This window comes from Silurus meridionalis, chromosome 1, assembly GCF_014805685.1.
Source record: "Silurus meridionalis isolate SWU-2019-XX chromosome 1, ASM1480568v1, whole genome shotgun sequence".
Classification (NCBI taxonomy): Eukaryota; Metazoa; Chordata; class Actinopteri; order Siluriformes; family Siluridae; genus Silurus; species Silurus meridionalis.
In genome coordinates this window covers 12,770,239-13,000,019 of record NC_060884.1, presented here as the reverse complement: position 1 = coordinate 13,000,019, position 229,781 = coordinate 12,770,239, and the positions used below count along the sequence as shown (strand labels likewise).

The 229,781-nt window shown below is 38.0% G+C and overlaps 10 protein-coding genes and 1 long non-coding RNA gene across 23 annotated transcripts; 7 read left to right on the top strand and 4 right to left on the bottom strand.

Annotated features, from left to right (window-relative positions):
- The first annotated feature begins 1,324 nt into the window (after nt 1-1,324).
- Nucleotides 1,325-32,932, top strand: anks1ab (ankyrin repeat and sterile alpha motif domain containing 1Ab). 6 transcript variants are annotated; one of them, XM_046849218.1, is made up of 15 exons: nt 1,325-1,772; nt 7,147-7,210; nt 13,239-13,357; nt 13,567-13,665; nt 13,743-13,889; nt 14,117-14,224; nt 17,109-17,279; nt 23,353-23,478; nt 23,804-23,875; nt 24,021-24,104; nt 24,195-24,332; nt 24,527-24,703; nt 26,447-26,545; nt 29,519-29,613; nt 31,625-32,932. In XM_046849218.1, the coding sequence occupies exons 1-15, from the start codon at nt 1,497-1,499 to the stop codon at nt 31,626-31,628; spliced, it is 1,779 nt and encodes a 592-aa protein (XP_046705174.1). In that variant the 5' UTR covers nt 1,325-1,496; the 3' UTR covers nt 31,629-32,932. The 6 variants fall into 6 exon arrangements, with proteins under 6 accessions (XP_046705174.1, XP_046705183.1, XP_046705165.1 ...); XM_046849227.1 differs by lacking the exon at nt 29,519-29,613; XM_046849209.1 differs by lacking the exon at nt 31,625-32,932 and having other exon boundaries at nt 13,242-13,357; nt 29,519-30,815.
- Nucleotides 32,891-37,534, bottom strand: snrpc (small nuclear ribonucleoprotein polypeptide C). The gene is made up of 6 exons (XM_046849258.1): nt 37,411-37,534; nt 36,964-37,006; nt 36,211-36,319; nt 35,931-36,020; nt 33,371-33,475; nt 32,891-33,222 (listed from the first exon to the last, which is right to left on the bottom strand). Exons 1-6 carry the CDS (start codon nt 37,416-37,418, stop codon nt 33,098-33,100), a joined length of 480 nt encoding a protein of 159 aa, XP_046705214.1. The 5' UTR covers nt 37,419-37,534; the 3' UTR covers nt 32,891-33,097.
- A 2,798-nt stretch (nt 37,535-40,332) lies between these two features.
- On the bottom strand, nt 40,333-44,697 carry sys1 (SYS1 golgi trafficking protein). 2 transcript variants are annotated; one of them, XM_046860450.1, is made up of 4 exons: nt 44,562-44,697; nt 41,338-41,585; nt 41,151-41,218; nt 40,333-41,002 (listed from the first exon to the last, which is right to left on the bottom strand). In XM_046860450.1, exons 2-4 carry the CDS (start codon nt 41,497-41,499, stop codon nt 40,762-40,764), a joined length of 471 nt encoding a protein of 156 aa, XP_046716406.1. In that variant the 5' UTR covers nt 41,500-41,585; nt 44,562-44,697; the 3' UTR covers nt 40,333-40,761. The 2 variants fall into 2 exon arrangements, with proteins under 2 accessions (XP_046716406.1, XP_046716401.1); XM_046860445.1 differs by lacking the exon at nt 44,562-44,697 and adding an exon at nt 43,264-43,476.
- Nucleotides 44,698-44,894: 197 nt separating this feature from the next.
- Nucleotides 44,895-47,869, top strand: LOC124393114. The gene is made up of 7 exons (XR_006927286.1): nt 44,895-45,281; nt 46,024-46,147; nt 46,432-46,634; nt 46,728-46,799; nt 46,968-47,202; nt 47,304-47,389; nt 47,590-47,869. It is a non-coding gene; the product is annotated as an uncharacterized LOC124393114 (long non-coding RNA).
- A 793-nt stretch (nt 47,870-48,662) lies between these two features.
- LOC124393091 lies at nt 48,663-54,668 on the top strand. The gene is made up of 9 exons (XM_046860432.1): nt 48,663-49,169; nt 49,269-49,373; nt 49,469-49,588; nt 49,670-49,735; nt 52,970-53,058; nt 53,166-53,271; nt 53,417-53,522; nt 54,384-54,439; nt 54,551-54,668. Exons 2-9 carry the CDS (start codon nt 49,296-49,298, stop codon nt 54,641-54,643), a joined length of 714 nt encoding a protein of 237 aa, XP_046716388.1. The 5' UTR covers nt 48,663-49,169; nt 49,269-49,295; the 3' UTR covers nt 54,644-54,668.
- Nucleotides 54,669-56,971: 2,303 nt separating this feature from the next.
- Nucleotides 56,972-64,407, bottom strand: ttc8 (tetratricopeptide repeat domain 8). Of its 2 annotated transcripts, XM_046855793.1 has the most exons (15): nt 64,177-64,407; nt 63,524-63,550; nt 63,061-63,181; nt 62,878-62,941; nt 62,257-62,416; nt 62,039-62,128; nt 61,886-61,930; nt 60,990-61,075; nt 60,764-60,851; nt 60,562-60,672; nt 60,288-60,427; nt 59,539-59,713; nt 59,281-59,403; nt 57,511-57,594; nt 56,972-57,367 (listed from the first exon to the last, which is right to left on the bottom strand). In XM_046855793.1, the coding sequence occupies exons 1-15, from the start codon at nt 64,294-64,296 to the stop codon at nt 57,251-57,253; spliced, it is 1,551 nt and encodes a 516-aa protein (XP_046711749.1). In that variant the 5' UTR covers nt 64,297-64,407; the 3' UTR covers nt 56,972-57,250. The 2 variants fall into 2 exon arrangements, with proteins under 2 accessions (XP_046711749.1, XP_046711829.1); XM_046855873.1 differs by lacking the exon at nt 63,524-63,550.
- A 2,233-nt stretch (nt 64,408-66,640) lies between these two features.
- Nucleotides 66,641-75,250, top strand: rbm5 (RNA binding motif protein 5). 3 transcript variants are annotated; one of them, XM_046850753.1, is made up of 25 exons: nt 66,641-66,749; nt 68,292-68,331; nt 68,433-68,622; nt 68,790-68,945; nt 69,040-69,109; nt 69,712-69,785; nt 70,507-70,590; nt 70,693-70,753; nt 71,001-71,066; nt 71,168-71,328; nt 71,470-71,567; nt 71,655-71,742; nt 71,839-71,907; nt 72,022-72,091; nt 72,359-72,459; nt 72,561-72,690; nt 72,773-72,864; nt 72,962-73,111; nt 73,229-73,369; nt 73,463-73,531; nt 73,620-73,793; nt 73,892-73,966; nt 74,442-74,545; nt 74,653-74,782; nt 74,912-75,250. In XM_046850753.1, exons 1-25 carry the CDS (start codon nt 66,716-66,718, stop codon nt 75,035-75,037), a joined length of 2,553 nt encoding a protein of 850 aa, XP_046706709.1. In that variant the 5' UTR covers nt 66,641-66,715; the 3' UTR covers nt 75,038-75,250. The 3 variants fall into 3 exon arrangements, with proteins under 3 accessions (XP_046706709.1, XP_046706701.1, XP_046706719.1); XM_046850745.1 differs by having other exon boundaries at nt 73,460-73,531; XM_046850763.1 differs by having other exon boundaries at nt 66,715-66,830; nt 73,460-73,531.
- Nucleotides 75,251-87,042: 11,792 nt separating this feature from the next.
- LOC124385815 (sodium-coupled neutral amino acid transporter 3-like) lies at nt 87,043-116,629 on the top strand. Of its 2 annotated transcripts, XM_046849179.1 has the most exons (17): nt 87,043-87,275; nt 96,263-96,424; nt 97,636-97,653; nt 97,811-97,892; nt 98,410-98,525; nt 101,604-101,677; nt 101,770-101,862; nt 103,053-103,134; nt 106,443-106,525; nt 108,162-108,220; nt 108,579-108,740; nt 108,860-108,939; nt 109,022-109,122; nt 110,825-110,949; nt 111,094-111,238; nt 112,778-112,881; nt 113,452-116,629. In XM_046849179.1, the coding sequence occupies exons 2-17, from the start codon at nt 96,321-96,323 to the stop codon at nt 113,554-113,556; spliced, it is 1,533 nt and encodes a 510-aa protein (XP_046705135.1). In that variant the 5' UTR covers nt 87,043-87,275; nt 96,263-96,320; the 3' UTR covers nt 113,557-116,629. The 2 variants fall into 2 exon arrangements, with proteins under 2 accessions (XP_046705135.1, XP_046705142.1); XM_046849186.1 differs by lacking the exon at nt 97,636-97,653.
- Nucleotides 116,630-123,047: 6,418 nt separating this feature from the next.
- gnai2b (guanine nucleotide binding protein (G protein), alpha inhibiting activity polypeptide 2b) lies at nt 123,048-168,171 on the top strand. Of its 2 annotated transcripts, none has more exons than XM_046845339.1 (9): nt 123,048-123,901; nt 155,396-155,438; nt 160,312-160,453; nt 160,914-161,074; nt 163,293-163,421; nt 164,720-164,849; nt 165,770-165,923; nt 166,616-166,831; nt 167,137-168,171. In XM_046845339.1, exons 1-8 carry the CDS (start codon nt 123,784-123,786, stop codon nt 166,804-166,806), a joined length of 1,068 nt encoding a protein of 355 aa, XP_046701295.1. In that variant the 5' UTR covers nt 123,048-123,783; the 3' UTR covers nt 166,807-166,831; nt 167,137-168,171. The 2 variants fall into 2 exon arrangements, with proteins under 2 accessions (XP_046701295.1, XP_046701286.1); XM_046845330.1 differs by having other exon boundaries at nt 123,049-123,901; nt 167,155-168,171.
- A 4,098-nt stretch (nt 168,172-172,269) lies between these two features.
- inka1b (inka box actin regulator 1b) lies at nt 172,270-174,999 on the top strand. The gene is made up of 3 exons (XM_046852479.1): nt 172,270-172,395; nt 172,496-172,553; nt 174,002-174,999. Exons 2-3 carry the CDS (start codon nt 172,551-172,553, stop codon nt 174,887-174,889), a joined length of 891 nt encoding a protein of 296 aa, XP_046708435.1. The 5' UTR covers nt 172,270-172,395; nt 172,496-172,550; the 3' UTR covers nt 174,890-174,999.
- Nucleotides 175,000-183,187: 8,188 nt separating this feature from the next.
- uba7 (ubiquitin-like modifier activating enzyme 7) lies at nt 183,188-225,704 on the bottom strand. Of its 2 annotated transcripts, none has more exons than XM_046856142.1 (24): nt 225,513-225,704; nt 225,069-225,237; nt 224,753-224,887; nt 224,138-224,244; nt 223,910-224,000; nt 220,329-220,458; nt 220,114-220,211; nt 219,099-219,257; nt 217,753-217,917; nt 217,502-217,615; nt 217,004-217,084; nt 213,983-214,138; nt 213,588-213,753; nt 212,713-212,909; nt 211,729-211,793; nt 210,314-210,506; nt 207,286-207,360; nt 206,358-206,556; nt 206,070-206,161; nt 204,367-204,459; nt 203,803-203,994; nt 185,353-185,454; nt 184,997-185,079; nt 183,188-183,878 (listed from the first exon to the last, which is right to left on the bottom strand). In XM_046856142.1, the coding sequence occupies exons 1-24, from the start codon at nt 225,557-225,559 to the stop codon at nt 183,746-183,748; spliced, it is 3,042 nt and encodes a 1,013-aa protein (XP_046712098.1). In that variant the 5' UTR covers nt 225,560-225,704; the 3' UTR covers nt 183,188-183,745. The 2 variants fall into 2 exon arrangements, with proteins under 2 accessions (XP_046712098.1, XP_046712089.1); XM_046856133.1 differs by having other exon boundaries at nt 220,114-220,214; nt 225,513-225,703.
- Nucleotides 225,705-229,781: the final 4,077 nt, after the last annotated feature.

Below are 229,781 nucleotides of genomic sequence, written 5' to 3'. Positions count from 1 at the left end.
ACTAATTGTATGGGGTGGACAGGTGTCTTTATGCAGCTAACGACCTCAAACAGGTGCATCTAATTTAGGATAATAAATGCAGTGGAGGTGGACATTTTAAAGGCAGACTAACAGGTCTTTGAGGGTCAGAATTCTAGCTGATAGACAGGTGTTCAAATACTTATTTGCAGCTGTATCATACAAATAAATAGTTTAAAAATCATATATTGTGATTTCTGGATTTTTTTTTAGATTATGTCTCTCACAGTGGACATGCACCTACGATGACAATTTCAAACCCCTCCATGATTTCTAAGTGGGAGAACTTGCAAAATAGCAGGGTGTTCAAATACTTATTTTCCTCACTGTATATAGCTCTTAGAAATGCATAGAAATAAATATTTTTATTGTAATATTAAATACTGAGATTGTAAGTTATTTTTCTTCCACAGCTGTACACAGTAATGCTAAATCTCACATATAGCATGTACGTAGGAGCTAACTATAAATTCATATTTGTTATCTATTTACTTCTGTAAAGCTCTTCTGTGACAATGTCCATTATTAAACACTTTATAACACTTATTAAACATGTTGACTCAATATATAGCCATTATTGTCTACATAGCTGTGAGTGCACCCTAAGTAAAAATGTTAAAACGGTGTCCAAAGTGTCAATATTTTGTGTGAGCACCATTGTTATCTAGCACTGTCTTAATCCACCTGGGTATGGGATTCACCAGAGCTGCACAGGTTGTTGCTGGAATCCTCTTCCACTCCTTCATAATGACATCACGGAGCTGCTGGATGTTAGACACATGGCGCTTCTCCACCTTCCACTTGAGGATGCGCCACATGTGCTCAATAGGTTTCAGGTCTGCACATTGACCACTCTAAAATATATATCCAAGTTTAATGTCTTTAGTACAATATTTGTCCCTTAAGAAGATATACTAAAATAGTTGCTGAAATGGGTGTGCTCACTTTTGTGAGATACAGTATATAAATATCTATACATATATGAAGTAGAAACTCTGCACATATATACTATCTTTTAAAAAAATGGTTGAAGACACATAACAATAATTAACAATGTTTTGGCTTTAATAGGATTTCTTACAAATGTCATGTTTCAGACTGCAAAATTTGTTTGAATGGTTAAATATAAGTTTGATTTTGTGAGGTTAAGGAGACCATACTCAGTTAAAAAAGTAGATGTGGGCATAGAAATTGCTAAAAGTCATAATGGGAAAGGCAGGAAATAGCTGTTTACAAATGTTTTGTAACGTCTCACTATGGGGAGGGCAAAAGCACAGAATCTGTGGGTGGACCGTGAGAACAGAGGCAGACAAAGGCAACCTCATGTTCATCTTTTCCAAAACATTCCTACAACTATGCAACTTGCAAGAATACAACAATAGGAAAGGAAGGCTCAACACTCTCTCGGATTTGTCAGCTAATACTGGTTCCATTTGTCTAGTTAAACCTTAAAGCAAGGACCAAATCTCTTTCCAGCGATGTCCACCCTACTTCTGGACACCAATATTAGAGTCACCGCTGAGGGGCAGACTAAAGATGGATCTATTCACTCACCTGAGTCTTCAATGCAGGCCAGGAGGCAGCCATGTGGGCATGCAAAGCTTTCTCGCAGCCTTTCCAAGTCAGATTCAGACTTATTGGTTCCTTTTGTTCAGCATATGGCTCTGGGTGAAAGGACAAAATTGTTGGCAAAGGGCAGGATGAAGAGGACACAAATGGATCGGCCATCCACACGCACTGCTGACAGGGAAGAGGTGAGCATGTTCAGTTCGGGGAATAATAAAACAAAGGGTTAACATATGAGACAGGGAGAAGTAGGTGTGAAAAGAGGATGACAGAAGAATGGAAGTCTGGAAGACGTATGGAAAGCAAAGCAGTGCAAGTGCCAGGCTGAGTCCATTGTTCCTTCATGATTCTCCACACAGGCTGTGGTGAACCAGGCTAATTGGATCTAAGCTGTCATTCCACATTTTCTCAGGCATCTTCCAAAGGGTCAACCCACGCTTAGTGCATTTACTTTCCCTTTCCTCCTCTCCATTTTCCTTGCTTCCCTGATGGGTTTGAGTCGGTGCTTCAGTGTGCTTCCTCATTCCCATCTCTGTGAATGAAAATAAAATGTGAACCTGTTGATAAATATGTATGAGAGTCTAATATGATTTAGATAATACTTTTATAAAAAATTTTGTAAAATTTTATGTAAATTCAATATAATTCTATGCCTTCAGGCATTACTACCAATCAAATTCGTAGCATGCATAAGAGGAGTATCATGTAAAAATAATTCTCATATTCAGCGTATTAAAGGGGGCTCTGTGAACACCTTTACACACAACTGAAACTAAGGTATGACCAAAGCAACAAAACATTGCTCTTTGAAAGCTTTGTTTTGTTCGGCTGGACAGGGGTGGAGTGTCCGGTTCTCAATGACATCCTGTTTTTACAATAGACCCTTAGTGCCATTTCCCATGCAGGTTTAAATGCACATTTGCCTGGGAGGGAGATAGAGGTAGGACAATAAAATGAATATGGTTATTCAAATTTTGATGCTATAGGCTGCTAGGACACCAACAGATTTAACTTATTTAGCATTAACTCTAGCTTCATGTTCAATGTTGATGCAGTGATTTGCAAGACCTGCACAAGTTTAAGCACAAATTACCACATAAGTGATGTGTGAATTTGACTATATATAAACTGTATATATATATCTTTTTTGTTTTTGCCCCCATTTTCCACAAGCTGAACTCAAAGATCTAAGGCTTTTTCTATGTACACAAAAGGCATATTTCTCTCGATTATTGTTCACAAATCAGTCTAAATCTGTGTTAGTGAGCACTTCTCCTTTGCCGAGATAATCCATCCACCTCACAGGTGTGGCATATCAAGATGCTGATTAGACACTATGATTATTGCACAGGTATGCCGTAGGCTGGCCACAATAAAAGGCCACTCTTAAATGTGTAGTTTTATCACAGCACTAGTTTTGAGGGGGCATACAAGCAGGAATGTCCACCAGAGCTGTTGCCCATGAATTTAATGTTCATTTCTCTACCATAAGCCGTCTCCACAGGTGTTTCAGAGAACTTGGCAGTACATCCAACTGGCCTCACAACCGCAGACCACATGTAACCACACCAGCCCAGGACCTCCACATTCAGCAACTTCACCTCCAAGATTGTCTGAGACCAGCCACCCAGACAGCTGCTGCAACAATCGGTTTACATAACCAAATAATTTCTGCTCAAACTGTCAGAAACCGTCTCAGGGAAGCTCATCTGCATGCTCGTCGTCCTAATCGGGGTCTCGACCTGACTGCAGTTCGTTGTCGTTACCGACCTGAGTGGGCAAATACTAATTCGATGGTGTCTGGCACTTTGGAGATGTGTTCTCTTCACAGATGAATCCCGGGTTTTCACTGTACAGGGCAAAACGCATGAGACAAAATGTTGGCTACACCAGATACTGACTGGTTTTCGGACCCCCAATACACTGCACATTTAAGAGTGGCCTTTTATTGTGGCCAGCCTAAGGCACACCTGTGCACTAATCATGCTGTCTAATCAGCATCTTGATATGCCACACCTGTGAGGTGGAAGGATTATCTCGGCAAAGAAGAAGTGCTCACTAACACAGATTTAGACAGATTTGTGAACAATATTTGAGAAAAATACGCCTTTTGTGTACATAGAAAAAGTCTTAGATCTTGAAAAATGGGGGCAAAAACAAAAGTGTTGCATTTATAATTTTGTTCAGTATAGATCTATGTCGATACCAGAAAACTGTTATAATGAGTTAAACATAACAAAAACCCTCTCTTTAATCATCTTTATTTATCTTATTTATCATCTTTATTTTATTCCACAAAGACTACAGCATAGTCTTCAGTTGGGCTGTAAATACATTCAGCTTTGACAGTGCTTTAGTAAGACGATTCTATGACATCAATCCATTACTTGAGACTGCGGTTAGTCTTCGGACCCATAATCTTGTTACCTTTCTGGCACATAAGCCAGTCCAACATTAAATCTTTATTACCCCTCCTCGTTACATTTTTTTTTACTGCTGGCTCTCACATCTTCTCTCATTAGCATGGACCTTGTGAGATGCTCCTTATTGCTGGCTCTGCAGAAACAATTTCTTTTTTTTTTAAAGCCTGGGAACTTTAAGGTTTAGGTCTACAACTAATGTTTTACTGCTTTTTCTTAATACACATTCTTTATTACTATTCTTTTGCCTTGTCCTGGTTCAAGATAACAATAATATATATAAAAATATATATATATTTCTAAACAATTTTTTCTGTAAAAGAGTAATATTTGACTTTAATGGTTGTATTATTTCAGAATAATTATTTATGCGTATACCATATACAGTGCATAATATATAATGTCTGTATATGTATAATATTTTGTACAGTTAAAAAGTAATCTCTTGTTATTCAATCTTGATTTGGTAATAATATCATAAAAATGACAAAATATAATGAAAATATTAGATGGTGTATTCAAATAGGCTAATAGGAGAGAAATACTCCAGCGTTTAATATAATAAAGCACAGTGTTGTGATTCGAGGGTTTAATGTTTGTACATGCATGCAGTAAATAGTACATGCACGTTCCTTATCGCAAGCAAAACTATCATCATCATTATACTGTGTAACAGGATAAAATTCACCAGGGCATGAATATGAATACTACAAAATGCTGCATCCATTGCACAGAAATGTTGCACCATGTGAAAATAATTGGATATCTCAGTTGCTGCAATACTGAAGAGTTACACAATTGTTTTGCAAAATTCCATGCCACCTCATCTGACAGGTGATTGATAAGGTTGAGTTTCATGTTCCTGGAATCTTTTGGTGAAACTACAAGTCTTGTAAAAAAAAAAAAAAAAACAGTTTCAGATACTCTAATATTTTCCCTTATTATTTATCTTTATTGGGTCACTGGCCTACACAGTTCACACTAAACACGTCTGCTCTTTAGGCTCAAATTCTGGTTCTTACCTCCGCATTATTGAAAATAGACTTACTTTTTTTTATGTTGTTCTGCCCACACAAGATGGGATGCCTTCTTCTGTACTTACACTGGCACTCAGTATGGTTTTGCCTGTTGTAGTCTGTTAAAATAAAGTTCAGCAAATGGCTGTACACCAGCGCTGCATTTTGACGCCATTTGCCTATGACTTGTCGCCTAGCATTTGCCTGGACAATTGTGGCCACCTCTATGATCCAAGCTGTTCGCCAGATAAATTTTATTTTTTGTAGCAGTTTCTGCTTCTCACACAAGTCTGGGCAAACATTTGTGCATGAAAATGTAGAATGAAAGATGTTTGGGAGAAGGTGAGTCATTCTGCCTATCTAGGTGCTCTAACAAAAGCTGTGCTGGTCTGAATCAATAGTTGGTTTCTGGAAAAGTTCAGGAAGTAATGTTAGTTGTTGAAATGTAAAGTTTTTATGATGCATAACACTTTGTTAATAGATTCATTCTATACTTAAATCTTTCCCTTCAAGTTACAAATCTTGCTGGAAATTCAGTTTGGAAATAAAATATTGGATTATATATAATCAATTTCAATAGGAGGCACCTGTATAGTACCTTCTGAAAGTATTGAGCCAGCAAGGCTTTTTTCTCTGATAGAGCTATAAACTAAAATACATTTGGATTTTTGCAAGCAAAAGATAAAATGTCAGATTTTCACTATTCATTTTCTATTTTATGAACAACTTAGAACATGGCACCTTTTAAATTAAAGCACAATTTGTTCAAACAACATGAGACTGACATGTTTTCGGTTGGCCAGCTATACATTGTTGGATTAAAAGCTGCAATTTCTACTCTTTGTTAATTTGCTGGGTTTGCCTATGCTGGATTTTGCTGAAAAAAAAAAAACACATGAAGACCATAGTGATGTCTATGGAAGAATGTCATTGCCATCTCGGGGAGTTTATCCTCGCCACAGTTGCCACCGGCTTGCTCATCAGGGACAAACTTACACTTATAAAGAACTTCTTATTCATTATTATCACCACATTATATGTGTAAAGCTGCTTTGAGACAGTGTTCATTCTTAAAAGCGCTATACAAATAAAAATTCATTGAATTAAATTGTGAAGCTGAGAACAGAAGGAAAATTGATAAAAACCAATGCACAACCATTGGGCCTAGCCAACACGACAATGCAAAAATGTCCTTAGCCTTGCTGTTCCAATACTTTTGGAGGATACTGAATAGAGTAAAAGCATATCATCTTTTAAATCATGCAGATTTTATGAAGTGAACAGGTGCCTAGTCACTTCCTTAAAGCAGATATAGACCTGTCCCTTTAATATTGTTTTATTTAATATGTTAATTACCTAATGTGTATTCTGTTCTGTCTCAAACCATATGATCACTAAATTAAATCATTTGTTCATTTATTTGGCTAGGTAAAAATGCTAATCTTATTTAAAATGTACAAAACAACTCTGCACAAAGAAAGGGTTATCTAACTTTCGCATTTGCAGTAGGAGCTGCCCTGATTTTTTCATCTATATAAACTGTGATGATATATGGCCATGGGGTGGGTGATCCAATATGGAATGCAAGTAGATTAATTTGGAGTGGAAAATGTGAAGAGTTGTTAAAGATTCTGGGCATCTTCCATTTTAGCCTTGGTGTCACAATGTGAATGCTAAATGAATCCAGGACCTTTTTGATGCCACTAGCAAAGAGCAGAGTTTTGGGACCTCTAATATCACTTCTGGAACATTTACATATTTTATTTCTCTAGTTAAATGTTGCCTATTAAAAGCAAGTGTTTTTTTTTTTTTACTAAGGAAACATTTTCTAAAATGCTTTTTTATTTGATCTTTAGCCATTCGTGAATTTATTAAGTAAAAAATTAGACCACTTACATTTAATGTTTCTCTAATGGTTGGTGTAAAAGAATATCCCAATTCAAATCCATTGATTGTAATGAGCTTGGATGGGGGAAACCTGTACTTCTCTTAAGTTAATATGTTTTGCAATCTGTCAAAGATACATATATATATATATATATATATATATATATATATATATATATATATATATATATATATATATATATAAAACTGACTATGTCCCTGTCATTATACTCCACCAGATTGAGAAGATCATGACATTAATTGACCGTGGCATCAAACTCTCCAAAGAGTACCAGCTAGCAGGTAATATTACACCACAGAGAGACAAGGACAAAGCATCTGTCTCCTCCTCAAACAAAACTCAGATTAAAGAAGCTGTAGACTTCTGTAGACTGTATAGTTTCATATCATTGCATTTGCTCAGATTGTTCAAAATAAAGCAAATTGTTTAGACAGAAATACACGTTGATATTTCAGTTACTTACAGATCAAAATAATCAATATTTGCACGTTATTTAACACATTTCTATATACATTGTACAACTTTTGCATGGCTGTCATTTATCCATATCCTGTTCAACTCACTTTGTGTGTCCAGCATTTTTTATACCGATAGTCACCATGTGATATAAAATTAATGGCTTGACCTGGTTTAATATGAAGTGGCCTAATTATACAGCAGTACTCATCATGCCTGTGGCCCAGGGTAATTAGGCCTCAAGCTTCCTGTACTCATGCTATGTCCCAAAGTTATACCTATAAATGGGTGAATTTGAAATGCTTTTTTTTCTGGAGTGATGCTGCTACAGTTGTACAGATATGGCTAGGGCAATGCAGGAATAAATGTGATTATTGTTTATTAAACACATTATTAAATCTATTTTGTGGGATTTGAGGAATTCTTAATGCTCCATTATTACTAGCATATTACTATCATATCTGTCACTGTAGGAATGTCTCCGTAATTGTTGTTTCTCGGAAGTTCGCAATTTAGGCATAATTGAATAAATAAATAAAATTTTCATTTAGTCTACATTAACGCTATGCTTTTATTGTTAAAGTGTCATGTATACTTTCAAGTCACAGCATTGTTATTTTATAGAGAGCATAGGAAGTAAGTAGGTAATTAAGTATGTGTTAGTAAATTATTATTGATAACTGTTTACTCATATATGAATCCAAAAATGTGCTCAGGTGTTTGTATTAAACGGGGCACCTGAATTAGAATAATATGAAAAAACGAGTGTTGTACTGATCGTATTTTGAGATAATATTCACGCTTATGAAGTTGTGAGCACTGTTCAGACAGACTGAAAGCACACATGATTACCCTCCTTTTGGCTGATTATCTCTACTTTCATGCATATTCGTGTTTAACACAGGGATTAGAATATTTCACCATCTCTTCCGTGTTGTCTACAGAATGCTGCAAACATCAGCACTGCTTAAGAAACATATTATAAGGCTTCCTTTGGTTTTTAAGGCTTTAATGTTAGTTTTTTGGGGGAAATGGTATGGTTGCACAGCCATCTAATTGTGTGTGTGTGTGTGTGTGTGTGTGTGTGTGTGTGTGTGTGTGTGTGTGTGTGTGTGTGTATGCATGTGTGAACAGAGACACAGATGAAGAATTAACAAATCCGTAAAACAGGCAATGTTTTGAGTTATTCTATGTGTACTGTCCCTGCCCCCCTCTTTAACAGGCCGCTCCCAAAGCTGAGATGTCTGTTCACCAAGGCTAGTCTAGATGTTCATTATGAAAGTTTCTGATCAATCTGGAAGCCAGAATATCCTCTGCTGGGATCCAGGACCAAAAGAATCATCTGGACCATATGCCATCCAGTTCATTATATACCCCAGGGCATGGAATTGTGCAGGCTGCAAATGATGTATGCTGGTCTGCCCTAAAGGTGTCTGCCACTGTTTTTAGGAGATTGAGCAGTATAATATGTTGTACCTAGATTTTTCAGTGGAAGTCTGACTTCAAGGTATATAAAGTCCCATCTTACCCAGTCTCCCCATCTGCCCTGGTCAACTGTGGGTGTTATCTATGTGGCTCTTCAGCATTGAACTTTGCTCTTCAAATAGTCCCATAGGACTATTCATCTCTCAGGGCTGTTCATGCTGTGGGACTGTAAAACTGTGAGCTTTTCTGAAGGTTTTCCAGACCACAGAAAAAGTGGCAGATCATACAATAATGAAATAGGTGTAAGTCCCATGAGTGGTGGGGGTGTGGGGGGTGGCGCTGGGTCCTGAATGGGGAATATGCTTAGACATAGGAAAGTCACTATTCAATATTCAAGTAAAAGCCACTGGAATTTAATTTTGTAAGTTAAATTTCTAAGTTAATCCTTTCCTTACTACCATGATGATCATAATTAATTAAATTGCCATTCATACAAATAATTAAATCCAGGAGTATTAGAGGAGTATGGATTCTTCTTGTTAATTAATGTTGTTAATGATCTCTTTTTTGATAAGTGTTATGTTACAAGCTAAATTCATTATTATCTGTAAAACCTAAGATTCAAGATTTCCATCATGGGTTTGTAACAGTACATCAGCTTTAATGTTTTAGATTCTGGTGAGCATGAATCCTAATCTGAATAACAGGACCCATTTGGCAAGCATTGAGTTGACTGTCAGATCCTAAAAGCCAATACAATTCCTTCATGGTTTGTGGCTGATATAGGTTGATAGACATCAAATAAAGATTCACAAACAGGCTGTTCTCTTTGGTGTTTTCCAAGTCAAGTACCTTGTTTACAAAGAACAGAAAGACAGACATGCTATAGCTAAACTTGTGCACTATTGCTAGGTATTCATAGTTTTCAAATGTGGTACAAAAGTGTGTATCAGTACGTTGACAAGAGACTTTGACAAGTTTTGTCAGTAGCAATGATTAACCCTAATTCTGTAAATGAGTGTGCAGGTGTTGTCAGAAAAAATTATAATAGAAAAGCCACAGGCTTTGTATTTGGATCTAAAGCAGGACTCTGGACACCCCTGGGTTATGGGAATTTTATAAACATTAGGTCTCTTTGAAAATTTTTTTAGTATGTGAGGGAAAAGTAATACAATATTCTGTGTTTTAGGGACTTAAAAAATCCATGACTTTTGGTATTTTCATTTGGTCAAAATTTGCTAGAAAAAACAGATTATGAGGAAACTTGTTATCATAAACATGGCCATGATGTGGTTCCTGTACTACCTAATAGACCTTCAAATCTATATAGGGTTTGTATCATTACAGAACACTATAATTGGACAAGAGAAATAAATAAAACAATGGAAGATCTCTGTCAAGAAAATTGCACTGCCGTGGTAACTCAACTCAATTTCTTCACTATAGACTAAAAATGTGTGAATTGTTTAGCATGAGCTCCCGGGTACCTGAATCCAACCAGCACTGGATCCATAGCCAAAGTCTTTTTTACAAGTAGAAACTTTAAATTGTAAGATTTGTATGAAGAGGTTTTAATATCCAATAAACAGTGTTATTAAATAGGCAATGTTTTTTTTTATACCTCTAACATTCACAGACCTAAAGTCAAATACAAACAAGCAAAGTTAAAATGATTAGTCAAGGGTCACATAATACAAGCAGCACAATGTAAATGGTTCAGAAAGTTCAGAAAGTGACCTGGAAGTGAGCATGGTCAGTAGAGGTTATGCTTGAAGTGTGGAGGGGGTGACCCAGCCTACCCCTACAGGGTTTCAGCTTGGTGATATTCTTACTGGCCTGACCTAGTGAACTATCATGATATTATCTTTGATAAAAAAAAAAAAAAAAAATACAAAGCACTTATTTAAGCCATTTTACAAAAGGGTATTTGCTAATTGCTGTAAATATAAATGCAAATGTGCATGACCTCTGCTGGCATGATGTGGAAATGTCATAATTCCTTTTCAAAGTGCGTGTGTGTGTGTGTGTGTGTGTGTGTGTGTGTGTGTGTGTGTGTGTGTGTGTGTGGTGTTACAGGTTTTAATTAGCTGCATTAGAACCTATGTCAAAGGAAGCTCCTCAAAGGACTGGATAGTAAGAGAAATGTGTGTGTGTGTGTGTGTGTGTGTGTGTGTGTGTGTGTGTGTGTGTGTTTGTGCCTGTGTGTGTGTGTGTGTGTGTGTGTGTGTGTGTGTGTTTGTGCGTGTGCTTGTGCGTGTGCGTGTGTGTGTGTGTGTGTGTGTGTGTGTGTGTGTGTGTGTGTGTGTGTGTGTGTGTGTGTGTGTGGTGTTACAGTTAGGGTTAAGCAAAGGTATTGGCATAGCTTTAATTAGCTGCATTAGAACCTATGTCAAAGGACTGGATAGAAAGACAAATGTGTGTGTGTGTGTGTGTGTGTGTGTGTGTGTGTGTGTGTGTGTGTGCTTGTCCATTTTGCTGACTTTAAGATTTAACATACAGCCTCAGCACTCAGAGGCACAGTGTAATGTTCATAGATGTAATTCCCCTTAGTACTGTACCATGGTGTATGCCTTGGTGGTGGTTTAATTTTTCATAGGGACAGTGCACAAACCCTAGAAGCACTTAAGTGTGCATTGGGGCAGAAACAAATAACCTCAACATTACTCCCCTTGTTTTTTCTCTATTCTCCGGCTGATCCTGGCATGCTCGTTTGTGATTTGGGTTTTGTCTATCTTTTGCTTCTGCCTCTGATGATGTCCTTTCTGCACCAGCAAGATCAGAGTGCCTGCGTGCAATTTTAATCAGCATGGTGAGTGGAAAGAGAGAGAGGGGGGCACTGAGAGAGAAGGAGAGAGGGGTTGGGGATTGATTGTGGAAAAGAGAGAAAAAGACTGTGAGAGGGAGCGTGTGTGAGAAACAGAGAGACAGTAAAGGAAAGGGAGGGGGGGGATAGAACGTGTATATGCTGTGCAGCGGCACACAGCATCACCAGCATATGGCAGCCCTGCAGTGCTTGCAGACAAGTCAGTGTCAATGAGAGAGAGCGCAAGGAAGAGAGACAAGAAGGAACGCTCACAAAAGAAGCAAGAGAAGGAACAAGGGAAACACAATTGCAAAAACAGGATTAGGATGAGGGCACTTCCACAGCAAGGGATTGTTTACTGCAGCCAAGGAAGGACAGAGCTGCTGGGGGGTTTCGGGAGGAGGAGTGTATCATCTGGATGTTTTGCTTTGTGAGTGGTGATTGCAGCTGCCATTGGGACTGTGCGCCACCTGAATTGGGGATGCAGCTAAGCCTGGTCCCAAGAGCAGCACCTTTAGGAACGACAGGCAAGGACAGAGCTCAGGGGAAGAGAAGAAACCACCTGCAAGGTTTTCTAATGGGGCTATCTGTCTATCATTCAAGCTCACCTGCATTCTGCTGGATCATGGTTTGCCTCTGCCTGCTTTGATGATGTGCTCTGCTCTGGCATGCTAGACCACCGGAGTGCATATAAGCCAAGAAGGACCAGTAGCATTTGGATTGCAGTGAAGAGAAAGCAGTCGTCATCGGGAGCTGGCTAATTTGGCATTGCCTATATATGCAACACTGAAAGGTTTCTAATTGATTAAGGAATTATGAATCGATGGGAAATGTGACATGGATTTCATCTTCAAGATGAGCAGACATAATGCAAATAGTATCATGTCTCTAGGCATTTGGCAATGTAGCTCAATTACATCATTACCCAGTGATTTTTAGAGCATTCTGTCTGATAATAGACAGATAATAGTATGTAGGAAAATGCATTAATAAAATTTTTTTTTGGATAACGCAAAGTCCTCTGTCACAGAAAAAGACATTTTTTTCATTGTTTAACAGACCACCAGATAGGTTTGCTTGAGACTTGCAATCTAGAAGGTTGTTGCTTCTAAGAAAAGAACATATGCATATCAAGGAGTTTGCTGCCTCTTTGTAGCTCACTGTGGGTGTGATGATCTTGCTGCAGCGCAAGGTTCCCTGAGCACATTCTGATCTTCCATTCACAACACTAACCCTCTCCCCTTTAAGACCAAATAGTTAGAATCAAGTAAAAAGGAGTGAACTATGTATGCATTGCCCCTCTATATTTCTTCGCTTTAGATGGACAATGCCAAATTATCTTTCGAGACTGGACTTGCTTCCTTGAAGCCACTCTTCAAAAAGGACTACCTACAGATCTCTACCTCCTTTGCCCTCCATCCAACAACAAGGGCTCCTTTTCATCTCTATTTTTGCGGGCCCCTGCTTTTGGTGGCCCCTCAACCAAGCCTGGATCGTGCCGTGCTGCTGCTGTTGTCCGTGGCTCTGCTGGCCGAAGATGATGTGGCAGTGCCATGTCTCGGCCTCTGAGTGCCGCTGCTACCGGCTGAATGGCTTCTCATTGCTCAAACGCCTCCCTCTCTCAGCAGATGCTGCAGGAAGCCGTGTGCTCGAGCAATCAGTGGGGGAGTGGTTGGAACACGTGGGCTTTCCTCAGTATGAGAGTAAGCTGCTTCTAAATGGATTTGATGACCTGCGCTTCATGGTGAGTCTCTAATGTCCATCTGACTAGTTCCACGAATGAACATAAATACCATTGATGTAGGTGACTGTTTGGCAAACAACAAATCATCACTATTACTCTATAATTAAATTAGTTTAATAACAGAAATAAATTAATCGTCTTTGAAATAACTGGTTAAGTTACACAGATGTAATTTAGTTTAACAAATTGGATTTTATAAAAATGTGCAGGGCAGTAATGTAATGGAAGATGAAGACCTTAGAGAAATTGGCATCACTGACCCCGGTCACAGGAAGAAAATTCTTCATGCAGCAAAGAGTCTACCAAAGGTACCATTTATAATTTTATATAAAGTTGGAATGTTTGCTAATTATTCAACTTTATTCGTAAATATTTTAATCTTTAGGTGAAAGCTCTGGGTTGTGATGGCAGTACCTCGCTGGCCTCCTGGCTGGACAATCTAGGTCTCGGGGAGTATCTCCACAACTTTTTATCCAGTGGCTATCGCACACTTGAGTGTGTGAAGAATCTGTGGGAGTTGGAGATTGTCAATGTAACAGTGGTTTACATTTCCCTCTAACTTAGTTGTAGCTTACACATTATTTTTTGGATGCTGATTTTAAAAATAACATTATAAAGATACATTTTCTACTGATATCTGACCGTCTATAATTATTTTGGTCAATAATGGTTTGTGAACTTGTTGTGAAATTTTTACATTGGTCTAGATTTGACTGAGTAATACTAGGCCTGATGTAATTTGTGTCCTGTGTTTTCTAGGTGTTAAAAATTGGCCTACTTGGCCACAGGAAGAGAATAATTGCTTCCATCGCAGAGCGGCCCTATGAGGAAGCACCTTCAAAGTCCAACAGCTTCTCCCAGTTTAAAGTAATTGCCATGTTTTAGATTTTAGTCAGTGCAAACAACATTCCACGACTCGGAAACCCTTGTTGACCCAACACAATACTCTTAGCATGAAATCCTGAGAAATGCTTATGTAAATGTTACAGTATTGCTTTTCTTCTGGCTGCTCCCATTGGGGGTCGCCACAGTGTGGCATATCTATCTCCATACTACCCTGTCCTTTAAATCTGCCTCTTTCAAACCAACTACCTGCACGTCTTCCCTCACCACCCCCATAAATCTCCTCCTAGGCCTTTCCATCCTCAGACTTCTCCTACCAATATATCCCATGTCCAAACCATCTCAATCTAAGCTCTCTCACCTTGTCTCCAAAATGTCCTACATGTGTGGTTCCTCTTATAAACTCATTTCTAATCCTGTCTATTCTCATCACTCCCAATGAAAATCTCAGCATCTTCAACTCTGCTACCTCCAGCTCAGCTCAGAGCCGATCCTTGATGCAATCCCACCTTCACCTTGAACCAGTCTGTTGTTCCTACTGCACACTTCACTGCTGTCACACTGTCCTCATACATGTCCCTCACATACTTCTCTGCCGCACCTGACTTGCTCATACAATACTACAACTTCTCTCTCAGCACCCTGTAGTATGCTTTCTCTAAATACACAAACACACAATGCAACTCCTTCTGACCTTCTTTATACTTCTCCATCAACATTCTTAATGCAAATAAGGCATCTGTGGTGCTCTTCCTCAGCATAAAACCATACTGTTGCTCACAGATTGTCACCTCTTCTCTCAAAATCCTGTTAAACAATCTTGGTAAAAACTCCACTGCCATCTCTCCTAAACATCTCCATGCTTCTACTGGTATGACATCTGGTCCTTTTCACTCTTCATCCTCTTAATCGCTGCTCTCACTTCCTCATTTCTCTGCTGATCCCAATTCTGTTTCGCTAACCTCTTTCTCCTTATGCTTTCCTGCCCTTTCTCATTCCAACACCAACTCTCTTTGTCTTCGTTTCTATTTCTAGATGTCACACCAAGTATCTTTCTATCTGTCTCCCTTATCACATCTTCAGTAGTTGCCCAATTGTCCAGCACCTCTTCACCACCACCGACCCCCTGTCTGATGTCTTCCCTGAACCTTACACTAAAGTCTTCCTCCTTCAGTTTCCACCATCTTATTCTTCTTTCAGGCCTTACTCTCCTCCTCCTCTTCTTCACTTCCAAAACCATCCTACAGACCACCATCCAATGCTGTCTAGCTACACTGTCCCCTGCCAACACCTTGCAGTCTCCAATCTCCTTCTATCTCCTACATAGAACATAGTCCACCTGTGTGCACCTTCCTCTACTCTTATACGTCACCCTATGCTCCTTGTTCTTCTTAAAATAAGTATTTACCACTGCCAATTCCATTCTTTTTTTTAATCACAATCTACAACCATCTGCCTTTGCACATTCCTCTCCTTAAGGCCATACCTACCCATCACCTCCTTATCACCTCTGTTCCCTTCACCAACATGCCCATTGAAATCTGCTCAAATTACCAATATTTCTTTCCTAGGTACACCTTCTACCACTTCATCTAACTCACTCCAAAATTTTTCTCTTTCCTCCATTTCACAACCCACTTGTGGAGCATAAGCACCGATGACATTTATCATTAATTCTTCAACTTCCAGCTTCATGTTCATCAGAAACATCAAAAACTCTCTAGAAGAGTTTAAACCCACCTCTGGGTTTGTGCAACCCTAATGGCTGGGTTTACAGTAATGCTATTACTACATAAAATTAATTAATACCAAACATATACCTGCATGCACTTGTCCAATTTATCAGGTACAGCTGCTATAAATCGCGGATATAAAAAGTCTACCCACCTAAAATTCCAGGCTTAAGTGATTGAAAAACCAGGAAACTAGAATTAACCATAGCAGACTTTGTTCCACCTTAAATGGCAATTAACAAACTTCACAATAATTAGCAAACAACTAAATTCACAGTAATGATGCAAGGCACACTTTCGAGTCAGCAAGGAATGGTTTCAGAAGTTGATTATTAATGGTTTGGACTAAGAGTCAAAATAACTTGTGAAATAACACAAGGTACAGGGGATCCCCCTTGCACTTGAAAGGTCTGAAGCATATAATAATAGGAATAATGGAATAACATTACCAAATCAAAATGTGCTAGGTTGGCTGATTTCCCCCCAGAAAATGGGTAATGCTGTATTTTTAGCATAAAGGTGCTTTCAAAGAGTAATAAACAAATTAGTCAAAGGGTGTGCACACTTATGTAACCAGCTTATTACTTTTTAATCTTTTTTTTTCTTCTAAAATATGTTTATATTACATTTACATGAATGGCATTTGACAGTTTAGTTATTAGTTGTCCAGCGCGACTAACAATTGCACTTAAAAGTTTGAAGCTTTAGGACCTTGCTTTAATGGGCCAAGCAGTGGCAGCTTGGTTTGGTGGTGCTGGGATTTCACAACCTCACAACCTTCTGGTTCAAAGTCCAATGCCTTAACCAGTGAGCGAATCCCTTCCCCCTTTGACTCTGGTGTTGTTGCTTGTTTGTATTTGGTAGTGTCTTTTATTCTCTGCTACTTCACTCTATCAAGTGGTTAATCATGAGTAGTTTCAGTCTCCCTTAGGTGTGTGAATTATAGGCAGAGTTTTCTAAAATGTATGATATATACAGATGACACTAACAGGTCAGGTTTTTTTTACACATCAGTAGAAGTGCTAAATTGAGAATTGTTTACTTATACAGTATTGTATAGTGATTAATAAAAAAATTGATGCAGTGTAGAAACTGCACCAAGGTTGGTGTACCTAATAATGTGTTGTTTACCTAATATTTGGTGTGTATTTATCTGTGTAATTATCTGTGTGTAGATTCAAGACCTCTTATCTCAGAACACAGCACCTCTTGGTTACATGGACCAGTATACGAGTCGCTCCATGGACACGCTACTGCCACTGGGGGATTTTGGAAGAAGAGGCAGAGGGCAGGATCAGGAGTGCAGTGTCTCCCTCCGCTCCTACAGTGAGAGGCCACGCTCACATGTGAGTATGTTTAATGGTGGTACAGGATTGTGCAAACAATCTTTACTTTTTTTCCCAGTGTAGATGTGATGTACTTATTAAGGTAATAAGTTCCTTTTCTCTAGCATTAATGACAATTTGCTCTGAATTTCTCTCTTTTCATTAATGTTCCAACTTGACTCGGTTCTGCTTAAAGTAGACAACAGTAGGATTATTTTTAGAATAATACAGTATTTGTTGTTCTGGGTATCATGGTGGTGCAGGAGCTAGCACTGCCACATCACACCTGCAGGAGTCCCATTCTATCCTGAGTTTCCTGTGGAGCTAAAGGTGTAACGCAGCGCCAATTTTTTTGAATTATCTGTTTAGTGGTCCAAATATTTGGAGCTCTGTCATTATTTGGATATGAACCAGAAGTATGTGTGTTCTAGAACATTTTTAATAAGATTTTTTTTATTACAACAAATAAGAAGAAATAGAACTTATACAGTTTCTCAGCGTGAACTAATTCTCTCGAGTATATAATAAGTCTCAGATAGAGAGTATGGCTGAGAAAGATGGGGAGGTGATTATTTCAAAACAAAGGGTTCCTTTACCTAATCAGGGAATCGACTATTATAGTTATAACAAGAGTAATGAGTAAAACATCAGATATAATGCCATGTGATAATATTTGTGTTGATCATATTTGACTGGTTTTAATTATTTGGGATTGTTACTTTTCAGAAAGATCATGCACATGATTGTAGAATGTTTATTTAAAGAGTAACAAAAATGTATATCATTAATGTATAGGTAAATATATTTCTGAATAAATGAAATGTTGTTTTCGAAAAATGCAGATACATGCTGCCTTCTGGACTGTATTTAGTCTGTGTGGGCTATATGGATCTGTGGACCATTACATAAAGTACACTTTTGGGCCAGTTTTTAAAGAATGCAGTTCCTATTCCTGTTATGTTGATGAAGTTGGCTCATGCCTGCATCACATGAAAGTAAAAACATCCCACTCACATGCAAACCTTCTAAAAAAAAAATCAGTGGGATTATTTAGGACACATTATGTATTTCATCTGAATTTATTCATATTTGTTTACATATCTAAGAATCTAAAAGTAGCTTTGCCAGCATGGTGTATTTGTAGATCGTTTAATAACAGATCTAAGTGAGATTAATGCATGTTTTTTTACCTTTCAGTGATATTTTAAAGGAAAAAGTTTCCAAATTTCCAAAATATAAACATATACATTCAAAGTTCTTGCCCAGGCAGTTAGTAAGGATATACCAAAATTTAATTTGTGGTCCTACAAATTGATGCCACAGAAAAGTATAAAAAAAAAACCAACCTCTTGCTTACTCAGATCTAGTCTCAGATTGATGCTCTTTCTTGCAATTTTTCCTTTTGATATATTTGTACTTGGTTACATCGCTGGTGTGGTGTTTACATGTTTTATCTGTGCCTGCATGGGTTCCTCCTGGGTTCACCAGTTTTCTCCCACTTAACAAGAAACAGTATTTAGATTGCCAGTATGGAGATTACCCCTGATGGTCAATAAAGGATTGTGAATGTGTGTGCATGGTGCTCTGAAGTGAAATGTATTTCCATCCTCGGTGCATTCCTGCCTTATTCCTAGTGTTGCCAGGATCCACACTGACCCTAATCAGAAGAAAGATGAATTTCTTCAGTTCTTATCAGGTCTAATAGGCCTTTTATCCAAGATGCCTTCAGGTCTGCTAATTATCTTCTTAACATTTTTTTTTTTTTTTTTGCAAAAGCCATTGGATGAAAAAGGGCTGAGGAATACCTTCAAATCAGTGGATGGTATGCCTGTGTCCTTTTTATTTATTTATTTATTTATTTATTTATTTATTTATTTATTTATTTAACCAACCCCATCCATTAGGGTTGCACAAGCCAGTGCACTTTTAGTGCCGGTCCCAAGCCCGGATAAATGGGGAGGGTTGCGTTAGAAAGGGCATCCAGCGTAAAAACGTGCCATATCGAACATGCGGATCACGAATACGGATGATCCGCTGTGGCGACCCCTAATGGGAGAAGACAAAAGAAAGTTTATTTATTTATTTGTTTGTTGTTGAGTAGAAATAGCAGAAACAGAGAAAAGAATAATCCATAACATGAAAGCTCAATTTTTGTTTATTTGTTTGTTTGTTTGTTTATGCATTTATTATTTTGTTGTTTTTGCATTTAACAATTTTTGATTTTGGTGTTGAACCACATACAGGCTGATGTAAGTGCAGGATTGAGGACAGTGCTAAGGTCATAGCGAACAAGCCAGGAAAAGGTAATAGGTCACATCAACAACAGGCATAGACAGATAATATACAACAAAAAACCCAAACATTGATATCAAACTGAAAGAAAATGTACAGCAAACTAAGTAAAAAATCATCGCATACCTAGAAGTAGTAGGTAATGTACCTTTTGTTATTCCACTGCTTTGCTTCACAAAAACCCTACCATGTTTCCCCAAAAATAAGACCCCTGAAAATAAGCTTGAGCATGATTTTGCAAGGTGCGCATAATATAAGCCCTACCCGAAAATAAGCCCTAGTTAAGATCGTTAGCCGGCATTTATGGTAGAACCGTAGGTCTGTTGCAACAGACAATGAATTGAGTTATTATATAATAATATTGATTATATTATATGTAATATATAATAATATTGAATTATAAAATATTAATATATAATAATGATAATTATTATAGTAATAATTATAATATTGATATAATACTGGTAATATAAATTATAATTACTGTAAGTATATGTATATACCCAACCTGGTGGTTGAAGTGGATAATATATAGATTTTTGTACCATACATAATTAAATGTACCGGTAGATTGTTGTACATGAAAATATAAGACAAGACAAAAATTTATATAAGACCCGGTCATATTTTCGGGGAAACACGGTAGTCCTTGCTCACAAAATTCATCAATCCATCATTTAACACTATGTGTGCCATGCATTCATTCAAATATCCATGAAATGCTTTTTCTACTTTTTTCCACTTACTGTATTTTAAAATCTGTCCCAAATCACCCAAACATATATGTTAATTTGAATCGATTTAAAAAATGATTCAACGATAGAATCTGATCATCTTTTAAATTTATAGGGAAAAAAACATCTAGATTTTTTGGTCCTGTTTAAGGCTGACTAGACCTCCTTATGTAATGTTACATGAATTGCCATATTAAGTATTAATTAGTGTACATCTATTTGCTTTGATATTCATTTATCCATAATAATCAAATTATGTTAAGTTGAATTGTCTCAATGTGAGAGTTGACTGGCTTGGCAAAAAAAAAAAATATTTTAAATAGTTTACACCTTCATGAAGACGTTCTGGTCAACAGTTTAAGTATTCTGTACTGATACAGTAGTAGTAGTCATCAGCAATGTGTAGAAATGTGGCCAATTACTGGAATCTTAAACTATGAAATGTACATCCTTCTTTGGTCTGCGGCTGGTGTTGCAAATGGTATGTAAATGGTGTGTAACTGGTGTGTAAATCTTTAGCAAGTAGGCCACCCATGTGTTAAACCCAAAATGGTGATGTGTAACAATATTATGGATTTACAACTTACAGGGTGAAACAATGAATGCTGGTCTAATAGGCAAAGAGTCTGAGTAGGTGTTTTAGGTTGAAATTGAATAGATTTCTTTTCTTTACATCCGCATAAGGTTTCCAGGATCAAACTTTATCAGCAATGTGATTTATTCGTATTCTAGATTTCTCACAGTAGATAGGCTTCAGGCAGTGGATACCAATTGAGGGTTCAAATCTCAGGAAGTAAAACTCTCAGCGTAGTGTGTAAAAATATTAAATAGCAGTGTCTCTTTGGGGCAATATGGGTGGGATTGGAAAGTTACCAAAAGCAGTGGTACAATTTCTATACCATTTTGTGGAAATATAACCTAGCATAAGCAGTGGTACAGTTTCTATACCAGTCTGTGGTGTGGATGTAGAAGCAGGTTTCTGTTTACTGGTCACTAACCATTCCTATCATCATCATCATGTTAATAGTATGTGGATAGTGACCAAAAGAATAGGGTCAATTGTAGAAGCCTACCAAATGATTAGCCAATTTGATTAATTAGTCTGATATCAAGCATTTTAAGATAATCATCATGTAAGCCTGGCCAATTAAAAAAAAGTGCTTGAGCCCACACATTTATTCACTGCTGCTAGTGCATACTGCCTTCAAGCACAATGACATGCCTCAGAGAAAGCACCAGCATTGGGGTTCCCAGAGAAATAAGCATGTATTAGCTCTTAGCACTTAAATAGTTAATTAACTTCACTTAATTGATTGCATTAATGTTACTGCACTCAATTGTATTAACCACGATTTATAGAAGACAATCGGTGTTTACTCTAGCCTCTGTATAATTTGTTTGATTTCTATTGTTTAGTGAGTAAACACTCTGTAGTGCATACCACACACAATAAGACAGTCAAGGAAAGTACTTTCCAATTTAACAATTGTCAGTCTGAAAATGTTTTAGACAAGATGAAACAATGCTGCAGTCAACCACACAAGATTATTTTGGGAAAAGATTTTTTTTTACCTTTTTTTGCTTTAATGGATTGTGCCAGTGTGCAAATGCAACACAGGCTTCTATTCAGCTGGTTTTGGTAGATCAGAGGCAAATGACGGCTTGTTTTTAGGTGCTACTGAGGCAGAAGATGAGAATAACAAAACATCCAAGGCATTGCTGTAGACACTGCACCCTATATTGATCATTAAGCTAGAACGTTTTCATTATTAAGCTATAAGAAGTTTTCCATACTAGGCTGCGCTCTCACTTGATCAGTGGGTTTAGTTGTGCCGCCAGCTTCTGCACATAAGCGCGTTAAAATGACTACATTTTTGATTTACTGGTCCAATAGTAAAAAAATGGTATGCATGCAACCCCTACCACATACAAAATATTGCAGATCAGCATAGGGCTGAGCAATACAGGCTGCTATGTCGATAAGAACATGTATTTTTCAGATTTTTTTTCTGTGTTATTAGAGACAATTATCTAGACAAATTTCCAATTTTGGAAATCAAACTTGAAGAGATTAGCTCAAGTATAAAGTAAATCTAAATTACCATTTATAGGAATGCAGTCAAATTTAACGAGCATATCGTTAATGGTTTGCTCACTTTGCATGCATGGAATTATATTGTTCTGTGGTACAGTGTAGCCGAAGGGTTGTTGAAACCTGATCATCGCACCCAAATGTGCTTTTTAAACACTAATTCCAAATTATTCAGCCACAAAAGCATCAGTGTAGAAAAGGCACTGATGTAGCGTAATGAGGCCTGGCACACGTTTGCTGTTCATCCCGAGGTTGTTCAGGGGGTTAGCGAAATATGTCTTCCTGGACCTCACTTTGTGCTCCTTGGCGTTTGTCTACAAAAGTTTGTGGACACCTGACCATCACATCTGTATTTGAGCCTTCCAGAAACTGTATGCTTTCAAATTTCTGACAACACTTTAGGGAAGATGTACAGGCCAGACATACAAATGTGATTGTCAGGTGTCTACAAACCTTTGGCTATACGGTGTTGCTGCCAGTCATCATTAGCGTCAGCCACTGAAAAACCCATATTGGCCATTAATTATGAGTACAGCTCCAGAGTGGCACAACAAAAGATGCCACAGCCAACCTGGAAGCCAAGAGAGTAAAACTGGGCATGCTTTGTTGGCAGGAGGAATTGATACTCTTTCCACTGAAACTAGTGCAAACTAACCAATCATGAATCCATAATGCATACAATTCATAGAAGTCTATATGCAGCCTCAGAGAGAAGAGAAGTCAGGTGGTTTGGGCACCATTTGAGACTGATGTCTGGTAGGATGCTGCTAAAGCTGTATATAGCCACAATGCTTTACTTAATTGTAAACATTGTTTCATCAGTATTTGTAAAATTGTAAGTTCAAAGGTGTGCATTGGCTAGATAGGTACACCAAGTTAACATAGTTAGTAAAATAATTGAGGAATACCCAAAAGGTTATTTATTAAGGTTATCGATTTTGTGTTGTTTTTACCATTTATTGGTATGTTTATAAAGGACCGGCATGCAGATCGAAACAAAGAATCCCGACGGAACCCAAGCCAGCCCACATACACCACTGTCTCCACCTGGCACCACCATCCTGACAAGCTCATCACAGAGGCTTGTTGCTATGAAGCTAGTGTAAGTCATTCTTTTAGAAGCGTATGCATATGTATGCATAAAAAAAATGTTTACGAGATATTTAATAAACCAAAGACCACCAAAAACTCCACAGAGTAATGTGATTAAAGATTAAACTCTAAATCTTGTTTTATGTGCAAATAAAATATTATACTTAATTTGCATATATGCTTTATGAATACTGTAATAAATGCATGTACTAATTAATTTTTACTGTGAAGTCCGTCTTTTGAAATGTGGGTTGTCTATATTTGGACTGACAGGCAAAGCAAAGACTTTATACTTAAATGACACTGAAAATATTTCTGTATTTTTGTCTTTATAGTATCTTGGGTCTGTGATCATCAGAGACCTCCGAGGTATTGAATCAACACAGGAAGCCTGTGCAAGAATAAGGGTATACATTTATAATTTTCTGAATGCAGCATTACAGTCAAAGTCAGTGGACTAATACAGAACGGCAGCATAAATACCTCAAACTAACCAGCTCAGATTCAGAACACTTATAAACTTACGCTGCCTCTTTCCATCTTGTTTATCAGAAATCAAAGGATCACCGGAAAGGCCCTGTCATAATCCTCTCAATCACCTATAAAGGAGTCAAGTTCATTGATGCAGCCTCTAAGGTAGGATGAAGTGTAAGTTAGTTCTTTGGAATGAAAATGTTTTAGTTTGTAAAAAAATGCCCTCATGTTTGAATATTGTGGCCCCTGTAGGCTATTGTGGCGGAGCATGAGATCCAGAACATCTCCTGTGCAGCTCAGGATCCCGATGAACTTCGCACTTTTGCATACATTACAAAAGACCTGAAGTCGGGGCACCACTTCTGCCATGTTTTCACTACAGTCGAAGTGGTAGGTCTCTCATTAGGTACGATTATATATCGGAATGAAACCTCTTTTTTTTAATACTGAAATAGTAACACTCCTCGTGAACAAATGGTTTTAAAATAATCATTAACAAGACTTTCTCTGTGTCAGGTGTGTCTTTAACATAACTTTGCATTTCCTCTATTAATTATAGTCACCTCTGTCTTTTACAACTACAGACAAAAACCTATGAGATCATCTTGACTCTGGGACAGGCATTTGAAGTAGCCTATCATATGGCACTTCAGGCACAGAAAACTCGACGTCACAGTTCCTACAGTGGGGCAAACTTGGAAATCATGGAACCCAAAAGCAGCAGGCCGGTGTCATCGCGAAACAGCATGCGCCGCACAGTGGTAAGTTACATATAAAATAACTAGTAAATAACATACTAAACAATTATTAATATTGTAATATAAAAAGCTGAACTGCACTCCCTATAGATTTGTATTAATCATCTGAAATATAGAATACACATTGGAATCAAAGGTATTTTCATTTTCATGCTTTGAAAGAACACTTTTTGAGTGGAAAAAAGATTTTCGGTCAGTCAATTTTAAGAAACAACGCTTGTTGAAATACATGTTGAAATTGACCTTGGGTTAATGTGATTGATCCAAAGCCTATAGATCAGAACTACATATACGTAGCTTGGACCACCAGCAGCATGTAGTACTGCTTGACAATTCAATCATAACAAAGCATCAAAACATCACTCTCATAGCACTTAAAACATTTATACATATATAATCTTGTATTTAACAAAACATTCACATCATACAGGAGCACATTATTTGGGTATCACAGTAAGGTGTGATGGATGGATGGATGTATGGATGGATGTATGTATGGATGGATGGATGGATGGATGGATGGATGGATGGATGGATGGATGGATGGATGGATAGATAGATAGATAGATAGATAGATAGATAGATAGATAGATAGATAGATAGATAGATAGATAGATAGATAGATAGATTCAAAGATTTTCACTTAAAATGTTTCAGAGATGTGTTTGTCTTTGCCTTCCAGTGTTGAAAGTTAAAAACAGCTTAACTAATTTCTTAAGTTCCCCCGAATAAATATAACGTTGTTTTCTCACAGGACCTTTTCGGTCAGCATGTATTACCATGCAAACTGTGTGAAAAATTTGTCAACTAAGTGATTGGGTTTGAAGGGATGCACAGCATGTCAACATTCTCTAGTTTCTAAAATAAACAAACATTAAAGCTTACTGTTTTGATACCCAGCCGGAAAGCAGTGGGACTTGTGAAAATTATAATATTGCTTATTACTTATAATACAGATCAACTTAAGGTTAGCTTACCTCAGTCTCCAAAATTCCAAAATGCAGTTAAAATCTTAAACACAAAAAGATATAATATCCCATGTTATTGCCTGTAACTTACCAATCATCAGGTTTAGCACAGGTTTCAGATATCTTTTATTGCATGTTTTGCCTTCTTCTGCTTTAGATGCTTGAAATAAATACAATTCTTACCATGCATAGATGCATTACTTCCTCATCACCATATTTGTTTATATGTGATAAGTGAGATGTGTTACAACGAGAAGGCAATTCTTCTATATGATATATATATTTCCACAGTTTCAAGTGTACATGCAGGACACTGTAAATAAATTAAATCATGTACATTGTGAGATTGTTTTCCTAGCACATATTACACAATATTTAAAAGCGGTACCTCAGTGGTTAAGGCTCTGGGTTACTGTTCAGAAGGTCCGGGTTCAAGCCCCAGGAAGCTGCCACTCCTGGGCCCTTGAGCAAGGCCCTTAACCCCAGCTTCCGAACCAGTTGGGATATGCGAAGAAATTTATTTACTGTGTTGTAATGTATATGTGACAATTAAAGGCCTATTTAATAATTTAATGGCACCTGTGATATTGGCTGGCATGGTTATTATGCCCCAAAAATATATTATATTTTATCCACAATGAATTGGTTCCTGTGGTTCTCAGCTAAAACTCAAACCAGGTTCTACTTGATTTTTTTTTTTTACTTGTCCTGTGTTGTTGTATTTGGCCTTTAATGTGTACATTCCTGTCCGTGTGCTCTCATTTCCCCTCCTTCACAGGGTGTTCCTGTGCCCGAATGCCGCTGCTGCTACTGTCACACCTGTTCTTCCCACCGCTCCTCCTACCTCCCGCTGCCCTCTGTCAGCCCTGGAGTTCAGGTTCTACTCTCTATTACTCCTTCTTCCCTTCTTTCCATTTCCCTCTCTCTCAGACCTAGCCTCACACCTTCCCATTCCCTCCTCTGACCATTTCCAGCTTTAACTAATTTCCTTTCACTTGTCATTATTTAACTTTTCTATACTTTTCTGCCTATAGTTATGTTTGTTTGTTTTTTCGGTTCATAAGCCACTGACCTTAAAATACAAAAAATGGGTTACTTACTTTCTCAGGGATGCTTTTTTTTTACAGGACTGTGATCATTTTTCACATTCCTTTGCTTTGCCTAACATTTGTTTTTGTAATTGAAATACCACTATAATTGTGATATTATTAATGTAATGTAAAAACATTTTTCCCATGATGAATAGCCCATATGCAAAAATTCAGAAAGAACGAACCCTTTGGTCCAAAAAAGTGAATTCTGATGTAGAAACACTTTAAAGATTGAAATATAATAGTGTTAGTGTGTATTAAAGAGTTTTAAGGAGAAGATAAAAAAAAAGTAGTATTTATTTTTAAGATTTTGGTGCCTCTTGATTTTTTTTGTGATTTGCTCAGAAGATGATTGCGCTTTTTGAAAACTAAATTTGCATCACCTAGGGTTACACAATATCTTATACCCCAGTGCTGTTGAATTCTTGAATATAACTGGTCAGAAGGTTTAAATGAATTCTCCACAAAGGAGAATCTTTGGGACAGAGGTCTGAGGTTTCTTTGTATTAGGATAAGCTACAATTTAAACCCAAGAGAAAAAAAAAAAGAGAGTCTCACGAGGAAGTGAATGTTTAAAGCTGATATAATAAAATAGTTCAATTTGTCTCAAGTTCAATAGTCTAAAATTGGTTAAAAACATTACAATTAACTGAAAATGGTATAAAAAGAGTAATGTGTCTTTCATAAATAAATGTTAAAATTGTTTTTGTTGGCACATCGCTGCGGTATAAGTAGATGAAAGCACTTCAGGTGATAATGACCCTTTAGTCAGAACTGCATCTCAGCACAGTGTTGATTTTCTTATTTCTTTGCTAATCTCAGATAAGACTAGCATCAATTCCAGCAGCTAATGTAATTGTTGTTGTAGTCAAATTGTAGCTAATGACAAATATTGATTATTTAAAGGATATTTAACTTTTATTTATTTAACTGATTTATTCATCAATTAACTCCATATTGTTACCTATACACATGACAACAACATTAAAACTGAAAGAAGGCATAGTGGACATTTAGAAATAGTCTTTTCGTGTAAAAAGGTAAAAGAAAACTACTTAATTGGACTTTCATTTGAGTATATTTTTAAATGGAGTAAAATCTTTTGTACAATTCTGTTTTGTTCAATGTTGTACAATATCATTTAAATGTCAAATGATGTAAATCTTACAATTTAAACGCCTCTCAATAATTGTATTATTTCTCAAATCGTTCCTAGAGAAAAAATTCACAGTTGGAAATAGAGTATTACCTTTTATATACAATCAAAAACAAATACCTTTAGAAAGACTACAGTGAAATTACAGACCCCAAAGTACAAACTCAATCCAATGAATGCCTGTAATCATTTAAACTAAACTGAGCTACACCTTTGATTTGCTATCAACCCAATTTGCATAAACATGATTATAAAATGGAACAGCTAATTGGCTCTGTTTCTCTGCATCATGCGTCACATAGAATAAAATTACCAGAGGAATTGTGATGCATAAAGCTACTAGTAGAAAACCTACTAAAGATCAGTCAAAACACAGATGCAGAAGTAATCAGCAGATATAGAACACGCTATAATACTACTAACCAGAGCTGCAGTGGTCATCCTGCTAAAATGACACAATGGAAAGTTTTGTAAACGACGCTGAAAACAGATGTAGTCAGAATTGGTACAGGGGTTTTCAACGATTTCTCAGAGAGTAAGAAGATCATTGAATAACATCAGCCTCTATAGACAAAATCCCTTGCTTGCTCTGTGGCAAATAAAGATTATACAAAGAAACCTGATAAATATTGGGAGCACATTATTTTTTTAAATGGAATTAAAATACATTTTGTTTGACTCAGACAGGATCCTGGACTAAAACAGTGAATGCATACTTCAGACAGTGAAGCAGGGTGGGGTGGAAGTGTGGCGGTCTCTGTCTTCATGAGTGCAAAAGATTTTGCTGAGATGACATTTATAGATGACGTCATGAATATAAGCCAAAAAACTGACAAGATGACTCATGCTAAAATCATGCAAGAGTCTGGAGAAGAAAAAAGTAAAAAGTATGACGACTTCAAAAAAAGTTTGAAAAGTATGACCTTACGTACTTCCAAAAAAAAAAAAAAAGACAGTAGCAACAAAACCCCTCAACTAACAAGCAGCTGAAAACATTTTCTCTGCAGAATGGAGAATGAATCACAGTAATAAAATGTGTACTGTCTTTCATTGCATTGAGTTCCATATTTTTGATCTAGTAAACTGTTATAAACTGAAATAGTGCAATCATTTGATATTCAATGATATTGCACAGGGGTGTATGCATAACTGTTGTATACTATATATTTTTTTTTCTCAGAACCAACCCTGTCCCAAGGCCATTAATTCTGACTATTAAAATATTACAGTTGTAAAACTAAAAGAAGGACAAGGTACCTTTCCTTCCTATAAAAAAAAAAATCTTTATATTCACTGTCTTACTCAGAGTTTAAAAGCATCTCTGTAACATAAATCTTCATTTTAAAATGAACACAACTGAGTAATAAGTGCAATTAAGAAAAGCGAATACATTTTCAATAAAAAAAATGACAGAGACATTTCGCAAAAAGGCTATGGAAGGACAGAAGTCGCTCACTGTTTCAGTTCACCAGCATCCAGGAACCATATCCAGGTTGCAAATTGTAAATGTTCACTGTGATTTCTCCTGTGTCATGCCCATTCTCTGGCACATGTGGTGGGTGAGCATTTGCAGTCTTACCCCTCCCTCCCTCCTCCCTGGCAGATGGAGCCCATCGAGCAGGAGACAGATGTGCAGTCCTTGGGCAGCAGCTGGCACTTTGACCCTCGTGACCCTTCCAGGCCGGCCTGCAGTGCCAAGTACGAGACCACCATATTCTGAAGCGCGGACAACAGTCCTAACCAGCTGCCCTGTTAAGCCACTTGCCCCATGAGAGAACTGTAGTGCCCTGTGCCTTCTCACTGTGAATTGTAGCCTCCCTCAGGGCAAGATACGTTCCCTGATCTCTGTCTCTGTCTCTTTCTCTCGCAATCTGTATCTCTCTCTGTCCCTACAACTCACCTGTGTAGTTTTCTTGGAGAGCCATCTGCCATCTTCTCCATTTCGACTTTATGTCTAGATTTCCTGGACACTGCCCTCCAGTGACCCTCCTTGAAATTTCCTGTCTGATAGTCTGTGCAGTCCTGACTTTTCAGACATTTTATTTTGTATCACAATGCTGAATGTTAGCAGACCTCATATCAAAGAAATTTGCCTCTGTGAAATCTCTGAGCACAAGCTGAAGTGTAGCTGTTTCTCAATTTTCATGTAGTTGAGGTAGCTGTACCGTTTAGATATTTCTTTCTTTTTTTTTTTTGGACAAACATAAACCAGGCAACATTAGCGTACAAAATTTCAGTTTGGAACAGCAATTCTGTCAGTGCCGGTGTCAACCATAATTTCAAACATACTGTTCATCCCCTCTGTAGATGCCAACGTGTAACAAATGCCTCATATTCTGCACCCAAGCACTAAATCTGTCTCCACCTCCACTGCTTATTTCTAGCTTGTCCCATATTTCTGTAGCACTTATTTCTACACCAGTGCACAGTTCACTGTTCACAATTCACACCCAGAGCTTCCTTTCACCTCTTTTCCTTTGTCCTACAGGAAAAACATACAAGTGGCTACGCATATGTTGAGTTTTGCATATAAAAAAAAGCTTAGCTTGGGATTTGAAATGCAATAATAAAGATGGAAACAGGTCAGAGGCCTGATAAAGTTCAAATGCACAGCAACAGCACAAACATGAGGCCCGAGCTCCCAGTTATGGTCTTGTTTTTTTTTTGTTTTTTTTTATATACAGTATATAGATAAATCATGATGATTGTTGTTGGTTGCATTATTAATCATTGTTCTTCCTCCTTACTTTAGCATATATGTGGCACTACCAGGGCTATGACTAAGTGTGATATATTGCAGCATGAATCCGAATGACTTACGGTTTGAAACCCAAAGCAGTTTTGTATTTGTATTCGTACATTGTACCTTCATTTAGTAAATACAGCATTTGTGCATATGTGTTCATGCCTACTTTTTAAATCATTGCTTGTTTTGTCAATATGACCTGATCAGCTCGATCCGAGAGGGAAAAAACTGACCGAATAATTCACAATTCGGTGCTTAGGCTTTAATTCAGCGTAATCATGAAGGACATCATCGATTAATCAAAGATACTGGAGCAGTGGAGGGGATGAGTGAAGAGAATAATGTTCCAAACAATGTGGAGTTTTTTTTATTCCCCCCTTCCCTTTTCAGTCTCTAGCAGCGAAGTTGTATAACCCTTAGTAGCCCTTTGGAGATCCTGGTCCCAATGATTCGTTTATAATAGACAATTTTAATTGATGTCGACAGAACATATTTTTACTGGGTTGTATTTTTTTTACAAGACAAAAAAAGTGCATATTTAATAAGTAGAATTTAATGCACAGCAAGTCTATAATTCAGTGTTTCCTGTTACGATTGCTTTGTATGTGTTGGGCTGTTGTTCATGCTCAAGCTTGTCTCTGCTTGTTCCTGAGGTCGATTGTTAAAATTAAGTTTGTTCGTAAAAAATCCTCGAATCCATATTCATTTGCATTCACATGGTTCCCTTCGCCCACCATCAGCATCAGGTTTTTGTCCCATTTGAGTTGCTTCCATTCCCTAATCTGCCTCTCATTGACCTGTTCAACACATTGCATTCTGTCTTATCATTGTCTTCATGTGTATAATATTTTGAATGTATCAGAATTGTACTGTTAAATACACACCAATAATGCTAGACAATTCATTTAGATGCCCACGGTAAAATTCACATTTCTGAAATCAAATATATTTCTTCCTGTGTAGCTGACTCCGCCTTTCAAGTTTCCGGACACCAAGGTGTGAATAGACGTGGAAATCAGGTGAATCATAATGTGTGAGTGAAAGAGAGAGAAAATGATGTGTCGATCGTTCAGAGGCAGAGAATCGCGGCACGAGGAGATTGATCCAGTACTGTGCGATTACTCCTATGATGAGTTTTAGACAAAATGTCACAATGAAGATTTGAGCATTTGCTTGTGAGGTGGGTCTGTGCAAACAGCAGCCACAGCATGCTAGTCTTTTATTTATTTGAATAAACATGTTTACTCGACTATTTAAATAACAGGCATATTGGAAATATGGAGAATCTGGAATAGGATCTTAAGTTTTCAGCTCAGTGTGGTCAATGAGAAGTTACATTCCTTAACATGAGCTTTAGTTGGATATAGAGAACATCCCAAAGCCTGAGTATAGCAAAATATGTTCCTTTTAAACTTTATAATCCACTCACTCTGCAATAAAGGAGTGAGGATTTTGTTCACAAAATGATCGCTTTCAAGAAACGCTTGGATGGATGGAGTTTTATAAAACGTGAGCCAAGAATACTGAAAAAAAAAGCAGGGCTGGAAACGTATCAGAGCTGAAATGCAAGCGTAATTCTTTTCATTCAATTCAGAACGAGCACTGTGCCAACACATCTAGATCATGGCTTTAGCTGGAGGTATTAAACTTCAAATCACACTGTGAAATAAGAGAAAATAAGCATTTACCTTAGTGTTGTTACTCATTATTCATGATGTGACGGGACATTTAACATAAAAAAAAAAAATTTAATAATAAAAAAAAAAAGCATGTCCCTCTCTTCATATCTCACATACATTTTCTGTATTTCGCTTGCACTTTATTTTGTTTGCACTGAGTATTTGGTTATGATGTCAAGATAGAGACTTGCCAAATGCTGTAGCATTTGTATCCATGAAATAAACATCAAAGTCTATTTTGGGGACTAATCTAAAATGTTACATAAAATGTTCACAATTCTTTCCTTTAGTTGTCACGTCAATATAAATGACCTAATAAAATTCAATCACTTTTTATTGTGTCACCTATTAAGCAAATTGTGTTTTCCGTACTTGATTCTGGAGCCTTCGAATTCCTTTAAGGGGAAAGTAAATCATATCTTTCCTTTAAATTTCAATTAGCAGAAGCATAAAAGAAGCATAGTTTAAGTTTATTTTTTATTGTGAAATCTATTCTTAAAAACAAACAAAAAACTAAACTTAAAAAACAACACTAAAACTTAAACCAATCTTAGAGATATATCACATTGTATTTTAATTAACAAATGAGAAATTTTCCTGGGGGGAAAAAGATGGACATCCATGTTAGAAAAGAGTCTGGTTAAATGAAAGTCAATGATTTTCTGTTGCTGAAACCACTGAACTTAATGGCAAAGCTGATGTGTGCATCTGAGTCTTTGTTTCAAAGAAAAGGGCAATCATGGCACAACAGTTCTTTCTATCGATCCGGTCGAGCCATGCCGGGTCTAACAGGTAGCATCATTGGCCGAGCAGGAGGTCGCATCATGTGGGGGCCTGGCATCATTTGCATATGCCCACCCATTGGGGGCCGCATACCTGGACCTGCAGGAGGCAAAAGTAAATTATGGCCAACCTGATCACAATGCAAAATCTCAACTCAACTAATACTTTAGTAGACAAACATTTATACAATATAGAGACCACCACATATAGGGGGGTATACATTGATTCACAGCAACAATCATCATACCTGGACCACCAGGCATCATTCCATGTGGAGGAGGACCCATCATGGGCATCATTGGAGGGCCACCCATTGGAGGAGCTGGTAACATGCCTGGCCTAGGAGGTCCACCTAGAATCCAAACACACCATGTCAGCAAATGAACAGCAAACAAGTTTAAACTTTTTTTATGCAAAAACACAATGTTAGGCACGGTCTGTACTGAAGTAGAAGTGTTCATTAAGGCAATTCCTGTATTTTTTTTTGGTTTAACAATCCAGCGCTGATGCTCCCACAGCACAGACTAATCAACTTTCCGTAATCACAGCGAAGAACCGTTTCAGGACATTCGGGCTATTTTGGGCCATTTTAATCGTGCAGCTAAGAACACGGAAAATTGCACTTCATCAAGAACCCAACACGAGCAAACTGCGCATTTTCAACTTTACTGCTTTCGGGCTACACGGGCAATGATAAAAGGAGGCGCAAAATATTGCTACTGTCTATATTGTTACGCTATTTATGTAGAGATTTTTTAAATGCAGCTCGTGGCAGAGCACTGCGTGGGAGATCCTTTCAGTTTAATGATGGATAGAAAAGGCATCCACTGCAGTGCATATTAATTATATGTTTAATGAAAGCAGTATTCCAAAACAAGTTCAGCTCTGCCTGTTTGGGCTAAAATATTTTGACAGAAAAAAAAACGTTAAAACAGTCTACTTGGCTGGTTTTTATACCACATATTTCTCAGCCATTGAACATTTAAATGCGCTGACATGGAGAAGTTGGTGTTGGATTTATGAGCTCAGATGTTGAGCTATTTTATGAGTTGCTCAGGAGCTCCTGGTTCCACAACTTCAACTGACAGTACAAGACTAGAAAATGTATCGTTTTTATGATTCAGATCATCCAAATGAGGTTGGGTTCTGCTTTCGAGCCTGGTTCCTCTCAAGGTTTCTCTCATACCATCTAAGGGAGTTTTTCCTTACCACAGATGCACCAGACTTGGGGTCAGCACACAATTCACTTATATTTAAAACTTTTGTTTTATAATTTTAAAATTCTGTAAAGCTGCTTCGAGACAATGTCCGTTGTGAAAAGTGCTATGGAAATAAACCAGGCTCGCAGAATAGTCTATACAACTCATTTATGATGTCCTTCATGAAAATGTATATTCTTACATTTTTATGTTTGGGAAATACAACAAAAACCTATAGATCGGAACCAAAGTATCGTCTCAATTACGGGTAATGGAAAATCAGCCTCTTCTACCACTCTTCTAGCAAGTCATTTCAGCAGTGGATTTCAATTCTGACAGACTTACATTAAGAAAACAAACAAGCTTAAACCTTTTAGAGTGCTTTTTTTGCCAGCATCCAAAAGTGAGTTCCACCCAAAAAGGTAAAATCTAAGCTTTATTACTTGATCTACAGCTTTATGGGTTTACAGCTCCCTTTTGTAAACCAACTACCTGGTGAAGAGAACAAAAGCTTACCAAATGAACTAATATTTAGGCTATTTTAATACTGTTACCATTCTACAACACATTTGCTTTCTTTTATTTGGTCTTATTATATGCGTGTCTGTAATAACATAAGGGTATGCTGTACACTTTTAATGATATTAAAGGGCCAGCGATTTGAGCGCCTGCAACAAATCAACTTAACACAGAACAAACTCCTCATTCCTAATGTACATTGAAGCTTAAGAAACATCCAAATTAACCCTTTACACAAATAACTTATGCAGATGTGGCAATAATGAACCAATAGAAGGAAAGAATTCATCCAGCTATCAAGATCTGAGGAGGATCCAAGGGAAATCTTTTTTTACACAAAAAAAAAAAAAAAAAAGAAAGAAAATCTGTCTCTCTTTTTTCTTTAAATGCTCTCAAATGGATTGAAATGAACTGGGAAAAAACTGTGCATGTGTATTACCCCAACCAATCAAAAGCCACACCTGCCACACACCTTTTAAAATGAAAATCCTTAGATTTAAACAGGTCGAATTTGGTGTGGACTTGATTGGTTGGAATGAAAAGCTGCACCCACACTGGCCCCCATTTTTCCCCCCTTATTTAAGATCAACATTATTACATCAGGATAATTTATTCCACGCCCTTGTATGGTGGAATGATGGGTAGTGTCTGTTCAAATACTAAAAGAGTTGGCACTCTATTCATCTGTTAATCTAGCAACACTTGAAAAAGTGCATATCAGATGCATGGCATATAATCATACAAAAGAAAAATCAGCAAACGATCAGATTATAGTCATACAAGAAGATGAAGGACGACAGGATTTTTCAGGAATGCTCTGTGAAACCATCACAAAAGGCTGACCGATATACAAAAAGCCTGCCACCTTTTCCTTCACTGCCATTAACAACCCTCTTCCTCACCATTTGATTGAAGAAATTCTAAGACCACACTGAAATCAAGAAAGCTTAAAAATAGCATTCACACTTGGTCGAATACAGATTTCAGGAAACTAATTGAGGAACCAGTAGAAACCTGAATACGATTAAAATCACAGGTGTTGCCACAATGCTATTATTCATAAGACTTTGCTAAAGCTATGAGACTTACTGATATTAGGATGAGGCAGCAGCGATCCACCCGGAGGAGCAGCACCTGGGAATGGCGTGGGTGGAATTTTCCCCTGCTGGAAAGCAGCAGCTGCGATACACACACGGACAGAGAATTGATCAAATCCACAAAACGAATCTGGAACCACTTTTTTTTTAGTCTTTGTGCACTAGATAAGTCACACTAGATAACATCATCTGCCAAATGGTTTAATGTAAATGAATACATCAAATCTAACATGACTTGACTTACAGGGTCCAAGCACTGAACGCATACTTACTAGTCTTGTCTATCAGGCTCTGCGCTTGCTCCTCCATCCATTTCTGATAGTAGTCTTTTACATTCTCTTTGTGTTTGCGGCCACTACAGTGAGTCTTCCTTACCGATGGCTGAGAAAAACAAAAACCAACACTCGGGTTACTGTACTGCATCATGTACTCCGTGTGTCACCGTGTATTTCTGCTTGACCATTTCTTTAAATAGAAAAAAATAGAGGCAAAATTAAAACATTCAACGCAACACACATTTTTTCCATGATGTCCTGTCTTTACTCAGATATAAAAGAAAATAAACTCAATCAAAAAATTATTTTTAATCACTAAGCATTTGTTTTACCGATGCACCAAGTCTCAAATCAAGCACCAAAATATGCCATTGTGCACACATCCGGCGATTAAAACCATCCGTGTGGAAACACAGCAAATGATCCATTTGGTGTCCTGATAATTAACGGAAATTAAAAACGGCATAATTACTTTAAAACATTAACAAGAATATTTTGTCTTGACTCAATATGTTGAGTTTGGTTTCACTAATAACACATTTGCAAAAGTATTTATTTAAGGTACATTTAGAACAGAAAAAAAAAGGTGCAATTAATTTGCGATTAATCGTGAGTTGACCTACGAAAATCGCGATTAAGTATTTGAATCCATTGACAGCCCAAATATATAAACATTATTACTTTAAACATGACTCTGAACAAAAATCATAACACTAGTAATTTAAGTGAATTAAAAATGCAAAAACCTACCGAGTCGTGCGTTAAGTATGTGTCACAGTAATCACAGTAAAACCTGAAAACAGGAGCAGAGGGTACAGGAATATGAATGACAGACCTGCTAATACCAAGCTAACTGAGTACAAATAACAGCAGGTACACATGCAATACTCTCACTTACTACGGTTTAGTAAAATAGAATGTAAGACAGTTCGAGGAATATATAAACACGTTAATAAAACTACTGGTTGTATACACGCTATACACGTTATTCAGACCAACAATAGATATCAGCTAGCAACACCGTAAGACCTCTAGCTAGCAATGTTAGCTCGTTTACTCAGGAACTGAACCGTCTTTATCACGGAATAAAGTCGTACCGGAAGCGCAGAATATAATGCGATTTAATATTTTGGAAAAAAAGCAAAAATATATATTTTGAATGAATATATAACAATTACCACCATTTATCGAACTTACTTCGGCATCTTCACGACCAAACGAAATGCGGCGCCCTAACCGGATGTGCAATGAGTTTCACTCGCCTGGTAAAAGAAACGCATCAGCGCCACCATTAGGATAGGAGGAGCAACAAATACCGCGCTTAAGATGCGAACGAAAAACCCCGCTGCTTGATTCGTCCAACGAAAACACGTGACCAGCAGGACAAAAACTATGAGGATGGATTTGAGGGATTTAAACTGTAATTAGTATCACTAGTCTTATACAATGGTTTAGGACTGCGATTTTGCATGAACAGTTGTGCATGTAATCGCCTATCACTAAACAGTACACATCAACAATAATAAAACTATAATGAATGGACATTTGGTGTCACCCAAATGAGGATGGGCTCCTTTTTGAGTCTGGCTCCTGTCAAGGTTTCTTCCTTGTAACATCTAAGGGAATTCTTCCTCGCCTCTGTCCCCACTGGCTTGATCATCATCTCCATACTACTCTGTCCTCTACATCTGCCTCTTTCAAACCAACTACCTTCATGTCTCACCACATAAATAAACCTCCTCTTTGGCCTTTCTCTTTTCCTCCTTCCTGGCAGCTCCATCCTCAGCATTCTCCTACCGATATACCCCATGTCCCTCCGCTGCACATGTCCAAACCATCTCAATCTGGCCTCTCTCACTTTGTCCCTAAAGTGTCCTACAAGCGCTAATCTAATCATTCTAATCCTGTCCATCCTCGTCACTCCCCGTGAAAATCTCAGCATCTTCAACTCTGCTACCTCCATCTCCACCTTCTGTCTTTTACTCAAATAAGAAACAAACGTATAGGCACTAAACTTAAATATTTAAACTTTATAAAATCTTGAGCTATATAAAGCTGCTTTAGGACAATGTCCTTTGTTAAAAGTGGTCTACAAATAAAACTGAATTTAAACTGAATCAATACATGACCATGTGACTGCTTTGAGACACCAGATTCAGAAGTGACAAGAGTCATTAAATAGTACTTTAAGTTTATGCTACAACACTTTGAAATTATGAAACTAAAGCAAAGTTAGAATCTGAAGTAAAAAAGGTAATAAATAATAATGATTAAAAAACATTATAAAAAAATCTAGCCCTTTTGTTTATAAGAAATGTGTATTAATAATGTACAGTATAATAGCTCACATTATGTATCATAAAATAAAACCTATACCATAAAAGAAAAAGTTCAATTGTATGTTAATTTTTTTTAGTTATTTAGTTTTAATTTAGTTTTCACAAAGCATTGTGTAATGTCTGCCAGCAGACTTCATAGTGTTGTAATACAGACACAGATTTGACAGCGGGAACCCCAAACCCCACTTCAGGAGCCGCACTTCACTATTTTGACTACATAGATGCAAGTAGCGCACGCTGTGAATTGAGTCTCTATCTTTTGACAAATTCTATAGATACAGAAAGATACATAGATCTTGGCAGTCTTAGCAGGAAATAAAAAAACATTTGTGGATCACATGAATGTGATCGTAATGTTTCTTACCACTGCTATGCTGATGACACTTAACTCATCTTTTCTTTTCCTCCCTCATATACCACAGCTTCCGCTCAGATCTTGGCATTCTTGACGGACATCTCTATCATGGATGAGTGCTCATTAATTAAAATTCAACCCAAACAAAACAGAACTGGTGGTCATCCCAGGTGATTCATCGCCAGGTCAAGATCTCAGAATAACTCTTCATGACTCTTTGCTCTCCCCTTCAGCCACTGCTCACAACCTTGGGGTAACTATGAACATTCAACTGTCCGCCCTACATGTTGCTAATGTGGCTCCTTCTTACTGATTTCTGATCTACAACATCTGAAGGATTCGACCATTTCTGTCCACACAGGTCCCAGGTGCTTGTTCAGTCTCTTGTCATTACGAGACTGGACTCCCTCTATTGGCTTCCAGTAACTGCACGTATTAGATTCAAAACATAGATGCTTGCCCTCAAAGGCCAAAAATGGACCAGCACCATCTTACCTGAGACCTCATCACACCTCGCACTGCACCACGCCGTCTAAGATCTTCCAGCACTGCTCAACTGGCACCACCTTCTCTCAGGGTAAGAGGTAGTAAACTTCAAGGCTCTTCTCTGTTCTGGCACCAAGGTGGAATGAACTTCCCCTAGATAGTTGAAGACTTACCTCTTCCTGAAATACAAACACTTTTCAAGTTTGCGATGTTTTAAAAAGAAGAAAAAACTTAAGAGTTGTAGGCTGATTTATCTTACGTTTGTAATCTAGCGCACCAGTGTAGATTTCTTCATTGCTAGAGACTTGAAGCACTTTTGTACATCACTCTGTTCAAGGGTGTCTGCTAAATGCCACAAATGTGAAATAAGTTGCTCTGGATAAGGGTATCTGCCAAATGTTTGGTTTTGTAGGCAAGCATCAGTATTTTAATCTTGACTTGGAAATGAATCAGCTGGGATGAACTGCATTTCAGAAAAAAAAAAAATTCTAACCTTTGATCCATGATGGGATGTCTGTCAGACATATTGAGATATTCAAGTATTTGCATTGAATTAAGAATATATCAAGAAAAGTGACAAAAAAAACCATTCCTCCTCATTTTTGCTGGTGCGTGCAAAAAACTTCGGACCCACTAATAAAACCCCTCCACATACCGTAAGTGATTATTGGAAAATGGTATAATAAATATTTTACCCTTTTAATTAAATTATGAATGAAAAGGTAACAATATAAATTATGCCAGTCATTATGGCAGTAATTCCATTTTGCCACCATATGTAACAATTCATTACAATAACAGCATGATTTATTTGCACATATACAGGACTCGTATACAAATTAGGTACACCAGTTACCAAAAATATCCCATCGTGGAGTTACGTTACTCAACCGCTAGATGAGTTGTTTTTGGTAAATGATAAAAGTAATTGGTCAGTAGGACAAATACAGAACATTTTATTTTTCATTAAAGACTCAGCTCTGTTCTTCAGTGTCTATTTGCATACAACAAGCACAAACGCTTCAAATAGTCTTTTCAAAAATGGAAAAAAAAAAAAAGTGCCACAAAACAGTTTAGTATTCACTTATGCGTTATTCCAATTCAGGAGCTTCAAGCTTCATTTTCAAAAACATAATACAAAGACTTAGCAAAATACACATTTTTTACACAATTTTGGGAAAAAGTAAAGTGACTAAATTGAGATATTTTAGAGGAAATGTCCAGTTACAGTCAATACTTGGATCGTATTTGCATCCACCTTTACCAGTGGTAGAGAAAGGTAACACTGCAACACAGCTCAACATGCCAAGTGATAAAATCACAGGCCAATGCTGCTCTGAAAGCACTGTCTGTCCATTAGAGAGCTTCTCAGAGGTTGGATTTGGGGCCAGTATTCACGGGAATGGCCCGGAGCTCTGTCCTCATGCACAAGTACTCGCCGATGACTGCCATTAGGGCAATGCAGGCCACGTTAACCAGCCACCATGACAACGCAACCGGCAGGTGGGAGTTATAGATCCAGCAGCCGATCATATGGAAGAAATGCACCGTGATTGTAAAGTCCAAACACTGCTTCCCCCGGCGGATGAATAACCACAAGCCCAGAGCACTGACGAGAAACCCAGAAACATATACATTCAATTCAGTACATGCAGATTATGCTGCAAAATCAAGTTGCCTAAGATTAAAACTTGTTTGTTTTTTTACCTTGAATTAAGCACAATATACATTTTACACTTCAAATAAAAAGCACGTACCATGTGAGAGAGTTCAGAATGAATGCAATCATAGAGAGTCGTCCATGTGTTGTTGAAAAACCGAGGACCTGGATTGAAAATGGCATAACAGTATTCTCAAATGTGAAAAATGTAAAAACTGAAATCACTCTCAGCAAAATTCATTCTGGGCTTTTAATAAAAAAAAATAAAAAAATAAAAAAAGTACCTCGTAACTGAATATCTGATTGAGAGATCTGTTGGTGTGCACGAGACCATCCACGCCGGCCAACCACAGGCCTAGGAAGCTGTAGTAGATGCATTGCATCAGGATGATCTGGGAGATGATGAGCACTGGATCCCAAATATAGCTACGGAACTGACTGGCCATCTTCACCCCAGGGCCTTGAATCAACTCAAGAAAAAAAAGACCATCGGTGGCCCAGATCTTCACTCAGTCACCCCGACCACGTCCTACTACAGACCAGAAAAGAAAGAGAAAATAAATATTCAAAATTCATAGAAGTGTTCAGTATGCAGTCGTGTGAAAAAGAAAGTACACCCCTTTTTGAATTCTATGGCTTCACATATTAGGGCGTAAAAAAATCATCTGGTCCTTTTCAGATCGTAGATTTAGGCAAAAACAACCTTAGATGGACACTACATGACATTACACCGTCAATCAGTCTTTCTTTTTTTTTTTTTCTACAAAAATCAAGCCAGAATGGAGAAACCATTCTTGAAAAACTAAAGTACACTTTATGATTCAATAGCTTGTAGAACCACCGACAATAACGAAGTTATTCGTGTTCTGTATGAATTTATCGATCTCTCATATCACTGTGGGGGGAATTCTGGCTCACACTTTGTTACAGTGTTGCTTTAGTTTGGTCGGGTTTAGGCCTAGAATTTGAATGGGCCACTGCAGCAACTTCGTCCCCTTTTTCAGCCATTTTGTGGTAGATTTGTTGTTGTGCTTGGGATCATGGTCATGTTGCATGACCCAATTTGACCAAGCTTTAGCTGTTTGACAGATGGCACCACATCTTAAGTATAAAAAGGAGTTCATGGCCAGCTTAATGACTAAAGGTTGCCAGGTCATGAGTTTGCAAAACAAGCTCAAATCATCACACCTCCACCATTCTGCTTGACATTTGTTTGTGCTGATCTCACTAATGCTCTTGTGAATGAATGAACACCAATCCCCACAACACCACAACCTCTCCTGTCTCTTTCTACCTGCAACATATAAAGTCTTTTTCTAAACATTCGATTCTTTATTTCTTACTTTCTTTCAAAATGTTTTTTTCAATGGTTTAAATATCATGGAAATACTTTTGTAATATATGGAAACTTGATGTATAACCTTTAATCAATTTTAGTATGGGAAAAGCAGCAGGACATCACTGATCATCTTTTACCAAATTGTACGTGACCTCGATTAGCATCAACTGGCATTCAGGATTCTTTCCTTCAAAATGTCAAACTTTTCTTTCTTTCAAGTTTTTATTTCTTTCAAGTTTTTTTTCTCTCATTTTTTCTTTCTTTCAAAATGTCAAACTCCTTCCTTTTAATTTTTTATTTCTTTCGGAAAGATTTCAAAACTTTTTCTTTCTTTCAAGTTTTCCTTTTTGTACTTCTTTCAGGTTTTTGCTTTCTTTCAAGAAATTTTAATTCTTTTTTTCTTTCCAAGTATTTCTTTCAGAAGTTCAATGCCAACTCGAAACTCTTTCGTAATGAACTTCTTTAAAGTTTATTCTAACATCTGGTAAATACATATGAACAGGACTGAAACCACATAAATTATCAGTATTTATTCTAAATAACTGTGACTGTAAATAGTTTTACTTCTTCGGAAGAACAGACTGCAGTAACAGTCACTGTGAGAGTCGGATCTCTATGGAAGCTGCAGTACTTGTCTGTTTCCTGCTAACATTAAAATTAGCTCGGCTTCCTCTGTCACACTTACAAGAGAAATTAGGATTGTATCCGACGAATTTACGCAGTTTCTATGAGCTAAACCGTGTATATCTATTATAATATTCAAACACTACAGCCCAGAGAGTCTGATGTAATTCTACAGAAACAGCCGTCAGTGGAAAGTGAAGGCTAACACATTAGCTCGCTAGCACAGGAACTAACCAGCTTTGCTTACCTTACATCCGCTGGCATTTCATTTTAAATATCAAGATCTCCAAAACGAAGCAGGGCGAAACTTGCTCTTAAACCTAATAACATCCCCCACTCATATGTCTTAATCAGGCTGATGACATGGAAGAATGAAGAAACCGCTGTGTCAACAAAGCAATGTAAAACCAACACCAGCTCCAGCATGGGTTCCGGTGGAAATACAAATCCCAGAATAAAAGTCTGATCAGGGTTCACACTCATGAGACTAAACAAAAAATGTGATGAGTTGATGGAATTAATTCATGTTAAAATAATGAACAAAGCCAATTCGGTCTCTAATTTTGCTTGCCACATGCATGAATAATATATATTTTGCAGTGTTCACCATTGGGCATCATTTGGCTTGATTGTAGAACTAAACTGACATTAGGAAAGCAAATAAGATCACTTCTTGTCAGGCCTGTAACCAGTTAAAGTCAAAAGTTTGTCAAAAGTTTGAAAACACCTTGTCTTTTTGTTTTGAGACACATTTATATACCTTTTGTTGATATGCAACAAACCAGGTAAAAGGCAAAAATGAGCAAGAATTGGACAGTAAATGACTAGAAGAAAGTTCTTTGGACAGATTAGTTTTAGAACTTATATAAGACACCGAACAGGAGAGTAAATGTTAGCGGACCGCCGCACAGCCACAGGCAAACATGAGGTGGGAGTTTAAGGTTGTAGACTTATTCCGGGTGAAAGGAAAACTGAACTACAATTCCATAATTCTTCACCATGGAACTGGGTCTGGAATTGGCACCAACCTTACCATAAGCATTATTTAAAGAGCAAACAGTCTTCTGGAGGGTTATCTATAGTGGGTGGGCTGGGTGGGCCCTGCCCAGTCATCACACCTAAATCTTATTGACCTGCTCTGGGATGAACTGGATCACAATGCCAGAAAGCAATATTTTACTAGCAAAAGTATTTTAGCTGTATTTTATTTTAAAGAATATAACTGCCTTAATCTGTTATTCATGCTAAGGGAGGATTATACAATAAAACATCTTAACATTTATAGACCACTTTAAAGAAGTCAACAATAAGAAAAGCGTTGCAATGATACTGCGCATGTCTGGTCACAAAGCATTTCCGGTGGCGCCATTTTTAAAGCACGAGGCTGTCAAAAAATAACTAACACCCTTTTTACGTTTCGCTCAAACAGAATAGTTAATATATTTTAAAAGCTAAACAAAATAATTATATCGTAGAATTAGCTTAGCCTTTAAATCAGAATTTTAGGCGACAACTCTTCACTCAAAACATGTAGGACTCGTTTACCTGAAGTACTGCGTGCAGACGGGTATTATCTGGTTGAAACCACGAGAGAAGCAGTAAAGACTAATCGTAGTCTGGATGCCTACAATTACTTCCTTAGCGGAAAAGTGGAGGAAACAGTTGGCCATACAATATGAATGATGTTTATTTTGTGTTTGGTGAAAGGTGGAGCGTCACAAGCAGTTAAAACCGTAACCGTATTCATGGATCGTTGCTATGGTAACCCCTGAAGGTTATTAGTGCACTTGCATGGCCCCGGTCTGAAATCCCCTTCGCGTGCACGCGGACAGTACCGTCGTATTTCCTGTAGATGGCACTAAAAACACGAAAGATTGGGTCAAATGTTATTTTGCGTTAATACATAGACTCGCTAAAATTACTCGGATGCACAAGTAAAAAAAAAAAAATTTAAATAGTTAATTTAATTTTATTAACAAGGACTTTGCTTTTGTGATTCTGTAAAATAAATAATTTTATAAGTATTAATTGAATATTAATGGACAACGTCGAAAGTAAGATATTTTCTAATAGTTTGGAAGGTTTACCAATGCAATACTCAAAAAAAATGATAAAGCTATGCTTTTTTAAAAGTTGTTTCAACATTGCTGTACTTGCTGTACAATTTTAAGCTTCATGTATTATCCAACACCCGATCACGTGAAGGATTGACCAATCAGGACTCTGCCTTGGGTGCATTGGATGCCAAAGAGGAGGCGCAAAACGGTAGGTTTTCCCTGTGTAATTAGTCTTTAATGACAGATATTGGCATTAACACTTTATTTTCAAGATATTAGTGTTTAAAATTATTGATGGTTATTGTGCTTTAATTTGTAAAGGTGTTAAATTAAAAACAACTAGTTTGATATATCTCCTGAGTACTGAGCTCATTTTAAATTTACTGAGGGATTTTTTTTAAGGTTTTTTTTTACTTGAGTAGAATATTTTATTACTCTTTCCACCTTAAAATAAAAGCAAACAACAACACAACAATTATTAGAATCACTTTATGTGTTGTGTATGCTAGAGGGTATTGTGCTCCTAAACAATATTCACATTTTTTTGGATTGTCAGCTATGGTAGATTATCACAGCTTTGCAAATCTTACGTAAAACAGAAGTGATAGTTTTTCAATTAATTACATTATTTAATTATTTAATTAATTTATTTATATTTAAATGTGTCTGGCTATCTTGAATTTAGTTGAATAATGAATAATGAATAAATCACATTAATATGTTGTAACATTTAAAGGTCCTTTCAGTGTTAGTGCACATCAAGAGGGAAAACATTTAATTGTTACACTTTTGTTACCTTTGGATGTAAAAATGTTGAGATGTTACTTTTTTTTTTTACCAGCATACTATCAATTAGTAAATCAATCAAGCAGAAATCTATGCAAAAAAAAAAAAAAAAAAACTGTTGACAGCCAACCCTTACTTATTCATTTGTGCTTTTTGGTCTGTAGATTATGAATCCTACAATGTATAGTGCTATTGTAACCTACAAAACAGGCAGTGGGTATCCTCTGGGATTATCCAAGGACCAGAAGTCAAATTTTCGGAAAAAAACTGCTATTTTTGACATTGAAGGTATTTTGACATAAGACTATGTGATAAATCAATGTTGTTATTTTTAAAAACCCTTTTGCAACATGTAGCTATATATTAGTATATTCCATTAGGATCATTCAATAGAGGCCTGTTATTTTTATAATTTAATGTTATGCTAAGCTTTTTTTTTTTGACACAATTTGTTTTACATTGTTTGACAATGGACCTGAAGTACAGATGTCTAGTTTTCTCTATTTGTACTGTATAATTTTAATTCTTGATGCTTTAATTAATAGGTATTGTATTGTTACTATATCATTCAGATAGTCAGCTGTACTACAGAAGATATAAAGGAACTGCCCGTGAACTGAGATTAAAGGTTGTCTGTGGTGCAGAGGATGCAAATAAATGCTTTAAAGAGTTTCACGCTAGCAGCAATGGTGCACATTGTGGACAAAAAAACCCCAAAGATGCCATATCCAAAAGGTTTTACTGGCCAGGGATGTCCGAGGATCTTGACAAATGGGTAATGACACTGATCAAAGTTAACAAATTGAATAAAATCTTTCTTTTTTTTTTTTTTTTTTTTTATGCTTACTGATAATTTATTTTTAAACAGGTGGCTGAATGTGTGGCATGTCAGGCCACTAAAGCATCAATTAAAGAAGAGGTCAAAATTACACCTATACAGGTAATCTATCTATCTGTCTGTCTATCTATCCATCTATTCATCCATCCATCCATCCCTCCCTGACACCCAGAACACGTTATATTTAATTGCACATGTATGTAATAAAATACTTACATAATTTACTAAATATTTTTATCAATTTGTCATTTTTATCATATTTTTTGCAAGGTCACACAACCCTTCGAACTTTTGGGGATGGATCTGATCGGGAAACTCACTTGCACAGACAGTGGCAATCAATATATATGCGTAATAATTGATTACTTAACCAAATGGCCACAGGCTTATCCACTCAGAAGTAAGTCTGCAGAGGAGGTCACAAACTGTAATTATCAAGTTTTTCAATCAGTTTGAGGCACCAAAACGCATACTCACAGACCAAGGGAGGAAGTTTGTTAATCAGGTAAATCCAAGCTGTAACATACCATACAGTGCTTAAATGTACTTTGAAAAATATTAACCTATATTGACAATAATTAAATAACAATTTTGTTTTATAATCAGATTCTTGGCATCAAAAGGAGTTTGTGCTAACCCTATCATCCCCAGACCAACGGTCTAGTCAAAAGGATGAATGGAACCATACAGAGGTACTAAATTTATACATCAATTTTAACACAAGATCCTTAAATTGCATATTTTTTTTACATCCACCTATATGAAAATGTAATGTGTTTATTTCAGAACTATAATAGCATTTGTAAGGATTGTTAGAAACCAATTAAAGAATACACAGGTATTTATATATATCTTCTGCTAAAACAATTTTAATGTAAATTATTTGTTCAAGGGCTCTCAGCAAATTGGGTGCCAAAAAACCGAAATGTAGATGCTGTTATGTTTGGACTAAGGACCAAAAAACAAATGACAACAAAGTTATCTCCTTTTTATATGATGTTTGGTCGTGAGGCACGATACCCTTCTCAGGTCCCAGAAGATTATCAGGTGGATTGTCTTTTATGTTTTGTTTAATATTTAATTGTATGTATCGCATTAAGTATGAACTTTGACAAGCACAGCACAGAGTCACTTTAAACACTTTAATAGCAGCACATGAACAGTTTAGTAACAATCACACTGGGTCATTTTTATCTGTAATTCTATCAATGTCTGTCTGATAATAATTCCATCCTTTCTGTCTAATTAATGTGTATATATTTTTTCTAGTATATATATATATATATATATATGTGTGTGTATTACATTGTATAGTTATACTTTAATAAACCTCCATACTTTTATACTTTATTTTTGTTTATGTTTTTACTTCTATCATGTTTATATGTTGGACAGTAGTATAAAGGATTTCACTATGTCATATGTGTATGTGGCAAATAAAATTTGAATTTGAACTTGCCTGCATGAATTTGAGATGATCAGGTATTTTTAACTAGAAGCAAATGTTCCTTTTTCAGATCGACAGCTCTGTTGAAGCTGTGGTGGAAATTGAACAAATGACTGAGGATGTTCTAAAACTCAATGAAGTTCTTCGAACTGCACTTACCCACACTGCTCAGGTCCAAAAAAAAAAGGCAAATAAAGAATATAAAGCAAAGAAAGTGAAATTCTCTGTGGGTGACAAGGTGTGGAGATGTAATGTTCGGAGCCAGCAGAGAAAAGGTGGAAAATTAGATCCATTTTTTTTAGGTCCATACACCATTAAAGACATTGAAGGCAAGAATGCTGATCTGATAGATGAGAGAGGGGTTATTTTGCCAAAAATCAATATTGACCACTTAAGATTATATATTAAGGAGATGCCACGCATTCCACACAAGATTGTGTCCAGATTAACAGACGCAAATCCATCACAAAAAACCTGTCCAACTGCTGAATCACCTGCAATCTCAAAAGTGACAGTCATATGTCACCACTGCTGTATCTGTTCCACCATCACCAGCCATCTCCAGAAAAGCTACACACCTGTCTCCCCAAGGGTTTCACCATCACCTGTCATCTATAAAAGACCTGCATCACCAGTCTCCCCAAGGGTTTCACCATCACCTGCCATCTCCAAAAGAGCTGCATCACCTGTCTCCCCAAAGGTTTCACCATCACCTGCCATCTCTAAAAGAGCTGCATCACCTGTCTTCCCAAGGGTTTCACCATCACCTGTCATCTCTAAAAGACCTGCATCACCAGTCTCCCCAAAGGTTTCACCATCACCTGCCATCTCTAAAAGAGCTGCATCACCTGTCTCCCCAAGGGTTTCACCATCACCTGCCATCTCTAAAAGAGCTGCATCACCTGTCTCCCCAAGGGTTTCACCATCACCTGCCATCTCTAAAAGAGCTGCATCACCAGTCTCTGTATCTGTGTCATCATCACCTACCACTGAAGCAAAAGCAGTACAGCACCGCCTCATCAGCAGTAAGTCAGCATCAGAAGAGAGTAAAGCTATAAACTAATGAACGCTAACAGTCATGTTTTCTCATACTTATTATTTTCTTATGACATTTATCAATACAGTTGTTCAAGAGGCATGGGCAGGAAGAAATGCCTATGTGTTGCTCTCCAGAATTATTTTTTGCAGACATTAACAAAACCACTCCAAATAATGAGCTTGAAAGTGAGGTAAGATTGTTTTAGAAGGTTTTGTGGTTGAAACTGTAGATATGAAATGTTAACCTCCACTGCTAACCCCACACTGTTTTGTTTCCTTGTTTAAGGTTATTAATGCATACATATTTCTGCTTTTGAGGCGTTTCAATGCACAACCGAAAGAGCTGGCATTCCAAATTGACTCATTTGAAATGAGGAATTGGAATGGAAAAAAATCTAAATTAAAGGTTGGTTTGCTCGGGTTTATTTATGTACCAATTATGAAACATCAAATTCGAAAATATTTCTGTCCTCTTTTTAAATTTCAGGTTCATCCCACAATGTACAAGTATCTCATTGGCATTGTGAATGACCACCACCACTGGACAGTTGTGGTAAACAAATGAAAATTTTCAGTTTGTATGTTAAGTGTTCTTAGACATTATATTTTAACCTTGGAAATAACTTCCAATATTGTGTTCAGCATACTGTATGCCATTTGTTTAAATGTTAGGTGGTAAAATTTTAAGCTTCTTTTTAGAGGTAGATTTATCAAAATAACATTAACAGTAAATATTAAAAGAAACAACAAAACCCAGCCATTAGGGGGGCACAAGCCAGTGCACTCATAGTGCCGGTCCCAAGCCCGGGTAAATGGGGAGGGTTGCGTTAGGAAGGGCATCCAGCGTAAAACGTGCCAAATCAAATATGCGGATCACAAAGGAGAATTTCATACCGGATCGGTCGAGGCCCGGGTTAACAACGACCGCCACAGGTATCGTTAGCCGACAGGGTACCGGTGAAAATTGGGCTACTGTTGGCCGAAGGAGGAGAAGGAGAGGAGGGAGACGTCTACAGAGACGGCAGGGAAAGGAGCAGTGTAGGAGAGTGGAGGTTCGGGTTGGTACTTTAAATGTTGGTACTATGACGGGTAAAGGGAGAGAGATAGCTGATATGATGGAGAGGAGAAAGGTAGATATGCTGTGTGTTCAGGAGACCAAGTGGAAAGGGAGTAAGGCCAGGAACATTGGAGGTGGATTTAAACTGTTTTATCATGGTGTGGATGGAAAGAGAAATGGTGTAGGGGTGATTCTGAAGGAAGAGTACAGTAAGAGTGTAGTGGAGGTGAAGAGAGTTTCTGATAGGGTGATGATCGTGAAGGTGGAAGTTGAAGGGATGATGATAAATGTCATCAGTGCCTATGCTCCACAAGTTGGCTGTGAGATGGAGGAAAAGGAAAGATTCTGGAGTGAATTAGATGACGTGGTAGATGGTGTACCTAGGAAAGAACGATTGGTGATTGGGGCAGACTTTAATGGGCATGTAGGTGAAGGGAACAGAGGTGATGAGGTGATGGGTAGGTATGGTTTTAAGGAGAGGAATGTGGAAGGGCAGATGGTGGTAGATTTTGCTAAAAGGATGGAAATAGCAGTGGTGAACACGTATTTTAAGAAGAAGGAGGATCATAGGGTGACGTATAGGAGTGGAGGAAGGTGCACACAGGTGGACTATGTGCTATGCAGGAGATGCAACCTGAAGGAGATTGGAGACTGTAAGGTGTTGGCAGGGGACAGTGTAGCTAGACAGCATCGGATGGTGGTCTGTAGGATGGTTTTGGAGGCGAAGAAGAAGAGGAGGAATGTAAGGATTGAAAGAAGAATAAGATGGTGGAAACTGAAGGAGGAAGAGTGTAGTGTGAGGTTCAGGGAAGAGGTCAGACAGGGGCTCGGTGGTGGTGAAGAGGTGCCGGATGATTGGGGAACTACTGCAGGAGTGATGAGGGAGGCAGCTAGAAAAGTACTTGGTGTGACATCTGGAAATAGAAAGCAAGACAAGGAGACGTGGTGGTGGAATGAGGAAGTGCAGGAGAGCATTAGGGGAAAGAGGTTGGCAAAACAGAAGTGGGATCGACAGAGTGATGAGAAAAGTAGGCAGGAGTACAAGGAGATGCGGCAGCAGGTAAAAAGGGATGTGGCGAAAGCCAAGGAAAAGGCATATCAGGAGCTGTATAAGAGGTTGGACACTAAGGAAGGAGAAAAGGATTTGTACCGATTGGCCAGGCAGAGGGACCGAGCTGGGAAGGATGTACTGCAAGTTAGAGCAATAAAGGATGGAGAGGGAAATGTGTTGACTAGTGAGGAGAGTGTGTTGAGAAGGTGGAGGGAGTATTTTGAGCAGCTGATGAATGAGGAAAATCACAGAGAGAGAAGGTTGGAGGATGTGGAGTTGGTGAAGCAGGATGTAGATAGGATTAGTAAGGAGGAAGTGAGAGCAGCGATTAAGAGGATGAAGAATGGAAAGTCGGTTGGACCAGATGACATACCAGTAGAGGCGTGGAGATGTTTAGGAGAGATGGCAGTGGAGTTTTTAACCAGATTGTTTAACAGGATTCTGGAAGGGGAGAGGATGCCTGAGGAATGGAGAAGGAGTGTGCTGGTACCGATCTTTAAGCATAAGGGAGATGTGCAGACCTGCAGTAACTACAGGGGAATTAAGTTGATCAGTCACACCATGAAGTTATGGGAAAGAGTAGTGGAAGCCAGGCTGAGAGAAGAGGTGACCATCTGTGAGCAACAGTATGGTTTCATGCCGAGGAAGAGCACCACAGATGCCTTATTTGCTTTGAGGATGTTGATGGAGAAGTATAGAGAAGGACAGAAGGAATTGCATTGTGTATTTGTGGATTTAGAGAAAGCGTACGACAGAGTGCCAAGAGAGGAGTTGTGGTATTGTATGAGGAAGTTGTAAGTAAGACAGAGTACATGTGTGTGAATGAGAGGGAGGGCAGTGGAGTGATCCGGTTGCAGGGAGAAGAGGTGGAGAAGGTGGAGGAGTTCAGGTACCTGGGGTCAACAGTGCAAAGTAATGGAGAGTGTGTTAGAGAAGTAAAGAAAAGAGTGCAGGCAGGGTGGAGTGGGTGGAGAAGAGTGACAGGAGTGATTTGTGATAGTAGGGTATCTGCAAGAATGAAAGGGAAAGTTTATAGGACTGTGGTGAGACCTGCGATGTTGTATGGATTAGAGACAGTGGCATTGACTAAAAGGCAGGAGGCAGAGCTGGAGGTAGCAGAGCTGAAGATGTTAAGGTTTTCGTTGGGAGTGACGAGGATGGACAAGATAAGACATGAGTTTATTAGAGGGACAGCCCATGTAGGATGTTTTGGTGATAAGGTGAGGGAGGCGAGATTGAGATGGTTTGGACATGTGCAGAGAAGGGACATGAATTATATTGGTAGAAGAATGCTGAAGATGGAGCCACCAGGTAGGAGGAAAAGAGGAAGGCCAAGGAGGAGGTTCATGGATGTGGTGAGGGAAGACATGCAGGTAGTTGGTGTGAAAGAGGCAGATGTAGAGGACAGGGTGGTATGGAGACGGATGATCCGCTGTGGCGACCCCTAATGGGAGCAGCCGAAAGAAGAAGAAGAAGAAGATTAAAAGAAACAACAAATTAGTAAATGGGGCAGATAAGTAAAGGATTATTATTATTATTATTATTATTATTATTATTATGTTTATGAAGCCATTTTACCTACAATAAACTTCATTTAAACATAAATTGTTAATATTAAATGCATGTCAATCTCTTCATTATCTAAAATCTAAATTCATTACTGTTTTAAATCTTAAAAGGTTATGCTGCCATCTCAAAGGAGGGCTTTGTTCTCAGATCCTCTGGGAGAAAGTTCAGCAAAACTGAAACAATGCCAGGATGTAACAAGGTATTTGAAGTTGTTCATCCAAAAAAATGTGCTTCTGTACAAAATTTATCTCTACAGAAAAAATGACTTATTCCAGTATCGCAATCATGATGATTTTATATGTTAAGGGCTTTTATGCGACAAAAGGGATGCAATTTTTCAAGGTGGTCCTGCGATACACTGCCTCACCCAAAACAGCAAGATGGCACATCATGTGGCATCTTGGCTTTGAAAGTAAGTGATTTAAAATAGATAAATTACTTAATTACTCTGAATTTATGATCTTGGAGAAGGACAATTAAGTTGCTTAAGTTGCTTATTATGGTGTTTTATGTTCCTTTATAATGAAATTGCTTCTTTTATTATTTTCCTTTTTTAGTTTGCTGAATTTGTACTTAGAGAGGAGCCAATTGTTTTAATTAACACAAAAGAAGGAGTGGAAGACTTGAGAAAAGAAATAGCTGTCACTCTTCTCCAAAATAGTGGTATGTGTAATCTACAGTATCAGTCGTAACATTACTATTTTAAATATTTTTAAAAGAAGAATCTTATTTTTATTAAGCCTGCATTTATTTGATCAAACATAAAGTGAAATATTAAAAAAATTATATTAATAAGTTTTGTGAGATTCTATACAAATGTAAAATAATGTTTTTTCTATTTTAATATGTTATAAAATATAATTTATTTTTATGATGCAGAGCTGAATTTTCTTCAACTGTTACTGCAGATTGAAGTGTCACACATGCCTTTAGAATTCATTCTAATATTCAGATTTATTATTAATGTTGGAAACAGTTGTGCTGATTATATATGTATTATATATAATTGGGGTTTTTTTTGTTTGTTTTTTAAGAAAAAAGACTACAAGTTTCAGTCAGTGTTGAATTTTTCTTTTTTTGTTTTGAAAATATAGCCTACTTTTTTTCAGCAAGGACGTGTTAAATAAATAAGAAGTGATTGTAAAGGCTTATAATTTCAGAAAAGATTTCCATTTTAGATGAATGCTGTTTTTTTTACATTCTTAAATGAATCCTGAAAAAATCATAGCAGCCTCTAAAAAAAAAGAAGCACAACTGTTCATGATCACCATTCAGCAGTAAGAATGCCTGCCTCTCTACATTTCCTCCCTAGTCATTAACTGCACATCCTTCTTAATCACCACACCTATCTGCCATCATCCTCACCAACTCATTTGACTACCTGCTTGTTTAGCAGAAATGTACCTGTACGTTTGGTTGAAATTGGATATATTTTCTTTTGCAATGTACATTTTGAATGTACATTCACTGACTGTACATTCAATGCAAATCATATAATCTTCTTACTTGAATTGGTTATTTTAGATGACCTGAGCCAGCTGTGCCATGTCTGTGGGGAGAAAAGTGGAAATAATAACTGGGTATTAACTGTTTTCTATGGGCAAGATTATTCACTATCTATCACAATTTAACAATTGGTTACAGTGTCTGTCTAGTGCCTTGAAGAAAATTATGTCTTCTCTACATTTCAGATTGCCTGTGACTGCTGCAATTGGTGGTACCACCAATCATGTATCCAGGCGACATCACAAGTGCACTTTTTGTGTCATGCCTGTCAAAACTAGAATTAAAGGAGTAACACTTTTTATACACCTGTTCTATTAGTGGATTTTTATTTTGTAAAGTTTTGTAATTTTTACATGCATTAACTCTAGATTTTTCGACATTTTGAAAAATAGAGCTGTCTGTATAAATCAAACAAAACTTTGTGCATTCAATATTAATACTTGTGTAGGTGTATAACAGCAAATTTGGTAACTCTGAGTATGAAGGAAAAATAAATAGAGGGGTTGTAGAATTAAGGCAGGTGGTTTACATTTGGTTTGCCTAAATAATACAGCTCTCCATGTTGTTAGATTAAATGTAGTATTTTACACATATATTATTACTGGTGTAGGTGGATTACAACAAGATTGGTAACTCTGAGTATGGAGGAAAAAGAAATGGGGGGTAGAATTAAAATGGCAAATGATTACATTCCTGATTTTATTCTGCCATTTACAGGAAGCTGTATACGTTTTCTTCAAATTAATCTTTTAGCGTTAGGACCAGGAAAACATTTGACCCAATCTTCCGTGTTTTTAGTGCCATCTACAGGAAATACGACGGTACTGTCCGCGTGCACGCGAAGGGTGGTTGATTTCAGACCGGGTGTTCACCGGTTCTAGGCAGTTATATCAAGGTGGGCAATCAGTGGTTTGCCAACACCTAATCCAGTTCTCCCCATAACTAATATTTATGTAAGGATGGTCAGATCCTCTTCATGAGGTCAGACCTCGAGAACTGCCATGCAACAAAACAAACCTTTGAATCTGAGGAGAGAAAACCATTTGTTCAGATGCTCCCTCACCCATCCTTGAGCTCCCTCTTTCCCTCCTGAAAATATGGCTGGGTCATGGAAAGGTGACTTAGAAGTTCCCGGAATTCAAACTTGCATAATGTAATTATTACATTTTAGGGATGTATGAATTTAACCTTTACATTTTTAGTATCATTTTAAAGATCTCAGTGCGATTGGAAATAAGATCCCAGTCCCATATCAGTAGAACAGACCCAAAATAAAGATCTCAGGTTTGGGGAAAGTCTGTCCTACTAGTGTGAGGGTTGTCCCAGTGAAGATCTTTATTAGGTGTTACTCTAGGTGTTTATTGTTATTATTAATTTTATATATCACCTCCTGTCCCAAGAAAGGGTTCATGGATGAAGGGATCATGTTGTTTAACTTTCTGTTTTAGATTTGACATTTGTTTATTGATTACTGTCTAGCAAATAAATGTACAATTCTTTATTAACACATTTTGATTAAATCATTTATATCTAGTTGATTATGTAGCCTGGTGTTACCGCAAATCTATGGATTTTACAGGATTGTACATACAGAAGACTCATGAACGACGGGAGCACAGAGCACAACGTCTGAAGGTCACAATGACCTCCAGATTTCTGACTATCACTGACAGCAAGTTATGACAAAGTCAACTATTCTTTATGCATGAGCAAGCATTGAGCAGCTTACAAGTTTTGCGGTTATATCCTCTGACAAAGATTCAGACTGGCGAGTTTGTGTCTGCATTTGTATCACTGACTTAGCAAGTTTAACAAAGTGGCTAAATAAAGTGTTCTTTATGCATGAGCAAGCATTGAGTGGCCTAAAATCAAACACTTTAGAATCTTGAATTAACCATGACTATCAGTGTCTATGGCTGAATTAAATAAAACTGTCAGTGACAGCGAATACATCATCAAAAATGAAAATCTGACTTAAACACTTTCATTGCTTAATTCGCTCTCTCTTTAATTCAGTTATTTAAATGCATTGAATCATGATGCAAAGATTGGATGTTATATATATTTTGTTCCAAAATACAAAATGTCAAGTTAAGTTTATTTCTTTAGCGCTTTTCACAACAGACATGGTCTCAAAGCAGCTTTACAGAATTTAACAGTTAAGGTGAATGGTGTGTGTTTATCCCTGAGTAGCCATGGCGACTGGCGACTGTGGCAAGGAAAAACTCCCTTAGATGTTATGAGGAAGAAACCTTGAGAGGAACCAGACTCAAAAAGGGAACCTATCCTCATTTGGGTAACATCAAGACTGTGATTATATTCTTAACAATGCAGAACACTGTAAAATGCTGCTAAGTAGTAAGATAGCAAGCTGACTTTGTGCAAACTGTGAATCAAATTGGAAATAGAAGTTATTACAGTTATAAGGCATGCTGCTATTTATTATTAAGTATTCGCTGTATGAATGTGGTGGAAAAATCCAAAAGAATTGTGCCCGAAACATGTGAACATTTTCTTTGAAATAAATAAATAAATCATTGTCTCACCTATTTTGCTTATTTTTTCAGGTTCGGGAAATTGATATTAAAATAATTGAAACATCACGGTTTTATTTAATACTGCATTTTTAATGCTAAATAAACAAGATCACATTTCATATAACATTTTTAAAAGAATAATAAGGTCCACCTAAACTGCAGATATGCACTGTGGTTTATTATATCTATCGAAATATTATCTGAGATCATTTATTTTATCTATAAAAACATTTAAAAAATGTAGACAACTTCATCTCTGTAGGCATTTCTAGAATAATCTCTTGCAATGGTTAATAGCCTGCTTAACTGTGGCGAATTACATAATTTGAAAAAAATGAGATGAAAATTTCAGAGCACAGCAAAGTGTTGTCTGAGGGTCTTCAGCATCTTTTGAGTGTCCACATGCTCAGGAAAAGCATCCTCTGATTTCTGGGCTGCCACGTAGCTACTCTGAAGATCACCAACCTGTCAAACAAAATACAGATAACCACAGGAGAAACTAGCGAGTTCTGTCCTTACATATGTATATACATTTAAAAATTAAAATAGGTAAAAAGAATAATCAACAAATATGGGTCTAAAGCTGTTTGAAATTTAATAGTGCTCACCTTATCTGACAGGACAGAGAAGTTAAAATGTGGCTCATACATATGGGGGGAGAGTGAAGCGGCTGTTTGCAGAAAGGCTTTTGCCTGCAAAAGAAAGCCACATTGCTGTTATACACTGTTACAAGAAAATTTCATTTTAAGGAAGAGGATTAGTTGTACGCAAGCAAAGCACCCACACTAAATCTGTTCCAAAACAAAACCGTCATTACAGAGAAAAACTCAATACTCTTTCACATGTACATTCCTTCATAAAGGGATTATAAGATTGTCTGGTGTAAACTGTGAAGAACAGTGTAATCAATTTGCCACTGAACTCAAGGACTGAACTCACATCTATTATGTTGCACGCCAGCTCCAATAATAAAACCATGTGAGCACATAAACACACTGTCACAAACAGTGTTTACAACAAATAATATCTGATACTGGTCAGGTAGGGAATTAAACTAAACAGGATGTGCTGTTAGGTGGTTATTGTGAACCTAAGAATGTTTATTTGTTGTAGACTTATATACTTGATGTAATATTATGCCTGTTTTTTAATTTAGTTTATGTAGCAAGTAAACCATAGTAGTATGTGTATGTTGGAACTACAGAATATCTTTCGGCTGCTTCCATTAGGGGTCGCCACAGTGGATCATTCGTCTTCATCCCCCCTGTCCTCTACATCTGCCTCTTTCAACCCAACTACCTGCATGTCTTCCCTCACCACATCCATAAACCTCCTCCTTGGCCTTCATCTTTTCCTCCTTGCTAGCAGCTCCATCCTCAGCATTCTCCTACCGATATACCCCATGTCCCTCCTCTGCACATGTCCAAACCATCTCATCTACTTCACCTTGTCTCCAAAATGTCCTACATGCGCGGTCCCTCTAACTCGTTTCCAATCCTGTCCATTCTTGTCACTCCCAACGAAAACCTCAACATCTTCAGCTTTGCTACCTCCAGCTCCACCTTCTGTCTTTTACTCAATGCCACTGTCTCCAAACCATACAACATCACAGGTCTCACCACAGTCCTATAAACTTTCCCTTTCACTTTTGCAGATACCCTTCTATCACAAATCACTCCTGACACTCTTCTTCACCCACTCCAGCCTGTCTGCACTCTTTTCTTTACTTCTCTAACACACTCTCCATTACTTTGCACTGTTGATGCCAGGTACCTGAACTCCTTCACCTTCTCCACCTCTTCTCCTTGCAACCCACCACTTCACTGCCCTCCCTCTCATTCACACACACATACTCTGTCTTACCCCTACTGACTTTCATTCCCCTTCTCTCCAGCGTGTACCACCACCTCTCCAAGCTCTTTTCAACCTGCTTCCTACTCTCACTACAAATCACAATATCATCCATAAACATTATAGTCCACGGAGACACCTGTCTGACCTCGTCCGTCAACCAGTCCATCACCACTGCAAACAGGAAAGGGCTTAGAGCCGATTCTTGATGCAATCAAACCTCCAACTTGAACCAGTTTGTCGTTCAGAATATATTAATACATATTTGACTAATGATGTAAGAATGAAACAATTCTATTGAATAATGTTTTAACATTTTTTGTTAATTTATGTTATTTATATAAAATCTATAAAATGAATAATCAGCTAAATACTAAATTCACAACACCTATATATTTTTTTTCCAAATCTCAACTATTCACTAGTTTGATCTTCTATGTTAACGCCATCTGGTGTTTCTATAGCTATTAATTATTGGTTAAGAAAATAAAATCATGAGATTAAAGGTGCTGATAAGTGTGCCATACCTGCTCAATGCGTCCTTTGCGTAGCTCCAGCACTGCCAAGTTGTTGTAGGCTTCGGCATTGTCATTGTTAAATGCTAATGCTAGTTTAAAGCACTGATAAGCAAGAGTCAAGTCACCGATACCCTAAGGAAAAGAAACACAATGGAACAGAGAGTTGATTTTAAAGATTTCACGGGTTACCACTGGATTACCCAATAACTTCATATGAGGTCCATGAGAGTTTTAATCTGAACGTGGCTATGCTGGTGTCAAACTCACCACTGCAACATGTCCGATATTATACCAGATGTCAGCCTGTTCATCATCACTGGAAACCAGGGCTAATGCCCTCTCGAATGAGGATAGAGTCATGTCATACTGCTGAGCATAAAAGCAGCATAGGCCCAGATTATTATAGAGCTGGCAGTTATATACACCCATCTGCAGCAACCGTCTGAAACAAAAAGAGGAAAAAATGTATTAAAGTAACAGTAACATTACATATTAATATATTAACAGTGGTGTGTTTAACAAAAAGTGTTTGCCCCTTCCTGATTTTTTGGGGGGGTTTTTTGTCACACTTTTATGTTTCAGATCATCAAACTAATTTAAATATTAAATAGGCATGATGTCTAGCTTTTGAGGATCTTTTGGTCTACTTCACTTTGTCAGGCAGGTCCTATTTAAGAGATTTCTTGGTTGTGAAAAGGTGTTGCAGTAATCAGGCCTGGGTGTGGCTAGAGAAATGGAACGCAGGTGTGACAAACCACAGTTTTAACAGGGGGCAAACACTTTTTCACACAGGGCCATGTAGTTTTAAATTTTGTTTTCCCTCAATAATAAAAACCAACATTTAAAAACTGCATGTTGTATTCAGTTGTGTTATCTTTTACTAATATTTAAATTAGTTTGATGATCTTAAACATTATAATGTGACAAACATGCAAAAAAATAAGAACTCAGGAAAACACTTTTTCACACCACTGTAAGCTCTTGTATACTTCTACATGAAGAAGGGAGTTGAAGACCTGTAGAAACGCAAGGCGATCTCTGGCTGGTCTGTATAGAAATGATTGCTTCCTATGCAGGCAATGGCCTCCACATTTGTGTTGTCCTGCTTTAAGACATCTTTGTAATACTCTGTAGCTGAAGTGATGTTATTCATCTCCTAATGCAGTCAAAGATATAAATTACTACACTTGGCAAACGAAAGTTTCATTTCAATACACAAGCTACAAAAACATGTAGCTCAAAATAACCTCTGCATATTTATCCCTCCGAATCTAGCAGTAAAACACGGACCTCATGAATGCGAGCAATCCCCGTCAGCAAAGTTACTTCTCCTGGGAAGTGGTCCAGTCCTTGTTTGAAGAGGTTCAAGGCAGTTATGGGTTGATCTAATCGCTGATAAACCTGTGCACCAGGAAAAAGAGAACGAGCACTGAATTACTGTTGTACATTTCCATTATTTATAAGCAAAGTATAAACAAAGAAAACGTTGTACCTTCGCAAGGTAAAGGTAAGTATCTACAAACTCTTGATGGCTGAGAGCTGATCTGAATTGTTTCTCAGCTTCACGGTACAAACCAAGCCTGCAAATACAAACTTCAATCATCCAACCGGTCGATGCGTCACATATAAATATCAGATAGATTCTCAGTTATCCTCTCAATGCAGTTAAATAAACATGTCACCTCTAGCAATACTTTGTTATAATAGTGTTTTGTCACCTGTAATAACATTTCCCAAGTTGGACTTTCCACCACCAGTCCTTGAACTGTGCATGCTCCGTAGCAAGTGCAGCTAGGTCCAAAGCCTGAAATGTTCCAAAGTTGTGAAGTTAACACATGTACTGCAAATCAAATCTATGATTGTTTTGCTTATTTTTATTCAATTCTTTTCATTGCCAATTTCCACTTAATAAATGGGTCTCATTTATAATAAGTCAAGTCAAGTTTATTTGTATAGCGCTTTTCACAACAGACATTGTCTCAAAGCAGCTTTACAGAAATCAACAGTCAAGGTGAATTGTGCATTTATCCCTGATGAGCAAGCCTGTGGCAAGGAAAAACTCCCTTAGATGTTATGAGGAAGAAACCTTGAGAGGAACCAGACTCAAAAGGGGAACCTATCCTCATTTGGGTGTCATCAAGAGTTTGATCCTAATACCAGTATTACCTAGAATTTGAGCGAATAAAAGCTACTTTCACTGACCAGGCACAACTTTATGGCCATCGATCAGACCACCTGCCCAATATTGTGTTGTTCCCTCTTTTGCTTCCAAAACAGTCCTGATCTGTTGGGCATTAACTTCTATAGCAATTTGAGCTACAGGAGCTCGTCTGTTGGATCGGACCACATGGGCCAGCCTTGCTCCACTCATGCATTAATGACCCTTGCCTACGCATGCCCATTTTTACTGCTAACACGTCAACATTAAGAACAAAATGTTCATTTGCTGCCTAATCTATCCCACCCACTAACAGGTGACATTCACTTCACCAATCATAATGTTATAATGACATAATGTGATGCCTAATCAGTGTATTTACTTCATAAAGCCAAATATTCTATTATCTATTTCTATTATCATTTGCTTATCGAGTATTAAAGGTGGACTACTCACATTTTTTACATCATTCTCATGGTGAAAGATGTATTCAAATAAGGCCTGGTATAGGAGTAAAAGAGAGAAAATAAATTCCAATCACAACATTTGAGACAGGAATTAATAATCCTTTAACTGCTAAATTCATTACCAACTTGTGATTTGCGGTACCTTGGATAAATTTGGTTTCTGTGCATACTTTGCCAAATTTAACCTGGACATGTTAATAAACGGCCCATCTTGATGTGTTAGCATCGAAGCCTGAAAGATAGATATCAATTTGAAACAATGTACACGAAGAATTACTGGTATTTTTTAAAGTAGAATACAAATGTAAAAAACTGATCACAAGTTGTTTTTTTTTTAATATTACACTGTGTGTAGCCTACCGTGCCCAATCGGACAAATCTCCCAGAAGCACTGGTGACAGGGCGAGCAGTGTTTGCAGTTCGAGGTGTCCTGATGGCTTGCTCCATAGTCCCTGGTCTACCAGATTGAGTGCTGGGCCTTACAAATCCTGTAATGGGGCGTCCCGACTGGGTCACTGGTCTAGGGTTAAAAAAAACATCAGAGACAAGTCACAATAAATATGCAATAAAGTGTATTACTTCTAGTGCATCTGATTCAGTTTTCCGTTTTTAAACTGTGGGTCTCAAAATTATAAAAAATAATTTATATATTAATTCATAACTTTTTTTTTATAATCTTGGCTATCACAACGCACCATTATCAAATTTGTTCCTTTTTCTATCAATTATTAACAGTCTCACATTTCTTATTTAGTTCTTATATTCATAAGCTGGTTTGCATGGTTGAATAGGTTTAATACATATCTCAGTAACAGTGGGGGTTTTGGGATTAATGGGATCTATAGTTGCAAGAAGTTTGTCACCCATTGTATTAACCTTCATATATTCTTCTACACCTTTATTAAAAATCAATGTTTAATTATGGATGTTTACAACCTACAACTACAATGAACTGGAATGACTACATTAGTATTTATTAACCTGATAGCTGGAGTAGGTCCTCCACCTTGACTTGTTCCAGGGAGCCTCAGTGATGTTCCAGGTCCTGCCAGAAAATAGTTTGGTTAGTTGTGAAACTAAAAAGTGTCTTAAAAAAAGAGGTTATAATGAAGGTTGTTTTTTTAATATATATAAATAAGGTGACAGCTTTATGGGAGTACACACGTGCCACTTGTGCAATAGCACTTTCATCCAACATTATTTCTGCAATTCCCTCCTGGTCAACTTCCACTTCATCAATGTACACCATCTCAGTCAGGGCCCTTGTCTTCAGGCTCCATGCAGCCTTCAGGAAAGCAGAAGAACTACTTTAAACAAACTAAAGCAAAAAGTCTTTCAATGTAATCGTTATTTTGGTTCTGTAGAAGTTCTTCCATTAAAGCCTTTGGCTCTGTGAGTGTTAGACACTGGTATTGATGGCTGTAGGTTACAAAAAGGCACAAATGTTCACAAATATCCTAGTTGAAACACACCGTGGTAAATTGGTAGATCAGTGAAGGGAATATTTATTAATTAACACTGGGATTAGATTAAAACAAAGGGTGAATTGGGTGTGACTGGGGTTCTACCTAGGAGCCTGTTTCTACTATACTTCACTAAAAGAAACATCCAGGGTTTAAGCTGTTACCTCAGAAATATGTGGTGTATGAGGTTCCTTGGCAAAAAGGTGAGGCAGAGAAGAGTGATCAAAATCAAAGGTTTAATTTGAAAGCGCATACCCGAAATGTGTTTTCACTAAACAAAAATAATTGTTAAAACTAATTAGTATGCAAAAATATGTCCCTACATATCTGTCCTTCTGAAAAAATCTAATACACGCTGACCTTCCAAGTTGTTTTAAATGGTCAAGCTGGCAAAGTGCAGTTAGAAATGAAGGTTTTACTACACTGTAGGATTTATAAGAAATGAACACAAGACTAAGACAATTGGATATTGTCAAATATTTATTTATCAGTGTTGTGATTCGTGGTCTAATAGATTGAACATCCCTACACTTGCTTTGGTTGCTGCTAGATGATCAGTCCAAGCTGGATGTTCAGAAGCGTGGTGTCCACTGTCCTGACTAGATGATTAATATTAACGCATATTTTTATGTAATATTAACTTGGGTATTTATCTAAGAAGTTGCTGGAACAGAAAAGACACACAGCAAGAAAATAAGACCACTAATGTTTTTGCGTTTTATTTACGATCTAAACATTTTAATGGGATTAATAGTAGTCTAGCTGGCTAAAATCCACAGCCCTGCTGGCTCTATTAGATCCATATCAACACACTCACCTGGTCGAACGGATTGTCCTCCAACACCTTTGTGCAAAGATCGGAGCATTTCTGGAACTTCCGTCTCCTGAAATAACTCCATGCTAGAAAAAGAGGATCCATAGATAATGTCACTTCCATTATTTTATCCTGAAAAAAAGCCGTGTTGGTCGAATGTGTGTTTCTGTTTCCGGGCACAGATTAGCTGAGTGAGCTACAGCCTCTGTAGCTAAACCTCGAGCGTCCCGTTACTCCCAGCAACGCGTTACTGTCACGTTCTGCGCATGCGCGTGTCTGCTATAGGTATTCAAATACATTTCTTTGTATATTTTTCCGCCCTGTTTTTTTTTTGTTTTGTTTTTTTTTTTACATCATTTTGACCTTCCGTAATCTTCTGCCGAGGATTGGTCTTTTTTATTTACTTTGAGTTTAGACATTAAACTTGAATAGAAAGGGGAACAGCAAACAAACAGCAAATATACATACTAACTTCACTGACATTAAAATCTGATCTACTATGTCCAAGTAGAAATAAGTTAAAAAATGCTAATTAAATAAATAAAAGCCTATAAACTGCTTTTCTAATAATACTGTTTAACTGTGGGAAAAATTACAAGTATCATCTTCTTCTTTCGGCTGCTCCCATTAGGGGTCGTCACAGCGGATTATTCGTCTCCATACCCCCCTGTCCTCTACATCTGCCTTTTTTCACCCAACTACCTGCATGTCTTCCCTCATCACATCCATCAACCTCCTTCTTGGCCTTCCTCTTTTCCTCCTGCCTGGTGGCTCCATCCTCAGCATTCTCCTACGGATATACCCCATGTCCCTCCTTTGCACATGTCCAAACCATCTCAATCTTGCCTCCCTCACCTTGTCTCCAAACTGTCTTTTACTCAATGCCAATGTCTCTAAACCATACAACATTGCAGGTCTCACTACAGTCCTATAAACTTTCCCTTTCACTCTTGCAGGTACCCTTCTATCACAAATCACTCCTGTCACTCTTCTCCACCCACTCCACCCTGTCTGCACTCTTTTATTCACTTCTCTAACACACTCTCCATTACTTTGCACTGTTGACCCCAGGTACCTAGACTCCTCCACCTTCACCACCTCTTCTCCCTGCAACCGCACCCCTCCACTGCCCTCCCTCTCATTCACACACATGTACTCTGTCTTACTACTACTGACTTTCATTCCCCTTCTCTCCAGCGTGTACCTCCACCTCTCCAGGCTTTTTTTAACCTGCTCCTTACTCTCACCACAAATAACAATATCATCCGCAGAGACATGCAGTCAGAAGAGGAATGTGATGCAGTGATGTAGCAGTGATGAGGCTGTGCCTCACCTGTTATATTACTTTTTTTCAATTTAATTAAATGTGAATTTATATTTTATTAAAACGTAGCGTTTTCACTCAGATCTGCATAATAAATGCTAATTCTTTGTCAATCAACTGAATTTATCACAGGGGGGCCCCAGTCAAGTTGTAGAAACATCTCAAGGATGATCAGTGGAAACAGGACGCATTTTTTTTATATACATTTGCAAAAAGATTTTAAGCAAACTTCTTTCACATTGTCATTATGGGGTGTTGTTTGTAGACTTTTGAGGAAAATAATGAATTAAATCAATTTTGCAATAATTTTGTAACAACATGTGGGGGAAAAAATGATGTGCTGTGAATACTTTCCATATTCACTGTTTTAAAAAAAGACCATTTCTTGCTTTGCCAATCTCTTGCAATTTTTTCGTCGCAGTTTTTTCTATTTTTCGATAAATAAAGCTCTCACTAATTCTGCCTTATGGTAAGATACATTATCATTATGTGTAATTGAATTAATAATTAAATCATATATCACATCTACCTCATGTGTATTGCAACTTAACTTTGCTATGTCTAATGTTTACTCTTGATGTTTAAAGTCTATGCACCTTAGTCAGTTAGTAACAACATTTCATTCTTTTGTATAGTGTGTATGTAAAAGAGCTTGAGTTTGATTAATAGTTATACTGCTTGAAAGTCACACACATATCTATGGAAATTATTTGTAGATTTGTTGCTCTTGATAAAACTGCAATTAACAGTAGCATGAGAGGCAGCGATTCCCACATCCTAAGGACGAAGGTGTGTGAGGGCCCAAGTACTGATTATATGACACCCAAATAACATTGCCTAATCAAACTATGAATTTAAGAAGAAAAAAAAGAAAAAAAAAGAAGAATACAAACAAAATAAATAAATAATCAAAAACTTTTAAAATTAAAATTGACATTAAAAATAATTATAATAAATTTAAATTGTATATATATATATATATATATATATATATATATATAGTATATTATTTTTAAATATATTATTTTAAATAATAATAATAATAATAATTATATATTTATATATATATATATATATATATATATATATACCAAACAGGATTTACGCAAACACGTCAACTTCCGGATTCCACTCCCCGTACATATAATGCTCGCGCAGACTTCCGTTCTCAAAGCATTGTGGGAAAGAGAAGGCTGCAGTAGACCATTTTAGGTGTTGATGCAGTCGTCAGTAGGAGGACGCGCGCTTTCAGGTTGGCACGAAGACACATTTCACCTGTCGGCCGCAAGTTTTTTGGGGGTTAAACTTATCGTTTAAATTACGTTTTTAGTTGGTAAGTTCATGTAGTGCAACATATGGGCCTTTTGGAGTTTTTCGAAGGCTCGCTTACGTTATTTTGCATCTCCAAGCAACAGACTTCGTCGTGAGGCTCCATTTTGGTGACCTGTTAAATGTCGGAGCCGCCATGCTAGCTGCATAGCCAGCGCCTTTAGCGCTAACATATCAACATTTACACTGCTCTGGAAATAGCACAAATAGGTTTATGTGGTGTATTATTATTATTTATAATATAAGAAAAGAGAGTGCGGGTGTGTTGGTGCTATGTGTTAGAACTGCTAGCCACCGAGCTGTACGCGTTGTATCGATCTACTCGGTTGATGTGAGACGGGGGATTAATAAAACTTTGTATCCTCAGCAATTATTATTGAAATATGCTTAGAAGACAAAGCTGACATTAATTTCCAAAATTATCAATTGCATGAGCCCATAAACAATTGTGCATTTTTTTTTTTCCTTCTGTGACGTCGTTAATGCGCCTTTAAGATGAACTCACACTTTCAGTGTTTAACTTTGCGTTCCTTCACAGCCAAAATGTTGAATATGAATGTAAAGCTTATATATTACTAGTATAATCTGTTATAGCTGTAGTGGGACGTCAAAGCGTTGGGCTTCTGTTTAGAAAATAATGATCGCTGTCAACTTTGATTGGTTTCCCAAGTAATGTTCAAGTCTAAGACTGACTGAATTTTTTTTGGAAAACTTTGTTCATGTTTAAGCAATTAATACTTCAGCTTCTGAGCATGCGCAGTGGCAAGCCTTTGTGTGTATGTGTATAATTTATATATGCATTTGATATAAAATGAAGCTACATCGAAGTGTAATAATTAGGGAAAGTGAAGTTTTGGAGTTCCAGTAGGTGAACAGTGTTCCCTACAACATCCTGTAGATCAGAGATGCTCAGACTAGGGCCAATGTTGCAAATCTTGACCCATGGTGACCTTTTGACTTGTTCTATCATGACACACGAGACTAGGAAAAATGGGGACAAATGCTACTGACACAGATTTCTAATGTAGCATGACTGAATGAATGAATTTTTAATAATCATGAAATCATAAATATGGGGAACCAAGGCAAATTTAATATAATACAGTTTGCTACTGTGTGCCTAAGGCATTAGACTTTGGATCGGAAATGTCATTAGTTTAAATCTTAACAACCAGCTCGGCGTGTTTTTTTTGCAGAATATGAAGTCCCGTTACAGTTACATCAGCTGACACAACAGCGAATGCTTAGATCTCTGATATAGGAATCATGTTGCATGTGCAGCCAACAAATGAGACATTTACCAAAACATAGGCTTAATGATGTGCAATTAAATTGCAGCAAATTGTATAAAGGTCTTTAGGATGTGTAAAAGGTGTAAAGTTTTCATATTTGGCATTAAGAGGAGAGCAGTTTGTGATATGCATTGCTCAAAGATGATTGATTATTTATTTTTTGCCATTCGCAGTTCTCTCATTAGGTGACGCAGAGATGGGTGCAGATAAGCGGTGAGTGTCGGCTCATTTCTGTTGCCATGAACTATCTGTATAGCACATAGTTTAACATTTGTAATATTTGTTGGTACTGATGCAACTTGGTGGTTGGTTAGGGTTAGCCGCACAGAGCGCAGTGGCAGGTACGGTTCCGAGCAGTCTCGTGATGACGACAGACGAGACCGGCGAGATCGTGACGATCGAGGATATGACTCCCACCGCTGGAGCGACGATCGGCGCAGTGACCGCTACGATGGAGACAGAGGGGATCGTAGTGATCGGTACTGGAGCAGAGACAGTCCTGAGGTTTGTGCAAGGTTCTGATTGTTTTTTTTTTTTGTTTGTTTGTTTTTTTGTGAGAGAGGTTTTATTACCACTAAGCATAAATATATTTTTAATGCGTTTTTTTGAAAGTGAGCTACAGTTCTAATATATAGCATGATTGTTTCTCTTGCACGTATCCATAATTGCAGCGGGGTAGGAAGCGGCGTAGCAGTGACTGTTCTGATGACGGTCACCATTCTGATGGTGATTACTCTGAGCATGACTACAGGGGAGACCCAGCTGATGAAAAGGAGAGTAAGACCATCATGCTTCGTGGTCTGCCTGTCAATATCACAGAGGCAGACGTAAGTACCAAAATGTCAAAAGATAAGTTTTATAATGGGTCCTAAATGGTTTGGGTTAACCATTTATTTATTTATTTTTATTTAACTTCCTCAGATTCGAGCAGCCATCGACCAGTTAGAAGGACCGCAGCCAATGGATGTGCGGTTGATGAAAAAGAGAACAGGTGAGACTGGTGTACCGTGGATCTTTCCTCTGCCAAACCTATGACCACTGGGCCAACCTGCTTCTGCTCAAATGCCTTTTGCCATAGCAATAGTATTATCTGAACATTCGTAAAGCTGTTTTACACCAAATTAAATGCTTCAGGTATAATTTTAACCCAGTATGAATAAAAAGGTAAAGTTGAAGGTAAGTTGAAATTGTGTTTGCTATTCCCTTGAAGTTGAATTATAGTTTAGACAAATGAAGTTGGATATCATGTCTGAGCTGATTTCATCTGATTACCAGGTGAACTTTCTCTTTGGAATAAAGCTACAGAGCAATATTTTTAGGTTGTGTGCTTAGAATTAAGTTAATGGAACTGTTTTCTAGTGTTCAGTTGTACACATTTGTAGTCAATTCTAGAGTGTAACTAGTCTACTGCAATGTGATTTTTAAGATTTATCTTGCTATGGCAAAATATTTTGTTTCTGGCACACTCCCAACCATTTGACCTCTCTGGGTCTCTGGGGGTCATGAAGCAGTTTGTGACAGAGTGTGAATGTTATACGACTGAACCTTAAAGACTAACACGCCTCCCGTCTGTATATCTGAATGCCTCTCTAGGTATAAGCCGAGGTTTCGCCTTCGTGGAGTTTTATCACTTGCAAGATGCTACCCGATGGATGGAGACCAATCAGGTTGCTTCCTAATCACCAAGTCTAGCTTTTACCCTGGGGAATGATGCAATTTGAACAAAAAAAAGTGCTACCCCAGAAAAGAAATTGGACTTTAGACTATTCCCCTCTTTTTTTTCGAAGGCATGGTGTGATTTACACAGGGGCATTTTATGGACTTTTTTTTAAGCGAGGTGACAAATAGGGTTAATGGCTTTGATATGTGTATAGCCATGCAATGATATAAAAACTGAACATTTAAGATAATTAAGATATGTTAAAATGTAAGTGCATTCACTGATGTGTATATGTATATATCTCTACACACATACTTGGAACATTGGTTAATCTCAGAGACTAAAAGCTTAGATACATTTTTTTTTTTTGACCATACTCTGACTAAAGGCTATTCATTTTACCGACTTGTGTTTTGAAGGAAATGTCTTATCACATGACTAGTGATTGAGGAGAAAGTCTAAGTTTCCTTATGATGAAAGACTTGTTGTGCGGAGTCTGTACGTCATCCCACGTTTTTCTCTACCTTTTACACTCTGCTCCGGCCCCATCCGGACACTCGGGTCCCAAACAGCATGAACACAAGCACCCACTGTTACACTCATACACTGAGTCTTCCTGGGCGAGCCTCCCTTAAACCCTTGTGGCTGCTTTAGTGCTTGTTCATGGGCTGAGATCAGAAACGTTCTGAAGACGGTGTACTAACTCCTGTTTTGTATTCCTTTTGCAGAAGCTGCTAAACATACAGGGCAAGACGGTTGCCATGCACTACAGTAACACTCGACACAAGTTTGAAGACTGGCTTTGCAATTCGGTAAGCTTTTAAATGTGTTTCAGAAAACCCCTAGAGTGTACTTAGCACCACCTGCACTATTGCAGTGGTTCGGAATTAAAAGACTTGACCGGTTGCTTGCAGTGTGGCCTGTACAATTTCCGGAGGAGGCTCAAGTGTTTCAGGTGTGGTGCCGCTAAATCGGGTAAGTAGGAAGCCGTGGCCTGCATCTCTTGGATCCGGGGTTTAACTGGTTCAGGGACAAAAGATCAGATAGCTAGATATCTCGATAAAGTTCAGCAATAATTATACTTTATTAGAATATGTTGGCTTATTAGGCTATGATTAATAATAAGTTGTACAGTCAATGAACCAGTAACCTTTTTTTGTGTGTATAAGAGCGTTCCCTTGTTAGAAAGCTGATAAGATATCCTCTTGTGTTTTCTCCACAGATTCCGAAAGCAGTGTAACTGCTGGAAACACAGAAACCCAGTCCAGCGGTGATTACTATGGAGACAGTACGGATTCTTATTTTATAATGGATGAATCATTGCTTATTATTAGTACTGTATGTAATTGCATAAAAGGATGCAAGTCATCAGTCAGCAAATTGTTACAGCAATCATCTTGAGGAACATCGCTCCACTTTCTACTGTTGAGGGCATTATGGCAGCCCTGGCACCATATGCTAATTTGTCCCCCAGCAACATTCGCCTTATCAAAGACAAGCAGACCGGACAGAATAGAGGATTTGCTTTTGTCCAGCTGTCCTCTCCTTTGGTATGTGGTCATTTGAATCACCATTAAAATACAGACAGAAAGGGACTTTTCTGGGGGATTTTTTCTGGGGGATTATAGTCACATTACTATCGAAGATTTGCACTGATGTCCACACGTTTACATCTGCTGCTGCTTTTGTAGGAGGCATCGCAGCTCCTCACCATCCTGCAGGGTCTGCAGCCCCCACTCAAACTGGACGGGAAGACCATTGGGGTCGACTATGCCAAGAGTGCTCGGAAGTATGTGCCACAAACAGCCGTTGTTTGTTGTAGTTTGGAAGATTGCTAAGGTTTCTGATTTGAGAACCGATTTCATGCTTTCTATAGGGACTTGCTGTTGCCAGATGGGAACCGCATCAGTGCTTTCTCTGTAGCTAGCACAGCAATTGCTGCTGCTCAGTGGTCCTCTAGCCAGGTTAATACAACTTATAACCTTATTTCAGTGGTAACATGGTGTCTTCCATCTGCTGCTTTTCACATTAACATGTTATGCCCCTTTTCATTCCACCAGCCACAGCAAAGTGTGGAACCAGCATCGGAGTACAGCTTTCTGCAGGAAGGATATGTGCCTTATTCACAGGTTAGCAGCATACAGCTTGGTTTATTATTATCATAACATTTCTTTCTAGAGCATTAGACATGGCCTCTCTTTTTTTTTTTTTTTTTTTTTTTTTTTTTTTTTTTTTTTTTTTAGGAATATCAAGCCCAGTTTCAACAGCAGGGGGGAGCATCAGACCCATCTCAGGCTAATGGCATACTCGGAGGTATGACATTTTGTATTTTATACTGGCCTGGAAACAGTAACTATTGGGGCAAACTGATTTTCATGGTAGAGTTTCCAGGTAGATTTAAGAATGTCTGTCTAGTTTGATATGAAATATGAAAACCAGTCATAGAATTAGGTCAGGGAATCTAGAAGCGAGTACTGACAATTCAAACGGCTACCGTAATATAACAATTTTGAACTAACCACTTATGCGTTTTGTAGAGCTATACCAACATTAAATCTGATACCGTTTGTCTGTGTGTAGCGGCTCCTGGAATAAAGGTTCTCCCTGCAGCTGGAGCAGTGGTCATCTCTCAGGGTGCCCATGTTTATCAATCCCATATCATTAGCCAGCCAGCCACACAGGTAAGACTGACCCATTATTATTTTTATTTATTTTTTTTTTGCTTTTCCTTCCATGAGTTGAATCCTAGATTTCAACAGTGTCCTTGTACATGACTTTGCAGACAGTGCAGCCTGCAACCATCACAGCTGCTGCCACCATCTCGGCTCCTGCAGCTTCTGCAGTATCTGTATCTGCCACAGCTTCAGTATCTCCCGCAGCTACTTCAACTTCCACTTCAGATGTTAAACCATGTAAGGCTATCTACAAACTGAAGCTAGCACATGAGTCCAGATCATTTTGTTGATCTGCATTTACTTATTGGACTCTTTCCAGGTGCCCCTGATACTTCCACCTACCAGTTTGATGAATCATCTGGCTACTACTATGACCCTCAGACGGGACTATATTATGACCCCAACACACATGTAAGTGGCCTTGAAAAGCATTTTTATTTGAATCGCCTTTGCAATAGAGATCGGATCATTTACAGTGGAATCATCAATGAAAACTTTTGTTTTGCAGTATTACTATAACTCGTACACACAGCAGTACCTGTATTGGGACAGCGAGAAGCAAGCATATGTTCCTGCAGTGGATTGCAACACTGCTTCAACTCCTTTTAAAGAGAGCAAGGAGAAGAAGGAAAAGCCCAAAAGCAAAACTGCTCAACAGGTAGCTTTTTTATTTTTATTTCCTTTAATGCCAATTGAAAGGATTTTCAGTTGCGCAAGATGCTACGTGGTGTTTGCACACAGCTAAGTTTGCAGTGTTGCTCTTTTGTATATTTAGATTGCAAAGGATATGGAGCGTTGGGCTAAAAGTTTAAACAAGCAGAAGGAGAACTTCAGGAGCAGTTTCCAGCCTATCAGTCAGGAAGAGAGGAGAGAAGCGGCGGCAGCAGATGCTGGATTCACGCTGTTTGAGAAAAAAGTAATCTTAATCCAAAATCATCTGCAGATTTTCAGTTTGTAGGTTTGTTTATGTATAAACAATAAATGCATTTTATTTTTTTGTTTATAGCAGACTGGTGGTTTGGAGAGGCTTGTTTCAGAGGCAGTGAAGACTACAGAAGAGGAAAGTTCATCCTCAAAGGTTAGGCTTCTGGCATCTGCATACACACACACACACACACAAACGTTCCGTTCTTCAGTTTTGTAACCTGATCAAGCTCCTTTTGCAGGTAGGACTTGTGGCTGCCTACAGTGGAGACAGTGAGCCCGAGGAGGCTCCAGAAGGCGACGACAAGGAGGACAAATTGACGGACTGGAAAAAAATGGCCTGCCTCCTGTGCAGGAGACAGTTCCCCAGTAAGGAAGCACTAATTCGCCATCAACAGCTCTCAGACCTGCACAAGGTACTTGAACCTGCTTTGGTTTTGCGATTAGAGCGGTAAAGCAAAAGATTTTAATCTTCTTGTGTGGCAACTTTTTTTTTTTTTTTTCTTCATTTTAGCAAAACTTGGAGGTTCACAGAAGATCCAAGTTGACTGAAGCAGAGTTGGAGGAGTTGGAAAGAAAAGAGACTGAGGTTTTTAAACTTCACTCTCTCTGAGAATAAAATAAGTTGAATTATGTTGTGTATTTTATTTATATTTCCTTTTTAAGGAAAGTGCAAAAATGAGTGCACCCAAATTTTGGTAGCATAAATTAGATCTTGGAATTATTTTTTTTAAATGAATGTATGACTGCTCATTAAAATATTGCGTTGTCAGGATAGTTATTTGGTTATTTGAGCTTTATGATTATTATTGGAATTCCTGACATTTAATAGAATTATTTGCTTCACATTTCATTGTATTCTCTGCCAAGCATCTCATTCCTAAACTAATATCAACATCCCAGTCTTTTCTCCGAAAGGGCCAAAGTGTGTTTTGGCGGTCCGCTCATTCATATATATATAATTACACAGATACACCTTTATTCCTGCTTTTTAGGAGTGGAACAGTTTCTTTAATAAACACAATAGCCTTAATTGAAAGCAGCCTACTGCTTTTTGCATGCAGATGAAGTACAGAGACAGGGCAGCTGAGAGGAGAGAGAAGTATGGCATTCCTGAGCCTCCAGCACCAAAGAAGAGGAAGTTCACCCAGCCAGCCCCAGTAGTAGTGTAAGCTAACAGCCCTGGGAGAGTTCACTGACTTGTACCCTGATGGATTCCATTTTCCATGTAAAAGCATAGTTTTGTGAATAAATTCTCTCTCTCTCGCTCGACAGGAATTATGAACAGCCCACGAAGGATGGGCTGAACAGTGACAACATTGGCAATAAGATGTTGCAGGCTATGGGCTGGAAGGAGGGAAAAGGTCTTGGCCGAAATCAGCAAGGCATCACAGCACCTATTGAGGTTGACTTCTGTTTTTCAATTATTTTGTTTTTCATTTTCATACCTGCAGATATTTTACATTTTCTTTCAAGCTGGAAAGAAAGCCTTGTTGAGCAAATTCACACGAATATCTTTTTCTTTAACCTACAGGCCCAGATGAGAACGAAGGGAGCCGGGTTGGGTACCAAAGGCAGTAATTACACCCTGTCTGCATCAGATACATACAAGGATGCTGTGAGGAAAGCCATGTTTGCACGCTTCACTGAAATAGAATGAGGGTGTAAAGTCCTTTCATTGCGTGCTATAAGATGGTCTTCGCGTCCATGAGAAGCTGTATATACGTATGGTGAACTGGTGATGACCGGTGTGTGTGTATAGTGTCTTGAGAAATTTTTTGGTTTTTTTTGTTTGAGAGGGACATTTTTGAACAAATAAACTCAACTGTAAAGTTTGTACATAAAGAGAATAAAATAAGTTGAATTATGTTAATTGTTTATTTTGTGTATTTTATTAATATTCCCTTTTTAAGGAAAGTGCCAAAATGAGTGCACCCAAATTTTGGTAGCATAAATAATTCCAAGTTTTGGGATTTTTTTTTTTTTTTTTTTTTTTTTTTTTTAATGAATGTATGACCGCTCATTAAAATATTGTGTTGTCAGGATAGTTATTTGGTTATTTGAGTTTTAGATGATTATATTTATTGGAATTCCTGACATTTAATAGAATTATTTGCTGCACATTTTCATTGTATTCTCTGCCAAACAGCTCATTCCTAAACTGAAATCAACATCCCAGTCTTTTCTCCGAAAGGGCCAAAGTGTGTTCTGGTGGTCCGCTCTGGACAGTGTCCACGTACAAGTAATATGATTGGTTCAAGATAATATCACTATGATACAAATCTCAATTAACTGTATATTGATACCATGTCCATGAAAATTGCAAGTATTATTATTAGTTGTAAAGGATGTTAATTGGATTTTTATTTATTTTAGTTTGTACGTGTAAAAACACAAAAATGAAACAAGCGATTGTGATTACTTAGCTTATGTCTTACACCACCAGGGGGCAGCAGCATTTTGAAACGATGCAAAAGATTTCATCAGCGCATTGGTATCACTCATTTTTGTTCAGCAATTTGCAGTTGTGTGTAGTGGCATCTAGGAATTTATTTTAGTTCTCAGCATAGCAGTTTTTACAGCTCAGACTGCTTTACAAATTAATCTTTATATTAAAACCATGTAGATATGCCTATGTTTAGAACCTTTCCCATGTCCTCTAGCATCTTTATAGCAAAAAAAGTTGGAAGTCAGGTTTTATAACCTGCTGAGTGAACAAGGCCATCATGGCAATGATCCATGCAAAACCACCTCATGCTGTCTCATTTGCTGGCACTATCAGAGAAATTTCGTTTGATATCTGCAGGAAGCTTGACCTCGAAGTTGTGCAAAATAGCATTCAGTGCGCCGTTAATGACCATCACTCGGTCACAAGTGCACTCTGTCCATATACGTTGCTGTTGGTTTTGGTATGATGTCCCCTTGACTAATTTACGCTGGCCTCTGGATGATTTATTATAGCTGATTTTCCTTTCCCTACGAAACTGCATAAAAGGCAAAACTCAAGGAGCTGAAATGACATGAGCCACATCTATAACCATAAAATTAAATGACAGCATTGTTTAAACAGCACTTAAAATGCTAAAGTCTGTAGCTAATTGCTCAGAAAGGTGAATTACATGGCAAATGTATATGGAATGACACAATACATAGATAAGGTAAAAGAAGTGTAGTCTCATGTGGCCTAGTTTCTCTTGAGTTGAGGACAGATCTATATTTTTGCACCTTCCATCTGGCCATGCTATGGCTTGTCCTGTTCCTGTTCTCTCATTTTCACACGTTTGTCTCTGTTGGCATTGAATGGGACTGATAAAATCAGGCCATGCTTTCATATTCCTACCAGAGTACTGCATGCCAAGATTACATGGTAGTTTCAGAGATGGCTAATGGTTTGTATTGACAAATGTTTATTACAAATGTTCTGGGTACTTAAACAAATCATATTACCATCAAGTTGTTAAATCATGTACTAACATTTTAAACAGTCTTAACAAATCACAACAAAATATTCCTATGCCTCTGTTTTGTATTGATTCACATACTTTTCATTTAAACACCAATCCCAATGCATTTCACATTTATTTCCATAGTTTGTTATATTTTCTTCTTGAAATGAACGAGCCTGCAACAGTTGAAGTAGGCCCTATTATGCCTTTTAATGAGAAATTGTATTTGTCTGATTGCTGCACTAATTGTTGTCCTTTGACAATCTTCACAGAAGATCTCATTTATAGTGGCCATTGGGTTCTTGGTTAACTGTCAGACCAAGGACCCCACATCCCTGATTACTCAGTTTATCTGGGCGGTCCGCTCCAGGGAGACTGTTAGTGGTTTTAAACTTCTAAAACTTGTGTGCTTTTCCTAATAATGTCCAATCAATTTAATTAGGCACATTTCAACTCCTCTGAAGTAGAAGAAACATTTCAAAAACCAACAAAGGTATAAGATGCTCCAGAACACAATTGCAAATGTCATTAAAATGTATCTGAATACTTATGTACAGTAAATAAGATATTTAATATTTTATTTGACTATTTAAATATTTTTCAAGGATTTATACTGAACAATAATTTATATAATGCCTCTCTACTATGCCTATCCAGTGGGATTTCCATCCCACTGGATATTTTATGGAAGATTTCAGGTGTCAATAAACTAAAGTGTCACCACACATGACGTGTTTTGAGTCATGTTACTCGCCAATTTGTTTTCATGTGTGTACTTTTAAAGGTAAAAAAAAAAAAAAAAAAAAACATTGCTTCTGGGGCCCCTCGGGTCAAGGTCTATGTGTTGTGCCTTCTACAGAGGGAGTTTATCGTGGATCATACCATCCTCCTTGCTAGACTAGAGAATGCTGTTGGAATGAAGAGAACAGCTTAAGTCTTATCTGACTGATCGCTATCAGTTTGTTGATGTAACTTTTGAGTTCTCCACACTCTCTAAGGTAAAGTTTGGTGTTCTGCAAGGATCTGTCTTAGGCCCACTGCTTTTCTCTTTATATATGCTGCCTCTGAGTGAAATTATACATAAACATGGTATTCGCTTTCATATGCTGATGATACACAGGTGTATATTTCAGCAAAGCCAGATGAGAGAGATCAGCTTTAAAATGTTAAGGAGTGTGTAGTTTAAGGACATTCAGATTCCGCAGTATCTGAGAGAACTTCTGTACGATTATGATCCTCCACGCCAACTTAGATCAAAAGGTGCAGGCTATTTGTTGGTACATCAAGCAGGAGGGCAGATCTTTCTCTTATAAAGAGAAACAGCCTTCCAATTAGTGTTTGTGACTCAGACACAGTCTCAGTGTTCAAGTCGAGGCTGAAAACATATTTATTTAGTCAAGTCTTTTATTGGTAGTTTTTTCTTAAAGGAGCAGATCTGTAGGGGTTCATAGATATAGAGTGTTTGGTGAACAATATACTTTGTACTATCAAACTTCAGCTTAAAGGACTTTGTGCCTAGCAGTCTCTCAATTAGCATCTAATTTTAGGCTTTAAGAGGGAACAATTGTTTAAAGCTTTTGACAGAGACAGCAAACCCTAAATTATAAATTCAATAGTATATTGAAGTTTGCTGTTGTAAAAAAAAGGAATAAAACATCTGTGCTGTCATCGCATGTATGAGTGGAAATAATCCACACTGCGCCTGATCACACCACCCTTTTGTGGCTTATTTTCCAATAACTTTATTAAAGTTAAAGTTATTAAGTAAACTTTTACTTTGCTCAATTTTAACAGTGTACCATTTCTTTGCCAATAAAGTTGTTTGCTTGAAAATTGCCAGTGAACTCCTTTCAAAGTCCACACCTACAGTCGTCATGCTTCATTCAGTAAATGAGCTGCTGTTTTGTAATAGCAAGAGAAATCTGACCTTAAACATGAAAATGACAGAAAATGACAGAAAACCAGATTGAAAAAAAAGAAATCAGATATCCTTAAGTTTAGAATGTTCAAATAGGGCTACAAAGAAATCACATTCAATTGTAATGAAATAAAAGGACACTGGATATGAGATTAAATCTGCTAATTTGCCATTTCCGTTTTTTATGTTCGCGCTGAGGAACATCACAAGGGGTGATGCGTTCTTGATGCAATACAGAGAATTTAGTTACACTGCCACAACAGCATTCATGTGATTCTGTATTTGTCTCACCCACAATTCTAAAACGTTGCAAAAGAATGTTATTAGAGGGCCTCAATTTCTTCTATAGTGTAACATTACTAGTCTTGCTGTTACCCACAGCCACAATTAATTACTGAGTAAAAAGTGATAATGAAGAAAAAAAATTACATCATGGTTTTATTGAATAACTTCAATGTGTTACCTTGGAGTCATGAGTTATGGTCTAATAATAATCATCTGATCTCTAGCTGGTGGGAATAAATCATTTGGCCAGATAGTTGTGTATTGAATTGTTGTATAAGGGTTGCATGGACTATGAGGTTTTGGAAGGACTGGATACTGTTAGAACTTGAACTTCTGTGTCATTCCAGTATCACTGAGCTCCTGTAATGATATGTCAGGCACCTCAGTGTTTTAGGATTTAAAGGTATTACAGACTATTTGTAAAGTTAGCCTTAAAACTGTTGTTCACAAAAAGAAAAAAAAGAAGATATAATTTTTAACACAATATCAGCTCAAACGCTTTTATAATTAATAATAAAGTGGTAGTTGTGGGTATAGGTTTAATTGGTTAAAAAATTCCTACAGTTCTAATCATGCAGTTTGGTTAGATACAATGCATTGCTCTTGAATGTGATATGTACTGTATATTATTTTGATACATGTTGTATATATTGTGTATCTTTATACTGACCACAGCTTGCCAAATAACAGCGACAGTTTACTGCCAGCTGTTTGTACAGTTAAATGTAAAAGTGTAATTCTTCATTTACAAACTCTAACTGCATCTTTTTCCGAAAAAAGAAGAGTGAAAAGTCATTAAGTATAAACCACATTTTTCACAGACATAAATGGGTATGTTAAAGTGATCCAAATGCCATAGAGATGGTAAAAAGTATATAATATTCAACACCTTCATCAGACTCTTTTTGGACCTGGTATTTTAGAGATGCTCTGACAAAATTGGCATGTCAAATCAATACATTTTTGTAGAAACTTTCATTAAAGACAAATTACCCAAAAAAGTTATTGTGGAGGAATAAAAAATAAAAAGAAGAGTGACTAAAAACAGACCTACTTGTGAGATGGAAATAGGCAAATAACACAAAATGTTTGATAATTCAGCGGAAGCAGTAAGCAAAGATTGACTCATTGAAGCTAAACTGTATAAAATTATTTAGTCAGACATTACCAAGAGCGCAGCTTGGGATAGGTTGGCTGGCATTCAAAATTCACTACACTTCATTTACCTTTATACACACCAAAACAATTGCTGATGATATTTCTTGTGTCCATTTTTCCTCTACGTCTAAACCACAAATCATTCTTTGAGAAAAATTCCCTTTGACAGTCACGCGATCGGAAACATTTACTGATAGGATTATTTTGGGTAGATTTATTCATCTCTAGCTTTTAATGATCTAACATGCCCTTTTGCTTCTACTAACAGTACAATAGAAGTAATAGGAAAACGAATGAGGCACCACTGCATTTTGCAATCAAGGTGGGCAGGAGGGTTGGTGCTATCAGCTTTGCACTATGCCTTGTGCAATGTGTAAATGAACAGAGGAGAGAACATCAAACTCATGATAATGTTGCATTGAATTGATGAATCAGGAGGACAAGGCGATTTCTTTAAAGTTTGTTTGCATTGGTATTTTCATTAAGAAAGTTGCAGGAGCATTTAAACAAAAAAATATGAATCCAAAGTCCTTTGCAATCAAACTGTTAAAAAAACCTAAAGTGTTAGGTTTGTTAAATTGTCAATAAAATCAAATTAATTAACATTTAGGAAAGTAAATGAAATGAAGATTTTTTATAGACCAAACCGAGCACAAGTACCTCAGTAAAGCAGGTTTAACTTTGTGAGATTACAGAAACCTTTCAAGATTTTAACTTTCCACATTTTACAAGATGATCAGATCTCGGTTAATTTCTGTGTGATATAATCATGTCTGTTTATTCAATGCAGTCCATTCTGTGACCTTCTGTGACCTTAAATTACCTTGAATGTTCATGGCATTGCTAAGTTTTGTCATAAAAGGCATTTATCAGTGGTATAAAAAAAATGAACAAAAACAAATTTCATAGATATTTCTAACCAACAAAAAAACACTTTTATACACAATGTAAATAAATGTTCCAATAATTCCAAGTCATTCATAAATGGCCAAACATTTGTTAAATTTATGCATGCAGGTAAAATGTACATGAAATGGCATGGAAATGGTCATTATACCATTTATGAGTGGTACCAAATGAGTCTTCCAAATGAGATGCACATCTTGGAACCTGTTTGGGCCTCATTTATAAAGCTGTGTATAAAAGATTGATCAGTCAATCAATTGCAGGAGCATTTACCCAATATTACCCAAATTCTAAGGACTGGATGTGTTTGTGTGTAGTCAATAAAAGACACAACCTCTCTTTGTTTTACCTTTTTAATCTAATGATAGGGAAATTTTCTCTTTATTTGCAGTTCACTTCCATTGTCCTTTTGCTCGAAGGTGGTAAGTGATGCTGACAAAAAATGAACTGCACTGCAATTCCTGAAACAAGGTGCCAGAGGTTCTTCTGCTTATTGGCTATACTCATCAGTTTTGGGGGGAATAAAGGCTAACTAAAGTGGCCATCGATCTTTTGTAATGCTTTTACTGTCTTTATTTCAGATATCAGTTCAATTTGGTTTTATTTGACCTCTTTTTCGACTGGAACACAGCTGCTTAAAATCTACTCTTATGGACGAACGGGGAAAGCTGATTCTAATAAATGTAATAAATATTGACTGTTATCTTGTGCCAGTTTTACATGTCAGTTCATGCTAACAAAGCAAGATGTACTCGCTATACAAAATATTGCGCTGTACCATACATTGTACAATGTTTTATGGTATAATTAAAGCCCATAATAAAAATTGAAACTCTGTTTGACCTACTACTGAGTACAGAAACAAAAATCTTTTTAAGTTTAATTATGTTGGTAGTTGATGGAATGCACAAGGACTTCTGTCCAAATCATGATGTTCAGGTCTTGGTTTATCCACTAGGCACAATGGATAGATTTTAAATGGAAATCAGACCTCTGTGAGGATTCCCTACTGCAAAATCATGTGTGCCTGCGAGAAGTTTCTGAAAAAAAGTCCTAAATTTGTACCATGAGCATACTCTGTACTAAACAAACACCATTAAGCAGCAGCAGCATCACTTACACTACAATACCTTTGCAATACTTTAAGGTTTTTGCTTACAGAATTACAAATCTTCCTGGTGCTTAGATTGGTTTCCAAGCCAGGTTTAAAACTCATTACTTTTAACAATTAAAGCAATTAATTCAGTGGGCAGCACAGAGCTAGAGCTGACTTTTCAACTTACTGTAGCTGTCACCCACAGACACAAACCAAAGCTCCGTCCAGCTGCAGTGTTTTTTCCGTAATGGAAAAGTAATTGCAAGGCTTTTAGCTCTGAAGAGGCAAGGACAAGGGGCTGGACTCAGAATCTAATGAGCTGGCATGGTAACCACTTACAGTAGTGGAGTGTGTATATGCTTCTGTAGAGGTGGTAAGGAGGACTGATAACAAGCATATGTACTGTCATTGACAACCACATACTGTGAAATAAAAGGAGCATTGAGAAATACGCATTGCTTTTGTCTGTATGAAATATCTGTGTTTTCAACAGGTTAATGTGAGTTGGATCACTTGGAGATCTCTTGACTTTTAACTTTAAGACAGAAAGTTTTCAACACAGTGTAGAATGAAGACAGCTGCACCAAGAGGAGTGTAACCTAAAGTAACCATTTTGAACACACACACACACACACACACACACACACACACACACACACACACACACACACACACACAATATAAATATATTGCACTTGTGCTAGGTCTATATATAAACTTAATATATATTTAAAGCAGATAGAAGCTACAATATCAGAGAGAATGTTGAGTGTTGCCTAATAGTACTTGTAAAATAGAACACATATTCAATGTTGGGGACACTGGGAGACATACATTTTTTTAAATACCTAAATTATTTTCCCATTACTTGTCAATGGATGTGTTCATCATTTCATATAGTAGCCCCTGACAGAAACCTGCCTACACTTATTCATAAAACCTCACAGAGTCCATACAAGAAATGTTATGCTATTCGACTTTACATTAACACATGACACAGTAGGTCTATGCAGTGCATTGACAGTAAACAAGCACAGACATGGTGTCTTGTAATGGAACTACTGCTTAAACACCGAGTTTATTTTTGGCCAGAGTTTAAGGTTCACCAGTGTACTTGATTTAAAGAGATACACTAGCTAAAATATTACCTAGAGATATTACTAGGTAAAAGAGCTCCCTTTCTACAAACTTTTGCTACTTAAGTATCCAAAGTACTATGATTTATTATGGCTGTAATGTTCCTATTATCATTTTTGTCACAAGACTCTTTGCTTAATCAACTCAGTTTATGTGAAAAGACTCTAATGTTACTGTTAGCACACCAATCTATTAACAGAATTATATTAACACTGATTGATTTCTATTAAAATTAATATGATGATTATTTTTTCAACTACAACAAAATAAATCATGCAAATAAGGAAACGAGTACTAGGTGTTTCTTTCATCATCATGTAATGAGTGAACTTTGAAATGTAGTGAAGTTAAATTAAAAGTCCACCCAAATGGAAATACTTCAGTACAGATATGTGAAAAGGCTATTTAAGTACAGTAACAAATTTACTTCGTTACTGTACACTGCTGGAATTCTCTTTACAGCATGTTACAGATTTACACAGTAAATAATATATTTTGGAGTAAAGGAAGTGAGAATAAAATAATGGTTATGTATACATAAATCAAAGGAGATACATCTAGATTCATAAAATTTGTAACTAAAAAGGGTACATAGTAAAATAATGTGTATAATAACATATTTATGTGGTAGTGTATTAGTTGTAAAAACAAAAACACAAAAGGGTGAACCATGGAATGCTTTGTTCGAGGGTTTTCTTACTATTTTTGTTGTTGTTTAGAGTGATACTGTACAGTTGTGGATTTAGGATGCCATTGTGTTAACACTGTTGTTGTAGGGGTTGGTATGGTTTGGCAGTTGGTGCTAAATGTCATGTTTGCTAATGTCAGAACAAGACTGACAGGGACTCATGCAGGTTGAGACCAAAGGTAACAACAATTAATGGGGTGCTGAATAGTTGTTGCCATTTAGAATGAGAATGAGGCCATCCTAGATGGAATTCCAGCTCATTATCCAAAACTAACTAACTGGAAAATATACACCAGGACTGGTAAAGGAATATTTGAGAGAAAGTCCCAAGGTATTGTTTGCAATTTTGCAGTAAGATACATTATTACAATAATTAACTATTGCCTGATTTTTTAACTTCTTGATCACAAAACTAGCAAGCCTACTGGAATGCAGGCAAAGGCAAAATTTTTCATAGAACTGTTGTGTGTTACTGTATTCATGGACTAAAAAGGAAATGTGTGTGAATATACAATATATGAGTCTTGTGATATGACTGCAGTACTGTTAATGGAGTGTCCTCTGTATTATAATTGTTGCATGACTATGTCAAAACTGTCACTGTGAACAAAACAATTCCCAGCAAGTTAACAATTAACCTGTTGCATTTCTGAACTCAAATATGTATTTTACTGTTCTAATATAAACACTTAATTTACTTATACAAGCAGTGTAGTCATGACCTAGGCACACTGTGATTTTTTGCAAATAGGTTTGTATTAATGAATAACTATATCATGAAGTGATTTATTATATTTCCTTCCATTTTAGATGTGTTTATACATAAACACACACACACACACACACACAGATATATATATATATATATACAGGTGCATCTCAATAAATTAGAATGTCTGGGAAAATGTAATTCATTTCAGTAATTCAACTAAAATTGTAAAACTCGTGTATTAAATACATTTAATACACACAGACTGAAGTAGTTTGTCTTTGGTTCTTTTAATTGTGATGAATTTGGCTCACATTTAACAAAAAGCTCCAAATTTTAATTTTAATATGGTGACATGCCAATCAGCGAATCAACTCAAAACAACTCAAAACACACACACATATATATATATATATATATATATATATATATATATATATATATATATATATATATATATATATATTGCATTGGAGTGTGTCACAAAGCTGTTTTACACAAATCAGGATGCATATTTTGAGCCCTGAGAAACGAGTCAGAGGTGAAAAGGAAAAAATACAAGAAGGACAACAAAAGAATTCATTTGATAGAAAGCAGAACCCTCTTGTACTGATTTAACTCAAGGCCCCTCGGCCACTTACAGCCTACGGATCTATTATATCCGGCTTGCATGGTAGTATATTTCTCTTATAACTGGCAAAGTTTGACTCTGTAGGCGCTGCAAATACGATGCATCACCGCCTACAGTCCACTTGTATGCTCTGGAAGTACATATTTGTGTGAGCAACTTTTCTCTGTTATGAAGACGAAACACACACACACACAAACACACACACACACACAACACACACACACACACACACAGAGGAGTCGTCTCACTGATGCACACCTTCATTTGATCCTGATATATGCCCCAGCACAGAACCGGCATTGATTTTCCTTTGTATTTATTTATTTATTTTTAACCGTATCCTCTTTGTCTTCTTGTTCATTAAATGTTGACGCTGGTTCTCAAGTACTCAAGTACACAAACCATGTACTTGAGTTGAAGTAAAGATACACTAGCTAAAGCATTAAGTAAACGACCTCTCTTAGAACTTTCACTTGAGAAAGAGTACAAAAGTATTTGCCTTCAAATGTACTTAAGTATCCAAAGTACTATGATTTATTATGGCTGTTATGTTCCTATTATCCTTTTTGTCACAGGACTCTTTGCTTAATCAACTCAGTTTATGTGAAAAGACTCTACTGTCACTCTTAGTACAACAATCTAGTAACAGAATGACATTAATTAGTGAAACACTCATTAATATCTATTAAAATTAATATAAGCCCAAATATTTTTTCAACTACAACAAAATAAATCATGCAAATAAGGAAACGGGTATTAGGAGTTTCTTTCATCATCATTCAATTGGTGAACTTTGAAATGTAGTGGAGTTAAAGTAAAAGTCCCCCCAAATGGAAATACTTGATGATAATGATCATGGGCCCAAAAAACCTTCTTTTTATTTAGTTCAGAAACAATTGTGCAAATGAGGCCACGAGAATTGAGGCAAGGTAGAGTCAGGATTATCTTCAGGATTATCATTTTTGACTGTTAAAAAGTTTTGCTTGCTGTTGTACTGATGCTGAAAGGTATGTCGGTGCTAAGTAGATATCACGAAGTGGCAATCAAAACAAGTTCAAAACAGAGTGCGCGCTCTACCCTGATTGGTGGCTTGCTGTGTGATTGACCAGTTAAGATTTTATCCACTCATATACAAAAAAAGAATGACTGATTTCGCTAAATGTAGTTGAGTAAAGCGTAAAATATTTGACTTTGAAATGTGGTTAAGTTGAAGTAAAAAATGTCCTCAAATGAAAATACTTTGATAAAGTACAGATATGTGAAAAAGCTACTTATACAGACCACTTACATTTACTTTGCTACTGTCCACCACTGTGCGTTTGTGACTCTAGTGGAATTAAACATGATGTTTATGCAGGTTAATGGAAAATTGCCAAGTCTCAAAGTCTAGGGTCCATTTTTTGAGTATTGTTTAACCCCACGAGGTGTAAAATTTAGCAAATACATTTGCTGAGGTCCTAAATACTGTTTGTGGTGGTTTCATCACAAACTTTTAAGGTCACCTGATGTACTTTTGATCTCTAAAACCCTAACTAAAGTGTTTGTACATTCCCATCTTACAAAAAAGTGTGTTTTTTTCTAGTCTAATATTATAACAAAGTCTACTGTGTATTAACGGTATCGTGCGCCTGTTTGTTAACCCATACGCCAACCTGATTGGACAGATCACAGAGGGCGGGACATACAAGTCTACTCCCATTTCCCCAAGTAAAGCGCGACTCCGAATTGAATCAATTTCCCCAAACGTTTTTATGTGAAACCCAAAAGGAAGCAAGCTGCAATTATTCACAGGGAACAAAAAGAAAACCAACACCTCGTTTTATAAAGAAAGAAAAAATAATAATAAAAACAACAACAACAAAGGAGCTGTGATAACGCGTTAACAGAGGAAATAAGTGGCGTTCAGGGCTGTATTCATCGACTGGTGAGGCACATTTCACTTTTATTCACTTATCATTTAAAAAAAGTGTCAAAACCAAATATAAAACGTACCAAAATGTATTTGATATTATAATAATAAATAAGTAATAGCTTAAGTAAGCTTGCATGAGGAATGAAAGTGCATTTACAGTCTTTGTTTGAACAGTAAAACAGGCTGGAGATAAAGACAGGATTCTGGTTTGTGTGTCACCTCCATGTGCTCCACTTTTCCTTCGGTTAAATCGGCGATGCATATATCGAAATATCGCCTCGCACTTTATCCGGAAGAAATCTTTTAATCGAAAGATCGCTGAACTCGATTAAGAACAATACGAATTGCTTGCACTATTAAGCCCATCGAGGACTGAGCGCTTTTCTTTGTTTTATTCTCACGGGCTGTAGAGCGCTTCAGCACAGGGATTTGTTTCTAAAAAAAAAAAAGCATGTATCGCTTGCTATGTTGACAATATGGTGCTTGATCCTTGTTGAATAGACGTCTCTTATCAGTGTTTTATAAGTTATATTCGAGGTTTGCACACGGTGTGTTCACACGTTGTCTTTATTGTAACCGGATCCTGTACCGCGTGGATCACTGGCTCCTAACCTGGTCACTTCCGTTTCAGAGAGCAGAGCCCACAGTAGTAGATTTTTCTATATGAATTATTGTCTACATGAATAAAAGATAATGTGAACGTGAACAGCATGTCATGCCTATAAAATATATATTTTTTTGTTTCACGGTGAAAGTGGTTAGTTTTCGTTTTTCCCGGATTTCCTGTCAAAGTGGCTTTACTTCGTATTCGCTTTAGTTGAAGGATACTGTTACTTCAGGCATGACAACTTTCATTTGTGACAGAGATTCAAAGAGAAAAAGACACCCTGAAAAAATATGTGCATATTGAAATAAATGTAGCGTCTGAATATAAAAACATTAGTGCTGAATGTTTTGTTTGCTTGAAGGTAGCGGTTTTTGTGCCCCTCCGATGTCCCATGTGGACATAGTAATATTAAAACTTTCTTGACAAGAAAAAAATTACCTTAAACATAAAGCATAATGTACATTTTTGTTCATTTTATTGTTGGCCCTTTTAAGCAATGTACAATGTGTTTCAGAAACTTTGGACTACACAATATGGCTGAATGTTTGTGTGCCCCTGAACATCAGGACATATGTGGTTCTTCACCTAGAACATCTTTGTATGCTTAAGAGTTAAGGTTTCCCTTCACTGGAACTATTATCACGACATCATTGCCTTGGTGTGTAAATACATGGTGTTTCGAGGCTGATCTGGAAGAACACGGGTGGCCCAAGCGTTGGCCTCTACCCTGCTGAATACCTTCTGGATGACCTGGAACACTGTGTGCATGCCAGGCTTTTTCACGTGACCTCACCGCCCCTATGGCTGAATGAACACAAATCCACACGCTTCAGAATCTAGTGGAAAGTCTTCCCAGAAGGGTGAAGGCCGACAGCTAAAGGGGAACCGATATGTTAATGGCGATGGGTTAGAATGGGTGTAATAGTTGGGTGTTAAAGAAAGCTGGGTATATATCGTACACGACGTGGCTGCGCCGCGTTACAAAGACTTATTTGAGACGACTGGGCGTGATGATAATGATTGAGGACAGTGGTATTAGTATGGAAATTGAAGGTTTGGAACCCTTTGTGTTTGAGCAGAGGGAACAGATGAGGTGCTGGGAGCGCTGGACGGAGTAAAGGATTAAAACATTGCTGCGGCGGTCTCTTGAGAGAGTAGAATTCCCAGTGGGGTCCCGATCAGCTGGCTGATGAACAGAACGGCAGAAATGGACGGAATTGTTTATGAAAAAAACAAAGAAGGAATAGAATTTAATCACAAAATTAATCTGATGTGTTTATTTTCTTTAAATATGCGATTATGTTTAGGCATAATGACTGCATCCAAAAAAAAATAATTATCAATACATTTATATGAAATAGAAATAGACTTTTTCCAGTGGATCCCATGGACTACTATCTTGTCTGGGCATTTGACAGTTTTACCCTCCCGACAGCAGGGCCATTGGGCATTTAAATGGGTTGTTCTAGCAGTTGGCATTTAGGTGTGTCAGTCTTAAACCTCCTCTCTTGACTGTGACCTATATAAAGAGACAAGCCACTGCTTGGATTCCGTTCTGAAGTCTAAGGACAAGACACTGGACACCATTTGGGTTGCCACCACCGAGGAACTGGAATTTGTTTAATAATTGACAAAGCTTTTTGATAATTTAATAAAATTCAGCAATTAATATTCAGAAACGCAGTTTGCTCCTTTTGTATCCTACTGTTCTAAAATGCACAGTAAATGTTGTGTTTTTTGTCTAAAATCTCATATACAGTCAGGTGTATGAGTTTACATACACTTTATAGTAGCAATTTTCCTGTATGAGTCTTACATTGATGGCAGCGTTCAACCGTTTTTGACAAAAAGGATGCTGTTTTCCCTGGGGTCAAAGTTCAGAATGTGTCAACAAGCAAGTTGTCATTGAACAACTACTGATCGGTAAGGGCAGGGGGTATGTTTTTTTTTGTGAACCAGTCCGGGGCAGTGTGGTTGTGCACACATCACTAAATCGCATACATGCACGTACTATGATCCCAAAGCTTCCCTGCTTGCCTCCGAGTGATGAGAGTGTTGAATATTTGCTATTATATTATATTATAATATCTAATATTATATTTGCTATTTTTGCATTCGGTCGTAATTTAACGTATAAAAAAAATGTCTGCACAACACAAAACATGCTGTATATTCGCTATATTCTTTTTGAGAAGAAAAAAAAAAACACGAGTCAATATTGTCTTAGCTTGTTTATGGGAAACCATGGAAGCCAAGTCATGGGTTGCATTTTTTTGTTTATGTTCTCCACAGAAAGCCATAAGTATTATGTAATTTTAAAGGTATTTATTTCAGAAAAGTCTATGATTTTTCAGTACACCCCGGGTGCAATTTAGACTAACTGGGTGTAGTCGGTTGCCAACGTCTCAGCATGAAACTGCATTTTAATGAGCTCCGTAGTGCTGTTTGATAAAGAGCTCCCAATATTTGCACAAGAGATGTTCTGTTACTGCGCACATGTTGCAATCTTCTATTGCAACCTGCAGGTCAGTGCCCCAAGAGGTAGTGGAAAAAAAAGCATATTTAATAGAAGTAATACAGTATAACGGACAGTATAGTAATATCACTAACATGCAACGTCGCAGCAGGTAAAATAAGGTGATGAATAAATGTTAGGAATGTGCACACGATCCTGCTGCGGTTTAGATTAGTGTAATCGGTAGAGGGTAAGCCCTGTGTTTAGGAGATAAATTGTTCTAGGAAGATATGGCGGAAATTACCTGTTGGGCAATTCTGTCAACCAGAGAGACACCAAATAAATTTGTTAAGATTCCCCTATTGCCATTTTGCTAATGACTAATCTGAAACTTATTTTCTGCTTTTCCAATGCAATAGCGAAATTGCTTCAGATCCAGACCAAGACTATGCTGATACAGGGCCAGCAGTGAGTAATGTCATGGGTTGTTTTGCAAATACAGTCCATTCCAAGAATGCGCGTCAGCTCCGATGCTAGCTTGGAACCTTTTCATTGGAAAACTAAAGAATCTGCTTATTGGGAACATTCTCACAAGAACATTAATAAAAGCATTGGCTCGAGGGACCTTAACCAAACTCATAGCCATCTTGCTCATTTGTAGAGAAAGAGAAGCAGGTGGTTGACTGGTGAAAGATTTGCTTTTATGTATGCTGTTCTGCATATGTTGACCATTTGCACACCATGGTGTAAAATACGGTACCAGTACACAGCGTCATCCTTCTCAGAAACAAGGGCCGCCATAGTTTCAGGAAAGCACACAACCTTAAGGATTGAATGTTTAAATAGCCATCTGTTAGGACAGGAACCCTTAAGGTTGTGTGCTTTCTCGAATGCCCATCTTTGTCAAATATCAAGATACTCTGATAGCCTGCGGGGATCGAATGCTGGCACGTTGGAACATTTGACCTTTAAATGCGTGTGTAGTTCATGCTGTAGGTGTGAAACGACAGAAATCTTCCAGCACTGGAGTCTATCAGACTCTTGCATTAGGAACTAAAAAAGTTGTGACTAAATTGTTGTTTGCCGATAAACCATCCAAGAAAATTGCTGATAAACTAATTGCTAGAGCATTATTAATAGTGTAAAGATAAAGAAAGTTCTGCGATTGCGGTATGAATTGCGTTTTTATGTTTGCCTTAACATTTGACTCAAATTAGACGAAAGAACCCGTTTCTGTGGAATCTAGCCCGGGGAATGTTTTGCAACCCCATGGTCTGTTTAAGTGGCAGCACTTGAACGTGATTTTAAAATGGTGTTGCCAGAGTGGTAGTTTATGAGTCGCTTTTGGCCCGAGTCCATTATTCTCAGCACGGTCTCTTTAAAACCGATGAGGTCCACGTTCTGGAATGAGACCCCTGTACTTCAAGCTTTCCACCCTATGCAAGTCCGGCCTGTGACTGTTTGTTTGGGTGTGCAGCATATATTAACTGTATCCTTAAATAGCTTTGGTATGTTATGTTGTGTACAAAGTGTAACTGGAATTTGAAAATTACTTCCAAGGCCCAAGTATTGTTTTTGTTTAAACGCTGTCTGATTTTTTTTCCAGATAGCGCAATGATATAATCAGTGACTCTTGAGCGCAGTAGGAGCAATACCCATTTTAGAAGCCTTTTTGCGATTACTGTTTGGCAAAATCTCCTGTCAGAAAAGCACACGGATATTGGATATTGGATGTATTTTGGTACTTTGTATATGTTGGTTGTTGAAAGGCCTTTAAAAAAACCCTGTAGAATAACCCATGTTGACCATTGCCTGTGCAACCTGATCATGCAGCTGTCTAAGGCAAACATTCAACTTTTAGCAATGTAAAACTCTATTAATTATGATCATTTTTATAATCTGATTGTATAATAGGCTTGAAAGCTCATGTTCAGAACGTTAATGATTTCTTTAAGTACAGCCCATCAGACTTATAGACTTTAATCCTGTGACTGATTCTGGTGATTATACAATATGGCCAAAAGTTTGTGGAAACCCGACCATCATAACTATACATGGTTCTTGCCCGCAGAATTGTGCACATACATTTATATATAGCGTCTTTGGTTTTCCAGGGTTGGAATGAAAAAAAAACCTCACAGAAACACTGACTGTGCGCAAGGCCTTCTGTGAAAAAGCATTGGAGGTTGTTATGTCTTAAGTCTCTTTGAAACGACATGGATGTTATGGTCAAGTGTCCACAGACCCTTGGATGTATAGTGTACGTTTGCCGGACACACAACCGTATAAAAATCCTATCAAATTGAAAATCATCTGGACCGAATGAAAGGAATTATTTAGTTTACAGCAGTGCCCAATGCTTGTGTTTACCTTAGTGACTTATTCAAAAAGGTCTAAGAGCAGTGGTGCCTGTTTAAAGCAGAGAGTCATTTATTGGCACACGCGTTTCCAATAGGTGATTTTATATTTTGGATCATTCGGCGACTGCTTTTAAATGTGTACTTTTGATATTCGCTCTTTGTCATGGTATCCAAAAAAAAAATCTTTACATGAAAAAACACTTTAGGCTGTATATGGAATTACAGCCATCCCCTCGTATTGATCACCTCATAGATGTTTTTAAGAGGGTGTTTCTGGCTATTGGAAGCATATCATTAAACAGACGTGTAACGTCAGTTTCATATGTGAAATCTGAAAGTGTGCACTTGACTATTTCCAATTGAGAAACGTCACCGATTTCTCTTGAAATCTGCTGTTAATCCTGGCCAAGGGCAGCTTTATTGCTGCCTATGAACTTACTCTTGTATTCGGAACCCTTCACACAGTTAATGTCGACAGCATTTGGCCGTTCTTTATTGACTATCCTCTGTTTAAACTCGCTCTGTCCCAGGATTGACCTTTTGTCTACGCCAGATAAACGGCTCGTGCCTCCGTCATGCCACCTTGTATTTCAGCAGCTTGCGGTGCAGCGCTAAATTTACCAGCGTATTAATATGCGTAAAGTAAACCGTCCCCCATCTTTATTAGGATGCGAACGAGCCTCGGGTTCTGTGTCGCTTTTCTTTATCTATCAGAGGAACTTACTTTCTAATCACTGCATCGTGGGTAAAGTGTTTTACATTTGGAAAACCGCGTTCCTCGCTACACAAACACAACCCTGCAATTCTCACATGGCTTTGCGTGGAGTAACGGTTCCCTTACTGTGTGTTTGTAACAATAGAAAAATCTGTACTTATAGAGGTATGATGTGGTATGGAATACTGAATTAGTCCATGCAAAAGCAAGTACTTTCACTCAAGTGGAAATTTCACTGGAGTTATATTTAATCCTGGGATTTGTGCTTTTAATTCAGAACAGAAATATTGTACTTCATATTCATTCTCATTGTCTGTAAGGTTTTTGTGCGGGCTGCTTGAGGTCATTGACCTATCAGACCAGTTTAAGAAGAGGAAGCCGGAAGTAGCAGAGAATTATGTGTAGTGAGCCATGAATAAGAACATTTTACTTTAACATTTACCGTATTTTTCGGACTATAAGCCGCTACTTTTTTCCCACGTTTTGAATCCCGTGGCTTAAACAATAAAGCGGCTTATTTATGGATTTTTCCTGGGTTTTTCCCGGTTTCAAAAACTTCAAGCCAAAAAACTGAGAGACTTAACATTAGACCAATGAAATTGGTCTTAATAGTTCGGAAATTACGGTACATTACGTATCATAACAATTTATGCCTACATTGCAAAAATTTGTATGAATCATTGAAATATTTTGTTAAACCAAAAATGACTTTATTTGGAGACTACCAAACTGTTTTCTGGTGTGCTTATTGCTCTATGTTCATTGTTACTGTAAAACCAGTCTCTGAATGCTTTACATTTGGGAATGAACAATCATGCAAGATTTTATACCACAGTGCTGTTGGTTTCTAATTCTGAATAGCCATCGGATGCTAATTTAATCTTTTGGTTGTGTAACCGTTAATAACCGAATATGTGAAAGTTATTAGGCTGAAACATGTTTTCGCATGAGCGAACTAATTGATACAAATGCTATGGCAATAGTATTTTACAATATGCTGAGTCAACATCCTTTAAGCAGATGAACAGGGATGTGATGTAAATAGCTGAATGAATAAACCGAAGTCTGATTGTTTATCGTAGCATTTATTTCACGAATTATGTAATACATGTGATTTATTCATGTGCTATTTGGAATAGGATCCAACCGCAGACTGGATTAAACCAGGGCACAGTCATGACTTCTTGGTTTAGGCAGATTATGGCTTAAAGCCTAATTTTAAATCCATTATTTGCTTCCACTCAAACAGGATTATTTTGTGTCTGAGACCTTCAAACACATTTATCGCAGATTCAGAGATCAGTTGTTGTTTTTCTTTGGAACTGGTAACAGGCAGTTGAATTTTCCTAGCATGCTTTTGAACTGATCCATAAACAGACAACAAAATGATGCGTTTGTTTTTCATGCACAACGAAATGGATGAGTTTTGTCAGTTGGTGCTGCTTTACTTTTTAAAGTGGCTTTTTTTGGTGGGGGGGGGTGCTTCTTATGCTCGTTTTTAGGATGTGGTAGCTCACCGGTTAAACAATTGGCCTTTATCTTCAGAAGGTCACGAGTTCAAAGCCCGCCACAGCTCATTTGTATAAATATAAGTTGCTCTATATAATGGACAGCGCTGCAAATGTTCTTGGCAACAATGTTTTAACGAGCATATTTTTCATATTCACTGAACAAGGGACGAGTAAGACGAGGGCTGTTCAAAAACCATAAATCATGCTTTTGTTTCGCATCATCTTTCTGGCAAGCTTTTTCAGCATCTTCGACAAGTTCTTGACTTCGTCACAGGCACCGTTTTATTTGAACCAACAGCTGTAACATGTGTACACTCGAAATGCCGAGGGCTTTCTAAAGATCGTTTTTCTAAAGACTCTCTTCTCGGGAAGTCCTTGCAAAACCCGGAATAGTTGCGTATTCCTTTATTCAACATCAGATAGATGAACGATGGACGGGTCCATGGGTCAAAAAGATACATTGTAATCGCGTATTCAATCAAATGTTAGACTGTAAGCTTTGATGGATTATTGGGACAAATGTAAACTTGGCCAGATCATAAACTATAAATTATGAAATACAAATTGTAACACAAATCTAAGAAATGTAATAATATAAAATCTGATCCCGTTACCTATATATTGCATTTAACAATATATGTTGCATTCATTGTTGTGTCGTTGGATGTATAGTACGGTATCGGAAATCAAAAAGATTCTCTTCATTTTGCTCTTTGCAAGCGAGACAGCAGGGTTGTTTTAGCAGTGTTAAATAGAGGCTTAGGTTAAATATGACCCAACAGCTGGCCGAGTCCGCGTCAATGGCTGGACTGTTCTCTGCTTCGTCCAGAGTTTCACTGGGGCTCCATTACTCTCAACCAAATTCTATTAAAGGTTCAGGACCAGCATCAAGTACAGATGTAGCTGTAGCAATGCAGATTTTTGTACATGTGTAAATGATTTACCTGCAAACCAGCCTCCCCAGTCAAACCTACAACTGATTGGGTCCCCTAAATGCAGTTATCTTTTTTAGTAGGTCACTAGTGCAGAGGTACTTTTCTGTTTTACATTAGTAGGCTTGATTGTTTAACCAGGGCCTCTCAACTCCACTCCCACTAGAGGCCCACCACCCTGCAGAGTTTCAGATTTCTGATCCAGCCAATTTGATACTTAGCTCACAAGCGGGATTGGGTTAGTTGTAAGTTGGGATGGGCAGCATGGCGAAAAATATTGCATCACTACACTTAAAATATTGTAGAGTAACAGTAATTGAAAAAATCCCAGCGAAATCTCATTCAGCGAGATTTAGCACAGACAACTACATAATGGATGTTATTCGTTTATGCTAAGAGACTTTGTTTTTCCCTTGCAGAGGAGGCAGACGTATCGAACCCTCGCACACAAGGAACCGGTACCTCTAAATTTCTCACATGGAGTCCGTCCAATCTGAGATGAGCATCTTGGTCAACGGGAAAAGTCATGATCCTGGGGATGATATGAATGGCCAGATGAAGACCATAATGGAGGAAGACCCGTAAGCAGGCTTTTTTTTATTTAATTTTTTTCAGAATCACATCATTTATTCAGTACATGTGCTGCACGACTATATTTAAAAGCACTAGCCTGGAGTGTTATACCGAGGTGCCAAATTGCTGGCATGGACAAATCTGGCCACCTTATACAGTCAGCTTCAACATTAAAACCACTGTCACCATTGCTGTGAACAACATGGATGGCCTTGTAACAGCGGCTCCTGTTAAAGGGTAAAGATAAGGTAGCAAGCGAACAGTTCTTTCTCAAAGTAGATTTGTTGGAAGCAGGAACAATGGGTACCATTTGAGGACTCAATTAAAATCGTGCATCTTCGAAATGGGAGGTGTTATGAGGTGTCCCTGGTATGCAGGGGTTAGTACCTACCAAAAATGATCAGAGGAAGGAAAACTGATAAACCAGAGACATTGCCACGGGCCCCCATGACTCATTACTACACGTGTAGAGTTAATGCTCTCGAGCTACTGAGGTACTGCAGTACAAAGTGCTGAAAACATAGATTCTGGCGATTATAGAAAGGCTTTAGAACACAGTGCGAACACACAGCGCCACAGTATTAGAAACCTGGTTTTAATGCTATGGCACAAATGTGTACAATTTGTTTCTATTATGTTAGTGTTATAATAGTTTAACAGTTATTAGATGCTGACAGGGTGACATGGTTTTCTGTCTACAGCTTTTCAGCTACTTTAAAAGCTTTATAATTTAAGTGCTGAATGTTTGCTTATTTTTTTTTTTTCTGAATCTTTGCTATTACAGTTGACCTTTTGCTCCACCTTTGATTATTCATAAGTTTATAGTCTTGGAGGCTAGATCATGAGCAGAAAATGAATGCATTTTTAGGGAATGTGCAAACATAGGCCCAACAGGAGCCCATTTCAGATATTATATTTTCGGACGAGCATGTTTTACATTGTTTTAATGACATTTTTATTACATCTTTTCATCTGATTTTGTGTAATGGTTTTTATAAATGTATGATCTGAACTTCACAGGGTTTTTTTTTTTTACTGTACAGTTTTTTATTTTATTTTATAATGTACGTAAGAAAAGTATGTGTTTAGTTATTTACAGCATGTTAAATGCTGGAATGGAGTGTTTTTGCAAATTGCATATTATCTTAATGCACTGCATGTTTGCCTTGTTTTTGTGCTTATGCTGGACAATGGATCGTGCCTTGCTGCCAACTCTAAGAAATGCCACTCAGAACAGGTATGTTAAAGTGCTTTAAAAACTGTAAGGTTCATTTGAATTCCTATACTAACTAAACCCGAAGTTGCTAATGGTGTGAAAAATTTGAATAAAAAACTAGCATCAAATCTCATGTTAGGGTTCCAGTTATAACACGTTCTATGCTTCTGTCTAATAGATATGATGATCCTGATGGAAATCTGGCTGAAAATGTTGAGTTTTTGCCTGGAGGTGAGGGCAAAAAACCCCGTTTCACTGATGTAAGTGCACTTAAATAGACTCTGAGACTAATATACATTATATGGACAAAAGTTTGTGGACACATGACCATAAAATATCAATTTCACATTTAGTCTCCATGTGTTAGTAAAATTCAGGTACTGATGTAGGGTAAGGAGACCTGGGTTCCAAAGGTGTTTGTTTAAGGTTGAGGTCAGAGCGCCATAGCCGGCCACCCAAAATCTTCCACTCCAACCCATGCAAACATTAGTTTCATGGAGCTGGCTTTGTGCACAGGGGAACCGTCATGCTCCAACCCGTTTGAGACTTCTAGTTCAAGTGAAGGGAAAATGGAATTCTACCATATCTAAAGACTTCCTATACAACTGTGGGCCTCCAACTTTTGTGGTAACAGTTTGGGGAAAATCACATATGGCTAGAAAAGTCAGTCACAATAATTTTGTCCCTATAGCGTATATATTCGATTGTTGGTACTCCTAATTATTCCGCAAACATTTTTGTCAGACTCTTTAATATTTATTCTTTTTTTTTTTCCAGTTTGAAGGGAAGACCTCTTTCGGCATGTCTGTCTTCAATCTCGGCAATGCCATCATGGGCAGTGGGATTTTGGGTTTGGCCTACGCCATGTCTAACACCGGCATCGTCCTCTTTTTGTACGTTTCTTCATTTCACAAACACAAACTTACCTACCATAAGCAACATCAATGTTTAAAAGACGTCCTAGTACATTTATTAAACAATTTAAAAGAAATAAAATGGATATTAATCGAAATCAGTAACATCTGTTATTTATGGATTCATTTACTTGCTTTTGTTTGCCATGCATGGTGGTTGGGTGAAATTCATTTGTAACACCGATTGAAACACAGCCCTTCTCACAAAGCAGACGACTAAAGAGTGCAGAGTCGTGTAACATGGTTTTGATCGATTCTTTTAATTTAGCAGGTATTTGAATAATGGCGCTTACATAAATGCACTAATGATGTCGCTACTAATGAGATTAGTGACGTTCCCTAAAAGGTTTATCTTAATAAATGTATAACAGGAGAATATTATGTCTAGTCCACAATGCACCCAAACCCTACTTGGTTTATTAGAGAACATCCACTAAATATAATTGCATTTGAATTTTGCTAGTGATTGGTAAAATCTGACATGCTGCTTAGCCACACACTCGTCCTGACCTTTAGGAATGCTGCATATTTTGTTTCCTAAAGAGGAGAGGAAAAGGCATGTCTTCCAGGATGTCAAGCAACCCTCTGCCTCTCCCACCACAGTTTTCTATCCTTCAGCCCTGCTCTACCTGGTGCCCAGACCCCTCCCACTGAAAACTTTCCATGACTCAGTCTCTGTCCTGCCTTTAGGGTTATGCTCCTACCCCTGAAAACTTTCCATCTGTTACTCCGGCCTCTTTCTGTTCCTGGAAAGGACAAGTCTGAAATAGTCCTTGTTCTCCGCTTCCAAACCCCTCCCTCCCTTCCAGAAAGGCTCGCCCCTCTCCATATACAACCATCACATCTCATTCGCTCTTCTGACTGGATTTGCTGTCTGACCCGTCTTGGTCTGGCTTGGTATTACAGCAGAGCTGAAATCAAGCTTAGGTGTCTCTTGTATCGCACATGCTACTGGACACCATGGCTCTGATTACCTGGAAGGCTGATTCTTTTACTAAGAACACAACGTGACTCGCAGCCCCATAAACTATACATATAGAAGTTGTGTTGAGCGTGCTTTACATAGAAAGGAAAAGTTTGCTCTACCCTTTCACTCGTAACTCTTATGCCAGGAAGAAAAATTTCATTCTTTTATTTGAGATATATATATATATATATATATATATATATATATATATATATATATATATATATATATATATATATATAAGGCAATTAATTACACAGTTTATCCAGTTATTACAATGTATAGTGACTGAATATATAAAGAATATATCTGATTGGAAATCTGATTTGATTTATCCACTCTGTCAGTTTTGACAGCCGCCATCATGAGTATTACAAAAGGTTTGGGTCCAGATGAATGCACAAGTCGATGTCAGAAGTGTTTTAAGTAATCTGAAATTGCTTCATATTTTGAATAGGACTGGGACAATCACAATACGGAACAATCAACATCGATTTCGCTTTCGCTTAGCTCAATCCCTCATGCTTTTTTTTTTTTGTATTTATGCAACAAAAAGACGTAGTCAGAATGTGAACGGCCAGTGAGATATGACTTCAGTCCAAATTGTATACCGCTGCCATCTGTGCCAACAGCGGAACAGTGAATGTTTTTTTCTGAAAGCATGGGAGTTATGCAATATTAATAGAGCTTTTCAAATGCCTCCTTCCATGTTCCACAGCAGTACAAGTCAATCAATAATCAAACATTAATTCAGCTGTGGTTTTCCCATAGTCATCAGCAAACTTGACTTCTCACGATTGCTGCCGATTTGTAAATGGAAATGCGATAATCAGCCTGTGTGTCGGGTGTCAACGTCACAAGCAGTTGCCTGTGTATACATGCAAGTAAAGAACACCAGCGGGCTAACTCGCTGATCTGGGAAAGGTGGTGCCTCTAACGTTTTCAACACTGCCGAGTGATGAACTATTTGCGCTCAGCTCGTAGGTCGTCACGGACACAACATTTCTCCATCCAAGCCTTGGCACTGGGTTGTGAACACGCAAGGTCATGGGAAATACTCCCTATCCAAAAGTGGGCTTGAAGTCCTTCGTGTATAGTAGAGTATTTACTGCAGTCTTTTCTCAAAGAAAACTCATTTGGGTTAAACACGTTTGTATTGTCCGTACACACTATTCACAATTCACTTACGTGTTTTTCTCGCAAACGTTTTTTCCCCACTGGTCAGGCATTTCGAGAGTTTGCTTTCAAGATCCAATCACAAGCAAAAGCGTTAGGTTGCTAATTCACTATGTGGAGCATTTCTATAGTAGAACTATATTGTTGTTATACCTTCCTGTTCAAATTTATATTGTTAATACCTGAATACTACCACTTTATATATAAAATCTAATTCAAATTGTTTTTTTCACATACACATTATGACACGAGTATGACATATAGTGAAATGATTTTTTGACTGTCTGACTTGTAAACATGAAAAATATAAAGGTAATGAAAAAATATGAAAGGTTAGGGTTAGTAAAGTAAAGTAAAGTAACGTAAAAATAAATAAAATAAAGTGTAAATGTATATTCAAATATAGTCTGATTATAAAGTGTAAAAAGGTTAAGGGGGAAAAAAAAATTGTGTGTACACACGCATACATGAATTAAACAGAAGGGATGGGTGGATATGTATGACCAGATATTAACAGAAGTACAATTTAAAGTGACCCATTGTGATTTTCTTTAAAGTGTCTATGTACTGGTTTAAAAATGTAAAAGTGAAATGGTAGAAAAGTGACGCTGTGCTAGTCCAGGTCAGGGTTAGAGTGGCTGGGTCCAGAGTTAAAGTTATACCACTAGTGCAAGTATTGCAAATATAAACAATGAAACCAGTAGACATGTCCTAGCTTATGAACCTATTCATCCAAGCATTAAAGCAGCACACTATGGAACTAAAAATGTTTATTTGTAGTGGTATCTTTTTATAATTTATATATTCTACACTTCATAGCTATGAAAATAGGTTGCTTGGTTCTGTGTAACTGCGCAAGATGCATGGCAAAGTTTTTTTGTGAGACTGGTTTTTCATAAGTGTTTTCTGCACAGGTTCCTCCTCACGGCAGTTGCTGTTCTTTCATCCTACTCCATTCACCTCTTGCTAAAAGCCTCTGGTGTTGTGGGTAAGCTCATACCTCTTTCTATGACTGTAATCTTTTGATCCTGTAATGATTCATTCATACATTTTATGTTTACTTGTTTATTTCAATTTCAGGAATCAGAGCCTATGAGCAGCTCGGTTTCCGGGCCTTTGGGACACCGGGCAAAATGGCAGCTGGAATCGCTATAACACTGCAGAACATCGGAGGTGAGAAGGAGTGACTTAGTTTGCGTTTTCCTCTCACTCCTTTGTTCTCGACAAATCGTTTGTCATCTTTTGGAAATCCTAAGAACATGCCCATTACCTGCATACTAGAGATGGCAAAAGTATACAAATCCTAAACTCAAGCAGAAGTACAGAACTGCACCTCATATTGATATATTAATACAACAGAATTTCAAATATTGTTACCTAATGATAATGTATCCAGGCCGAACATCCACCATATAGAACACAAGCAGAGAAAAGACGATGATCAGGTGATTAGGAATGTCTCCGTTCTCAGTCATGTTTACATCACGGACTCCCTCTGCCTTCTGCTGTGCTCGTTGTTCGCTTCGTAGGCTAGTCTACATCTGTTGCGTGCGATAGCCAGGAAATGATACCACGACAAGACATAGATTAATGGGCTGAAAATGGCACGCAATTACCAAACAGGTTAAAAACTAAAGTAAAGAGCCTGGTTTGAAGATGTAAGAAGTAGAAGGTACAGATTTTTGTGTAAAAAATGTACTGATAGCAGGAAAATCTATTTACGTACAGCAACAAAGTATTTGCAATTAATTATTTCTCTCCTCTGCGGCATACCAAATTGATCAGACTGCATTTGCAAATTCAGACTACTACTTTTATTGGAAATGGGAAAAAAAAATATAGATAAATAAATGCGTGGTTAGCATTAGAAGGGGATATTTGCAACCGCTTGAGAGAAATCATGATTCGAATGAATATATATATATATATATATATATATATATATATATATATATATATATATATATATATATATATATATATATATATATTTATTAAGGAGGTCAGTTTGGTTCGCTGATTATTCGTAGGTATGTAAGCTTTGGTTCTTTGAATTTCATCCTCCATTTTTATTTCTTCTAGTTTTTCCCTTTAACACTTTTTTCTTGCTGGGATTTTAAATCTCTAACATTTTTAAAGAATCTCTGTGTTAACTGCATCAATGCCTCCGTACGTCAATCGGTACAAATCATATGCTTCTAGCCAGATCCATTTAAGTACTTCTTTACTTAGTCAGTGCTTCCACAGGACATCTATTAAAAAAGTTCTATATGGCACTTCTATATATCGTGTAGAAAAGAGGAATGTGACTGGTCATCAAGGTGCATAATCTGAGCTTTCACTGTTTATTTTCAATTTCACAGCTATGTCCAGCTACCTATTTATTGTTAAGTCCGAGTTTCCTCTGGTCATCCAAGCCTTCTTGAGGGCAGACACCAACTCTGGGTAAGTAACCGGCAAGCCTTAATTGAGGCTTGGTTAAAGAAATATGTCTGTCACCATGCAGTAGCATGCCATGGTGGCTGGAACTTTTGGTGACCCCATGGAACATGTTTAAGGTGCATCATACAACCGGTGTGTATATGGCATGGCTGTCTAATTCAGCTACAAGCCTAGAGGTCTACCGCTTAATAGAATCGAAATCTAATCACAGCGTAGTCTCTTTATAGTGAGATCATATGATTTAGCTTTGATTAGTGTTTCAGGCTCATCTATCTTTAGCATATATTTTTAGTCTCTAATGGAACCATGTGAAGATTGAAAGTTTCTGGACACATGAACTGCATATGGATGTGACGGTCAGGCGTATAGGGTCTATCCACAATGATGAATTAGTTTAATAGCATCTATTAAAATGTCCGTATTCCCAGTTCTGAGTGTTCTCTATCAATTTTTTAGTTTTTGTAATTCAAGTAGTGATTTTTTTTTTTTTTTTTTTACTCTTTTTTTTTTTTTTTTTTTACTCTTTTTTTTTTCTGGAGCAATCCACTTACTATATTTCACTGTCCTTGGTACTGCTGAGGGTAAATACCTTTGATCTGTAATGGCTCGCACTCAAAAATCTTAGACAAGTTAAGGAGGTGTGGCAGCGATATTAAAATGGAATTGGACAGTTATTTGAAGCTCTGTGCCTGATTGGCACTTTCCTGCCACTCCTTCTTCCCATTCCTGATGACGAGGCTCATAATGGCGACTGGCGTCATAAAGTTAAAATGTCAACCCCAACCAAAAATCAGATGCTTCCCTGGAGCTGTAATCAGTTGCTTTTCTTTCTATTTATATTCACAATTGACAGCATAAACCAACCAGCATGGGTCATTTAAATTCAAAGTGATGTCACTTTGTATTTCTTATGACAGTTTATTAATGGCATTTTTGTCCTGTGCATCACGTGACCATTTCAATTATATTTGAATGTAATAAACATTCATGTGCCATTCTTTTTTTCAATGACCCTGCAAAGATATAGTAGTACTTTATTTTTGAAGTTTATATAGCCTACTTTACAAGAGCCACCATTAAGCAGTCTATAAAAAAGATTTAAAGGACGTCTTGACTTTGATATCTACACAAAGCTGCACGCAAAGCACCATTAACTCGCCATTAACGCAAAATGAAATGCCTTTTAATAAGACAAGCCTTGATTTATATTGGCCCACTGGATAATATAGTGATCAAGGATGTGTGAGACATTAAATAGCTTAGTGTTTTTACTGCTCATCCTCATACTGAACTGAGAGATACTAAGAGATTTTCAAGCCTTCTAACTGCAATTATGTGTGTCCGAGCATACAAGTACAGTGAACTAAATTCGATTTAGAATAACAAACAAAACCAGTGGATTTTTAAAAGGCAACATTTCCAGGAACAGCTCGTTGTCATGGTTACAGTCAGTGTCCACAGATCCTGTGTGTAGTTACAGATTCATTGCATGCGCCACTGTTTATGCAGATTCCGTACAGTTGGAACAAATATTTACATAAATGAAGTTTCGAATTGCGTAAACGAAAATTGGTGTCGAACACAGAGATAACGATTAAACGTGAATACAGCTCATGACATAAGGCTCAGATTAGTTTTCTGTTTGATGTAATACTTTTAAATGAAATTGTGCTTGCAGAGGACATTCAGTTCTCATTTTTAGTCCATCACGCAATAAATTGGCCAGTCATATCTGTAACTGCTTCTGTTTTTATTGTTAGTAAAACCTGGGGGCTTTTTGTTTGGACAGTTTTCAGTCTGTAAAATGTTTAAGAGAACTGTAAATTTTTTTTATATACCGTCAACCCCCGTTGATTCTCGGTTCGGAAGATTTGCGGGTTCTCATTTGGAACCTAACTAACAGCATGTTGCGGATTATCTTAAAATTCGCAGGAATCTGCAGCGGAACCGAATATTCAGGAACGTTAGGAATAACATTCTACACTGTTTTGTCAAAGTTTTATTGTATTAAAGTGACACAATGTGTAGATTAATTCACGAAGGTACCATTGGGGCTGCGGGGGTGCATCCAAAATCTGTGGATTTTCTGAACTCACGTTGGGTGTGAGTACTATATAATATATGACCAAAACAATGGACACCTGACCATGATTTATGTATGGTCCCCCCCCCCCAGATTTGTGCTCATTCGGCCAAGGGCATCAGTATAGTCAGATACCGATGTAGGGTGAGGAAGCCTGGGGTGCATTCAGTGTTCAATAGGGTTGTGGCTAGAGCTCTATAGCAGGCCACCCAAAATCTTCCACTTCAAGCCATGTAAACTACTGATTTATACAAAGGGGTAATAACAATACTGGAACAGGTTTGGGTCTCCTAGCTGAAGTGAAGGGAAAATTAAATGCTACTGCACCTGTCACTCTCAAGTTGGGTGTTTTTTGTGCTTCTGAAGATGATCTGTACATGGACACATGCATTTCCACGCGTTAATAAATGCATACAATCCTCACATTCTATGATCATTCCATGTTGATCAATCGATCTTATGATATGCTTGTGTGCCATTTCCCTGCCCTAAAAGCACAAAGTTAGAGGGTAGGCTTAGTCATAGCACCTGAAAATAGCACCATCTCAGTCACCGCATCGAACACATGGTGCAACTCTTAATCCCCTCGCAGGGCGATTGTGTATCTGTATGCTGGAGGTTGCTCAAGGACGCGTGTGGAAATGACTGCCACGTTTTAGTCGCCGGCAGGCCAAAATCGTCCTGCGCCTGTATCGTTTACAGTTACAACTTTAACCGGGTGAATATTTTATATATATATATATATATATATATATATATAATTAGCACTCCATAAAAGAGATTCTGTCACCTGATCCAGTTTGCTTTGGTTTGAGTTAGTGGTGCATGGCCATGTGCTTGACTGATGATTCTAGTTGATTTATTCATTTGGTTGTGAACCATTAAGACAAGCATGAACGGTACTCACATTGTTATTGTGCTTTGAAAGGGACAATAAATAGCAGTCAACGGCTGTCAGAACAATAACAGAACAGCGATTGTGTTAATCCCAGCAGTTCTCCGCTAGTGAGCTGACATTTGTATATCGAAACGCTATCACAGCCGAAGAGACAAAGTTGAGCCAAAGCTATGCACAGCTTTTGTATTGTTTAGAGTATTGCCTTGTCGTGAGTGAATGAATGAATGAATAAGCAATACACAATATACAACATAAGATGAGCTCAAACTGAAAATGTATTTTGTTTTATTTTTTTTGTCACTTTTATTCTTTTTTTTTTGTCTACTTTAGAGAGTGGTATCTGAATGGTAACTATCTTGTGGTTATGGTCTCCGTATCTATCATTCTGCCTTTGGCCCTCATGAAGCAGTTGGGTGAGTAAAGCCTTTAATATTCTGCCCCGTTCGCACATTCTCTCTTACAGTCCCAATCAGTATATATATCTGTCAAGCCTCAAAAAGCTCTGTTCTCTCAAATGCAGACATGCACTTTTTGGACATTCCATCCCACATTTAGTCCCCGTCTGCCATTATAATTACCAAGTCAAGAAGTCAACATAAACCGTCACTCTTCTGGGAGGATGTTCCACTAGATTTGTGATCAAGGATGTTAGTAAGCCTGGATGCAGTGTTCCAATTCACCCCAATGGTGATTAGGTCTCCAGGTTCAAATTCGAATGCAACCACATCCAAAGAAATCCGATACAATTGTGTGACTTTGAGGTAGCAGTTCAAGGGAAGAAGTACGTATTGCTGGAAAAGTCTTGTGCAAATAGTGTATTTAAAAATATAGATATACAGTAAAGAAGTGTTGACAAAATACCACCATTCAGTTTAATTGTCCCTGCTTGTTTCTATTAGTTATCATTTATATTAGCTTTTTCGGAAACAATGTATTTATTCTTTCTTTTAAATGTTTATAGTTGCAGCAGTAATTGTTGCGGAACAGAGAAACCATGCACGTTGTCATGTCTCTGTTGCGAAGACCCAATGGTGCCGTGTTAGAAATCTTACTGATCATTACAAAGCCCTGACCTTTGAGAGTCCTTAAATGAATATTACATAAATTTTCCTGGCAGAAACCATCACCATGTCAGTGATTATACATTTGCTGTATCTGTGTTAAATAACAAGCATTTGTTGAAAATGCCTGTAAATCATTAGTCACTATAGAAATGATTACAAGACACATTAGAACAAATGCACTAATTTAAGCAGGACATTTTGAAACACAGAGCCAATCAGATTTGAGCTTTCGAAGCAAAAGGATAATCCATAGATAGGTGTTTGTCGCACGGCTTTAACGCACGTCATGGAGGTGAAGAACCACCTGAGGTGATTAAAATCCAGCATGGTCATTTTGCCAGCGATGACAAGTAAAAAAAATTAAAAAGCTGCCATTGATTTTTGCAATTTGCATCATAAAAAAAAATGAACCATCATTTTTAGCCATTTAGATATTTTATATATAGGATGTCAGAATTTGAGTTCTGCCTACACAGGGATAGTATAGTGTAGTAGATTACATTTATTTGAACAGCTCTGAATAAGTAATTAGTGAGAGAAAGGAAGAAATTGTGTGCATGTGTGAATGAAGTGCATCTGTCCTGCATTAGCGCTTACTTTTTCTATGCAACTGTAACTACATGTCACTATGGTCACAAATGTTTCTTGCCTGGAACTGTGCATTCAACGGCCTTCCAGCCAATCAGAAGTGAGTATTTCGGCTGACCATACAAATGATATCGCTTCAACCAAGCTGGCAAGTGTGTTTGCAAAATACACATATGGTTGATTTTTTTATTAAGCAATTTCTTTGAAGTCTGCATAAGTGTATTGCAGTTGCTCTGGCTACTAATTTGAAATATGCTGAGTGCTTGTTCTGGAAAAAATAAAGCGCCTAGGATAAAGTGTTCATTGACCTCTTCTACAAATAAAGTTTGTTTTTGGAAGTCCTGCTCAATCTGTGATGGTGCTCCACTGACGCGCTTCCATGTCTTTTACCCGACAGGTTACCTTGGTTACACGAGTGGCTTCTCTCTCAGTTGCATGGTTTTCTTCCTCACTGCGGTATGTAGATGCTCGGGTGCTCTTAGCATATGAGGTTTCACCTGTATAATGTCTTTTAGTACTTGTTTTGGTAGCACTATTATATATGGCATTGTATAAGTTCAACTCTAAACTGTACATTTGCTGTACAGTAGAATTCCCATATCCCTGGGGATTACTGCAGACAGAAGTGAGCGTTATGTATTGTACACAAGAAAGCAAAGACGCTGGGGTCATTATTAATTCAAATATGGGAAGGATACTAAAAGGTTTCCAAGGGTTTCCAAAGGTATCATGTTTAAAAATGAAATTGTGAAGGATCTGATTGGTGCTTTCGTGGGCTAATTTTCAAAGGGCATCTTTCCTTCTCTCACTTCAGGTCATCTATAAGAAATTCCACATCCCTTGCCCTTTTGAAGAGTTCTCCGCTAATAACACAGCCAGCCACCTGCTCGCAACCGAGTTGCCAGTCACTGATTTTCACCATGATGTGGTGGACGATGCACACTGCTCTCCTCGTATGTTCACAATGAACTCTCAGGTACTGCTTGCAGTTGTGCAGTGGAATTTAAATGCCAGAAAAACACTGACTGACCTTTATAATTAGAGTCTGGAAAGAACAAACGGAATTGTGTAAAAATTGCTTTATGCTTGTCCTAGACGGCATACACCATCCCTATTCTTGCCTTCGCCTTTGTGTGTCACCCCGAAGTGCTTCCCATCTACACTGAGCTGCGCAAGTGAGTTCTGGATCTGTCTAATATTTTAAATATGCAGGTTTTTAATTCGAAATCATTCAAAATTCTGTCTGTCTGATTTCAGCCCATCTAAAAGGAAAATGCAGCACATCTCCAACATCTCAATCTTCATTATGTATGTGATGTATTTCCTCGCTGCCCTGTTTGGATATCTGACCTTCTACGGTGAGTAGACCATTTCACCCGCTCAGATCTTACCACACTGTAGATACCTGCTAAATTTTTTTTCTAATCATTTTAACCTACGGTTGGACACGGAAAATGAATGCGTGGGTTGCTGTTATTGGAATAGTGACTTCGTAATCTCTTTTCCACTGAAACAGTTTGAATTATGGGTCCTTAACCGGTACTCAACCAGTGCTGGACCAGACATTTATTACATTTATACATTTATGGAATTTGGCAGACGCTTTTATCCGGACAATTGAGCAGTTGAGGATTAAGGGCCTTGCTCAAGGGCCCAAGTAGCAGCTTGGTGGAACCTATTACCTTCAGAGTCCAATCCCTTAACCATTGAGCAACAGCATTCCCCAGGCTACAACCTCCAGACAATCTGGAGCCATCATGAACAGGCCAAGAGTTTTCACAGACTTGAGCAATTACCAGTGATGTAATGGGTTTTGTTGCTATGTGTTGTTTACACGGCTACATAACCAGTCCACTCCCTGTTTGACTATTTTTCTGCCGCCTGTACCTCTTCTTACATTTCTTATATTTGTTTACAGCTTGCCATACCTACTTTTTTTCCTTTGGGATTTCTCAAGGTTTTTTTTTTTGTTTTGTTTTTTTTACTCAAGTGAAGACCTTATTAACAGTAGAAAGTATGTTTTCTCGGTTAGCGCAGTAGCTTAGAACCAACAGTGTTGTACAGAAATGCTATATTCCCCACCACCACCCCAAACTTATCCAATGAGGTTAACGGTTCTGCAGTTCCAATTATATCTTCTCTGTGGTGGAAACTTCTGAAAGAGTTTGAGAACTGGCACGGGCCAAGAACCCGCACTAGAAGTATGTTGGTGGAAAAAATGTAGCTTGTTGTGAAATGTGATTCCTTCTCTCATCTGATCTTTAGAAAACAGTACCACTGAAGATCTTTATGCACAAACAACGTCAATGCTTAGCATTTGTTTGTTTGCACATTTTAAACGGGTCTTAACGTCTAATGCTCATTGAAATGCTCCTGCAGAACTTAAGAATGCACTTTAACACTGATTTTTGTTAGTTTCATTCTTTCACTATTCTAAATATAATTCACAATAATTCCGACTACATATAAGGCAACAGCTTTCTGTTATTGGCGAGAATCTCTCCTGGAATGTACTAAGAATTTAGAGCTTGGTTAAGGCGAGTTGCGAACAATGTATTTGTGCGTTTTTTAATGGCATGAGTTAGGTCCTAAATTTTATTCTTAATGGTATTAAAAAGGCTACAAAAAGTCTTAAATTTCACTTTGTGAAACCTGGAGAAACCCTGTTTTATTTATTTATTATTATTTATCAATTAGCCTTGAATTTCTTGAATACAAGTTTCTGTGAATGAGCTGTTGCTATAGAAACACTAATGTATTAGAACTTTAGGGCACGTTAATATAAACCTGCGATTTCAAATCAACCTGCATGTCTTCTCTCACCACATCCATAAACCTGCTCCTTGGCCTTTCTCTTTTCCTTCTATCCTTCCTTTCATCCTTCCTTCCTTCCTTCAGGATTATTTTACAAATATTCCCCATGTTCTTCCAATGCACATGACCAAAACATCTCAATCTAGCCTTTTTTACCTTTTTCTATAAACCCCTGCAATTGACAAACCCGAAACTGACACAGTCGCTTGTTGAAATGAAGCATTTTTCCATGCTTTCTTCTCGCAGGGAACGTGGAGGCAGAGCTGCTGCACACCTACAGCAAGATCGAACCCTACGACACTCTGATCCTGTGTGTGCGAGTGGCTGTGCTCACAGCTGTCACGCTGACTGTGCCGATTGTCCTGTTCCCGGTGAGTACACACGCGTCATTTAGCGTCATCCGCACCCAAAGTCTAACCAGTTGTGTTTGTTGGCAGTGATTCAAAGTACTGGTGCATGTTGTTTATTGTTCAGTCTTTACTTTTCCCCCAATTCCCTGTTTGTGTACACATCAGGTGCGCCGGGCCATTCAGCAGATGATCTTCCCCAACAAGTCGTTCAATTGGATCCGTCACATCATCATCGCCTTCATTCTCCTCACCTTCATCAACATGCTTGTCATCTTTGCACCGAACATCCTGGGCATTTTCGGAATTATCGGTAAGTTTTAGAAGCAGCTACAGAAACTAGACATTTAGTCAAAAGCCAAGGTCCAGGGCGGCAAGCTGCTGATAAAATGATAGAAAGTACGGTTCACAGCAGTCTATTTATTCTCGTAGTGCACTGTATTTTGTTTAAACTTCACTTTGTGTATGCTTCTTGGCTGCTGATAGTGAAGCTGGTTCTGTCTGACTTGTCACTGGCCAGGAAAGAGACGTAAAGTCAATATCGTCTTCGTCACTCTCTATAAAAATGATCCATTTGTCATAGAATTGTGCATGTAACCCAGGGGAATATAGTCTGAAATATATATATATATATATATATATATATATATATATATATATATATATATATATATATATTCTCACAGAAAAGTATTGCATTAACACGTTTTGCTATACACGTGTTTAATCACATTGTGTGTATTGTAACAAAACAAAAAAAAAGGGAGGGGAAAAAAAAGCTAATTTAACCATGTCACACAAAACTCCAAAAATGGGCTGGACAAAATTATTGGCACCCTTAACTTAATATCAGGGGTGCCAACAATTTTGCCCATGACTATATGTTTTGTACAATATATTTTTTCCTTTATTCTCTTATAAGTTTGATATATGTTTGAATATTTATGATACAGTGCTTGGAAAAAACTTTGTGGACGTCTGCCCAAAATTAGTTCATTTGTACTTTTTGAACATCACATTTAGAACCCATTTGCCATTACAATAATCTCTGGCAAGATGTTCCACTAGATTTGGGCGTGTGCTTGTGGAGATTTGTGCTCAGTCAGCCACAAGGGTGTTAGTAAAGTCAGGTACTCATGTAGAGTGAGGAGACCTGGGGTGCGGTCAGCATTTCAATTCACCCCAAAGGTGTTCAGTAGGGTTGAGGTCAGAGCTCTATAGCAGACCACTCAAGATCTTCCATCCATGTAAATCATAAATACATAGCGATTGATACATTGTCATGCTGGAACAGTTTCGGGTCTCCTGGTTGAAGTGAAGGGAAAAATGTATTGCTACAATTACAAACACTTCCAAAGACACAATTGTGTGCCACAACAGCTTGGTTAAAGACCAACATATGGCTGGAAAAGTCAGGTGCTCCAATACTTTTGTTTATATAGTGTATATACAATTCTTCATGTAATTACATTCTGTCATGCAATAGAAGTAAATAAAGATGTGCATGCGGAATAATAATAATTATTTTTTTAATACTGAAGACAACAATGAGAATGAAAGTCTGGACAAAGAATGAGGTGAAAGTTGTGCCCTAAATGCTGGGCTCATTAACAGAAGAAAAAAAACCCAATTATTTGACAAGAATCAGTAAAGCTCAGAGGCCGATTAAAAAATTGAATACAGTTTCTAGTTTGGTGTCCTAAACCCTTTTTTTAATACATTTTTTTTATTTATTTTTTTATTTTTTTTAATCGGCCGTAGGAAAGCCGACGTCTCAATTGTTCTGCATGGGCTCATGTTTAAAAAAATAATAATAACCCTCACCCTGTCTTTCTCATTTTTCGCCTTTCAGGTGCGACTTCTGCTCCCTGCCTCATCTTCATCTTCCCTGCCGTCTTTTATATCCGCATCGTTCCCAAAGAGGACGAGCCCATGCGCTCCACAGCCAAAATCCTGGTGAGCTGCTTGGCAGACACCATTTTGAAGAGCATGTGTTTTCAAAATGTGTTTATATAATATATATATATATATATATATATATATATATATATATATATATACTTTTTTTTTAGAAAGCCAAGATATTAGCTTCACTCTTTTAAATTCATTTTTAGTTTGAATGTTCTGTAAACAAAAGCAATGCGGCGTTAAAAAGCTTGCAGATTAGATTTATTAGATTAGACTAATAACAGATTACACTAATCTATCATATATCGTAGTCTTACCAACCTGTACATGTGTAAATGTTTAACACTGCAACCAATGCACTGCTGATTAGATGCAAACTGTGCTTATTTGCCTTATACGTGTGCACTGACTATAAAATTAAATCTAATCACATTTTTATATCTTATATAATTTACTTGTGGCTTAGCTGTGTTATAGTGGCACATGAATATGACTGAGCCAAACATCTTAAGGAAACCATTCACTTTCTCTCACTTTCTCTCTCTCTCTTTCTCTCTCTCTCTCTCTCTCTCTCTCTCTCTCTCTCTCTCTCTCTCTCGCTCTCTTTCTTTCTTCCAGGCTGCCTGCTTTGCTGGTTTGGGTGTGCTGTTTATGACTATGAGTTTGAGCTTCATCATCATCGACTGGAGTACAGGAATCAGCAATGTTGCTGGTGGCCACTAGAGGACAGTTCAAGTTTGTGTGTCTGTGTGTGAGAGAGAGAGAGTGTATGAGTGCGTGAGTGATCAGGGGAGTGTATTGACAAAATTTCTGTTATACACAGGTTGAGCGAGGCTCAACTGAAGCACATTTTTGTATATTTCTTTTCTTTTTCTTTTTTTTTTGTGTTGGATTGTTTTTAGTGTAGTTCTCAGTTCCAGCACCAAACACACATGAACCAGATAATCAACACAGTTTTAACAAAACAAAAAACAAACCATCAAGAAAACCCAAATTGATCAGTCGATGAGGATTTTAAAGACAGACTTTTATTACCTTTGGGGTTTAGGCTGCGTTGGATTGGTTAGAGAGAGAAACCAGCAGGATGATTGCAATGATTAATGATTGCCCTATTTGAGAGAAAATGCTAATTGCCACGGATCTGAACTTTCAGGATTCAGTCTCAGATTATTCAGTGTTATCTTTCCTCGTCTGCCATTTAGAATGCTATACCTGGGTACTAGAATGCTTATTCGAACAGATCTACAGCTAGCTCTGTATGAAACATTTTATATTTTGTAACGCGTATTGAAGTAGCTTAGATATAAAAAAAAAAAATCCTAATTATAATAATAATACTAATCCAGCATGGTCCAGAAGTCTCCAAATGTGGGGCAAGTGAACACTTTTTATCAAAATGGCCAAAACTTCTTCATTAACGTCATTTCTTTGTAAACCCACGGAGTTGTCTTTCAAAACTATGGCTCCCAGTTTGTTTTTACTGAAAATGTCCATTGCAACCTTGCAACAGATTCGTGATCCAGCCATGAGAATGATTACTGTATATTCTTTTGTCAAAGGCAAAAAAAAAAAAAAACTTTTGGTAGAACCTGTAATAAAAAAAAAAGATTTTTTTTTTTTTATTGCCAATCATAGGAGTGGCATGTTATAGAAAGTTTAGCAAATTTGCTATTGAAACGTTTTTAATTTTCCCCAGAATGAAGTGTTGGATATAGTTGAAGTCACATGTTGGAATCTTCAGGCAGAATATTCATATGTAGTAGCTTCAGCTGTAACTATAGTAATGTCTCTGAGCATTCCTTTCCTTCATGCTGTCATGCATCGAATACAGGAGGAATGTGTGTGTGTGTGTGTGTGTGTGTGTGTGTGTGTGTGTGTGTGTGTGTGTGTGTGTGTGTGTGTGTGTGTGTGTGTGTGTGTGTGTGTGTGTGTGTGTGTGTGTGTGTGTGTGTGTGTGTGTGTGTGTGGTGTGTGTGTGGTGTGTGTGTGGTGTGTGTGTGGTGTGTGTGTGTGTCTGTCTGTGTAGACCAAAATCAGCTGCTGTTAGAGAAACAGGTCTGTGGTGCTGAAGCCATCTTAAATATACGACACAGGGATTTTGTACGGTTTCTCGTAAAGTACAAAAGTTCCTTCCTGTGTCTGCGAAAATTGACAAGTACATTTAACGATAAGTTAAGCACTATTTATTACCATGTATGAACTATTTTTTAAGCCATCGGGTGAGTTTTTGACACACACAAAAACTGTCGATCATATTTAACCATATATTCATTTTCAGTATTTCGAACGAGATGAGTGATTTATGCAGAAGGTTTGCAAAAGCTGTATCTTGTAAATATTGACGGCTAATTGTGCAAAGCTCACGAACGGAATTTAAACTCGTGAATTTTGACAGAGTAAGACGTGTAGAAATGACATGTACGTATAATTTATATGGATTAAACAAAACCTTACCTCCTCCTTTTTTCCTGTACCTGTGCTGTTTTGAGGTGTTTGATGTGAATCGTGCCTTATTGACATCGGTCCTCTGTAAAGGATAGTGTTTGTGTGTTACATGATTAGTTGTAGTTGGGACACCTGATTCGAAACCTACTTAATGTCCATGGGACGTTCTGTGCTGGGACAGCAACAATGACCGTTCAACGATAGAGTGCTTAACATGTTAAAACATGATAGAATGACCTCGGAGTCAAACGCCTCCAGCACCAAGAACCTTCATCCAGCACCAAGAACAGCGACTCTTGTTGCACATAGATATTAGAAAGTAGTAATAAAAAGAATGTTGACTCCTTGCTAACAAAAATGGCCAACAGGTCAAGATTTTTATTACTGTCTCTATTCTAAATGTTTGTGTTTTTTTTTATCTCTCTGAAAAATATTTTTAAGATTTTCGACAACAGTGTGATTAAGAATTGCGCCATGAAAAAATTAATGTCTTTAGATAGATTTCCATACAAATGCTTTTCCATTAGGTGGTATATTGCAAAATTGGTCTGAATGGTAAAAAGTAATTTTATAGTTGCTAAATGAAAGGTAGAATTGTGACGAAGTTACACTAAGTTATGAAAAGGAACTCGGTAAATAAACTAAAGGTCCTATTTATACCCTATACAGTGTAGAAGAGAAGGTTGAATCGAATGGCCAGAATAATTTGAACTTTTTTTTTTTTTTTTTTTTTCATCCAATGTTATATTTACAAACATACTTTTTTTTAGTATAGCGTAGGGAAGTGCTTCCCCACACAGCCCTTGAGTATTAGTATTGTATTCTTTTCTGATCACTTGTTCACGTTGTTTTATTTTACATAGCAGTATAAGTGATTTACTGACATGACATAACAATTAAGGAGCGTGTTTACTCGCAGAGTTTATGGGGACGGTTTATTTTGGCGACTTTACAGCACTTTGATTTCATGTAATATTGAAAGACAATGTGGCTATTGTTTGGATTATTTTATCGAATTTCTCTAGACTGGAACTCTGCTTTGTTCATCAAACCAAAAACTAGGGCTAATGCCCCATCAGGAAGTCTGAGCTCATACCAAAGGGTCTTTAACATGCAGATTTTGACAGACAGACATCCAATGTGTCGGACAGCTATTCTATACAATTATCCCATTGTTCCTTATGATGATGTTTAAAGTCATGAATCCGGGATTACTGCTTTTTTGTGACTCTGTGGTGGGAATATACAAATGTAAACACCGCTTCTGTTTATGCCTGTCAAGCTTGTATAGTGTAAATAGCAGAACTGGTTTTAGTTTAAAAATAAAGAAAACATATTTAGTTGTTTCTAACCATTGACTGTTTATTTATTTATTTTTCAATATATTATTTTCTGGAAATTCTGCATTGAGACGTTAAAGAGATCCAATTTTTTATTTATTTTATTTTTGTTTTTTAAACAGAGATTTAGGAGGAAATAAACATTCAGAAAATCACCTTGTACCACAAACTGCACAAGCAGCGGGTGGAACTGGATAATGACCTGTATGCTTTCTTATGCACGTGTGCACACTGAGATTGCATGATTTAGTATTTAATGCATATATGACTGTCAGTGGTCATCATTTCTGTGGAATCTTCTTACCAGGGGAATCTGCAATAGTTTTTAAGACAGGACATTGGATGGTATTCGATAATTAAAGAAGCACACATTTGTAGGTTGAGTTCTGTTTCATCCAGCAGTTGTGCAGGACTGCAGATTTTGGCAGGGTGGGATTATATAATCTCAACACAAAAAGTCAGGAAGATTTCAATGTGTAGTTGAAAGTTGACAACAAAGCACCCTCCAGTGTTTTGTCTAGTGGGCAGCACATTTGGAGTGGTTTTATACACAACATTGTTTGACTGCGTTCGATACAGCAGGTGTGATTTCCAGTTTCGGCAAAAATCTCACACAGTGGCGCTGATATAATACAACTCAGGTTTCCAAGTTTCAGCTAAATGTACAGTCCTGTTACATTACAAAAAACACACAAATAGATTAACCAAAGATTAACATTTATTGAATGGTTTATGTCACGGATTGCCCAATTGATACTGGCGATGATGTTATTGACCGCTTAAGAACTGGTCAGGAAGTTGAAGTTGCAGCGATGCTAGCGGCTAACCCGTCTATATCACAGATATAGCATCCACAGTTAAAAGGCACGCTTGATATCGTTATCATCATGTAGCCAAAATGAAGATCACATAGTGGTCTCCTTTAAAACTCTGTGCTGTTATCTAGGAACAGTGGAGTGCACTTAAAGCTTTACAAACTGTATCCCATCCTTAGATTTATATATAATCAGGTGCTTGTGTGCATGAGACGCTACCAATTCCACCCTTCCGTAATGCCAGGTAGAAGCACTGCCACATGTGCCATGCCACCAAGTAAGGCCTAGAAGTAGTAGGTTCTCCTCTAAAATTGACATCAAGGTACATTATGGGTCCCTTTAGGCTATAGAGAAACATGGATCCCAATGACACCATGATCTGGTTTAGGTATCAAACTGCAAAGAGCATGGTTTTGATCAGCTTTATCACAAAGGGGCTGATAGCTGTGTAGGAACCTTTAAAAAAAATAGGGTTACAGCAGCATTCAAATGGAAATAGATGTTCATGCTATACATATAAAAGACGACATTGCTGAATGTAATCAGTGTGTCAGTAGGGATTTGGGCCATATACAGACACTGTATCACTAAGTGACAATATCACTAAATTCACAGGTGGGCCAAAGCCAATCTGCGCAGGGCAACCATGGAGAACAGGAGTGGTATATCAGATGATCCAAAACCTGAAATAAATCTTCCAATAGAGTATTTCCATTAAAATTCTTCAGGACTGAAACTATTTAGAAAAGCGTATACAGTGCTTTAGACTATACATCAGCATTTACCCCAATCCAGTCACTAATGAGGTTCCAGCGACAAATGTTCCTGTCCTTTCTTCTCTGCGGATCTGCCTGGTTCATCCAGACAGCCTCCCTCTGGATGGAGTCCTTCTCAACTGAGACCACTCTGTGCAGCTGGGGATGGTTCCCCACCTACAGCCTAAAGATCCATTAAGCCGCTTAGCAATTTAAGAACTTTGAGGACTGACTCGGACTGTAATTAACTCGATTAACCCGATTTCTGCTGTTGCTGTTTTGCACCACGTTGTGTGTTTATATTTACAAGTACACTCTTGTTTACAGTTCTCTTTTTGCACATTGTACCGTATAACACTATACAGTAGCTAAACTGACTTGTGTTGTCTGTTTACACTGTCTTTTGTCTGCACTGTTTGCACCAGGTTTCACTGTGGCTTGGACAACTTACTTAAGTCCTTAGCTCTGTGCTTTGTATGTAGCTCTATGTTGTGTGATGTCACTCTATGTTCTTTTAGGTAGAATCAGGGTTCTGGAGAAACGCTGTCTCCTTTTACTGTGTACTCCGTCGGCTATATATGATTGAAATGACAATAAAAGCTTCTTGACTTGACTTGAATTAACATCAACAGTCTACTACAGTGGCTCAGGACAGTTTGCATGAATAGATCTGCATTTACGCACCTATTACTACACACCTCAATAATGTAATTACAATGAATGGACATTCCGTGCCACCCAGACGAGTATGGGTTCCCGTTTGAATCTGGTTCCTCTCAAGGTTTCTTCCTCATACCATCCTAAGCTGCTTTGAAGCAATGTTGATTGTAAAAAAGTACTATACAAAAGAAATAGAATTGAGTTGAATTAATAGGTAAGGTGGTCTGATATAGCCTGTGTAGAGACTATCTGAGGTACATTTACACTGGTAAATGCCAAATCGGATAAATTCCTAGATGCTGCTGAATCTGGTTTAACTGTTGGTCCATGGTCAGACTGGTATGTAGTCAAAGACAGAGGAGTTACTGCCCTCGATGCTAAAATAGCCAAAGCCAATCAGCAAACTGGTGTTCATTATCTTGAAGCCAAGAATGAACACCAGTTTGCTGATTGGCTTCGGCTATTTTAGCATACCCTACAATATTTATTTATTTTCATTTGTCTGATTAATGCAAAGGCTATAGTATATTATTCATATCTTCCACGTGGATGTAATGAATAATATGCTATAGCCTTTGCAATCATCAGATCTTCATCTCCATAAAAAAACACCTAAGCAACCCAAATATTTTCCAATTTTTTTAGAGAAAATATTGTTTATCTCTATTGTACTTTTCCAGAGAAGCTGTTGTGGTAACTAGAAGCAAGAAAGGGAAGGCAATAAGAGAAGTGGAAAATGTGTGCGGGTTGCAATCAAAAAAAAGAAAAGAAAAGAAAAGAAAAAGCCCAGTGTTAAAATAACATTTCCTTTAGGGAAATTCTTCAGAATTTAACTCACATCTCCTGTGTAAATAAACACACCCAAAACATGAACATACAGGCCATCTATAACTCAACCTATTCCAATCTGTAGCCATTATAATGCAAGTCACATGATTCAGTGATTTGTTAATTCAGTAAAATGCATGAATTTAGATACACTTCACCGAATGGATAACAGATTTGTGAATAACACTCAGAATAACATTCTGCCCTTTTACTTTTTTACTTTTTTTTTTTTTTTTTACTTTTTTTTCACTCTCAAAAAGAATTGTAGAAATTGTTACTTTAATTGTAAATACTTGTTTATGAATTTGGGAAAAACTGATTTTTTTAAACACTGTTAATGCTAGTTTAGTACTTTAAGACAAATATAATCTTAATCTTACAAAATATTGAATGTTGCATCCAATATTTATTTATTGTCATTTATTAAGTGGGAAAGTGTACATTTTCTTAATTGAACAATAAAGAAAGGATCTCCCATCAAACTTTTCTATAAAAAAAAAGAAATTTCTAATAAGAATGACAGATGGTATTTATGGTGAAATCAGTGTTTTGATATTGAAAGACTAGGTTTTAGTTTTGACTGGTATAACGAACAAAGAAATAATTGTCAGTATGTTAGCAATGAACTGACACAGACCGATCTATTAAAATAACAAGAATGAAAAAAAAAAACCTGCCTCAAAGTCGTGTGGCCTCTGGAATTGGGTCAGAGTCAAAATTATATAATAAATAAAGGCTATTTTAAAAGCTGATAGTGATTTTCACCATTGACACCAAAAGTAATAAATATGATAAGTATAAAAATAATGAGTAATAATCGGTATTTAATGCCAGCTTTCGGAAGAAAAAAAATCTAACAAACAAATAAACAAATAGCTATTTATATAAATATAATTCTGTTTTTTTAGTAAATGTTCATTTCATTATAATTGACACAGCATTTAAAGGATATACTTTTCCCACTGTGGGAACATGTAAATAAATAGGCAGCACTGACATAAACAGTATAAAGAATAAATTGAAAATAGCCACATTTACACAAGTCCTATGAGTGATGTGAGTGTATCAGTGCAGTAATGGAGTATCAACCCCAGGGAAGATGAATGATTAGTGTAATGCATGGTGCAAACAGTGCAAAACAGCAGGTATAGAACTATGTTGTGCAGTAGATTAGCTGTGCTCGTACGGTTGTAGAGTGCAGTGATATGATTAGCAGCATCTTAGTGCAAAACGTCACATATGTCCAATGAGCTTATTCTAGGAAAAGGTTCTAGGGCACAATAATGTCTCAGTACAGCGATGAATTGCTGTACAGGGTGTTCACTGTTGGTAAGAATGGCCTTTGCCATTCCTTGCAATAGCTGAGCTGATTTTTACTGAATGTGCTCTACTGTCCAAAAAAGATAATAATTTGATTGGTGTCCCCCTTTCCACAACCACTTCAAAACTGCCCAGGGGCATCCCAGCACAAAGCTAACTTTCATAATCATTTCCTTTGGTTTTCTCTGCTTCTAATAGATAGATACAATAGATAGATATGACTGTGTCATTGCATAGTACAGGTAACAGCATCGAAATGCAGTATTGCCGGCCAGCCTTTCCAACCACCCCTACTAACCCGGGATATTAATGTATTAGCAACAACAGACTGGTATGGAATCTCCAACACCTTGCTGCAAACACTAAACGACCTAAGCTTTCTTTAGGTTTGCTCATCCCCATCTTGTGCATAGCCTCTCTGTTGATCTTCCAGGCCAGCTTGTTGTTGAGGTGGCCACCAAGATATTTGTGACATCCTGTTACATCCAGTCTTACAGTTGTGACCCTTAACCAGAAAAACGTGATTTATACATCAGCAGCTGTAGGTTAAAAGCCACGCATAAGAGCGCAGTGGTTATTTTCTATTCTTGGGAGTTAAACTCTCAACCGTTGATCAGATCTTCTTCTTTCGGCTTCTCCCATTAGGGGTCGCCACAGCGGATCATCCGTCTCCATACCCCTCTGTCCTCTACATCTGCCTTTTTCAAACCAACTACCTGCATGTCTTCCCTCACCACATCCATAAGCCTCCATTTTGGCCTTCCTCTTTTCCTCCTTCCTGGTGGCTCCATCCTCAGCATTCTCCTACCGATATACCCCATGGCCCTCCTCTGCACATGTCAAATCTCGCCTCACTCACCTTGTCTCCAAAACATCCTACATGAGTTGTCCCTCTAATAAACTAATTTCTAATCCTGTCCATCGTCATCACTCCCAACGAAAACCTCATCATCTTCAGCTCTGCTACCTCCAGCTCCACCTCCTGTTTTTTACTCAATGCCACTGTCTCCAAACCATACAACATCGCAGGTCTCACCACAGTCCTTTAAACTTTCCCTTTTACTCTTGCAGATACCCTTCTATCACAAATCACTCCTGTCACTCTTCTCCACCCACTCCACCCTGCCTGCACTCTTTTCTTCACTTCTTTAACACACTCTCCATTACTCTTCAACGTCTTAAAATCTAAGATCTGACTTGTAGATACAGTATATTTGGTGATGTACTGCAAAAGCCCCCGACCACCAAGACCCAACAGAAACAATAAAACCTTTCAAATTTATGTTGTTTTCATTGCATTGACTTTTCAGTCTAAAAAGTCTATTTTTTTATTATAATTATTTTTTTTAATAACAACTAAGCCAATTTAACACACTTGTTTCAGTTTGTAGGATGATTTTCTATGCATAGATAAAATAAGATGGCACTAATTCTGCATTATGGTGACTTGGGTTACATCTTTATTATATATGTCATCATTAAATCGATAATTAAATCATATATGCATACCAGGAATCTGATATGCACCATATTGTGTTTAATTATGCGACTGTCTTGCGTGAAACTGGTCCGTGGTGCAAAAAAGACTGATATCCTGTGACTAAGGAGATCATAAAGTCTTGATCATTTTACTCATCTCATTCAGCAGTAAGTCTTGTGTGGTCTTGAAATAAAAAGTGCACACACTTGCACTTGAATCGCGTCACTTTTTCATGCACGCGATGGCGCCATTACTTTACTCTCTGATCAGGAGGTCTGGCGCGTGCTTGAGTCTTTCCATAACTTTTGAATCCTTAGAATGCTTTTTTTTTAACCGCGTGTTCCGCAGAAATGTGCACATGCACACGCAACATGCATGTTTAGACACGCGTTTAAAAATGTGTATATGCATGCACATATATATTTATATATATCTCAATCAATTTCTGCATTTCCAAATGTACACTAGCAGCTGGATGTCACGCGCATGCGCAGTAGCCACCCCAAGCGTGTTGAGTGTTTTTTTTTATTTTTTTTTTGCAGACTCGCGCGCGCCCCTCATTCCGCATATATAAAGTTGATAGGCGCTCCGGGCGTGGCCGCGCTGAGACGTAGGTTTATGAGGGCTGGGTTTCTTTTTTATATATTCATTTTCCTCCATCGTCAGATTTCCATGTGAGCTGGTGATGCTAGCCATTTAAAGCGATCGCGCAGGATAGCTGCTGGACACAGTTATACTGTCGGAATCCAGCCCGAGCGCTTTCTCGTGCGTTATACACCGATCGAATGCGCGCGCGCGCGTGCATACGAGCTTCCACGCGCTCCAGCTCGCGCCCTTTACCGCTCTGCATGTAACTGTCGTCGCTGCGGCGTGGTTTTGTCGAGGGCGTTAGAGAGCGCGCGCGCGCGATAGAGAGAGAGAGAGAGAGAGAGAGAGAGAGACTGTAGCCCTGTCGTGAAACTGCCTTGCGGCAACTTTTGAGTCGGGAGTTCGCTGGTGAGCGGATTTCTAATGCCATTCGGTTGATGGAGAGTCGCGGGCGTTGCGTCTACCGTTTCCCGTGTACTTTTTGAAAAGGAGAAGAAGAAAAAAATCGTGACATATTGCGTTCATCCGTCGCGTCTTCACCATTTCCGTTTGGGATTTGAGTCGAAGAACTGCGAGCGAGCCGCACGTTTTCCACCCCCGTTTTCCCAATCAGAGGCACCACAACACCGTTGGCTTATTTTTATTTCTTAATTATTTTATTTTATAAAAGGCAAAGAAAAGCGCAGTTGGGCACCGAGCTGGTAGTTTACACCGGAGCCATGGGCTGTACGGTGAGCGCCGAGGACAAGGCGGCCGCCGAGAGGTCGAAAATGATCGACAAAAACCTCCGTGAAGATGGCGAGAAGGCAGCGAGGGAGGTGAAACTGCTTCTGCTCGGTAAGTCATGGCACACGACGCCGTGTTTTTCTCCTTTCTTTCTATCTTTCTTTTTTAAAGGGAGAGAGGGGGTAAAAAGGTGTGTGTTGGGCAGGAAACCTCATTTCAACATGAACACTTCCGGTGGGGGAATTCACCCTGACGACATTGCGTGAAAACTTAATTCACACCTACAGTGTTTATTAATGTAGACGTGAGCAGGCCTGTACAATTCCTCCACCACTCAGGAATCTGCTTCTTGTAGGTCTTCTAGCACTCAATGCCTGCTGTGTTATATGACCCCCCCTAAATCAATGCCTTATTCTGAGGAAACATCTAAACGTTGACACATGTTTGAGGTTTGACTGGTACTGTCAGAATTCAGCCTGGAGTCTGAAAGTGAAGGATCTGAGCAGGCTTTTTTATTGTCTGATCGAATAGTCATGTGTAAGTGACCATCATGAGTCGAATAGGAACTAAAAAGGCCTCCCATGTAGCTATGAACCTCTCGTTCTTATTCCCAAGGCCACTTAGAAGTAGTATGATCGAGCAGCACCCTCCCTTCCTCTGGTTCTCTCTCTCACTCACTCACACACACACACACACACACACACACACACACACACACACACACACACACACACACACACACACACACACACTGCATGCATGTGACAGGAAACCCACAATATTGGGTGAGTGCACTTGCAGCCAAACCTTTCTACTTATGGGCACAGTTTGTGCACATGCATGGTGCCCTCAATTTCCATAAAAAAAAAAAAAAAAGAAATCGGACAAAACCAGGCGGAGAAAGATCCATTTTTTTTCCGTCTGGAATCTCCCCTGTCTGGTCGCTTGTCAATGATTGACTTTTATGGTTGTACACGAGGCTCTTATGTCAGATTATTATTTTTACCCTGCCTGACTTTACAAAAAAGTCGAACCAGCTAGATGCCCATGTTTCCAGCAACCTCCTGCTCGATGCTATTTCTCATACCTTGTCATTATACCGTGATCATGCGGTGACGTGTTTTGAGCCAGACAGGAGGTGGTACATGCGAGGAACCCAACGAGGTCAGACAAATCCCACAGCGCTCCGGTGAACCGATCAGTGTGCAGCCCAAAATGTATGTGTTCAACCATGAAACGTCACGATTCTCGCCCGTGCATTTCCCTAAAAATGCTCCTCCACGTTTCTCCAGTGCCCGTCACGTGCATATGTGGAGCCTGTAAACTAGAGCGTACGGCACACCAGGAGTTAAAGAGTGAAGACCCTGGTTATTTATTGACCTTCAGGTAGGCATGATGATCAGATATGGAGCATGGTTTTCAACCCTGCAGCAGAGCCACCATGAAAACCACAGATATGACGAACCATGATTAAATCATCCGCACCGTCCAGACTGCATTATCACTCGTGTATCACAGGGTTTACTGCAGAACGTCAAATTATACTTTCGGCTGTTCCGTGGCTTGCATCCGTGTGCAGTGTCGAGACTGACATTGTTACAAGTGTACAAGTTTCAGAGAGCTCTGAGTAGAGGAGAACTGAATCCTTTTAGTAGACTGCATCCTTTTGAGTCTCGTACATTTCAGAACAATAGATCGGACATCCAAGAAACAAATATCGTCTTTCGTTCAGACAAGCACAGAGAGGGGGAAAAAAAACGAGAGGTGGATAAACTGCGCGTTGGGAAAGAAAATCCTTTTGATCGTATTTCCAGATAATAAGAGAGATTGTGTTTTACTGCTAGACAGCATGATGCATTCTGATTGAATTGGTTTTGGTCCTGCTTGAAAAACTCTAATCAGTTTTTACACCGATTTGTGGCACCATGAACCTCTGCAAAGTGTGTGTGTGTGTGTGTGTGTCTTTTTTTTACACCCGGTTTAGTGTTAAGTTTCTAACGCTGACAGGGCAGGATATGAATGCATAGATGGTATGGTACTTGGCTTTCATCTATAAAAGGACGTATATTTAAAAGGAAAGAAAATGTAACACACTAATTCCAGCAGTAACGAAATTCTTCAGCATGCTATAGTTGAATCATCAAAATGCTCTTTTTTTTTTTCTTCTCTCGACTGTGTGGTTCACTGCCTGCAGCGTAGCTTATGTAAATGTCACGACACCCCTGATTGCTGTGGTGTAAAGTCTGTGGAATTACGGAGTTAAAAACAAAATTGTGCAATTGTATAACAGTCAATCCCAAACATGACGTTCTTAACCATGGCCAGGAGTTCAAGAGAGCGTTTGTGCCTTGGTGGGAAGGATGGCTGGTGGACAGTTACAGGGGTCTCGAAAGTAGATTGGGTTCTCCTTCAAGTGGATTCAAGGAGAAGTGTAAAGAAGGTGAAAACTGTAAGGCTGTATTACAAGTCAAATTTAAACGAAAGCTGGTGTGAACCATAAATCCCCAGATACGTTGATTTCGAGACTGGAAAGTAACCCATGTTCTCGATCCAGTGCACCTTTCTGCTTCGCCGGCTCGCGTCGGTTATAGGGAGCCGAGCGAAGGAATATTTTTATGCATTTGTAAAGCAACGATTTTTGTAGGAAAGTGCATTTGTATTTTGGAAAGATTCTGAAAAGATTAAAATGTTCTTTTATACTTTCATGACATCCTTCCAATTTTTTATTAAACATTTTTTTTTTTATACATAATTGCTCTTAATTGCGTCCCGGATTGCAGCAGCGAGTCTCTTTTCCGCATGTTTGTTTCGCAATGACTAATTCCAGGAATGTGCCATCTGCAAAATGCAAATATAAGAATTCCCTGAAAAAAAAAAAAAAGTTAATGATTTGAATATCCAGTGGCTGTGAGAGAGGTAAATAAACAGTCGCCTTGTCGGTGGAGCACGGGACCGTTTGACAGATGTCGCGTACTGAAATGATGAATGGAAATATTTAAGGCCCTGCAAAAGCTTCGCTAAATGTCAGCAGAGTATTGCACAATCCAGCATCTAGCCAAATGAAACCGTTGTTTAAAACAGGGCATCGCTTTTTGATGTATCCGAGCAGCATGTTTGAAAATGTCAAACATGATTAATAAACTTTTGTGATGGGCACTTTTTTTATTTTTCCTTTAATAAATCTGATAGGTGGTATTGGTATATTTGCATATTTTGATGGCACGTATAGCAGTGTGTAGCATGTGCAACTTTTCTACTGGTGTCACTTGTGCTGTATTTGTAAAGTTTTAATGGACGGGGGGGGGGGACTTTTTGGAAGTGTTCATCACGTCTTTTGTGCTGACTGCATACCTGCTCCCACTCACACAGGAATTCAACCTGCCTTCTCCTGAGGCTTATTTAGTCCGTATGCTCCTGCACTCTGCATTCAAATACTCCTTTTCCTGGCTTTCTCAGTGACATAATGCATGTTAATGGCTTAAGAAAAAAAAAGAAAGTGTTTAATGTAGTTTTAAAAAACCCATTGCACATTCACACTCAAATATATAATGTATGTTAAAAGCATTGCATACTGCCATAACAGACTCCTCCGCCCGAGATAATAAATACGACCTCCGATAGGTTTACCGTCTTTTGACATTTGACTAATGTATCAAAAATGTTTCTTTGATCTTTTTTCGAGCAATATCAGTTTCAACAGAAATTGTGCAGCATACAAATGTGGAAGAAAATGGGCATTACAGGCATTGTAGCTTCCGTGCATGCGAACACAATGCAGTTCCAAAGCTTTTTTTCTTTTCTTTTTGTTCTTTAGCGCTTCAGAGGATGTTCGAGTATTTTAACCTCAAGCCATAGTTTCAGTGCTACCTTCAGCTCGAGCGCTGTACATTATGATCTCACGCTAACTCTCGGTGCAGTAATTCGGATAGTCAATTCGAGCGGCCGATACACTCGTAGCTCATGCTGCAATCTGTTGCCTTGTAATTGCACATTTTCAAATCTGAACTTCCTTTTTTTTTTTCTTCTTTAAATCAAAGGAATGTCACATTCATTAAACGCCTCATGTTCTTGACTGAGGTTTGTTAAGACAGCTTCGTATCCCTGAATGAGTGTACTGAGTGTTTGCAACCAAAGCCTTTACTTATTGACCTTCATCCCTCCTCCTGTCCATGTAGTGCTTTTTTTAACCAGCCCAATAGCTATTGTTAAGCCTCGAGGAGGACAAGCGACTGAAGGAGGAAGAGGAGTAGCTGATAAGAGAGCAGTCCAACGTTTTGCCTTAATGGAGATCCTCTCAGGAAGTAGGTCACGCAGTTAATGTGCGCGTGTCCCTGAGAACGACACGCAAGTCTGCAGAAACATGCCCACACATTGGCAGCAAGGGTTGTTTAGAGAAAACAGTCGCAGTGTCAAGGTTATGACCCAAGCTTAGAATAGTCCTTAATCCTGTTTGAAGCAAGACTTGTTCTATTTATTGCCAAATGTATAACGATTCATATTAAATTAAAAGCAATTGTCACCATCAAACCTTGCCAGTCTAACATCACTTTTGGTATGGTACCATGCCATTGTTTTATAATTACTTTATGCACATTTAGTTTTGGGTTTTGAATCATTAAAATTATAGTTATTTTCCGTTTAAGTTTTACACAGTATATTTATTTTAAGAACTGTTTTGCTCTCCGTTTGAAGCAAACTGCAATATTATAGTGTATTGTAGGGAATAATTTGGTTATCATACAATATTTTTGGCCCATTGTCCAACCCTAGTATTCTTTTGGCCAAAGGCACAAGTTCCGTTTTATAGAAGTCTATCTGTAGACTATGCACGCACACGCGCACACGCGCACACACACACACACACACACACACACACACACACACACAGCGTACCGTCAGCAGTATAGGAACCTCTATAATTCTAGTGTGTGCATGTAAGCACTCTTGGACTAGATGTTTGAGCAATGTCTTACTTAAGTGCGTTCAGCTCGAGTTCCCCATAGACATTCAGAAACCATTACGGCTTCCGTGCACGCAAACACAACGCAGTGCCGAGACGGATTTTTTTTCCTTCCTTTTTTTCCTTTTCTTTTGCTCTTCAGTGCTTCCGAGGATGTTACAGAGCATCTTAACCTCGACATAGTTTCCGTCCTACCTTTAGACCGAACACTATACATTACAAACTTACATTGACTGTTGCCGTTTTGACTGCTGTGCAACATCCACGTGGTTATTCAGAAAGGAAAAGGGAGCGGTCTGCACATACACACAGCTCCTCTTGCACTATGTTGCAGTGTAATTGCACACATTCAAATGAACTTCCTTTTTTTTTTTTTGTCTTTTTTGAATCCCCTGGCTCATTGACTTGATTTATGTTTTCATAAGGAAGTTTCTCTACAATACAGGGTTTTAATATAGAGAAGGCGTGACTAGGTTTTGGATTTAGTGTCATCTGATATATACACAGCATTGTAGGATTGTTGTATAACTGGAGGATCAGGTGGTGTTACCAGCCACAACAGCACTCACTTTGAATGACAGTGATTTTCTAACAAAGTACACAAGTAGAAACCAGTTCATTTATTATTCAGAGATTAACTATTTAAACTTATTTGATAGTGGTATACATTTAAAATTTGGCAATTTTGCATTTCTGTAAGAACTAACACGGTGTGTATATATAAAAACAAAAACACCTTTTAAAATTGAAATTTGAGTCACAGATTGAGTAATTGGTTGTATTGGCCCATTTGTAGACTTATTGGAACGATAATACAAATAAAACAGATTACCTGTGGCCAACAGCTCCGTATTTATAGCACTGTCTGGTCGGTTCATTCGTCCCAAAAAGAGAAGGTCAATGTAGACAGCAGTCGGGCTTTTGTTTCCCCCTTCAAAACAGTCGAGTGAAAATAATTTGGCGCTGAGGAAGATGAGCGATTATTTTTAAAAATAGCCCCCGATCCTGTAACTTCTGCAGGTGTAACTCTTGGAAAGACTCATGAAGGTGACGAGTCTCCTCTCGTCTTTGCCTGCAAACATTCACACTGCAGACATGCAAATTCTTGGTTAGTCTCTACCTCATTTAATGTTACATTACATAATCTTCTTTTTTTAGAAGAATGTGCAAAGATGTAAAAACAACAACATTTAAGCGCCACATAAACTACGTGTATAAAAGTTTTTGGACCCCTGACTATAAGATTTACATGTGCTTTGTAAACATCCCGATCCACATTTAGTCTCCATTTTTTTGTAATAATTATCTCTATACTTCAGTGAAGATGTTCCGCTAGATTTTGCAGTGTGCTTGTGGAGATTTGTGCTCATCCAGGTACAAGTCAGATACTGATGTAAAGGTAAGGAGGCCTGGGGTGTGCCAGTCAGCGCTCCTATACATCCCACAGGTTTTCACTCTTTGTTAAGGTCAGAGCTCTATCACGGATCACGCCAAATCTTCCACTCCAAACCATATCTGCATGGAGCAGGTTTCTGTGCACAATTTTTTGTTTACATCGTCATGCTGGAACAGATTTGTGTCACATAGTACTCGTGAAGGGAAACGCCATCCAAAGAGATCCAATACGTATTCATGCCTCAAACTTGGCGGTGCCCATTTGGGGAAGAACCACATATGGTAAGACTGGTGTCCCAGCACTTTTTTACCATGTAGTGTATTTTGGGATGTAGAAGAGCACAAGTTGTAAATCTTCAAGACGCGAACGGTAATTATTCAATCGGAGGACGTACCCCGCAGTGCAGTTTTGTAATCTGTGTAGAAGACTATTAAAGTCTTTTGTTGCTGTGAGCATGTCATGTTAATATCCAATAAAGAGCAATAAAGGGAATTGCAAACAGATAATGTTTACTTGACACAAACAGGAGTCGTAGAAAGACTACGGCGATCTGCGATCGCCATGCTGTTCATGTGTACATGTGTTCATCAGTCTTGGCGACAAGGAAATCCGTTTGTATCGCGCAGGTCCAAAGGTGCTTCCATTAGTCCGGTCTTTTGTGCCTGATGTAACCACTGTGAAACAGTTGTCTTGTTTGTTATAAACTTCATAATATTGATAACGTTTAAGCTTTTCAAGTTATGAAACCGGCCTTTCCAAAGCGTCTGCACTGGATAAGACAAATAGGGAAACGAAACCGACTTGAGACACGTTATGTCTGTTTTGTGGTAAAAACTTCTAAAGAGGAGAAGCGTGTATTTCCACTGGGCGTTATGGAGCTCTGTTCGCCCTCTCCAGGTCTTTTTATTGAGCTGCTCTGAGTTTAGATTTTCTCCTGTATAATTAATTCATAGGAGTGCCCTGAATAAAGCACCAGGCTAAATTAGTCCTCCAGTGTTATTCACTTCTAACATTTCCTTGATATCAGGTTAGCTAATTTGTCGGTCATATTTTATGCTGTGTCGTAAAGGACAGATTGCTGGCTCTGGTTTTAAGCAATTGCTCCAAGTTGCCTTTGACACGTAACCCACTAGGCTCTGAAAATGCTATGATTGTGTCATCCTGGTGTATCTGGGATGCCATCATGGCCTTGCAAATCGAATACAGCCTATGTTGTTTAATACTCAATAGTATCAGTAGTAGCTTCAGTGACCGTCTGATCATCTTATTTTTGAACAAAATTGAAAGCAGTGTTTAGGTTTTAAAGTGGTCTTAATAATATAAGGTGTTCCTCAGTCGCTTTGTCTAATGTCAATTAAGTGTCACCAGTAGAGGGATGAATGGAGGTCTGTAGTACCCTTAAATGCATGCGATTAGCAATTGAAATGTGCTGTGTCCCCTAATTAACCCCACCTGACAGTTGACAGAGTAGGGAAAACCTTAGCTTGGAGAGTTAAGCAGCAGTGTAAGAACCTGCTCATTACAGTATGCATCATTATGGGCCTGCAGTATCCTGACTGTCTATACACTGACTGACTGCAGTACTTTTCCAGGACTATATATAGTGCGTCAGGAGGATGCATCCAGCTTGTTGTTTATCGGCAAATATACATCCTGCAGTTGTATACCCTATCGGCATAAGTTTGTGGACACCTGGCCATCACACTTATGTATTCTTTTTGAAAATCCCATTCCCTATCCCATTGGCAAACCATGAAGGATTTTTTATTTATTATTATTATTATTTTTTTTTTTCTTGGGGTGTAAATTAATAGAATAGCCCCAAAGCCCATTACCCATTGCTTGTAATCTTGGTGAAATTTCTAGTGTGGCTGATGGCTGTTTTTTCTAAACAGATCTCTCAAAGGGCTGTTAAAAAAAAAAAAAAAGCGAGCTAAATGGGTAATACGTTTTCTACAGGCTAAAAATGTATGATGTTAACATGTTCTTCAAATTGAGACAAGGTTTGTTGTTTTGGTGTTACCACTGTGCCTACTTTGTAATAATCTCATCTATTTTTTAAGGTGTTCATACAAATAACAAGATCCTTAGAGGTAATATAATAGTAATGGTTAATATCCTGTGTAGCAGTCATCAGTAAAGATGCTTTTAACTAAGCATGACCCTCTGTCAGGGTTTTTTTTAAATTTTTTTTAAGCTTGTCTTGAGTACACCCACTTTTTTCCAACAATAAAACGGGTGTGTGTGTGTGTGTGTGTGTGTGTACTGCGTGGCGTTCAGACAGTCTTGGCCTAAAATGTCTCAGTGGCTGTGTCTGATTGCATGTTACAGTCAGGCAGAGACAGTGTAATTCCTCCAAATCCACAGCACGTCAAGGAGGTGATGAAATATAAAGGAGAAGCTGGAAACACATCATCTCTATTTTCTCTTAGCAAACTAGAACCTCCCTTTGCTCTCGGAGTTGAGGTCAGTTGCCTTATGTGTGACGCAGACAAAGCTAATTATAAGTGTGGCGAAGCATCGGGTAGGAGATGGCTGGACAAGGAAAATGTTTTAGGAACACAATGTAAGGCTACACGCTCTGCAGGACGATATTGTGCTCGTTTTATGCTAATCTTCGGATTTTTCCAGTGCTAATGATTAGAGTATTTAATAGAGTAAGGGTGGGTGTGTTTTTATCAGTGTTTTGTATTTGTACAAAGGAGTATAAGAGTGTTACATAAGTGACATAATATTTCAGATATATCTGAATGAGACTCAGAATTTTAATCGAGTGCTGCTGTTGTTGTTGTTGTTGTTGTTGTTGTTTTGAAACCTGTTTTAATTTGTTCAGATGGACTCTGAAGAGAACAGGGATAAAATAAACGACCTCCCATGATCCTCACACGCAAACCCTCAGCTTGGGTTTTTAGTGGCTCTTTACTAATAAGAGGATGAGTTATAAGACCTGTGCTTGTGAGGAAGAGGAAGTGGGTGGGGCAGGCTTTTTGAATGAACTAGAAAAAACTGGTTGCATTCGCTATAAGTAGTTACACCTAACGAGGCTGTCAGAATATTTTATTTTAACACCAGACTCGGAGCCATTGCAGAAGCAAAGAAGGTGCATTGGGTGCTTTGTCTGATCAGTCTTCCACACACATGTTAATGAGGCAGATGTTTTTTTAAAGAGCAATATGCACAAGAGACAACATCTACCATAAGTTTGAATAAGACTGTATTTGCATCACATGATTAGCTGGAACACAGATGCTTGGGCGTTCAGGTTTATATTCCATTTACACCACCATATTGTGCTCGAGAGAGCAGGCCTGAACTTCATGCAACTTGTAATACTTCAATGCCTTTTGGTCTGCATGTGATAAATTTGTTTGTTAATCCTGACAAAATGATTAATGGAGTTGAAATTAAATCGCAGATAAGGTAATGGTTCAGAGCAGAGGTATAGCTTTGATAATGGTGTATTTCCATCCAATTCTAATGAACAATGACAGAATTGCTTTTTATTTGTACCCACCGCCTCTTCCTGCCTAAAGAGCGGAAGCTTTTAGTCATCTGGAGACCCTTGGTTTCTTCTCTGGCCATGTTCTTCCAGACTACTGCATCCGTCTTTATGGTGTGTCTTGGGTGTTTTGCCTTCAGGAAGTGAAACATTTTGGATTCAGATCAGTTGATTGACATGGCCAGTTAAGACTATCCATTCATTTCAGGCTGTAGCTGTATGCTTCGGGTCATTTTCCATGTGCACCGTAAAGCTCTGGGTTTTAAGTGCGAGCAGATAATACAGACCTTTAAACTGTAGAAATAATCCTGTTTCTGTTGTTAGCAGTTACATAAATAAATACCAGGTAATCAGTTCCACTGGCAGCCACACACGCACCACAGTGGTGATGGTGATATTCTTCGGATCATGACCAGTTCCTTTTCTTCTCAATAATCCTCTCTGTTATCATTCAGATAAAAGTTCATCTTTGTCTTATTTGTCCCAAAGATGTTATTCTAGAACTGTACAGGCTTGGTTTTATGTTCTCTAGCTCTGATGTGGTCTTCCTATTTCTAAGGCTTGCCAGTGGTTTATAACTTGTGGTAAAGCCTCAATATTTCCTTTTATTGTTGACTTAACACAGATATAGTTGCGTCCTGGAGTGATCTGGTGACTTTTCAGTCATCCACCACAGTTGTTTTCTGTGGTCTATCAGGCAATTTGGTACATTGAAGAATTGTGAATGAAAAAAGGCTCTTGTTCCTGACCGAGACAGCTCTTTGGATCGCTTATTAAAACTTAAGAACAACCGATGCCACACCGATGCCCTTTATCTGTTTATTTGTAAGTGAAGTTAATAATACAGGACACCTGCTATTGAACAGCTGAGCAGACAACTGTCTAGTTACTTGTGGTTCCTTAAAAAAAGGGACGGCATATAACAAGTGCTGTCATTTCTATAACATTCAGCTAAATTGGGTATAGATCATCTCAAATAAAACTGCATGTTGTGCATGCCATTAATTAATTTGAACCCCAGTGCACTCTAGTATACAGCTAAACAACAACAGATTTGTCGCTGTCCAAATATTAGCATCTTGATTGTGTAATCTCGTCCCAGCGCATACTCTGGTGATTCGTGTCTGAATCACCATGGTGCTGTATGTCCATCTCCAGGACAGCATGAAGTGTCTCTGATCATTAGCTGTGGCTGAGATTGAGCAATGCGTGAGCATGAGCTCATCCATCATACACAACCGAACTCCTGCCCTGTGCACCGTCTCCTAAGTCGCACCAAGGTCGTCACCATAAAGCAATTTTTGCTATAAATAAAGCTGTCATTTCCCTGTTCGCAAATAAGATGAAGTAAGGTAGTTTTTATATATATAATATAAGAAATATAACTGAATGAGAAACTACCGAATCCTGTGTATTATGGAAGCAGCTGTTCAGCATATGTGGCTAGTAGCTCCCCCATAAAAAGATAGAGTACAGAAGCTTTATAATCCGAGAGGGAGGGAGGGAGTAGGAGCAGGGATGGATGGAGAAACCAACAAACCTCCATGCCTGGCAGTAGCCGTAATTGGCCGTCTTCCCGGCTTTGCAGCGCCTACTATAGAGCCAGACCTGCTCAGTCAGTCTAACGTGGCATATTTTGGTTTTTCTGGTGGTTCCAACCTTTTCTAGACGTTTTCTTCCATTCTAAATCGGATTTGAAGGAACCTGATGATGTGCAGTGCTGCCAAGGAATAATTTTCACTCCCTGGTTGTGGACACATCTGTTCAGTCTTCGCTCGTATTTTCCACCGTCCAGCTCTCCCCCAACTTTTGCTGCAGCTGTCTTGCGGTACCTGCTGGAATTTGTTCAAAGCTGTTAGAATGAGACACTCTTTCAGCAAGGTGCAGGCAGCCTTCTCCCGCTCTCCGGCTTTCCCCATTAGATTTGTGATGGTTGGATACAGAAGCTTTAGTAAAACCATTCAAAGAAAATTGGATGATCATTTTATAGCACACAAAATATTATATTGAAAGGTCACGGCTTCATATTGCAGTTTTAAATGTGCCTTGCAACCCATTAAACCGGAAATCCTGCAGTGTTTTTCTGTGACACGCATTCGTTTTTATTTAAACGTTCAACTTCCATATCTGCTTTCTTTTGGTTGTCGTCGTAGTGAATGTGTAGCCGATCCCAGCAACACCTGGCAAAAGGCCTCCATGGTGGGACTCATGAACAATTGCACACTTTCTCATATTTACACCTAGGGACAATATAGTATCACCAGTCTACCATGTATTATTTGGGTTGTAGGACTAACAATTGGCCAGTGTCCCTCTGATTGATGGGTGAGAGACATTATTCCAACTCTCCCATCCAGAGAGAGTGGTCAATTGAAACAAAAAGTCCAACAGGTGGATCTGGACACCGTATAACATGAAATAACACACTTGCCATACTTTTCCAGGCTGAAACTCACAGCATTGTCTCCACCCACTGGACTTTAGCCCAGGTAGGAGGAACTAGATCATGTCCAGTTCAGATTCCACCCCATGGATTTTATTATTTTTTTCTCAGTGCAGTGAAGTCAAACTTGTTACCTTGGATCCTAGCTATCCTGGCTGATTTGAACTTGATCTCTCAAGTAAAACTGTTTTAAATCTTAAGCAAAACATGGTACTTTAATGCCACTAAATGTATGTATGTTTGTTTTTGGAGAGTAAAATCCAGATAGGACCTTTAGAATAGTGGTCCTCAACCTTTTATGCGCCACGGGCCGGCCTTTAAGGTGTGGCGGATAAATACAGCAAACTAAAATCATACGACCGGCATAAAAACTGGTATTTTCTAAATATAATAATAAGCGTGAATCTACTGTGGTGTTCTTGTTCATTTTGCTCGCTTGGGTTGATGTAGGGTTTGAATTTAGTGGTAATGTGTTGTGTTAGCGGCCGGAGCAGCTCCTTTAAGAAGGTAGTGGATGTAGGTAAGACATGTAACAGAAGCATCTTGACATGCATCAAGAGTGAGTCATAGACAGATGTGGATAATAGGATAAAATCGGATAATAAATAAAACGGAAATAATGTAAGTAATGTATTTTTTTCTGTGCGGCCCGGTACCAACTGACCCACGGACTGGTGCCGGTCCTTAGAATGTACAAAAATATTTTTATATATTTTTTCATGCAGACGTACAATAGGGTTTTTGATGTATGAAAATTAAACCATTTCCATGTGTGTGGACTACCTGTCCTGGCTATGTGTAAACTACAACTGTAGTTAAAGCGTTGTATATTTTATATGATGGATTAATTCAAATTTCTTAAGCCATTAACATTTAGAATTTTTTTTTTCTCTGCACAGATTATGCGCATGAGAATGTAACGATTTATTTTTTTTCCTCTTTTTTTTCTCAGAACTGCCATTCAGTCGATATTAATATTGCATAACACGCAGGACCTCGGATACTGTTCAGGGCCGTAGGACCTCAGATATTGTTCAGAGTAAACACAGAACGCAATAAGAGAGAAAAATGGCTTGTTGATGTGCAAAGTGCATACTATGATGGTCGCAAAGGCCAATAATGAAATATTGAATTATATTCTTACTTGCTGTGATCGTGATGGGCTGCAATACATTAGTGAATATTGGGGTGAAAACTAAAGGCAACAATCTGTGACATGAAAGATATAAATATCCCTGAAATAAGCAGTTTTTCACAATGTTCATCAAGGACATCTGGGGCTGCTGGGGATTATATAATGCACCGTGAAGTTGTTTTTCTTTCCCTGAGTGCTTTTTTTTTATTATTATTTTTTTTTTAATAATCTGCAAGATGTTTCATTGCAGACGTGCCAATGTGTAAAAAGCACTGGGATGTTTGTAACAGCCTACGAATAGGTGACATCTCACTCTTTCATACCAACCATTAATATAAAAATGTTGATTGCTAGAGGCTTCACTCTTTTACTGTGTGCAAATTTGTTTCTGCTCAGGGTGCCTGGGATTCAGTTTCCTATTGTGTTACCAGATCTTAATGAATAATGTCACCCATAAGAACGTATATATGTTCAGATGGGTCTAAATATAGGACTTAATCTCTAAGCGAACTTGGAGCTATGACTGCAGTACTACCGAACCAATCACGGCAGTTTATTCTTCCTGTTCCTGTCATTGTATTCTCGTGTGTTTGCACTGCATGATTGGTAAATGAACTGTGCATTTCGCCTTCCGTCTTCAAGACCATCCGGCCGACGCCGTAAATAAATACCCATAATGAATTCAGTTCATCTTCTTGCCGAGAAGGCACCACTTTACATTAACACTGACTGATCAAGCCCAAGTTTCACAGTCTCAAGTAGATGCTCTGTAGTAGTGATTTGTGTGTAGTGTTTATTGCTCTTTTTTCTGTGGTTTGTTCATGAGATTCATCAAATGTACAGTATAATATTTTTTTCTTTCTTTTTTTGCAGTTGCGTTGTAATTCATCATGCATGCTTATTGACCAGCCCAGATTAAATTTCCACCCGAGGCTCTAAAATAACCACACGCCCATGTGTTAAAGTTGTGTATAAATTATATAATTACATGTTGCCGATTTTAGTCCACTCCTGCCTGAGGAAACCTGACTGCATTTAGAATGAACAGAATTTAGTTCTTTCTTTCTTTCTCTCTCTCTCTCTCTCTCTCTCTCTCTCTCTCTCTCTCTCTCTCTCTCTCTTCTCTCTCTCTTGATGGATGCACTCAAAGGGAATTGGATATTAAATGCCTTGAGAGGAAGGAGATGAAGCTCTAGAAAGTTCCCTCAAGGTCGTGACCTGTTCTTAGAACTGCGCTCAGTCTTCACGCCTCTCAGTAGTTCGGCTGCCAGCGAAAGCACCGCCGGAAAATATCCTTGATTTACGAAGCTGTCGGTCTATAAGCCTGGCTGAACTAATGGCGTTTAGGCGTTCGATCGGCACTTCATCAACAACCGTCACGTGTCCACAGCAAAGGTAAACCCAAAGCTATCTGGTATCCTGGATGGCTCTAGTCACATGACTCTATACATAAAACTATGAGGAGGTTTTTGCCTTGTGTGTCAAGCACGTTTGCTACAGCTGTATTTCTCATATAGTAAAAGTAATCAGAAGGCCATGTGAAGTTATAGTTGCTAATTGTACATTTTATTGAAAGTTAAGAGAAGCAAGCTATACTTCATGGCTGACCCGTTTCTTCAAATGCAGAGAAATGAGTGCTAAGCTTTACCATTCTACCATTACCTTTTACCATGATCTTAAAGACTGAATTTTCTAGGGCTAAATCTCAAAAGGTCTTCCTGCACTGTTTGTAGAAGGCACTAGATAAAGTATTCAGCCTTTATGGTATATCACGTGGAGAATGCAAACAAAGGAAATAGGACACCGTTTGATATGCTTCAACTCAAAGATGACAGTCATGTGGTGGAAAACCTTTCATGTGATGACATTTGCAGAATTTTCGACTATATGGTGCTCTGAAAAGAACAGACCTTCCCTTAACTGGAACATGGTTCTAGTTGGTTAGCTGCAAAAACACAGGGTTTTTCCAGCTTCGGTAAGGGACAATGTTTTTAATTTTTTTTGTATTGTTACTCACCTACTAAGTATGTCTCTCTATACATATTCACTATATGAACAAAAGTTTTGGGACACCTGATTTTTCCAGCCATATGTGGTTGTTTCTCTGAAATGGTTTGATCACATTTTGAGACACATCGTTGTATAGGATTTTCTTTGGAGGCAGTAGCAGATGTGTTCTTTCACTATGTACGTGTGGTACACCAACACACACAAACATGCATGTACATATACGGGCAATAGTTTGTGGACACCCGACCGTTTAATTGTGCTTTTTCACATCTTGTTCCACATTTAGTCCCGATATAATGGCGTCCACTCTTCTGGGAAGATGTTTCACTTGGTCCTGGGGCTTCACGTGGGTTGAGGCCACTGCTCTATAGCAGGGCGCAAAATGCTTTCCAAACCAATCCATGTAAACCGTATCTTGAAGGAGCTCGTATCTTGCACTGGGACGTTGTCATGTCGGAACAAGTTTAGGTTTTCTAGTACAAGTAAAGGAAATGCTACCCAAAGACTATTGTGGGGCCTTCAAATTTGTAGTAACAGAGCTACCGGCTGCTAAAGACAGTTATTCCAGTACTTTTGTCCATATAGTGTCTATTTTGTGGATTCAGCACAATGCTTTGGTCCTCCACTCCCTGGCCGTCATCACTGTAAATGACTAGTGAGCCATAGCGCCCCTATACACCAAACTGTTTAGGAAATCTTTAAGCTTCTGCCTTTTAGCTTCAGCATAGTCGGTGCGGTTTTCTATATTTGTTTGTTTGTTTAGGTTTCTTTTTTAACCTCTAGTCTTTCCTGATTCCTGATAAAAAGGAAGCAAAAGGTGGAAGTGTGACTTAAATGTATAATGCCATCTCACTGTAATATAAACTTTATTATGTACTTTATTATAGTATATATTAAGGCTGCTGCTATTGATTATTTTAGTACTTTTAAGTACATTTTCTTTATTAAATTGACATTTGTATTGAATTTTGGCGAAAACTAAATCCATTTAGTGCATTTAATAGCCGTATTACATTCAAATACAGTAGGTTATGGAAAACTATTTGTTTAATGAAACTCATAATTATTCTAACTCGTGTATTTATTTATTAAATCTTGCGCAGTATTGCGATGTGGTTTTCTTGTCTCTCCGGAAAAGCCGCTTGAAATTTTCCACACACTAAATCCAGTTTATTCTACTGTACTTCACCACTGTTGAACGTATTTTAATAAATAAAAATGTGTGTCAGTAATAGTCCGTGGGAAACACGGTGCTTCGTGTTTAGTTAAACGGACTAAACGAATTGTTGTAATATGATTACTCGAGTTATCTGCGGAATCGTTACAGCCCTATTATATATTACTTTAATACTATACCATTATATATGTACTCTGCATATTCCAAAGTACAGTAGAACACAACCTCTGTTTAGCAGAAAAGTTCGGCAGGACATAAACCCAAGCATTTCACAATGGTGTGAGGGTGAACTAATAAAGCATGGAGTTTGATCTGTCTGCAAAATGCATCAATATGAATAGAAACACCCTTATTACACGGCTAAAAGCCATAAAAGGAACCTGACTTTGCTTGCTGTTCTTTTGTCGCTCTCATATCTGGTTTGAACAGAAGGATATGAAAGCTCTGTGTGTGTGTGTGTTTTTGTGTTTGTGTGTGTGTGTGTGTGTGTGTGTGTGTGTGTGTGTGTGTGTGTGTGTGTGTGTGTGTGTGTGTTGGGGTCCGGATGTAGGTTTTTCTAACCTAGGCACTAGTGAGTCAGTGCTCCACCCACAGGGTGCTAACAGTTTTTAACTGTATTCTCTAGGGTGTAGTAGGAGGATTAAGTCAGAAAGGGGTTTAGTCGCTAACGTTTAAACGAGACTGAACCTGAAGCTTTAATACGTTTGTTTCAGCAGAGACAAATGTTTGGAAGTTTACTGCAAACTTGGAGCAGAAAGCCGATAGTTGGCTTGTTGATATAAATATTAAGTATTTATATTTAAGATAATTCCATTTTGATTTATATGTTCAATGTTATCTTAAGATACATATTCACTTTGATGTGTTCTTGCTGGACAGCAGTTCATTTACACAAACATAATCCTAAAATGGAGTAACAGTTCTGTCTGCCATCTTTTGGCTTTGAACCTGGAGCTCTAGCTTGTTTGAGTTAGGGAGTCACTTTTTCCTAAAAGAACACAGGCTCTGCTTCCTTCCTGTTCAAAAAAAGGCATTTTGAAAGAAAGCCGTGCAGATCCGGCTCTAACACGCATTCTAGAACGACGCACAGAAGACGTCATGATATTTTTAAAACGTGCACCATACATTCATTGTGTATAACTGGCTGTTTTTTTTATTTTTTTATTATATGAACATATGAGTAAATGTTCATTATTATTAAATGTTCATTATTGAATCATTATCAATAACTTTTGTAGTAAGATGACAGTGGATTTTTAGACTATTTTCCTCTTGTTGGTTTCTTCACTGGATTTAAAGGTCTGCACACAGGTCTGGGACAGACCTCAAAATTGCAAACCTAAATCACCCTGCTTTAGTATTAAAATACTTTATGTAACTGGTGGTCAGTATGCCCATGTCCTTCACAGTAGTCCCAAAGATCGTTAGACAGTAATGATGAACTATATGGGGGAACAAAGTTTTTAGACACCTGACCATTAGATTCATGTGTCCACATTTAGTCTCTGTTTGCTGTTATTACCTCCACTCTTCTGGGAAGATGTTCTGCCAGGTTTTGGGGAGCAGTTGTGGAGATTTGTGCTCATTCAGCCTAAAGGGTGTTAGTAAAGTCAGGTACTGATGTAGGGTGAGGAGACCTGGGGTGCAGTCGGCATTCCAAATCATCTCAAAGGTGTTCAATCGGGTTGAAGTCATAGTTCTTGAACAGAACGTCTACTGGAGCTTGCTTTGTGCACAGGCAGACTTGACACACACTTGGATAGCAATTTGGCTAGCTAGTTATCTATACTCTCTCTGTTGTGCCCTCCTAACAATAACTGACTGACGAGTATTGCAGGGGTAACGACTGAAAAGCTGAACAGTTTATTTATTTATTTATTTTTTAATTTTTCTATCGATGCCCCACTAAAACACGACTTTAAAATCCTGGTTTTCTGACAATCCCCTCCATCCTGCCGTGCACGTTGTAGTGTTTTTCCAGCTCTAAAACGCACTCTTCATCTTAAGTCAGGTGGACGGTGAGCAGGGAAAACATGCAAGACAATGATACTCCATAAACAGGGGGTTAGAGTTGACAGCTGTATAAATACTAATATCTTTTGGGACCTCTTTCTTGCAATTACATAGTGGTATTAAACTGAGAGACATGGCAACCCTTCTCTTATTTTTATTTTTTTATTTTATTTTTCCCAGTGCGAGTTTCTTGTATAGCAGAGATGATGAATTGATTAAAAGCCGAGACTTGATGCACTGCTCTGATTTGAACCGATTGCCTGTTTGAACAGGCAGAAATCCAGCATTTGAACTCGACTGCAAAACAGTTCCTCTTTCACTTGCCTTTCTCAGTGTGGCTTCGCTATCCTATTCGCAAGTTCCTTCAGCAGTGCCAGTCAGAGAGATTCATCTAGACAGGTTTCTTACAAAAGCAAGACTGGGAAATTACAGCTTGACAGCGTGAAGCAGCATATACACCGCTGCATTTTCATGGTTCAGAAAAAAAAAAAGTGTAACAGAGTAGTGGAGGAGGATTGAGCTGCTTTGTTGCTGCATTGCAGTAGTGGCCAGTCATGGGCTTCTGACCCACTTTCTCTTTCGCAATCATTTGTTCCACTTCACTATTCCTCCCACCCACAAATTGCTTTCTGTGGCATAATGCACGAGAGGATTTTTCGTAAATTAGACAAATATACAGCCTAGACTTCCTGACACTGATTTTCAGGGACCTGCAATACAGGAATATTGTGTATGGTGTTTTTTTTTTTTTTTTCTCTTCTTCCCCATTCCCTCTCTTGTTGAGCTGCAGTAGATTCAAAGCTGGTTATTCTGTGGAAACTGACCTTTCATATGTAGATGTCAATCTGAAACTGGTCTGTGCCGTAAATGTATTTTTCTGGACATCGTTCTGTTTTATTTATTAGTCAGTGGTTTTAGAGACGTAAGTACAGTTTACAAAAGCATCAAAATGTATTCGATAATAATCTCACTCCGCAGGTTAAGCATGACAAATGTTTTGTTTTATTTATTTATTTTTTATTTTACAGATTCCACAATTTCTTGGCACATTTTTGGTACCACCCAGTTGAATTTGCACTAAGAATCATGTGCCACATGGCCTTCAAACCTCTAAGGAACGTCATGCATGCAGGTGTTTTAGAAAATATCGAGTGCTTTTTTGACATGAGGTTTTAGACAAAAACAGTGAGTGTTTTGTTCTCAATTGTCTGTTACTTATGCCAAAACTAATCTGAACTTCACGCTGATAAATAAACGCTGTTTATTTTATTTCCTACATTGAATGAATGGTAAAACTGGGCAGTTGATTAGGGGGGAAAAAACAGGTGCTGTTTTTCCGCTCTCAAATTGTCCAGTTATGGTGAGCCGTGCCCTCTGTAACCTCCCATTTTGTTTGTTCATGGCTGACGGACGTGGCTTCTGCATGGGGTTTCACGTTGTGCATTCTGGGATGCTTTTCAGTTTAGCGCAGATGTAAAGTGTGGATGTACGTGTTCATGATTTGATGTGATCTCTTTTGAGGTTCTTCTGCCTTTAGAGCTGCTGATTGCTAGATATTTAGGTGTGAAAACCTCAGATGAGCAGTTTCAGAATACTGAAAATCACCAACCACCATGATATTTCCTTTCATTCTTTTGTTTCGTTTGATCATTAGTTCTAACTCTACTTGTATTTGCCTGGTTCAAGGCATTGTAAATGTTTTTATGAGCCGGTTTAAATGGCTGTTTGTTGCTACGTCGCTGTGAAACCACAGCAAAAAAGGTAGTTTTTCAAGGGCGTGATACGCTTTGAATGAACGTGACTGTGTGCGCGAACCTGCAATTTCCAGACTTCAAATCATTTAATAGTAGAGTAGCCTAAGACTCATAAGCTGTAATTCTGCAAAAGGAAACTGAGCAACAGCACATTCTTTTAACCCTTAATGATGTGATCTGTAAGATTCAGAACATTTTATGTGTTAAAACAAACAAATGTACCTGAACATAAAGAAAAGAAAAACCCAAATGCCAATGTTGAGAATCTACAGTCTGTTCATGAATAACGTTTGGAATGAAAGGAGAGAATCTCTTGTCAGGGCTCGATGTGATGGAAACTAAAGAAAATCTTGGACTAGTTAATGAGAAAACGTGGGTCTATAGAGAATTTGAATAACAACATAAATGGAACTAAAACTCACAGAGCAGCAGAAGTTTTAATCAAGCACTCCCTCCAGGCTTGGTTTAAGTTGGCTGATTATAGGGACTCTGGAGACACGGTTCACTCGTAGCACCCTGGAGACATCATTCCATCTACAGTCTGCGGGGACACCTGCGACAGACCGGTGGAAAGAGCGCACTGGGGCGAGAGCGATATAATCAGCTGTTCCTTCAGTTAATATAGAGAAGAAAATCTGGTCGGGTGCACTTACTATACATTCCTAACAGCTGTGCGGTGATTTAAAAAAAATGGCCGATTTATTCGCCCTTCTTTGCTCCATGTATTGAGCTTCAGCCAGCCGGAGGTGTAGCACAGATAATAGCCTCGGTTCAACTCCCTCTATGAGTCATGGCTGCAAATTACGTTTGAAGAAATGTCAGGAACCACATATCCGTAATAAAGTTCTCAGACACTTCTGATGTTCGAGCGTGTTGGTGTTTAATCAAGCCCCGATTGAACTTTAATTACCCGGGACCAACATCTTAAATGGTAAAGGTCAAACGGGAAACTGAACGACCGACTAAATGGGGTTAACAGTGCGCATGCCACCCTTTTACATCCAGTGAAAAAGGAATCGAAAATGGGGTACAAGCATGGTTGTGTGATTTGGTCAGTAAGTATATAGGATAAAGCTTCATCAGCATGAACCAGGGGTAAAAAACGAAATTAATGTTCACGGGATGCCAATATTACAAAGGCTTTTGTTTTAGTGTTTTGGCTCCAACTCTTCAGTCAAGAGGTCATACGTAGTCTTGGCTATGCTTTCATCACCTCCATGCTGTTTCTTTTACCCATACTAAAAACAAAAAACCTTTCTGCTTTGGTTGTAAATATGACATTTAATAAAATCAATATCTATATTTTCCCAATATCCAAGCAATAATTATTTGCCAGCATAAGCCCAATCCAAATACTGAATATCAGATCTGATCTGCTTCCTGGTCCAGCAGGATGAGCAACTTCCTATTCATGTCCTATGATTTGAGGTTTCAAAGTAAAACAATAACATTTATGATGCAGCTCTTTGCAAGTGTTTATTTATTTTTATTAACTTTTTAATTGTTTTGTCTTTGGCAGGCTTGAAAACCTGAAGGGTGTAAAGCTGTAGGTCAAGTGCAAGCCAAATTCCTGAAGAGAATTTCGAGTAGCCTTACTGAATCTGTTTTTTCGAGTTGTTTTTGCTTATTCTCTCCACCCCTCCGTGGATGCCTGCATGATTGCACTTTCACTCTATGAACTTTGATCTGATAAGACAGGCATGCTTGATGACCGTCCACACGAACATTCGAGGGATGTGGCCGTGTTCCCTCAGGGAGTAAGTGTGAGAGAGAAAACGGGGTGAGAGAAGAGGAATGAGGTGGTGGGACGGGCAAGTAGAGATTTAAATAATGGACAGTCGTTTCCTTGGACAACTGTTAAAGGGCTAGTCTAATTCATAGTTTTAGTGTGAATCCTCATTTAGCCTTTTAATACTATCGTCTTTTTTTGCTTTTGTTTTGATTGTTTGAATTAGTTTTGGCTTGTGAAAGATTGCTCTCGGTCACCAGCAGCGAATCTTTTTCCAAAAACAAGTGGTAATGAGCAACAGCGCTGAGGTGTGGATGAGTGACTACACAGTACAAGATCGGGCTGTGTTTCACTCCTGTTACAGCACAGCGAGATTTTATGCAGGAAGCATACGCAAGCATTATGCAGAGTTTTAAGAACCATGACAAAGGACATTTATGAAGAGTGTGGCGTAGAAATCATTAGCTAGACTTAAGATCTTTGGAAGTGCAATTATGCCTAATGGTTGGTTGGTTGGTTTTGCTGCAGCTAGCAGGTTTTACTCGACTTTTATTTGTTCTCAATTTCGTCTCGCCTCCTCCATTTGTGCTTGGAGGTAAACTAAGGATGTCTTTGGATGTGGTAGCATCATTTGAAAGTGGGAGACCCAAACCTGTTCCAGTGCCCCTGTGTACAAACCGAGCTTCATGAACATATAGTTTTACACAGTTTGGAGTAGATGATCTTGAGTAGCCTGCTATAAAGTGCCACCCTATCAAACACTTTTGGAATAAATTGGAACGCTGACTGCACCCCAGGGTTTCTCACTTTACATCAAAGCCTGACTTAAACCTTTCTACCTACTAAAACCTTAGTGTCTGAATTATAAACCATAACCATATAAACTCCACAACCACAATGCATCTAGTGGAACATCTTCCCAGTAAATGGAGACTAAATGTAGAATGGGCTCTTCAAAATAACTACATACAGATCTTCTGTCCAGATGTCCATACAATATATGGTCCATACGTGTCTATATATATATATATATATATATATATATATATATATATATATATATATATATATATATATATATATATATAGTACAGACCAAAGTTTGGACACACCTGCTCATTCAAAGAGTTTTCTTTATTTTCATGATTATGAAAATTGTAGAGTCACACTGAAGGCATTAAAACTATGAATTAACACATGTATATTTATATACATAACAAAAAAGTGAACTGAAAATATGTCGTATTGTAGGTTCTTCAAAGTGGGCATCAAGAGAATGCCAAGAGTGTGCAAAGCAGTAATCTAAGCAAAAGGTGGCTACTTTGAAGAACCTACAATATGACATTTTCAGTTGTTTCACACTTTTTTGTTATGTATATAATTCCATATATAATTCCACATGTATTAATTCATAGTTTTGATGCCTTCAGTGTGAATCTACAATTTTCATAGTCATGAGAATAAAGAAAACTCTTTGAATAAGAAGGTGTGTCTAAACTTTTGGTCTGTACTGTATGTGTGTGTATGTGTGTATGTGTGTGTGTATGTGTGTGTGTGTGTGTGTGTGTGTGTGTGTGTGTGTGTGTGTGTGTGTGTGTGTGTATATATATATATATATATATATATATATATATATATATATATATATATATATATATATATATATATATATATAGCCAGTTATGTATAAGTATAAAATCTACACATTTATTTCTATTGAGTTCCAGTTGTATAAAAGAGAATGGCGACGGTCTGAATTTTGAAAGCAGTGCAGGCTTTTTTTTCCCCTGCCTTTTTTTATTTTTTCTTCTCCTAATTTAGCATCATTACAGGTTCTTAATGTTTAGTCTGCTTTCATTTCAAGTGGAATTTCTGGTTGTGTGGATTTGCTTTCCCATAGGGCTGTAGTCCTTTCAGCAGTAGGTGAAATATATTAAAGCTGTTTTCAAATATAACACTGAAGTGATTAATGTGAGAATTCCAGCTTTGAGTGTGTTTGTTAGCAGCAATGGGAGTGCTCAAGAAAGGTCCCAAACCTTACCACCCCTGTGTGAAGGTGCCACCAAACTTTGGACCATATAGTGACATTAATTAGGCTGGAAGCCTGGAACCTCTCGGATGAGCTTTTTCAGATTTTTTTCTATTCATTTTACCACATGCTTATAACTTGGATGTTGCCCATATGAAAACGTACTATATTGTTCTAGCATTATCTTACAGAGCTGTGAATTCTGTAAGAATGCTTTGAGGGTGTTTGAAATAAAATAAGGGTACCTGGCATTTACTATTAAGTTATATTATTGTTTAAAAATAAAACGCTCCTTTTTGTCATTTGCTTTGTCCTTTCCATCTCTCATTGTTCTCTTCTACTTCACTCTTTTTCCCCCTACCCTTCCACTAGCCTTTCCCAGTCTCAGCCTACCGCAGTCAGTTTTTCCATGAATAGTTTCCCTTGCCATTTAGCTTTTCCTTATTCAGCCTGAACCACACCTTTTAATGATCCATGTCTATATCCTCCCTCATCATACAACTCAGTCCTACTGCATCAAACGTGATCTACTCCGAGCGTGTCAGAACACGTCTCATGATGAATGAAGCAGAATAGAGGGGACAAATAGCATCCCTGCCTATTAAGCTGACAGACCTGGCTTTAGGGTGAGACAAGGATGACCTTTAGAACACTAGCCATCTCTATCCGACTCTGACCCGCTTCATCACTACATGTCGACCGCAGCTTGCTCTAATGGCACCCTGCTAGGAATAACAGCATTAGCCTGACCGAACACTTCTGCTCTGTTAATTATTGGGAGCTAATAACTTGAAAGCCTGTGGGGGCATATATATTTATACACACATACAAATACACATGTGCCGACAGGACTCTTGCCTCTATTCACCGTGCTTGCTGAATTGGATTAAGAGCTCGTGTCCACTCCGAGAGCTCTCTCTCTATCGGGCGATTGAATAGTCCCTTTGAATGCCAAGCACCTAGAGGATTACTAGCAGTCGAGTACTCTAGCGACTTCTTCGAAAAACAGTCGAAGAATCATCTTTCAGAAATATGGAACCCAAAAGGCGGTATTATTTCTGTTTTAATTAGATTATTCACATACGTTGTTGGGTATCAGCGATTTAATTTTTATACTGTGTATTGCAACTGGTTTGTATGTTCAAATCTAAAATGAATTCTTTCACATTGAAGTGTTTTGAAACTTGTATGGAGCCCTTGAAGGGGTTGTCTTGTGTGTTTGTTGGCTGTGGAAAAGAGGCGGCGACCGTGGTCATCTCCCATCACTAATTGCTACAGGGCCATTTGGTATCTCATTTAGATGCTTATTGTTGCTGGTCCAAATGACACCAAACAGAAGAGGCCTGTCTACTTTGCCAGGCAAGTTCACAGAGGCTTTTGTGAGGTAAGACTCGGACATACAATCATCCCTCTCTCTTTCCGCCCCCCTCTCTCTCTCTCTCTCTCTCTGTCTCTGTGTATTTTTTATTTTTTTTTATTTTTTTTTTATTTGAGGAGGAGGCATTCAATCTGAACTGGTACATCATACATAAATTTGCATCGGGGCTCATATCAAATGCAGCAGCCGTAACTGGGATCCCTGGTCCAAGTACCCTTCATTTTGCCCATCTGTATGCCCTTGCAGACTTGGTAAATATGACCTTGTGCTAATTAATGAGTCAGTTGGCTGATTATATTTCCCGCTCACCTGAGCTCAGCTCTCCACCTCCCCACTCTCGTTAAGCACAGTTAAGTAATAAAATAATAAATATTCTTTCAGTTTTAATTAATTGGTCCTCCACGAACAATAACACATCGATCACATCCAATTAAACTCTGTTTTGCCGTTTTCATTGGGTTGGGAATAGTGAAGGAAAAAAAAAAAACAAGGTAATTGTTTCCAGTGTGTTCCTCAGAGATCAATTATAAGCTCTCTGTTTTTTCTGCTATTAGCGAGCATTAGCATTGTACCTTATACCTCTAGAGAGATGGTATTGGGCTCACAGGGTTAACACCTCTTGACTCAAGGGTTGCTGTTGTTGGATGTAAATATTTTACTTTGTCATTGTTTGTTCTTTTTGTTTTGGTACAATGTGCTTTGCTCATGGTTAGGGCTGCTGTTGTATTTTATATAGCCGTAGATATCCAAAACCAACACTGAACACGGAGTTAAAATGTACAGTTCAAGATGTATGACTTGGCCATTTGAAGCTATTATGTTTTTGTGTTAACCACTGTGACCCGTGTACTTAATTATTTGCCTTTATTCCATAACTGTAAAGGTCATTCTTTGACAGCTCCAGGAAACAATTTGCCTGTGACAGTTTCTTCAGTGGCTTCTTTCAGAAAAATGTGCTACTTGTTATTTCTGGGTTTTCTCTCCTAATTGTGCATTTCATATTAAGGTCACAAATGGAATCTTGGGAACATACTGTCAGTCTCCTCATTGACAGGGAAGTTTTAGTTTTAGTCGGACGTTTAATTTCTCCGCTTCCTGATGAGGTTATGGCGACATTCCCAGAGCTGGTCAAAAATGACTTATGACACCGATTCTTCAGTTAGATCTGTTGTTGTCATATATGCTTGCATGTTTATGTCTGGACATAGTGCATTCACTAAGTGCTATAGAGTTCTTTTGTAACTCGTAGAGACACTCTTCAGTTCAGTCATAGACTCTTGAGTTTAGCCCTACTGTAATTGCTGTAATGCAGGTTATGTTTCCTTATACATGGATACACACACCCACATACACAGTGGATATAAAAAATAAAAAAAAGTCTACACACCCTATTTGCTAAGAAGAGTTGGATTCTAAAAGTGTAGCTGTGTGAAGTTAGACAAAGACTTGATTTGCTTAATAAAGGCAAAAAGTGCTTCTGCAAGGTATTAGTTTGGAGGGGTGTTCAGCAATTAGGGTGTTGGATTTTGGTATTTCCAGTAATGAAATATTTAAATTTGTTGGAGGGAGAGAAGTTTTATGCACACAGAGACACACAAAATCACCTTTTGCATAGCATGAACGTGCCCTCATTCAGCGTCGGCGAGTTCATTTTGTAAATACGGCCCACAACAAGCCCGCTTCCTATGAAGACGCGCGTACTTTGCCCTCACATCTCCACCACTGTGTATATAAAAACAAGTTACGGTTTACATTAGTGCACTTTTGTCAAGCAATCGGTATAACCGCTCTCTGTGGCCTCTCTCTCTCTTTCTCTCTCTTCTGTTAATTAAATAACGCGGTCACATTTAATTAATCCAGTCAGATTTATCTATATATGTGCGCATCTTGTTTTTTTTCTGCGTTTGACGGTGTTCTGCTCAGCTGATGAGTGCGACGGGTATTTATTGCCGAAATTTTGAAAGGGGGTGAAGGGTCACTGTTTTATTAAAAATATGATTTGAGTTTATACACTGTAACCCGCATAGGCACATAGAATGCCTCTATTAAGATGTGCAAAGCAGTAATGAAAGGTTAACTATTAACTCTGAAATGAACTAAACATAACCAAATATGACCAGTTATTAAGCCCTGGGAATATCTTGGGCCGAATTAAAAGTTGGCGTGAGATCAGACGGTTTCATCAGTGTTGGATGATCCCTAGAACCATTAAAATCAATATAAAAAAAAATCCACATTCAAATTACTGATAACCATATGGGTAGGGCAAGAACATGTTTAACTGCTGATCGAAATTCAACCTCAGACGCTACTATGACGTTAACACTTTTGGTTATAAGCTGCAAGACTCGCTCTTATTATTGGTGGAAATACCCAGCTTCAGCAGGAATCAAGGAAGAAGCTGACAGGGGAAGTACGCAGTAAAATAGAATGCTATAGCCTATATCTTGTCTTCTATTTTTGCTGCATTAAGAATTGATTTAAACCTATCCACCGTTTTTGTTTATTTACACGCAAATGTATTGGGACACCCGACTTTTCCAGCCAGGTGAGGTTCTTCCCCATAGTGTTAGCACACAGTTCGAGGTGCACAATTTGTATAGGATGTCTTTAGATGTGCTAGCATTATATTTTCCCTCTTCACTTGAACTGGGAGACCCAAACACGTTCCAGCAGGCAATGCCCTGTGCACAAAGTAATCCTAATGAACATATGGTTTACATGGGGTGGAGTGAAAGATTTTTAGTGGCCTGCTATAGAGCTCTCACCTCAGCTCTAGTGAACACCTTCAGGATCAGTTGACCTTACATCAGCACCTGAGCATTAATCACCATGCTCACGCTCAAAAGTCAAATTTATTTCTATAGCGCGTTTCACAACATTGTCTCAAAGCAGCTTTACAGAATTTAAGAGTTAAGGTGAGAGATTTATTATTCATTATTCATGATGAGCAGCCTGGGCAAGGAAAAACTCTCTTTTGATTTTATTAGGAAGAAACCTTGAGAGGAACCAGACTCAAAAGGAAACCATCCTTATTTGGGTGATATCAAGAGTGTGATTATAGTCTTTAAAACAATACAGAACACTGGAGAGTGAGAACTAGCATGAGCACTGCAGTGTACAGTTGAGGTTATGGAACCAGGAGCTACTAAGCAACTCATAAAACATTGAGCTCATCATAGATCCATCACCAGCTTCTCCATGCCAGAGCCTTTAAACACTCAAAGAGTTCCAGTGTCCAAACTCCACATGAAGTGGAATCTAAATGGCTCTAGTACGTCTCTAGATGGTTCGGGATATTTGCGGGGTCGGCATCTACTTCTTTAAAGGTCCATAATCTTCAAGAGGTGGGACACGGCTGGAGCTGGCACAACCTCAGGTTGCCTCGGGATGGGTAGAGAAAAAAGTCTAGTGGAACGTCTACCCAGAAAAATGGAGGTGATTGTAACAGCAAATGGAGACTGTGTTGAAAGAGAGCTATTTAGGAAGCACATACAAATATTATGGTCAGGTGTCCAAAAACTTAAAAATCTCTGTAAAAATCTCCACCAATTTCAAAATCGATTTTAAATGATTAGTATGGTTCTAGAGTGAAAGATCATCTATGGAGGTGTACACGTTCTTCACATCCCGAGCAATACTCTACAAGCAGGATTGAAGTTTTACTGCATATTGGCTTAGTCATGAAACTGCAGGCTGAGTGCTGTAGCTAATCACAGACTTGCCAATATTCAGCATAAAGGTGTTCAGCACAATGCTGTCATCTTCTTTTTATATGTGCTGCAAATGTGTATTCGGTTACATTCATTTTTCTAATGAGACAAATTAGGAGTGTGCAAGTGCTTGTCTTGTACCTACATTATGTATCAGTAGGCTTTAGACTCGGTCCTGTGTATTTCAGAGCGCTGTACGTTTCCCTCGCCTCGCTTTGAATAGGTAGGAAGTGTTTCGCAGCGACGTGTAGGATGAATTAGCATTTGGTCCAGCCTTGTTGTTCAGATTTACCAGATGGCTGTGATGGGAGGGAGTGCATTTCTCACACTGACTTAAGAGAAGCCTGCCAGCAGCACTGTGCAGCAAGCAAGTCTCAATTTGCACTGAATCATGAGTGGGCCAGAAGGACGGAGAATGAAGCGTAGTTAATGAGTGAAGGTTGATCTTTAAAGGTGCGCTGAGCACACGTTCACCCCCATTTTCACACCCATCAATTTAGACTGCGAGACGTCGCAGGATTGTTTTTCGCGATACACCAAAAAAGATACAGATGCAAAATCTTCGAGACGTACATGTCTGCGATGAGGCTCACCAATAAACCATCATGAGCACGTGTGTGTAAAGATATTAAAACGTGACGCGGACCAGGTACTCGTTTCTCGTTATCTTAATTCCTTGCAGATTTTTGACTACTTCTATTTGAGAATGAACGGAAGGCAGAATTCTAGGGTTGGCGAATTTACACTTTGTGTACGAGCACCATGTGCGCTCTCATTTACCCCTCCTGCGCGTTCTCACCCATTTCATTTTGGCCTGTGTTTCCTGTGAGGTGGCGAAAATTAAGGGAGAGGGATTGAGAAGCTCAGTTGAGGTCGTGACAGGTGCGCCTGGTGCACTCAGTTGGCGAAGACTGAATCTGACAGATTTGCAGTGACACAGCTGGGGCAGGTGGACTCCAGGGGTGGACTACAAATAAATTCTCTCTCTCTTTTTTTCTCTCTTTCTCTCCGTCTTTGTCTTGGTTTTCCTCAATCCCTTATTACTTTATTCTCCATGTCCTTGGTTAGTGGACTTTTAAGCCAGATTCATTTCTCTGCATGCACTACCCTAATGTACTTGTGGTGTTCCTAAACAGTTTGAGAGCTTTACAGATACAAACGTGTATTTTATTCAGTAGCAATATTGAGTCAGATCAAAAAAGCTATAGAAGCAAAGCAAATTTGTAGCAGAACTTTGTTGCTTGATCTAATAGATTTGAGTGGCAAGTCAATACAAGAAGTGTTCAAGACCCTTAATTGAATTGTCATTCCCCCATCAGACACACAATATAGTTGTCTGCTGTGTATTAGAGAAATGAAAGTAAAAACGTCATTTGATTGGGAATTAGATTATAAACGTAGAAGAAAAGGTTGCAGGGCTGCACTATGAGCTAACAAATGAATTATCAAGTCAATTTGTTGGATATCGCAGTGAAAACTAGAGGTGATGCATTTGGACTACAGTGTCTTGATTTTTGACTCCGAGTTAGAGGTGTTGCTTTATTAATCAACATTGTTGATATTTCTCTCTTGGGAAAAGAAGATTGAAATGAAATAATGAGGGGGAAAAAAAAATCATGCTTGGGATTTTCTGACCAAAAATTCTGTTTTCTACTGCCGTCATTTTGTTTCTGCACCCAGCGTATTTTTATACTAGGTTTAGTTCTGTTTGTAAAATATAAACACATTAGTCATTTTAACCACACTGACCTCACACATCAGTGTCTGATCTCACTAATGCTCCTGCAGCTGAATGAGCACAAATCCCCACAGCCATGTTCCCAAACACAGTGCTTTCCCAGAAGAGTGGAATTCATTTTAAAAGCAAAAGGGGAACTCCGTATGGAATGAGCTGTTCGGTAAACACGAGTGTTGTGCGCGTTTGTCCGGTTCTTAACACTTTGTTGTTGGGTTCTGTGGTATTTCAGTGTCGATGAACATCTCCAACACCACGTTTTTTTGATGCTGTTTTTTTTTGTTGTCCCACTGACATTCAGTTACTCCGAATGCCACAATGCTTCCTGTTTACCACTTAATGCTGTCCTTAGGGTCTAATGTTCGTGTACAACCTGCATGTAGTGTACACTATTTAAAATTCAACCACAGTGTTTTGCACAGCAGTGCCAAAACACCATGTTTTATAGAATGATTTTCTCCACAATCAGACATAAAACTCCTATTAGAATTAACATCGACTTACAGCTTCCCATTGGCAACATTTTCCCTATTGTTGTAGCTCATTTTTCATTTTTTCAAGTCAAGTGCAAAAAAACTAAACAAAGAGCACAACACAATTTCACCTGAATCTGTTTTTGTTCTGATCTCTGCAGGTGCAGGGGAGTCTGGAAAGAGCACCATTGTGAAGCAGATGAAGTGAGTAAAACAGTCCTCTCATTTGCTCTTCCTCATTCATCCTCTCTCTCCAAATGCCAGTATTTACATTTTCAGTATGGTGCATTTATGTTCAATAAATCCAATCAAGATCAGGTCAGCTTTGCAGATCAACATCAATAAACTCATTGCGGCCTCTCGGGCGAGTGTATGTGTTTATGCGCGAGGGCGTAATGACCCGTGTAGTTGAAGTGAAGCAAACCGTTGCTCGTCTTTTCTTTCTGTACATCAGGAACGTTCTTTAACGGCATTAGTCGAATGATACTTCAGCCTGGCGGTTTATAGCACCTCGACGCTTATCTCATACTGCCGTTTCATTTCCTTTGCAGCACAGCGTTCCAGATGCCGCACTGGTCCGCACTCGAGATCTTTGTTACTGTGCTTTTAGCTAAATGCTCTGCTCATGTTTAAGGTACATTGTGTTTTTATGACACTGAAAAAGCTGCCCTGGTTGTGATTCTGCTTAACTGCGCATTGTTGTTATGGGAGCATTCCTATTATAATATATGAGCAGTGGCCTGGGAAACTCTATCTGATGTGGCCTAATCTTTGGCAAACAACCCAAATTGACCATATGGCTGATAATTTGGTTTAACTTCTGCAAAGGTCATGTTAGTGTAAATAAGTGGCAATTTTTGAGTATTAACAAAATACTAAAAAAACAAAAAAAACAAAGTGTAAATAACATCAAATTGAATGAACCGTGTTATAAACATGGCACTGCTTTAAACCAAAATCACTGACTTGGTCAAATGTCAAAAACTGTGATTGAGGAAGGAAATGAGGCTACAGAAACTGACATGATGACGATGCTGATGTTCAATGTGATTATTTAATTTTTTGCATTATAAATTGACTTGTCTCTAATGTATTAGGTCACTGATGTAGAAAGCGTCTGCTTAATATAACTGATCCGCTTATGATCAGTTATTTACAAAAAAAAAAAAAAAAAAAGAGTAAGTTGAGGACTCTGAATGTAGATCATAAATGCAAATGTAATGTCTGAATAAGAAAACTGTCTTAATGCCCAAATTTCCTATTATTAGATTTGATGTTACACATATTAAAAGATTTATATGGACAAAAGTATTGAGACACTTGACCTTGGCAGTCGTATATGGTTGTTACCCAGTGGACAGTTACGAAGTAACTAAATGTAATTCGTTACTGCACTTAAGTCGTTTTTTTTTACGTATTTGTACTTAAGTATTTCCCGTTTGGGGAGTTTTTCGTTCACTACATTTCAAAGTCATATCTCTGTCGTTCCTTTTTATTTCTGAGCGGATAAAAATGTAAAAGATGAAGGTGTGCATGCAACTCCATCACTCGTCTCCTTCTGAGAATAGTATATAATAATGCATTTAATAAAATAGGATAATAACTGTATAGCACTGGTTATACTGTGTTGCCTGCTATGCTTTTGCACACAGCAACAATATTTCTTGAATAACATTAATTTATAGTATGTAGTTTATCATAATGTGTGTAGCAGCAAAACAATTAAAGCCTCACTAGTCGAGCTGGATTATTGTTAAACTGGCACTTATTAATTGAGGTGATGTCATAAAGGTTTTCTGTGATTGTACTGAAAAGTTGCTGAACTGGGTTCAGTGAGGGGAATCTCCAGTGCAGCTTAAACTCAATTAAAAGAAATATAAGAATATAGATGTTGTATGTTATAGCTACAATTAGCCATAGAGTTTTATGGTTCTTGGGTCTGAGAGTTTGGTCAATTTTGCTCAATGGCGTATTTAATTGTGCAATAAATGCATTTAGAGTGAGATTTCTACATGAAATGGAGCTCTCAGAAATCTATCCAGATTTGTGAACTGCTCTAAGAATACGTCTCAGCTGAAGCAGAGAGAGGAAACTAATCAATGGGTGAGACGTTGGGTCTTGGCGTGGTTGCCCTTGTCGGTTGGTGGTATCTCCTTAACAGGAACATACAGTACAGCACGAGTTCAACATCAAGCAGAACATTTTGAGAGGAATGAATGATGGAAGAAACTGCTGACTCTGACTTGCTACGGCACCCGCGGCCTTAGTTTTACAATTTGAGGTTTTGTGGCTCATGATCATTCTATTATGAGATTGTTGTGCTAGGAATAACATTAGGGACTTTTCACATAAACTGAGTTGATTAAGCAAAGAATCTTGTGATAAAATAATAATAGGAACATTACAGGCATAATAAATCTTGGTTACTTAAGTACATTTGTAAGGAGAATACTTTTACTCAAGTGAAAGTTTAAAGGGACACACTTACTGTTACTGGAGTCATATTTTACCTGCTGCATCTCTACTTTTACTCAAGTACATGCTTTGGGTACTTCGTCCACCAATGGTGTTACCACAAATTTGGAGGCATACAGTTGAACCCTTCCCTTCAACTGTAAGAGACCCAAACCTGTTCTAGTATGACGATGTCCCTATGCACAAAGTGAGCTCCATTCGGATATGGTTTACATGGGTTTGAGTGAAAAATCTTCAGTGGCCTGCTCTCGAGTTCTGACCTCAACCCTATTGAACACCTTTGGGATCAACTGTAACACTGACTGCACCCTCACGATGTATCAGTATCTGAATTTACTTACATCCTTGTTGCTCCTCAACCCCACTCTTAATTCTAGTGGAGCATCTTTCCAGGAGAGTGTAGGTTATTATTGGAGCAAATGGGGACTAAGTGTGCAATGGGATGTTCAGAAAGCACGTACAAATCTTGCGTTCAGGTGTCCACAAACAGTTGTCGAATTTTGTGTATGTGCGACAGGGTAAAATGATTTCAGGTATGATCAACACGTTTTTGGACCGACCGCTGTTCAAAAGCATCGAGGATGATAATGAATGATTATAAAATCAAAACAATAATTCCCCCCTTGAGCATATCCTGAACATTTGTTATTAGCAAATTTAAATGAATAATTCTGCTTTATTCATAATTCATGACCGAGCTGCAGGTGAACGTTGTGGGCTGCATTTTTTTAAAAAACTCATTAGTCAAATGGACTCATTCAATTAATTTCAAATGTAAACTTTTATAAGGCATTTGGAACTGCCAGCTTTAGTAGAATCCAGCAGACTGATGAACAGGAGCTCACTGCCCTTTGTTTCATTTCAATATCGATTCGCTAAAGAGAGCTTTTGCTTCAGCGCCGATTTTCCTCGAGCAGTCCGACTGTACGCGCTGACCTTTTCTGTAGCCACACTAAAGAGGTCTCAGGGTCATGTTCTTGTATAGCAGAATAGGCACCATTCCCACCTTTTTAGTTCTGCTTGCTTATTGAGTAAAACTATAACTCTTGTAGCATGGTGGAACCCGCGAATCATCAGCAGATGATATTAATGCTCGGCAGCCATTGCTGGGTCAAAATATTTCAACACATTGATATCAAGATACAGCTATTAAATAAACAGTTGAGACGCAGAGATAGTAAATGAATGAATGACTGCAGTTGGATTGTCATATTTTGGAAAGTCTGGAGTAGTCAGCATAAATAATGTACATTTTTATTCCATGTGTATTAATTAAAACATGTCCCTTCCTCTCTGCTTTATTTGCTTTGGGTAATACTCTCAATTGAATTAAAAGGCTGTGATTACACAAAGCTAGCACACACACGCACGTGCGCACGCACGCACGCAGGCACACACACACACACACACACACACACACAGGCATGCACTCACTTGGCCTTGAAAGGTTTAATAATTCACATTACTCTGGGGCAGTTAGGCTCCAGATCCATTTTTTATGGGAAGCGAACATAAAAATGTTTAAAACCCAAATTATTACACTTCAGAAAGATAAAAATGGCCACAGAGCAGCTTGCACAGACATTACCTCCCTCCTGTCTTCCCTGCAGGCCACATAATGTTACAGAGGCAAAATAATAGCCCAGTGCTGCTTCATATTTCTTCCAGTGCTGTATTTATATGGTGGACATATGTGGCCTAGTAATCCAAGTTTCTATTGCCCTGAGCTGTCTGTGTTCTTTTTTTAAAACCCTTTATCTGTTTTAAAGCTTAGTATAATGCTAAAATGTATTCGTTGCTGTGAAAATCGCTATACGCAGGAATCATTTCACTAAGGTTAAAGCTTCCTCCATTACCCACAATGCCCAGTGCTGAGAGCAGAGGGGTTAATACCTAAATGAGACCGATGCAGCTGTGCTTTATTTACTTTATCGGTCCAGCTCTGTAATACTGCCATCATTAATAAACATCAATGTCTCACAATCTCGCAAATCTTGCCGAATAGCTGAGCCAACGTTTTCGTGCAGCTGCGCTGCGTTCCAGAGTCCCACGTTTACCGTATTAGATTTCACGTTGATATGACGGTGTACACCGGTGAAAAATGAGTGAGAAGTAAGCTCTTGTTCCTTTAGTTTTTCAGGGCCTAACAGTGAAACCTGATCGTTATCACTTGCACCACATAGCCGAAAGCTTGAGTTTGATTTGCGATGTAGCAAACGGATATGGGTTTGAAGGCCAGGTGTCCACAAACCTTTAGTCATATATTCGAATGACGACGAAACTGTAGCAGCATCCATCAAATGAGTACCAGAATCTTTACACACACACACACACACACACACTCCTCAATGAAAAAAAAACATATTTAGCATGCTTTCAGGTAGAGCTTCCCATTAAAATGTGTAATGTAACATAAAAATGACATCAAACACGTGATGCAACACTCAACCAGAGTTTCCACATATGATCTAGAAAGTCGCAGTATGAACCTATCCCACTTCAGCATAACGCACTGCGCATCTTTCATGATTTAAGGCTGCTTTTGACAGAGCAAAGCAAACCTTGAAAGTCTGTCTCATGCCTGCTATCTTTCATCTTCCAGAATCATTCACGAGGACGGCTACTCGGAAGACGAATGCAAGCAGTACAGAGCTGTGGTGTACAGCAACACCATCCAGTCTATAATGGCCATCATCAAAGCCATGAGCAACCTCAAGGTTGATTATGGAGATGCTCCGAGAACGGTAGGAAAACCTGGTCGGTGCTGTAGTTGAGACTAGAAACTCGCACGCTAGACTTTAATTGTTTAAAATACGCATTAGTCCTGGTCTTCAGGTTAATAGCTGAAAGCTCCTGATTGGAAGCCCATCGCTAGACTAAAATCAGTGCTGTCTGTTTTGATGTGTGATTCTTAACAGGAAAGATGTTGTAGCAGTAGAAGTGAAGCATCTCGGTTATTCTTGATTTGAAGACGCATTAACAGTGGCTCACACACCGAATGACGCCATTAGTGGCTTTGAGCGATTCGTTTTCGGAGACTTTGACAATTTGGCTGAACAGCGAATCACAACCTAATCTCATGGCCTAGAAGTTTAAGATGAAGTGTTTATTAGATTCTGTTCAGTCTTCCAGGAAACTGTGTGTGTGTGTGTGTGTGTGTGTGTGTGTGTGTGTGTGTGTGTGTGTGTGTGTGTGTGTGTGTAGGATGATGCAAGGCAGCTCTTTGCACTGTCTGCTGCAGCAGAAGAGCAGGGAATTCTCCCAGAAGACTTGGCCAATGTGATCCGCAGACTGTGGGCTGACAGCGGGGTGCAGGGCTGCTTCAGCCGCTCCAGAGAGTACCAGCTCAATGACTCTGCTGCCTAGTGAGCGCAAACACACACATACATACACACAGATACCTTCTCACAGCATCATCAAATATTGTTATTACAAATGACTCAATTCTGTCTGTATAAGATCATATCAGTATTACCTACACAATAGCACACATTATATATATATATATATATGTTCCTGTTTCAGAAAGGAATCACTTTGGATTGTTAAACATGCATCTTTTACTGTTAGGGAGGTGTGTTGGCCAAAGTGAGATACATCACACAGTCACGATAACGGCAGGCGCTCACAGCTAATACCTCTCCCACTAAATTCTTTCTCTGCCTCCGTATCACAACTATTCCAATTTATTTTTTCCATCGTGTTCCATGTATTTCAAAGCTCGACACACCTATGCGTTCCTCACAGCTTAACTCGATCCACTTTCCCTCTCCATTTGCTTTAATGGCTAATGAGAAATGAAGACGAATGAAAAAGCAGAACGGAGGTAAACTGTTTGGGGATCGTTTTGCCGAGCAGAACCAAATGCTTGCAGTAGCACAGAAGACACGTATATGTTGATCAACAGATTACTGATGTACAAAGTTGTACATGAATCGGTGCTTTTACACCAACATTAGTCTCAGTGGCTAATATTTCCTTTGCTTTAATGGTGTGTAGATAACATAGGTCGATATTACAACACTCTCTCGCTTCAGCCCCCTGAAGCGGACTTATCTTTAATAGCACTGCGTGGATTTTGCTCTCTAGTGTCATAATAATTGCAGAGTGCAGATGGTGGTTGTGGTTCGTCCTTAGACTTCCCAGCTGAAACTCCTCATTCATCTCTTTACAATGACACGTCTCTTGTCTTCTCCTGACACCCCTGTCGACTGACACACCCCTCCTGAGCAATAACGTTTGAAATCTTTTGAAGAAATCTAGTCTCACTGGGAATCTGGTAATGAGACTTTCTGCCATGTCCACCCAGAGTCCTCTTAGTTGTAACGAGAAATGCGTAAGGCCTTGATAAAGGAGACAGTGGGGAATTGGATAACGACATTCATTCATCTTGCGCTCAGAGAAGTGTTTCATTTTCGACTCATTTACAACAACAATAAATGCACTTAGACAGTGGACTTGCAGCGCTTTCTCCGTCGTCATGGAAATACAACTTACAATCTGTTCTCTCTAGCCAAGTGTAATAGGAGGAAATGCATTTATATATTGAGAGAATATCTGATTTCAAGTTGGAAAAAAGATTAGTTCCTTAGATTTTTATAAATGTTACGAAGTGGCCATATGGATATTATGGAGTTTATGCAAACACATCGAAAACCCAGCCCTCAGCTTTCGCTCTTCGATTAGCTACTGAACAGCGGCACTGACTGAGTTCCAGCAGATGGCTTCAGTGTAGAACAGAGCACGAAGGGCTGTTTTGCATCTTCCAAGTTAGCGTTGTTCACCGCCACGGGGGACACGGCGAAGAATGTGTGCTCTCCAAGCTGTGAAGACAGGCTTCATTCTGCCTGCCCTCTAACCCAAGATCTGCAGATAGCATGGAATAATGGATGGCATTAGGCAAGAATGTGTCGAATTGTACTCTAATGAGGCAGTTTTTCACAGCACAGATTTTTCTTGGGTGCATTCGTCTTCATTCATGCAGTTAGGCTCCATCCTATGTGTTATAATATGTATCATTCGGACCCAAGGCACTCCAGATTTTTAGCAATTCACCAACTCCTTTCCCGAACCACAGCTTCACCTTTTGCAGTGCTAATCTTTCAGGCAGGAGTAGCACGTATAAACAGACAGTGTGATAAACGCGAGAGGGAACAAAGGAAAAAGAGCGAGAGAGAGCAAGCCAACGTTGCCATAGTAATGGTCTCACTTAGCAAAGTGTGCAGGACTATAGCATGTCCGTTAGAGATTGCTCAATGAGCTAACGGGGTTATTTCTGGATCGCAAGACAGAGACTGTTTTTGCCACACTGCTGGCTACAGGGGCCTTGAAACACGTTTGAATTTTTTTAATTTTGGAGTGTGTGAGAAATCCAAATCGTTAGTAGACCAGGTCGAACCTTTCTCTGTGCTGGGGTTTTTATTTATAATTTTTTGTCTCTGCACTTATTCACTGTATCTTCAAACGTATGAAGCTAATAGTGTGTGTGTGTGTATGTGTGTGTGTGTGTGTGTGTGTGTGTGTGTGTGTGTGTGTGTGTGTGTGTGTGTGTGTGTGTGTGTGTGTGTGTGTGTGTGTCTCTAGTTATTTGAATGATCTTGAGAGGATAGCACGAGCAGACTACATTCCCACCCAGCAGGACGTGTTGAGGACCAGAGTGAAAACTACCGGCATCGTCGAGACGCACTTCACTTTTAAGGACCTGCACTTCAAGTGAGAGATCATGCTAACATTCATCCTTTCGGTGTCTCTTTTTATCACGTACATATTTGCGTTTCTCTCATCGCGATTATGCCGAACCCCCTATGATTTCGCTGTAGCAATTCGGTTTTTGACCTCCTCATACCGCGGTGCATTTTTCAGTTACAAAAAAAATGTGGTCAGGATAAACATGAATAAAATTTGTAGGGCGGAAAAGCCAATTCTCTGTGTGGGAGTGGCGTGGGGTGGGGGTCTCAGGATGTGAAAGACTCGTTTGTTCCTGTCCACCGTTCGTTCTGCTTGTGAGCCAGTAGAAAAGATAAAGTCGGGATTATGATATTTTAAAACAACACCCAAAACGACTCCTGCCAAAACCAACATACTGTTGCAGCTCTCTGGCGTCATATGATTTTTGAGTTAGATTACCTAATAAAAAAAAAAACGACCGGATTCTGTTTTATGTTCAGTTATAAAGTGCAGGGTGTTCGTTGTTTTTATATATATATATATATATATATATATATATATATATATATATATATATATCTCAGATTATTTTGTTGGACATGGGCTGGATTGCAGAGTGGACATGTGCTTCTGCTTTTTTTTTTTTTTTTTTTTTTAAAAGTCATCTAAAGTAAGCTCATCAGCCGAGTGTTTATAAATCAACACATGGCTGCAGTTGATGGTCCCATCCACTTAGTGGTTTTTTTTTTTCTATCTCCACCTGTTAGGATGTTCTTGTTATTGTTGGCACCTCTTCTTATGTGTCTCTCAGTTTGCCTGCAACTGTTCAAGTGCTGTTTTGTTACAGTAGTAATGTAATGAAGTACATTTTGGAGGGGGGGATAAATACATTTTAATAGCCCGGTGTTCAACTCCACACAGTCCATCACCTCCCGTTCAGAATTGTGTAATGGTTAATACATGACGATCAATAGATGGAGTCAGAAATGTATCTTCTTCACTTGTCCCATTTCCTGTAACCATAGAAACTTTTCTTCTGAAAATGCTGGTGGCTGAAACAAACGCTCAGTTGTTGACTGGACAGATGGACCTGCAGATGTCAAATCAGTCCAAGTGTCTATTATACACATACAAAACAAACACCGAGGCTGAAAATGACCATAAGTGAGAAGTTTCCCAATTGTGTCGGTTGCTGTTGGTTGGTTACCTGAAGAGTAGGGTGTAGGAACTCTCCACTGATGTAGCGTAATGCCCGCCCTCTCTCTCTCTCTCTCTCTCTCTCTCTCTCTCTCTCTCTCTCTCTCTCTCTCTCTCTCTCTGTTTTTCTGTCTTTCTGTCTCAAGGATGTTTGATGTTGGAGGGCAGAGGTCAGAGCGGAAGAAGTGGATCCACTGCTTTGAAGGCGTGACCGCCATCATCTTCTGCGTGGCTTTAAGCGCCTACGATCTGATGCTGGCTGAGGATGAAGAGATGGTGAGGATAATAGTTCTTTGACTTTCATTGCCATTTGACTTGGGCCACCTTTTTAAAAGAAAATAAACGTGACTGAAGCTCAATGCAAAAAGTCATGCAGCCCTGCAGATACAAGCCAAGAAAAGTTGATGTTCAAACTTTAAAATCGAGGGGAAAATGTATGATCTTTTGAATCGTGGTGTGGATATGGGTACTAGAGAGGGTTTGAGTATTTCATAGCCTGCTGATATTTTCGAGTCTGGGGTTTTTACACGCAACAGTCAGGTTTCATGGAATGGTGTGAAAAATGTAATAAAAAAAGCAAATGTGAATGAACGTTCTGTGGGTGGAAACACCTTTTTGAAAAGAGAGGTCAGATGATAATGGCCAGATTAGTCCGTGCTGCAGAGTGTGATATATTGTAGTAACTCAACTGTGGTGAACTAAAAAAAGTATCTCGGCATGCACAAAATGCTCATCATGGGCACAGACTCGCCCATACCGCACAGTGAAGAGGAAGTTGAGGTCACCTGGTGTCTTTAACTGTCTCCAAATCTCACTCTGGCTATAAAGAGCGATTTATTTACTATGTTCTCCCTTTCTAAACTAATCTAGACAGGAGATCAACAGTTTCTCAAACCAGCCCATTTGGAGATAGAAACCATGCCACATTTGTTCTTATCTGTGACAAACATTAACTGAGGTTCTTGATTTGTAGCTGCATGGTCTATGCATCTGGTTACCGGTATATAATCGTCTTTTTGGGAAAACTGCACAAATGAGCGGGTGTACAGTTGCTTCTATTGAAGTGAATCGTGAGTGTATGTTTTGTCAGAGGTTTTGGCTCCCCCTTGTGGGCTTTCTACCGTGTTTTTTTTTTTTTATTGAAAAAATTGTTTCACTACTTTCTTTCTCTCTCCTTTATTTTTTTTGTCCTGCAGAACCGAATGCATGAGAGCATGAAGCTTTTTGACTCCATCTGCAACAATAAATGGTTCACAGAGACCTCCATTATCCTTTTTCTCAACAAGAAGGATCTGTTTGAGGAGAAGATCACACGCAGCCCTCTTACCATTTGCTTCCCTGAATATACAGGTCTGTAAGACCACCCTGCATTAAAAAAACAACATTTGTTTATGGAAATACCATGCATCTTATAATTTATAATTATTAGTAGGTGTATGTTTGATTTCAGTCCTGTTTCAGGAAGTAAATCTGGGGTTTAACAGATAGCTTTCGAATTATAGAAACGAAATGTTTTGATATTTAATATCTTAATGTTTTTGGTTGCAGATATACTGGGGCTTTTTTTCTATCAATTATTGAGGCATTATTAATTTTATATATTTAGAAACTCGGATGCCTTATATTTTGATTTCACCCAAAATCTTATACTTACAATCCATATAATTACAGTAAGAAGTTATGCATTGCCTGGAAATGGTGGGATATATTTATAGAAATATTCCGAAGGGAATTCTGTATGTAGGATGTAGTAAAAATTTGCTGAGTCGTACTTATTTCAGCTGTAGCCTGCACTAGTGTGGGTTGACTGAGCTAGTTTAAATTTAATATAATTACCAAATTTCAGAACGATTATTAAAATCTTCCCAGATAATTAATCTGCATGTTAGATCTTGTTGACTGGTGTTCAGTAGCATTCAACTTTTGAAATGAACTATTTCTTTCCATAGCACCTGGGTTTCATTGTGCTCACCATGATCTTTTTTTTCCCTTTTTTTTTTTTCCCCCTCTTCCCCCCTCGTCTTCCTGTTCCTATTGTTTAGGAGCCAACAAATATGATGAAGCAGCGAGCTACATCCAGACTAAGTTCGAGGATCTGAACAAGAAGAAGGATACAAAAGAGATCTACACCCACTTCACCTGCGCTACCGACACCAAGAACGTGCAGTTTGTGTTCGACGCCGTCACTGATGTCATCATCAAAAACAACCTGAAGGACTGTGGGCTTTTCTAATGACAAAAATAGGGAACATGTCAAGGTATGTGTACACACAGTTAACACTATATATATATATATATGTATGTATGTATATGTATTTATATATATATATATATATATATATATATATATATATATATATATATATATATATATATATATATATATATATATATATATATATATATATATATGTGTGTGTGTGTGTGTGTGTGTGTGTGTGTGTGTGTGTGTGTGTATATACTTCCAATTTTGTGAGAGTTTGGAGAAAAACCACATATGGCTGGAAAAGGTTTCCAGATGTCCCAGTACCATTGTGTGTGTGTGTGTGTGTGTATAATATAGTGTGTGGTGTTTCTTCAGGAGAAGCTCAGCTGTGTGGTGCCACCCTGCATTAGCGTCGGTCATCACCGTGCCAGACTGCCTACAGCCATCCAGACAAACGCCGAAATTTCATTTAATACCTTTATTGGGGGAGGGAGGGAGGACCAAGAACGACAAGAAAAAGAAAATCTATATTGCTGAATTCTACTTGTCACTGAATTGCAAAATTCCAAAACCTAATTTTTATTCCTCTTTTTGTTTTTGTAAATATTTTTGAGGTTATTTTCTTTAGAATTTAAAAAAAACAACAAAAAAAGGTAAATTGTTTCTGATGTTTCTCCTTGACTTATGTTCGAGTACGATAGCGCAAAAGAAGAGATGGAGGGGAGGGAGATTTGACAAATCCTTTTCTTTAACAGATTGGTAAATCTTAATAAACCTTCCTGTGTAATATCTTTTGTAACAGCTATGTAAGCACAGATTGGGATCAATATGACTTTTTGTTTTGTTTTGTTTTGTTTGTTTGTTTTTTTAAATACTTTCACATGAATTTCACATTTCTGGCTTACTGTACAATGTGCTGTGTAATGGACCACATTTCAAATGAATTATAATAATAATAATAGAAGAAAAAGAACAAATCGCTTTCTCTGGTTCAGCCACAGTGACCTGCTCTCGGTCATTTTGTCTTTACACATTTATCCTTCTGAATCTTCGCTTCACTTCGCTCAACACTGTTCAACTGTGACTAATATGTAAGATGCATAACTTTGTCTTCGCTCGTCCTTTCGTGTTCCTGCCCCAACACTTTGGTTCTGTTTTGTGCCTTGACTTTTTTTTTATTATTTTGGGGGATTTTTTTTTTTTTTTTTTTTGTCTTTTTGTTCATGTTGTCTGTAGAGTTTAGAGCAATTTCAGTTTGCAATATCTAATGAAGAATTTAAACAAGAGGTTTGTGGTTTTAGGAGATAATAAAAACGTGACCGCCATCTGATGACTATGATAAATGCCATGAAATGTTTTATTGAAAATAAAACTTGATTTCACAACTGTGAACCGTGTGTGTGTGTTTATTATACTTAAAAAAAAAAATGGCTTCACAATTAATTGGAAAAATTTAAATAAAGGAAAATGATCTATTGAGAAGTTCTGAGGCGTAATCGCTTAATCATTCGACTAGATAGAAGTCCATTTGAACCAAAATATTAAATCCATGTATTCTGTTGGACAGTCAGTCAATGAAATGCTGTTTACTTGTTTGCTGACTCAGCACTCTTGATGCTGTTCCAGCTGCAGTCAATCCAATCTTCTTGTAGGAGCAGTGAAGAGTGCGTCAAAATCCAAACATTGAAAAGCAAAAGCAGCATGTTCTTGCCAACATCCTGCAGTCTTGAGGTAGAGTTTAATTCCGGCAGTGTTTCTAAAAGGATTGTTGTAACACTCAATGTGAATTCGCATTACTTAAATACAACAGATTTGAAATAAGAACTACATTAATGTTATAAAAAACAGCTACCTGACTATCTATCTATCTATCTATCTATCTATCTATCTATCTATCTATCTATCTATCTATCTATCTATCTATCTATCTATCTATCTATCTATCTATCTATCTATTGTAGAATGGAATATTCGTGTTCCAGATTTGGTTCTCTTTTATAGTTATAAGTTCCACTCTTCTAGGAAGATCACACTTTATTATGGAGATCTGTGATTATTCAGCCATAAGAGCATTGAGCATTGATGTTGAAGGTGCAGTGTTCCAGTGCTTCTTAAAGATGTTTATGAGGTCAAGGCTCTGTGCAAAACACTCCAGCTTTTCTATTAAAGCTTCAGTAAAGAAATGCCTTCATTGGGTTTACTTTGTGCACAGGAGCGTTGTCATGCAAGAAAACGTTTGGGCTTCTTAGTTCCTGTCTAAATATCATATGTGCCATATGTTCGTAGTTCCTTTGCACCATATATATATATATATATATATATATATATATATATATATATATATATATATATATAGAATGTTTAATTTATTTTTGCAATTTTTTTATTTTTTATCTTGTAATTTTAGTTCTATGGCAAAAAAAAAGTTTGTGCAACTTTGTGGAAACAATTTGGGGATCTTTAGATCATATAGTTATATATATATATATATATATATATATATATATATATATATATATATATATATATACAGTACAGACCAAAAGTTTGGACACACCTTCTCATTTAAAGAGTTTTCTTTATTTTCATGACTATGAAAATTGTAGAGTCACACTGAAGGCATCAAGGGCTATTTGACCAAGAAGGAGAGTGATGGGGTGCTGCGCCAGATGACCTGGCCTCCACAGTCACCGGACCTGAACCCAATCGAGATGGTTTAGGGGTGAGCTGGACCGCAGAGTGAAGGCAAAAGGGCCAACAAGTGCCAAGCATCTCTCGGGGAACTCCTTCAAGACTGTTGGAAGGCCATTTCAGGTGACTACCTCTTAAAGCTCATCAAGAGAATGCCAAGAGTGTGCAAAGCAGTAATCAAAGCAAAAGGTGGCTACTTTGAAGAACCTACAATATGACATTTTCAGTTGTTTCACACTTTTTTGTTATGTATATAATTCCATATATAATTCCACGTGTTAATTCATAATTTTGATGCCTTCAGTGTGAATCTACAATTTTCATAGTCATGAAAATAAAGAAAACTCTTTAAATGAGAAGGTGTGTCCAAACTTTTGGTCTGTACTGTATATATATATATATATATATGTAGCATCATTTACATCTAATGCACTACATATTATGACGTCACTATTCGCATCATAGGGTACTTGTGTCTATGTGATAGAAAAAACCTTATCTACATGTATAGAATTCGAATCATCCATTATGAAAATGGCTCTTTGTACCTCAGAGGCATCCTTTAACTATTTATCTTGTTTTGTGTGCAGTCTGCTGGGATGATGAGCATCAGCATTCAAATGCAAACCTCTAGACATTTAGGGTCCATATGGTGGAAGTGTCAGTTCATGCATTTCAATTGCAGAGCCGTTTGCTGTACTGGAAAAGACAAATTGCTGTTGGTTGTTGGTGAAACAGTGCTGGAGAAGAAGTGCATGTATAACCTGCCACATTGAAATAAACCCATCAAAGGATTTGCTGAGAAATCTGTAAATCTCATTCACTGCTCCAGATTTCTCTCATGCGGATTACAACTGTCAGTTTTAGCATATGAATGAAAAAGAAAAGGAAATTTGATATTCATGCCATTCTTTCAGATTTGTCCTATAAAAGAAAACCCAGTTAAGAGTTTCCTTTATTCTGGAAAGACTAATAAGGTGAAGCGTCGTTCTCATTTTAACCATAAACAGATGCTACTGTGCAGAACTAAAACAACACAGAACTACAGGCTTTTCACACAGTATTCCCCAAAATCAATCTACAATTCATACCCCATAATAACAAAAACAAACAACCAAAAAAAGGTTTGTTATGACGGGTGTAAACAAGTATTTTTTGTAATGACACTAAATTTAGCTCAGGTGAAGCCCATATCTATGAATCTTCTATAAATTCACTTAATGAGAGATTTATTTGGAAAGTCAGACACCTGTCTGTAAAAGGTTTACCAGCTAAAAGTGCATATCAGAGCAAAAAAAAAGACATGAGGACAAGAGGAGGACGAGTTGTAAAGCTCAGAGATCTGAGTGCTCAGTCAAACTGAGAAATCATGGGGATATGAGCCTTGGTAAGGGAGGTGACTGAGATCCTGGAGGTCCTGGAGCTCCAAAGATCTGGTGTGGAAATAGTTGACCTTCTGCAAATTTGCCTCTTTTCTTTTTTTTCACTATAAATTTGAAGTCATTATGAAAAAAAATGAAGGGCCCTAAATATTTTCTAATGCACTGTAAACAAAACTACACAAAACTAAAATGCAAATGCATACAGCAGCATAATGCATAATGCAGTAAACCCTCTACAACCATCGTATAAAAACTAGTCAAAGTTTTCTACAGATTAACACAAACGTGTTCTGTCTTGTCCTCATTTTAGGGACATCATTGGGTTTGTATTAGCATTTTCAATGTCCAGCCTCATGAGGAGAGGAATGTGTGGAATGTCTCGAGGTGTTACTGCTAATCAAAAAGACATTAGAAAGACAGTGTGTAATTAAGCACAATGATGTTTGCACACACTGTTTTGCTGCTTTGCATGTTCATTGTTATTGAGAGGGTTTAATGACGTTAGAACGTGTGAACGGTTTGCTGATGGCTGCAGTAGCACCAGAACAACACAAGATGGCAGCCATGTTACACTTCATCTTTCGGCTCAGAAGCAGTGCCTCCTGTCGCGCGCTCTTTTCGCCTCGAGTTTAATAGTAAATAAGTTTATTACTTTTATTATTAGTTTTGCTACGCAGTATTCTTTTTCTCTGTGCAATTCAGTGCTGTATTTAGTTTCAGAAGCGTTTAATCTTCGTCAGAAGAAGATATTAAATCTGCAAAAAATACTGATTAAACATGCAGCTTTACTGTGGACAGTAACATTTTCCATTTTCATCATTTTTTATTATATAAAGCATCCAATGTCGAATTTTTGTTGGATACAATTTGCACTTATCATTTATTAATTTTGTTTGTATTACATTTGTATTTTTTTATTTACAACCTCCCACAAACACAGTCCAAAATGCAATTAAAATAAGTAAAGCTAAAAATATATTTATAAAAAAGATGAAAATTTTCGAAATATAATTGTAAAGATGTTGAAATACATTTAAAAATGTATTAAAATGTTTAATGTTGAATTCAATAACTATCTAAAAAGAATAGAATAAATGATGAATTCATAATATTAAAGCAAACACAGTAAAATATACACAAAGCTACATAGTCAAATAAACTACTCAGAGATTAATATATAAAGACTTTCTATTACAATTTATATTAAATATACCTTTTAGATTAAAGCATTTGAAATAAAAGTACATTTATAATGATAAAAAAAATATAGAAATACTATTGAATGCTGTTGATTTATGATTCTTTTCCTCATCTTCAGGTGAGGCGAGTCTTTCCCGGCTCACATTTCAGCTCGCTGTTGATTAGCTGGCTGAAGGACAAAGTCGCCTCCTGATTGGCTGAAGCTGAAGCGACCGTGAGCTCAAATCCGCTCTCGCGCTGTTCTGCGGAGTAAAACGTACACGAGTGGAGCGCGTGTGAGTGTGCGCGTGCGTGTGTTACTGTAGACATCCTGTAAAGAGTTGTGCAGCTGCGGGACATCTGAGTTAGTATTCATGCACCAGAGCGCCGTGATGACTGTCTGAACTTTAGTCCGTGCTTTTGGACGGCATTTTAATAATTTTGCTTTTCTATTTTTTTTACAGACGCCAAAAAAAAAAAGGATTAAAAACACAATCTAAACGCTCTCCAGAGGAAAAAATGGTAAGTGTCAAATTTTATCTTAGAAAACATTTTACATGTAGTCTCGTGTATTAGCATTTACCTATTGTGTAATTATATTGAACTGTAACGTGATAAAACGGTTTGCACTGCGGGGTAAATTCATATTTTACCAAAAAAAACTAGATTTCTCTTTGAAAACACTTTTTCACATTCTGACAGTAATGTGGAGTTTATTTGGGTGTATACAGCACTGTGTCAGAGACACCAAATAATCACTTAATTGCATGTCCATAAGGGTAATCATGGCATAAATCTATTTTCCCTCACCATTTTTATCTTTATAATAATTTAAAAAAGCCTTATATAATGTAAACACTCCCAACTCCACACACGGTGATTTGATAAATCATGACATCATCGTTAACCAGTATGAAAAATCTTCATCACTTTGTGCACTATTCAGCAACAAACTCTAATATACGCCTCTATTTACCTTAAAGCCAAGTTACACTGTCCTTATGTTTCCTTTACAATCAAGTAAAAGTTTATCTGAAAATAATTCTGAAAGCGTTTGATCTGAATTACAGAACCCTCCACCCAACCGTATGGGTTTTGCATGGCCCTAAGCCACAACTGGCTTGATGTCTTTTCGAGCCAAATAGTTAATTCCTCGCAGCTGTGATAACAGCCCTGAGTGCTCTCCAAACTGTGCCTTAAGTCTCACCACAGGCTATAAACGAACCACACCAAGGCAATTCGCTGGCATTCCACGAAAAAAAAAATCCAAGCGTCAAGTAATGCAAGTGAAAGAAAAACACATCCAGAGTTAAGGCACAGTTTGGAAAAGCCCCTTCACATATCTGAAAGGAAGGGGCAGGACCGAGTTATTGTTTCAGTGCGAGGAAGACTGTTGCTCAGTGGTTAAGACGTTGTACTTTGGATCAGAAGGTCACAGGTTCAAATCCCACCACCACCGAGCTGCTACTGCTGGGCCCTTGAGCAAGGCTCTTTATAAGCTATGGCTCGGTTCTATATATTGTTAATAAATCACTATCGGATGCAGCTTTAGTTTCCACCTACAGTCATAAAGGAAGAATTTTGATTCTTTGCGATGAACTATGACCTACATTGTGCAGCGTAGTTTGAACGTGATGTCATTTCCCCTTTCATGGCCCTATGGTACATGGGTTTGTCATTTTTTTCCTCTTCTTCCACTTTTCTTATCCTACTCACATCCGGCCCCCCCTCAGCCAACTCCGATACGTCTCCGTTCTCTTAAACACTCACGTCGTTGTTTAAATTTTCCCCTACTAAATTGTCTGGCTGTCTTTATATGGGGGCCAAATGTTCTGTGGATATCTGCTCTGAGGCTTAAGTGCAGCTGTTTTTTGTACTCGCCGACTTCAGACTCATTTTATGTGCGCCGCTGGAAAATATCAGTCATGTATGTTCTAAAGCAATTTTTTCCCCCTTTTTTTTTTAAACAGTTGTGTGTGCGGAATACGGGTGACTGCTTCGGGGACCAGATGCGGTACATGATCCGTTCCATGCAAGACCTGAAGCAACTGCGGGAGCCCCGCGAACCCCAGAAGTGCTCTTACGCGGTCACACGGGCTTGCCATCGGAGAGCGCGACAGAGGGAACACATGGCCCGTTTGCGGATCTCCCAGTCCAGTGAAGGCAGCGCCTACGACTCAGCTTGCTGTCTGGCGAGTCCACTGGAGGAAGAACGGGACGAAGATGACGCAGTGGGTCATCTGCCTCGCGATTCGCCCTGCAGTGAGAAGAGCGTCGACTTCGATTCGGGATATTCCGAGGCATCTTGGCAGGACGAGGGTGTAATTCTGCGCCGTACGAGGAATGTCCGTGTTTCGTCTTCCGCTTGCGTGCGCACAAACCGCATTCGGCCCAAATCGACCTCGGACGCATGCCTGGAGCGTTGGACCTCATTTGAGGCCAGTGAACCCGAGGACTGGACCACATCCCTGTTAACAAGAGGGCGTAACAGGCAGCCTCTCGTGCTGGGAGACAACAGCTTTGCAGACCTCATTAAAAACTGGATGGACCTTCCTGAGTGTCCTGATGCGGCTGATTTAAAGCCCAACCCTAGTAGCAGACTAGCCAAAGATTTTCTGGTCAACGTGAGGCGGAAAATAGCACTTGTGTCCAAGGGAATAGAAGGACGAGGAAAGTCTGCAGAGCCGTCCACAAAGCGAATGTCATGTCCTGTAGGGTTTCAGATTCCAAAGCCCTTCTTTCACCAATCACACACCGGGCTGCACCAGTCAGAAACGGACTTTTACCGGTTCCGTGCTTTGACGAAGAGTGGGAGCAGACAGCCGATCATATGCAACGACATTATCGGCTATATCTAATGCCTAACAAAGGATTCCAAGACTGGCCAATAATCAGAATAATTTTATATATATATTAAAGCATGTGTAAATACAATGCAAACAGAAATAAATGTTTCTGAAAAACACCAGATTGTTTGCCATTTTTTTCAAGAATGTAACGGTTATCACCTGCTACACTGGATCACTAAACTCCTGAAAATCCTTATTTGAGATACGAACACTATATGGACAAAAATATGTGGATACCTGACCATAAGATTCTTTTGTGCATTTTTAAACATCACATTCGTCACTTAGTCGTCATTTACTGTTATAATAACCTCCGCTCTTCTGGGAAGATGTTCCACTAGATTTTAGAGTGTGCTTGTGGAGATTTGCGTTCATCGGCCACAAGGGTGTTAGTAAAGGCAGGAACTGATGTAGGGTGAGGACGCCTGGGGTGCAGTCAATGTTCCAATTCCCCCAAAGGTGTTTAATGGGTTTAAAGTCAGAGCTGTATAGCAGGCCACTCAAAAACCTCTACATAGACCCATATCAAGCAAGCCGTATCTTCACAGAGCTCAAATTTACAACCCTTTACAGTTGTGTGCCTTTAACTTTGTAGCAGTTTGAAGAAGAACCACATATGGTTAAAAAAGCCAAATATGATGCTTATAATGGTTTTAACTACAATATAATTACCCAAAATTAAGCAAGAACTAAACAGATGAATTCCAGAGAGTCCCTGTTCCACCATTTGCTCTTTAAATGTCACAGTGACAAAAAAAAGGTTGGGGGAGAAGCTGGAAACATGGACATTTATTTAATCTTATATGCAAAAGTAAAATCATAACGTCTGGGTTCGTGAAATGTTTCAAACTACTTAACAGTTTGAAGCAAATGAACACTGGGCATTTATCTTGATTATACATTATCTAAATGTAATGACTTAAGATGATTGATTTTTTTTGTTTTTTTTGGAGATAAGCAGAGTATATGGATGTTATGATTGGGTAGGTTTTTTTTTCTTGACCATATTTTTATAATCTTTGGTTTGGGCCATATTTGGGGCTATGGTTTAAAAATCCAGTCCAGATTTCCACATTTATTGGGGTAATAATATATCAAAATATCAAAGCAGTTCAATTTACATACTACTTTATAAGAGGACATCTGCATATTGTGATGAAAATACTAATGATGCTGCAAGTAAAAGAAGAACAGTCTGGGTTTAGACAGCCTGAAAATCATGACCACATAAAGCTATTGGAAAACAATCAAATGTTTTATAATCAATTAATAATAAAAAAACAAAAACAGTTAGTCTGGTCTAAAAATGTATGTACACAGCAGTCGTAACGACTGTGTGTTAGTTCGGCTGTGCCACTGCAGCTGTGTGCTAATGCCAGAGGTGGGAAGTAAATACTTCGTTACTGTACTTAAGTAGATTTTTCTGGTATCAGTACTTTACTCCACTATTTATTTTTCAGACAACTTTTTACTTTTACTCATTACATTTTTACACAAATATCTGTACTTTTTACTTCTTACTCTTTCAAAACAAACTTGTTACTTTAGTTTTAATCCACTGATTTGGTGAAATATATATATATATTTTTTTTCCCTGCATGCCAATTTCAGCCGAACAACGGATTTCCTGTCATTGCGTGTCTTTTTTCAATCCACTGGTGTAAGTCCTGTCTCTCACTCACCACAGATGTAGACTAGTTTATGGAGCTAAGAATCAGCAGGCAGAAGGCAGTAAGAAGTTTAGGTTTAATGTGCGTGAGACAGAGGGAGTCAGTGATGTAAACATGACTGAGAACAGACACATTCATGATCATCATCATCTTTTCTCTGCTTGTGTTCTATATATGGATCTTCAGCCTGGACACATTCATTAGGTAACAACATTTTTAATTCGTATTTATATACGTATATACATATACATATGTGTATGTATGTATGTACAGTGGTACCCTGCTTTTCGACTTTAACCTGTTCTTTAAAACCGGTCAAAATGCGAAAAGGTCGAAGAGCGAATGTAATTATCCCATAAGAAATAATGGAAAACCAATTAATCTGTTCCCGACCTCCACCGATACCCATTTATTAACAATTTTTGCCCTGTTTTTAGCAGTATTAATACTAAATAATACAGGTACATAAATAATACTGTATATAATTGTTATGCAGCGTAATGAGCGTAGGCAAAGCCGGAGCACAGTTCGCTTTGGTTTAACGAAAACACGGAGAGTTTAACACAAAAACTCACACAAACACACACACACACACACACACACACACACACACACTGCAGTCCATAGAATCCCGACAAATGAGAAAGAGATATCCGTGGTACACCCTGGAGGGGTGCGAACGCACAAGAGGAAAAGGGTAATCCGGGGTGCGCTTTGGAAAGAAAGCGCAGCCGTGGAGAGTCCGGAAAGGAAGAAATGCATAGGAATATGTGTGACAGGGAAAACACAGACAAACATGCACCAAACACCTTCACATACCAACAATAACCGACAAGTAGTGTGGATGAATAAGGGGTTTATATAGGAGCTGGGGATGAGTGAATAATGAGCCCCAGTTGTGCATTGTTGAAGCCGGGGGCTTCAGGAAAACGGAGGTGGATGTCAGGTGGATTTCTGACAATTATACAGTAAAAATTAAAAACATTACAAAAGTAACAAAAAAAAAAAGCTCCATGTGGGTCGGGGTAATTAAGGTCGATAAGCAGGCATTTGGTCGTTCAGCCGGTCGATAAGCGGGATACCACTGTATATATATATATATATATATATATATATATATATATATATATATATATATATATATATATATATATTTGGCTGTAAAAATGAAAAATATTTTAAACGGCACGAAATTTCAGCGCGCATTTCTGTTTCACCATTTTTATAAAAGATTTAAATACATAAATAAATAACTAAATAAAAAAGGCGAAATTTAAACCTTTGCCAAAAAATACATTTATCCACGACATCCTTTCTTTACTCAGATCTAAAATAATTAAATAAATTCCAGATAAAAATATTTTTAATCAGTAAACTTTTGTTTTATTTATGCGCCAAGTCTTAAATCAAACACTAAAATCCGCCATGATTCACACCATTAACCCTCTGGGTGGCTTTTTGTGGGGTTTTTCCTCATAATGGCGACACAAACTTAAATTACTGTCTTTATTGATCGTACAGATAAAAACAATACATCATTCAAATCTGTAAAATGTCTATAATTTTATATATATATAAAAGCTTCCTGACTTGACTTGAAGAGGTGCAGTCTCTCCGGTATCACCTCATTAACTGTCCGTGTGGAAACATAGCAAAGGCTCTTAATGATGTCCACACGTCTCTGCACTGATATAGCTTTTATATTTAATCACTGTACATATGCTTACATATATATCACATGCTGTAAATATGATACATGTTCAACACCTCCAAGCTGCCAGTTTTGGGCACCTGAGCAAGCCCTTAACTCACTACTGCTCATTTAGTAAATGAGATCATTAGGAGTCGCTCGGGATAAACACTTCCAACAGGAAGTAGCTATATCCCGCTTTCTTTGTCTCTCTATTTTCTCTATCTAATTGTCTCTGTGTCTCTTTTAGTAAATGTCTTTGTCTCTGTCTCTGTCTTTCATGCTTATTTACATGTCTAACAAAGGTATGAGTTTTGAAGTAATGCCATTAGCGATCTATGATGTAAGACTTCTATGGTTCGATTCTTACCTCTAGTGTCATAGTTAACATTATAAGAAGTTTTTAAAAACAGAACAAGGAAAGATCATTAAAATTGGTTGCTGGTATATCAGTGGTGCAGGTGTTGGAGATGTGGTTCTTGTACCTGAATCACTTCTCATAGACTTCTGGTTACTGAGAGAATGTACAGGAAGGAGAAGTTTTGACCCTCTACCATCATGATCTAAGAGAAAACACTGGTCTCCTAACTATAGAAAAGCCAAGAGTCCAATAAGCAAAGGTATGTTTGGCTCCCCTGTGTTGGCGTAATGGTGAGTGAAGTGGTCACTGCTATCTGACTCACCCGGTTCGATTCCTACCGCTTGGCTTTCCTTTAAATTGTTTAAAAAGTTAAAGTTTGTTTAAAAAAACAAAAAAGGTCCTAAAAATCAGGTTCTTGCAGGAGATCCTGTGGCTCAATTGGTAGAGCTTTGCCTCTGGGTTAAGAGGTTGCTGGTTCAAAACCCGGCCAGGGCTCAAAATTAAGAGTGTGGAAGGTGTCAGGAATGGCTGCGTGGAAGGTCGGATGTGGATTCGGAGGGTGTATCCTAAAGCAGGGGGGCAATATCCGGGCATCTGCCCCCCCCAGCGTCTGAGAAGCTGAAAACAGGCTGTTATGAAGCAAAAACGTCCAAAAAAGTATCGACTTAGTTTTGCATATATAGGGAAAATTTTTGCAAAAAACCTATCACCCTCACTTTTCTGAGGCTGTGAAGCAGCAGGTCTTCACAAACTTTGTTCACAGTCAACCACTCCATCGCTCACCACACACTACTGATCACACAGCTTACCCAGTGTGGGGACAAGCCAGATTCGAACCAGCAACCTCTGAGCGCAGAGGCAAGGCTTTTATCACAAAGCCATCAAGTCCCACAACACACCTTCTTTTTTTTGGGGGGTTTATCCTTCGTTTCATGCTTCAAAGCAAGAAATTCAGACCAGACAGAAACACAGAAAGCAGGATTCGAACCCGGAACCCCACCAACAGCGAAATACCAGTCTTAACCCACTGAACCTTCGGGAAGGACCGGCTGCACCGATTGTTTAGAGAGGGTCTATCTTTTCTTACAAACCATCAACAAAAGAATTTAACGCTAAAGACAGACATAGGAAGCAAAACCATAACATGACTAGCAGGAACAAAGCAGGATTCGAACCTTGATTCACACCATTAGCAAGGTACCAGCATTAACCCACTGAACTATCAGGAAGGACAAACTGGAAAGCTTGTTTAGAGCAGGTCTATCTTTCTTTTTGACCCATCAAAACAAAAATATGAAAATGTAGGAATCAAGAATTTAACCTACCTCATAACTAGCAGACAGAAAGCCAGGTTTGAACTCTGACCACCAACATTAGCAAAGTACCAGCCTTAACCCACTAAGCCATCAGAAAAAAACATAATGGGAAGCTTGATTAGAGCAGGTCTATCATTCTTTTCAAACCATCAACACAAGAATTTAACGCTAAAGAAAGCAAATACAGATGTAAGTAGCACAAGTTGAACCTACATTGTAACTAGCAGGAAGAAAGCAGGATTCGAACCATGAGCCCCACCACCAGCAAGACACCAACGTTAACCCATTGAACCATTGGTGAGGACAGGCTAGGAAGCTTGTTTAGAGCAGGTCTATCTTTCTTTTCAACCCTTTAAAAACAAAAATATATCGCTAAAGAAAGATGTAGGAAGTGAATCCTGATCGTGACTGGCAGGCAGAAAGCAGGATTCGAACCCTGAACCCCACCAAAAGCAAGACACCTGATTTAATCCACTGAACCATCAGGGAAGACAGGCCAGGAAGTTTGTTCAGAACAGGTCTATCTACCTTTAAACCATCAACACAAGACTATAAAGCTAAAGAAAGATTTAGGAAGCAGTAACATAACCTACATCGCAACTAGCAGGCAGAAAGCAGGATTCAAACCCTGATCCTCAATATCAAGTCAAGTCAAGTCAAGAGGCTTTTATTGTCATTTCTACTGTACACAGTACACAGTAAAAATGAGACAACGTTCCTCCGGAACCCTGGAGCTAAACTGAACAACAACAAGCTACATAAAGTGCATCGCGTGCAACCTAGTGCAAACAGTGCAGACAAAAAACTATACAGACAGACAGTGCAGACAGAAAACACAAGACAACACAAGACAAGACACAAAACCCGAGATAGCGCCAACTAGTAAACCTACTGTATACTCTGAATATACAGAACTGTATGAGGAGAACTGTAAAAACTTTAAACAGACACAATGTAGTGCAAAATACAGCAGCAGCCAAGAGGTGCAAAAGACAGCATGTAAACAGTATACTATAATAACAGTATAGTGTAATAAGAAACAGTAAAGGTGCAAAAAACAGCATGTCAACAGTGTAGTACGGTAGAGTATAAATAATAATTAATATGATGGTGGAATGGGCTGAGATGAGTAATGAGTGTGTGTCGAGTGTTAAGTGTAGGACTTCAGTGAGACACCAGCCTTAACCCATTGAACCATGGAAGAGATCAGATTGGGAAGCATGTTTAGATGAGGCACAAGCCTTAAACCACTGAGCAACCACTGCTGAAAAGCGTGTGTGCTTTTTTGGAGGGTTCATACTTTGTTTCATGCCAGCGCAGTAAGAAAGAAGGCATGTAGGACTGGCTTTGAAACCTTATCACCAGCGTGGACTATATTAAGGACCATGTTCAGGCACACGCCTTAACCCACTGAGCTACCAAAGAAGTGCTTTTTTTTTTTTTTTTTTTTTTTTTTGGTGGAGTTATCTTTCATTAAAGACCAGGAAATAAAAAAATAATTCCAACACAGAATTGAAATGTTTTCAGAGAGGACAAGGTCCAGAAGTTTTATTTACCAACACGGCAACCAGCTCGACCAGGAATCAAACTCTCAAACTCATCCTCGTGGGGACCCTGACATTAACCCACTAGGCTATCACATCTATCTATTGCTCTATCTATCTAACTTATATGATGTGAGGTCCAGTTAACAGCTAAAACAGGTGGAAGTAATAACTACTTTTTACTTAAGTACATGTCAGAGCCAAGACTTCTTTACTTTCACTTGAGTAAAAAAAGTATAATCAGTACTTCAACTTTTACCCGAGTATTTTAAATCATGAGTATCTGTATTTCTACTTAAGTAAAGGATGTGTGTACTTTTTCACCTCTGGCTAATGCAGTTAGCCCAGTGTTTGCATCAGGTCTGCCAATGGGTCGTCTACATGGGAAGGCTACAATTTTCAAAAGAAGAAGGGAGGCCTGCAGTTTTGTTTATGTTTGAGGATGAAGAGGATGGTCGTGTCAACACCTCATCGGAGACGCCTGCGGTGGAGTTTGTTTGAGCTCCTGCTTGTCTCCTCAGTAAGAAGGTCATTGTGTGTTTTTTTGTGTGTGAGTTCTGAGACGGGGGAGTGTGGCTCGATCAGTCTACTGGGTCCAGATGGTAAAAAAAAAGAAAGCCTGAACCTTGAACAAACTCAGTTAACCTCTTAAAAAAAATACAATCCATCACACACACGCACACATACACAAGTCCTTTAAAACAGATTTCAGATGTTGAGGTCTTTTAGAAGGTTGAGTTTTAGCTGAGTCGGCGTAGCCCACATCACTGATGTGAACCTCGCTTCCTGGCATGAACTGGTCTGATGTTTGCTATGTGGTGACTAAAGCACTACAAGGGGCTCTGTTATATGAAAGAACCCCACTGCTGATGATGTGATGTGGCCCGGCATGAAGCCGAGGCTGATTACCGCATCAAAGCCTCTGTGGTTTTGGCAGTGATTAAAAATCGTAATTTATTAATGAATGACATCGTACTTTTTCAACATTTAGTTACATTTAATGTTGTGGAAAAAGCTTGAGATGAATGAGATCCTTCGAGAGCCTCTTTTTTCTTTCTTGTTAACACTACTAATTTACTCACTAACTAACTAACTAACTAACTAACTAACTAACTAACTAACTAACTAACTAACTAAATAAATAAATAAATAAGTTTTTACAGAAACTAGAACGTGCAATGCAATTCTCTGGCTGGGCAAAACAAACGTGTCTAACACTTTACTAAATGTTCCATTAACATACTGTTGAATAAAGCTTTTTCTTTGCTTTTTAGATTTCCAGTAGCATCCACCATATAACTCACCAGAATAACAGCCAGAACCATATCTCGAACCACACAGACACAGAAAACTAATGCATACCTTCTTGCCAATCAGATTTGAGAATTCAATGTGCTGTGAAAATATTTCTATGATGTCATCTTTTGACACTTAAGCATATAATCCAGTGAGAGATATGATTTAAGCTTAAAATAAGATATTCCTTTCAGGTCTGTGCATGACAAAAATATATGGTTAGCAGCTGTAATGGTTTCCTTGTTAATGTTGAGTATTTAAGTTTGGTATTACTTCAGTACATCAGTCCACAAACCCTTGAGGCAATGCAGCTCTGAACTGGCTGTAACATTGTTTTAGCCATTCCCAATATAGTTGCTAACAATGCATGTACCCACCCTCCATTCTATACACAACTGCAGGAGATGAGGATTAAAAAGAGGGAGCAAACGAGATTCGAGTTTTCTTTATTGTCTTCACAGTACATTGTTTTAATGTGATCGGCTGATAGCAGTGTGTCTGTTAAGTGATGCATAACAAAAACAGGGGTAAACAGTGTTAAAGGTGTCACTATGTATCTCTATGTGGAGGACATACAAAACTGTCCTTTCCAATAATCAATTTTTTTCCCTTTTTCTTTTTTTTTTTAAGCTATTTTCTTACTGTTTCTCATTTTTTTGCATTACTTTCTAATTTTAATATGACGGTTTTCATCGCAAATCATATCACTAAAAACAGCTCGAGGGCAAATTACAATATTTGATGTGAATTTTGAAATTTCTTTGTATTTATTTGATCCCTTATGATCTTATCCCAATCAACTCCATTAGAACATTCTGAACATATGTTTAGATAGAAAAGATTAGTCAGAGACTAAAAAAAGAGAAACAGAAAAAGAGAGAGAGAGAGAGTGAGATAGAAAGAGAATGAACTGGGTTTCCTTCACTAGAACAATATGATAATGATCAAGTAAATAACGGTAGACTTTAGATTCCTTTTCTTGCTGGCCTCATCTAAAGAGGTACCTAAGTGGTGGAACAGTCTCACAGTCCTCATCCTCGGCGAAAGACGGCATGATCTCCAGCATCTGCTTGTGAGCTGGAATCTCTCTCTTGGTGACCATCTGGACCACTTCTGACACTCTGTAGAAAAGAAAACAATGCTCTCAGGAGGACATTACTGCCACTGTAAACTGCATCCAATGCTCACATGGAGAATATTTACGCTGCAAATGATTGCAGAGGAAGAGGGAGGTCACCAGCATGCCAGGAAAACAGAGGAAGTCTGTCATGTTGCTAATTTTCCATGCAGAATTTCCTGTAGCCACGTGGTAAGCCATTTGGATCATCTAACAAATGAAAGGTGCGGGGCAGCTGGCGCTGGCTTCCTGGATGAGCTCTCCTTTACTGTTGCTCTAACACTTCGCTCACAAATGCATGTAAAGCCTGAATATAGCTGCTGCTGCTGCTACAGTACATGAAGAGTGCAACACTTGGTGAAGAAGCTACAAATGACTCGGACTGCTTTGTCCTGACATTTGTTTGCTATCCTGAATCCCGGAACAGGAAAGCGATACCCTGACAGAAGTTGGAGCTCTTTCGACAGGTGCTTAGACGGCAGGGGTAAGATGATGACTGGTGATTATCAAGCTGCTCATCTTTTAAAACTGCACAGTCCCTAAGGAGCCTCCAATTACCCCCAGTATTCACATGTATCACACAGCGGTTCGATTCCGGTAAAATGTAACGCTCTGAGGCATAGTACAATGTAATGAGAGCTAGGTTTGATTCTGCCTGGGGATCAGTAGTGCCTGCTAAACACAAGGGGTACAGAAAAAACATGCATTTGGCATGTGCTTTTTGCTGATCTAAAACCATGGATGTACTGGATGTCACGGCCTTCACAAGGCCTTAACACAAGGCCTTTCTTAATCCATTTTCCCCATCTATTCTGATCTTTCACAGTGCATCTATTTTTGGCGCTTTTACATCTGTAACACTTTCATGCTTTTGCATTAATAAACCACATCAGAACATTATGAACATTATGCAAGACCTGGTCGACATCTATTCTCATAATATTTACAATATACTATATAATAATTCACATATCTTACATTTGGATTGAATCTAATAGCAGCAATAAAGAAAAAAATGGACAAACCTCTGTAATAATCAATACACAAGTTCTTTTTAAAATCTGGAATACATAACATCATTTGATTTAATTTATAAAACTGTGGAGAAAAAAAAATCCGCACCTCTGTTTAAGTCGATCTGCGTGATTGTAATACAGGACAGCAGATCCATAAAACAGGCCTGTGATGGTCAGGTTATAGTTATCCTGAAATATAGAATAAACACAACTTTATCAGGTCCCACAAAATCACATGTGGTCATAAACTTAAATGTAAATGTAACATCAGCTGGACCCCCTGAGAAGGAAAAGAGGGTCACTAGGGAAGTGGGGCATCTTGAAATTGTGTGCTGATGGAGAGTACAAAAGAAAGAAAGGAAACAGCTCAGACACTTAATAGCCTGCAATGATCGGTGTATGGTGTGGTGTGATATTTAGCTTAGATAGATTAGTGTGTGTGTTGAGTGGTTTTGCTTTAACCTTGACATGTTTCAGCAGCTCTTCCACTGTCATTTCCTCCTGTCGATCTTTTTTTCCCTGCACCAGGAACTCATCCCAAATGGAGTACTCTTTCCCTGCGACCTGCAGAGAGACACGAAACATCAGGTCTTAACACACCTGCACACATCACAATCACATCAGCCAAAAAAATTACATATTCGAACAATCCGGTTCTGTGAAATGAACAAATATCTTTGGAAAAATTACATCAGAGGTGACTGGGTGTGCAGAGAGAGAAAGAAGAAGTGGGAGCAGAAAAAAAAAGACAAAAGGTAGGAAAAAAGTCCGAATGACATTCGATCATTTTAATGGTGTAATTGTTCATGCACGAGTCTGGAGAGTAGCCCAAACACAGGCCTCTCTGGGCTCCAAGGTCACATCCTAAGGGAGTGATAATCTCAGGCCACAGGCAAATAAGTATGTAGCTGGAAATACAAAATGAACTAATGCAAGCTGAGCAAAAAAAAAAGAAAAAAAAAGTCCCACAAAAAGTTTGGACAAACAATAGTCCAGCCATAGAAAACACCATGCAGCTAAAAACTGCGTGTTATTCATGATAAGAACAATTTTACGTATTTATATAGTCCTTATATAACTTAGTGTAGGTTTTAAATTTGAACCATGTTCCAATCAATTCATCTGATGGTTCAATACGTCAATGAATAAAGTTATTCTATATTTGAACTTTCACATTAGATGCCCACAGAACCAATAATACTCAGCATTCATCCAGAACATTTGCGCCTGAAAGAGTGTCTGTGTGGATTTGGCTGAGAAGTGTGGAACAAATTATTCTACATCGAGGCCTGTGCCCAGTTTCACAGGATGTGCTTGACGCTGGCCAACGACGCACACTTGTCGAAATTCCAGCCACACATAAAATCTATCAAAGAATGCATTCATGAAACACAGCTTAGTGCTTGTTTTCTGATCTATTCTCAAATGAAGGCTTCTTCAACAACCATTCATTACAACTAGCCAAAACGACGGAAAGATCTACAATATAAAGCATAAACACTACTGTATCTACATCTATAACTAACAGCTGCACTATTTGTTGCATGCACGCTCAGGGACGTTGCATGGCTTTATCTCAAAACCAGACTTGTCGCTTCAATCGGTAGATCTTACTCTAGCACCTGCCCATTAACCTCAGTGTTGACACCTGACACCTGTTGACTCCGGACCACTCATCTATTAAACTGCGAGAGAGTGAGTTGTGAGCACACACACATTAAGAGTATCAATTATTTCAGTGCCCTGTTGTAAAGACATGATTTTGCACAGCCTTACACATGAACATGTTTCACCTGCAATACCTCTCAACAATCAAAGACAGGAGTAGGACATGTCTTTAATTATATACTCCTGAAAGTAAAGTTGCTGAAATTAAAGCACAAAACAGACCAATATAAAGCTTTAAATGTCCTTAACAGCAACTCACTGATCAGGAAATGAGCAAGAATGATTCTACACATACTGTATACATACATGCTAAATGCCACAAATGTAGATCTGTTTTTACTTTGTATCAAACTAATAACTTATATTTTAAGAATAAAAAAATCCCAGGAGATATTCTGGAAAATTTTGTATTTCCAAAAATGAGTTCAAGTTTTACTTGTTACCATGACGTCATCTTTGTGGACAAGAAAATTACAGAAGTGAATTTCCCTTTTTCTAGATTTTCCCCAAACTGTCCACTGTATCATAAGTAAACAAGTAATTAGCTTTTTTTTTTTTCTGATTGATGATTACTTGTTAAGAAAATTAAACACATGGCCCTGATTCCCCCCCCCCTTTTTAATGAATAAAGTTTACCTTTATTCATTTATCTTCAATGCCAACTTTATCCTGGTTATTGAGGCAAGAATATAGCTAAGGCTAACACTTGTTTATATCTAGAAGGAAAATAAATTCACCTACTAAACATTATTTTGGAACGAATTAATAAAAATACAATACACTTATCTATCTGAGCTCTTGGGGTTAAATGATCTGACAACTGTGTCAACTTTCCAAGAAGAATCCATTGTCCTGAGGTTTTCCCCTAATTAATTTTGTCGACATGATATGATAATTCAGGAATAGAATATTATTCTTTGTATTATATAAAATACTTCCATTTCCATTTATTCCTGATGAAATTAATTAATAATAAACTGTTAAATTAATTAATAAACTGTTTCTCAATGCATCTCGTCACACTAAACACGATCGAATTCGTGATGTCCTTGCTAACTTTTTCAGGAAGAGACTGTTTGGACCTTTGCCATACACTTCATCAAGGAATGCCACAGAACATTTGTAGCCAACCGGAGCTGAGGATCAGCAGGCGCACACGTGGGAATGTAATGCCAACTACTCTACCCAGTCCACAGGGGTTTCAAAATAAGCAAGAACATCGGAATCCAGATCTCTGGAATCTCTGGAAACCATTAAAACATTCCTACAAATTTTTTGAGAAAGTCTTTTTGTTTATTTTCTCATGGTCAAGAGTCAGAGCCATGTATTTTTTCTTAATTATCTCTAAATATGCTTTAAAGCAGAGATAACCAAACTAATTGCTACCAAAGTTGGCCTATAGTGACCTTTGAAAAGAGGGGGAAAGGGAACGAAAAATCTTAACAGACTTTCATTTCTAGTTGAACATAACATTTTTGTTGGATTTTTTTTAAAGCTGCAAAAATGTGAAATTTTCTATAGAGAATAGAAGTAAATTTCACTTCTTATTGAGCTTTCTCAAAGTATGGCAACGAGAACATTTACCTCCATGCAACATTTACTTTTGGGCCATGGCCCTCAATCTGGCCCTCAATCTGGCCTTTCATTCACATGTTTTGGCACCTGTGCGTTAAATCATATTGTACATAAGCAGTCCCTAAAAAAACTAAAACACAACATTATAATTGTTTACTTCAGAAACATTGCCATATATATAATATTTCCAATACAAAACATGCAACTATCTCACGGAGAAGCACAAGGACTGGGTTTATTGCTCGCCAAATGGATTATAGCCAAAAAGTGTCATCTGTTCTGCACATATCAGAGGCTACATTGTAATCAGGGCTTCCTCTGACTTTAACATGTGTCCTTACTTAAACCATGCTAGAACATGGAACTTGATGGAAAGCACAACTTGTCTTTTATATTATAAAATGATGAAGAAGGCCCGTCAGCATCTGTTCCACCTCAGATGTTCAAGAGACTATAAACTGGCCTCTGAAAAGCTCAGGAGATTTAACCCTGCATCACTGAGCGCATTGTGACAGGAAGCATCACAGCCTGGTTTGGGAACAGCACAAAGCAGGACTGGCGAGCTCTTCGGGGGTGCTGGGATAAGGTGAATTTACCATCCTTACTTGAGCTCCTTGCCCTATCTATCCGGCTCCATGCAGTTCTAGACCAAGGCCGGGAAGATAGGACCGCAGCCATTTAAACAATGGACCCTCTTTTCTCTGTTTTGGTCAGGGAACACTTCCGTTCCTTGAAGACCAAGACAGATAAATAAATGATGTTTTTCTTCCCACAGGCAATTTAGGTCCTTACACAGGAGACGATTAAGGATTAGAACTTTTATTAATGTGCACTACACCCGCTACCTCAAACTCATTTTATTTGTTACACAAATTGCAGAATTTGTACAGTTTATTAGCTTAATTTATAGTCACACTGTTTCTGCCAGTGGAATGTAAAAGCTGCTACATATGTATATTCTATATTCTATTAGTACTTATATTTTTAATTCAATTATTAATTATGATATTAAATTTAATTAATTTTCGTTCTTAGACCCCCGCGAGTTCTGAAAATCTGCGAATTTTGGACGCACCCCTGCAGCCCCTTATGGTAACTTAGTGATTTCATCTATACATTATGTCACTTTAATACGATAATGTGTTTTAAAAAATTGTATGACATTTGCTAGTGAAAACATAGCGTAAAATGTTATTCCTGAACATTCGGTTCCGCTGCGGATTCCCGCAAATTAAAAAAAAATTCCGCAACTTGCTGTTAGTTAAGTCCCAAATGAGAACCCGCAACTTTTCCGAGCCGTGAATTATCGGTGGCTGACTGTATTCCAAATTCTTTTTTTTTTAACCTATTTTATTGCATAATGCAAATTTTTTTCTTTTTCATGTCCCAAACCAGTTGTTCAAAACATTTGAATTTGACTGGAAGCATGATGTACAATTTTAACAGACTGACCTGACCACAACCTATGACTGAGAGTCTCCTTGTATTTTGCATGGGTTTCCCTCTGGTTTATCAAGTCTACTGCAAAAAATATTCTGGTAGATTTATGATGTACAGGCAAGAAAGTGTGTGTGTGTGTGTGTGTGTGTGTGTGTGTGTGTGTGTGTGTGTGTGTGGGTGTGTATGTGTGTGTGTGTGCATGGAGCATTGTGGTGTTCTGGTGCCCAATTTGGGATGAATTCTAAACCTTTGGTCCCAGGGTTACTGGACCAGACTCGGACTCCACAGTCACCCTGATCATGATAAAGTGCTTACTTAAGATGACTAAGAGAAAAATGCTTGGCTTGACAATCTAATCACTTTTACTTTTAATTTCTCCATATATACCATGAGGCATAATCAAATTAAAACAATTGTCCAGTAACCTGCTGGCTACAACAACCAATTCCCATCCATATTTCTAAGAATTCTCTATGATTTTTCCAAGACGTTATAAAATTCCACGGCACCCCAATATTTATATAAAGAAAACAGTCCAGTCCAACAATTCCCTATTGCTTTTCCAGACAATCATTTTCCCTGTTAACGGATCGCTATTTTCCAGTACATCGAAGCACAGGAAATGTGACAAAGCCATTCAATAGCCTGCCAGGACACAACATGAAAATAACAAGAATAAACAACCGAGTGTGAATTCCTGTTCCATGCCCAGTGTACCCAAAATAGACTTACCAATTTAGCCTGAAATGATGTGGTTTAAAGAAAGAAATGGTTAATTGAAAGCAACAAAACCGCTACACATTGTATAGCCTGAAATGAAAAATACAAATTCGTAGTGCTAATGCTGAAGACTACTTTGCTGTCAAGTGTACAATAAAGATTTGAACACAATGACCAGATTTGAGGCAGAAAATCTCCAACACAGAATATTAATCTAACGCTATATCGAGCATTCAGCTAGAAATAAACACACTTACTTGCAAAAACCTCTAACAAGATACACCAATCAATATAAGACGATATCATCTCTTGAGAAATAGATATTTCACAGTTAAGACTTCTAGCTTATTTTTCACATAATCTTTGCACAAAGCTCTTTGGATAATGCCAGGGTTTGGATATAATAAACACACATATTTATGTTGTGATTGGAAAATCTATTAGCAGAGGTTTAAATAAACCCATATCATGATTGTCACGCCAAGTCATCCCGAGTCCAGCCCTGTTTGTGTAAACAAATGCCAGCTCAGGAAATTCGTGCCGCTTGACAAGAGGAAAAAGAACAATCTGTTTCCTCGTTCTTTCTCATGTGAGCACACTGCTGTAATGTATTTAAACACGTCCAGTTGACATGAGCCACGCTGTTATTACAGGATGGTTAGTCTAGTGCTTATAGAGACCTTTAACCCAAATGGAGTCTTCCAAAGTCAGTACATTGCATTAGATGATAAATGATTAAAAAAAAGCCCAGACATAGAAATCAGCATGGTCTGTTCATTCTGGCTCAACTTATAAAGCTGCATGACTCAACTTCCTGGTTGGCTTTAACTAGAGGTATGCAGAGGTATTTGTCCTGCAGCTATTTATTTTAATTGTATAATATTTATATATAATATTGTTAAGAAAAATTGTTAAGTATTCATAAATGTTAATATTTATACATATTTAAGCATCCTATTTAAATAGAAAAACTAGCAGCCAACCATCATATCTATCATATACTAAGGATGAATTAATTAATGTAATTTTTTTACAATACAAAAATCCCACATATACACACTTTTATATTCTGTATTATTATTTATAATTGCTTATTCACATATTTATTTATTTAATCTGTTTGATCCTATTTAATCAAATAGATATATAGCTTAGAACTAAATTTCAAGAGACACATCAGACCTCATAGTAAAGGTCACTTCCTTATTGTGGCTTCAGGTCTGACTATGTAAAAGCAGTGTGTGTTCGCTCCCTTTTACTGACTTTATTCTCTATTCATCCGGATAGAACAGATAGAGAACTGTACATGACTACAGAAGCGAAAAGGAGAGTGAACGAATTGAAAGTGTGACCATGATTAGGAGGTGCCTACTGACCGGAGAGAGAGGAGACCCTGTGGGGGTGACTTTACAGTGACAGATGCCAGTGATCAAAACTTTTTCTTATGCATTTCTTTGAAGTACTATTGCATTATACATCTGATGTATCAATGTAGAGCTACATAACACACAGATTTTAAGCTGGAGTTTAAGAAAAAAGATTTCCAAATTATTATATTACAGCACACAGACAGGCTGATTTTTTTTTTAGTTCACCCCCATCAACCCTTTAACCCCTTTAACCTCTCTTATCTAACTCATGCATATTCACCAATTCTGTAAAATAGGAGAACAAAGAAGGGAGAAGGTTGACAGAATGGTGTTTGTCTCCTGAAGGCTTGACACTTACACTCTAGCCACTGCCTTCTATTCAACATAGCTTTTGACGTGTTAAATAGCAAACAGAAGTTGGAGCAATTGTCTTGCCAATGAGGGTCTCTTCACTACACTGCTGACTCGTGCCAGAAGGACTCCATCAATACAGGCTACAAACAAATGGTGCAGTTTGCCCGAGGGCCTCTTTTACACATACACATGTAAACAAGGCCTATATATCATCCTCGTGTCCATCTGGTGACAGGGTCCCATCCTTTATGAAGAAATCAATAGTCATATAAATGTAGTGCGCTGATTAGCAATGGCACACGTATATGTTTCAACAGGCTCTAAGTCATAAATATGACCTTAAAAATGTCATAATTCAAATGAGATTGATGTAGATTAACTCTTCTTTTTTCAGTTGATATGTTTTGCTTTCGGTGATCTGGCTTTCCTCGGACGTTCGGACTCAAACGTCTACAGCTGTTGACTTTAACTAGGCAGTTAAGAGCAAGATCAATAATCACTGGCTACCTCATCAACAGTATTGATCCTTTTAGTCACACGGGCTCACAAATTTCCCCTCATTAAGTGTAAACTCCACTTTTCACATGGACCTGCACAGAGCAATTGTGCATGTGTGGTCCTGCACGTTAATTCGTGTGCCTTTTTTGTCTGCCGACAGAATACAATTAGTGCAGTGGTCTGAACATCTGTGCCACACACTTCTGGCTGATTGCTTCGGCCTTGCACAAGGTAGCTAAAGCTAACTGTGCCATATCAGGAGATATGCACTACAAAATATTTATTTGTGACAAAAATGACTGCATGTATGCTTTATGGTAACATTTGGACACCTGAACATTATTTCAGTAGCATTTATATACCACTTATATATGATTTTTAAACATGCCATTCCAAATCTACCAAATCTGGGTGTAGGGAATTGCGGCTACAAGAACATTAATAAAAGTTGTAATACTAGAATGCTTGGGCCCCTTAGTTCCAGTAAAGGGCGATCTTAATGCTACAGCATACAAAGATGTCTTTAACAACTATGTGTAGCTTGAGGAAGACCCACATATAAATGTGATGATCAGGTATCCACATCCCTGTGGCCATATCATGTAGGAACTACATGCAAGTCTGGAAATAAAAATAAAGAAGCTCACTGATTTACTAAAATAAATCATCTTCAAATCAATTTATGTATAAATACATTTATTGATAATAATGAACATTGTGTTGGACAAGTTTTTACTGGTGAAATATCAAAGCAAAATGAAATGGACTGGTGCACAACATGAATTAGTATTTCTGCTTCCACTTTTGAAGAGATATACATTATTATTCACTACATCGCCAAAGACAGATGGAGTGACCAATATAATTATTAGTTGCATAAAAACTATTTAGTAGTTATTTATATGCTGCATTGAACAAATCTACCCATGTATAATTTCTAATCCAAGCGTCAGGGACCTCAGACTACTCACACGAAGCTCTTTGATCTGTTAAACTATGAATATCATTTGGGATTGAACAGAACTAAAATGTGGGCTAAGCAGAGATTTACACAAAATCTTATACCTTGTTATATCATGACCGTTATATTGCGAAACTATGTGTTGAACCAACAGATGACAGTGCAAAATAGTAAGTATATTAATATGTATGAATCATTCATTAGATTTATCTGCTTCCTGAATTAGCAGGAAACACAGGAGGAGTGTGTTTTTTCATAGTATATTGAAGTAATCAGGCTTTTAGATGAGAAACGCACAGACATGACATGAAGCTAATTGACCATATTAGCTACAGCTGGGGAAACTAAACAGGCACCACTATTAAATGGAAAACGTCTGGGAAACCTGTGCCTATCTGCATTTTTCTGACAGCAAACGCAATATTATAGTCTGGTGATAACACTTTGCTTGAATAGTGTCGACTGTCAAATGTGTAGGGTTTGAGATTGGATTGAGCCAGACAGGAAATGAAGGCTGTTGGGGGTAGGGGGATGTAGTTCTGGCTTATGTTGACTGATGGCTATACTTAATGGTTTAGAGTGGTAGAGAGCAGTTCTATCGGTATAGAATCACACATTATTATTTCTCTAAATGCAAGAGTGAGCTTAACTTGCTTGTGAGCAGAAATCAAAGTACTGTTTTTTTTTTTTTGTATTCTTTTTGTGAGTCTCAGATACCCCTGTGATATAGACGCATTACATTAATAATTCTCACATAAAGCTAATACAAGTGAATTGATGCTCAGAAGTTTTGGACGTCATGAGCAACATCTGCCACGTAGACACATAATACAACAAAAACAGCCCGTGTTTACTGGAAATTGCACTTCCTTGCATAACTACATAACACACAATGAAATCACAAACAATTGTTCTTACTAATGACTCTTTTAGACACAATTATCTCTGCATGGTTTAGTTCTTCTCTCAGGATGGGGTTCCTTTTTCTCCACAAGGCTGACACACTGTTTACGTGCAAGATACAAAGCCATTAAACGCAATGGAGAAAATAAAACGCGTTCCAGGCTAGACTTCCTTTTTTTTTAGAAATGAAAATGTTTAGGTACACAAGAACATATGTACAGTAAGACACATTTGGTCAAGCAGAATGTCAATGCCCTGTTACTAATAATTCATGTTATTAATAATAATATTAACAAACAAATGAGGTGTTCTTGGATTTTGGATTGAATTGTCACTTGGTATGATTAAAGAACAGCAGTGATTACACTGTGTATTCAAGCATAACAAGTAACGATTTAGGAATTGGATAGTACGTAAAAATTACATGAAGGACAAATAAAAAGTGCGGCACCAAAATATATATCGATGGCTAATGGAAGCATTATGGAATCACAATACCCATAAACTAAAACAAGAAGAACTAATTCAGCTAGGTAACCTGGAAAGCATCAGTTATACAGTTTGCAGATTGGGACATTTTATAATGAATATGTTTTAGTGAGTATTGAGATTCAAAATTTTGTATATAAACTTATATATATCAGATTTAAATAGCTTTAAGGTTAGTTTTAAGTTATTAAGAGATTCTTGGTAGATTCTGGCTACACAAGTCCTGTATGAGCTCAGAGTTCTACCACACTGCCTAGCTCATGATCATTATCTAAAATAAAAACAGAAGTGAAGAGCACCGTGTAACAAAAAAAAAAAAAAAAAAAGGTTTTTCTTTGTTGCACAAATAATTCAATGAGAAATTATAATGGCAGTTTACAATGAGAGGAAATGCAATTTGATGTTTTTAGTGCTTGTTCCAGGAGTTATAATAAAAAATAAAAAAACAACAGCAATATACATAAAATACGAATATATATTTGAAAATCCGTAATAAAAACAATGTTGCAGGCAGCATACTGGAGCAAATGTTAAGTATCAGTGTGCTTTTTTCACTAAGCACACTTGGCATCCACACACACTGCAGCAAATGAAAGTTTTTGTAAGCAAATCAATGTAGTCAGATGATAATGACTGACAGAACCCAGGTCACTATGGGTGAGTGAGAGGTGTGAAATACAGAGTGAGAGAGAGAGAGAGAGAGAGAGAGAGAGAGAGAGAGAGAGAGAGAGGGCTTGAAGTAAAGGTATGAAGGGATTGGTAATCAAGAAAGGTCTTCATTATCTTTGGAATGAATCCAGCTTTGGAGAATAAATCCAAATGCATAAGCCGATATGAAACAAAATCAACAGGCAATAGTCTAAAAATAATTGTAGAATTTTGTGTGTTTAATTTAACCATTAACTATTAGCGTGTAGTTATGCAACTTATAACCTGCTAATCATCTGTTTAGATTAATATTCTCCATTCTCAACAAAACACAACAAAACAATGCATTAAGAAAGACTGCCAGTTGAACAGTATCCTGCAATATAACAAGTGCAAGAGATGTGAGTTACATTACAGGATAAGTATAAGTATGTCTGGTATTTGAATTAAATCAAATAAAATATTAAAAATGGATAAATCAAACCCATCCGAACCATCGTACAAGTCTATGCTGGAGAGTAAGTTTTATGCCTGTTTGGAGGCATATCAGAGCACAGGTTTGGCATCTTACTGTGCAAGAAATACTATGGAAATTATCTGGGAAAAGTAGGCCAAGGTATTAATTATATTGTTAAAAAACTCAGTTGACTCCAGAGAGAGATCTTGATTCAGTTTCCTCGTGTGACTACTGTGAAATGTGAACGCTAAATCAACCTACTGGAATTATGTGCCATAGATGACAATGCAATTGATTTACAGAAGTAAGATCATGCTTGGATGTGCGCAGTTGTACGTGTGTGTGTGTTTGTGTGTGTGTGTATGTGTGTGCGCATGTGTGTGTGATCAATTTGTGAGATTTTATTTCCTTGGGGTGAAAGTTCACTAACAAAGGCCTTAATCAGCAACATATGTCACAAAAAAAGGAAGGACCAGAATACTCAATAAGTAGGGTGTAAAGAATGTTCATGATAACAGAAGAGTGGACGATGAGATGGAAAACTATAAATGAAGGGTGGTTTGGGAAAAGAGAGAAACACAACGTGAATAATTTCGAGAGAATGCTAGTGATCAAGGATTACGCTTCGAACCACTCAACCGCTCAACTACACAAAAACCATTGCAATGGGCTGGGACTATTGGAAACTAATCAAAGTGATTTTTTTCCTTGGTAGGACAGCAAAATAATAGTCCAGGTTAAGGATGTTTGAACAAAACAGAGTAAAACCTAAAACCTTTTTTTTTTTTATTTAATCGAGGATTTTTCACTACAACAATACACTGCCTACTACGACTGGAGCTGATGTCCTTGGACATGTGCAGTTACTTAAAAGCAGGTTCATAGTGGATCTGTGGATGTAACATTCAACCGATGGGAATGATCATAAATCCCAAAGTCTTATTTCAAGTACATCTATAAAAAAGTCGAAACTATGTTTATGGATTTTGCCTGAACTCTGAAATACATTTCTTCGTAACTTTTCTTTAAACACAAAATGCACAAGTGGAACCATAGTGCACGTATAATGTATGCACCCTGTAGGATTATATGGATCTTATGCGCAGCGTGTTTCACAATAGACTTCTCTTAGTGACTACATATGTTGTAAAAATTGTTATGGAAACATCATGCATTCCTTAGGAAATAATCCTTTCATCCAAATTTTGAATCTCTACAATTCTAACGTAGTGCTGTGAAAGTGTTTGCGTAATACTGGTATATATTTCACGATAGTTTCCTAAAGGTTTTGATTACACAAAATGGAATTTTTACTATACAGAGCCATTGTTAACATTGCATTCCTTGTTTTTATTGGCTGTGTTGGGAAGACTAGAGCTGCCAGTTAAGGATGTTGCGGTTTAAGGGGGTTGAGGTGCATGGAAAGACCCTTGATTAAATAAGTGTTTTCTTCTGTCCTTTTTTTATTACCGCATTCCTCCAGTTATTTAATTGGAACAGTGTTACAGGTATACCCAAAGTATAGAAGAAAAAAAAAGTACTCAGTTGTTCCATTTTAGGTGAATCAAATGATAATGTGTTTGATAACATAACAATGGCACCTTCATGACTAGACCTTAATCCAACAAGAAGCTATTTAGTACCCTGACCCTGAGGCAGTACGATATCTCCCAGACGACTACATCACTGATAATGCTGTTAGATCCCACTTTGTTAGACACCCAAAAGACGAGTGCTTTATCTTTGAATCTTGATAACGTTTAAATGTCGGCTTAAGGTCCATGGTGTTTTGCCTAATACAGCCTAAAATAGTAACTCGGCCAAAAACTGAGGTTTTGGGGCTGTATGATCTTTCCCGACTGAAAATGTCACAGTTACATAACAGAAACAGTTTTATCACTGGGTCTCATACTCATAAATAGTATCGAATTTACTAGTCTAGAACTGAGACATATTTATTTTACTCTTTTGTCCTTTTGTTAGAGACTAGCAAAAATCAAAGCGACACAACCAATATGTAGATATGTGCCAAACTATCGCCTAGAGTAAAGACAAACTAAAGCAGACATGCAGTTTTTGTTTAGTCTTTATACTCATGCTCACACTCCCCAGGGAGCAGAAATACAGATCTGCCTTTTCTCTGTCTCTCTTTTACCTTCTGCTGTCTGGTTGAATCAACAGGCATACTGAATAATGAAATATAACTGAAAACTGTGTCATTTGTAATGTTTTGTAATAAGCAAGACATTGCAATAATACAAATAACACTAATTAAGATAAGACGTATTTTGAGCACACAGAAGTAATGAATAAAACACAATGTGACTGCGTCACTGAATCGATTGAAATCAATTGAATATCAGCAAAATTATTATTTATTATTATTATTCAACCATTTGCACCACTATGTTCCACAATTAATCTCTTTGGATCACTTTATATTTCTTCTCTCTTGTTTTTATTCATTTTTTATTTACAAATTATTTTTGTCAGCAGATCTTTATTACATTTGTTACAATGTGCAGACACTGGAGACTCCTTCCAAAAATGCTAAGCAAATGTCTCCATGCAGAAAGGGTTACAATTTCAATGATTACTCAAAGTTTCCAGTCTTTTATTGCTCATGAACCATACAAAGCTCTGAGCAAGCTGTTACTATAAAACCAGTAAACAAAAATAAAGCAGATGTATGCCTTACAGTCAGCACTACTGACTATATTAATAAAAATGATTAGAATCTTTTTTTTTTCTGTCTGATCCAGTTCAGTCACTATGAGGTATACGTGCTGTTAAGTGCTTGTAACGGAGACCTTTAACACAAACATACCACACTGGAATATGAGACTCAACTCTAAACTCTAAAGGCCACAGGGTCAACGGCAACACTTTTGCTGTAAACTCTATTTTATATATATATATATATATATATATATATATATATATATATATATATATATATATATATATATATATATATACACATACACACACACACACACACACACACACACAGGAGCCTGTAAACAATACACATAGCATTCAGTCAGATAGAACCATACAGTGCCATAAAGTCTATAGGTATGCTTTATTGCATGTAAGCATTATGTAGAAATGTTTTTTTGCATTATAACATCTTCAAAATGTTTCTGGGGAAAAAAAACGTGTGAAGGTTTTTTCCAAACAGAGCAGGAAAATCATGGAAAGACAAAACTTGGCATACAGCCTTTGAAGCTTAACGTCAGATTTTTCATCCCTCCCATCTGCCTTCTAGGTGTCTGAAGCTGTGAATGATTAAGGGAATAAAAAGGGCAGCCACACCGTAATGCTGCTCTGAAGAAAATCTGGTTCCAATAGAGAGGCTTCCTGTGATAGCAGGAAATAGCAGTCATTTCTGCATACATACACACACACATGCACACACAACGACCCAAGGACCATTTTCTTTGAATTGAAGGTCTTCAGAGAGGCCACACACTGCAAAAAAAAAAGGCTTTTGCATTGACTAATTGCAGCTTGGTTACAGATCCTGATGAAGCCCAAACTGAAATGAAGGACAAACTTGAGAGGGTGAGTGAAACAAATGAGCTCCAAAGTTCAACTCACATGGACGAGCTATAGGCTTTCAGGCCTTCATCCTGAACACCTGGGAAAGTGTAACACATGTGGTGAGTCGCTGCCCACAGCTACCTCAAAACCCCCTTTCCCATCAGATCTCCTTTCATACAACCGCAGCTCAAGCATGTTATTGCGAATCGGTCCTGCTTTTCTCTCCAATAAAGCGAACATGCAATGAAAAACAATCTCTGAGTAGAAATCCAGATTAAAAGCCCGGTAATTCAATCTTCACTCTGCACATCTGTGGACTTTGAGTAGAAATCAAGAAGTAGCTTTAACTGTAATAAGCCAAGAACAGTATCATGATTTCACAGAGAAAGTACAGCATTTAATATCCATTGCTACAATGAATGATAAAAAAAATACATCAACATGAATTATGAGCTTTACAGATGATGGTTAAACATTAAGGTCCTTTGGTTTAAGCCCTATTTCTGTATGTTTAGCCATTCTGCAAATGGTCCTAGGCTACTGGGAGAAAACTGGTGTAAATGCGCATACATTGGTCAGTAATTTCAAATTTCACAACAGCTGCAAAAACCAAATAAGATTTTATATATATATATATATATATATTTATGCTTTTCTGATTCTACTGCAGTGATCATCAGGCAATTCTGCTCCACTCTGTGTTGTATATCATTCTGGACAATTATTTTGCATATAATAGTATTATTCTATTTAATCATTCTATTCAATTATCCTGTATATGATTCATAGTATTGATTATCCTCATATCTATACATCCACTGTATATAAAATATTAGTTCATATATATATATGTTTATATTTATTCTTAGTGTACTTGCTCACCAGCTCATGCACACTTTTACACTGCCCTGAGACTTTATTTTGATTTGTTATACTTACTAAGCAGTTATATATTTATATATATTTATAAAATAATAATATAATATCTATCTATCTATCTATCTATCTATCTATCTATCTATCTATCTATCTATCTATCTATCTATCTATCTATCTATCTATCTATCTATCTATCTATCTATCTATCTATCTATCTATCTATCTATCTATCTATCTATCTACTATCTATCTGTCTGTAGATACCCATATTTCCATGGTATATCCACAATGGTGTTGTTCTTTGCACACTAATATTGTTATGCTGGAACATTTTGGGCCTCTTAGTTTAACTAAAGGGAAATTGTAAGACTACAGCACACATTCTAAACATCTGTGTGCATCCAACTATGTGTACATGTGGGGTAAGAAGAAGTTGAAAATATCTGCCGTCTGCATCTATTTCACCATGGCAGAAGTGCATCATGATGTAGATTAAAATTTGTCTGTGTGCTGTTTCTCAAAAAATCTGTATTCATTCATTGCTTAAACCTGCCCGCTCTCTAATGCAAAACATCTTTTCCATGACCTAAGCGTTTTTTTACACATTACACGCACGCGCACGCACACGCACACACACACACACACACACACACACACACACACACACACACACACACACACACACACACACACACACTTTCTGCCAAATGACTGTAGTTACATAGCACCTAGAATGGAGTTTTCTCTAGCTGATGCCTAACTGATCCCACCTGGGGGAAGAACTGCTTCTCCGCAAACCAGAGAGTTGCAAGACATATGAGCAAGGGGGACAAAGGCAGAAAAAGTGGTGGTGAAAGAGGAATAGAAAAATGGAAGGCAAGAAGAGATCTATTGATCTTAATACAGAGGCCATTCTTTTCTATTAAAAATCCAAAAGAGTATTTTATATGTACAAGAAAATACTGACTATAAACAGGCACTAACATTTAGGTGTTTAGAGGATGAGATCTCTTTACGTTGTGTGTTTACTCTGTGTGTGTGTGTGTGTGTGTGTGTGTGTGTGTGTGGCAGAAGGAGAGAGTTCCAAGCACTTCATCTAGTTGTCATAGCCCTGTAGTAACCCAAGCTGGTGTGTTTCAAAGCAAAGTTCAATGGCTGTACCCTTGGGTAAAAAAAAAGACCTCAGTCTCTGACCCTGCAAACTGAAGGGAGTATTAGGACACACACTTCCCCTCCTCCTCCACGATTCAGGCAACTGCGAAGCATTACTTCATGGGGTGCGACTCCTTCCCCCATCTACTTTTATCACAAGCACAAGTTTGGCTCTTGTTTAAAAGTATGATTTTCGATACAGAAAGCTGCACAAAACCTACAAAATGACACCCATGATATAAGACATGTACTCAATTTTGCTGGAATTAAATCAGAACATAAAGCTGGCTAAAGAGGGGGCCTGTGTGGGAGGGTGTACAGTTACTAAATGCTGTAAACCCCCAAGGATAAAGGCCGGATCACTTAAGCCTAGACTGATTTAGGTCTAGACTGTGGTTCCACATCTACACATATAGATACACATTTGTACACACAACATTTTGCCCTTACCCTATTTTGTAATCAACATTAGCCAAGCTATATTTGGATTCAGATGGATGGCTTTTAGGTTCAGTAGAGGAGCTGATTTGGCAAAAAAAAAGAGGGAAAAAAAAGAAAGCTGTGTATATCTACCAGTGTACCATCACAAAAAATATGCCTAAAATATCACACACAAGCGTCAAAGAACTTTGCTTGTATCTACGTGGTAGCGATTGCTGGTTATGATCTTATATTGATAGCTTAGATCTAACAATGTATCTAACAATGCAAGATATGATATTCATCCATATCCAAAAAAAAGGATTTATTAGTTGAAAATTGCATTATATGTAGACTATCCCAAACACACACACACACACACACACACACACACACACACACACACACATACACACACACAGACACATGCACACTAAACTTGCATTGTTACCTGTCCTCTATGTCATTTACACTTACATAGTCTTTTCTCATTCTTCCAAAAATATGTGTGTGGGAAAAAAAAGATCCACATGAAATCAAAGTGCCCATGGCTGAATTTTTATATACTTCTCAATCACTGCTACTGATGAGTTCTTGACATCCCTGTGAAGCAGACTATGTATGCACTCTGGGCTATCACTTGACATAAATGTTATTGTGTGAAACTGTGTGAATCTAGAGTCTAGAACAAGAAGTAATAGAAAGCAAAAACTCTAATAGGAAATAATCCTAATGTTGCTCTCTTCACACCATTATGTGCTGTGTATTCTTCTTCTTCTTCTTCTTCTTCTTCATTTTATTTTTTTACAACATTGGAAGTATGATAATGCTTGGTTTCGAATGTCTAAAATAATCTGCCTTTACACATTATTTTACAGCAAATAATAAACAAATTGACCCTCTTTTTTTTAATCTCTGAAACAGAAGAAATATAAAACGTCTGACCACATCTCTTACCTTTGTTTAATAGATGCATGGAGAGATCATTCGGGTTTCAACATGCTAATGTTTTTTTAAACTGATGCAACATCTTTGTGTGTTTTTTCTTCCATAGATAAAGTAGGTTCCCTTCCCAAAACCCACAATGCAAATATTTTTGCTTCCTTGCTCCAGCACAAAATGATATAAGCAAATAGAATTGTCTTGCTTGATAGACTTATACAGCGGTGGACAAAGAACACAAACCATGTTTTTAAGTAAAAGTAGAGATGCAGCAGGTAAAATATGACTCCAGTAACAGTAAAAGTGTCCCTTTAAACTTTCACTTGAGTAAATGTACAAAAGTATTTCCCTTCAAATGTACTTAAGTAACCAAGTTCTATGATTTATTATGGCTGTAATGTTCCTATTACCATTTTTATCACAAGATTCTTTGTTTAATCAACTCAGTTTCTGTAAAAAGACCCTGATTGAAATATATTAAAATGATCATGAGCCCAAAACATTCATATCAAATAGTTAAAAGAATATTTACATTTATATATATATATATAAGTACAGATACGCGAAAAGGCTATTTAAATACAGTAACAAATTAAATATTTTTTCTTACTGTCCGCTGCTGGATTTATACATTCATTTTTGGAAATAGTGGTAGAAGATATTCCGCAAAATAAAGTAAAAGAATACACTAGTTGAATAATGTCATCTACTAAATGTAATGTGTTTAAATTCAGACTAATAACTACATACATCAAACTCAGTTTGTCCTAATATGTCTGGGCTTATAAAATGAATTGAATTTATGAAAATGTATTTCATTTGATTTCATTATGCATGATATTAAAGCACAGATTTGGTCAATCAGCTTTGTAAACAGTAGCAGTACTCACCATGAACCTTTGATCTCTGCTTGGCTGTAACGTGAGGTAGTAACTGGCTGCCAGGTTTAGGAATGAATTACGGTACAAGCTGATTTGCTGGTGGCCCTGCACCAGCTTATACACTTCCAGACACATGAGGCCTGATGTTGCTGCTGTGGTTGTGGCAATAGCAGGGATGATGCGACCAGCAATGAGCTTGCTCTGTACAAGAAAAAAAAAGGAACAATTATTTATTGTGTATGTATTGTGTGTTTGTGTGCATGGTTCAAATGATGCACATGTTCCTATATATATCTTCTAGGTGTATTTGGGAGATGTTCTATTTCCGAAAGACTTACAGAAGTGCTTTGATGTCTCATGAATACAATAATTACACACTGATATTGGTTCACCTAGGCATAGACTAAGAATACCATAAGTCTTAAAATCTCTCCTGGGGAAATGATGTAGTAAAAAAAAAAAAAAAAAGGATTCATTGTATTTCTACTAGGCATGTAAGAGTGTGTATATGATGAAGCAATCAGAGAATTACACCCACCTGAAATACACACAAACTTTACATGAACTTCCTACCTTGTGCCGATCTGCTGCTGGTATATCATAGTTTTCTGCCCTCAGATTAGATGCTGCCACTATAAAGTCCATGTGGAAGTTGGTGTCATCGTCCTAAAAGCAGATTTAACAGTGAGCTGTAAACTACATTTCATGTGCATTCACAGATCGCTTAAAACAAACATACAAACATAGAAGGTCAGGTGTTAGTAAAATTACTCTCAGAATTTGGGCATGAAGACAGCTAGTTAAAAGATTTGAAAATTTTAAGAGATACCATACAGTACAGTTACCCCCACCTGTATCAACACTACAGGACAAGCCATTCCTGAGTTCCCATAGAAAAAAACATGATAATTATTCATGTGCATGATTGAATATACAGATTAGTCAGATTCGAAACCTGTCACTTAGTAATGGAAGCCACTATTGTATCCCAAATTGAATTTTCCCTTTGAGGTGATGGTGTACATGAGGTCATACTAGAAGCACGCTGACTCTTCAAAAGGCCCGTGTGCCCGGAGGGGATTTGAGGGGCTATACTTTGGCAGCCTACTCTCTCTTTGCCCACACTGTCTTTGGGACACAATGACTTGGATGACACATTTAAAGGTGAAGATATGATTACATTGTTACATATAACACTGCATCATATTAGTAGATATTAGCGTTCTCATGATGAGAATTATGTTTAATGTTTAATGTCAGTCAAAAGATTTAATATTATCTGAGTATTTGCATTATAATTGTAAGATTGTAAGGTGTCTGTGTGAGTGTGTGTGTGTGTGTGTGTGTGTGTGTGTGTGTGTGTGTGTGTATGTGGGGGTGGGGGAATTGCGAGTGCACGTGTAACAACAGTGAAACTCAAACCTAATCCCTACTTCAGTGGTGACACACTCTTTGGCCGTTCACATAATACACCTGAGTGAGGTTTTCTGGCACATTCCACGAGCATCAAATTGCCAGATAACACTACGTCAACACACCACTCATTACACCACTCATTTCAGTCTTTCACACATCTGAACACAACGCCTAATCATGTTGAAGACAATATTAATATTTGTCTGTAAAATGACATATTTGATGTATGCAGATAAATAATATTTTGTATGCAGTTAATGTACGGCAAAATGTTCATTACATCACATAAAATGTCTGCAGTGAGAAATTTAGGTCAACATTTTGGCAACATTTTTTATTTTAGATTTTATAATTATAAGATGAAAACATGTTCCCAACAAGAATGACAGACAGAGATGAAGCAAACTTAAGCTTAATATGCTCCAGTGTCTCAACAATCACTGTGTGTGTATTAGTGTGTGTATTTGGAGGAGGTCCACTTCACTGAGCAAATGTGTCACACACTTATAGCAAAAAACAGAAGCGCCTCAAGCTTTTTACAACACATTCCTTCTCTCTCTCCTTCACAGTATCCTTCTAAAAAGTGTCCAACACAAGGGCAGAGTTTTGCATTAACAGTGAACTCTTCTGTTCCTTGTTCTCCATTTGGGCTTGTTAGGGATGGCGTTGGATAAGGATCAGTGATTACTTTAATGTAGGGAAGATGGCTCAGGCACTTAGGAACCACAGACTTTTGGTTCTGTTAGACCTCCTACCTGGGGCTGGTCGCCAACGTGTCTAATGCAGAGGCAGAACACTGAAGCGTACATGTATAAATTCTGCACTACACACACACACACACACACATATATTTATACTACCTTTTCAAATTCTAGTGGGACCATCCAACAGTCCTGGCTGCCTGCCTGGATGCTTGACAGTTTCTGCTTTAGCTCACGCAGCTTGGCTTTGTCTGAAAGAAACAGTTAAAGCAGTTAATGAGAGAGGCTCACTTCCTCACTCTGTACTCAATGTTTACCCTGCTCTCATTTGTTTCTCCTCATAAAAGTCCGTGACAATTATTTGACAAGCTGAACAAAACGCGAAACAATACACCGTCAGTCCTTTAACTCTCTATTTGGAAGACACTGGCTCCATAAGTTCCTCACCCTCATCCCTTCTCTCCTCCGTGTTTTTCTTCGGTTCCTCGTCCATCACTGCAATCGTCACACTGGATTTTGGGCGGAACGCAGGCACACTCACTGCTTCCAGGATCTTAATCATGTCGATGCGGTCTGTTGATCCCTTGATCTCATAAATCTGCCCATATAGGTTAGCGGAGGCCACAATAAAATCCATATGGGTGGTCTAGAAGGTAGAAGAGCAAGATTCTTTACATAAACCTCCAAAAAAGTATAAACCACAGTCACAAACTAAATATTTACATTGCAGCTGGTTGGACACTGTCTTTCTGATATATTTCACAAATGTCTTTTTCTATAGCAATTTGTAATGTTAATAGGGAATCTGTTCATTGTGAAGTAATGAGATCAGGTCAAAGGCTTCATCCTCATTTCTAAATGTGATGTCCTCACCTTGTTATACATCGGTATGTTATGGCTTTTACGTTTTTAAAATCATCTTCTAGAGATAGTGTTTATTGAAACCATAAAAAGGTGCAAACCTTCGCACCCACCTATATGCAGCTCATAGATATGTTAAAATAGATTCTCAAGAATTAACTTGGGGGAAACGCCATCATAGAATTTACAGACACAAAACAGTTTCAGTTCCCAGTCTAATACCTTAGAATGGTAATGTACTCAGTGGTAGAAACCCTGATAACACTGACACACAGACAAAAGGTCATAAATTATAATAACGACCTCAGTATGGAGAAAATGACTGTTTAAGACAAATGATAAAGTACAGAGCCTGCACATTAGAACACATACTGTGGAAAGTGTGTTTTAATCCTGTTCACGGCAGGTAAGAAAAGGTAAGCCGTTATCGGGGGATAGAAAGATATTTCAGGCATTTAGGTCCTGAGGGGAAGCTGCTAAGCCTGAACTCTGGACAACCAGGGCTCACACTTACATTGGCTGGGTCAAAGGATAAGGGATGAGGACATCTTTTAGCTCCCATCCAAAAAGACAGACCAGAACTAGTTACCTGGAGATAGACAGTAGGGTGTTATCAAATCAAATCAAATCAAATCAAAACAAATTTTATTTGTCACATACACATACATACAGGGTATGACATGCAGTGAAATGCTTTTTACGACGGTCCACCATGAGGGAATAGGAATAGTTAATAAAAATAGATAATTAATAGAAAACAAACAAAACCAAAAACAGACACAAATGGAAATGGAGACATGAGCAGAGTCTGGAGACATTCACAACCCTGTGAAGAAAAAATACAAGGTAGACTTTATGTCTACAAAGCTTTTGTCTCCATACACCTTTTGCTCAGGCTGTATAATGAGTTAATCAGTATTGTCTGTGTGTGTGTGTGTGTGTGTGTGTGTGTGTGTGTGTGTGTGTGTGTGTTTAAAGCAATTTGTCCTGTGATAAAAGAACAGAGAGGGCCTGTTTAAAGGAGCAGGAGACAGTTGCTGAGGACCCCTTTGATCCGACTCGGCAGAAAGATCAGTGCTGTAGCTGATCAGACATGTAGCAGTAAACTGATCAGCAGTCGCTTGACCCCCTAGGGTCCACTAACTATAGTAAAATCAGGGGTCCATGATTATTTTTTCTCTTTTTTTTTTACTTTTGAAATACACAAACCAGGAAATTTAAGCATATTTATTATTGAGTATTGAGTAACTTGACTTGAATTAATGGGTTTAATTCAAAACTATAGATAATAATTAAACAAACAATTAAATAAATACAATTGAGCATACATTTACATACACTGCAGAATGCACAACTTATAAACAAATGTGGAAGGGATGATAACAAACTTGCATTTTTTATCATTCTGCCTTCTGGAAAATGCAAATAACTAATAGTTAATAGCTTCTGAAGAGCTTAATCTTAAATGAAGAGAGATTTCAAAACAAGTAACATTCCAGATATTTACAACAATGGCAGTTAATTTAAAACGAAAAACTAATTTTATAATTTTGTTGCATCATTTAAAATGTTATTACTATTATTATTATTATTATTATTATTATTATTATTATTATTATTAAATTTGCAAACTCGGTATGCACGGTGTACATGAAACTGTGAACTCAACTATTAGCATACCTTGAACCTAAATGACAATTTTAATCCAGAAAATGGCTTTAATGAATAGTAAATTTAATATTGTACATATAAAAATGCCTGTTAAAATGTATTTCACAGTTCAAATGGTCCCTGGCTGCAAAAGTTTCAGAACCAATGGCTTGAACATTCATTGTCCTACTTTGAGCAACAACAACAACAACAACAACAACAAACATCAACGATGTACAAACTGCACTTTAGAAATCCTGAAATGAAATGTTTTAGATTAAATGGACATCTGGACCTTCGGACGATCTGGACCTTTAGTCAAAGTTACATGCCTCTCAATTATAACTGTAGTCAGGTTTAATTCACTTGTCCTTTGTGTCTGTAAAATCTTGCATGTGTAACGCTATCTCTGCCTCCCATCATTTCCAATCTCGACCTCTGTTTTCAGATGTCTTCAGTATTACATCATCATGAAAAGTTTTCGAATGAACTGTCACCTATATTTTCCTACAATAGTTTCCTACTCCTACAATTTCGTGCGAGTTTAAATGATTGAAAAACATATCTGAGCAGATTTTCACATGCTTCTGAATCATGCTCAGTAACATGCATACGGATTCCATTTACAGGACTAGATCTTGCTGTACTATAAAGAATAAAGAAAAGGAAATTCCATTACAACCGCTAAAGGAAATGTCAATACAACTTCTCTTTTCAATTCAGGCACACACAATTTGCTTATTCACTAATCACGTAGTGTAACAGTGATGATGCATATTTTCTTTATCATGAGATGCAGCCCTGACCAGCTTCCTCATAATGTTGTCAGGAATAAAGACATCTAGCTGTGAACTGAAACTAGCAGGAGCCCCCATAAACCTACTGCTGGCTTTTCAGTTAAGATAAGGTGTTTGTGTGTGTGTGTGTGTGTGTGTGTGTGTGTGTGTGTGTGTGTGTGTGTGTGTGTGTGTGTGTGTGTGTGTATATATAAGTGACAAAGAGAAAAAGAGAGAAAGAAAGAAAGAAAAGACGCAAATAACCAGAGTAAAGGTAATTTACACAAGGTTATGAAAATGCCAACAATTAAGAAAATGCATTATGCAGCTAGAATTTGGCATAATAAAGAAGATTCATACAATTATTATTGTCTGATTTCTCATTTAAATTTTTCTTACATTCTAGTGGGATGCTTTCTGTACATTTGTGCATTCTAGAAACTGTCCCCGTTAACAGTAGGTAGTATGTTGTATTAGTTTTCCAATGAAACTAATAATTTTGTGATATACCAAAGTATACTTTTGTGTAGTTTTGTGAGTTGTAGCAACTACTCCTCTTTAGAATTTAAACAAAGCTAATACAGTACCTCCTTTGACAAGACTATTAATAAACTGGCTTGTTTTTATTAATTGGTGTGGCTATCGAGTGTTTAATGCTGAATGATTAAATCAGTTATTCATACTGTTGCCTCAGAAGTGTTCTAGCCCTTAACTCGCAGTAATGGCGTTCCTGATATTGTTATGCCATTTCAATGAATGATTTTAACATGAGAATAAAAAAAAAATGGATAATATATATTGTTTACAGTGTATTCTGGTGCAGTATGTTGTTTACAAAGTAAGACATTTTGAACTGTACCATATGTTTTACAGCTAGAAGGATTTAGATTGAGTCAGTTAGGTTTGTGTAGCCCACAGCGCCCCCAGCAGGCTTCACATTGAACTGAATGCTCTGAACGCAGCTGCAAGCTTGGCACTCAACCAAGAGCTACCAACTGTCAATTGCCATCTTCCTTTCTAACACACAGGCCCTCAACAGACATTAACATTACATTACATTTAATTGTTGTTATGTGTGTGTGTGTGTGTGTGTGTGTGTGTGTGTGTATACAGTACATGGTCAGGAGGAAAGCAGTGGAGCAACTGTTCGATGTCGTTGTTGAAAAAGTTTTCCCACTGCAAACGAGCCCAGGCCACACAGTCCTGCCACTCATGGGGTCTGTCCTTTACACTTTGATACACTGCCTCTACCACTTCGATGTCCTCGGCTTCCTCGCGGCCAACAGTAAGAGCCCCAAACTTAGCATCGCTGTCAGGAAAAACATATATTATTAATATTTTATATTTTATTTTATCATATAATATTTTTTATTTGAATATTTAAAACAGGGAAAATATAGCGATGAACATGGTTTCAGCACAAAATATCAATATGGAAGTCATATGTCAGTGTTCACTGGTGCCCAAGAACAGCACAGTGGTATATAAGTCCAGGATCTCTGTGGTTGAAGGGAACAAGAGGGGTAAATTCACCACAGATGGCACCACACATTCTCTCACTCATTTACACCAACGGGCAATGAAGCATAGATAATTCATCAACCTAGGACCAATTTATGTGCAATCAGATTCTACATGCCTAATGGCTGTTTAAGCTATGACCACAGAAAACATGTGGTAACACTTTTTTCAAGCCTCACCTTTGCTTCATTGGACAATCTCACCTGGATACTGAAGATTTGTACCTAAGAATTCCTACAATATTTAACAAGATTGTCCTGTAAATCCCAGGGAACCGTATTTACAGTCTAATGTTACACAGTTGTAGCTGGGTAACATTTTACAATTCCTAAAGAAAATCGGTTCCCTTTTGGTTTGTTCCTCATCTCATCTCATCTCATCTCATCTCATCTCATCTCATCTCATCTATTCCTGGCATTGGAGATCCACATCTACATGCTAATTATCTGTAAAGCTCTTTTGTGCAAAAACAAAACTGAACCCAATTGTGCGCACAGCCGAATCACTAATGCTAGCACTTAAATTAGTCTCTAGTGTCCACTAAAGAAATGCATCGATTCTTGGCAGTACACTTTGCAGTGTTAATGTCAAATTTTAAGTGGGATATTGGCTGAGCTGGAATGCAGGCTGTAACGTAAATTATGCAGCTAGCCAGCAGGAAGTAGTTGGTTTTAAGGGAAGCACACTGCAGCATTCGCCATGCATTATCTGTGTGCACCATAAGCCACCGCTTCCTGTGTGAACGTGTGCACTCTCTTCTTGCTAAACTTTCCTGTCTTTCGTTTGAACAGACGATAGAAAGAAGATCTGGCTTGTGTTAAGATTTAGCACAGGAAGTCAGAAAACAGGTTACACTCCCCTACTATGGGTTTATCAGGATATATGTGTGTGTTTATCAGGACCATATGCTAGTAATGATAGCAATACATTTGTAAAACTCTAGATAATTGTCTCAGTTTGCGTGTTTTTCCTCGCCTTTTTTTTTTCAAAATAATTAGAATGCAACATACCGTAGATACTGGTTCACATTCTCTGGTGTGCGCTTGAAAAGTTCCTCAAACTGCTCTCTGGCCCACTGAAATGTCAGTGTGTTAATATATATTACAGACATCCTGTAATGTGTAAAGTGCTACATGCAAAATGCATTGTATAAGTAATCAAGCATGAAGAGGGTCGACAGTAGCTCCTGTCACCTATGTGTTAGAAATACTAAACATTAATAATTAAAAACACTTTTTTTTTTTTTTGTTGTTTTGTTCATTACTGCCGTCAAATGTTTTTTCTAAATTAACCGTTTACACATACATGATATGGACATAAGTATCAAAACACCTGACATTTTCAGCCATTGGTGGTTCTTCCCTACCACAAACTTGAAGACTGTTGTAGAGGATGTCTTTGGATGTGATATTATACAATATTTTTTCCTTCACTTCAACTAGGAGACCCAAACCTGTTCCCAAACCAGTGCACAAAGAGCTCTATAAAGATATGGTTTACATGGGTTGGAATATTGGAATCTTAAACTGCTTGCTATAGAGCTCTGAGCTCAACTCTATTGAACACCTTTAAGATGAACTAGAACACTGACTTTACCCCAGATCTTATCACCCTGCATCAGTACCACACTTCTCTAACACCTTTGTGGCTGAAAGACCACAAATCTCAAAAATCTAGCTTTTCTTTTCAGAAAAACAGAGGTTATTATAACAGCAAATGCTGACTAAATGTGGAATGGGATGTCCAAAAAAAAGCACATACGAATCTTACGGTTGGGTCTTAACAAACTTTTGTTTATACTGTACAGCTGGGGCTACTGTCCAAATTAGATAGATTATAGTGAGTGTAAAACACACACGTTTCATTTATTTAGACTCGTGAAATCAAATTTAAGTTGATTACACTTAAACAAAGACGTGTTTTCTTTTTTATAGAGTCAGATGGAGGCAGTGTTATGTGGGTATGTGTTATTACGGTGAATCTCGCACATTTACCTGCAGGGTGTGTTCTATGCGATGAGGAAAGTGCTTTAATGTACACAGTGGAATGGCCTTTTGTTCTGAAGATGGTTCTGAACCATAGGATTCAGTCAGGTGTGGAACCACTACCAGAGTATGTCCTTTAGCACCCAGAGTCCCTCCTTCTAACATGGGTTTCTTGTGCTGCACACAGCACTTATCCAAGTACATTCCTTTACACAGACAAAACAAAATCATCATAATAGTTATCAGTGTAAAGCTCATATAGTGAACTGCCACTAGGTGGCACATGCTATGGTGAAAATCTTATTAAGCCGAATCTTAATCTTGTCAAATGCATTTTAAAATGAAAATGATGTAGACCCTTTGGCGAAAAAACAAACAAACAAACAAACAAAAAACTGTGAAACAAATGCACTTCTTGCTTCTGTGCCACAAAGTTTAATTTGGCTGAAATTAACTGTTTGAGGAAAGCTATGAAAAATGAAATTCAATTAGAGAATCTTGTACACAAAGACAAAATAATTATGATTTAAAGTTTTTTGTTCAGAAAAATTTCCAACTGTTTGAAGCAATGACTGGAAAAAGGCCACAATATTAGACATTTTGAAGAATGTCAAGGTAAAAACTATTTCATGGGGAAAAAAAAGCTATCCCATACTAAGTTACTCAATTTTTTTTTATTTAATTCTTGTTTATTTCCTGACAAATGATTTGTTGTTAAGACCATTAAAAGCTTAATATGTTGAGATTTTGGGCTTGGTCCAGTGCATACATACTTAAATGTTTTTAAATGTTTTTATATTCACAATAGCAAGATCAATCGACTCAGATCAAATGCAGTATATGTATTTGGCTGTGTTTTTTACAGCAATGCTGTAATTACTCACGGGCTTCTACATTATCCAGAGCTGCTGCCACTCCATTTAGGCTGCCGTAGAACTGGTATGTGTAGATGCCCTCGCTTTCCTCACACACACGGTTCTGGTGAGAGGTGATATTCATGCTGGGATTTATTTTACGCACTGCCTCAGCTACCACCTCTGATTTCTGCTTCTGTATGACAGGAAGAGGAAAAGGGGATATAAATGATGGGGTGTCTCTCTGTCTATGAGTGTCTGAAAGTCTATGTTGCTAAACTATTAGATAAAAGGCTTAATAATACTTTAAATAATATATCACAATAAATTTGCCATATTGTTGTTATATTGCACAATTGTTGTAATCGTTGTAGCACACATTAACATATATACAGTGTACATATATATTTGTTGCATTTTCTTACCCCAATATCCTCAGACCTAAACAGGAATTGACGATTCAGGTTGGACCTCTCAATTGAGTCCATGTCTGTCACTGTGATGTCTCCGCCCTCTCCAGCACCAAGGCCAATCAGAGCAAAGTTTTTTAAGAGCTCACAGCCAATGGCCCCAGCACCCACCTAAAAAAATATATATAACGTAAAATGTGTATCCAAGGAACATAGTTTAAAACCCTTTCCTTTTTCATAAGTAAGAAAGAGAAACAATGCTATATTCATCTAGTGTATACAAAGATATTTTGCAGTGTAAATGTAATTTTCAGTTTACAGCTTATGTAATTATGTAAATATACAAAATAAAATGTATATTGTGAAAGTCTTAGTAAGATGAAATTGAAATTCAATAGGGCAATATAAAATTTTGAAATATTAAGTTGTTGAATTAAAATAATGACATGCAGTAACATACACTATATTGCCAAAAGTATTGGGTCACCTGACCTTTCCTGCTATATGGGTTTCTTTTTCAAACTGTTACCACTAAGCTGGAGGCACTCAATTGTAAATGATTTGCTATAATAAAATATTGCATTCACTTAAACTGGGAAACCCAAACCTGTTCCAGCATGGCAATGCCCCTGTGCACAAAGTGAGCTCCTTGATGATGTGGTTTACATGCTTTAGAGAGGAAGCTCTTGAGTGGCCTGCTAAAGAGCTCTGATCTCATCCCTTCTGAACACCTTTGGGATAAATTGAAACACTGACTGCACCCCAGACATCAGTACCTGCCTTTTATAATACCCTTGTGGCTGATGAACACAAATTTCCATAAGCACACTTCAAAATCTAGTGGAACATCTTCCCAGAAGAGTGGAGGGATTTATAAAAGCAAATTGGGACTAAATGTGGAATGCAATGCTCAAAAATCACATACCAAACTTATGACTAGGTGACCCAATACTTTTGGCAATATAGTGTATATCGGAAAATAAAGGGCACCTTATGCCATATAAAAAGATGTTTTTTATTGTTTGGCAATATTTTACACAATTGCACTGCAATGTATGTTCCTACATCACAATTATTATTTTTGTCATGTTTGATGATAGGTTGCACAAATGATTCCAATACCACTATATCTACACGAAAGTATGAATGATGGAGCATCATGATATGGGGCTCTTTCTTTGCAAACAGTGCATGTTATCCAAAAGAACATGACTGGAGCAATGTACTAGGACATGTCACTGGAGAATTTAATCTCACTGGTCAAGAAAGTTAACAAGACAACAAACATAGAGCTACAAATAAATAACAAATTGATGCATTTTACTGATTGAAATCCCATTAAAAATAAATGGGTGTGGGGCAGGAACTTGTAACCTTGGGAAGTGAAGATGATTATGCCAAGAAGACATTCGTTATGTATTTCAACTGGGTTTTCGAAGCTGTAAGGGTCAACAACACCTCTGTAATCTTCTTCTTTCGGCTTCTCCCATTAGGGGTTGCCACAGCGGATCATCCGTCTCCATACCCCCCTGTTCTCTACATCTACCTCTTTCAAACCAACTACCTGCCTGTCTTCCTTCACCACATCCATAAACCTCCTCTTTAGACTTCCTCTTTTCCTCATTCCTGGTGGCTCCATTCTCAGCATTTTCCTACCGATATACCCCATGTCCCTCCTCTGCACATGTCCAGACCATCTTAATCTCCCCTCTCTCACTTTGTCCCCAAAACGTCCTACATGCGCTGTCCCTCTAATAAACTCATTTCTAATCCTGTCCATCGTCGTCACTCCCAATTAAAATCTTCAGCTCTGCTACCTCCAGCTCCACCCCCTGTCTTTTACTCAATGCCACTGTCTCTAAACCATACAACATCGCAGGTCTCACCACAGTTTCACTCTAACAGATACCCTTCTATCACAAATCACTCCTGTCACTCTTCTCCACCCACTCCACCCTGCCTGCACTCTTTTCTTCACTTCTCTAACACACTCTCCATTACTTTGCACTGTTGACCCCAGGTACCTAAACTCCTCCACCTTCTCCTCCTCTTCTCCCTGCAACCGCACCACTCCACTGCCCTCCCTCTCATTCACACACATGTACTACATCTTACTCCTATTGACTTTCATTTCCCTTCTCTCCAGCCTGTACCTCCACCTTTCCAGGCTCTTCTCAAACTGGTCCCTACTTTCACCACAAATCACAATATCATCCACAAACATCATAGTCCATGGAGACTTCTCATCAACCTGTCCATCACCACTGCAAACAGGAAAGGGCTCAAAACTGATCCATGATCAAAGTCCCACCTCCACCTTGAACCAGTCTGTCGTTCCTACTGCACACTTCACTGCTGTCACACTGTCCTCATACATGTCCTGCACCACCCTCACATACTTCTCTGACACACTCCTCTTTTACCCTGTTGTAAATCCACATACACACAATGCAACTGCTTCTGACCTTCTCAATACTTCTCTATCAACACCTCTGTAATAATGTACAAATATCTTACATTATTAATGTCTGAATACCTTTTTAATTAAAACTATATTATCTTCTTATTAATGTTTACCTTTTGTTCATATTTGTAAGTGCATAGATATTACGCATATATCTGTAAGATCAGTAACCTAAATATGTCACAATCTGATAGATTGTAAAGGGGTTAAATATTAAGTTCCAATACAAGGAGAATGTCACGTTTCATTGCTTTAAATTTAAATATAAATATAAACTTTACATTCCAACAATGTAAGCATATCTTATGTTAAATGTTGATTAATATCTGACTATCCTAAATAGAGTAAAGGCTGAGTGTAACAGGAAACGCAGGCTGAATCACACTCTTGACAATGTTATTGTAGTTCTGGTTGCTTCCTGCTGTAAACTGTAAATCCAGGTTGAGCTTCCTGAGGACCATATTCTCGTTTTTTTTCCACCCTACATCATTATCATGAACTGTAGTGTGAGCAAATTGAATAGTGAAGGTTAATGGCGCCCTCTTCTGGTAACAACATGGAACAACACTTACCAGGAAATATCTCTGGTTCTTCAGTTTTTCTTGGAGGTCAAAGCCAAATACAGCAATCTGACCATCGTAGCGACTGTTTCTCTGTGAAAAAATTGACAGATAAAAAATACCGTCAGTTGTACCATGCAGATGATTTAGAGGAATTATTTTGATTTTTTATGTGAATTTGTCACACTGATTTTTAGATGCTACACCTGATTTAGACATTTTTGCATGTGGACTTTTTACATCTTTTACATGTGTTTGATTCCCTTTATATGATGCAGTTAAATTCACATGACCTGGATATAGGATAAAGGTCATGTTGATTTATTTATCACATATTACTCAGATGATGTCACACGTTCACTCCATAACGTTTCCACAATTTCAGAATACAAAATTTAGGGGACACACACACACACACACACACACACACACACACACACACACACACACACACACACCTGATCACATTAATTAATAATTATAAGAATTAGAAAGTGAAATTTTGTTTACTGGAGCACAGTCTTCTTCAGTCAGTCCTTTGTTACTGTCCTCTTGCTCAGGAAGGCACTCCAGAGCATCAAAGTAGAGCCACTGTTTGAGTGGAGTGAACTTACCACTGCAAGCCTGAACAACAGTTTTCAAAACAACAGTTTAACAAAGTTGCAAAAAACAACAATAACCACCTTTTTTTTAAATCAGGACCAACAGGCAAACTTTTCCGATACCATTGGGCTTGGAGTGCACTTCACTGCTTTTCTCACCTTCATCACTTCCTGGGCAGCCAGTCCTCCAATGAATGCGTTGATAGGAGCCAAATTGCCTCTGGCACAAAGAGACAGTTTTCTCACAACTTCGTTGTCAAATCCGTCAAATTGTGCTGCTGCACTGAGCTTCCTTGCCAAATCAAGAAGTAGCTCAGCATCCTCCTGATTAAGAAAACGACACATAATACAGAGGATGAAATATGAAATTCTACACACTCTCTGTAATTCATATTAGATGAACAACAGACCAATATGTTCAGCACATTGGGTATTGTTATCATAGATTCAGAATTGCCTTTACTGCTGGGTTAGTCAGGAGGCAACGTTTGACTTGACCTAATATACAGAATTAGATTATTGCTCAAAATTATTAAACTTGAATAATAAGTTTTGGCTGAAACTCTATCAACTGAAATGGAGCAATACTGTTTAAAAGTTTTCTACTTCCGTATGTACAGTATGAAAATACTTTTTTCTTATAGTTTCTTTTCTCTAAATATTTAAAATGTAATTTTTGGCTACCTGGTCACTAAAATCATGTCAGGTGGCAAAGATCTAACAGCAAAATGTAAGTATCTTATCTTTACATTTCTTAGCTAGTACTTTTATACAAGCAACCTTATTTGGACCAATTTTTCTTTTTTTTATTGGTATGTAAATGAAAGGCAACATCACTAAAAGATGATAGAAGATTGTAAATTTGCAATGTTGTCACAGTAGAATGTTTGAAAACAAAAAGCTAGCTAATAGCACTTAGAACACTTTCAAATCTCTCAAATGCTACCTAGCATGATAATAAGAGGCATAAGAAGTCAGCTAAAAGATCATACCTAGCCGACACAATGAAAGTGCAAAGAGAGATTTTTCTTAAATGTAGTATAGTTGAAGTGGTTCAAATTTAAAGCAGCATTGTACTTTAGTACATTCCCTTTCTGGAGTTCAGTGACTTACCAATACATGTATAATTAATCCAGGCTGATAAACATTTACATGATTTGATAATTGCTAAGAATTAAGGTTTAACAGTCAAGCTGTTTGAGATAAAATGAGCAGATTGCAACACTCCCACATTCGTTACCTCTAGTAAATTGACAAAAAAAAAATCATACACTTTCCCACTGACCTGCTTCCAACACATCAAAAATTTATTTTTCATTTGAAGCTTAATATAGCCCAAGCTGTAGTAGGGGCCTAAAGTTACGAGATATCCCATGTTATTCATTATAACATTATAAATTTACCCGTCAAAGGTTTTAATATTATGGCTCAGCAACAGATAATAAATAATCTTAAACTATGTTTGTAAAACAAACACAGCATATGGATGAATGTCTTTTACTGACCTGGTTCCTGGGTTTGGGCAGTCGATTATATTTCTGTTGGAACTCCTGCAGTGCTCGGAAGCCCAGGTGAAGAGATAGATTTCTCTGTTCTTTTTCATAAGCGAATGCCAGGAGCTCAGGATCTTGCATCACTTGCTCCACAGCAACATTTAGAGGTATCTGGCATGTGAGGAGCATATACATACACAAACTTACCTTCTGCTTTATTGATGCAGGTATTTAATCATCTGAAAGCAGCACAATGCATGCCCATGCACAGAATTATAGACATGGGGAAAAGTGTGGCCTCTGTGTTTTTAATCATGGCATAGTTGGTGATATCTGATGGACTGGTTTGAGTTATTTAGTTCAATAATTCAGATTCCTTTGGGATTAAAAGTCTTAAGAGTTTACCAAAAATGTCTTGGAAAAAAAAAACACTGAGTAAAAGTTCTGTGGGCGGAAACACCTTGATAAAAGAGGTGTGATTCATTTTTAAGCTTCCAGGAAGAATACAGTAGATCATATACTGAGCCTTTACAACTGTGCTGAGCAGAAATGCATCTCACTATGCACAACACATCGAAACTTGAGGTGGATGGGCTACAACAGCAGCACTGCAGTGGGGTTTGCTACAAGAACAGGAACCTGAGGCTCTAATGGGCACCAGTTCAGTGGGAACTGGACAGGACAAGGCAAGACCATCTAGCTGCATGTAAATTCTGAGATTCTGTTCTTTCCTCGTCAAGAATGTACTTTGTATTGTTTGTCACACCATTCTGAGACTTGTGTGTGTGAAAATCAGTTTGCTAAAATACTCAAAACCACCATCAACCACCAAACCACCCCACAGTTAAAGTCAAGAGATTATCAATGAAATTTTTTTTTTCCCGTTCTGATGTGAACGTAAACAAAATGTGATTTTTTTTTTTCTATTGCACTGCTGCCACATGTATGTATTCTGATTATGTGAATATACTGCAATATATACACAGCATTTTATTTCAAAAATAAAATGTTATTGCAACAAACTCACAAAACTGAGTGTCTTCGTTTCTTTGACTTCAGTTGCCACGCCGCCCTTTTCGTATTCAGAAAAACTCGAAGTGTCACAAATACTGAAGGAGTCGCTGTCTTCTGTAAACGAGAGACAAAGCTATATAATCCGTTCATCCCACATTCGGTATTCATAGATCCTTATTGCTTTTAGCATTAGAACAACAAATCCAGTTTCTGTTACATATTACTCACCTATCACTTTGATTTCAATAGGCCCATAGCTGTTGAGCTCTGTCATACCCTTAACCCCAGAGATGACAACATGCATACCATTTGAGAAAGGGGCCTGGTCATCTGTGCATGTGACTATACCTGGATTTCCCTGCAAAGGACAAAAGGTATCACTTTTGCACCAGGTGTATAAAATGCATTTGACGTCAGGGGCCACACTGGCCAAAATCACATGATAACGAAGCGGCACCAATACATCCAAATAATGTTCACCAATTGTGAGTGTCTAATTAATTTTATACATTTTGTAGAAATTGCTGAACATCAAGACTGCTAACTGAGGACAAGAAAAAAAACAAATTGTTGTGTATTCAAATCATATGCAAATTAGGAGTCTCAGATGTCACTCTTCTACTTCTTGGAATTCCTTGACACCTCACATGATTTCTTCTGAAAAGAATTATACAGCTAACCAGTTTTCCTGGAACAGCCACCTTTCAGAATCCATCTTCATGGGCCAGATCAAACGATTAGACTGATTTATACTGCATGCACTTTGGTTTTAATGATTATCAGCTCAATCAGAATTACTAGTCATTTCTTTATGCTTTTTATGTAATTTACAGTGCATTTATACTTACTTACACCCCCCAGGCAAAAAAGCCAAATGTGAAGATATGAAGCTTTTCATGATCATTACTCAATCAATTACTATTTAGAAATGTAACAAGAAATAAACAAAAAAATAAAGCAACCTATTATGGGATAGCTTTCCCTTTTTGATTTATTTGTATGTTTTAGCATTGTGGGTAAATCACTGTTCACTGTTGAATCACTGTTACTTCATTCACTGCTAAAGACTTCAAACATTTGATGAGTAGTTTAAGACATTACATGAAGCCGGACACGTGGCGAAGTTTACATTAAACATTTTACACATTATCATGATTTTAACTTTGCATGCAATCATAGGAATGTAGCTGTGTCTAGTTTTTTTTTTTTTACAGCTCACTGCCTCAAAAGTTGGGAAATGGTGTCACTGGAGCTCTCAGGAGTGCAAGTGTTTAATTCTTGCTTATTTTCTGACCAATGATTTCTTGTTAAGACCATAAACAGCTAATTTTCCATTTGTAAGCTTTCCATTTGTTTTGTTTTTTTTGCCCAGGAGTGTATTACAGCATGAATATTGACTATGATTGGTCAGAAGGTGTTGCCTATTTTTATATAACAGAGAGAGAAATAAAATAAAATCTGGTGAGGGAATGACTGGAATGAGCTGGTGCAACATAAGTGATAACATACAATAAACACTAAACGTACTATAAATAGATAAAAATGTATGACATGCTGCTGTATAATTAATCGGAAAAAAAAATAGTCATTGACTAGATTCTTTTAACAGCATTCCTCATTCTGTATTTTTCCATATATTTTACTAGTCAGAGTTAAAAGGAAAAAGAAATGAGGCACATTACGTAATTAATACTTTCAGTAGTTTGTTAACAAAGTGGGGATTTTTCTGGTGTTATCTAAAAGAACAATGGTGTAATCAGACCACTCTGACAAGCCAAAGGAGAAAGTAATATTTGTAGTATAAATGCTTACATAATGTATGCTCTGTGACAGCAATAAAAAGTATGTGTACATACTACACTGCGCTTTTGTACATGCTGATTTTACAAATAAACAAACTTTGAGTTCAATTACAAAATATCAAATATTATTATTGTGGTTAAATTAAATAATAGTAGCATGAAATATAACTGTGGTTTTACAGAAGCATGTAGGGTATGTCGTAATTGGTTTGAATACTGTTTTAATGCTGTTAAATATTTTAGAGAAAAAATTGTTTGTTTAGAAGCGTCTCAAGATTTTTCCAAAATGAAATGTCTTGTAAAAGCTTATCTGAAGTCTGAAGAAAGTGTTCACCCCCTAGTGATTATTTTCCCAATTGCTGTATTGATACATTATCATTTTCTGCTTCATTAAAAGTGACTATCTACAGAAATAAAAGTGAAAGCAAACTAGTAAAAGTAAAATTAACAAGGAGACTACAGTGAGGTCTGAGACATAAAAATCTGGTATCATTTAAGATAAAAAATGAACAGAAGGATTTAAAAAATATATATATAAAACAAAGACAGTAAATATTTCACATCTTGAATATAATACAGTATACCCCCAATTCATTTTCATTGGTACTCGCAAACTTTTGGACTCCATTGTATATGTGGTCTTGATGCCTAAAAATGTCTCCAGTGCGTTGTTTTAATAGGTATAAAACATTAGTGCTTAATCAGTAAAAACTTTATAAAATCAAACAGCTTTTGATTGAACAAAATAATAACGTTATATCTGTACAGTCAGACCCTGACCTATGATCACTCGACTTACGGCATCTGTTTTTTTTTTTTTTTTTTTTGTACTATGTAAAAAAAAAACGTCAATCTGTTTACAGTGGCTGCATCGGAATGCATCATAGAGTAGTCATGCTTCTCGACTTACGACCGGTTTTTCGGTTCCTATCTACGTCCTAAGTTGGGGTCTACCTGTATTTGGTTAGTGTTCAAATTGCGTTCTAATAGTTTGAGTTTAAAAAATCTAAACTGAAATAAACCTAATGTGTAGCCCTTGTTGAGCTGTTTATGTAAATTACAGCAGTGGAAAAAAAAGAGGCTTGTTATCCCAGCTTGTTAGGAACCTGGGGTCAGAGCACAGGGTTAGACATGACACAGAACTCCTAAAGCAGAGAGGTTTAAGCACCTTGCTCAAAGGCTCAACAGTGTCAGCTTGGAAGTATTAGCACTTGACCTTCTGTTCAGCAACCATAGCCTTAAGCACCGAACTACCATTTCCCCCATGAGTTCCTTTTTTCGCTGGCATGGTCAGTAAAGATTTCTTAGCTGGTGCCGTCAGCAATTTAATGGCCTATTCACTTCACCCACATAATACTAAGGATCATGTCAGGGATCAACCTGCCACACCCCCCTTAGAGGTTCCATCTCTGCCGCTCTCGGCGTTAATCACCGGCACCTGTTCCTCATTACTGTTCCCCTTCATAAGCTCCCGTTCCAGGCTCATTCGCTGTCGGATCTACCGGATGGTTATCGTGACCTACTGGATGGTTATCGTGACCTACCGGATTCTAGATCGCCAGCATTCCCTGCTGGTTCATGCTTTGTGTTCAGTGTTGCAGGAGATAACTCACGTTTCGGATGCCTCCTGTATTCTACCAGCAGTACGGCTTGTACACGCGTTACGGTTCGTACCTCGACTCAAGTCTTGGTTGTGTTCTAACTATCAATAAAGATGATAGAGTTCCCTTTTGAGTCTGGTTCCTCTCAAGGTTACGTCCTTATAACATCTAAAGGACGTTTTTCATTGCCACAGTCACCATGGCTGCTTATCATTTATAAACACACATCGTTCATCTTAACTGTTAAATTCTGTAAAGCGGTTTTGAGACAATGTCTGTTCTAAAAAGCGCTATAGAAATAAACTTGACTTGACACATTGTAATTTCTGTTTTACTTTTAGTTAGGTTTCAGAAAAATGATGTTGAGATAAGGCCGAGGTTCTAAAATGAAAGTAGGTGCCTTTACCTTGGAAACATGGGCAATCATGGACACCTTTGGCGGTTCCCCATCAATGTCTTTGACCAGAAAGTTTTCTCCAAAGTCACAAAACAATTGTCTGGAATTGATCATATATTGTAGCTTATATTATCATTATATTATGATCATAAACAAGAACATGAGCAAGAACAGAAAACTGGAACCACATTCCTCTTCTGTATAATTCAATAAACTAACAAAACCTGTTATACTTACCCACAAAGTCCTTTAGTGTCAGCCAAAATAAATTTGATGTTGTTTGAATGGCAGAATGCAGCAACTGAAAGCTGCTCTTCTAACAGTGAATCGGTCAGAACCACCACCTAAAAAGATTTTAGACAGATTGTAGGTGAAAATGACTCCCAGCAATTTTAGCGCTTGTTAATTGTGCTTTTATGTACAAATCAAGGCTTTTGTTTGACCATTACAATGAGCTAAATCATTTTTGTTTCCTCAGCTACAGTAATTACAGTGTACATAGAAAATTGTGCATAGTGAATCTGTAGATGCCCAGTAATTAAACACACCCTGATGGCTACTGATTGCTATTTTACTTTTAATTGCAGTTAGTAAGTTGTTCGTCTAGTGCCAGCAATAAAGGTTGTGATGGTCTCGGTGGTGTTATACTGTATTTGAGAAGAAACAGAGGAACTCTCTGACATATGCTCTAATCCCCATATTTAATCCAACTCAATTCATTTTAATTTGTATAGACACAAAACAATGGACATTGTCTCAAAGCAGCGTAATGCATTAATACAGAATGAATAAGATTGTCTCTTGCACCATATGATCAATTTTAATAATCATAAAAAGTATGATCACACCTACCTGGAATTTGAGCAGCAAGTCCTCATTTAGAGTTTCGGTGTGGGTGGAGAGCCGAACGTAGCTATTTAAGCGTGCAAGGTGTTTTTCGGAACAGATTGCACGGTTCTTGCCCAGGTCACTCTCTTTTAGGTAAAACTACAGAGAATCAGAGAAAACAAAAATGCAGCTAAATCAACTAGAAAGAAAGCAAGAAGTACACATAAAAACACTTGTACTACGATCGATGTATCAAACACAATTTGGCTGCTCTGTGGATTTTAGATATCATGTTGTTTTCTGTTTTTAAATCACAGACTTCATTATAGAATCCACCCACTTGAGAGGACAAGTCTGTCCATTCAGTTGTCCCCTTGTCCTGGATGGTGACTGAACCAACTCCAGCCAGAATTACGTTCTTGGCCACCTCCACCCCGAGACCTCTCATTCCACAGATAAGGACATTTGCCTCTCCCATACTCCGCATTGCATCATGGCCCAGAACATACCTGTGTGGACGATTCAAGAGACACCATTGACCTCAGATCAGTAACTGTATAAAAACCCCAGTAACTGTATAAAAACCTTGATGATCATCAGGATATGATTACCCGTAATAATCATAACTCCCAGGTCTTTAAATGAAAGATTATCATGTGTAGATTGGATGTGATATCCCTCAAGATAAACTCATTCAAAAATGAATGACATGATTTGACGTTTTGACCCGGAAGTTAGTAATCAATTAATCAATGCTTTCTCTATAAAGTTGTTAAATACTTACAGCTGCCGGGAATATAAACCCTCGTCTATGTCACTTTTGTGCTCCATGGTTGTGGAAGTTCTGCTCAGCTGTGCTGGTAGTGAAAGAGCTGTCAAAAGTCAAGCGCTTCGTTTCACTTTCGTTTCGGCTAACGGAAAAAGCAGCGTCTCGTAAACTAGGAATGTTGCTGCTTGATCCATACCGGAAACACGATTTGTACTGCGCATGTGCGCAAATGAGTCCACTGACGGGTGAAAGAATGTCGAAAATAATTACGTCAGTTTCGGCTATTTATAATACTGGTCTAAACAACTCGTTCCGTAAATCTAAATTAGTTGAAATAAGTTAGACCACATTTGTCAACAGTGCAAAGTAATGGAGAGTGTGTTAGAGAAGTGAAGAAAAGAGTGCAGGCAGGGTGGAGTGGGTGGAGAAGAGTGGCAGGAGTGATTTGTGATAGAAGGGTATCTTCAAGAGTGAAAGATGAACTTTATAGGCCTATGGTAAAACCTGCAATGTTGTATGGTTTAGAGACAGTGGCACTGAGTAAAAGACAGGAAGTGGAGCTGGAGGTAGCAGAGCTGAAGATGTTAAGGTTTTCGTTGAGAGTGACGACGATGACAGTATTAGAAATGAAAATGAGAATTAATCCATAAACCTCCTCCTTAGCCTTCCTCTTCTCCTCCTTCCTAGTGGCTCCATCCTCAGCATTCTTCTACCTATATACCCCATGTCCCTCATCTGCACATGTCCAAACAATCTCAATCTCGTCTCCCTCACCTTGTCTCCAAATCGTCCTACATGCGCTGTCCTTCTTATAAACTCATTTCAAATCCTGTCCATCGTCGTCACTCCCAACGAAAACCTCAACATCTTCAGCTCTGCTACCTCCAGCTCCACCTCCTGTCTTTTACTCAATGCCACTGTCTCCAAACCATACAACATCACAGGTCTCACCACAGTCCTATAAACTTTCCCTTTCACTCTAGCAGATACCTTTCTATCACAAATCACTCCCACTCTTCTTCACCCACTTCACCCTGCCTGCACTCTTTTCTTCACTTCTCTAAAACACTCTCCATTACTTTGCACTGTTGACCTTAGGTACCTAAACTCCTCCACCTTCTCCACCTCTTCTTCCTGCTCTAACCTGCTTCCTACTCTCACCACAAATAACAATATTATTAGTCTATCACCACTGCAAACAAGAAAAAGGGCTCAGAGCCGATCCTTGATGCAGTCCAACCTCCACCATAAACCAGTCTGCCGTTTCTACTGCACACTTTACTGCTGTCACACTGTCCTCATAAATTGTTCTGCACCACCCTCACATTCTTCTCTGCCACACCTGGCTTCCTCATACAATACCACAACTCCTCTTTCACAGATTGTCACCTCTTCTCTCAGCCTGGCTTTCACTACTCTTTCCCATAACTTCATGGTGTGACTGAACAACTTTATTCCCCTGTAGTAACTGCAGGTCTGCACATCTCCCTTATTCTGAAAAACCGGTACCAGCACGCTCTTTCTACCTTCCTCAGGCATCTTCTTACCTTCCAAAATTTTGTTGAACAACCTGGTTATAAACTCCACTGCCATCTCTGCTGATCATCTTCATTCTTCTACCGGCATGTTATCTGGTCCAACTGACTTTCCCCTCTTCATCTTCTTAATCACTGCTCTCACTTCCTCCTTACTAATCCTATCCACTTCCTGCTTCACCATCTCCACACCATCCAACCTTCTCTCTCTCTCATTTTCCTCATTCATCAGCTGCTCAAAATACTACCTCCACCTCCTCAACACACTCTCCTCACTAGTCAGCACACTTCCATCACGGTCCCTCTGCCTGGCCAATCGATACAAATCCTTTTCTCCTTCCTTCCCTAACTTCTTATACAGCTCTATACATGCCCTTTTCTTTGCTTTTGCACTGAGCAAACACAACCACACGATGGCGGTGCAGACGCAGGACAAGCTCAAGTATGCCATTCCTGTTAGGGATGGTAAGATTCACCGATTCGCTTCTGTGCATCGGCATAAAAGTTAACAATGCATGCCTTATAACATATTTGCATCGGTAAAAACTATTTGTTTATATCTAACTATAAGTAGATGCACTGTACTTTTATTATGGAAAAGATAAAGAAATAAAAGCAAACTATCATATTGAATTGCATTGCATCTTTTTTTTTTTATTGCATTGTAATGTGTTGAATGGCATTGTGTTGAATCAAAATCGGATCGCACTGCATTGTAATGGGGTGAATCATATCGCATTGGTAGATGCTTCATATGTATCTTTAATGTATTGTATCGTTGGCTATGCGTCGAGATGTGAATTGCATCGTATCAGTTATGGAAATGCACATCCCTATTTTCTGTATCAGTAACAGTACAAATACCTTTCTCAATTATGGGAAAGTAATTAATGAGATAAAGAAACGGTTTTGTATGGATCAGAGGTTGAGCGATATGGGTTTTGCTCTGGCTGATGCCGATGACAATGCTCAGAAATCAGGGCAGCTAATGGCCGATATTTGATGCTGATTTTTTTGGCTGAAATGTTTGGCTGATTTCCTTTTTTTCCAAGTTCATCTAATTCAATCTAACAGTTAATCTAAAAGATGTGATACAGAAAATTGCTTCATTTTTGAACACAATAAGGCTCTCAAATCAGTGCACTTCTTAACAGGTTTTGGTCCCCGTGCCTACCAGTATCCTAAACTACAGCTGGTTGAAGGCTAACTAACAATACAGTGCCGAAAAGTTACTCTCATTCTCTCTCCAAATGTTATTTTCATTCCTTCTACAAAAGTAGCATCATATTTAACCAATGAAATATATAATGCTAGATTAAGAAAGAAGTATAAGAATTTAAAGGCCTCAGAAACACCAAGCTGACGGTCGGCTGGTCGGCAGTGTCGGGTGGGTTTTAGTTTTTTTACTGTGTCACCGTTGGCTTTAGTCAGACGACGTCAGCTGTTTTTTGGCGAATTCTGCATGTCAGTGGGGCACATCAGCAAGAAAGAGAACTGGCTATAAACCTAATAAATGAGCACACGGAAAACTGACATACTGTCATTCTTGCCACTTGTCTTTGCAACTTAGCAGACATGATTTAAAAAACAATCTACACAATCCGTTAATAATGATCGCGTAATTTTTTGGTGAAAATGCTGCATGCTTTAACAGTGCAGTCTGCTTTTACAAACATCTATGAATGTTTTCTTCTGAAGAGCTCAGTGAATTTAAGCGTAGAACTGTGATAGGATTTCTCCTTTGCGTTAAGTGGGTTTTTATTCCACAGTAAACTGTAAGGGGAACTTGGCAACGAAGACCATGTAAAGTCACAGAGCTGGGTCACCAAGTGCTGAGATGCATAGTGTGTAAAAGTCACCAAGGCTCTTCTGATTCTACCAAGTTCTAACCAAGTTTTTAACTGGCATCAATATCTCCACAAAATCTAAGCTTTTTGGAAAAGGTTTTCATGATCGGAGAGCTGAATGCAAGCCTCACATCACCAAATATAGTGCCAAGCATCGGATGAAGGGGTGTAAAGTCACTGTAACACTGTACTGGAGAAGTGGAAACCATTTCTGTGGAGTGATGGATCATGTTACTTTGTTTGGCAGTCTGATGAATAAATCTGAGTTTGGTGAATGTTTGGAGAACAGTACCTGCCTGACTGCATTGTGTCACCTGTAAAGTTCGGTGGAGAAAGGATAATGGTATGAAAGTGTTTCTCCAGTGTAGGGAAATCTTAATGCATACCATGACATCTTAGACTATGCTATATCCAACTTTGTGCGTCACAGTTAAGGGAAGGCTTTTTTGTTTATTCCAGCATGACTGTAGCCTCTGTGCACAAACAAAAATCCATAAAGACTTTGGATGAGTTTGATGTGGAAGGTTTTGCTAAAAAAAGAATGCTAACCTTAATCCTATCAAACACATTTAAGATGAAATAGAACAGATATTGCAAGCCAGGCTTTCGCGTCCAACATCATTGGCTGGCCTCACAAATCTCTACTGGATGAATAGGCAAAATATTAACCACAGAAACACTCCAAAATGTTGCCGAATGGCTTCTCAGAAAAGTGGAAACTGTTACAGATGCAAACAGAGTGATCTATCTATGTATTTACAATGTGCGTTCACTACAATCCCTCTTTGCGTAATGTCAGGTGTGCCAATATATTTGTCTATATGGTATATGTATGTGCTTAAACTGTGAACTCAGCCTCAGCTCATTAAAAAGGGCATAATTGTGATATTTGAGATTTTTAT

What these genes read in the sequence shown, in the direction of transcription:
- sys1 (XM_046860450.1), bottom strand. Translation starts at nt 41,499, where the DNA reads ATGGCCAGTCAGTTCCGTAGCTATATTTGGGATCCAGTGCTCATCATC. An exon ending in ATCAGATATTCAGTTACGAG is followed by an intron (nt 41,219 to 41,337) that starts GTACTTTTTTTA and finishes TTTTCAATCCAG; the next exon opens with GTCCTCGGTTTTTCAACAAC. An exon ending in ATTCTGAACTCTCTCACATG is followed by an intron (nt 41,003 to 41,150) that starts GTACGTGCTTTT and finishes GTTTCTCGTCAG; the next exon opens with TGCTCTGGGCTTGTGGTTAT.
- LOC124385815 (XM_046849179.1), top strand. Translation starts at nt 96,321, where the DNA reads ATGGAGTCCGTCCAATCTGAGATGAGCATCTTGGTCAACGGGAAAAGT. An exon ending in AAAAGCCTCTGGTGTTGTGG is followed by an intron (nt 101,678 to 101,769) that starts GTAAGCTCATAC and finishes TTTCAATTTCAG; the next exon opens with GAATCAGAGCCTATGAGCAG. An exon ending in TGGTTTTCTTCCTCACTGCG is followed by an intron (nt 108,221 to 108,578) that starts GTATGTAGATGC and finishes CTCTCACTTCAG; the next exon opens with GTCATCTATAAGAAATTCCA.
- uba7 (XM_046856133.1), bottom strand. Translation starts at nt 225,559, where the DNA reads ATGGAGCACAAAAGTGACATAGACGAGGGTTTATATTCCCGGCAGCT. An exon ending in CTGCCCAGGAAGTGATGAAG is followed by an intron (nt 217,616 to 217,752) that starts GTGAGAAAAGCA and finishes ACTGTTGTTCAG; the next exon opens with GCTTGCAGTGGTAAGTTCAC. An exon ending in AATGTGAACCAGTATCTACG is followed by an intron (nt 210,507 to 211,728) that starts GTATGTTGCATT and finishes TTTTCCTGACAG; the next exon opens with CGATGCTAAGTTTGGGGCTC.
- rbm5 (XM_046850745.1), top strand. Translation starts at nt 66,716, where the DNA reads ATGCAGTCGTCAGTAGGAGGACGCGCGCTTTCAG. An exon ending in TATGCCAAGAGTGCTCGGAA is followed by an intron (nt 71,568 to 71,654) that starts GTATGTGCCACA and finishes TGCTTTCTATAG; the next exon opens with GGACTTGCTGTTGCCAGATG. An exon ending in ATTATGACCCCAACACACAT is followed by an intron (nt 72,865 to 72,961) that starts GTAAGTGGCCTT and finishes TTTGTTTTGCAG; the next exon opens with TATTACTATAACTCGTACAC.
- ttc8 (XM_046855793.1), bottom strand. Translation starts at nt 64,296, where the DNA reads ATGGAAGTGACATTATCTATGGATCCTCTTTTTCTAGCATGGAGTTAT. An exon ending in ATACACCACATATTTCTGAG is followed by an intron (nt 63,182 to 63,523) that starts GTAACAGCTTAA and finishes GCTTTCCTGAAG; the next exon opens with GCTGCATGGAGCCTGAAGAC. An exon ending in CTTACCTTTACCTTGCGAAG is followed by an intron (nt 60,673 to 60,763) that starts GTACAACGTTTT and finishes CCTGGTGCACAG; the next exon opens with GTTTATCAGCGATTAGATCA.
- gnai2b (XM_046845339.1), top strand. Translation starts at nt 123,784, where the DNA reads ATGGGCTGTACGGTGAGCGCCGAGGACAAGGCGGCCGCCGAGAGGTCG. An exon ending in ATGGAGATGCTCCGAGAACG is followed by an intron (nt 160,454 to 160,913) that starts GTAGGAAAACCT and finishes GTGTGTGTGTAG; the next exon opens with GATGATGCAAGGCAGCTCTT. An exon ending in TTTAAGGACCTGCACTTCAA is followed by an intron (nt 163,422 to 164,719) that starts GTGAGAGATCAT and finishes TTCTGTCTCAAG; the next exon opens with GATGTTTGATGTTGGAGGGC.
- snrpc (XM_046849258.1), bottom strand. An exon ending in CATACTTAACGCACGACTCG is followed by an intron (nt 36,320 to 36,963) that starts GTAGGTTTTTGC and finishes TGTTTTTCTCAG; the next exon opens with CCATCGGTAAGGAAGACTCA. An exon ending in GAGCCTGATAGACAAGACTA is followed by an intron (nt 36,021 to 36,210) that starts GTAAGTATGCGT and finishes TGTGTATCGCAG; the next exon opens with CTGCTGCTTTCCAGCAGGGG.
- anks1ab (XM_046849200.1), top strand. Translation starts at nt 1,497, where the DNA reads ATGTCCACCCTACTTCTGGACACCAATATTAGAGTCACCGCTGAGGGG. An exon ending in ACAGCTTCTCCCAGTTTAAA is followed by an intron (nt 14,225 to 17,108) that starts GTAATTGCCATG and finishes ATCTGTGTGTAG; the next exon opens with ATTCAAGACCTCTTATCTCA. An exon ending in GTGAGAGGCCACGCTCACAT is followed by an intron (nt 17,280 to 23,352) that starts GTGAGTATGTTT and finishes ATGTTTATAAAG; the next exon opens with GACCGGCATGCAGATCGAAA.
- LOC124393091 (XM_046860432.1), top strand. Translation starts at nt 49,296, where the DNA reads ATGCCTATGTGTTGCTCTCCAGAATTATTTTTTGCAGACATTAACAAA. An exon ending in CAATGCCAGGATGTAACAAG is followed by an intron (nt 53,059 to 53,165) that starts GTATTTGAAGTT and finishes TTATATGTTAAG; the next exon opens with GGCTTTTATGCGACAAAAGG. An exon ending in AAAGTGGAAATAATAACTGG is followed by an intron (nt 54,440 to 54,550) that starts GTATTAACTGTT and finishes TCTACATTTCAG; the next exon opens with ATTGCCTGTGACTGCTGCAA.